Genomic DNA, 220,297 nt, shown 5'->3' with positions numbered 1-220,297 from the left:
CGCAGGCCGATGACAATCACAGCTTACAATCCTGGGCCCCAACAGTTCCGACCACGACCTGGGGGTATCACAGAGAGATGTTACGGGTGTGGGCAACCTGGACATTTGCAGTCTGGCTGTCCCTCAAGGATTTGGAGGGAGCCCCACACAGCCCTACCTCATCCAGTTCATCTTGTGCACTGCATCCCGCCTGAGGAAGAGCTACCACCACCCCCACAAGAGTGGACCACTGACCACGACACCATAGATACCCCTCCTGGAGTATACGGACTCCTGCCTTTGTCCATCAGAAATACAGAGCAACGGCATTGCTACCTGCAGGATGTCTTAAATGATGGATACAAAGTGTCGGGATTTAGAGACACGGGGGCATTCCTGACTATCGCTGACCCCCGTGTGGTTCGACCCGAGGCAATTCACCAGGGCCCGGGAATTCCCATTGTCCTGGCGGGGGGTGTCCGCAAATATATACAGCGAGCTTTGGTACGTTTGGATTTTGGTTTTGGAGAAAAACTGTGTTGGATTGGCGTTATGGGAGGACTTCCTGCAGATATCCTCTTTGGAAATGACATTGTAGAGTTACAAAGTCATTTTGTGGGAGCAGAAGGTCCGTGGACCTCTCACTCTTCTGAAAGAACAATTGGAGGGAGATATCGCAGATACGGTAATGCCCATCATTCCCTCCGTTCTAGAGTTTAGAGGCTGTCTCGCCCAGCTAGCTACCTTGGCTAGTGAACATCAGCGAACGGCCCAGTCCAGTCAAAAAGCCTGGTATGACCATAAAGCCAGGACCCTGGAATTTATGGACAAGTGCTCATGATTATGGCAACCTCTACCACTGTACAAGGAACTATAAACAGTGGAGCAAAGTGGACTAAAGTGAGCAGGCCAGTGGTCTGTATAGACCTAATGGCGTGCTCACTTATTATGAGGGGGGAGCGGTTGTGATGGTGTGATATGTTATGTGGCTATCATTTTGTGTATATTTCTATTTTACCGATTATCATGTGTTCTCTTGTAGTATGAGTTATTTGCCAATTGATGAATGACTGTTATTTGCCATCTGATATCAGCCCCCACATTCCTGTACTGTTATCTCTCCACAGGGTCAGTGAATAAACCTGTTTGCTAATATGCTAATGACATATTGAACTAGCTTGTTGAAACAATGACCCCCTGTAGTGCCTTAATCCACCAGGCACCTTTGTCAGGTGTGGGAGGCCTGAAAACCACCCCAACCTGTCTGACGACTTCTGGACATAAGAAGAGGACAGGAGCTGGGGGGAAGTCAGTCTTGTTTTGGAACTATGAAGTGAACACAGCACGTCAGAGAGAAAAAGAAGGGAATATGGACTGTTATCCTCTGTGCTGGATTGTTGGACTTTTATCCTGTAACTGAACTGCATTTTTGTTCTGGAATATTTTTATCCTTTGTGTGGTGGATCGTATTAGGACCTTTCGTACTTTTGCCTAAATAAAGGTCTTGGGATTGTTCACTCTTCGCTGGCTCTGTTGATTGTGTGGTACCGGAGAAGGAACCTGTGACAGACAGGGTATGTTCCCACGGTCAGTAAACTCTGTGCAACTGTTAACAGATAGGAATGCGATGAGGATGTGTCCTATTTACTGTGGGAAAACCTGGAAAAGGGGCGGGTGGTGAATTTCACTGACCTCTGATCTTTTACAGAACAGAAAGAGGGACAACTGTGCAGTGCACTTAGGGAGCTGCGGAATATTCAGACCACGCCCTTAGCCACACCCATTCACTATTTCTTCCTCCCCTGGCATGAGGACTAGTCAGAGGGGTGGTGGCAGTGAGGGACATTCAGCAGACGCCCGGGACTTCAGGATGTAGTTTCAAATCCGGGACTGTCCGCTGTACCCAGGATTGTTGGAACCTACGGATTTCTTTTTTGTTCACTCAGCCACAGTTGTAGCAGCCAGAACTTTCCACTTTTTATATAAGATTCACTTTATGAGGTCTTGCTTTTTGTGTGCGTAATGCGGTGTTCACACGTTGTGTAAATACAGTGAGTTGTTTTTTCTTGCACGTTTTCTGCTGGTGTCTGCACCCAGCTACTCATAACAATCTTCTTTCATTATTGCATTTTTGATGCATTTCTTCAGTGTTTGAAGCAGTGTTTTAATGTCTTTTTATAGTTTAGAAAAGCTTTGATCATGCACTTAAAAAAGCAACTGTGTTTTTTTTACATGAGTTTTTTTTACATGTGTTTTTTTCAGGCTCCCTACAGAACCTCTACAGAAAAAAATGTGCTATTTGCTGTTGAACTTTGCTGCTTTGGTGCTTTTCGTTCTGTAAGCTTCTATGTTGAGCCTGAAAAAAAGCATTATACAGTGGGGAAAATAAGTATTTGTTACACTGCCGATTTTGCAAGCTTTCCCACCTACAAAGAATGACTGTGGAGACCTGAGTGTCGTAACCAGTGCCTTCCCCCCTCCCATCAATCCCGTAATGAAACACACACAGTCCTAGGTGGGTTGAACAGGTCGGTCACAGTTTATTAATTAAATAAGCAGAGAAAGGCAATTACATATCGTAACGGGCGGCTCGCGCCGAGCTCCTGTCCGTGATCGACAGGGGAATTGGCCCAACGAGCGGTTACGACCTTTGCCCTCCTCCGCTTCTTCCGCTGTGACTTAATAAAGGTTACTAGGGTTAGCTATATCACATACCTATATATATATATATTTTTTTTATATATATATTACAATAGCATTTACAAATTTACATTATCCCGCAGGTTAGTATCATCATTAGCCTTTAAAAGGGAGGGAGGGTGGGACAAAAGCTTCCAGGTGTCTGCCGAGAAGAAAAGAGGAAGTTCCCGCCCGGACACCTGGATTTAACCCCTGTAGGAGTGGCCGTAAGACCCCCTCCCCTCTAGTGACCACTGGCCGGCTGGGGGTCTCCTAATTAGTGCATCACTAAGGGGGAGTGATGCTAGGGGGAACTGGCACGGACATTATTTTAATGCTGCTCTATCTGCGTGCTCCCCAGAGACGCGCACCGTATTCAGTACCGCGTCTGCCAGACTGTGGAGACCTGAGTGTCGTAACCAGTGCCTTCCCCCCTCCCATCAATCCCGTAATGAAACACACACAGTCTTAGGTGGGTTGAACAGGTCGGTCACAGTTTATTAAATAAGCAGAGAAAGGCAATTACATATCGTAACGGGCAGCTCGCGCCGAGCTCCTGTCCGTGATCGACAGGGGAATTGGCCCAACGAGCGGTTACGACCTTTGCCCTCCTCCGCTTCTTCCGCCACGGAAGATCCCGTGTATTACCTACGCGGGACTCCGACCCCACCCATCAATGTTAGGGCCTGTTCAACCCCATCCTGTAAACCCGACAAAAAAATATCGAGGCCAATGTCCGTTAGGTGAACTCCATCCGGTCTTAATTGTGGCGTGTTATCCCCTTGTAGCGGGCGGTGACGAATCACGACACCGCCTCTTCCTCTCACATATTTTCCGATCCTCGCGTTGAATTTACCCCTTGTCCGCTCTATGGCTTTTTTATCTCTTGCTCCTCGCCATAAGGCCCGTGGTGTTATATCCGACCACACCAGTATTATGTTCCTGAATAGACAGCTGAACCATTCCATATCCGTTGTCACCCATTTGTACAATTCGGCCACCTTTTGTTTGCCAAGGTCATTGCCACCCGCGTGTACCACCATTATCACAGGGCGTTCCGCCATCCTTGCTAAGCCAACCATCTCCTTGAACACCTGTTTCCACTGGAGGCCTCTGAGACCCCTCCAGTTAACTTTTATGCCTGGGAGGTAAAGATTTGTTCCTCCTGGCCGCAGTTTGGCCCTCTCTTCGGCCCAGTATACGTAGGAATCTCCTACAACCCAAACTTCAACTCCTGTAAGAGACAACACATGTTAATTAAGCAAGTCAGGTCTGATGTATCTGGCGAAGCATGCAGACTTCCAGCGACCCATTCTCTGCACTTCGGCCTCTGACACTCCTGCCCTAGCTGCCTCTGTGGCCGCCCCTATCCGGAATGAATGTGTTCCGTACTCCTTTGGATTTGCGCCGTTTTTTTCCAAGCATAGCCTAAACATTGCCTGGAATTGGTACTTGGTCAGAGGAGACCCGTCTGGATGAGTGAAGAAAAATCTACCAGCGTGTCTTATCACGGCGTATCTTTTAACAATTTTTAGAGGGCAAGCTGGGCCCTCTGTAGAGTTAACCAGGACCCATGTGCCCCTACCGGTGGGATCGCATTTGGATTTTCTAACCCTGATGCGCAGGGCGTCACTGCATATAACTATGTCCTCATTAATTAGGCCCCCTTCCGACGAGTTTTTTGACCGCGGTAGCAATTCGCTGATACGCAGTGCTCCGAAAAAGACGGTCGCAAAAGCTGCCGATATGAGGGCCGCCTCATATTGCGATGAGCAGACTGATGGGGATATCGCAATCAGGTCCTGCAATAGTCTCAGAGAAATGGGGCGGCGACATTCTTGGCTTGGCTGAAGCCTTTTCCAACCTTTTATGGCTTGTCGTATGCAGAAGGACTTAGTTACGTCTACCCATCCCAATAATTGAAAGAAAAATGCTAGCCCCGATAATTTCCGTTGTGCCGAGGTACCCGACGCCCCGCCTTCCCTCATCCGTAATAGGAAATCAGTTGTCACCGCGCTTCGCGCTCCGTCGCTTTCGTCGACTGGCCTACCCTGAATTAGTGAGCACCACTCCTCCCAAGCCTTACCATACACCTGCCAGGTAGCTGGCGAAACGGAGGCCCGGGTTAAGGGCATCAATGATTGGCCACTGTGTCCCACAGGGACAGTGGACACAGAATACCCCGGGGTTGCGCGTTGGGCTGCTGGATTCTGAAAGCCTGCCAATTGGAAAATAACAGTGGGTTAATGATATTATCGTCAACTTCCGCCACCATGGTGGCTCTACACCAGATATTGTTTTCAAGGCATATCAGCGCTAGCCGGCGCAAGAGAGCGAGTATGGGCAAGGATGAAGAAGACATGTGATTTAAACTTTTCGCTGTTTTCACATTTTTTGTTTGGAAACGAATGTTCATGTTTCTCAACTGATCGGCCCATAACTCCAATGCCGTTACAACCGCAAACAATTCCCATAGGGCTGGATCTTGGCCCCACTTTGTTGTCGTCCATTGCTCTGGCCAATCAGATTTGCACCATTGGTTTTTATAAATTGCTGCAAAACCCTCTGTTTTGTTCCACCCTATTGTCAGCCCTAATTCCTTGCTTGTGATCTCTCTAGCCATGACGCACGTGTGACCGTTGTACGATTGTAGGAACGTCTGCCATACTAGCAGATCTGCTTTTAGCGAACGAGTGAGCCTAATTCTATGGCCGGGCTGCGAACCACCTTTTGTTGCCAAGGAAAGTATGTGCGAGAATGCTCTGCCGACCGGCATTACGCGGCAGGCGAACGTCAGTAGGCCCAATAATGCCTGCATTTGCTGTAGGGTTACCTTGTCCAGGTGTCCGCCGAGAAGAAAAGAGGAAGTTCCCGGCCGGACACCTGGATTTAACCCCTGTAGGAGTGGCCGAAAGACCCCTCCCCTCTAGTGACCACTGGCCGGCTGGGGGTCTCCTAATTAGTGCATCACTAAGGGGGAGTGATGCTAGGGGGGAACTGGCACGGACATTATTTTAATGCTGCTCTATCTGCGTGCTCCCCAGTCAGAGACGCGCACCTTATTCAGTACCGCGTCTGCCAAGAGAGATCTGTAATTTTTATCGTAGGTACATTTCACCTGTGAGAGACAGAATCTGAAAATAAAAACCAGAAAATCACATTGTATGATTTTTACACGATTAATTTGCATTTTATTGCATGATATAAGTATTTGATACAATAGAAAAACAGCAATTAATATTTTGTACAGAAACCTTTGTTTGCAATTACAGAGGTCAGAGGTTTCCTGTAGTTCTTGACCAAGTTTGCACACACTGAAGCAGGGATTTTGGCCCCCTCCTCCATACAGATGTTCTCAAGATCTTTCAGGTTTTGAGGCTGTCACTGGGCAACTTTGAGTTTCATTTCCATCCATAAATTTTCTATTGGATTCAGGTCTGGAAACTGGCTAGGCCACTCCAGGAACTTTAAATACTTCTTATGGAGCCTCTCCTTAGTTGCCCTAGCTGTGTGTTTTGGGTCATTGTCATGCTGGAAGACCCAGCCACGACCATTCTTCAATGCTCTTACTGAGGGAAGGAGGTTGTTGGCCAAAATTTTGCGATGCATGAACCCATCCATCCTCCCTTCAATATGGTGCAGTCGTCCTGTCCCCTTTTCAGAAAAGCACCCATAAAAGTATGTTTCTCCCACCGTGCCAAATGGTTGGGATGATGTTCTTGGGCTTGTATGCATCCTTCTTCCTTCAAACACGGTGAGTGACATTGATACCAAAAAGTTCTATTTTGGTCTCATCTGACCCCATAACCTTCTCACATGCCTCCTCTGGATCATCCAGATGGCCATTGGCGAACTTCAAATGCACCTAGACATGTGCTGGTGTGAGCAGGGGGATCTTGTGTGCCCTGCAGGATTTTAATCCATGTCGGCATAGCATGTTACTAACGGTAATGATTGAGACTGTGAACCTAGCTTTCTGCAGGTCATTGATCAGTGTAGTTCTGGGCTGATTCCTGACCTTTCTCAGAATCAACCTTACCCCATGAGGCGAGATCTTGCATGGAGTCCCAGACCAAGGAAAATTGACAGTCATCTTGTGTTTCTTCCATTTTCTAATAATTGTGCTAACAGTTGTTGCCTTCTACCAAGCTGCTGCCTTTTGTCCTGTAGCCCATTCCAGCCTTGTGCAGGTTTACCATTTTGTCCCTGGTGTTCTTAGACAGCTCTTTAGCCTTGGCCATGGTGGAGAGGTTGGAGTGTGATTGATTGATTGAGTGTGTGGACAGGTGTCTTTTATATAGGTATCGAGTTCAAAAAGGTGCAATTACAGGCAATGAGTGCAGAGTAAGAGGGCTTCTTAACCCCTTAACAACCGCTGATATGCCTTTTAAAGGCGGCAGTTAAGAGGCCTTATTCCTCATAACTTCTTTTTAACAGCGCTGAGATATAAGGGTATAGCGTTCTTCAGTGTCAGGAAAATTTCCAGGGTCTCGGCTACCTACCTTTGGGTAGCTGAGATCCCGGAGAACATGATTCGGGTTGTTTTTTACCATCTGAATAACGACGACTGCAAAAAAAAAAAAAAAGTCTGATTTCCCATTCATTTCTCTCTGCTCTGATATGATCTAGCATACCAGAGACAAGAGAAATGGGGTCCCCGGAGCCCCCCTCAGGTACCTCTGCCATCCCTGGACCCTCCGGCTCTGTCCCCCGACCCTCGGCATCTTCTTCCTAGGTAGAAAATGGTGGGCGCATGCGCAGCTCTCGAACAATACCTGCGCTGTTTTATTTCTTACCTGCAGGATGACTGGGTGAACTATTTACCAACAGCGGAATTTGCCTATAATAATTCCAAGCACAGTTTTACATTCCAAAATCCATTTTTTGCCAACTATGGCTTGCAACCGGTATTTTTTCTTAATCTTCCATTGAATACTTTGGTTTCTGGTGTTACTGACAAACTTACAAAGTTGCGGAAAGCTCAGGAAGAATTAATTCAGATGTTACAATAAACCCAAGAAGATTACAAAGAAACTGTGAATAAACATCACAAAGCCCCTTCTACCCTTCAGGCTGGTGGCAAGGTTTGGATTTCCACAAAAAAATCTGAAAATGAGCGTACCATCTTCTAAATTGGGTAAAGAATTCATAGGTCCTTTTAAAATCTCTGCACAAATTTACCCAGTTGCTTTCTGCTTAAAACTTCCTAAAAACCTGAAAATTCACTGTGTATTCCATGCATCCTTGCTCATACCATTCAGCGAGAACCCGTTTCCAGGAAGAACTCCACATCCTCCACCAGAAAAAGTCCATGGTGAAGAAGAGTACAAAATTCTGGACTCTAGGAGATTTAGAGGAAGATTGCAATATTTGGTGCAATGGAGGGGATACGGACCAAAAGATAATTTATGGGAGCCAGAGAGCAATGTCCATGCACCCAGGCTTATAAGAGTCTTTTACCATAGACATCCATAGAAGCCAACACCTGAGATATCAAGAGGCCATCCTGGAAGAAGAGGAGTACTGTCAGGACTTGAACCCAGCAGCTCTTGTGTACCAGGCAGTAGCTCTTTATTCTAAGCTATTTAGCTCGCTAGGCAGTTCCTTGCTAAACCAGATACTTGTACCTGTGCTGTTCCCACTTGTCTCCATCCTGATTTAATGATTGTCTCCACCCCGAGTTCCTGATTGGCTCAATCCTGTGATCTCCTGATTGAACACCCTACTTAAATCTGGCACTGCACTTCTGTCCTTGTGAGACTACTGGTCTCCCAATCTTTAGTATAGGCCCAGTCTCCTCCTCTCCCCACTTGCTGCTTATACTCAAGAATCTACTGCTGCTCCATGTACCAACCTCTGGCTATTTCGTGACAACGCTACTACCTGCTGGTGCTGCCCCTAGTGGTTGCAATATCACTACACCAACTCAGGTCAGTCCATAACACATACCCATTATAGCCTATCGGTGAAACCAATGAATATAACATAGAAATAAAAAATGTCTAAATGAGATCTTAGGATGAGCCAGACTGTCTTCATCGATGTGTTTATTTGATCTAGTCTGGGCATGAAGTGGCACAATTATTATTAATGATTTTCATAATGTAACTACAGTGTAATATTTGCCATAATCAACAAGATGGTATAAAGTGCAACCAAAGCGTTATATCAGGTTCTACCTGGATTATTTCACATCTAGTTGTCTGCATGGAAACATGGCCGAAGATCAGGTGTAATCAGTTTTTGAAAAGATATAGAGTGCTCTCAGTGGGAGAAACAAAACAGGAATCTTGTGGGTGTGATACTTTTTAATGGCTAACAAAATATAGTGAATGATGGTACAAAGCAAGCTTTCGAGACTGCTTAGGTCTCTTGCAAGCATTTAAATATCCATGTATCACAGCATGCCTGTGCTCGTTACTGTATATAATTGGTTTACCTCAAATATCTTGTCATATCAGCCTGATGAAGAGACCTAAGCAGTCTCGAAAGCTTGCTTTGTACCATCATTCACTATATTTTGTTAGCCATTAAAAGGTATCACACCCACAAGATTCCAATTTTGTTTCTCCCACTGAGAGCACTCTATATGTTTTGTTTTTTCTACTGGCTAACACGGTACCAAACCACTTTTTTCATTTAACAGTTTTTGAAAGATACACCCCGCTTCTATCTAACATACAAGCAAAAAATGACAGATGTTGGAAAAAGTTATTGTGCGTCTTCATCAAGAGAAAAAAAAACAATATTTCAATGTAATAGCACCAAACAAATTGTATAATTACACTTGAAAATATGCTGCCTAATGTTATTATTTCTGATCACTTTTTGCTCAAATTATTTTTATCTTTTAAGTATAAATTAATGAAACTTGTCTTGTTATACTTACCCGGTGATTTTTTTTTTTTTTCCTAAGGAACCAAACATCAAAATATGAAACATCCATGCAAGAAGTAAACTCTTTCCGTTAGGTTTTGTGTTTGTTACAGATTTATAAGAAACTCAAATGCAAAGTAAAAATATTTACTGTGTGTGTGAGGCATTGAGGGGATCATATGCGAGGGTCGATATGTGACCCCCAGGATGCGAACGGAGTCTTATTAGACCCATTGGGGTGCATTGCAGTCACAGATATAGTTGTGGCTGCAGTGCAAAATAAAAGTAAGTGTGGATCTGGTCATTTCACCAAGGCAATGTTTAGGAAAACCCGTTAAAGGCTTTTATTTTTGCAGCGAAATACAGGATGGTAGTGGTGCAGTTCGCTCCCTCCAGACTGAGTCTTACAAGTGGCCCGTGGCCACAGATTCAATTGAAAAACCCTGCAGCAAGGGGATAGGTGTGTCAGTTTGCACTCCTAAGCATGACACGGTGGTGCAGTCGCCCATGGCAATCGGTCTCGGATACAGACTGTCTTGACGCCCCCGGCTGCGATCCAGAGGATACCCTTTGTTTTCCATTTGTGAGTTACGTTGGACATTAAAGACACTTTGTTTTGAATTTTCCTGTGGTTACTGCCTATCTGTCGCACTGCACCAACCCCGCTGCACTACACTGTGTTAATAATTATTTATGAACTTGAAATGCATTAGTTGTTACAGAAGATGTCAGAATATGCCCTGAGGAAGGATGTCCAGTGTTGTAATACATGTTACTTCTTATAGATTGTAAGCTCTTGTGGGCAAGGACTTCACGCCTATTGTGTCACAGATTTACCATGACAGAGAGGAGCCAGAAGGCCACTGCATTTGATTTCTCCTACTACTGCACTGTTTAAAAGCAATTCACCTTCATATTAAACGATGCAGGTTTCTTTTAGCAGTGCAGGGTTTAATCTGCTCAGTTGAGAGCTCCTGGAAGCTTTCCTGCATTAAAGCTCTCAGCTGCACACTGTTAGCCACTCCCATCTCCGATATAATCTGGGCCCTGGCTAGCGCTCAATGTCAGCACTAGCTTATGCTGCATGGTTAATAGATGGTGGTTGGAGGTTGTTGTTTGAGAAGGCATTTGGTGGATTTATCTGAGACTGTTGCTAGATTTTGAGTGTGTGATAATTCCCTTTCTTCTCCTACTTTGGTTTAACCCCATCCTCCATGCCCCGATGTTTACCTGTGTTATGTGTGTATATTTGTATGATTGGTATTTTCCTTTATCCCTGTTCATATTACCTTGTTAGTCTGGTTGGTGTATTACACTACTACTTCACTCTTCCCTGGGTGGACTGAGGGCGGATTCAGGAGATAAGGCAAAGTATGTGGCCCTGGCATCTTCACCATCAGAAGTAATCATGGAACAGGGAGAGCTAGGACACCCCTAGCGTTAGGGACATGGAAGGAGCCCCGGTCCCAGGATACCCAACTACAGAGTTGTGACATATTGTTTTAGTATATTATCATACAATGTCTTATAATGTGCGTACAAAGACAGATTTGGTTGCTTCCATTTTAGAAAGTTTTATTTGAAGAATAGCTTAAAACAGAGCAGACCGTGCATTACAGAGGGAATATTAAATGCTCCATATATTATTATTGTGTATCTACATCGCATTACATCCCAGGTCACAAAATAAATAAACACTGTATATACTCGTGTATTGTAATGAACAGCAGGGGGAGTATGGAGGGAGGCAGCAATCTCGCGATGGAGCGTGCGGCCACAGCAGAGCGCGAGCAGCACGAGAGCAGGACCTGAGACACATGACCACCGGGGAGTGGCTGGAGGTGGAGTCAACTCCTGTATGAGAGAGAAAATGAAAGCGGGATCTGGCGGTCCGGGAGAGATGTCAGACAAGCCGAGTTCAGTAACCGGAGAGTAGAGCAGTGTCCCAGGGATGAGGCAGAGGAATGGTACAATACAAGCCGAGGTCAGAAACCAGACAGGAGACTCAGTAACCAGGGGCGCAGACAGGAGGGAAGTCAGAGAACTTAGCCAAAGGTCAGAACCGGAGAATACTAAGAAGTACAGAATCACAATGCAGACACAATCCGAGGGACAAGTTGAATCATACACAGAACAAGCACACAGAGGAACAAGCGGTATACACTAGAGTCGCTTAGGTCAGCTGCTCAGCTGAGAATGGATGTATCATTGACAGAGAACTCAGCACCGGAGTGGGTTAAAATAGCCCTACCCAAACCAAAGGGAGGCCAAGCAGAGTTAACTCCAACAAGCCCAGGACAGGGAAGGAAATCCCGTCCTAAGCCAAGACATGAATAAGTCGACCCGAGAATAAGCCGAGGCACATAATTTAGCCTCGAAAAATTGGGAAAACTGATTGACTTGAGTATAAACCGGGTATGCATTGTCCCATTCATCCCTATTCTGGTATGCATGGTTCCTCATCCACATCCTTGTATGCAAGGCTCCTTATTCCCATCCTTGTCTGCAGGGCTCCTTATTGCCATCCTTGCATGTATGGCCCCCATGAGAAAAGCATTAAAAAAAACAACATCCTACTTACCTTTGATGCTCACTGTCACAGCATCTCGATCTGGCTTCCAGCAGCTCCTGCGGCCAGGTGATCATGTGTCACCGCTCATTAAGATAATGAATATTCACCTCTCCACTCCCATTCACCTCTCTACTTTTTAATGAGCAGTGACAAGCAGGAGCTGCTGGAAGCCGGAATGAGATGCTGCGAGGGCACACAGGAAAGATAAGTTGGATGTTTGTTTTTTTATACTGGAAGTACAGTACAGACCAAAAGTTTGGACACACCTTCTCATTTAAAGATTTTTCTGTATTTTCATGACTATGAAAATTGTACATTCACACTGAAGGCATCAAAACTATGAATTAACACATGTGGAATGATATACTTACCAAAAAATGTGAAACAACTGAAAATATGTCTTATATTCTAGGTTCTTCAAAGTAGCCACCTTTTGCTTTCATGACTGCTATGCACACTCTTGGCATTCTCTTGATGAGCTTCAAGAGGTAGTCACTGGGAATGGTTTTCACTTCACAGGTGTGCCCTGTCAGGTTTAATAAGTGGGATTTCTTGCCTTATAAATGGGGTTGGGACCATCAGTTATGTTGAGCAGAAGTCTGGTGGATACACAGCTGATAGTCCTACTGAATAGACTGTTAGAAGTTGTATTATGGCAAGAAAAAAGCAGCTAAGTAAAGAAAAATTAGTGGCCATCGTTACTTTAAGAAATGAAGGTCAGTCAGTCTGAAAAATTGGGAAAACTTTGAAAGTGTCCCCAAGTGCAGTGGCAAAAACCATCAAGTGCTACAAAGAAACTGTCTCACATGAGGACCACCCCAGGAAAGGAAGACCAAGAGTCACCTCTGCTTCTGAGGATAAGTTTATCTAAGTCACCAGCCTCAGAAATCGCAGGTTAACCGCAGCTCAGATTAGAGACCAGGTCAACGCCACGCAGAGTTCTAGCAGCAGACACATCTCTACAACAACTGTTAAGAGGAGACTTTGTGCAGCAGGCCTTCATGGTAAAACAGCTGCTAGGAAACCACTGCTAAGGACAGGCAACAAGCAGAAGAGACTTGTTTGGGCTAAAGAACACAAGGAATGGACATTAAATCAGTGGAAATCTGTGCTTTGGTCAGATGAGTCAAAATTTGAGATCATTGGTTGCAACCACCATGTCTTTGTGCGAGGCAGAAAAGGTGAACGGATGGACTCTACATGCCTGGTTCCCACTGTGAAGCATAGAGGAGGAGGGAACCAGACACTGTTGGGGATTTATTCAAAATTGAAGGCATACTGAACCAGCATGGCTACCACAGCAATCTTGCAATTCCATCCGGTTTGCATTTAGTTGGACCATCATTTATTTTTCAACAGGACAATGACCCCTGTTATGGTTCTCAATGGCAAGAGAACATAGCCCAGCAAACATAAGAACTAGCTCTTGGAAGGATGGAAACTAAACTGACCATGAACTAAACCTGCCGCACAACTAACAGTAGCCGGGTAGCGTTGCCTACGTTTTTATCCCTAGACACCCAGCGCCGGCCGGAGGACTAACTAATCCTAGCAGAGGAAAATATAGTCCTGGCTCACCTCTAGAGAAATTTCCCCGATAGGCAGACAGAGGCCCCCACATATATTGGCGGTGATTTTAGATGAAATGACAAACGTAGTATGAAAATAGGTTTAGCAAAATTGAGGTCCGCTTACTAGATAGCAGGAAGACAGAAAGGGCACTTTCATGGTCAGCTGAAAATCCTATCAAAACACCATCCTGAAATTACTTTAAGACTCTAGTATTAACTCATAACATCAGAGTGGCAATTTCAGATCACAAGAGCTTTCCAGACACAGAAACGAAACTACAGCTGTGAACTGGAACAAAATGCAAAAACAAACGAGGACAAAAGTCCAACTTAGCTGGGAGTTGTCTAGCAGCAGGAACATGCACAGAAAGGCTTCTGATTACAATGTTGACCGGCATGGAAGTGACAGAGGAGCAAGGCTAAATAGCGACTCCCACATCCTGATGGAAACAGGTGAACAGAGGGGATGATGCACACCAGTTCAATTCCACCAGTGGCCACCGGGGAAGCCCAAAATCCAACTTCACAACAGTACCCCCCCCTCAAGGAGGGGGCACCGAACCCTCACCAGAACCACCAGGGCGATCAGGATGAGCCCTATGAAAGGCACGGACCAGATCGGAGGCATGAACATCAGAGGCAGTCACCCAAGAATTATCCTCCTGACCGTATCCCTTCCATTTGACCAGATACTGGAGTTTCCGTCTGGAAACACGGGAGTCCAAGATTTTTTCCACAACGTACTCCAACTCGCCCTCAACCAACACCGGAGCAGGAGGCTCAACGGAAGGCACAACCGGTACCTCATACCTGCGCAATAATGACCGATGAAAAACATTATGAATAGAAAAAGATGCAGGGAGGTCCAAACGGAAGGACACAGGGTTAAGAATCTCCAATATCTTGTACGGGCCGATGAACCGAGGCTTAAACTTAGGAGAAGAAACCCTCATAGGGACAAAACGAGAAGACAACCACACCAAGTCCCCAACACAAAGCCGAGGACCAACCCGACGCCGGCGGTTGGCAAAAAGCTGAGTCTTCTCCTGGGACAACTTCAAATTGTCCACTACCTGCCCCCAAATCTGATGCAACCTCTCCACCACAGCATCCACTCCAGGACAATCCGAAGATTCCACCTGACCAGAAGAAAATCGAGGATGAAACCCCGAATTACAGAAAAAAGGAGACACCAAGGTGGCAGAGCTGGCCCGATTATTGAGGGCAAACTCCGCTAAAGGCAAAAAAGCAACCCAATCATCCTGATCTGCAGACACAAAACACCTCAAATATGTCTCCAAGGTCTGATTCGTCCGCTCGGTCTGGCCATTAGTCTGAGGATGGAAAGCAGACGAGAAAGACAAATCTATGCCCATCCTAGCACAGAATGCTCGCCAAAATCTAGACACGAATTGGGTTCCTCTGTCAGAAACGATATTCTCCGGAATACCATGCAAACGGACCACATTTTGAAAAAACAGAGGAACCAACTCGGAAGAAGAAGGCAACTTAGGCAGGGGAACCAAATGGACCATCTTAGAGAAACGGTCACACACCACCCAGATGACAGACATCTTCTGAGAAACAGGAAGATCCGAAATAAAATCCATCGAGATGTGCGTCCAGGGCCTCTTCGGGATAGGCAAGGGTAACAACAATCCACTAGCCCGAGAACAACAAGGCTTGGCCCGAGCACAAACGTCACAAGACTGCACAAAGCCTCGCACATCTCGAGACAGGGAAGGCCACCAGAAGGACCTTGCCACCAAATCCCTGGTACCAAAGATTCCAGGATGACCTGTCAACGCAGAAGAATGAACCTCAGAAATGACTTTACTGGTCCAATCATCAGGAACAAACAGTCTACCAGGTGGGCAACGATCAGGTCTATCCGCCTGAAACTCCTGCAAGGCCCGCCGCAGGTCTGGAGAAACGGCAGACAATATCACTCCATCCTTAAGGATACCTGTAGGTTCAGAGTTACCAGGGGAGTCAGGCTCAAAACTCCTAGAAAGGGCATCCGCCTTAACATTCTTAGAACCCGGCAGGTAGGACACCACAAAATTAAACCGAGAGAAAAACAACGACCAGCGCGCCTGTCTAGGATTCAGGCGTCTGGCGGACTCAAGATAAATTAGATTTTTGTGGTCAGTCAATACCACCACCTGATGTCTAGCCCCCTCAAGCCAATGACGCCACTCCTCAAAAGCCCACTTCATGGCCAAAAGCTCCCGATTCCCAACATCATAATTCCGCTCGGCGGGCGAAAATTTACGCGAGAAAAAGGCACAAGGTCTCATCACGGAACAATCGGAACTTCTCTGCGACAAAACCGCCCCAGCTCCGATTTCAGAAGCGTCGACCTCAACCTGAAAAGGAAGATCAACATCCGGCTGACGCAACACAGGGGCGGAAGAAAAGCGGCGCTTAAGCTCCCGAAAGGCCTCCACAGCAGCAGGGGACCAATCAGCAACATCAGCACCCTTCTTAGTCAAATCAGTCAATGGTTTAACAACATCAGAAAAACCAGCAATAAATCGACGATAAAAGTTAGCAAAGCCCAAAAATTTCTGAAGACTCTTAAGAGACGAGGGTTGCGTCCAATCACAAATAGCCTGAACCTTGACAGGATCCATCTCGATGGAAGAGGGGGAAAAAATATATCCCAAAAAGGAAATCTTTTGAACCCCAAAAACGCACTTAGAACCCTTCACACACAAGGAATTAGACCGCAAAACCTGAAAAACCCTCCTGACCTGCTGGACATGAGAGTCCCAGTCATCCGAAAAAATCAAAATATCATCCAGATACACAATCATAAATTTATCCAAATAATCACGGAAAATGTCATGCATAAAGGACTGAAAGACTGAAGGGGCATTTGAAAGACCAAAAGGCATCACCAAATACTCAAAGTGGCCCTCGGGCGTATTAAATGCGGTCTTCCACTCATCCCCCTGCTTAATTCGCACCAAATTATACGCCCCACGGAGATCTATCTTAGAGAACCACTTGGCCCCCTTTATGCGAGCAAACAAATCAGTCAGCAGTGGCAACGGATATTGATATTTTACCGTGATTTTATTCAAAAGCCGATAATCAATACACGGCCTCAAAGAGCCATCTTTCTTAGCCACAAAGAAAAAACCGGCTCCTAAGGGAGATGACGAAGGACGAATATGTCCCTTTTCCAAGGACTCCTTTATATATTCTCGCATAGCAGCATGTTCAGGCACAGACAGATTAAATAAACGACCCTTAGGGTATTTACTACCCGGAATCAAATCTATGGCACAATCGCACTCCCGGTGCGGAGGTAATGAACCAAGCTTAGGTTCTTCAAAAACGTCACGATATTCAGTCAAGAATTCAGGAATCTCAGAGGGAATAGATGATGAAATGGAAACCACAGGTACGTCCCCATGCGTCCCCTTACATCCCCAGCTTAACACAGACATAGCTTTCCAGTCAAGGACTGGGTTATGAGATTGCAGCCATGGCAATCCAAGCACCAACACATCATGTAGGTTATACAGCACAAGAAAGCGAATAATCTCCTGATGATCCGGATTAATTCGCATAGTTACTTGTGTCCAGTATTGTGGTTTATTACTAGCCAATGGGGTGGAGTCAATCCCCTTCAGGGGTATAGGAGTTTCAAGAGGCTCCAAATCATACCCACAGCGTTTGGCAAAGGACCAATCCATAAGACTCAAAGCGGCGCCAGAGTCGACATAGGCTTCCGCGGTAATAGATGATAAAGAACAAATCAGGGTCACAGATAGAATAAACTTAGACTGTAAAGTGCCAATTGAAACAGACTTATCAAGCTTCTTAGTACGCTTAGAGCATGCTGATATAACATGAGTTGAATCACCGCAATAGAAGCACAACCCATTTTTTCATCTAAAATTCTGCCGTTCACTTCTGGACAGAATTCTATCACATTGCATATTCTCTGGCGTCTTCTCAGTAGACACCGCCAAATGGTGCACAGGTTTGCGCTCCCGCAGATGCCTATCGATCTGGATAGCCATTGTCATGGACTCATTCAGACCCGCAGGCACAGGGAACCCCACCATAACATCCTTAATGGCATCAGAGAGACCCTCTCTGAAATTCGCCGCCAGGGCGCACTCATTCCACTGAGTAAGCACAGCCCATTTACGGAATCTCTGGCAGTATATTTCAGCTTCGTCTTGCCCCTGAGATAGGGACATCAAGGCCTTTTCCGCCTGAAGCTCTAACTGAGGTTCCTCATAAAGCAACCCCAAGGCCAGAAAAAACGCATCCACATTGAGCAACGCAGGATCCCCTGGAGCCAATGAAAAAGCCCAATCCTGAGGGTCGCCCCGGAGCAAGGAAATCACAATGCTGACCTGCTGAGCAGGATCTCCAGCAGAGCGAGATTTCAGGGACAAAAACAACTTGCAATTATTTTTGAAATTTTGAAAGCAAGATCTATTCCCCGAGAAAAATTCAGGCAAAGGAATTCTAGGTTCAGATATAGGAACATGAACAACAAAATCTTGTAAATTTTGAACTTTCGTGGTGAGATTATTCAAACCTGCAGCTAAACTCTGAATATCCATTTTAAACAGGTGAACACAGAGCCATTCCAGGATTAGAAGGAGAGAGAGAGAGAAAGGCTGCAATATAGGCAGACATGCAAGAGATTTAATTACAAGCACACTCAGAACTGAAGGGAAAAAAAAAAAAAAAATCTTCAGCAGACTTCTCTTTTCTCTCCTTTCTCAGTCAATTAATTTAACCCTTTGGGGGCCGGTCAAACTGTTATGGTTCTCAATGGCAAGAGAACATAGCCCAGCAAACATAAGAACTAGCTCTTGGAAGGATGGAAACTAAACTGACCATGAACTAAACCTGCCGCACAACTAACAGTAGCCGGGTAGCGTTGCCTACGTTTTTTATCCCTAGACGCCCAGCGCCGGCCGGAGGACTAACTAATCCTAGCAGAGGAAAATATAGTCCTGGCTCACCTCTAGAGAAATTTCCCCGATAGGCAGACAGAGGCCCCCACATATATTGGCGGTGATTTTAGATGAAATGACAAACGTAGTATGAAAATAGGTTTAGCAAAATTGAGGTCCGCTTACTAGATAGCAGGAAGACAGAAAGGGCACTTTCATGGTCAGCTGAAAATCCTATCAAAACACCATCCTGAAATTACTTTAAGACTCTAGTATTAACTCATAACATCAGAGTGGCAATTTCAGATCACAAGAGCTTTCCAGACACAGAAACGAAACTACAGCTGTGAACTGGAACAAAATGCAAAAACAAACGAGGACAAAAGTCCAACTTAGCTGGGAGTTGTCTAGCAGCAGGAACATGCACAGAAAGGCTTCTGATTACAATGTTGACCGGCATGGAAGTGACAGAGGAGCAAGGCTAAATAGCGACTCCCACATCCTGATGGAAACAGGTGAACAGAGGGGATGATGCACACCAGTTCAATTCCACCAGTGGCCACCGGGGAAGCCCAAAATCCAACTTCACAACAGACCCCAAAGACACCTCCAGGCTATGTAAGGGCTATGTGACCAAGAAGGAGAGTGATGGGGTGCTAAGCCAGATGACCTGGCCTCCACAGTCACCCAACCTGAACCCAATCGAGATGGTTTGGGGTGACCTGGACCGCAGAGTGAAGGCAAAAGGGCCAACAAGTGCTAAGCATCTCTGGGAACTCCTTCAAGATTGTTGGAAGACCATTTCCGGTGACTACCTCTTGAAGCTCATCAAGAGAATGCCAAGAGTGTGCAAAGCAGTCATCAAAGCAAAAGGTGGCTACTTTGAAGAACCTAGAATATAAGACATATTTTCAGTTGTTTCACACTTTTTTGTTAAGTATATAATTCCACGTGTGTTAATTAATAGTTTTGATGCCTTCAGTGTGAATTTACAACTTTCATAGTCATGAAAATACAGAAAAATCTTTAAATGAGAAGGTGTGTCCAAACTTTTGGTCTGTACTGTATATAGGAAATACTGTGGCAAGAGAAACTGTACATATTGGAGCTACAATAGGAGAGAGATGCATCAGTAACGCATTGTAGTTTCCTAGTTAAAAACAAAAATAAACAAAAAATAATTGCCAAAAAATATTTTTAAATTTCCGGGTTACATACTGCTCTTTCTTAGCACCTTCAAACTTCACCACAAAATTAAATATTGACGATATCCACATGTAACTCCGCAATAACATTATAGAACATATGACTGCAGAGTTGGCAGCTGCACGGTTATCATGCAGCTGCTGCCTTGGGGCGCCTGCTGTTAGACATCGCTTCACTCTGCATAGAAAAGGCAGAGATGGTTTATTACCATCTCTGCCTTCCTGATCACTATATGCACAGTGCTGAAGGAGTGTTGTGTACACCGTTTAGGAAATGCTATCAGCACTTCTTCTTCCCATCCTAACAATCACATGAACACCAAGTGCCAGGAGGGAGCAATAACTGCTGAGAACTCACAGACACAGATCAGTTGTGCAGTGCAGACATAAACCTGGATTTTTCCTATAACTGGAGCTAATATATCAACTCTGGCGACAGGGAAAATCAGCAATACAAAGAAAATGTATTTAAATGCTGAAATGCTCACCCAAAGATCTTTTGTCACCGTTTTATGACCTTTTATAACCCTAATAAAAAAGCAAAACAAAATAAAAAAGGAAAAAAGGAGCCGTCAGTCCAAATTGCTGTTTCTAGCCCCTCAACCATGGAAAAAGACATGTTTCCAATACATAAAATAATTGCTACGGAAAAGGGAAACACAATATAAAAATATAAAATGTATCTTAGTCCCTTGAGGTTGTAAAAAAAGGTAAAAAAAAGTTAAAAATGGACGAACAAAAAATTTGAATATCCAAGCAAGAAGGACATGTAGGAAAAAGAAAATTAAAATGTGCCTGACAATAATAGGGGTAACAAATGACAGCGGTATGGAAGTGGTTAAGGGCAATTTAAAGTAACAGATGCTGTACATGTATTACTGAATAATAATGTGACCTCGCCTGTATCTATGATGATCGGTGATCAGAAGGTCACAGAGACTGCACTTTCTTTGTAAACAATTTCCTTACAATATTTCTACCCACAGAATTTTTTTTCCTTATATCTCAGGTTATTTCAATGCCTGAACCGATATAACTGAAGAGTAACAGACTGAAAAACGTGAATGAATGTCTCAGAATTCCTCATCTTCGCCTGAAGATAAAACAAATGCAAAACAGAGTTATTTATACCGTTCCTATAAAAGCCTTTAGCCTATAATATTTTATTACAGTGGGCAAGAGCCATTATTATCAGTATCCAGTGTAGTGCAGCTGGGGGGGGGGGTGCAGTGTGATAGGCAGCGACCACAGGGAAAGGTCACAGCTAAACGTGTTTAATGTCAAAAACTCACACAGTGTACAGCATCCGGTAAACGAGACAGTCCATAAATGCGTCCGGTTCCCGAGGGCAACTGCACCACCGTATCACGCTGTGTGTGCCATGACTTCGGTCTGCAGGGCTCTGTGTTACTCTCACACAGGCTGAGCTTTTGCAGAGCGGTCTGCTCCGCTCGCTGCAAACTCCACACTGACACACCCAACCCTCTGCTTCAGGGGTATTTACAAGCAACCCGTGGACCTAGGCTACCTGGAAAACCCGGCCCGGAAGGAAACGGACTGCCCTATTGCCATCCTGTAGTTCGTTTAATAAATAAAAGCCCAGCAGGTTTTCTTAAATTGCTTGTCCAAGACCAATACTCACTTTTATGCTGCATTGCAATCGCAGCTACACCTGTGACTGCAATGCACTTCCAGGGCCTCAGTATGCTTCTGAGCGCATTCTGGGGAACACATAGTGACCCTTGCAAATAACACCGGTCGCTGCCTCACACCAGATATTCAGTTACAGTCACACAGGTTTATCAGAGTAACAGGACAGTTCTGAAGCTGCGAAAATGTTAATAATGTAAAATAACAGCAGAAAATGGCAGAATTACAATAAATAAACCCGAAGTATGTCTTATCTTAGTTCTGCCTATACACTTATAGATAGCACCGGAATAAAGTCTTATTTAATAAGGGTCTCTCCAGTTTGTGCTCTTATTCATGCTGCTCTCCTAAATATACTACTTGTTTCCTTTTTTCGAATTCTCCATACGGTTCCATGGATCTGGGGCTTTTCATTCTGTGCACCCAATTTGCAAATGTTCATGGTCTTTACAAAGGGGTTGTGAGTCGCCCGCCAGGGCTTGGGGTACTCGGTACCGGGTCCGGTTGCATTTAAAGGGGATGTCACGGTGGCGGCGACCCGGTCCGTGCACTGGGCACTCAAGCTGATGGGGGAAGGTCTTTAAGGGGTTAATAAAGTCTATATTCGTGACGCCACCTGTGGTTCTCGGTCAGAGGGGATCGACACTGCTTAAAGGGGTCCTCTGGGGTGATGTTACTGTAGCAAGGTGGTGATGCTTCCCACAGGTGAAGCGGGGTCCCCAGGGCTCCCAGTGTAGTGGGCAAGGATGGTGGGTTGCCAGTAAATAAACGAAGGACACAGGGTTGCAGTCTTTACCTGGTTTTCTGAGGGTAGCAGGCCACAGTCCAGGGTACCGGAAACAGGTGTAGATGGAGTCCAGGCAGCCTGAAGACAGGTGGAAACCCCCTTGACAGGTCAGTTTGGGAGCCTTCCACTATGCGCTGGTCTATTAACCCCTTCACCCCCAAGGGTGGTTTGCACGTCAATGACCGGGCCGATTTTTACAATTCTGACCACTGTCCCTTTATGAGGTTATAACTCTGGAACGCTTCAACGGATCTTGGCGATTCAGACATTGTTTTCTCGTGACATATTGTACTTCATGATAGTGGTAAAATTTCTTCGATATAACTTGTGTTTATTTGTGAAAAAAATGAATATTTGGCGAAAATTTTGAAAATTTCGCAATTTTCCAACTTTGAATTTTTATGCCCTTAAATCACAGACATATGTCATGCAAAATACTTAATAAGTAACATTTCCCACATGTCTACTTTACATCAGCACAATTTTGGAACCAACATTTTTTTTTGTGACGGAGTTATAAGGGTTAAAAGTTGACCAGCAATTTCTCATTTTTACAACACCATTTTTTTTTTAGGGACCACATCTCATTTGAAGTCATTTTGAGGGGTCTATATGATAGAAAATACCCAAGTGTGACACCATTCTAGAAACTGCACCCCTCAAGGTACTCAAAACCACTTTCAAAAAGTTTATTAACCCTTCAGGTGTTTCACAGGAATTTTTGGAATGTTTAAATAAAAATAAACTTTAACTTTTTTTCACACAAAATTTATTTCAGCTCCAATTTGTTTTATTTTACCAAGGGTAACAGGAGAAAATAGACCCCAAAATTTGTTGTACAATTTGTCCTGAGTACGCTGATACCCCATATGTAGGGGTAAACCACTGTTTGGGCGCATGGCAGAGCTCGGAAGGAAAGGAGCGCCATTTGACTTTTCAATGCAAAATTGACTGGAATTGACATGGGACGCCATGTTGCATTTGGAGAGCCCCTGATGTGCCTAAACATTGAAACCCCCCACAAGTGACACCATTTTGGAAAGTAGACCCCCTAAGGATCTTATCTAGATGTGTGGTGAGCACTTTGACCCAACAAGTGCTTCACAGAAGTTTATAATGCAGAGCCGTAAAAATAAAAAATCATATTTTTTCACAAAAATGATCTTTTCGCCCCCAATTTTTTTTTTCCCAAGGGTAAGAGAAGAAATTGGACCCGAAAAATTGTTGTGCAATTTGTCCTGAGTACGCTGATACCCCATATGTGGGTGTAAACCATTGTTTGGGCGCAGAGCAGAGCTCGGAAGGGAAGGAGCGCCATTTGACTTTTCAATACAAAATTGACTGGAATTGAGATGGGACGCCATGTTGCGTTTGGAGAGCCCCTGATGTGCCTAAACATTGAAACCCTGTACAAGTGACACCATTTTGGAAAGTAGACCACTTAAGGAACTTATCTAGATGTGTGTTGAGCACTTTGACCCAACAAGTGCTTCACAGAAGTTTATAATGCAGAGCCGTAAAAATAAAAAATCATATTTTTTCACAAAAATGATCTTTTCGCCCCCATTTTTTTATTTCCCCAAGGGTAAGAGAAGAAATTAGACCACAAAAGTTGTTGTGCAATTTGTCCTGAGTACGACGATATCCCATATGTGGGGGTAAACCACTGTTTGGGCGCATAGCAGAGCCCGGAAGGGAAGGAGCGCTATTTTACTTTTCAATGCAAAATTGACTGGAATTAAGATGGGATGCCATGTTGCGTTTGGAGAGCCCCTGATGTGCCTAAACATTAAAAACCCCCACAAGTGACACCATTTTGGAAAGTAGACCCCCTAAGGAACTTATCTAGATATGTTTTGAGAGCTTTGAACCCCCAAGTGTTTCACTACAGTTTATAACGCAGAGCCGTGAAAATAAAAATTCTTTTTTTTTTTCACAAAAATGATTTTTAGCCCCCAGTTTTGTATTTTCACAAGGGTATCAGGATAAATTGGACCCCAAAAGTTGTTGTCCAATTTGTCCTGAGTACGCTGATACCCCATATGTGGGGGGGAACCACTGTTTGGGCGCATGACAGAGCTCGGAAGGGAAGGAGCGCCATTTGGAATGCAGACTTAAATGGATTGGTCTGCAGGGGTCACGTTGCATTTGCAGAGCCCCTGATGTACCCAAACAGTACAAACCCCCCACAAGTGACCCCATATTGGAAACTAGACCCCCCAAGGAACTTATTTAGATGTGTTGTGAGAACTTTGAACCCCCAAGTGTTTCACTACAGTTTATAACGCAGAGCCGTGAAAATAAAAATTATTTTTTTTTCACAAAAATGATTTTTAGCCCCCAGTTTTGTATTTTCACAAGGGTATCAGGATAAATTGGACCCCAAAAGTTGTTGTCCAATTTGTCCTGAGTACGCTGATACCCCATATGTGGGGGGGAACCACTGTTTGGGCGCATGACAGAGCTCGGAAGGGAAGGAGCGCCATTTGGAATGCAGACTTAAATGGATTGGTCTGCAGGCGTCACGTTGCATTTGCAGAGCCCCTGATGTACCCAAACAGTACAAACCCCCCACAAGTGACCCCATATTGGAAACTAGACCCCCCAAGGAACTTATTTAGATGTGTTGTGAGAACTTTGAACCCCCAAGTGTTTCACTACAGTTTATAACGCAGAGCCGTGAAAATAAAAATTATTTTTTTTTCACAAAAATGATTTTTAGCCCCCAGTTTTGTATTTTCACAAGGGTATCAGGATAAATTGGACCCCAAAAGTTGTTGTCCAATTTGTCCTGAGTACGCTGATACCCCATATGTGGGAGGGAACCACTGTTTGGGCGCATGACAGAGCTCGGAAGGGAAGGAGCGCCATTTGGAATGCAGACTTAAATGGATTGGTCTGCAGGCGTCACGTTGCATTTGCAGAGCCCCTGATGTACCCAAACAGTACAAACCCCCCACAAGTGACCCCATATTGGAAACTAGACCCCCCAAGGAACTTATCTAGATGTGTTGTGAGAATTTTGAACCCCCAAGTGTTTCACTACAGTTTACAACGCAGAGCCGTGAAAATAAAAAATATTTTTTTTCCCACAAAACTTATTTTTTGGCCCCCAGTTTTGTATTTTCCCAAAAGTAGCAGGAGAACTTGGACCCCAAAAGATGATGTCCAATTTGTCCTGAGTACGCTGATACCCCATATGTTGGGGTAAACCCCTGTTTGGGCACACGGGAGAGCTCTGAAGGGAAGGAGCACTGTTTTCCTTTTTCAACGCAGAATTGGCTGGAATTCAGAACGGATGCCATGTGTTGTGGATTCTGTTTGTGGGCTCCCTCTGGTGGTTACTGCTGGTACTGGGTGACTTTGGTGGGTTGCGGCCTTTGGTTTCCACCTGTCCATCAGAGGCTGGGTGTTTCCTATTTTACCTGGCCTTTCTGTCATTCCCTTGCCGGCTATCAATGTATTCAGTTGTGCTCTGTTTGGTTCCTGCCTACCTGCTCCCAGATCTTTCAGGATAAGCTAAGTGCTGATTTTCAGTTGTTTGGTTTTTTGTCCAGCTTGCTTATTATGTCTCTATGCTAGCTGGTAGCTCTAGTGGACTGAGGTTCTCCCCATGTGCCATGAGTTGGCACATGGGTTCTTGTAATCTCAGGATGTTTTTTTTTTGATTAGGGTTTTTTGCTGACCGCTCAGTCCCCTTTTGTATCGTTCTGCTTTCTAGTTCACAGTGGGCCTCAATTTGCTAAAGCTATATATATCATCTCTATGTGTGTGCCTTCCTCTCATTTCACATGTACATGTGGGGGGCAACTATATCTTTTGGGGTCCATTCCTCTGGAGGCAAGTGAGGTCTTATTTTCTCTGCAGTGCTAGTTAGCTCTTAGGCTGGTGCGTGGCGTCTAGAACCAACGTAGGCACGCTCCCTGGCTATCTCTAGTTGCGTTTGTCAGGCGTAGGGCAGCGGTCAGCCCAGGTTCCATCACCCTAGAGCTCGTCCGTTATTTATTTGTACTTGCTTGTCCTGTGCTATCCCTAGCCATTGGGGATTCATGACAGTATAGCCGGCCCACAAAGTGTTAATTGTTTGGGCTGAAGCAGGAGAAAAAGAAGTGTTTAAGGGAAATTTTTTTTTTTTTTTCCCTTCAGAGTTTTGCTGCCTAGCCCTTAATTGCTGTCTAGCTGCTTCTTACCTCCTCTTAACCCTTGAATGGCTCTGATCTTAGCTGTTTAACATGGATGTCCAGAGTTTGGCTTCCAGCCTGAGTAATCTCGCGGCAAAAGTTCAAAACATACAGGATTTTGTTGTTCACACTCCCATGTCTGAACCTAGAATTCCTATTCCAGAGTTCTTTTCTGGAGATAGATCTACCTTCCTGAATTTCAGGAACAATTGTAAATTGTTTCTTTCTTTAAAGTCTCGCTCCTCTGGAGACCCTGCTCAACAAGCCAAGATTGTAATATCTTTCCTGCGGGGCGACCCTCAGAATTGGGCATTTGCATTGGCACCAGGGGATCCTGCGTTGCTCAGCGTGGATGCGTTTTTTCTGGCATTGGGATTGCTCTATGAGGAACCTAACCTGGAGATTCAGGCTGAAAAGGCTTTATTAGCCCTCTCTCAGGGGCATGATGAAGCGGAAATATATTGTCAAAAATTTCGGAAATGGTCGGTGCTTACTCAGTGGAATGAGTGCGCCCTGGCTGCAAACTTCAGAAATGGTCTTTCTGAGGCCATTAAGGATATTATGGTGGGGTTCCCCACGCCTACAGGTCTGAATGAGTCTATGGCTATGGCCATTCAAATTGATCGGCGTTTGCGGGAGCGCAAACCCGTGCACCAGTTGGCGGTGTCTTCTGAACAGGCACCTGAGACTATGCAATGTGATAGAATTCAGTCCAGAAGTGAACGGCAAAATTATAGGCGGAAAAATGGATTGTGTTTTTATTGTGGTGATTCAGCTCATGTTATATCAGCATGCTCTAAACGCACAAAAGGGGTTGATAAATCTTTTGCCATTGGTACTCTGCAGCCTAAGTTCATTTTGTCTGTGACTCTGATTTTTTCACTGTCTTCCATTTCCGTCGATGCCTATGTGGATTCGGGCGCTGCCCTACGCCTGACAAACGCAACTAGAGATAGCCAGGGAGCGTGCCTACGTTGGTTCTAGACGCCACGCACCAGCCTAAGAGCTAACTAGCACTGCAGAGAAAATAAGACCTCACTTGCCTCCAGAGGAATGGACCCCAAAAGATATAGTTGCCCCCCACATGTATTGACGGTGAAATGAGAGGAAGGCACACACATAGAGATGATATATATAGCTTTAGCAAATTGAGGCCCACTGTGAACTAGAAAGCAGAACGATACAAAAGGGGACTGAGCGGTCAGCAAAAAACCCTAATCAAAAAAAAACCATCCTGAGATTACAAGAACCCATGTGCCAACTCATGGCACATGGGGAGAACCTCAGTCCACTAGAGCTACCAGCTAGCATAGAGACATAATAAGCAAGCTGGACAAAAAACCAAACAACTGAAAATCAGCACTTAGCTTATCCTGAAAGATCTGGGAGCAGGTAGGCAGGAACCAAACAGAGCACAACTGAATACATTGATAGCCGGCAAGGGAATGACAGAAAGGCCAGGTAAAATAGGAAACACCCAGCCTCTGATGGACAGGTGGAAACCAAAGGCCGCAACCCACCAAAGTCACCCAGTACCAGCAGTAACCACCAGAGGGAGCCCACAAACAGAATCCACAACAGCCATGTCCCGTTTGGAGAGCCCCTGATGTGCCTAAACAGTGGAAACCCCCCAATTATAACTGAAACCCTAATCCAAACACACCCCTTACCCTAATCCCAACAGTAACCCTAACCATTCCTCGAACCCAGACACACCCAACCCTATTCCCAACTGTAAATGTAATCCAAACCCTAACCCTATCTTTAGCCCCAACCCTAACTGTAGCCCCAACCCTAGCCCCAACCCTAGCCCCAACCCTAGCCCCAACCCTAGCCCTAACCCTAGCCCTAACCCTAGCAATAACCCTAGCCCTATCACTAGCCCTAACACTAGCCGTAACACTAGCCCTAACCCTAGCCCTAACCCTAGCCCCAACCCTAGCACTAACCCTAGCCCTAACCCTAGCCCCAACCCTAGCCCTAACCCTAGCCCCAACCCTAACCCTAGCCCTAACCCTTGCCCTAACCCTAGCCCTAACCCTAGTCCTAACTCTAGTCCTAACTCTAGTCCTAACTCTAGTCCTAACCCTAACCCTAATGGGAAAATGAAAATAAATACATTTTTTAATTTTTTTATTTTTCCCTAACTAAGGGGGTGATGAAGGGGGGTTTGATTTACTTTTATAGCGGGTTTTTTAGCGGATTTTTATGATTGGCAGCCGTCACACACTGAAAGACGCTTTTCATTGCAAAAAATATTTTTTGCGTTACCACATTTTGAGAGCTGTAATTTTTCCATATTTGAGTCCACAGAGTCATGTGAGATCTTGTTTTTTGTGGGACTAGTTCACGTTTTTATTGGTAACATTTTCGGACACGTGACATTTTTTGATCGCTTGATTTTTGTGAGGCAGAGTGATCAAAAACCAGCTATTCATGAATTTCTTTTGGGGGAGGCGTTTATACCGTTCCGCCTTTGGTAAAATTGATAAAGCAGTTTTATTCGTCGGGTCAGTACGATTACAGCGATATCTCATTTATATCATTTTTTTATGTTTTGGCGCTTTTATACGATAAAAACTATTTTATAGAAAAAATAATTATTTTGGTATCGCTTTATTCTCAGGACTATAACTTTTTTATTTTTTTGCTGATGATGCTGTATGGCAGCTCGTTTTTTGCGGGACAAGATGACGTTTTCAGCGGTACCATGGTTATTTATATCAGTCTTTTTGATCGCGTGTTATTCCACTTTTTGTTTGGCGGTATGATAATAAAGCGTTGTTTTTTGCCTCGTTTTTTTTTTTTTTTCTTACGGTGTTTACTGAAGGGGTTAACTAGTGGGGCAGTTTTATAGGTTGGGTCGTTACGGACGCGGCGATACTAAATATGTGTACTTTTATTGTTTTTTTTATTTTATTTAGCAAAAGAAATGTATTTTTGGGAATAATATATATATTTTTTTTCTTTATTTAGGATATTTTTTTTATTTATTTTTTTACACATGTGGGGAATTTTTTTTTAACTTTTTTACTTTGTCCCAGGGGGGGACATCACAGATCATTGATCTGGCAGTGTGCACAGCACTCTGCCAGATCTGCGATCTGCTGTGCAGGGCTGCAGGCTTACCAAGTGTCTGCTCTGAGCAGACACTCGGTAAGCCACCTCCCTCCCTGCAGGACCCGGATGCCGCGGCCATCTTGGATCCGGGACCTGCGGCGAGGAGGGAGGTAGGAGACCCTCGGAGCAACGCGATCACATCGCGTTGCTCCGGGGGTCTCAGGGAAGCCCACAGGGAGCCCCCTCCCCGCGCGATGCTTCCCTATACCGCCGGTACACCGCGATCATGTTTGATCGCGGTGTGCCGGGGGTTAATGTGCCGGGGGCGGTCCGTGACCGCTCCTGGCACATAGTGCCGGATGTCAGCTGCGATATGCAGCTGACACCCGGCCGCGATCGGCCGCGCTCCCCCCGTGAGCGCGGCCGATCGCGTATGACGTACTATCCCGTCAGTGGTCATACGGGCCCACCCCACCTCGACGGGATAGTACGTCAGATGTCAGGAAGGGGTTAATGCCTTGCTATCTGTAGTGTCCTAACAAGGTCCTCGTTCTCTCCTGTCCTGGGACAGTCCCTGCATGGTAGGCAGCTTGAGTCGTTCCTCTGGGGTCTCTTTGCACGGTGACTCCAGGCTCAAGAATGCTGTTGTACCTCAGGTGTGGTGTGGCCAATTTACATATAGTTCTATACCCTCCCGTTCTGCTATGTGTCCTGAAGTACAAAACAGCCTCGGGCTCCCGGTGCCCGGCTTCTGCGCTTCAGCTCTGAGGGGCTCAATCACAGCCCTCCTCAAGCTCCTAATCACTTCTTTGTGCTCCCTCACTCTCTCGTCTGCACCACACATGTGCTCTCTCTGGTCTCCCTGCACCAACTAACTAGCTCCTCCAGACCAGGATGTTAATGGAGGGAAGCTCTCCCCTAAAGCTGGGTGTAGAGCTCCCCTTCTGGCCTGGATTCAGAATGTGTTGTGTGTACAGTTTACCTGCCAAAGGGATCCCTTCTGTCTCAAGGCATGACATTACCCTCCCCAAAAGGAGGGCAACATCACTGTGGTACCTGAACTCCTGGGGTGCCACATTCGTGCTCACAGGGTAATTATGTGGAGCAGCACAAAGAAGGACACAGGGTTGCAGTCTTTCCCTGGTTTACTGATGGTAGCAGGCCACAGTCCCGGGTACCGGCAACAGGTGTAGATAGAGTCCAGGCAGCCTGAAGACAGGTGGAAACCCCCTTGACAGGTCAGTTTGGGAGCCTTCCACTATGCGCTGGTCTATTAGTGTCCTAACAAGGTCCTCGCTCTCTCCTGTCCTGGGACAGTCCCTGCATGGTAGGCAGCTTGAGTCGTTCCTCTGGGGTCTCTTTGCACAGTGACTCCAGGCTCTAAAATGCTGTTGTACCTCAGGTGTGGTGTAGCCAATTTATGTATAGTCCTATGTCCTCTGGTTCTGCTATGTGTCCTGAAGTACAAAACAGCCTCGGGCTCCCGGTGCCCGGCTTCTGCGCTTCAGCTCTGTGGGGCTCAATCACAGCCCTCCTCAAGCTCCTAATCACTTCTTTGTGCTCCCTCACTCTCTCGTCTGCACCACACATGTGTTCTCTCTGGTCTCCCTGGACCAACTAACTGGTACCTTCTCCAGACCCGGATGTTAATGGAGGGATGCTCCCCCCTAAAACTGGGTTTGGAGCTCCCCCTTCTGGCCTGGATTCAGAATGTGTTGTGTGTACAGTTTTCCTGCCAAAGGGATTCCTCTTGTCTCCAGGCATGACATTACCCTCCCCGAGAGGAAGACAACATCACTGTGGTACCTGAACTTCTGGGGTGCCACATCCCCCCCATTAAATCCAGTACTCCCGGACTGGGAAAGAAAACATAAACAGTACAGGTTAGATAATGCAAAACATTTTGAAAAACATTTCAACAAGTATAAACTTTTTCTTCCCTTATGGGAGGCACAGTTCTTGAACGTTGCAAACATATTTACAAAAGTACAACTGGTCTTATGCTAGGGTGTCCTTGTTCAAAAAACAAAAGTACCGTTGCGAGGGATCCATCATAAACCCCCAATGTAGGTCTTAGGCGGGCTACAAGGCGTATCCAGATCCGGTGTGCCACGCCAGACGTTTTTTCTTGGCTACAGGTCTGTGAGCAAACAAGGCCCAACCCACGCTGGCAATGTGGGTAGAACAAAGGTGCACCTTGGAGGTGCCAACTATGTACAGTGACAGTTTTTGGGCAATCCACTGTCCATTACCCTATTGTCCATTTTAAACCTGTAACAAGTATAAGCAAACATTTCAAACAGGTAACAGCAATTATTGACATTTTTAGTCACTGTAACCGGCTGGGATTTGACCTCTGGTACTACGGGTGGACCTACGCAGTTCCTTGTCTAACATGTCTGCTGTTGCTGTTGTGAACCCACTAGTGTCTGTGCTACTTGTAGGCCTGCATTGTATTGGCAAATTGGGCAAACGTCTGCGACTTCTTAGGTTCACTGTGGGTCTGACAGATTCACTGATAGCAGAGGGTAGATTCTCTTGTTCCACTGCTGGTGTGGTGTTTGCTGCTGGAGCCTGTTGGTGTAAAGTCTCTTCTATTTCAGGACGGTTCTGGATCACTTCTTCTGGTATTTCCAGCTGCAGAAAAGTCAAGACTGGTATCACTATGGCTTGATGTACTTGAGTCCAAGACTCTGGAAAATCTCCAAGAACGGTATGGATTTTCTTTTCCTCTTCTTCCATAGATTGAGAAATACTTGGGTCTTTTTCCTTGTCTCTCAGTTTGTCAGGGCACACTTTGAGATGATCTCTGTATACGGCAGTCGATGTTTCTCCTGCATCTTTGCTTATGAGACAGACTTTAGTATTGTCAAAGTTTGACAGTAAGATGGTATATGGTTCTGCTTCCCATTGGTCGTCAAATTTATGCATTCTTCTTTTTCGCTTTAACACTTGTTCACCTGGTGACAAGGGAAATGCAGGGGCACGTTGATTGTAATTTCTCTCTTGTTTTTGTCTTGCCTGGGACAAGCTTCTTTCTACACACTCTTGTACTTGGCGGTATTTCTGTTGTCGCTCGGTATCCCAATCTGTATCTGGTGAGGTTGTTTCAGGTGTTAAGACTTCCATTTCCAGATCAACAGGTAATTTGCTAGATCTTCCTCTCATCAGGTATGCTGGAGTGCAGTTGGTGGAATTCACTGGGATGTGATTGTACAAATCTACTAAGTCTGGCAACTTCTCAGGCCATAAGTTTCTTTCTTCTAAAGGCAAGGTTTTCAGTAAGTCAATTACAACTTGATTCATCTTTTCACACATACCATTTGTTTGAAGGTGGTACGGTGTTGTTCTGATCTTCTTACACCCGTACAGGTTGCAGAACTCCAGGAAGACTTCCGCTTCAAAGCCTGGGCCTTGGTCGGGGAGTACCTTTTCAGGGTGTCCGTGTGGTCGACAAAAGTGTTGTTGGAAGGCTTTGGCTGACGTCTTCGCTGTCTGATCCTTGACAGCCACGACTACCAGGAATCTGGAATAATGATCCACAATGGTCAGAGCATAGACATAGCCTGACCGGCTTTGAGTTAGCTTCACATGGTCTAAAGCCACCAGTTCAAGTGGCTGTTTGGTGACTATGGGCTGTAGGGGAGCCCTCTGGCTGTCAAGGTCCTTTCTGCGCAGGTTGCATGGGCCACACTCTCGGCACCACTTTTCGATGGCTTTTCTCATGCCAATCCAGTAAAACTTCCAAGAAGTAGGATCTCTAACTTCTTCCATCCGAAGTGTATAAACCGACAAAAAAGGAGTGGAATGGATCGATAAATACTATATGAGTGATGTTAATACTCATTAACTCACAGTACTATTATGTAAAAAATCCAAACCAGATAGGGGTTAATTAGATAAATACAAAAATACTTTATTTCAAGAACATAACATATAAATATAAAATTCATACAAAGTGCAAGGTGAGACAAGAAATGACAGCTAAAACTCAATGTGGATAGATGGTAATAAACCACATTGGTAAAAAGCACATATGTCCTGAAGCTACGCCTGCAATATACGTATCATACCATAAAGTGGATATAGCTAACATTTACGTGCACAGAGGGCCATATTGGGAAAATAAACTTTAATAGCCAATCAGGGAATCCTCAGAGCATTTATGTCACTAAAAGGTTTAGGCATACTGTAAGTGAATGAGTCCCAGGTAAAAAGATAAAAGTGGACCTATGTCAATAATAATTCTAGGTTCATACCTTGAGACATGGTGGTGAAAGAATGCAGGCGTGCTGACAGGACAGGAGAAAGCCTCAACGCGTGTTTCACCACCTTGGCTTCGTCAGGAGGTGTGGTTAAGTAAGAGGGGCTGCGAGTATTTATGTCGAATAAGGGGGACCCTCAGCAAATCGGCGAGCAAGCCCATCATGATGCGTCCACTCTGGCGGCGGGGCGGGCCGCCGTGAGCCACGGACGATGGGAAGGAGGATGTACGTCATCACTAACCATCTCCATGGCAGTGCTTCAAGCCAGCGACGCCGCCAGAGCGGCACAGCGCATGCGTGGGGCGCGTCTGCGTCTGAAGAGATTTGTTAGAAACGAACATGAATTTCTTCTGATCGAGATGCCTGTAATGCTGTGTACCCAGCCGTAGCTGAGAAGGGCATACCGTAAGTAGAGAATAAATTATGTGACATTGCTATAAAGGCGCCTTCGGCATCATAGCCAATATATAAAAAATATGGCAGGACAAAGGAGAATTTTTTATATAGATAATTACATTAAGTTTGTTTAAACTCAGACTGAAGCATTAAATCTGAGTACACTTGCTCCATAAAGTAAATGACTGTCTAGCAATAAAGACAACCACAGCTGTGACAGGCATGAGTTACAAGAGAAAATAAAAAAGAGAAAAAGAAAGAAAGAAAACATATGCCAGTATATAAGCATAAACCCGAAAAACAATGTATGCAAGAGAATAGTAAACATATTCCATATCTATCAAAAAGCACATTGTGTTGTCATATACAATCGGAATATAATGGAACCCAGATCCTAAGAACACAATAATATAAAAAATATTTTGTCATGTAACATTAGGGTATCATAAACCTAATAGGTCCATGAGACCAAATAGGGAGATAAATGTTCCAATTGGATAGGCAGGAGCAGTAATAAACGATTTTAGGCATACGATTCAATAACATGACATTATGAAGATATTACCATTAGTCAAAAAATAAGAAGTCCAAAAGTTTCTTTCTGTTATGGCAAATTAGAGTAGTGTCCATAATGAGGTTCCCTCTGATGGTTAGGCAAAAGAAGAGTTTGCACGAAGAAAATTCCATGAAATATCAACATCTAAATCAAATAAGAAAAAATATATTAAACACAAAATTACATGACCAACACAAAAATTAAAAAACATCACAGCACCAGAAAGATTAAAAAAGAATATCAAAGATATTCAAAGAAAAGACTTGAAACTGATGGCTTCATTGAGACCTTTTGGTGAAAGCATGTCTAATGTAACCATCCATCGTGTTTCTTTTTTAAGCAATTTTTGTTTTAGGCTCCCGCCACGGATCCCCATATAAACGTGATCGATACCACACACTGCAAAACCTTTTGAATTGCTGTTGTGGGTTTCGAAAAAGTGTTTAGGAATCGTTTTAAGCAGGTCTGGTTCAGGGCAATTAACTGAATTTTTTATGTCCATAACATGCTCCTGCACACGGACTTTCAAGGGCCTTGTCGTCATGCCAATATAAATGTGATCACAAGGGCAGCGAGCATGATATATCACTGCCTCTGTGTTGCACGTAATATGATGCACAATTTTAAAGATTTTATCTCCAACTGAGTTCTTAAAGGGAACCTGTCACCCCCTCAGGCATTTGTAACTGAAAGAGCCACCTTGTGCAGCACAAATGCTGCATTCTGACAAGGTGGCTCTTTTAGTTATGATGCCTGCACACGCTGAAATAAACGTTTATAAAATGTGCCCCCTCATACCGTGAAACCGTAGTTTCGCTGCCCTTCGTACTTACAGCGCAGGCTCCGGGGATAATAATGCAGCAAGAGGAGGCAGTGCCCGGCGCACACAGGCCCGGAGTGACGGCTGTGCTGCGTCTGATTAGGAAGGAAAGTCCCGCCTCCTGGACTGTTTCATGGTATGAGGGGGCACATTTTATAAGCGTTTATTTCAGCGTGTGCAGGGAGCATAACTAAAAGAGCCACCTTGTCAGAATGCAGCATTTGTGCTGCACAAGGTGGCTCTTTTAGTTACAAACGCCTGAGGGGGGTGACAGGTTCCCTTTAAAGTCTTTTGTTCTTAAAATAAAATGACAGGCCGAACAATCTCCGCATGGAAAACAGCCCCATGGGGGACCCTTCTTATTAGAGCCCAAAAAGTTGTTTTTCGGGGGAACATAATGGCTGTTACACAAAATATCACCTAAAGTGCGTGACTTCCGCCACGTAATAAGAGGGTAAGGTGTTAGTTGGTTATGCAAATCCCTGTCCATGAGCAGCACTGACCAATGTTTTTTAAAAATGTTGTTGATATCGGTCCAATTGGAATTGAATCTAGTAATAAATCTTGGTGCTGATTCTAGATTCCTATTTGTGCTATTGGTCGGCTTAGCTAAGAGGGTAGATCTGTGGTTGTTGGACAGTAGCCCTTCAATGAACTGTTCCTTTACGAGCTTGTCCCCATCCTGCATGCTGTTAGGGTCAACCTGTTTGATGGCCCGTAGTGCCTCTTGCAGATTAAGGGCATAGTCCCCTATGCTATCCTGCGTTCGTTGTTTGCACCCGAAAAACCTCATTTTGATTTCCGCAGTGGTGCGGGTGTCAAAAGTGGTTTTAAGTTTGGCAAATATCTGCTGAACAGTTCCTTTCTCCATATCTGGCCAGGATTTTACTTCTCTTAGGGCTGCGCCAATCAGTTGGCCAGTTAGAATGCTGACTTTTTTATGTTCTGTCAGGGGATAAACTTCAAATAGGCTGCAGAACCTTTCCTTAAAATCACTGAGTGTATGGGACTCCCTAGAATATTGTGGAAGCCAGGCTGCTCCTGGTATATAGGGCATGGAGAGCGGCATTATGGGCGCTGTTACTGTGGCGGGCTCCAGCCTGTTTACAGGAGCTGCAGGCACTGCAGAGCCTGGGGGCACCATGGGGCCTGCATCCTGTTGGCATATGCAACAGATTAGGACTTATTACACAGGTCAACAAAAAAAAAATTTTTTTCTGGTGTCCAAAATATTTTAATGAATTTGGGGTATTTTTGGGGTGCTGATTCTGAATATGCTATCAGTTTTGCCAGATTGGCTCAAGTTTTTGACATTTTTGGTATCTTATTTATAGCACTTGTTGGTAAATGCGACGCATCATCTCATTAATTTCTTTGGATTAGTACTTGAACTGAGCAGTTCTCAATATAGTTTTGTGTTAATTAGTGTTCTAAAAGTTTGTTCATAGCTTGATTTTTGCACTAACTTTATGTTGTTGTCTGTTTTCCAGTGAAAAGCATGAACTCATCAAGAAGAAGTTGTCTTAACGATCCAGACTCATTCTGTTACATTTGTGGTGAATACACACTGCCAAAACATAGAAGAAACATAACAGACTTCGTAAAAAAAGTGTATTTTGCCTATTTTGGGGTTATGCTTGGGGACCAAGACAAGTTTTGGGCACCACACATAGTGTGCAAAGCATGTATCGAATTATTACGAAAATGGAGCAAAGGACAAAGAAAAAGCTTCAAATTTGGTGTTCCAATGGTGTGGAGAGAGCCAAAAAATCATCATGATGACTGTTATTTCTGTGCAGTGCAAGTGCAAGGATTCAATAAGCATAAGAAACGAAAATGGGAGTAACATGGAATCTGCAAGAAGGCCTGTCCCTCATTGTGAAGATGTGCCTGTACCTGTGTTTACCATAAATAACAGTCATCATGATGATTTTTTGGCTCTCTCCACACCATTGGAACACCAAATTTGAAGCTTTTTCTTTGTCCTTTGCTCCATTTTCGTAATAATTCGATACATGCTTTGCACACTATGTGTGGTGCCCAAAACTTGTCTTGGTCCCCAAGCATAACCCCAAAATAGGCAAAATACACTTTTTTTACGAAGTCTGTTATGTTTCTTCTATGTTTTGGCAGTGTGTATTCACCACAAATGTAACAGAATGAGTCTGGATCGTTAAGACAACTTCTTCTTGATGAGTTCATGCTTTTCACTGGAAAACAGACAACAACATAAAGTTAGTGCAAAAATCAAGCTATGAACAAACTTTTAGAACACTAATTAACACAAAACTATATTGAGAACTGCTCAGTTCAAGTACTAATCCAAAGAAATTAATGAGATGATGCGTCGCATTTACCAACAAGTGCTATAAATAAGATACCAAAAATCTCAAAAACTTGAGCCAATCTGGCAAAACTGATGACATATTCAGAATCTGCACCCCAAAAATACCCTAAATTCGATGAAATATCTTTGGCACCAAAAATGCTGTTGACCAGTGTTATAAGTGAAAGGAGGACTTTACACTAACCAGACAGCAGATGGCGATAGTGTGTAAAGTTATATACTTGCTGTAATGTGAGGAGGGAAACTCTCTGTTGTTGGTTGTTTTTCTTACTTCCTGATTCTTCCTTCTTCTTCTTGAATATATTGTGTTCAGTGCATGGTCTGTGTGACACTGAATTGTATCTCATGTTTACCAGTATGAAGTAAATACTGTTTACTCAAGATATCTTGCTGATTGAAGCTCTCCTAAGGGTACCGTCACACATTGAAATTTCCATCGCTACGACGTTACGATTCGTGACGTTCTAGCGATATCGTTACGATATCGCAGTGTCTGACACGCAGCAGCGATCAGGGATCCTGCTGAGAATCGTACGTCGTAGCAGATCGTATGGAACTTTCTTTCGTCGCTTGATCACCCGCTGACATCGCTGGATCGTTGTGTGTGACAGCGATCCAGCGATGTCTTCGCTTGTAACCAGGGTAAACATCGGGTAACTAAGCGCAGGGCCGCGCTTAGTAACCCGATGTTTACCCTGGTTACAAGCGTAAACGTAAAAAAACAAACCGTACATGCTCACCCGTCGGTGTCCTTCAGGTCCCTTGCCGTCTGCTTCCTGCTCTGAGTGCCGGCCGGAAAGTGAGAGCAGATCACAGCGGTGCTGCGCTCTGCTCACTGTACGGCTGCACTCAGAGCAGGAAGCAGACGGCAAGGGACCTGAAGGACACCGACGGGTGAGTATGTACTGTTTGTTTTTTTACGTTTACGCTGGTAACCAGGGTAAACATCGGGTTACTAAGCGCGGCCCTGCGCTTAGTTACCCGATGTTTACCCTGGTTACCCGGGGACTTCGGCATCGCTCCAGCGCCGTGATTGCAACGTGTGACCGCAGTCTACGACGCTGGAGCGATATTCATACGATCGCTGCGACGTCACGGATCGTGCCGTCGCAGCGATGAAAATTTCAATGTGTGACGGTACCCTAACTACAGCCGTGACTGCAAGAAAACGCACTCTGCAACAGGTTATGGGCCCAGGCACCCCAGACACTACAGGTCTGTACTACAAGCCTTGGCAGAAGGATTCTGGTTTATAACCCCAGATAACAACGGAGCACACAGATAAGCTCTGTAAACAGAAGGAAATCCAGACACAGAGTGACAGAGGAAGTCATCCTCCCAGGAGCTGGACATACAGGAGAATATCTTCAGAACAACTCTCTAAACAAGTAAGACTATATAAAGATGATGAGTAACACAGAACTGACATTTACAGTAGCTAAACTGAATAGTGAAAATTAGTACAGTAGAGATGTTGTTATCTAAGGATGATCTATGGAAGTAATTGTTACAGCAAGACCAGATCAAGATAATCAGACATGGGATAATAAGAATAGAAAAGCTAAAGCCACCATTAGCTTATTAGTGGATGATGCTCAATTAATACATATAAGAAATGAAGAAACAGCTAAGGAAATGTGGGAAGCATTAAGAAAACTGTATGAAAGACCTAGCTTGAATCACAAGTTATTTTTATTAAGAAAGCTGTACAGTATGAGATTGAGTGCAAATGACGATATGCAGAAGCACATATTTTCAATGATGGAAGTGATATCACAGCTAAGATCTATTGGTGAAGATGTTAAAGAAAGTCATGTAGCAGCTATATTGTTGTGGAGTTTACCAGATTCATATACAGCCTTGATAAATGCCCTTGAGACGAGACCAGAAACTGACATTACATTAGATTTTGTGAAAACAAGACTAATAGATGAATATCAGAGAAGAAAAGAACAAAGAAATGATTCTTCTACTGAAAAGGACAGTGAAAATGCTCTTAAAGCTACAGAATTCAAAAAACTCTATAATAAAGAGACAAGCGAATGCTTCAGATGTAAGAAAAAAGGTCATTTAAAGAAAGACTGTACCATATGGAAAGCAGAACAACAAAAATTACAACATAAACAGCATACACAGAAAGTAAAAAACACAATTTCCGATTCATGTGAGAATAATTGGAATGGCACATTTAAAGTAACAGACAAGAAATCATCACTTGGTTTGTTTATTGATTCAGGAGCAACGAGTCATATGACAAGTGACAAGAATTTCTTTACTGATCTTGATTTAGATAAGAAAGAAGCCATTTATCTTGCAGATGGAAGCAAAATAACCGCAGAAGGTATCGGACAAGGTATGCTAAATTGTTCAAACAAGTTCGGGCAAGATTCAAAGATACTTGTACAAGATGTGTTGTATGTTCCAAAATTGGAAGGCGGATTATTATCTGTGAAACTTTTAACAGCAAAAGGACTTACAGTGAAATTCAAAGACAATGAGTGTGCAATTATTGCAGGAAACAAGGTGATAACCAAAGTCAAGGCAGATGAACAATTATACCATTTTGACACACCAAAGGAACAGATGAAGGTATGTACACATGATCACAAAAACTGTATTCACATGTGGCATAGACGTCTAGGACATAGACACACTGACAGTATAAGGGAACTACAAAGAAAAGAATTGACAAAAGATTTAAAGATATCAGATTGCTCAATTACCATAAGATGTGAATGTTGTATAAAATCCAAAGCCACAAGGATATCTATTCCAAAAGAAAGTGAGATGAAAAGCGAAAGACCACTTGATTTGGTGCATACTGACGTATGTGGACCCATGAAAGTGACTACATCAGGAGGCAATAGATACTGCCATCCCGCTCAGGTCATCCCCACTTTCCACACTTATAGAAACATACAGGCCATTAACACCCAGAAACTTATGAAGAACTTGCAGTCTTCATTGGCCCCAATCTCCTCCATCTCTTGTCCTGATTCTGCTCTGAAGCATTACAATGAAACCCTGCAAAGTGCCCTGGAAGAAGCTGCACCTCCTATACATAGAACAACTCGGCACAGACGGCGACAACCGTGGCACACGCTGCAAACACGTTTCCTGCAGCGGTGCTCCAGGTGTGCCGAACGTCTGTGGAGAAAATCTAATCTGCCCGAAGATTTCATCCATTATAAGTTCATGCTAAAAACATACAACTCTGCCCTTCACCTCTCCAAACAAACCTATTTCAACACCCTCATCACCTCGCTGTCCAATAACCCTAAACGTCTCTTTGACACTTTCCGGTCCCTACTCAACCCAAGAGAGCAGGCCCCAACCACAGATCTCCACGCTGATGATCTGGCCAATTACTTCAAAGAAAAAATTGACCACATTCGACAGGAAATCATTTCCCAATCTCTTCATACCAAGCACTGTCCTCCCTCCCCCACTGCATCTAGTTCACTCTCTGACTTTGAACCAGTTACAGAAGAAGAAGTAAGCAGGCTCCTTGCATCTTCTCGCCCGACCACTTGCACCAGCGACCCCATTCCGTCGCATCTCCTCCAGTCCCTTTCCCCGGCTGTCACCTCTCACCTAACAAAAATATTCAACCTTTCCCTCACTTCCGGTATTTTTCCCTCCTCATTTAAGCATGCCATCATACATCCACTACTTAAAAAGCCCTCCCTCGATCAAAATTGTGCCGCTAATTATAGACCTGTCTCTAATCTTCCCTTCATCTCTAAACTCCTGGAACGCCTGGTCCACTCCCGTCTTACCCGCTATCTCTCAGATAATTCTCTTCTCGACCCTCTTCAATCTGGTTTCCGCTCTTTACACTCTACTGAAACTGCCCTCACTAAAGTCTCTAATGACCTACTAACAGCTAAATCTAATGGTCACTATTCCATGCTAATTCTCTTGGATCTCTCCGCAGCATTCGACACTGTGGATCATCAGCTCCTCCTCACTATGCTCCGCTCCATCGGCCTCAAGGACACCGTTCTCTCTTGGTTCTCCTCCTATCTCTCTGGCCGATCCTTCACTGTTTGTTTTGCTGGTTCCTCCTCCTCTCACCTTCCCCTTACTGTTGGGGTTCCTCAAGGATCAGTCCTAGGCCCCCTCCTCTTCTCTTTGTATACTGCCCCTATTGGACAAACAATCAGTAGATTTGGTTTCCAGTACCATCTCTATGCTGACGACACCCAATTATATACCTCTTCTCCTGTTATCACGCCGACCTTTTTAGAAAACACCAGTGATTGTCTTACCGCTGTCTCTAACATCATGTCCTCCCTCTATCTGAAACTGAACCTGTCAAAAACTGAACTCCTCGTGTTCTCTCCCTCTACAAACCTACCTTTGCCCGACATTGCCATCTCTGTGTGCGGTTCCACCATTACTCCAAAACAACATGCCCGCTGCCTTGGAGTCATCCTTGATTCCGAGCTTTCATTCACCCCCCACATCCGATCACTGGCTCGCTCTTCTTATCTGCATCTCAAAAACATTTCCAGAATTCGCCCTTTTCTTACTTTCGACTCTGCAAAAACTCTTACTGTCTCACTTATTCATTCTCGTCTGGACTATTGTAACTCTCTACTAATTGGCCTACCTTTTACCAGACTCTCCCCGCTCCAATCTGTCCTGAATGCTGCTGCCAGGATCATATTCCTCGCCAACCGTTACACCGATGCCTCTACCTTGTGCCAGTCATTACACTGGCTACCCATCCAATCCAGAATCCAGTACAAAACTACTACCCTCATCCACAAAGCACTCCATGGCTCAGCACCACCCTACATCTCCTCTCTGGTCTCAGTCTACCAACCTACCCGTGCCCTCCGCTCTGCTAATGACCTCAGGTTAGCATCCTCAATAATCAGAACCTCCCACTCCCGTCTCCAAGACTTTACACGTGCGGCGCCGATTCTTTGGAATGCACTACCTAGGTTAATACAATTAATCCCCAATCCCCACAGTTTTAAGCGTGCCCTAAAAACTCATTTGTTCAGATTGGCCTACCGCCTCAACGCATTAACCTAATTATCCCTGTGTGGCCTATTAATAAAAAACAACAACATAATCACGTTCCTCCATCATGTTCTCATACACTTTATGCAGTTAATAGCCTCTGTGTCTGTACTGTTACATACTTAGGCAGTTAACTGGTTCATGCAGCTTTACATGAACACCCGAGCCTTACACTATGGCTGGTCCAAATAACTAAAGCAATTGTTACCATCCACCTCTCGTGTCTTCCCTTTTCCTCATAGATTGTAAGCTTGCGAGCAGCAGGGCCCTCATTCCTCCTGGTATCTGTTTTGAACTGTGATTTCTGTTATGCTGTAATGTCTGTTGTCTGTATAAGTCCCCTCTATAAGTTGTAAAGCGCTGCGGAATATGTTGGCGCTATATAAATAAAATTATTATTATTATTATTACATGTTGACTTTTATAGACGATTACTCAAGATACACAGTCACATACTTAATTAAAAACAAAAGTGAAGTTTTTGATAAACTTGTAGACTATGTAACAAGATCAAGTAACAAATTTCAAAGGAAGCCAATTTGTTATGACCCCAATGGCAGAGGGTCTCAGGAATAAATACCAAGTCTGCAAACACAAAAAACCAGCTCATAGGGCAGTGGTAACTGGGCTGACCATATATCTAATCCTAGCACCACAAATAGAAGTAGCCGGGGAACGTGCCTACGTTGGTTCTAGACGTCTCGCGCCAGCCGGAGAACTAACTAACCCTAGAAGGGAAAAGAAAGACCTTTCTTGCCTCCAGAGAAAAGACCCCAAAAGTTGGATACAAGCCCCCAACAAATAATAACGGTGAGGTAAGAGGAAAAGACAAACATAAGAATGAGCTAGGTATTTAGCAAAGAGAGGCCCACTAGCTAATAGCAGAATATAGTAAGATGACTTATATGGTCAGCAAAAACCCTATTAAAATATCCACGCTGGATATTCAAGAACCCCCGAACCGTCTAACGGCCGGGGGGAGAACACCAGCCCCCTAGAGCTTCCAGCAAGGTCAGAAATCACATTTAGTACAAGCTGGACAAAAATAGTAGCAAAGCAAGTAACTAAAAAAACAAAGAAGCAAGACTTAGCTTAATTTTGCAAGAGCCAGGACCAGCAGACAGGAGCAACAGAAGGATCTGATTACAACGATGCCAGGCACTGGACTAAGGATCCAGGAAGTTAATATAGCGACACCCCTGGACTAACGACCCAGGTGAGTGCCAAACAGAAAAAAGACAATCCCAGAGTCATACCACTAGTGACCACAAGAGGGAGCCAAAAAGTCTAATTCACAACAGTACCCCCCCCTTAAGGAGGGGTCACCGAACCCTCACCAAGACCACCAGGGCGATCAGGATGAGCAGCGTGAAAGGCACGAACTAAATCGGCCGCATGCACATCAGAGGCAACCACCCAGGAATTATCCTCCTGACCATAGCCCTTCCATTTGACCAGATACTGAAGCCTCCGCCTGGAGAGACGAGAATCCAAGATCTTCTCCACCACGTACTCCAACTCGCCCTCAACCAACACCGGAGCAGGAGGCTCAACAGAAGGAACCACAGGTACAACGTACCGCCGCAACAAAGACCTATGGAACACGTTGTGAATGGCAAACGACACAGGAAGATCCAAGCGAAAGGACACAGGATTAAGGATTTCCAATATCTTGTAAGGACCGAAGAAGCGAGGCTTAAATTTAGGAGAGGAGACCTTCATAGGAACAAATCGAGAAGACAGCCATACCAAATCCCCAACACGAAGTCGGGGACCCACACCGCGGCGGCGGTTGGCAAAACGCTGAGCCTTCTCTTGTGACAACTTTAAGTTGTCCACAACATGATTCCAGATCTGCTGCAACCTATCCACCACAGAATCTACCCCAGGACAGTCAGAAGGCTCCACATGTCCCGAGGAAAAACGAGGATGGAAACCAGAGTTGCAGAAAAATGGCGAAACCAATGTAGCGGAACTAGCCCGATTATTAAGGGCAAACTCAGCCAACGGCAAGAAGGTCACCCAATCATCCTGATCCGCAGAAACAAAACACCTCAAATAAGCCTCCAGAGTCTGATTAGTTCGCTCCATTTGTCCATTAGTCTGAGGATGAAAGGCAGACGAAAACAATAACTCAATGCCCATCTTAGCACAAAAGGATCGCCAGAACCTGGAAACAAACTGGGATCCTCTGTCAGACACAATATTCTCAGGAATGCCGTGTAAACGAACCACATTCTGAAAGAACACAGGAACCAGATCGGAAGAGGAAGGCAGCTTAGGCAAAGGTACCAAATGGACCATCTTAGAAAAGCGATCACACACCACCGAGATGACAGACATGCCCTGAGACACCGGGAGATCTGAAATGAAATCCATGGAAATGTGTGTCCAAGGCCTCTTCGGGACAGGCAAGGGCAAGAGCAACCCGCTGGCACGCGAACAGCAAGGCTTAGCTCGAGCGCAAGTCCCACAGGACTGCACAAACGACCGCACATTCCGTGACAAGGAAGGCCACCAAAAGGACCTAGCCACCAGATCTCTGGTGCCAAAAATTCCCGGATGCCCTGCCAACACCGAGGAATGAACCTCGGAAATGACTCTGCTGGTCCACTTATCAGGAACAAACAGTCTGTCAGGTGGACAAGAGTCAGGTCTACCAGCCTGAAATCTCTGCAACACACGTCGCAAATCCGGAGAAATGGCTGACAAGATAACTCCCTCTTTAAGAATACCAACTGGTTCTGCGACTCCCGGAGAGTCAGGCACAAAGCTCCTTGAAAGAGCATCAGCCTTCACATTCTTTGAACCTGGTAAATATGAGACCACAAAGTCAAAACGGGAGAAAAACAATGACCAGCGGGCCTGTCTAGGATTCAGGCGTTTAGCAGACTCGAGATACATCAAATTTTTGTGATCAGTCAAGATCACCACACGATGCTTAGCACCCTCGAGCCAATGACGCCACTCCTCAAATGCCCACTTCATGGCCAACAACTCCCGATTGCCAACATCATAATTCCGCTCAGCAGGCGAAAACTTCCTAGAGAAAAAGGCACAAGGTCTCATTACAGAGCAACCAGGGCCTCTCTGCGCCAAAACGGCCCCTGCCCCAATCTCAGAAGCATCCACTTCAACCTGAAAGGGAAGTGAGACATCAGGCTGGCACAAAACAGGCGCCGAAGTAAACCGGCGCTTCAACTCCTGGAAAGCCTCCACGGCTGCAGGAGCCCAGTTAGCAACATCAGAACCTTTCTTGGTCATATCCGTCAAAGGTTTAGCAATGCTAGAAAAATTAGCAATAAAACGACGGTAGAAGTTAGCAAAACCCAAGAACTTCTGAAGACTCTTAACTGACGTGGGTTGAGTCCAATCATGAATAGCACGGACCTTGACTGGGTCCATCTCCACCGCAGAAGGGGAAAAAATAAACCCCAAAAAGGGAACCTTCTGTACTCCAAAGAGACACTTTGAGCCCTTAACAAACAAAGCATTCTCACGCAAAACCTGAAACACCATCCTGACCTGCTCTACATGCGAGTCCCAGTCATCAGAAAAAAACAGAATATCATCCAGATAAACGATCATAAATTTATCCAGATACTTCCGGAAAATATCATGCATAAAGGACTGAAACACTGAAGGAGCATTAGAGAGCCCAAAAGGCATCACCAAGTACTCAAAATGACCTTCGGGCGTATTAAACGCGGTTTTCCATTCATCTCCTCGCTTAATGCGCACAAGGTTGTACGCACCACGAAGATCTATCTTGGTGAACCACTTGGCACCTTTAATTCGGGCAAACAAGTCTGACAACAGAGGCAAAGGATACTGAAATTTAACAGTGATTTTATTCAAAAGCCGATAGTCAATACAAGGTCTCAAAGATCCGTCCTTCTTGGCCACAAAAAAGAATCCCGCACCAAGAGGGGAAGAGGAAGGACGGATATGCCCCTTCTCCAGAGATTCCTTGATATACGAACGCATTGCGGTATGCTCAGGTACAGACAGATTAAATAGTCTTCCCTTAGGAAATTTGCTACCTGGAATCAAATCTATGGCACAGTCACAGTCCCTATGAGGAGGCAGAACACTGGACCTGGACTCGCTGAACACATCCTGATAATCAGACAAATACTCAGGAACTTCCGAAGGAGTAGAGGAAGCAATAGACACCGGCGGGGAATCACCATGAATACCCTGACAGCCCCAACTTGACACAGACATTGCCTTCCAATCCAAGACTGGATTATGAGTCTGTAACCATGGCAACCCCAAAACGACCAAATCATGCATTTTATGCAGAACAAGAAAACGAATCACCTCCCGATGTTCAGGAGTCATGCACATGGTTACCTGTGTCCAAAACTGCGGTTTATTTTCCGCCAATGGCGTAGCATCAATACCCCTCAGAGGGATAGGATTAACCAACGGCTCAAGAACAAAACCACAGTGCTTGGCAAATGACAGATCCATAAGACTCAGGGCAGCACCTGAATCCACAAACGCCATAACAGGGTAGGAGGACAATGAGCAAATTAAAGTCACAGACAAAATAAATTTAGGTTGCAAATTACCAATGGCGACAGGACTAACAACCCTTGTTAGGCGTTTAGAGCATGCTGATATAACATGTGTAGAATCACCACAGTAAAAACACAACCCATTCTGACGTCTATGATTTTTCCGCTCATTTCTGGTCTGAATTCTATCACATTGCATCAAATCAGGTGTTTGTTTAGACAACACCACCAGAGGATTAGCGGTTTTGCGCTCCCGCAAACGCCGGTCAATTTAAATAGCCAGCGCCATGGAATCATTCAGACTTGTAGGAATGGAGAAACCCACCATCACATTCTTAATGGCTTCAGAAAGGCCATTTCTGAAGTTTGCGACCAGAGCACACTCATTCCACTGAGTAAGCACGGACCATTTCCGAAATTTTTGGCAATACACTTCAGCTTCATCCTGGCCCTGAGAAATAGCCAGCAAGGCTTTTTCTGCCTGAACCTCAAGATTGGGTTTCTCGTAAAGCAATCCGAGCGCCAGAAAAAACGCATCAATATTTGCCAATGCCGGATCTCCTGGCGCTAGCGAGAAGGCCCAATCCTGAGGGTCGCCCCGTAAAAAAGAGATAACAATTTTAACTTGCTGAACTGAGTCTCCAGATGAACGGGGTCTCAGGGATAGAAACAATTTACAATTATCCCTGAAATTCCTAAACTTAAATCGGTCTCCAGAAAACAGTTCAGGAATAGGTATTTTAGGTTCAGACATAGGACTACTGGTAACAAAATCTTGTATGCTTTGCACACGAGCAGCAAGCTGGTCCACACTTGTAATCAAGGTCTGGACATTCATGTCTGCAGCAAGCTCAAGCCACTCAGAGGTAAAGGGGAGGAAGAGAGGAAAAAAAAAAAATTCAGAATTTCCTTTCTTATATCCCACTTCTGCAATGCATTAAATATTCAATGTAGGCCTGGCATACTGTTATGACCCCAATGGCAGAGGGTCTCAGGAATAAATACCAAGTCTGCAAACACAAAAAAACAGCTCATAGGGCAGTGGTAACTGGGCTGACCATATATCTAATCCTAGCACCACAAATAGAAGTAGCCGGGGAACGTGCCTACGTTAGTTCTAGACGTCTCGCGCCAGCCGGAGAATTAACTAACCCTAGAAGGGAAAAGAAAGACCTTTCTTGCCTCCAGAGAAAAGACCCCAAAAGTTGGATACAAGCCCCCAACAAATAATAACGGTGAGGTAAGAGGAAAAGACAAACATAAGAATGAGCTAGGTATTTAGCAAAGAGAGGCCCACTAGCTAATAGCAGAATATAGTAAGATGACTTATATGGTCAGCAAAAACCCTATTCAAATATCCACGCTGGATATTCAAGAACCCCCGAACCGTCTAACGGCCGGGGGGAGAACACCAGCCCCCTAGAGCTTCCAGCAAGGTCAGAAATCACATTTAGTACAAGCTGGACAAAAATAGTAGCAAAGCAAGTAACTCAAAAAACAAAGAAGCAAGACTTAGCTTAATTTTGCAAGAGCCAGGACCAGCAGACAGGAGCAACAGAAGGATCTGATTACAACGATGCCAGGCACTGGACTAAGGATCCAGGAAGTTAATATAGCGACACCCCTGGACTAACGACCCAGGTGAGTGCCAAACAGAAAAAAGACAATCCCAGAGTCATACCACTAGTGACCACAAGAGGGAGCCAAAAAGTCTAATTCACAACACCAATTGTCATCAGAAGTGATAATGGAGGTGAATTTACAGGTCACAGAATAGAAGACTACTTAAGACAAAATGGAATAGAACACCAGAAAACGGTTCCATACACACCTGAACAAAATGGAGTAGCAGAAAGAAAAAACAGAACTCTAACAGAAATGATAAGATGTATGCTGACGGATTCCAAACTACCAGAGAAATATTGGGGTGAGGCAGCAATGACAGCTACATATCTACAGAACCGACTTTTTTCCAGAAAACTGACGAAAACTCCATATGAACTGTGGCAAGGTATGAAACCAAGTGTCAATCATTTAAAAGTTTTTGGATGTAAAGTTTTCATATTCATTCCAACAGAAAAACGTTCCAAACTTCAAAACAGATCCATGGAAGGAATATTTGTTGGATATAGTGAAAATTGCAAAGGATACAGAATCCTAGATCCCAAAACAGACAGAGTTACGGTGAGTAACAGTGTGACATTCATTGAAGATTTGAATGAAGATATTATGATTTCAGTTGAAACAAAAAATGAGAAAACCAATAGTGACACAACTGAAGAAATATCTGATGAGAAAGAAGCAGAAATTAACGAAGAGCAAAATACTGAAAGTGAAGAATCACATCTACAAACAGACACAGAATCAAGACGTTCAATGAGAGAGAACAAAGGAAAACCACCGAAATGTCTCTCATACAAGACAAGCACAAGAAAAATCTATGAGCCTACCTCTTGGGAAGACATATCTAATCTTCCTGTAGAAGAAGCTAATAAATGGATAGAAGCAAAAGAAACAGTCAATTGTGACCCTATCTTCAACAGAAGCAGAATATGTTGCCGCAGCACATGCGAGTCAAGAAGTACTGTGGTTAAGACAATTGTTGGCAGAATTAGGACAACCACAGTTGGCACCAACAAAACTGAAAGAGGACAATCAAGGATGTCTTGTTCTTGCTCAGATGGAAAGAGTCAATCCAAGAACCAAGCATATTGATGTGAAATATCATTTCTTGAGAGATCATCAGGAACAAGGAGTCTTGAAGTTAGAGTACTGTCCTACTGAAGAAAGGACAGCAGACATCCTGACGAAGGCGTTGAATGCTGATAAACATCAGAGACTAATAAAAAAGTTGGGTTTGATTGAATAAGTCCTTACTGTTGAGAAAGGGTGGTGGCATATGCAACAGATTAGGACTTATTATAAGTGAAAGGAGGACTTTACACTAACCAGACAGCAGATGGCGATAGTGTGTAAAGTTATATACTTGCTGTAATGTGAGGAGGGAAACTCTCTGTTGTTGGTTGTTTTTCTTACTTCCTGATTCTTCCTTCTTCTTCTTGAATATATTGTGTTCAGTGCATGGTCTGTGTGACACTGAATTGTATCTCATGTTTACCAGTATGAAGTAAATACTGTTTACTCAAGATATCTTGCTGATTGAAGCTCTCCTAACTACAGCGGTGACTGCAAGAAAACGCACTCTGCAACACATCCACCGCGGGGTCTGGGGGCATCCCCGGGCCTGCGGCTGCGACCACCGCCAATCCTCCTCCCGGGTCAGACATGTCCCTTCCCCCTTGCTAACCTTGCAGGGTTGACGTCTTGCCACCGGAGTCTGTAGTGGTTCCTCTGCGTGCGGTCGAGCGCTTCTCCCGGTCCTCCGTCCACCACTTTGGGGCATCCTCACTGGCGGTGGTGCTGCATGACGTCTCCACTTCTGGTTTTCCTCGCAGCGCGGCACCCACTTCATCTTCGCGCTCTTTTGGATCGCTCCGCCCACGAAGGTACGCCCCTTCTTCCCCTCGCGGTCCACGTGGCGCGGCAATGGTGATTTTGCAAGCAAACTGTCACAGTCTCTAGCACACAGTACCTGGCGATGCCAGAGCACGTTACCCTGTTCGTGACGCCAAAGCTGAGTCACCCACCAGGGCCTGGGGTACTTGGCACCGGATCTGCTCGCAATTAAAGGGGATGTCACAGTGGCTGTGACCCGGTCAGTCCCCTGGGCACTCAAGCTGATGGGGGAAGGTCTTTAATGGGTTAATGAAGTCTATATTCGTGACGGCACCAGTGGTTCTCGGTCAGAGGGGACCGACGCTGCTTAAAGGGGTCCTCTGGGGTAATGTTACTGCAGCAAGATGGTGACGCTTCCCACAGGTGAGAGATAAACTAAGGCACTCAACTTATGTGTAGTTTTTGCAATTTATTGTAGTCATCAAATAAACATTTCGGCGCAAATACACGACCTTCTTCAGTAACAATAACTTCAGGGACAAAGGAGCGTTTTCATGAACGTAATGGAGTATCAGCGGCACAATAGCAGTAAATGCTTGTAGCAAGGTATGATGTCCACGTTGGTGTGTCCAATACAAGTGGGAAGCCCTAGGAGATGTGCCGGCGTGTCTGGCAGTGACGCGGCATCCACCGCTTGTCATGTCTTATCTTAGTTCTGCCTATGCACTTATAGATAGCACCGGAATAAAGTCTTATTTAATAAGGGTCTGTCCAGTTTGTGCTCTTATTTTATTCACGCTGCTCTCCTAAATATACCACTTGTTTCCTTTTTTCGAATTCTCCATATGGTTCCATGGATCTGGGGCTTTTCATTCTGTGCACCCAATTTGCAAATGTTCATGGTCTTTACAAAGGGGTTGTGAGTCACCCGCCAGGGCTTGGGGTACTCGGTACCGGGTCCGGTAAAGGGGATGTCACGGTGGCGGCGACCCGGTCCGTGCCCTGGGCACGCAAGCTGATGGGGGAAGGTCTTTAAGGGGTTAATAAAGTCTATATTCGTGAACCACCTGTGGTTCTCGGTCAGAGGGGATCGACACTGCTTAAAGGGGTCCTCTGGGGTGATGTTACTGCAGCAAGGTGGTGATGCTTCCCACAGTTGAAGCGGGGTCCCCAGGGCTCCCATTGTAGTGGGCAAGGATGGTGGGTTGCCAGTAAATAAACGAAGGACACAGGGTTGCAGTCTTTCCCTGGTTTACTGATGGTAGCAGACCACAGTCCCGGGTACCGGCAACAGGTGTAGATAGAGTCCAGGCAGCCTGAAGACAGGTGGAAACCCCCTTGACAGGTCAGTTTGGGAGCCTTCCACTATGCGCTGGTCTATTAGTGTCCTAACAAGGTCCTCGCTCTCTCCTGTCCTGGGACAGTCCCTGCATGGTAGGCAGCTTGAGTCGTTCCTCTGGGGTCTCTTTGCACAGTGACTCCAGGCTCTAGAATGCTGTTGTACCTCAGGTGTGGTGTAGCCAATTTATGTATAGTCCTATGTCCTCTGGTTCTGCTATGTGTCCTGAAGTACAAAACAGCCTCGGGCTCCCGGTGCCCGGCTTCTGCGCTTCAGCTCTGAGGGGCTCAATCACAGCCCTCCTCAAGCTCCTAATCACTTCTTTGTGCTCCCTCACTCTCTCGTCTGCACCACACATGTGCTCTCTCTGGTCTCCCTGCACCAACTAACTAGCTCCTCCAGACCAGGATGTTAATGGAGGGAAGCTCTCCCCTAAAGCTGGGTGTAGAGCTCCCCTTCTGGTCTGGATTCAGAATGTGTTGTGTGTACAGTTTACCTGCCAAAGGGATCCCTTCTGTCTCAAGGCATGACATTACCCTCCCCAAAAGGAGGGCAACATCACTGTGGTACCTGAACTCCTGGGGTGCCACATTCGTGCTCACAGGGTAATTATGTGGAGCAACACAAAGAAACTCCCCCTGAGAACTCCACGAGCCACACCTCCTATTTTGGAAAGTTTTTTGGCAGTTTTGGAACACATATGAGGTACTCTTGCGTTTTAAAGTATTTGCATAAATTGTGGAGTTAGTTTTCTCCTGGTACTCTTGTGAAATTGACCAATTTGGGGCTAAGGCAATATTGTAGTGAAACAAATATAGATTTTTGGTACTTACCATAACATCTTTTTCTCATAGTCTTCATTGGGGGACAGAGAAACCAAGGGATAGCCTGCTGCCACCTGGAGGCTGACACTATTAATACATCAAATTGAAAATTGGCTCCTCCCCTTCAAAGTATACCTTGACTGCTAGCATCAGGCTTTTCAGTTTAGTGAGAAAGCAGTAGGAGAAGCCCAAAATAGAATTACATCATGAAAGGAAAGTAACCCAATTTCCTCTTGAAAGAAAAACAAAGTAAATGCATGCCCAACTGGGCAACCAAGAGTGGGTACTGTGCCCAACAATGAAGACTGAGAAAAAGATTTTACGGTGAGTACCAAAAATCTACTTTTCTCGTTCGTCTCATTAGGGCACACAGAAAGCATGGGACATCCTACAGCTGGAAAAAACACCAAGAAAAAAGGCAGAGACGCTTACCTGCCCAGGCCTCAAAAGAAATGCACTAACAGGGCGCAGTGGACCCATTTAAAGATGGCAGCTACACAGGTGCAGTAATACCAATGAGACAGCCAGCCTACAATCAAGGGATTGGCCTTTTGGAACACCAGTGCAAAAAAATTATGTCTGTATGTGGCAACATTCACACAGAAAATGCAGAGCATCTAGCTCACAGCCTATTAATGACACCCACACTCTTAGATCAGGCGGGCTGCCCAGTGCTAACTACTGTAGAATGCATCCTGTGTGAACAGAGGCCACAGTTTACAGAGCCATCTGGGCCCAACTGCACCTTGTAAAGATATAAAGTGCAAAAAACACATAGCAATATGTGTGAGGTATTAGTTGATATTCTGGCCAAAATACGGAAGCTCACAACCCACGTCACGGGTCCTCATGCTTGTGAGTCCTACTCTAACATCGAAACCACAAAAAGAGGACGTGGTAATCCTCCAAAAATCTGTAAAAAATACCAAGAAAAAAGGCAGAGATGTTTACCAGCCCAGGCCTCAAAACAAATGCACTAACAGGGCGCAGTGGACCCTGTTAGTGCATTTGTTTTGAGGCCTGGGCAGGTAAGCGTCTCTGCCTTTTTTCTTGGTGGTTTTTTTACAGATTTTTGGAGGATTCTCACATCCTCTTTTTGTGTTTTTGACATCCTAAAGCTGTCCCTGGGGTGGGAATAAAAAAACTAATATTATAATTTTATCACAGAAGTTATCTACTCTTGCTCAATCTGTCGCCTGGCCAACTGCTGACTGCAGTATCTTCCTGCCAAGACTTGCATCTGCAAACGTGTGGACTCTATAAAACCCAAGACAGGTCTGAGACAGACCTTTCCTCCAACCGACACTACCATAAACTGAAGAGCCTGATGCTAGCAATGTATAGTCTGCAGCAGAGGAGCCGATTTTGAATTAGATGTATCAATAGTGTCAGCGTCCAGGTAGCAACAGACTATCCCATGGTTTCTATGTCCCACAATGAGACAAACCAGAAATTACATTTTTCATTTTCATTCCACTTTGCGTTACTTCCTGTAAAGCACCTGGAGGGTTAAACTTCCCGACATCAGTATTGAATATTTTGATGGATGCAGTTTTTCAAATTGCATCACTTTTGTGTGTTTTTCGATATATAAGCCTCTTATCGTATATGCACATTTAAGACTCAGACGGACCCACCGTGGTCTTATCTTACAAATCCACAGCAGAAAAAAGCTGCCATCCTTTTTCCTGAACCGGCTTTGCTGGCAGTTTTGCCGCCGGTGACTTTTCTCTGTAATTTAACCCCTTTACGACTTTTGACATGTACGTCAAAAGTTGTGTCCTGCCTTTGATGCAGCCTCGCATGCTGAGCCCACATCTTTCCCCACACATGATGGCTGATTTAAAACTGTCACTGAAAGCTAAAATAACCAAACAAAATTTAGGTTAGTTTGGCCACATTATGTGGAGTCAGTCGTTGAGAGACACAAGGGTCAGTGGGTGCTCTTGTCTGCTGGAGCAGCTGTCTAAAGAAAGACTGCATGGATGAGGGCTCATCCCACTGAACGCCTGCACTCCTTTCTCATGAGCAGAATACTACTCAGATAACACAGGGCGATGGTAAAACAGTGTGGCAGTATTTTATTGAACCAACAGACAATAAAATGTAGAACAGTCCCAGTAAACACCCAAGATGGTGCAAAGACACAAAGTATCACCTGTCTGCTGACTCTCCGGCATTAGAACAGCTGCGACTTTGGGGCTTTTAGGGCCGACTACCCACACCAGTGGCACCCCGCTTTTTGAGGGCACCCACATAGAGAAGGTAACAACAATATTAGGAAACTGACAGTCCATTGAGGTACGTGGCCAGGTGGCCTGATTGTCCCAACCTGGCTTCTCTGAACATCTCCATGGAGTCAGGTGAATGCTGGGTCCCAACCTGACTTCTCCGAATGTCTCCATGGAGTCAGGTGACTGGAGGGTCCCAACCTGGCTTCTCCGAACATATCCATGGGTTCAGTGATGGTCAATGGAGTAGATTTGCATTCCTCCAGCTTGGAACTTTGTTCCTTAAGCTGGCATTCTGTAGAATTTAAAATCTGAATTCCTCTTGATGGAGCCATGGTGCCTTAGCTGTTGTTCTGTAGAGTCTCTTTGCAGAAGGATAGAGATCCCTTTTTATTCCCACATCTGTGGCTCAGGCCATCATCCACAGGTCAGGGAAAGGTGGATGAGATTTACTCTCATAGAATTGAGTATTTAATAAATCTGCATAGTTTGTCCTTCATTGTTTTGCATGTCAACAAGCTGCATGGACTTATACAATGGGTAATCAACATATTAGCAAACATCAATTGTTCATTGACCCTGCGTCCCTGTTCTTCAAAGATAACAAAACAATAAACTGTAGGAGCTGATATAAACAGAAGACATTCAACAATTCACAAACATCAATGCAAGAGTCTATTGTTCAGACTTATATGAACAATAGTTTATGCCTCTTGACCTACTAAAAATATATGTGTGGCATAATTAAGATTAAATGCTGTGTCATCACAGACATCATGCTTGGATCGGTCACTGGCAGAAGAAGATGACGGCCATGAAATCGCTGGATCAACGCCATCAGGAGTGACATGGGAATGACTATTGGTAAACCGAAAGAAACATTGCAGAATAGAAATGCCTGGCAAGAGATGAGGGATAGAATTAGTGGATAACAAAAGCATTATGTTCATCTTTTCAGGTTTGTGGCACCTTTTTCCAGACTGGTCCCAGGTGGAATCTTTTTGAAAAAGACACAATTTGCACATAACCTCAATGTAACTTCAAAACTGAAAAAACTTTCAGAGTTTGAAAATTGTGAATTGTGACAATTGAGAATGCCAAGAGTGTGCAAAGCAGTCATCAAAGCAAAAGGTGGCTACTTTGAAGTACCTAGAATAAAATACATATTTTCAGTTGTTTCACACTTTTTTGTTATGTATATAATTCCACATGTGTTAATTCATAGTTTTGATGCCTTCAGTGTGAATTTACAATTTTCACAGTCGTGAAAATACAGAAAAATCTTTAAATGAGAAGGTGTGTCCAAACTTTTGGTCTGTACTGAATATACATAACAAATATATTAACACACACTGCTAGTACAGCTTTGGCGAGCCATGCAGCTTGACAAATCTTAAGGTGGGAACTGTCCCTTAAACGCTAAATATGATGCCATTATTCTATCACTATATGTTGGTATTTTATAGTAGATCGCGTTGCAGCATTATTTACTCTTATATAGCAATGACATTAATTTTGCAGTAAATTCTGATTTTGAATATTTGTAATAGAAACCCCCTTCAGGAGAAAGTAGTTGTAAGGGGGCAGAATGGGCCTGTGGGCTTTCAAGTGCCAGGGCTGAATTTCTGTTTCAGTCTCGATCTTTTTAGCAGCGATGCATGTAAAGTGACACATGTCAGAAAAAAATGGAGCTTGATCACAAAGACAATTACATTGCTCAAGCAGCTTTTATTTCCACAAATAACCACAATGTAATGCATCAGGCTATGCTTTTATTGTGATATGCCACATACGCTCAACATTTTTTTACTATCTACAAATTGGAATGACTCTGTATACAGTACTAAGGGAGGACACTGTATATAATACACAATGTACAGCATGTGATAAGATATTATACTGAATATAAAAATGAGGACATTATATATAACTAGATGGTGGCCCGATTCTAATGCATTGGGTATTCTAGAATATGTATGTAGTTTATTTATGAAGTTTTCAGAATAATGCAATTTATACACAGGATTCGGCCGGCCGCAAACAATTAGCGAAGTGTGGTTCAAATTCCGCGCCAATTCGTGGAATCAGTGAAGCCAGGGCCTGCTCCAGGTTTTTGAGGGCCCCGGGCGAAAGAGTCTCAGTGGGCCCCCCTGTTTAACACATACCACGATTCATGATGCACAGATACAGCAGATAAATATACCACAGCCAAGTACATATACTCACATCATCCATCACCAAGGAGCTTTTAAACATCATCCGTCTGGAAAATCAGAGAAGCAACACCAAGACAGAGAACCCCTGGAAAATTCACAACACTGCACGGGCGTCCCCACTTATGCAGGTATCACAACACTGTACATGTAAGTACAGGTACACCAGCTTATGCTTCTGTCTTAGTCATGTTTTTCTGGTCTTATATAGTGATTTTCACTATGTGTAACTCTGGTTTCATCCCGCCCTTCAAGTGGCCAGCTTTCAAGGTGGGATGAGACTGAGATGCCATGGAATCATCAGACAATGAGCCATAAACCCATAGGGTACCGTCACACAGTACCATTTTAATCGCTACGACGGCACGATCCGTGACGTCGCAGCAATCGTATGATTATCGCTCCAGCGTCGTAGACTGCGGTCACACGTTGCAATCACGGCGCTGGAGCGATGCCGAAGTCCCCGGTAACCAGGGTAAACATCGGGTAACTAAGCGCAGGGCCGCGCTTAGTAACCCGATGTTTACCGTGGTTACCAGCGTAAACGTAAAAAAAACAAACAGTACATACTCACATTCCGGTGTCTGTCCCCCGGCGTTCTGCTTCTCTGCACTGTGTAAGCACAGCGGCCGGAAAGCACAGCGGTGACGTCAGACGTCACCGCTGGGCTCGCTTTCCGGCCGGCAGGCGCTCACAGTGCAGAGAAGCTGAGACGCCAGGGACAGACACCGGAATGTGAGTATGTACTGTTTGTTTTTTTTACGTTTACGCTGGTAACCACGGTAAACATCGGGTTACTAAGCCCGGCCCTGCGCTTAGTTACCCGATGTTTACCCTGGTTACAAGCGAACACATCGCTGGATCGCTGTCACACACAACGATCCAGCGATGTCAGCGGGTGATCAAGCGACGAAAGAAAGTTCCATACGATCTGCTACGACGTACGATTCTCAGCAGGATCCCTGATCGCTGCTGCGTGTCAGACACTGCGATATCGTAACGATATCGCTAGAACGTCACGAATCGTACCGTCGTAGCGATCAAAATGGTACTGTGTGACGGTACCCTTAGATACATAAAAGCCCACAAGGGTTAGATAAAACTACCAGTGACAGAGGTTAAATAAACCTTGTTTTACAATAACAAACAAACTTAAAACTGTTTGTAACCTCAAAGGTCTTCAGACAATAAATAAACAGTTCTCAGGATTGGGTCACAATGAGCATTGTCTGTCTGTAAATGTATTACAAGAAATGCTGCTATGTAATGGTCTGAATGCGTTCAGTATATTACAAAATGGACTCAAAATAGCCATTTTATATATTCACATTACATTCCACCCTTGGCTATTTTGAGCCAAACATTATTTATACAAGGTACCAAATCCTAAGGGGATGGTTTTAGTGGACGATTGGCATATGGATAATAATGGAAGTGTCCACTGTATACAACAGCACAAAGCAATGCATGCACAAATTATAGCAAGAGTACTATTATATGTAAAGTTTTAAGTCACATCTTCTTCTATGTCTTCATCTTGAGTTAGTACCCCCATCAGCTTTGTCCATAACTGTAAAGGGGTCCGTACTGCCACCAGACACGCTTCTAATATTTTGATAGCAGTAGTAGTCTTTGTCATATAAAAATGGCTAGTGTTCATCAGCTTAGCCAAGTAAATTCATAGATTCTGTTTGGTCTTCATTAAGCTCCACTTTCCATGGTTGGGCTCTTGGTTTTCTTTCTGAAGATCTCTTGAGTAGTGACCGAACTTGAAAGGACCATGCACTCGGTGGCTGCAACGATGCACCATTTCCAGATTTTGATCTAAAGGGAAAATATATATTATTCTCTGAGATAACACTTGTCTGTATAGACGTGTTCCCACTTGTCTTGCCCGAGCTTCATAACTATCAGCACATTATTTACTCCACGAGCAATTACTTCTGCAGGTTCTGGAGGACCTTTGTCCCCCAGATATTTACACCATCATTGATAGGATGTGAGAATCCAAATCCTTTAGCAAATCTAACCTGATGGGCACCTCTCTGGTCTGTGCCCATTGCTAAGTAGCTTTTTCTCCCAGGTGTCCATGTTTCTGGTGTGCCCACTGAGTCAATCCGAACCGTCCCTCAGTGGTGTCAGTCTTTGAACTGGATTCAGCGACTGATATTTTGGAATGTTCATCTGCTACTGAGTTGAAAAGTCTTTCCAGAGTACCTGAAGCACAATTAGCATCAACATTAAACACAGTCACTTTAATTCTTTGTACAATTAGCCAGATATCTTGCCACAACTCTTTCCCCACACTACAGGATTGTTCCATTCAGTAGTAGTAGGCACAAGCACACGGCTCTCTAATAAATTCTGTAATTATAACCTTGCGCCAACTGAACTATTTTGGATTTACATAAATCAAAATGGCCCCCACCCTTGTATCTACCAAAGCTTTAACATGTTGGCTGTTTTTATTTTTCCCGTTAATCACTAAATCTACATGAGGGCGTCTATCCATTTCTAGGGCATGGCCAGCTAGTTAATCACTCTTATTTCCCCTCCCCATTGATCCTCCATTTCAGATGAAGGCATCTTGGTAGGAGATAATGATAGCCCCCTCAGCTGGGCTTTGAATTCCTGTATCAAGGATTTCACTTCAGCATAAAGATCCTCAATCCCCGGTGCTATGGGCTTTGACGGAGACGAAAAGGGGGCGAGCGCTCTCTCTCCCCGTGTCCTCTCTGGCCCCTGCTGTGGAGATTCAGAATCTTTTACTGTAACCTTTTTATTATGTGACACAGCTGACTTTTTATTAATTCCTCTCTTTTGATACAATTTCCACATCTCGTCAGTACCATTCCCATCTATTTTATCCCTGTGGATGCCATCCTTTATTAAGGCCCTAAACATATATTTTCGGGTAATACGGGTCCTAGGATTGTAATTACTTTTGACATCGTCATGCTGCTCTTCAGAGGGAAAATTACCCTTTTGTTTGGGACCCCAATCTCCCAGATCCCTTAACTGTCGAATTGCCTCCAATGTACTGGCGATTGGATTCCCAGTCTGATTTACCATTAGCGTCATCATGATATGTTTATAAGCTGGAGGGGCATTTCTAATGATACGATTTCTAACAGATACACTTACAACAACTTGCATATAATCATCATAGGTGTTCGCTGAAATAGTATTTTTCATGACCTCCTCCTTCAACCTCTGAGCACAATCTTTTAACGTAAACCATGGTTTTTCAGTGGGCGGCCAGTCCGCCTCAGATGGGTATTTATGCTGCAACGCCATTGTCACAACATCAAGCATACTACACACCACATGTGGTCGCTGGATTATCAAAGTACGGAATGCCTCCTTCACTACAGGCTCATGACTGAGTTGGACAAATTTGGGGCCATCCACAGCGTCCACCTGTACTCCATGAGCCCCCATCTCCCATAATCTGACTGCCCAAGCTACCAGAGATTCATTTGACTTTTGAGAAAAGCGATCATGAAGGTCATTAAGCTCCTGCTGACTGTAATCCTCTACTGCAGTCTCATTCCGTCTGCCTGTCGCTGTCTCTACAATCCGTCTCCGATATATAGGATGAGCTTTCACTGGGTTAGGAGGAGGATCAATTTCCCTCTTCCCATGGAAATGTTCATCCTCAGACTCGGGATCGGTGATGTTTTCGGAGTCAGTTGAATTACACACATCACCATCCCACTGATCAGGGTTCCACTCTATCCCTGCTTTGGCTATGGCCAAAGCTACTTTGTTTTTATTCACCTTCCCTCGCCTCTTTCTGCACTTATACTCTGCTACACGTACGGCAGCCTTTTCTGCAACATGCTGATATCCATCACATCTGTCCATTAATAACTTATTCTGACATTGTGCTCTAACCAATGCATTCTGGGCCTCACACAACTGTTTTTCCAATTTCTGGACTTTTGTTAAGGCTACGTTCACATTTGCGGTCCTCGCCGCAGCGTCGGGCGCCGCAGCGGCGCCGCATGCATCATGCGCCCCTATATTTAACATGGGGGCGCATGTACATGCGGTGCACTTGCGTTTGGCGCCGCATGCGTCCCTGCGGCGCCCGCGTCGGGGCGCAGAGGACGCAGCAAGTTGCATTTTTGCTGCGTCCGAAATCAATGGAAAAAAGGACGCATGCGGCGCAAAACGTAGCGTTGTGCATGCGTTTTGCCGCGTTTTTGTTTGCGTTGTGCGCTGCGGCGCCGACGCTGCGGCGCACAACGCAAATGTGAACGTAGCCTAACATACGTATTCTTTCCTCATGCTGTTTTCTATATGCAGACAACAATATCCATCCGCGCCTAGCAACAGCGCCCAACTCTTTACCTTTCTCCACTTTCACTTTCTGTAAGCAAGCAACAATATCAGCAGGTTCAGCATCCTTCAAACATTTGTCCCATGCTTCACCCAAACCAGCACTGTGCGACCACTTGGTTGCCAAAATATGATAAGGAGCCTGTTACCAACCTGGAATCTCAATACACTCACTCACAGCCACCTTTTTCTTAAAGAGAGGCATGTTTTACACAATATCACACTATCACACACAGTCCTGTTAATATTATAAACTTCTGAGCCTTCTGCGTATCCTGCCGACTACGCCAATTATGTATTGCCAAGTTTTTAACACTAAGGTTCGGATACGGCTTTAAAGAAGGCTACTACTTGCAATATAACGCAATTTTATTTCAAAATACAAAATTAAAGGAATAATATGATTGGATAGTATGATTGCATACACATTTGTATATTTTAAGATACAAAGTACATATAAGGATTAAATACATATAATGATTAAGTACATATAAGGATTAAATTCATATAATGATTAAGTACATATAAGGATTAAATACATATAATGATTAAGTACATATACTCACATCATCCGTCACCAAGGAGCTTTTAAACATCATCCGTCTGGAAAATCAGAGAAGCAACACCAAGACAGAGAACCCCTGGAAAATTCACAACACTGCACGGGCGTCCCCACTTATGCAGGTATCACAACACTGTACATGTAAGTACAGGTACACCAGCTTATGCTTCTGTCTTAGTCATGTTTTTCTGGTCTTATATAGTGATTTTCACTATGTGTAAAGGTACCGTCACACTAAGCGACGCTGCAGCGATATAGACAACGATCCGATCGCTGCAGCGTCGCTGTTTAGGTCGCTGTAGAGATGTCAAACACAGCAGCTCCAGAACGATGCAGGAGCGATCCTGTGACGTAACGGTGACTCACTTATCGTTCTCACAGGTCGTTAGCTCCATGTTTAACATTGCTGGCATCGTTGCTTTTACTGTCAAACACGACGATACACGCCGACCTGACGACCAAATAAAGTTCTGGACTTCTAGCTCCGACCAGCGATATCACAGCAGGATCCTGATCGCTGCTGCGTGTCAAACTAAACGATATCGCTAGCGAGGACGCTGCAACGTCACGGATCGCTAGCGATATCGTTATAAAGTCGTTTAGTGTGACGGTACCTTAACTCTGGTTTCATCCCGCCCTTCAAGTGGTCAGCTTTCAAGGTGGGATGAGACTGAGATGCCATGGAATCATCAGACAATGAGCCATAAACCCATAGATACATAAAAGCCCACAAGGGTTAGATAAAACTACCAGTGACAGAGGTTAAATAAACCTTGTTTTACAATAACAAACAAACTTAAAACTGTTTGTAACCTCAAAGGTCTTCAGACAATAAATAAACAGTTCTCAGGATTGGGTCACAATGAGCATTGTCTGTCTGTAAATGTATTACAAGAAATGCTGCTCTGTAATGGTCTGAATGCGTTCAGTATATTACAAAATGGACTCAAAATAGCCATTTTATATATTCACATTACAGTAGTATATAGCACAGCCCACGTAGTATATAGCACAGACACATAGTATATAGCCCAGCCACGTAGTATATTACCCAGCCACGTAGTATATAGCACAGACCCGTAGTATATAGCAAAGACACGTATTATATTGCCCAGCCACGTAGTATATTGCCCAGCCACGTAGTATATAGCACGGAAACGTAGTATATACCACAGACACGTAGTATATTGCCCAGCCACTTACTATATTGCCCAGCCACATAGTATATAGCCCAGCCACGTAGTGTATAGCACAGACACGTAGTATATTGCCCAGCCATGTAATATATAGCACAGCCACGTAGTATATAGCACAGCCACGTAGTATATAGCACAGAGGCGTAGTATATAACACTGCCCATGCAGTATATAACCCAGGCCACGTAGTATAGAGAATAGCGATGTAGTATATTGCCTAGCCATGTAATATATACCACAGCCACGTAGTATATAGCACAGCCTACATAGTATATAGCACAGCCTACATAGTATATAGCACAGAGATATAGTATAAAACACAGCTCACGCAGTATCTAACACAGCCCACGTAGTATATAGCAATGTGGGCACCATATACCTGTTAAAGAATTAAAATAAAAAATAGTTATATACTCACCTTCCATCGGCCCCCGGATCCAGCCCAGGCGTTTACCGATGCTCCTCGCGATGCTCCGGTCCCAAGAGTGCATTGCGGTCTTGCGAGATTATGACGTAGCAGTCTCGCGAGACCGCTACGTCATCATCTCGCGAGACCGCAATGCATGGACCGGACCGTCGTGAGGAGCGGGAAAGGCCTGGGCTGGATCCGAAGGCCGACAGAAGATGAGTATATAATGAATTTTTATTTTTTTTATTTTTTTGAACATTAGATCTTTTTACTATTGATGCTGCATAGGCAGTATCAATAGTAAAAAGTTGGTCGCACAGGGTTAATAGCAGCGTTAACGGACTGCGTTACACCGCGGCATAACGCGGTCCGTTAACGCTGCCATTAACCCTGTGTGAGCACTGACTGGAGGGGAGTATGGAGTGGGCACTGACAGCAGGGGAGTAGGGAGCGGCCATACTGTGCCCGTCGCTGATTGGTCGCCATCAAACGGCCACGACCAATCAGCGACTTGGGATTTCTGTGACAGACAGAAAGCCAAACAGAAAGATGGAAGTGACCCTTAGACAATTATATAGTAGATAATATATGTATATAATCATAAGGGAGGACGCTGTTTATAGAAGGATCTATAATATAATGCTGGGAGCATCACTCTGTCCGAAGCCTTTATAGACTGTGCAAGCCCGAAGCACCTGCGCAGTCTGGACCCCACAGAGTTACCGCCCAGGGATGAGGATTGTGGCCCAGGAGGGTTGTGGCGCCGGAATCGGCGCCTGCACAGTTCGCGCTTTCCGGCGCCATTTTTATACTGCATCTATTTATAAAATATGTCAGCGGAGAAATCCAGGCAGTTTCTACTGAATATATATAGAAAATACATCAGCGCAGCAAGTCAGTGACTTTTTACTGCACATGCCAGAATGGGGGTGCAGGATGGGAGCAGCACATGACAGAATGGGGTGCAGGATGGGAGCAGCACATGACAGAATGGGGGTGCAGGATGGGAGCAGCACATGACAGAATGGGGGCACAGGATGGGAGCAGCACATGACAGGATGGGGGCGCAGGATGGGAGCAGCACGTGACAGAATGGGGTGCAGGATGGGAGCACATGACAGGATGGGGGCGCAGGATGGAAGCAGCACATTACAGAATGGGGGCACAGGATGGGAGCAGCACATGATAGAATGGGGGTGCAGGATGGGAGCAGCACATGACAGGATGGGGGCACAGGATGGGAGCAGCACATGACAGGATGGGGGCGCAGGATGGGAGCAGCACGTGACAGAATGGGGTGCAGGATGGGAGCACATGACAGGATGGGGGCGCAGGATGGAAGCAGCACATTACAGAATGGGGGCACAGGATGGGAGCAGCACATGACAGAATAGGGCGCAGGATGGGAGCAGCACATGACAGAATGGGGTGCAGGATGGGAGCAGCACATTACAGAATGGGGCGCAGGATGGGAGCAGCACATTACAGAATGGGGCGCAGAATGGGAGCAGCACATGACAGGATGGGGGAGCAGGATGGGAGCAGCACATTACAGAATGGGGGCGCAGGATGGGAGCAGCACATGACACAATGGGGGCGCAGGATGGGAGCAGCACATGACAGAATGGGGTGCAGGATGGGAGCAGCACATGACAGAATGTGGGAGCAGGATGAAAGCAGCACATGACAGGATGGGGCGCAGGATGGGAGCAACACATGACAGGATGGGGGTGCAGGATGGGAGTAGAACATGACAGGATGGGGATGCAGGATGAGAGCAGCACGTGACAGGATAGGGGTGCAGAATTGGAGTAGCACATACCAGGATGGAGGCAGCACATTACAGAATGGGGCGCAGGATGGAAGCAGCACATTACAGAATGAGGCGCAGGATGGGAGCAGCTACAGAATGGGGGCAAAGGATGGGAGCAGCACATGACAGAATTGGGGCGCAGGATGGGAGCAACACATGAAAGGATGGGAGTGCAGGATGGGAGCAACACATGATAGGATGGGGGTGCAGGATGGGAGCAACACATGATAGGATGGGGGTGCAGGATGGGAGCAGCACATGACAGAATGGGGGTGCAGGATGGGAGCAGCACATGACAAGATGGGGGTGCAGGATGGGAGTAGCACATGACAGGATGGGGGTGCAGTATGGGAGCAGCACATGACAAGATGGGGGTGCAGGATGTGAGCACCACATGACAGGATGGGGACACAGGATGAGAGCACCACATGACAGGATGGGGGTGCAGAATGGGAGTAGAACATGACAGGATGGGGATGCAGGATGAGAGCAGCACATGACAGGATGGGGGTGCAGAATTGGAGTAGCACATACCAGGATGGGAGCAGCACATGACAGAATGGGGGCGCAGGATGGAAGCAGCACATTACAGAATGAGGCACAGGATGGGAGCAGCTACAGAATGGGGGCACAGGATGGGAGCAGCACATGACAGAATGGGGGCGCAGGATGGGAGCAACACATGACAGGATGGGGGTGCAGGATGGGAGCAACACATGATAGGATGGGGGTGCAGGATGGGAGCAATACATGATAGGATGGGGGTGCAGGATGGGAGCAGCACATGACAAGATGGGGGTGCAGGATGGGAGTAGCACATGACAGGATGGGGGTGCAGTATGGGAGCAGCACATGACAAGATGGGGGTGCAGGATGTGAGCACCACATGACAGGATGGGGACACAGGATGAGAGCACCACATGACAGGATGGGGGCCCAGAATTGGAGTAGCACATACCAGGATGGGGGCAGCACATACCAGAATGGGAGTGCAAGATAGGAGCAGCACATGACAGGATGGGAGCACATGACAGGATGAGGGCACAGGAAGACAGTAGCATTCCTTGGAATGCACTACCCATGTTAATACGATTAATCGCCAGTCCCCACAGTTTTAAGGGTGCCCTAAAAACGCATTTGTTCAGACTGGCCTACCGCCTCAACGCATTAACCTAACTATCCCTGTGTTGCCCATTCAAAAAACGTAAACCATAATCTGGTTCCTCGCATCATGTTCTCATACACTTTGCAGTTAATTAGACCTCTGTGTCTGTACTGTTACATATTTAGGCTGTTAACTGATTCATGCAGCTTTCTTACACTATGGCTGGTCCAAACAACGAAAGCAATTGTTACCATCCACCTCTCCTGTCTCCCTTTTTCTTCATAGTTTGTAAGCTTGCGAGCAGGGCCCTCATTCCTCTTGGTATCTGTTTTGATCTGTGTTTATTGTTATGGTGTAATGTCTATTGTCTGTATAAGTCCCCTCTATAATGTAAAGTGCTGCGGATTATGTTGGCGCTATATAAATAAAAATTATTATTATAGCATATGACAAGATGGAGGTGCACAAAACAGGATGAGGGCACAGGATGGACTCTGCACATGACAGGAAGGGGGCACAGGATGGGGGCTGCATGACAAGATTAGGGGGCAGGATGGAAACAGCACATACCAGGATGGAGAGCATATACCAATACAAATGCTCGCCACCCGGGCGTAGAACGGGTTCAATAGCTAGTATAAAATATATTGAGGGATAATATTTTCTGAATTTGTAATTAAAAAAAACATATATAATAAGGGAGGACACTGTATAACATAAGGGAAGGCACTGTGTGTGTGAATAGAGTGTCGAGCTGGCTGTACTTACTCAGATCAGTGTGCTGCTGGTGAGCTCTGGTTTTCAGCTGCTACCTGCCCCATGGGCTGCACAGTGATGAGCTGTCTCGGTGGTCTTCTCCTTAGTTTGCCTGGTAGTGAGATAGTATATATTTACATTAAAGTTACCCTGTCAGGTCCTATAATGCTATTAACCTACAGGTTAACACTATATCTGAAGGTGATCGGCTGCAGTACTGACATTCAGCACCCGGGATTAAATTAACTATATTTTTTCCCAGAAGCTGCTATATTTTAGTCATATGGGAACCTGGAGACTCACGAAATAACTATCACCGTCCACAGCCCTGACAGCCGAGTCTGCACTGATCCATGACAGGTTCGCCTTAAATTGTAATTCAGTCTGTGCTGTATAACTGGGCAGCTACTTACTCATAGGGGTAATTGTCTTTGTAAGACAATATTTGTGGCATCTGTTTAAAGTGTACACCAGTAAATATATCTATAAGCACATACATATTCACACACACGCACTTGTGGACAATGGTGTTCAGTGGTATCCACTGCCCATCACATTTTATACTGTGTACTAATGTGTACAGTGGCGTTGTCTACTACGTTATTACACACTCTTCTTTCAGCGCTATATGTATACTGTCAGATGGAGGATAAAAGGACCCTCTTTTACGTTTGTGTGACAAATGGACTCCTATGATTGTCCATGTGTTTTCATGTGTTTGTTGAGCAGCGGAGCAGCAGCGGGTGACAGGAAGCCTAAGCATGTTCCCGTTGCTAAAGTGAAATGAATATTCACGCTTCCCCACGCCCCCATGGGCGTGGAGAGGAGTGACTTCATTTCACTTTAATAGCGGGCAGTGTTTGCCGCATGCTGCACACTTCACTGCCCGCTATCAGGGCCTGCAGACCAGAGCCCACACTCCCTCAGGGGTCCCCTCCCCAGCCCACGCGGCCGCTATAGGGCCGAAAGCCATGGGGTCCCGGAGCCAGCGCCGCCCCCCCAGAGCGCGTTAATGGAGTAGAGAGCGTCAGATGATGCTCCCTTTCCCGTTATTCCCCTCGCTTCTGACACACAGCGATGACGTCACTTCATCACATACCTGCTGTGTGCAAGGCCGACTGCAGCGCAGCTCCTGACATCGGAGCAGAGCCACTGCTGGAATCAGCGTGGGAGCGAGGAGGAGAGGTGAGTATTGTGGGTTGTTATTAATATATCAATGAGTCCTGGTTGTATGGGGGGGAAAGTGAGCTGCATGATGCCCTATGGGGGAGTGAGCTGCATGATGCCCTATGGGGGGGAGTGAGCTGCATGATGCCCTATGGGGGGAGTGAGCTGCATTAGGCCCTATGAGGGGAGTGAGCTGCATGATGCCCTATGGGGGGTGAGCTGCACGATACCCTATGGGGGTGAGCTGCACGATACCCTATGGGGGGATCTGCATGATACCCTATGGGGGGAGCTGCATGATACCCAATGGGGGGAGCTGCATGATACCCTATGGGGGAGCTGCATGATACCCTATGGGGGAGCTGCATGATACCCTATGGGGGGAGCTGCATGATACCCAATGGGGGGAGCTGCATGATACCCTATGGGGGAGCTGCATGATACCCTATGGGGGGGAGCTGCATGATACTCTATGAGAGGGGGCGGCATGATATCTTATGAGGGGGCAGTATGATAACCTATGAGAAGGGGGCAGCATGATACCCTATGGGGGGGCAGGATGATACCCTGAGGGGGGGCATCATGATACCCTATAAGGGGGTCACATTATATTCCATGAAGGGGCTGCATTATATCTTTTGGTGGGGCCTGCATTATACTCTGAGGGGGCTTCATTATATTCTGTGAGGGGGCTGTTTTATACTATTTGAAGGGGGCTGCATTATACCCTATGAGAGGGCTACATTATATTCTATGGGGAGGCTGCATTATGCCTAATGAGGGGGTTGCACTATACTCTAAGGGGGACTGCATTATTTGCTATGAGGGGGTACATTATCTATATATATAATTGTCTAAGGGTTTTTCCGTCTGTCTGTCTGTCTGTCTGTCTGTCCTGGAAATCCCACGTCTCTGATTGGTCGAAGGCCGCCAGGCCTCGACCAATCAGAGACGGGCACAGCATGGTGACGATGATGTCATAATGGAAATCCCGCGTCTCTGATTGGTCAAGGCAGCCAGGCCTCGACCAATCAGCGACGGGCACAGTATCGACGTAGATGTCATAATGGTTGCCATGGCGACGATGATGTCATAAAGGTTGCCTCGACCAATCAGCGACGGGCACAGTCTGCCGCGAATTCTGGAATCATCATTGTCCATATACTACGGGGACATGCATATTCTAGAATACCCGATGCGTTAGAATCGGGCCACAATCTAGTATTCTATATGAGGGCTGCATTATATTCTGTGAGGGGGCTACATTATACTATATGAGGGGGGTACTTTATATACTATGAGGGGGATACATTATATTCTAAGAGGGGGCTACTTTATATTCTATGAGGGGGGCTACCCCAACCCCTGCTACATACCATGTACTATCTTATATTATACCCTGATATTAGCGTGTTTTACCACACATTTGGTGGTCTTGTTTTTGTTTCTATGTAGCTACATAGTGGGCCCCAAGAATGATTTTCTCTGGTGGGCCCAAGGTGCTCCAGTCCGAAGCTGCATGCAGCCCATTTTTCTTCAAGTGCCTCCTTATTGTGCATCTTGAAACAGCCACACCTCAAGTTTTCAGAGAGTCCTGTATTTCAGTTGATGTTATTTGTGGGTTTTTCTTTGCATCCCGAACAATTTTCCTGGCTGTTTTGGACGACATTTTTGTTGGTCTACCTGACCATGGTTTTGTTTTTACAGAGCCCCTGATTTTCCATTTGTTAATCATAGTTTAAACACTGCTGACTGTCATTATCAATTCCTTGGATATCTTTTTGTATCCCTTTCCCGTTTTATACAGATCAACTACCTTTTGCCGTAGATCCGTTGACAATTCTTTTGCTTTCCCCATGACTCACAATCCAGAAACATCAGTGGCTGGATGAAAGATGCAAGAGTCTGTCTGGATCCCAGAAACTCACTCAGCTTTTATGCACACACACTGATTAGAAGCAATCAGGTCACAGTTGAGGATGTTACCTTTAGTAGCCATGCAAACCCATTTGTGTCAACTTCTGTGCCTGTTATCAGGCCAAAATCACCAGCATATATGAACTTTTGATGTTTTGGGTTGTCATTATGATTTAAAAAGAGAAAACACAGTAGTTTGACAATAAATGGCTTCATCCAACCACTAGCCATGAGTGGAGAAAAAGTTTTGGTGTTGTCATTCATATCCTCTGAAAAAAGGCCAAGAAAGCAAAAATTTTGCTGGGGTGTGTAAACTTTTGAGCACAAATGTCTAACTAAAGGAAAAGCAGCAGCACTGGCAATCTGAAGGAGGAGACGTCACCTCTATGGATTTGATCCAGCAATCACCAACAAATATGGAGATTGAGGTGAAATTATCCTTTTATTAACACATTTATGGGTTAATAATATGATATATACATAAATACACTATGTTCCAAATTATTATGCAAATTACATTTTTCTCTCATTTTCCTAAATGGTTGGTGCAAATGACAGTCAGTCTAATAAAAGTAATCACCCGTTAGAGTACACATCGAATTTTATTGAGTAAACCTCCCAATGATAACAGTATAATCTCCAAAATGAATAAAACCTCAAAATGCACTGTTCCAAATTATTAGGCACAGTAGAATTTCTAAACATTTGATATGTTTTAAAGAACTGAAAATGCTCATTTGTGGAATTTGCAGCATTAGGAGGTCACATTCACTGAACAAAAAGCTATTTAACTCCAAAACATCCTAACAGGCCAAGTTACATGTTACCATAGGAACCCTTCTTTGATATCACTTTCACAATTCCACCCTCATAGATCTTTTGCTGTATGATACTCCAAAGGTTCTCTATAGGGTTGAGGACAGGGGAAGATGGTGGCCACACCATGAGTTTATCTCCTTTTATGCCCATAGCAGCCAATGACTCGGAGGTATTCTTTGCAGCATGAGATGGTGCATTGTCATGCATGAAGATGATTTTTCTCCTGAAGGCACATTTCTGCTTTTATACCATGGAGGAAAGTTGTCAGTTAGAAACTCTATATACTTTGCAGAGGTCATTTTCACAGCTTCAGGAACCTTAAAGGGTCCTACCAGCTGTTTCTCCATGATTCCGGCCCAAAACATGACTCCTCCACCTCCTTGCTGTTGTTGCAGCCTTGTTGGCCATACACCAACCATCCACTACTCCATCTGCAGCGCCCCAGAGTCCTGGTCGTTGCAGTACTGATGCTCTGCCGCTAAGCGGGGCTATGGTACGTCTGATGGCACTGAAGGAGTTCACCTGACCAGGTATCACAGACACCAATACACTTCACAGTCTGGCCTCCAGGGGGAGCTAAGGGTACTATGTATTAGGCCACTCCTCACAATCTGGTAAAACTGGGGGTTGGATAGGAAGTTAGTTCAGAAGCTGACTGGGAATCGAACAGGCAACACCCTGTGGCAGAGGGTGTTGCGGGGAGAGACTCAGGGGGGTCCCTGTCAGGGGTGGGATCCTGGCAGAGACCTAGCGAACAGAGAACGTTACGGGACCGCGCCTGCACTAGATAGCGGCGGTGCCCTAAGAAAGGACAAGAAGCGAGGTATATTGTGCTGAGTGCGAAACGAGATCAACGCAACAAGGAGAAATACCATTAGGAGTCGTGCTGTAAGATGAGGCAACATCCTACTGAGGCGCGTAGCCGGTGGCTGGAACGCCGAGGAAGTACTAGGCTCCAAGCAATACTTCAAACCTACGGCAGGACAGTCAGCTATAGGCGGGCTGTCTCACACAAATCACCTATGAAGACACGGGGCACAACAGGAGAAGGGCGACACTAGGGTCCAGGAAGAGCTCCGAGCCTACCCGTCATACGGGTGCGTCCTAGCCATATCATCTGGGGGACGAAGAAGAACATCAGAATTGAGTTGTGAGGGAACACGAGAAACAGACACAACAGTTGTGGGGACTATCCCGTGAGCACAGCAGGGGAGGACCGCAACACACAAGCGCTAGAAGGTAGGCACAGATTTCCACCTGCAAAGGGAACTCTGGAGGTGCCATCGGACCGGCCGGACTTGCGCAACCTGGTTAACCGTATTCCGGACTGAGGATCCTGAAGCCTTCAGTAAAGAGGTAAAGAGACTGCAACCTGGTGTCCTCGTTATTTACTGTGACCAGCACTGCACCGCACTACCACCACCATCCACACCTTTCATTGGGCGCCCCTCAGCAGGATCACGGACCGGGTCTAGCCACCGTGACAACCCCAGAGCAGAGACTCAGAGGCCCGGTACCGGGTACCCCTCGGCCCTGCGGCAGTGGGGGCGCTACAACTTGACGTCACGAACAGGATCTACTTAAGCCTGAAGAATCAGGTCATGTGTGCCTTGGAACTGTGATTTATTATACTTGGACTGTGACTTATTGCAGGGACTGTGTATTGCCACTTGCCGCCAAAAGTTCCCGCCAAAATCCGTCGCCATTGCAGCGCCACAGGGAGCGCAGAGGAAGAAGAAGGGCGTGCCATGGGAGGAGACTACCAAAGCGGCGCCAGAAGTAGCGACCGCCCCCTCCGACTTCTGCTGCGAGATGACGACCTGCCCAGCAGCACAGGAGAACCACCCCCTGATTTGCAACGGCGGGAACGAGGTGAAGAGGGAGCTCGACCTTGGAGAAATGGCGGAGCCAGGTGCATGCGTTGCCGCCGAATGCCGGACAGCGATGACGATCAGCAAGTGCCCGAGCGGCGGCGAAGTGATCCCGGCTTGCCCTCACCCACCATAGGCGGACTCGCATCCACCGCCGCTGAAGGATCTGAACTCCTTGGAGCCGCCGGCGGAGGAGCCGAGCCTACCTATCCCGACCACGGAGCCATGGAGGGCGGAACCACATCAAGAGGCCATCTCGGAGGAACCGCAGTCCAGGCTGCGGCCAATTCCAGTGTCCTTGTCAACGGAACGGATCGACATCGGTGGAATCACATCAGGCGCAGGTATGGAAGGCGCCCCTACTCCCCCGGCCGATTCTGCTCTCCTGACCGATCCCGCGACCGCTCCTCACCCCAACAATAACCGTTTCCTCTCGGTGGGGTTGGCGGTGCTCACCCCCGACACGATGGGGAAGCTGATACCTCCATTATCAACCACGATGGAGGAACCCATAGATGTGAGCCCAGAAGGGGTGATCCTCCGGTGGGACACTCCCTGGACCGGGCCAGAAGGAGCGCGGGAAGAAGGCCTCACCCTTGCTGTGCTCACTTGGGAACAATATAAACAATGTCTGATCCTACATTGGAAAAACCGAAAGGAGACCGAACAGACTGATCCGCTAACAGTACGACACCCAAAGCCTGCGCACGGCAGGAGAGACATGGTAAAGCGGGGAACTGTGCTGGCCTTTCACCCAAAGCGGGGTTGGGGCTCCATACAGGAACCGGGACTACCGACTGACATCTTCGTTACCAGTTACAACGTGAAGACTCCCTGCCGCAACCAATATGGTGACCCAATATTGCAAAGGGGGATCAGGTGACCTACACCCGCTACCGGAGTGCACAAGGATGGTGCGCTCGGAACGTCCAACGATGTGGGCCTGAGGGGGTGTCACCTGTTGCCCCGACCATGACCGATCCGGACTTGACAGATCTTGTTACTATCGCCACTGTACGCCTTGTTGCGGCTACTGAGCTTGCAGCCAGGGTTAGCCTTCGAATCCAGACACCGGGTGATCTGACTGCACCCGAGAGACCAACCATTAACACTGACACTACATCGGCCGCAGAGGGCCACCTGCCAGGTAAAACCTCGGTGGGGGCAGCCAGAAACTGAGTAAGCAAGAATGCTTCATCGAATGTAAATAGTTAACTGTTTGTTCTCTTGCTGCTATGACCTGATTAGGGTAACTCTTAAAGGGATCCCTTTGTTTACCCGGGATCCCTTCTTCTGCTTTTTGTTTTTGTTTCCTGTTTTATCATTGTTGAAAGAACTGCTGGATCATGAACACTGCATGATTACAAACTCCTTGTAAATAGTTTGCACCTTCTTAAAGGTGCCGTCTACTGGTTTTATAAAAGAAAGGACTCTTTGCGAAGAAACTGTTCATGGAAGCAGTACCAGAGTCCTTGCTGCACACGGACTTGCAGCTTGAGAAGTTGCACTACCTCATAGAGACTTGGTTCCTTCTTAAAGGGAACGTTCACCCATAGCACTTAACGTATAATGATGACTTGAGAGAAATAGTGATAATGCTTACATGTAAAGTTATATGTAGTCAGACAGTTGATAGTAATAAATGTTTAATGATGTTGCTAGAAGAATGAGGACAGGAAGTGAACCCAGACGGGGTTAATCGGTGAGTCCTCCTAGGAGCCATACAGAGATGGCTCGGTGATCCTGAACTGAGAGATGGATGATACGTTCTATACTGTGTATAGTAGCAGAAAGGCAGTAGGCCCGGGCTGAAAGGGGCGGTCCTGCAACAGAATGAGAGGCAGTAGGCCTGGGGCAGATAGACAGGCGGTCCTGCAGATGTAAAGATGGGAAATGAAGAAAAAGTTGATTAGCCTTATAATGTTTTATAAGAAGGTCTTTAGTGGATTCAGCGTGTATGTCCTTAAAGGCAATGTTAAATTATTGTTCAGAAATTTGCACTAAGTAGAATACCTGGTTGGGTAAGGAAAGTTATTTATAGTAAGTTATTTAAAGTATTTAACCATGTTTGTAACGTTCAAGTGTCCTCACCTCCCATAAAGGGAAGCTCTGTTCAAATTTACTTATTGTTATTGCATTTCCAAAAGTGTATGTCTTTTTGCTGACATGTATTGTTGTTTTCTTCCCAGTCCAGGAGTACTGGATTTAACCGGGGGGAGTGCAGCGCCCCAGAGTCCTGGTTGTTGCAGTACTGATGCTCTGCCGCTAAGGGAGGCTATGGTACGTCTGATGGCACTGAAGGAGTTCACCTGACCAGGTATCACAGACACCAATACACTTCACAGTCTGGCCTCCAGGGGGAGCTAAGGGTACTATGTATTAGGCCACTCCTCACAATCTGGTAAAACTGGGGGTTGGATAGGAAGTTAGTTCAGAAGCTGACTGGGAATCGAACAGGCAACACCCTGTGGCAGAGGGTGTTGCGGGGAGAGACTCAGGGGGGTCCCTGTCAGGGGTGGGATCCTGGCAGAGACCTAGCGAACAGAGAGAACGTTACGGGACCGCGCCTGCACTAGATAGCGGCGGTGCCCTAAGAAAGGACAAGAAGCGAGGTATATTGTGCTGAGTGAGAAACGAGATCAACGCAACAAGGAGAAATACCAGTAGGAGTCGTGCTGTAAGACGAGGCAACATCCTACTGAGGCGCGTAGCCGGTGGCCGGAACGCCGAGGAAGTGCTAGGCTCCAAGCAATACTTCAAACCTACGGCAGGACAGTCAGCTATAGGCGGGCTGTCTCACACAAATCACCTACGAAGACACAGGGGGCACAACAGGAGAAGGGCGACACTAGGGCCCAGGAAGAGCTCCGAGCCTACCCGTCATACGGGTGCGTCCTAGCCATATCATCTGGGGGACGAAGAAGAACATCAGAATCGAGTTGTGAGGGAACACGAGAAACAGACACAACAGTTGTGGGGACTATCCCGTGAGCACAGCAGGGGAGGACCGCAACACACAAGCGCTAGAAGGTAGGCACAGATTTCCACCTGCAAAGGGAACTCTGGAGGTGCCATCGGACTTGCGCAACCTGGTTAACCGTATTCCGGACTGAGGATCCTGAAGCCTTCAGTAAAGAGGTAAAGAGACTGCAACCTGGTGTCCTCGTTATTTACTGTGACCAGCACTGCACCGCACTACCACCACCATCCACACCTTTCATTGGGCACCCCTCAGCAGGGTCACGGACCGGGCCTAGCCACCGTGACAACCCCAGAGCAGAGACCCAGAGGCCCGGTACCGGGTACCCCTCGGCCCTGCGGCAGTGGGGGCGCTACACATCCATTTGGACCATCCAGGGTTGCTCAACACTTATCAGTAAACAAGAATGTTTGGAAATCAGTCTTCATGTATGTGTGGGCCCAATGCAACCATTTCTGCTTGTGAACACTGTTTAAGGGTGGCCGAATAGTAGGTTTATGCACCACAGCAAGCCTTTGAAGGAGCCTACACCTTGAGGTTTGTGGGACTCCAGAGGCACCAGCAGCTTCAAATATCTGTTTGCTGCTTTGTAATGGCTTTTTAGCAGCTGCTCTCTTAATCCGATGAACTTGCCTGGCAGAAATCTTCCTCATTATGTCTTTATCAGCACAAACACATCTGTGCTCAGATACAGCCACAAATCTCTTAACAGTATGATGATCACGCTTAAGTTTTCAGGAAATTTCTAATGTTTTCATCCCTTCACCAAGGCATTGCACTATTTGATGCTTTTCAGCAGCAGAGAGATCCTTTTTCTTTCCCATGTTACTTGAAAACTGTGACCTGCTTAATAATGTGGAACATCATTTTTAAGTAGTTTTCCTTTAATTAGAATCACCTGGAAAACTAATTATCCCAAGTGTTTAAGATTGATTTCAGTGATCCATTGAGCCCTGAGACACAATACCATCCACGAGTTTATTTGAAAAACAAAACAATTAAATCTTTATCACACTTACCGTATATCCAATTTGCATAATAATTTGGGACACAGTGTATATGCATAACACAAAACTTACATTCACATAGGAGAAATCCAACAATGCCAACGCCCCCAATGATGACCACAGCTATGACCCAGACACTGGACATTTTTGGTTCTGGGAAGAAAACAGAAACACAAATTTAAGCTACAGGTTACACTGAGAATGTCATGATGTATCACTCACATTAGTCTTCTCTGTGGTGATGACGTATGTGAAGTGTCATCAATCGATCCTCCTAAAATTGGAAAAGACAGCCTATGTTGATAAGTTATCCTCCCGGTATGGACACTGCTCACCCCACATGATGTTCAGCGGCTCCTCCAGGCTGCTGTGATCCACATAACAGGAGTATCTGTCGCCATCTTTGGGGGTCACTTCCGCGCTCACCCTGATCTGATAGGTGCCGTCAGGATTGGGGAGGATGTGTGTGGTCTCATAGGAGTGAACCTCGTCCTCCCCGTTCATCCACTTCACATCCACAGGTCGTGGGTGAAATCCATACACCTGGCAGTGAAGCTTTGTGACATCTCCTTTTTCCTGACCGGACACCTTCACTTGGGGCCGAACTGAGAGGGAAGAAGAAGAGAGAAATGGAGACTGTGCAGATCTGACCCGTCCTCCTGTTTTGGGGGTCTTTACTAGGGTTGAGCGACTTTCATTTTTTAAAGATCGAGTCGGGTTTTGTGAAACCCGACTTTGTCCAGAGTCGAGTCGAGTGCAGTCGGCCGATTATCGCTAAAAGTGGAGGCCAGGAAAACACCTACAGTGCCCATTTTAATGCCAAAAACATCCATTCTTGTTTCTGAAGCTTGTCAATCTTAATTAACTTTATAATAATAGTTGTTCATTGGAACTTGGGGTCATTTGGCTAAAGTTGTGGGGGGTAGGGCTGGTTCAAGGTTTTAGTGGGCCCAGGAATCGTGGACTACGGCGGTGGAGCAGGGAGAGGTGTCATGATCTCAATGGCAAGAGATCATAGCATCAGCATATATAGGAACTAGCTCTTGGAAGATGGAAACTGAGCTGACCATGAACTAAACCTAACACACAACTAGCAGTGGCCGGGTAGCATGCCTACGTTGATTCTAGATGCCCAGCACCAGCCGGAGGACTAAATAAAACTAGCAGAGGAAAATATTAGTCCTAGCTCACCTCTAGAGAAATACCCCGAAAGGAGACAGAGGCCCCCCACATGTATTGGCGGTGAATCAAGATGAAATAACAAACGTAGTATGAAAATAGGTTTAGCAAATTTGAGGTCCACTTACTACATAGCAGAAGACAGGAAGGACACTTTCATGGTCAGCTAAAAACCCTATCAAAACACCATCCAGAAATTACTTTAAAACTCTGGCATTAACTCATAACACCAGAGTGGCAATTCCTGTTCACAAGAGCTTTCCAGACACAGTAACGAAACTACAGCTGTGAACTGGAACAAAAATGCAAAAACAAACATGGACAAGAGTCCAACTTATCTAGTAGTTGTCTAGGAGCAGGAACAAGCACAGAGAGGCTTCTGATAACATTGTTGACCGGCAAGCAACTAACAGAGCAGCAAGGTTATATAGCGACTCCCACATCTTGATGGGAACAGGTGAACAGAGAAGATGAAGACACCAGTTCAATTCCACCAGTAGCCACCGGGGGAGCCCAGAATCCAAATTCACAACAGTACCCCCCCCTCAAGGAGGGGGCACCGAACCCTCACCAGAACCACCAGGGCGATCAGGATGGGCCCTATGAAAGGCACGAACCAGATCAGAGGCATGAACATCAGATGCATTCACCCAAGAATTATCCTCCTGGCCGTATCCCTTCCACTTGACCAGATACTGGAGTCTCCGTCTGGAAACACGAGAGTCTAAGATTTTCTCCACAACGTACTCCAACTCACCCTCAACCAACACCGGAGCAGGAGGCTCAACGGAAGGCACAACCGGTACCTCATACCTGCGCAATAATGACCGATGAAAAACGTTATGAATAGAAAAGGATGCAGGGAGGTCCAAACGGAAGGAAACAGGGTTAAGAATCTCCAATATCTTATACGGGCCGATGAACCGAGGCTTAAACTTAGGAGAAGATACCCTCATAGGGACAAAACGAGAAGACAACCACACCAAGTCCCCAACACGAAGACGAGGACCAACACGACGACGGCGGTTAGCAAAAAGCTGAGTCTTCTCCTGGGACAACCTCAAATTGTCCACCACCTGCCCCCAGATCTGATGCAATCTCTCCACCACAGCATCCACTCCAGGACAATCCGAAGATTCCACCTGACCAGAGGAAAATCGAGGATGAAACCCCGAATTACAGAAAAACGGGGACACCAAAGTGGCAGAGCTGGCCCGATTATTGAGAGCGAACTCCGCCAATGGCAAAAAAGCAACCCAATCATCCTGGTCAGCAGACACAAAACACCTCAGATATGTCTCCAGGGTCTGATTAATCCGCTCAGTCTGGCCATTCGTCTGAGGATGGAAAGCGGACGAAAAAGATAAATCTATGCCCATCCTAGCACAGAATGCCCGCCAAAATCTAGACACGAATTGGGTCCCTCTGTCAGAAACGATATTCTCAGGAATACCATGCAAACGAACAACATTTTGAAAAAACAGAGGAACCAACTCGGAAGAAGAAGGCAACTTGGGCAGAGGAACCAAATGGACCATCTTAGAGAAACGGTCACACACCACCCAGATGACAGACATCTTCTGAGAAACAGGCAGATCTGAAATAAAATCCATCGAGATGTGCGTCCAAGGCCTCTTAGGAATAGGCAAGGGCAACAACAATCCACTAGCCCGAGAACAACAAGGCTTGGCCCGAGCACAAACGTCACAAGACTGCACAAAGCCTCGCACATCTCGTGACAGGGAAGGCCACCAGAAGGACCTTGCCACCAAATCCCTGGTACCAAAAATGCCAGGATGACCTGCCAACGCAGAAGAATGAACCTCAGAGATGACTCTACTGGTCCAATCATCAGGAACAAACAGTTTATCAGGTGGGCAACGATCAGGTCTATCCGCCTGAAACTCCTGCAAGGCCCGCCGCAGGTCTGGAGAAACGGCTGACAATACCACTCCATCCTTAAGGATACCTGTGGGCTCAGAGTTACCAGGCGAGTCAGGCTCAAAACTCCTAGAAAGGGCATCCGCCTTAACATTCTTAGAACCCGGTAGGTATGACACCACAAAATTAAACCGAGAGAAAAATAATGACCAGCGCGCCTGTCTAGGATTCAGGCGCCTGGCGGTCTCAAGATAAACCAAATTTTTGTGGTCAGTCAATACCACCACCTGATGTCTGGCCCCCTCAAGCCAATGGCGCCACTCCTCAAAAGCCCACTTCATGGCCAAAAGCTCCCGATTCCCAACATCATAATTCCGCTCAGCGGGCGAAAATTTACGGGAAAAGAAGGCACAAGGCCTCATCACGGAGCAGTCAGAACTTTTCTGCGACAACACTGCCCCAGCTCCGATCTCAGAAGCGTCGACCTCAACCTGAAAAGGTAGAGCAACATCAGGCTGACGCAACACAGGGGCAGAGGAAAAACGGCGCTTAAGCTCCCGAAAGGCCTCCACAGCATCAGGGGACCAATCAGCAACATCAGCACCCTTCTTAGTCAAATCGGTCAATGGCTTAGCAATATCCGAAAAACCAGCAATAAATCGACGATAAAAGTTAGCAAAGCCCAAAAATTTCTGAAGACTCTTAAGAGAAGAGGGCTGCGTCCAATCACAAATAGCTTGAACCTTGACAGGATCCATTTCAATGGAAGAGGGGGAAAAAATATATCCCAAAAAGGAAATCCTCTGTACCCCAAAAACACACTTAGAACCCTTCACACACAAAGAATTAGACCGCAAAACCTGAAAAACCCTCCTGACTTGCTGGACATGAGAGTCCCAGTCATCCGAAAAAATCAGAATATCATCCAGATACACAATCATAAATTTATCCAAATAATCGCGAAAAATATCATGCATAAAGGACTGGAAAACTGACGGAGCATTTGAAAGACCAAAAGGCATCACTAAATACTCAAAGTGGCCCTCGGGCGTATTAAATGCGGTTTTCCACTCATCCCCCTGCCTGATTCGCACCAAATTATACGCCCCACGAAGGTCAATCTTAGAGAACCACTTGGCCCCCTTTATGCGAGCAAACAAATCAGTCAGCAACGGCAATGGGTATTGATATTTAACAGTGATTTTATTCAAAAGCCGATAATCAATACATGGTCTCAAAGAGCCGTCTTTTTTTGACACAAAGAAAAAACCGGCTCCTAAGGGAGATGACGATGGACGAATATGTCCCTTTTCCAAGGACTCCTTTATATATTCACGCATAGCAGCATGTTCAGGCACAGACAGATTAAATAAACGACCCTTTGGGTATTTACTACCCGGGATTAAATCTATGGCACAATCGCACTCTCGGTGCGGAGGTAACGAACCAAGCTTAGATTCTTCAAAGACGTCACGATAGTCAGACAGGAACTCAGGAATTTCAGAGGGAATAGATGATGAAATGGAAACCACAGGTACATCCCCATGAGCCCCCTTACATCCCCAGCTCAACACAGACATAGCTTTCCAGTCGAGGACTGGGTTGTGAGATTGCAGCCAAGGCAATCCTAGCACCAAATCATCATGTAGATTATACAGCACCAGAAAGCGAATAATCTCCTGGTGATCCGGATTAATACGCATAGTTACTTGTGTCCAGTATTGTGGTTTATTATTAGCCAATGGGGTGGAGTCAATCCCCTTCAGAGGAATAGAAGTCTCCAAAGGCTCTAAATCATACCCACAGCGTTTGGCAAAGGACCAATCCATAAGACTCAAAGCGGCGCCAGAGTCGACATAGGCGTCCGTGGTAATAGATGACAAAGAGCAAATCAGGGTCACAGATAGAATAAACTTAGACGGTAAGGTGCAAATGGAAACAGATTTACCAAGCTTTTTAGTGCGCTTAGAGCATGCTGATATAACATGAGTAGAATCACCACAATAGAAACACAACCCATTTTTCCGTCTAAAATTCTGCCGCTCGCTTCGGGACAGAATTCTATCACACTGCATACTTTCTGGCGATTTCTCAGTGGACACCGCCAGATGGTGCACTGGTTTGCGCTCCCGCAAACGCCTATCGATCTGAATAGCCATTGTCATGGACTCATTCAGACCCGCAGGCACAGGGAACCCCACCATAACATCCTTAATGGCATCAGAGAGACCCTCTCTGAAAGTCGCCGCCAGGGCGCACTCATTCCACTGAGTAAGCACAGACCATTTACGGAATCTTTGGCAGTAAATTTCCGCTTCATCTTGCCCCTGAGATAGGGACATCAAAGTTTTTTCTGCCTGAAGCTCCAAATGAGGTTCGTCATAAAGCAACCCCAAGGCCAGAAAAAATGCATCCACATTGAGCAACGCAGGATCCCCTGGTGTCAATGAAAAAGCCCAGTCTTGAGGGTCGCCCCGGAGCAAGGAAATCACAATCCTGACCTGCTGTGCAGGATCTCCGGCAGAGCGAGATTTCAGGGACAAAAATAATTTGCAATTATTTCGAAAATTCTGAAACCCAGATCTATTCCCCGAGAAAAATTCCGGCAAAGGAATTCTCGGCTCAGATACAGGTGCATGACAAACAAAATCTTGCAAATTTTGTACCTTCGTGGCGAGATTATTCAAACCTGCAGTTACACTCTGAAGATCCATTGCAAACAGGTGAACACAGAGCCATTCAAAGGAGAGAAAAAAAAAAAAAAAAAAATTTCAGCAGACTACTTATTTCTCTCCATTCTCAGCCAAGGATTTTAACCCTTTAGTGGGCCGGTCAAACTGTCATGATCTCAATGGCAAGAGATCATAGCATCAGCATATATAGGAACTAGCTCTTGGAAGATGGAAACTGAGCTGACCATGAACTAAACCTAACACACAACTAGCAGTGGCCGGGTAGCATGCCTACGTTGATTCTAGATGCCCAGCAAAAGCCGGAGGACTAAATAAAACTAGCAGAGGAAAATATTAGTCCTAGCTCACCTCTAGAGAAATACCCCGAAAGGAGACAGAGGCCCCCCACATGTATTGGCGGTGAATCAAGATGAAATAACAAACGTAGTATGAAAATAGGTTTAGCAAATTTGAGGTCCACTTACTACATAGCAGAAGACAGGAAGGACACTTTCATGGTCAGCTAAAAACCCTATCAAAACACCATCCAGAAATTACTTTAAAACTCTGGCATTAACTCATAACACCAGAGTGGCAATTCCTGTTCACAAGAGCTTTCCAGACACAGTAACGAAACTACAGCTGTGAACTGGAACAAAAATGCAAAAACAAACATGGACAAGAGTCCAACTTATCTAGTAGTTGTCTAGGAGCAGGAACAAGCACAGAGAGGCTTCTGATAACATTGTTGACCGGCAAGCAACTAACAGAGCAGCAAGGTTATATAGCGACTCCCACATCTTGATGGGAACAGGTGAACAGAGAAGATGAAGACACCAGTTCAATTCCACCAGTAGCCACCGGGGGAGCCCAGAATCCAAATTCACAACAGAGAGGTAAGTATTTCAACGTTGCAAGTGCTGTCATCCTGAGCAAGCAGGGGGGGCCCACTCGTTCGCATTGGCACTGGCACAGGGCCCCTCAAAGTACAGTGGTGTGTTTGCATTGCGGGGGCGCCTCCCACCAGCAGCGACACTATTGCGTACTCTGAGGGGCCCTGTGCCAGTGACGTCGCCAACGAGTATGCCCCCCCACCTGATGAAGGAACCTGCACTTTCATCTGCACCTTCCTCTTTGTCCCTGTGTAAGGTGGTATAACATGCGGGAAGGGGAACCTTACTTTCAGCAGGGTCAGATTCTGGCTGTGTAGAGTGCAAGGGGAATGTAGTGGTCTAGGTCAATGTACCAGCAGACTCATCTAGCAGTGGCTGGGCAATGGGCAGGATGAGGAGAAAACAGATATAGGGCCAAAGAATAAAGTAGGCTAAATGCAGTTCAAAATTGGTAACAGGACTAAACAGGCGGCATTGCTTTGTTCAGTGGAGTAGCAAACCCAGGAGCAGCAGACACTGTTTTAAGGGCCCAAACACACTAATAGGCCAAATGCAGTTTAATATCTGATACTTTAGGCCAAAAGCCAGAAGGTTGAAGCTCAGCTTTATACAGTGGAGAACAACACCAGGGAGGGGCAGACACCGTTAGTAGGCTGTAACCACCAAGTTTTTTAAAAAACAGCACTTAATGAGAGCCAGAAGGTTGAAGCTCAGCTTTATACAGTGGAGGTCAACACCAGGGAGGGGCAGACACCGTTAGTAGGCCCTAACCACCAAGTTTTTAAAAAACAGCACTTAATGAGAGCCAGAAGGTTGAAGCTCAGCTTTATTCAGTTGAGGACAAACACCAGGGAGCGGCAGACACCGTTTGTAGGCCCTAACCACCAAGTTTTTAAAAAACAGCACTTAATGAGAGCCAGAAGGTTGAAGCTCAGCTTTATTCAGTTGAGGACAAACACCAGGGAGGGGCAGACACCGTTAGTAGGCTGCAACCACCAAGTTTTTTAAAAAACAGCACTTAATGAGAGCCAGAAGGTTGAAGTTCAGCTTTATACAGTGGAGGTCAACACCAGGGAGGGGCAGACACCGTTAGTAGGCCGTAACCAAAGTTGAAGGCCAAATGCAGTTTAATTTCTGATACTATAGGCCGAAAGCCAGAAGGTTGAAGCTCCGATTTAGACAGTGGAGGACATTTGAATTAAGGACTGCAGACAGACTTAGTAGGCTGTCCCCTGTGGACCATGCATCCACCACATTAACCCATTGCGCCGTAATGGACACGTAATCTTCCGTGGCCATGCCTACAGGTCCATGCGTCTGTTGTCAGGTGCACCTTTGTACTCACAGATTGCCAGAATGCATGGACAATGCGGTCTTTTACATGCTGGTGGAGGGTTGGGATGGCTTTTCTCGCAAAATAAGTGTCGACTGGTTAGCTTGTAGCGTGGTACAGCGTAGTCCATCATGACCTTATTAATAGTAAATAAAATATATAACTAGGCTCTATGAACTTTTAAATAGGTTCCAGGGGTACACGGGCAGCATTGGTGTGGTCAGTGGAGGAGTATTGCAAGTAGGGACCACAGACAGGCTAACAAAGGCCTAAAATAACAAACAATAGGCTCATGGCAGTTTTAAATCGGTTACATGGATACACAGGCAGGCACTCCAGGCAGCATTGTGGTCAGTGGAGGAGTATTGCAAGTAGGGACCGCAGACAGGCTAACAAAGACCTAAAATAACAAACAATAGGCTCATGGCAGTTTTAAATTGGTTACATGGATACACAGGCAGGCACTCGAGGCAGCATTGTGGTCAGTGGAGGAGTATTGCAAGAAGGGACCGCAAACAGGCTATCAAAGGCCTAAAATAACAAACAATAGGCTCATGGCAGTTTTAAATCGGTTACATGGATACACAGGCAGCTTTGTGGTCAGTGGAGGAGTATTGCAAGAAGGGACCACAGACAGGCTATCAAAGGCCTAAAATAACAAACAATAGGCTCATGGCAGTTTTAAATCGGTTACATGGATACACAGGCAGGCACTCCAGGCAGCATTGTGGTCAGTGGAGGAGTATTGCAAGAAGGGACCGCAGACAGGCTTACAAAGGCCTAAAATAACAAACAATAGGCTCATGGCAGTTTTAAATTGGTTACATGGATACACAGGCAGGCACTCCAGGCAGCATTGTGGTCAGTGGAGGAGTATTGCAAGAAGGGACCGCAGACAGGCTAACAAAGGCCTAAAATAACAAACAATAGGCTCATGGCAGTTTTAAATTGGTTACATGGATACACAGGCAGGCACTCCAGGCAGCATTGTGGTCAGTGGAGGAGTATTGCAAGAAGGGACCGCAGACAGGCTATCAAAGGCCTAAAATAACAAACAATAGGCTCATGGCAGTTTTAAATTGGTTACATGGATACACAGGCAGGCACTCCAGGCAGCATTGTGGTCAGTGGAGGAGTATTGCAAGAAGGGACCGCAAACAGGCTATCAAAGGCCTAAAATAACAAACAATAGGCTCATGGCAGTTTTAAATCGGTTACATGGATACACAGGCAGCTTTGTGGTCAGTGGAGGAGTATTGCAAGAAGGGACCGCAGACAGGCTATCAAAGGCCTAAAATAACAAACAATAGGCTCATGGCAGTTTTAAATCGGTTACATGGATACACAGGCAGGCACTCCAGGCAGCATTGTGGTCAGTGGAGGAGTATTGCAAGAAGGGACCGCAGACAGGCTAACAAAGGCCTAAAATAACAAACAATAGGCTCATGGCAGTTTTAAATTGGTTACATGGATACACAGGCAGGCACTCCAGGCAGCATTGTGGTCAGTGGAGGAGTATTGCAAGAAGGGACCGCAGACAGGCTAACAAAGGCCTAAAATAACAAACAATAGGCTCATGGCAGTTTTAAATCGGTTACATGGATACACAGGCAGGCACTCCAGGCAGCATTGTGGTCATTGGAGGAGTATTGCAAGAAGGGACCGCAGACAGGCTATCAAAGGCCTAAAATAACAAACAATAGGCTCATGGCAGTTCTAAATCGGTTACATGGATACACAGGCAGCTTTGTGGTCAGTGGAGGAGTATTGCAAGAAGGGACCGCAGACAGGCTATCAAAGGCCTAAAATAACAAACAATAGGCTCATGGCAGTTTTAAATCGGTTACATGGATACACAGGCTGCTTTGTGGTCAGTGGAGGAGTATTGCAAGAAGGGACCGCAGACAGGCTATCAAAGGCCTAAAATAACAAACAATAGGCTCATGGCAGTTTTAAATCGGTTACATGGATACACAGGCAGCTTTGTGGTCAGTGGAGGAGTATTGCAAGAAGGGACCGCAGACAGGCTATCAAAGGCCTAAAATAACAAACAATAGGCTCATGGCAGTTTTAAATCGGTTACATGGATACACAGGCAGGCACTCCAGGCAGCATTGTGGTCAGTGGAGGAGTATTGCAAGAAGGGACCGCAGACAGGCTATCAAAGGCCTAAAATAACAAACAATAGGCTGATGGCAGTTTTAAATCGGTTACATGGATACACAGGCAGCTTTGTGGTCAGCGGAGGAGGAGTATTGCAAGGAGTGTCTGACACAGTTAGTACTCCCAAAAAATAAATAGATGTTAATGTCTCGCAAAACAACAATAAATTAAAAAAGGGTGGCATGCTTAGGTACAGGGGTGGGCTCATCTGCAGAGTTTATGACAAAGTAATTTGGCAGTAAATTACTATTTACTGGTGTCAATATAGGACACTGACCCAGACTACTTTAACTAGCATCATCGATGTCAACAAATTGGTATTGTTTGTCAAGGCCAGGCATTGAATGATGTCAGCGCATAGACTAAACATTGGTGGAGCTGTGCGAGATAATTTTGAACGTGGTAGAGCACAGTTTGAGCTGGGGGGGAACTCTCTTGTGGCCGGCGGTACCGCCCCAGGGCCCCTCATGTTACAACGGTGTGTCTGACGTTGGGTGCGCACCACCACCGCCAGAGACACGTCATTGTACTATGAGGGACCCAGTGGCAGTGCCGTCGACCAAAAGCGGGCACACCCACCTCTTCAGACAAACAGCACTGTAACGGGTGCTTGCGCCAAGTGGCGAGACCACGGCCCCGTGGGGGGATTTTTCCCATTGGGGGAGGTGTAAACATGTTGTATGCTGGACAAACAGCTGCTGCAAATTAAGAGATTGGAACACTCAGTAAGACCAGCCCACAAGCAAGCAATGTTTATAGGAAAGCTAGGTGTCAGCCGGGAAAGGTGGGGCAAAATAATTTGAAATCCAGGAGTGGTTCATTTTAATGAAGGTGAGATCATCCACATTTTGGGTAGCCAGACGAGTCCTTTTTTCGGTTAATATTGAACCAGCAGCACTGAATACTCTTTCTGATAACACACTAGCTGCTGGGCAAGCAAGCTCCTGCAATGCATATTCTGCCAAGTCAGGCCAGGTGTCTAATTTGGATGCCCAGTAATCAAATGGGAATGATGGTTGAGGGAGAACATCGATAAGGGATGAAAAATAGTTCGTAACCATACTGGACAAATGTTGTCTCCTGAACACCAAAACCACCAAGGATAGGAGACTACCAGAAAATAAATGAGCATGGGAATAAATTTAGAGAATATGCCTTTATTAATAAGATTGGCAACAATTACATAAAATTTGTATATTGTATTTTAAAAATAACAATTAAAAACATATATAGTTTTTGTTTGCAAAGTCCAGGAAATATATACTCTTAATTACACCACTCCCAGTATAATAGCTTCTTTTTAGGCTATGCTATCATAAGGTACACAAGGTTAAAAAGAGTGATATAACACCCAAAAGGTTAAAAAATTAAATAATGTGCAAATAGCAATTTAAATTTGTAATGCTGTGCAAAAATTGCAAAAAAAAAAAAAAATGCTCCAAAATACTGTGCAAGATAGTGCAAAAGGGTGCTTGTTAGCAAGGGATATAAACAACCTAATAGTATAAAGTGCACACGTGTAACTGACTGTGGTCAGACCAAACAGTCCATAACTATATGTGGATAATAGGTAGCACAGCACTATATGGAAGAAATATATTGTCATATATACCTGGGGGGTAGAAGAGACCTGGACCTGCGTGCGCCCGACGCGCGTTTCGGATTTATGTCCTTCGTCAGGGGGGTGATCAGTTAATACACAGAGAGGGGTTTTTATAATGCGGAGCATAATGGACGCTGCGTCCCGAGTGTGTGCGGCGCATGCGCAGACTGGAGGTCCGAGAGTTCCGGTCCCCGCGTCACATGACCGGCCGCACAGGAACGGAGTACCCGGCGTCGCCCAGGCAACATGGACGCGGGGCGCCGCAGCCCACAGACACAGGCTGGGCATGCGCACAACCAGGGGTGCAGCGTGTAATAGGACGTAAGTATCAAACTAAATAATATAGCCAGCGTGCTACTTTAAAAGTGTGCGATTATAATACAAATAAATCCATAAAGGGACTGTATAAGAATGAATGATTTACCCAAAGTGCCCATACAATAAATAAGTGAGTATATATTTTCTACCAAAACAAAATCAAAAACTATATATTAAATATGGCAAATATAGCGCTCAATCAATACAAATATAACCAAGTGTTTAAAGGGAAATATATACAACATTCATAATTAGTTGATTTTCCCAAAGTGCCCATGCTGTAATTAAATAAATATATATTCTGCCAAATTGATATAGCAATATAAAAAATAAATACAGACAAAAAAGCCATAACAGCTATTTACATACATTGTGTATTTGCACATGTAGCATATTCTACACAGCTATATTCGGGCCAAATACGGAAAACAAATAAAAAGTGAGTAAATATGAATGGAGAATAAATATAATATATAAGTATAAAAAATAAAATTAATATGGACAAAAATTATTATAATTTCATAATAAATACAAATTCATTTCTATCTTCTCAGTATTCATCGCTTGAAGAAAATTGAAATGCACACCAGGCTCCGCAGTTCAATCATCCACCACGGCCTTCAACGTCCACAGTCCACAGCCCCACATGGTAAGTATGAAAAAAACTACAACAATATATTAAAAGAATAAAAGGTTAAAATACAATAAAATAATTAAAAATATGGTATTACATTCACGGTTTACAAAAAGGGTATAAAACTCAAGTTCTCATTCAATCCTTTAGGTGACACGGTATCAAGTGTCCATATCCATTTTGTCTCTTTTCTCGCCAGGGCCATACTTATTTCCCCACCTCTCTCATTGCTCTTAATCATGTCAATACCTGTCACTTTTAACAATGATGCATTGCAATCATGATGCAATTTAAAATGTTTAGGAATTGTTTTTAATAAGGATATCTCCTCCACCTCTTTAGCAGCAATGATTCCACGTATATGTTCCCTGGTACGTATTTTGAGCTGTCTAGTTGTCATTCCTACGTACACCAGGGAACAAGGACACACAGCATGATAAATCACAGCTTTAGAGGTACAGGTTATAGCCTGCTTAATTTTATATGTACTAGTACCATCATGATTGCAAAACGTATCAGTTCTTGTAATATTTGGACAAGCGATACAATGGCCGCAAGGTTTGCAGCCAGGTATAATTCTTGTATCTGTAAGAAAGGATGGAATTGCCGGATTATACGAATAATGACTCCTCACTAGTTGATCCTTCAAATTTCTGCATCTTCGATAAGTAATATTGGATGTCTCGCCAATATACTGCGATAGAACTGGATCAGCCTTCAGGATTGCCCAAGATTTATTAATATAGGCCCTCATTAATTCATTCTGCCCATGATATTGTGTAATGTACCTTACTATTTTATCATGTTTTGGTGGTTTATTTTCGTATAACGCCTGATGTCTTGTTATGTGCTTAGCACGGTTATATCCCTTTTTCACTGAGCGTTTACTATACCCTCTTTCAAAAAACCTCGCCTTAAGATCCAGTGCTTGCCTCTCAAAATCAGCCTCATTTGTACATATCCTCCTTAAGCGCAAAAATTGGCCTATAGGTATTGATTTGATCATTGTCGGAGGATGTGACGATGAGGCGTGTAGCAAAGAATTTACCGCTGTCGACTTCCGGAAAATATCACTATACAAGCAACCACTATCATCCCTATATACACCCACATCCAAAAATTCTATAAATTTCTTATCACATTTATAGGTCAAATGGATATTTAAAGAATTTTGATTTAATTGTTCCATAAAAGCCTGAAGTGATTCCATCGGCCCCTGCCAGATAAAAAATATGTCATCAATGAACCGCACCCAGATAGGGATGCGGTCCATTGATGACACTGGCTCGGTATGGAAGAGGTCCCTCTCCCACAGCCCCAGGAACAAATTAGCATATGAGGGCGCAAATGATGCGCCCATAGCTGTGCCCTGGAGCTGAAGGTAGAAGGACCCCTTAAAAAGAAAAAAATTCTTTTCTAAAGAAAATTTAAGTATGTCAATCGTGAATTGTCTCATGGATGTGGGTATATGTGAGGAATCCAAAAAATATTTAGCTGCCCGTATACCATCACAATGCCTGATGTTGGTATACAAACTTTCAACGTCACATGACACCAGAAGGGTATCGTCACCAACATAGAGACCATCTATTTTCTTCAAAAATTCATTAGTGTCTTTAATAAATGAGGGTAAGTTTTCAACTAGAGGTTGTAATTTGGAGTCTATGAATTTATTTATTTTCTCGACATAATTTCCACATCCCGATATTATGGGTCTGCCAGGTGGAATTTTTTGACCCTTATGGACCTTTGGAAGTAGATAAAATGTAGATATGGCAGGTTCTGGTACCTGTAGAGCTGCATGTAAATCCTTATTAATAGTGCCTATATCAAGAGCATCTTTTAAAATGACTGAGAGTTCTGTTTTAAATTTTCCCAATGGATTGAACGTCAATTTTTTATAATATGTAGTATTCTTTAACTGACGAAATACTTCAGATTCATACATCTGTTTAGGCCAGATCACGACGTTGCCCCCCTTGTCAGCCGGCTTGATCACAACATCAGTAAGTTTCTCCAAATTCTTAAGGGCCATTCTTTCGGTCCTATCAAGGTTCTCCATTGAAGGAAACCGTGGGATTTTGTTAAATTCTTTACTCACGGTTTTGACAAATGTGTCAATAACCGGACAGGCTGACAAGGGGGGAAATCTACGAGATCTTGGCCTAATAGATACAGGGATCTTACCTCCCATAGTGTCATTATGCTCCTGAGCAAGTTCCTCCAAATTCTCTAGTGTCTCCTGCTCCGCCTCTGTTGGAAATAATTGCAATAATTCTTCATTATGAAAATATTTTTTAAACATTAATTTCCTGGCAAATAAATGAAGGTCTTTGATAGCAGTAAACTTATCAAACTGTGCCGTAGGGCAAAACGTAAGACCTTTTTTTAAAACATTTATCTCAGTTTCAGACAAATTATGATTACTCAAATTAATCACCTTTAAACTATTTTCAGGAGTTAATCTATAGTTCCGTTTTGCTGGAATATATCTCGGCTCACGCTTGCGTTTGGGAGTCGAGACAGTTGATGCCAGAGTGGAAACAGAGGCGGACGAGGAGACACCAGACACATCCACTGAGGCTTGATTAGACGAAGTTGAATGAGTTCTATTACGTGTATTATCATCCAGTTGGTTCTTACGCCACCTGTACACTTTTCCACTGGAGAAGTCCCTTTGGTCTCTAACCAGTTTGTTTCTCTGGTTAGTTTGAATGTCTTTTATCCACTGGTCCATTTGTTTCTCCAGCAAGTTATCCATAGATGATAATTGCTCAGTTGACAGACAATTTTTAGCACTTGTATATATATCGTCCAGAGATTTATCAATGGTGACTAAATTATTAGAATTATATTTCACTAGCAATTCCATCAATTGTCTTGAGGCAGTGTTACAAATCTCCTCCCAATTTTTCACAAATTCCTTGTCAGTGACGGGAAATGCAGGGGTTACATGTATTCTCAGTCCCCTAGGGATTAATTGATGTTGAATATAGTTCTCTAAAAACGCCTTACTCCACCAAACCCGAGTTCTCTTATAAGTTAAATTTTTAATTGTCTTAAAAAATTCATCAAATTGCAAACCGTCAGTAACAACCATATTCGTGTTGCCTTTAGAAAAAACTGCATTGATCTGTCCCTGCCATGATAACTCTCTGGTTTTGAAATCCATATCCGGATGGTAGGGAAGAGCCTGTGCAGAACACAGTAATATATAATTGTTAAACACAGATTACCCAAACTGATCCACAGAATTAATTAGATCCAAAGAATATTCTTAATAAAGTTATAGCCGTGGTCAGGGTGCACTGTGAGTTATCACCAGTGGAAACCACTGTAATGGAAAAATGAACACCAAAACCACCAAGGATAGGAGACTACCAGAAAATAAATGAGCATGGGAATAAATTTAGAGAATATGCCTTTATTAATAAGATTGGCAACAATTACATAAAATTTGTATATTGTATTTTAAAAATAACAATTAAAAACATATATAGTTTTTGTTTGCAAAGTCCAGGAAATATATACTCTTAATTACACCACTCCCAGTATAATAGCTTCTTTTTAGGCTATGCTATCATAAGGTACACAAGGTTAAAAAGAGTGATATAACACCCAAAAGGTTAAAAAATTAAATAATGTGCAAATAGCAATTTAAATTTGTAATGCTGTGCAAAAATTGCAAAAAAAAAAAAAAAAAAAAAAATGCTCCAAAATACTGTGCAAGATAGTGCAAAAGGGTGCTTGTTAGCAAGGGATATAAACAACCTAATAGTATAAAGTGCACACGTGTAACTGACTGTGGTCAGACCAAACAGTCCATAACTATATGTGGATAATAGGTAGCACAGCACTATATGGAAGAAATATATTGTCATATATACCTGGGGGGTAGAAGAGACCTGGACCTGCGTGCGCCCGACGCGCGTTTCGGATTTATGTCCTTCGTCAGGGGGGTGATCAGTTAATACACAGAGAGGGGTTTTTATAATGCGGAGCATAATGGACGCTGCGTCCCGAGTGTGTGCGGCGCATGCGCAGACTGGAGGTCCGAGAGTTCCGGTCCCCGCGTCACATGACCGGCCGCACAGGAACGGAGTACCCGGCGTCGCCCAGGCAACATGGACGCGGGGCGCCGCAGCCCACAGACACAGGCTGGGCATGCGCACAACCAGGGGTGCAGCGTGTAATAGGACGTAAGTATCAAACTAAATAATATAGCCAGCGTGCTACTTTAAAAGTGTGCGATTATAATACAAATAAATCCATAAAGGGACTGTATAAGAATGAATGATTTACCCAAAGTGCCCATACAATAAATAAGTGAGTATATATTTTCTACCAAAACAAAATCAAAAACTATATATTAAATATGGCAAATATAGCGCTCAATCAATACAAATATAACCAAGTGTTTAAAGGGAAATATATACAACATTCATAATTAGTTGATTTTCCCAAAGTGCCCATGCTGTAATTAAATAAATATATATTCTGCCAAATTGATATAGCAATATAAAAAATAAATACAGACAAAAAAGCCATAACAGCTATTTACATACATTGTGTATTTGCACATGTAGCATATTCTACACAGCTATATTCGGGCCAAATACGGAAAACAAATAAAAAGTGAGTAAATATGAATGGAGAATAAATATAATATATAAGTATAAAAAATAAAATTAATATGGACAAAAATTATTATAATTTCATAATAAATACAAATTCATTTCTATCTTCTCAGTATTCATCGCTTGAAGAAAATTGAAATGCACACCAGGCTCCGCAGTTCAATCATCCACCACGGCCTTCAACGTCCACAGTCCACAGCCCCACATGGTAAGTATGAAAAAAACTACAACAATATATTAAAAGAATAAAAGGTTAAAATACAATAAAATAATTAAAAATATGGTATTACATTCACGGTTTACAAAAAGGGTATAAAACTCAAGTTCTCATTCAATCCTTTAGGTGACACGGTATCAAGTGTCCATATCCATTTTGTCTCTTTTCTCGCCAGGGCCATACTTATTTCCCCACCTCTCTCATTGCTCTTAATCATGTCAATACCTGTCACTTTTAACAATGATGCATTGCAATCATGATGCAATTTAAAATGTTTAGGAATTGTTTTTAATAAGGATATCTCCTCCACCTCTTTAGCAGCAATGATTCCACGTATATGTTCCCTGGTACGTATTTTGAGCTGTCTAGTTGTCATTCCTACGTACACCAGGGAACAAGGACACACAGCATGATAAATCACAGCTTTAGAGGTACAGGTTATAGCCTGCTTAATTTTATATGTACTAGTACCATCATGATTGCAAAACGTATCAGTTCTTGTAATATTTGGACAAGCGATACAATGGCCGCAAGGTTTGCAGCCAGGTATAATTCTTGTATCTGTAAGAAAGGATGGAATTGCCGGATTATACGAATAATGACTCCTCACTAGTTGATCCTTCAAATTTCTGCATCTTCGATAAGTAATATTGGATGTCTCGCCAATATACTGCGATAGAACTGGATCAGCCTTCAGGATTGCCCAAGATTTATTAATATAGGCCCTCATTAATTCATTCTGCCCATGATATTGTGTAATGTACCTTACTATTTTATCATGTTTTGGTGGTTTATTTTCGTATAACGCCTGATGTCTTGTTATGTGCTTAGCACGGTTATATCCCTTTTTCACTGAGCGTTTACTATACCCTCTTTCAAAAAACCTCGCCTTAAGATCCAGTGCTTGCCTCTCAAAATCAGCCTCATTTGTACATATCCTCCTTAAGCGCAAAAATTGGCCTATAGGTATTGATTTGATCATTGTCGGAGGATGTGACGATGAGGCGTGTAGCAAAGAATTTACCGCTGTCGACTTCCGGAAAATATCACTATACAAGCAACCACTATCATCCCTATATACACCCACATCCAAAAATTCTATAAATTTCTTATCACATTTATAGGTCAAATGGATATTTAAAGAATTTTGATTTAATTGTTCCATAAAAGCCTGAAGTGATTCCATCGGCCCCTGCCAGATAAAAAATATGTCATCAATGAACCGCACCCAGATAGGGATGCGGTCCATTGATGACACTGGCTCGGTATGGAAGAGGTCCCTCTCCCACAGCCCCAGGAACAAATTAGCATATGAGGGCGCAAATGATGCGCCCATAGCTGTGCCCTGGAGCTGAAGGTAGAAGGACCCCTTAAAAAGAAAAAAATTCTTTTCTAAAGAAAATTTAAGTATGTCAATCGTGAATTGTCTCATGGATGTGGGTATATGTGAGGAATCCAAAAAATATTTAGCTGCCCGTATACCATCACAATGCCTGATGTTGGTATACAAACTTTCAACGTCACATGACACCAGAAGGGTATCGTCACCAACATAGAGACCATCTATTTTCTTCAAAAATTCATTAGTGTCTTTAATAAATGAGGGTAAGTTTTCAACTAGAGGTTGTAATTTGGAGTCTATGAATTTATTTATTTTCTCGACATAATTTCCACATCCCGATATTATGGGTCTGCCAGGTGGAATTTTTTGACCCTTATGGACCTTTGGAAGTAGATAAAATGTAGATATGGCAGGTTCTGGTACCTGTAGAGCTGCATGTAAATCCTTATTAATAGTGCCTATATCAAGAGCATCTTTTAAAATGACTGAGAGTTCCGTTTTAAATTTTCCCAATGGATTGAACGTCAATTTTTTATAATATGTAGTATTCTTTAACTGACGAAATACTTCAGATTCATACATCTGTTTAGGCCAGATCACGACGTTGCCCCCCTTGTCAGCCGGCTTGATCACAACATCAGTAAGTTTCTCCAAATTCTTAAGGGCCATTCTTTCGGTCCTATCAAGGTTCTCCATTGAAGGAAACCGTGGGATTTTGTTAAATTCTTTACTCACGGTTTTGACAAATGTGTCAATAACCGGACAGGCTGACAAGGGGGGAAATCTACGAGATCTTGGCCTAATAGATACAGGGATCTTACCTCCCATAGTGTCATTATGCTCCTGAGCAAGTTCCTCCAAATTCTCTAGTGTCTCCTGCTCCGCCTCTGTTGGAAATAATTGCAATAATTCTTCATTATGAAAATATTTTTTAAACATTAATTTCCTGGCAAATAAATGAAGGTCTTTGATAGCAGTAAACTTATCAAACTGTGCCGTAGGGCAAAACGTAAGACCTTTTTTTAAAACATTTATCTCAGTTTCAGACAAATTATGATTACTCAAATTAATCACCTTTAAACTATTTTCAGGAGTTAATCTATAGTTCCGTTTTGCTGGAATATATCTCGGCTCACGCTTGCGTTTGGGAGTCGAGACAGTTGATGCCAGAGTGGAAACAGAGGCGGACGAGGAGACACCAGACACATCCACTGAGGCTTGATTAGACGAAGTTGAATGAGTTCTATTACGTGTATTATCATCCAGTTGGTTCTTACGCCACCTGTACACTTTTCCACTGGAGAAGTCCCTTTGGTCTCTAACCAGTTTGTTTCTCTGGTTAGTTTGAATGTCTTTTATCCACTGGTCCATTTGTTTCTCCAGCAAGTTATCCATAGATGATAATTGCTCAGTTGACAGACAATTTTTAGCACTTGTATATATATCGTCCAGAGATTTATCAATGGTGACTAAATTATTAGAATTATATTTCACTAGCAATTCCATCAATTGTCTTGAGGCAGTGTTACAAATCTCCTCCCAATTTTTCACAAATTCCTCGTCAGTGACGGGAAATGCAGGGGTTACATGTATTCTCAGTCCCCTAGGGATTAATTGATGTTGAATATAGTTCTCTAAAAACGCCTTACTCCACCAAACCCGAGTTCTCTTATAAGTTAAATTTTTAATTGTCTTAAAAAATTCATCAAATTGCAAACCGTCAGTAACAACCATATTCGTGTTGCCTTTAGAAAAAACTGCATTGATCTGTCCCTGCCATGATAACTCTCTGGTTTTGAAATCCATATCCGGATGGTAGGGAAGAGCCTGTGCAGAACACAGTAATATATAATTGTTAAACACAGATTACCCAAACTGATCCACAGAATTAATTAGATCCAAAGAATATTCTTAATAAAGTTATAGCCGTGGTCAGGGTGCACTGTGAGTTATCACCAGTGGAAACCACTGTAATGGAAAAATGAACACCAAAACCACCAAGGATAGGAGACTACCAGAAAATAAATGAGCATGGGAATAAATTTAGAGAATATGCCTTTATTAATAAGATTGGCAACAATTACATAAAATTTGTATATTGTATTTTAAAAATAACAATTAAAAACATATATAGTTTTTGTTTGCAAAGTCCAGGAAATATATACTCTTAATTACACCACTCCCAGTATAATAGCTTCTTTTTAGGCTATGCTATCATAAGGTACACAAGGTTAAAAAGAGTGATATAACACCCAAAAGGTTAAAAAATTAAATAATGTGCAAATAGCAATTTAAATTTGTAATGCTGTGCAAAAATTGCAAAAAAAAAAAAAAAAAAAAAAATGCTCCAAAATACTGTGCAAGATAGTGCAAAAGGGTGCTTGTTAGCAAGGGATATAAACAACCTAATAGTATAAAGTGCACACGTGTAACTGACTGTGGTCAGACCAAACAGTCCATAACTATATGTGGATAATAGGTAGCACAGCACTATATGGAAGAAATATATTGTCATATATACCTGGGGGGTAGAAGAGACCTGGACCTGCGTGCGCCCGACGCGCGTTTCGGATTTATGTCCTTCGTCAGGGGGGTGATCAGTTAATACACAGAGAGGGGTTTTTATAATGCGGAGCATAATGGACGCTGCGTCCCGAGTGTGTGCGGCGCATGCGCAGACTGGAGGTCCGAGAGTTCCGGTCCCCGCGTCACATGACCGGCCGCACAGGAACGGAGTACCCGGCGTCGCCCAGGCAACATGGACGCGGGGCGCCGCAGCCCACAGACACAGGCTGGGCATGCGCACAACCAGGGGTGCAGCGTGTAATAGGACGTAAGTATCAAACTAAATAATATAGCCAGCGTGCTACTTTAAAAGTGTGCGATTATAATACAAATAAATCCATAAAGGGACTGTATAAGAATGAATGATTTACCCAAAGTGCCCATACAATAAATAAGTGAGTATATATTTTCTACCAAAACAAAATCAAAAACTATATATTAAATATGGCAAATATAGCGCTCAATCAATACAAATATAACCAAGTGTTTAAAGGGAAATATATACAACATTCATAATTAGTTGATTTTCCCAAAGTGCCCATGCTGTAATTAAATAAATATATATTCTGCCAAATTGATATAGCAATATAAAAAATAAATACAGACAAAAAAGCCATAACAGCTATTTACATACATTGTGTATTTGCACATGTAGCATATTCTACACAGCTATATTCGGGCCAAATACGGAAAACAAATAAAAAGTGAGTAAATATGAATGGAGAATAAATATAATATATAAGTATAAAAAATAAAATTAATATGGACAAAAATTATTATAATTTCATAATAAATACAAATTCATTTCTATCTTCTCAGTATTCATCGCTTGAAGAAAATTGAAATGCACACCAGGCTCCGCAGTTCAATCATCCACCACGGCCTTCAACGTCCACAGTCCACAGCCCCACATGGTAAGTATGAAAAAAACTACAACAATATATTAAAAGAATAAAAGGTTAAAATACAATAAAATAATTAAAAATATGGTATTACATTCACGGTTTACAAAAAGGGTATAAAACTCAAGTTCTCATTCAATCCTTTAGGTGACACGGTATCAAGTGTCCATATCCATTTTGTCTCTTTTCTCGCCAGGGCCATACTTATTTCCCCACCTCTCTCATTGCTCTTAATCATGTCAATACCTGTCACTTTTAACAATGATGCATTGCAATCATGATGCAATTTAAAATGTTTAGGAATTGTTTTTAATAAGGATATCTCCTCCACCTCTTTAGCAGCAATGATTCCACGTATATGTTCCCTGGTACGTATTTTGAGCTGTCTAGTTGTCATTCCTACGTACACCAGGGAACAAGGACACACAGCATGATAAATCACAGCTTTAGAGGTACAGGTTATAGCCTGCTTAATTTTATATGTACTAGTACCATCATGTACTATCCTGAAGGCTGATCCAGTTCTATCGCAGTATATTGGCGAGACATCCAATATTACTTATCGAAGATGCAGAAATTTGAAGGATCAACTAGTGAGGAGTCATTATTCGTATAATCCGGCAATTCCATCCTTTCTTACAGATACAAGAATTATACCTGGCTGCAAACCTTGCGGCCATTGTATCGCTTGTCCAAATATTACAAGAACTGATACGTTTTGCAATCATGATGGTACTAGTACATATAAAATTAAGCAGGCTATAACCTGTACCTCTAAAGCTGTGATTTATCATGCTGTGTGTCCTTGTTCCCTGGTGTACGTAGGAATGACAACTAGACAGCTCAAAATACGTACCAGGGAACATATACGTGGAATCATTGCTGCTAAAGAGGTGGAGGAGATATCCTTATTAAAAACAATTCCTAAACATTTTAAATTGCATCATGATTGCAATGCATCATTGTTAAAAGTGACAGGTATTGACATGATTAAGAGCAATGAGAGAGGTGGGGAAATAAGTATGGCCCTGGCGAGAAAAGAGACAAAATGGATATGGACACTTGATACCGTGTCACCTAAAGGATTGAATGAGAACTTGAGTTTTATACCCTTTTTGTAAACCGTGAATGTAATACCATATTTTTAATTATTTTATTGTATTTTAACCTTTTATTCTTTTAATATATTGTTGTAGTTTTTTTCATACTTACCATGTGGGGCTGTGGACTGTGGACGTTGAAGGCCGTGGTGGATGATTGAACTGCGGAGCCTGGTGTGCATTTCAATTTTCTTCAAGCGATGAATACTGAGAAGATAGAAATGAATTTGTATTTATTATGAAATTATAATAATTTTTGTCCATATTAATTTTATTTTTTATACTTATATATTATATTTATTCTCCATTCATATTTACTCACTTTTTATTTGTTTTCCGTATTTGGCCCGAATATAGCTGTGTAGAATATGCTACATGTGCAAATACACAATGTATGTAAATAGCTGTTATGGCTTTTTTGTCTGTATTTATTTTTTATATTGCTATATCAATTTGGCAGAATATATATTTATTTAATTACAGCATGGGCACTTTGGGAAAATCAACTAATTATGAATGTTGTATATATTTCCCTTTAAACACTTGGTTATATTTGTATTGATTGAGCGCTATATTTGCCATATTTAATATATAGTTTTTGATTTTGTTTTGGTAGAAAATATATACTCACTTATTTATTGTATGGGCACTTTGGGTAAATCATTCATTCTTATACAGTCCCTTTATGGATTTATTTGTATTATAATCGCACACTTTTAAAGTAGCACGCTGGCTATATTATTTAGTTTGATACTTACGTCCTATTACACGCTGCACCCCTGGTTGTGCGCATGCCCAGCCTGTGTCTGTGGGCTGCGGCGCCCCGCGTCCATGTTGCCTGGGCGACGCCGGGTACTCCGTTCCTGTGCGGCCGGTCATGTGACGCGGGGACCGGAACTCTCGGACCTCCAGTCTGCGCATGCGCCGCACACACTCGGGACGCAGCGTCCATTATGCTCCGCATTATAAAAACCCCTCTCTGTGTATTAACTGATCACCCCCCTGACGAAGGACATAAATCCGAAACGCGCGTCGGGCGCACGCAGGTCCAGGTCTCTTCTACCCCCCAGGTATATATGACAATATATTTCTTCCATATAGTGCTGTGCTACCTATTATCCACATATAGTTATGGACTGTTTGGTCTGACCACAGTCAGTTACACGTGTGCACTTTATACTATTAGGTTGTTTATATCCCTTGCTAACAAGCACCCTTTTGCACTATCTTGCACAGTATTTTGGAGCATTTTTTTTTTTTTTTTTTTTTTTTTTTTTTTTTTTTTGCAATTTTTGCACAGCATTACAAATTTAAATTGCTATTTGCACATTATTTAATTTTTTAACCTTTTGGGTGTTATATCACTCTTTTTAACCTTGTGTACCTTATGATAGCATAGCCTAAAAAGAAGCTATTATACTGGGAGTGGTGTAATTAAGAGTATATATTTCCTGGACTTTGCAAACAAAAACTATATATGTTTTTAATTGTTATTTTTAAAATACAATATACAAATTTTATGTAATTGTTGCCAATCTTATTAATAAAGGCATATTCTCTAAATTTATTCCCATGCTCATTTATTTTCTGGTAGTCTCCTATCCTTGGTGGTTTTGGTGTTCATTTTTCCATTACAGTGGTTTCCACTGGTGATAACTCACAGTGCACCCTGACCACGGCTATAACTTTATTAAGAATATTCTTTGGATCTAATTAATTCTGTGGATCAGTTTGGGTAATCTGTGTTTAACAATTATATATTACTGTGTTCTGCACAGGCTCTTCCCTACCATCCGGATATGGATTTCAAAACCAGAGAGTTATCATGGCAGGGACAGATCAATGCAGTTTTTTCTAAAGGCAACACGAATATGGTTGTTACTGACGGTTTGCAATTTGATGAATTTTTTAAGACAATTAAAAATTTAACTTATAAGAGAACTCGGGTTTGGTGGAGTAAGGCGTTTTTAGAGAACTATATTCAACATCAATTAATCCCTAGGGGACTGAGAATACATGTAACCCCTGCATTTCCCGTCACTGACGAGGAATTTGTGAAAAATTGGGAGGAGATTTGTAACACTGCCTCAAGACAATTGATGGAATTGCTAGTGAAATATAATTCTAATAATTTAGTCACCATTGATAAATCTCTGGACGATATATATACAAGTGCTAAAAATTGTCTGTCAACTGAGCAATTATCATCTATGGATAACTTGCTGGAGAAACAAATGGACCAGTGGATAAAAGACATTCAAACTAACCAGAGAAACAAACTGGTTAGAGACCAAAGGGACTTCTCCAGTGGAAAAGTGTACAGGTGGCGTAAGAACCAACTGGATGATAATACACGTAATAGAACTCATTCAACTTCGTCTAATCAAGCCTCAGTGGATGTGTCTGGTGTCTCCTCGTCCGCCTCTGTTTCCACTCTGGCATCAACTGTCTCGACTCCCAAACGCAAGCGTGAGCCGAGATATATTCCAGCAAAACGGAACTATAGATTAACTCCTGAAAATAGTTTAAAGGTGATTAATTTGAGTAATCATAATTTGTCTGAAACTGAGATAAATGTTTTAAAAAAAGGTCTTACGTTTTGCCCTACGGCACAGTTTGATAAGTTTACTGCTATCAAAGACCTTCATTTATTTGCCAGGAAATTAATGTTTAAAAAATATTTTCATAATGAAGAATTATTGCAATTATTTCCAACAGAGGCGGAGCAGGAGACACTAGAGAATTTGGAGGAACTTGCTCAGGAGCATAATGACACTATGGGAGGTAAGATCCCTGTATCTATTAGGCCAAGATCTCGTAGATTTCCCCCCTTGTCAGCCTGTCCGGTTATTGACACATTTGTCAAAACCGTGAGTAAAGAATTTAACAAAATCCCACGGTTTCCTTCAATGGAGAACCTTGATAGGACCGAAAGAATGGCCCTTAAGAATTTGGAGAAACTTACTGATGTTGTGATCAAGCCGGCTGACAAGGGGGGCAACGTCGTGATCTGGCCTAAACAGATGTATGAATCTGAAGTATTTCGTCAGTTAAAGAATACTACATATTATAAAAAATTGACGTTCAATCCATTGGGAAAATTTAAAACGGAACTCTCAGTCATTTTAAAAGATGCTCTTGATATAGGCACTATTAATAAGGATTTACATGCAGCTCTACAGGTACCAGAACCTGCCATATCTACATTTTATCTACTTCCAAAGGTCCATAAGGGTCAAAAAATTCCACCTGGCAGACCCATAATATCGGGATGTGGAAATTATGTCGAGAAAATAAATAAATTCATAGACTCCAAATTACAACCTCTAGTTGAAAACTTACCCTCATTTATTAAAGACACTAATGAATTTTTGAAGAAAATAGATGGTCTCTATGTTGGTGACGATACCCTTCTGGTGTCATGTGACGTTGAAAGTTTGTATACCAACATCAGGCATTGTGATGGTATACGGGCAGCTAAATATTTTTTGGATTCCTCACATATACCCACATCCATGAGACAATTCACGATTGACATACTTAAATTTTCTTTAGAAAAGAATTTTTTTCTTTTTAAGGGGTCCTTCTACCTTCAGCTCCAGGGCACAGCTATGGGCGCATCATTTGCGCCCTCATATGCTAATTTGTTCCTGGGGCTGTGGGAGAGGGACCTCTTCCATACCGAGCCAGTGTCATCAATGGACCGCATCCCTATCTGGGTGCGGTTCATTGATGACATATTTTTTATCTGGCAGGGGCCGATGGAATCACTTCAGGCTTTTATGGAACAATTAAATCAAAATTCTTTAAATATCCATTTGACCTATAAATGTGATAAGAAATTTATAGAATTTTTGGATGTGGGTGTATATAGGGATGATAGTGGTTGCTTGTATAGTGATATTTTCCGGAAGTCGACAGCGGTAAATTCTTTGCTACACGCCTCATCGTCACATCCTCCGACAATGATCAAATCAATACCTATAGGCCAATTTTTGCGCTTAAGGAGGATATGTACAAATGAGGCTGATTTTGAGAGGCAAGCACTGGATCTTAAGGCGAGGTTTTTTGAAAGAGGGTATAGTAAACGCTCAGTGAAAAAGGGATATAACCGTGCTAAGCACATAACAAGACATCAGGCGTTATACGAAAATAAACCACCAAAACATGATAAAATAGTAAGGTACATTACACAATATCATGGGCAGAATGAATTAATGAGGGCCTATATTAATAAATCTTGGGCAATCCTGAAGGCTGATCCAGTTCTATCGCAGTATATTGGCGAGACATCCAATATTACTTATCGAAGATGCAGAAATTTGAAGGATCAACTAGTGAGGAGTCATTATTCGTATAATCCGGCAATTCCATCCTTTCTTACAGATACAAGAATTATACCTGGCTGCAAACCTTGCGGCCATTGTATCGCTTGTCCAAATATTACAAGAACTGATACGTTTTGCAATCATGATGGTACTAGTACATATAAAATTAAGCAGGCTATAACCTGTACCTCTAAAGCTGTGATTTATCATGCTGTGTGTCCTTGTTCCCTGGTGTACGTAGGAATGACAACTAGACAGCTCAAAATACGTACCAGGGAACATATACGTGGAATCATTGCTGCTAAAGAGGTGGAGGAGATATCCTTATTAAAAACAATTCCTAAACATTTTAAATTGCATCATGATTGCAATGCATCATTGTTAAAAGTGACAGGTATTGACATGATTAAGAGCAATGAGAGAGGTGGGGAAATAAGTATGGCCCTGGCGAGAAAAGAGACAAAATGGATATGGACACTTGATACCGTGTCACCTAAAGGATTGAATGAGAACTTGAGTTTTATACCCTTTTTGTAAACCGTGAATGTAATACCATATTTTTAATTATTTTATTGTATTTTAACCTTTTATTCTTTTAATATATTGTTGTAGTTTTTTTCATACTTACCATGTGGGGCTGTGGACTGTGGACGTTGAAGGCCGTGGTGGATGATTGAACTGCGGAGCCTGGTGTGCATTTCAATTTTCTTCAAGCGATGAATACTGAGAAGATAGAAATGAATTTGTATTTATTATGAAATTATAATAATTTTTGTCCATATTAATTTTATTTTTTATACTTATATATTATATTTATTCTCCATTCATATTTACTCACTTTTTATTTGTTTTCCGTATTTGGCCCGAATATAGCTGTGTAGAATATGCTACATGTGCAAATACACAATGTATGTAAATAGCTGTTATGGCTTTTTTGTCTGTATTTATTTTTTATATTGCTATATCAATTTGGCAGAATATATATTTATTTAATTACAGCATGGGCACTTTGGGAAAATCAACTAATTATGAATGTTGTATATATTTCCCTTTAAACACTTGGTTATATTTGTATTGATTGAGCGCTATATTTGCCATATTTAATATATAGTTTTTGATTTTGTTTTGGTAGAAAATATATACTCACTTATTTATTGTATGGGCACTTTGGGTAAATCATTCATTCTTATACAGTCCCTTTATGGATTTATTTGTATTATAATCGCACACTTTTAAAGTAGCACGCTGGCTATATTATTTAGTTTGATACTTACGTCCTATTACACGCTGCACCCCTGGTTGTGCGCATGCCCAGCCTGTGTCTGTGGGCTGCGGCGCCCCGCGTCCATGTTGCCTGGGCGACGCCGGGTACTCCGTTCCTGTGCGGCCGGTCATGTGACGCGGGGACCGGAACTCTCGGACCTCCAGTCTGCGCATGCGCCGCACACACTCGGGACGCAGCGTCCATTATGCTCCGCATTATAAAAACCCCTCTCTGTGTATTAACTGATCACCCCCCTGACGAAGGACATAAATCCGAAACGCGCGTCGGGCGCACGCAGGTCCAGGTCTCTTCTACCCCCCAGGTATATATGACAATATATTTCTTCCATATAGTGCTGTGCTACCTATTATCCACATATAGTTATGGACTGTTTGGTCTGACCACAGTCAGTTACACGTGTGCACTTTATACTATTAGGTTGTTTATATCCCTTGCTAACAAGCACCCTTTTGCACTATCTTGCACAGTATTTTGGAGCATTTTTTTTTTTTTTTTTTTTTTTTTTTTTTTGCAATTTTTGCACAGCATTACAAATTTAAATTGCTATTTGCACATTATTTAATTTTTTAACCTTTTGGGTGTTATATCACTCTTTTTAACCTTGTGTACCTTATGATAGCATAGCCTAAAAAGAAGCTATTATACTGGGAGTGGTGTAATTAAGAGTATATATTTCCTGGACTTTGCAAACAAAAACTATATATGTTTTTAATTGTTATTTTTAAAATACAATATACAAATTTTATGTAATTGTTGCCAATCTTATTAATAAAGGCATATTCTCTAAATTTATTCCCATGCTCATTTATTTTCTGGTAGTCTCCTATCCTTGGTGGTTTTGGTGTTCATTTTTCCATTACAGTGGTTTCCACTGGTGATAACTCACAGTGCACCCTGACCACGGCTATAACTTTATTAAGAATATTCTTTGGATCTAATTAATTCTGTGGATCAGTTTGGGTAATCTGTGTTTAACAATTATATATTACTGTGTTCTGCACAGGCTCTTCCCTACCATCCGGATATGGATTTCAAAACCAGAGAGTTATCATGGCAGGGACAGATCAATGCAGTTTTTTCTAAAGGCAACACGAATATGGTTGTTACTGACGGTTTGCAATTTGATGAATTTTTTAAGACAATTAAAAATTTAACTTATAAGAGAACTCGGGTTTGGTGGAGTAAGGCGTTTTTAGAGAACTATATTCAACATCAATTAATCCCTAGGGGACTGAGAATACATGTAACCCCTGCATTTCCCGTCACTGACGAGGAATTTGTGAAAAATTGGGAGGAGATTTGTAACACTGCCTCAAGACAATTGATGGAATTGCTAGTGAAATATAATTCTAATAATTTAGTCACCATTGATAAATCTCTGGACGATATATATACAAGTGCTAAAAATTGTCTGTCAACTGAGCAATTATCATCTATGGATAACTTGCTGGAGAAACAAATGGACCAGTGGATAAAAGACATTCAAACTAACCAGAGAAACAAACTGGTTAGAGACCAAAGGGACTTCTCCAGTGGAAAAGTGTACAGGTGGCGTAAGAACCAACTGGATGATAATACACGTAATAGAACTCATTCAACTTCGTCTAATCAAGCCTCAGTGGATGTGTCTGGTGTCTCCTCGTCCGCCTCTGTTTCCACTCTGGCATCAACTGTCTCGACTCCCAAACGCAAGCGTGAGCCGAGATATATTCCAGCAAAACGGAACTATAGATTAACTCCTGAAAATAGTTTAAAGGTGATTAATTTGAGTAATCATAATTTGTCTGAAACTGAGATAAATGTTTTAAAAAAAGGTCTTACGTTTTGCCCTACGGCACAGTTTGATAAGTTTACTGCTATCAAAGACCTTCATTTATTTGCCAGGAAATTAATGTTTAAAAAATATTTTCATAATGAAGAATTATTGCAATTATTTCCAACAGAGGCGGAGCAGGAGACACTAGAGAATTTGGAGGAACTTGCTCAGGAGCATAATGACACTATGGGAGGTAAGATCCCTGTATCTATTAGGCCAAGATCTCGTAGATTTCCCCCCTTGTCAGCCTGTCCGGTTATTGACACATTTGTCAAAACCGTGAGTAAAGAATTTAACAAAATCCCACGGTTTCCTTCAATGGAGAACCTTGATAGGACCGAAAGAATGGCCCTTAAGAATTTGGAGAAACTTACTGATGTTGTGATCAAGCCGGCTGACAAGGGGGGCAACGTCGTGATCTGGCCTAAACAGATGTATGAATCTGAAGTATTTCGTCAGTTAAAGAATACTACATATTATAAAAAATTGACGTTCAATCCATTGGGAAAATTTAAAACGGAACTCTCAGTCATTTTAAAAGATGCTCTTGATATAGGCACTATTAATAAGGATTTACATGCAGCTCTACAGGTACCAGAACCTGCCATATCTACATTTTATCTACTTCCAAAGGTCCATAAGGGTCAAAAAATTCCACCTGGCAGACCCATAATATCGGGATGTGGAAATTATGTCGAGAAAATAAATAAATTCATAGACTCCAAATTACAACCTCTAGTTGAAAACTTACCCTCATTTATTAAAGACACTAATGAATTTTTGAAGAAAATAGATGGTCTCTATGTTGGTGACGATACCCTTCTGGTGTCATGTGACGTTGAAAGTTTGTATACCAACATCAGGCATTGTGATGGTATACGGGCAGCTAAATATTTTTTGGATTCCTCACATATACCCACATCCATGAGACAATTCACGATTGACATACTTAAATTTTCTTTAGAAAAGAATTTTTTTCTTTTTAAGGGGTCCTTCTACCTTCAGCTCCAGGGCACAGCTATGGGCGCATCATTTGCGCCCTCATATGCTAATTTGTTCCTGGGGCTGTGGGAGAGGGACCTCTTCCATACCGAGCCAGTGTCATCAATGGACCGCATCCCTATCTGGGTGCGGTTCATTGATGACATATTTTTTATCTGGCAGGGGCCGATGGAATCACTTCAGGCTTTTATGGAACAATTAAATCAAAATTCTTTAAATATCCATTTGACCTATAAATGTGATAAGAAATTTATAGAATTTTTGGATGTGGGTGTATATAGGGATGATAGTGGTTGCTTGTATAGTGATATTTTCCGGAAGTCGACAGCGGTAAATTCTTTGCTACACGCCTCATCGTCACATCCTCCGACAATGATCAAATCAATACCTATAGGCCAATTTTTGCGCTTAAGGAGGATATGTACAAATGAGGCTGATTTTGAGAGGCAAGCACTGGATCTTAAGGCGAGGTTTTTTGAAAGAGGGTATAGTAAACGCTCAGTGAAAAAGGGATATAACCGTGCTAAGCACATAACAAGACATCAGGCGTTATACGAAAATAAACCACCAAAACATGATAAAATAGTAAGGTACATTACACAATATCATGGGCAGAATGAATTAATGAGGGCCTATATTAATAAATCTTGGGCAATCCTGAAGGCTGATCCAGTTCTATCGCAGTATATTGGCGAGACATCCAATATTACTTATCGAAGATGCAGAAATTTGAAGGATCAACTAGTGAGGAGTCATTATTCGTATAATCCGGCAATTCCATCCTTTCTTACAGATACAAGAATTATACCTGGCTGCAAACCTTGCGGCCATTGTATCGCTTGTCCAAATATTACAAGAACTGATACGTTTTGCAATCATGATGGTACTAGTACATATAAAATTAAGCAGGCTATAACCTGTACCTCTAAAGCTGTGATTTATCATGCTGTGTGTCCTTGTTCCCTGGTGTACGTAGGAATGACAACTAGACAGCTCAAAATACGTACCAGGGAACATATACGTGGAATCATTGCTGCTAAAGAGGTGGAGGAGATATCCTTATTAAAAACAATTCCTAAACATTTTAAATTGCATCATGATTGCAATGCATCATTGTTAAAAGTGACAGGTATTGACATGATTAAGAGCAATGAGAGAGGTGGGGAAATAAGTATGGCCCTGGCGAGAAAAGAGACAAAATGGATATGGACACTTGATACCGTGTCACCTAAAGGATTGAATGAGAACTTGAGTTTTATACCCTTTTTGTAAACCGTGAATGTAATACCATATTTTTAATTATTTTATTGTATTTTAACCTTTTATTCTTTTAATATATTGTTGTAGTTTTTTTCATACTTACCATGTGGGGCTGTGGACTGTGGACGTTGAAGGCCGTGGTGGATGATTGAACTGCGGAGCCTGGTGTGCATTTCAATTTTCTTCAAGCGATGAATACTGAGAAGATAGAAATGAATTTGTATTTATTATGAAATTATAATAATTTTTGTCCATATTAATTTTATTTTTTATACTTATATATTATATTTATTCTCCATTCATATTTACTCACTTTTTATTTGTTTTCCGTATTTGGCCCGAATATAGCTGTGTAGAATATGCTACATGTGCAAATACACAATGTATGTAAATAGCTGTTATGGCTTTTTTGTCTGTATTTATTTTTTATATTGCTATATCAATTTGGCAGAATATATATTTATTTAATTACAGCATGGGCACTTTGGGAAAATCAACTAATTATGAATGTTGTATATATTTCCCTTTAAACACTTGGTTATATTTGTATTGATTGAGCGCTATATTTGCCATATTTAATATATAGTTTTTGATTTTGTTTTGGTAGAAAATATATACTCACTTATTTATTGTATGGGCACTTTGGGTAAATCATTCATTCTTATACAGTCCCTTTATGGATTTATTTGTATTATAATCGCACACTTTTAAAGTAGCACGCTGGCTATATTATTTAGTTTGATACTTACGTCCTATTACACGCTGCACCCCTGGTTGTGCGCATGCCCAGCCTGTGTCTGTGGGCTGCGGCGCCCCGCGTCCATGTTGCCTGGGCGACGCCGGGTACTCCGTTCCTGTGCGGCCGGTCATGTGACGCGGGGACCGGAACTCTCGGACCTCCAGTCTGCGCATGCGCCGCACACACTCGGGACGCAGCGTCCATTATGCTCCGCATTATAAAAACCCCTCTCTGTGTATTAACTGATCACCCCCCTGACGAAGGACATAAATCCGAAACGCGCGTCGGGCGCACGCAGGTCCAGGTCTCTTCTACCCCCCAGGTATATATGACAATATATTTCTTCCATATAGTGCTGTGCTACCTATTATCCACATATAGTTATGGACTGTTTGGTCTGACCACAGTCAGTTACACGTGTGCACTTTATACTATTAGGTTGTTTATATCCCTTGCTAACAAGCACCCTTTTGCACTATCTTGCACAGTATTTTGGAGCATTTTTTTTTTTTTTTTTTTTTTTTTGCAATTTTTGCACAGCATTACAAATTTAAATTGCTATTTGCACATTATTTAATTTTTTAACCTTTTGGGTGTTATATCACTCTTTTTAACCTTGTGTACCTTATGATAGCATAGCCTAAAAAGAAGCTATTATACTGGGAGTGGTGTAATTAAGAGTATATATTTCCTGGACTTTGCAAACAAAAACTATATATGTTTTTAATTGTTATTTTTAAAATACAATATACAAATTTTATGTAATTGTTGCCAATCTTATTAATAAAGGCATATTCTCTAAATTTATTCCCATGCTCATTTATTTTCTGGTAGTCTCCTATCCTTGGTGGTTTTGGTGTTCATTTTTCCATTACAGTGGTTTCCACTGGTGATAACTCACAGTGCACCCTGACCACGGCTATAACTTTATTAAGAATATTCTTTGGATCTAATTAATTCTGTGGATCAGTTTGGGTAATCTGTGTTTAACAATTAAATGTTGTCTCCTGTCACTTTGAATAGATGCTGCAGTACCTGTCCTGTCTGCGGTCATTGCGAAATCACTCCACAACCTGGTCAGAAAACCCCTCTGTCCAACGCCACTTCTGATCTGTGCACTTCTAACACCTCTGCCATGTAGCCCCCTGCAGCTTGTGTGAGAACCATCACCGACGCTGTGTGCTGGGAATGCCTGAATCAAACGGCAAACGGAGTAGCTTGTTTGGTTGCTAATATTTGTTCGAGGTTCTCCTGTGGCATAATATTTTGCAATTTGCCTTTATAGCGAGGGTCAAGGATGCAGGCCAACCAGTAATCATCATCGCTCATCATTTTTATAATGCGTGTGTCCCTTTTGAGGATACGTAAGGCATAATCCGCCATGTGGGCCAAAGTTCCAGTTGTCAAATCTGCGGTTGTGCTGGTTGGAGGGGCAGTTACAGGCAAATCTACGTCACTTGTCTCCCTTAAAAAAACAGAACCCGGCCTTGCAATGCCACTAATTTCTGTTGGCCCAGGAGAAGCTTCCTCATTCAAAAAGTACTCATCCCCATCATCCTCCTCGTCCTCCTCCTCCTCCTCTTCGCCCGTTACCGCGTCCTCTACACGGCCCTGACCAGACAATGGCTGACTGTCATCAAGGCTTTCCTCTTCCTCGGCTGCAGACGCCTGCTCCTTTATGTGCGTCAAACTTTGCATCAGCAGACGCATTAGGGGGATGCTCATGCTTATTATGGCGTTGTCTGCACTAACCAGCCGTGTGCATTCCTCAAAACACTGAAGGACTTGACACAGGTCTTGTAGCTTCGACCACTGCACACCTGACAACTCCATGTCTGCCATCCAACTGCCTGCCCGTGTATGTGTATCCTCCCACAAAAACATAACAGCACGCCTCTGTTCGCACAGTCTCTGAAACATGTGCAGTGTGGAGTTCCACCTTGTTGCAACGTCGATGATTAGGCGATGCTGGGGAAGGTTCAAAGACCGCTGATAGTTCTGCATACGGCTGGAGTGTACGGGCGAACGGCGGATATGCGAGCAAAGTCTGCGCACTTTGAGGAGCAGGTCGGGTAACCCCGGGTAACTTTTCAGGAAGCACTGCACCACCAGGTTTAAGGTGTGAGCCAGGCAAGGAATGTGTTTCAGTTGGGAAAGGGCTATGGCAGCCATGAAATTCCATCCGTTATCACTCACTACCTTGCCTGCCTCAAGATGTACAGTGCCCAGCCATGACTGAGTTTTATTCTGCAAGAACTCGGACAGAACTTCCGCGGTGTGTCTGTTGTCGCCCAAACACTTCATTGCCAATACAGCCTGCTGACGCTTGCCACTAGCTGTCCCATAATGGCACACCTGGTGTGCAACAGTGGCAGCTGCGGATGGAGTGGATGTGCGACTGCGGTCTGTGGATGAGCTCTCGCTTCTGCATGAGGAGGAGGAAGAGGAGGAGGGGGGGCGAACGCCTACAGCCAACTCTTTCTTTTTTTGGGCTAGGCAGAACTGTCCCAATATTGCTGTCCCCTGTGGAGCCTGCATCCACCACATTCACCCAGTGTGCCGTGATGGACACGTAACGTCCCTGGCCATGCCTACTGGTCCATGCATCTGTTGTCAGGTGCACCTTTGTAGTCACAGACTGCCTGAGTGCATGGACGATGCGGTCTTTAACATGCTGTTGGAGGGCTGGGATGGCTTTTCTAGAAAAGAAGTGCCGACTGGGTAGCTCGTAGCGTGGTACAGCGTAGTCCATCAGCGCTTTGAAAGCTTCGCTTTCAACTAACCGGTAGGGCATCATCTCTAATTAGATTAGTCTAGCAATGTGGGCGTTCAAACCCTGTGTATGCGGATGCGAGGATGAGTACTTCCTTTTCCTAACAAGAGTCTCATGTAGGGTGAGCTGGACTGGAGAGCTGGAGATCGTGGAACTAGCGGTGGTGCCGGTGGACATGGGTGACTGAGAGAGGGTTGGAGATGGTATTTTTGCCGGTGCCCTACATGCAGTGTTTCCTACTGCAAACCTGGTGATTCCCTGACTGCTTTGGCCTGGCAACGAAAGCTGCACAGATACTGCAGGTGGTGCGGGAAATGGTGGGTTGACAGTGAGGGAAGGGATGTAGCGTTGCTGACTAGCTTCATTGGCCGAGGGTGCTGCAACCTTTAGGGACATTTGGTAGTTAGTCCAGGCTTGCAAATGCATGGTGGATAAGTGTCTATGCATGCAACTTGTATTTAGACTTTTAAGATTCTGACCTCTGCTTAAGGTAGTTGAGCATTTTTGACAGATGACTTTGCGCTGATCATTTGGATGTTGTTTAAAAAAATGCCAGACTGCACTCTTTCTACTATCGGATACCTTTTCAGGCATTGCAGACTGAGCTTCTTTAACCGGATGGCCACGCTGTCCTCCAACTGCTTTTGGTTTTGCCACACGTTTTTTGCCAGATACGGGCCCGGCAGATGGAACCTGTTGTGATGTTGATGCCTGCTGCGGCTCCTCCTCCTCCGCTTCAGAACTACTGCCGCCTGCACCCTGTTCCCCCAATGGCTGCCAATCGGGGTCAACAACTGGGTCATCTATGACCTCCTCTTCTATGTCGTGTGCAACTTCGTCTGTGTCACCGTGTAAGCCGGTGGTATTGCGTTCGTGACGGGGCACCATAGTCTCCGCTGGGTTTGATTCTGCCTCAGTACACTGCGAGGGCAATGTTCTGGTCTGAGTCAAAGAAACAGCATAGTAATCTGGCTGTGGCTGTGCATCTGTGCACTCCATGTCCGATTCAACTTCGAATGGGCATGGCCTGTTAACTGTTTCACTGTCTAACCCAGGAACGGTATGTGTAAAGAGCTCCATGGAGTAACCTGTTCTGTCGACTGATGCATCCTTCACTGTTGTTCTGGGTGAAGGACACAAGGAAGCGACTTGTTCCTGACCGGGAGCATCCACTGACGATGCACTGCTCTGACATTTGGCACTTTCCGAGGAGGAGGCGAAAGAGCTAGAGGCAGAGTCAGCAATGAAAGCCAATACTTGTTCCTCCTGCTCTGGCTTCAAAAGTGGTTTTCCTACTCCCAGAAAAGAGAGCGTTCGAGGCCTTGTGTAGCCAGACAACGAACCTGGCTCAACAACTCGAGACTTAGGTGCTGTACTGCTTTTACCACGACCACCTGATGCTCCACCACCACTACCATCATTACCAGCTGACAATGACCGCCCACGGCCACGACCTCTTCCACTAGACTTCCTCATTGTTTGCAAAACGTAACCAACGTAACGCTATTTGTTACTGTAAATCAACTTATAAGGTGAACTCAAACTTCTGTAGGATTTATATATATCTTTATAGGTGCCTGACACTGAAAGGAAAATCAGGCCCAATGTTACACACTAGGTATTCTGTGCCCCAATAATTTGAGACAGATGGCACACACAGGACCAGCACTCAAGCAGAAATGCCAATCTTAATCTCCCACTAATTTTTTTTTTTGAAAAGGGAGAATGTACCCCAAAAAAAAAAAAATGGCCAAGTATTACACAGTGGTTTTCGGTGGCACACAATGAGAGACAGATGCCACACACAGCAATGGCACGGAGGCAGACTTGCCAATATTTATCTCACACTAATTTTTTTTTTTGAAAAGGGAGAATGTACCCCCAAAAAAAAAAAAATGGCCAAGTATTACACAGTGGTTTTCAGTGCCACACAATGAGAGACAGATGCCACCCACAGCAATGGCACGGAGGCAGACTTGCCAATATTTATCTCCCACTAATTATTTTTTTTTGAAAAGGGAGAATGTACCCCCCCCCCAAAAAAATGGCCAAGTATTACACAGTGGTTTTCGGTGCCACACAATGAGAGACAGATGCCACCCACAGCAATGGCACGGAGGCAGACTTGCCAATATTTATCTCCCACTAATTATTTTTTTTTTAAAAGGGAGAATGTACCCAAAAAAAAAAAAATGGCCAAGTATTACACAGTGGTTTTCGGTGGCACACAATGAGAGACAGATGCCACACACAGGACTGGCACAGAGGCAGAGTTGCCAATATTTATCTCCCACTAATTTTTTTTTTTTTGAAAAGGGAGAATGTACCCAAAAATAAAAAAATGGCCAAGTATTACACAGTGGTTTTCGGTGCCACACAATGACAGACAGATGCCACCCACAGCAATGGCACGGAGGCAGACTTGCCAATATTTATCTTGCACTAATTTTTTTTTTTGAAAAGGGAGAATGTACCCCCCCAAAAAAAAATGGCCAAGTATTACACAGTGGTTTTCGGTGGCACACAATGAGAGACGGGTGCCTGTTGTGAATTAGACTTTTTTGGCTCCCTCTTGTGGTCACTAGTGATATGACTCTGGGATTGTCTTTCCTCAGTTTGGCACCCACCTGGGTCGTTAGTCCAGGGGTGTTGCTATATGAACTTCCTGAATTCTCAGTCTGGTGCCTGGCATCGTTGTAATCAGTCCTTTCTGTTTGCTCCTGTCTGCTGGTCCGGGTTCTTGCAAAATTAAGCTAAGTCCTGCTTCCTTGTCTTTTGGTTATTTGCATTGCTCTTATTTTTTGTCCAGCTTGTACTAAATGTGATTCCTGATTTTGCTGGAAGCTCTAGGGGGCTGGTATTCTCCCCCCGGGCCGTTAGACGGTTCGGGGGTTCTTGAATATCCAGCGTGGAAATTTTGATAGGGTTTTTGCTGACCGTATAAGTCATCTTACTATATTCTGCTATTAGTCAGTGGGCCTCTCTTTGCTAAATACCTAGTTCATTCTTACGTTTGTCTTTTCTTCTTACCTCACCGTTATTATTTGTTGGGGGCTTGTATCCAACTTTTGGGGTCTTTTCTCTGGAGGCAAGAAAGGTCTATCTTTTCCCTTCTAGGGTTAGTTAGTTCTCCGGCTGGCGCGAGATGTCTAGAACCAACGTAGGCACATTCCCCGGCTGCTGCTATTTGTGGTGCTAGGATTAGATATACGGTCAGCCCAGTTACCACTGCCCTATGAGCTGGTTTTTTGTGTTTGCAGACTTGGTATTTATTTCTGAGACCCTCTGCCATTGGGGTCATAACAGTATGCCAGGCCAACATTGAATGTTTAATGCATTGCAGAAGTGGGATAATAAGAAAAGAAATTCTGAGTTTTTTTTTTTTTTTCCTCTCTTTCTTCCTCCCCTTTACCTCTGAGTGGCTTATGCTTGCTGCAGACATGAATGTCCAGACTTTGATTACAAGTGTGGATCAGCTTGCTGCTCGTGTGCAGAGCATACAAGAGTTTGTTACCAGTAGTCCAATGTCTGAACCTAAAATACCTATTCCTGAACTGTTCTCTGGAGACCGATTTAAGTTTAGGAATTTCAGGAATAATTGTAAATTGTTTCTATCTCTGAGACCCCGTTCGTCTGGAGACTCAGCTCAGCAAGTTGGAATTGTTGTCTCTTTCTTGCGGGGTGACCCTCAGGATTGGGCTTTCTCGCTAGCGCCAGGAGATCCGGCATTGGCGAATATTGATGCGTTTTTTCTGGCGCTCGGATTGCTTTACGAGGAACCCAATCTTGAAATTCAGGCAGAAAAAGCCTTGCTGGCTATTTCTCAGGGCCAGGATGAAGCTGAAGTGTATTGCCAAAAATTTCGGAAATGGTCCGTGCTTACTCAGTGGAATGAGTGTGCTCTGGCCGCAAATTTCAGAAATGGCCTTTCTGAAGCCATTAAGAATGTGATGGTGGGTTTCTCCATTCCTACAAGTCTGAATGATTCCATGGCGCTGGCTATTCAAATTGATCGGCGTTTGCGGGAGCGCAAAACTGCTAATCCTCTGGTGGTGTTGTCTGAACAGACACCTGATTTAATGCAATGTGATAGAATTCAGACTAGAAATGAACGGAAAAATCATAGACGTCAGAATGGGTTGTGTTTTTACTGTGGTGATTCTACACATGTTATATCAGCATGCTCTAAACGCCTAACAAGGGTTGTTAGCCCTGTCGCCATTGGTAATTTGCAACCTAAATTTATTTTGTCTGTGACTTTAATTTGCTCATTGTCTTCCTACCCTGTTATGGCGTTTGTGGATTCAGGTGCTGCCCTGAGTCTTATGGATCTGTCATTTGCCAGGCGCTGTGGTTTTGTTCTTGAGCCATTGGTAAATCCTATCCCTCTTAGAGGTATTGATGCTACGCCACTGGCGGAAAATAAACCGCAGTTTTGGACACAGGTAACCATGTGTATGACTCCTGAACATCGGGAGGTGATTCGTTTTCTTGTTCTGCATAAAATGCATGATTTGGTCGTTTTGGGTCTGCCATGGTTACAGACCCATAATCCAGTCTTGGATTGGAAGGCAATGTCTGTGTCAAGTTGGGGCTGTCAGGGAATTCATGGTGATTCCCCGCCGGTGTCTATTGCTTCCTCTACTCCTTCGGAAGTTCCTGAGTATTTGTCTGATTACCAGGATGTATTCAGCGAGTCCAGGTCCAGTGCTCTGCCTCCTCATAGGGACTGTGACTGCGCTATAGATTTGATTCCAGGTAGTAAATTTCCTAAGGGAAGACTATTTAATCTGTCTGTACCTGACACACTCATCATTTGGAGGGGCGATGTATCTGTCATACCAGAATTTATCTCATACATTAACAATAATGAGTTCAATATTAAATTTACTTTTGTTCATGATTTACTTAAAATTTCATTTCTTGATTTAGAACTCACGGGAGTGGCGAATGAATTGATTTCTACCCAGACTTATTTCAAACCATTGGCAGGGAATTGTATATTGCACGCCAAAAGTAGCCATCCCAAACATACTGTTCGATCGGTTCCGGTTGGTGAGTTCATCAGATTAAAGAGGAATAGTAACAATAACAATTTTTTCAAACAGGACATTGCCAGGTCTTGTGCTAAATTCAATAAAAGAGGTTATCCCAATTGGATGCTCAACAGAGCTTTCAACATTGCATCTCCCATTATTCATTCGAATTCTGATAGCATTGATAGCTCGGGAAAAACAAAAAATACTAATTCAAATAAAAATATTTCATCTAGTTCTAAATTGGTTAATAATCAAAGGAGTGATAAACCATTTGTTTGTTTACAATATAGTCCACAATTTTATAATATTAAAGCTCTTATTAACAAATTCATTCCAATTCTATATGAAGATCCAATTTTATTTAAAATTTTACAAGGTGGATGCAATGTTGTAGCTAGGAGAGCACCCACCCTTGGGAACATTTTATCACCTAGTTTGTTTATTTCTGAGAAACCGCAACCTACATGGTTAAATTGTAAGGGTAGCTATAAATGCAATGTCCGCAATTGTTCCACCTGCAAACATGTAATCACTACCAAATCCTTTACTGATCATACGGGTTCTAGCGTTTTTCATATAAATAAATTTATCAACTGTAATACCCGGTATGTAATATATAAAATTGATTGTGTTGCTTGTAATAAGTCTTATGTTGGTTGTACTATTCGTAAGCTAAAAAATCGGATTTCAGAGCATTTGCACGATATCTCTAATGAAAGAAATTTTACTCGTAATATCTCTTCTGCAGCTAAGCATTTTATAGATCATCATTCACGGGATATTTCATCCTTTAGAGTCTCTGGCATTGAAAGAGTGAATAGATCTCATCGCGGAGGTGACTTACATAGAACGTTACTTACCCGGGAGGCGTATTGGATCTTCATGCTGGGCACAAGATTCCCTGACGGACTCAACCGCAGAAATGAGATTATGTTTCATTACTGATATCCGTCTTTTTCCAATTTTGTATATATATTATATAGTTTGGATCATGTTTCGTTTTGTATATTTGTATATTATTTCTTATGTTTATTTTTGCACATATATGTCAAATTCTTTTGCAATTTTTGTATTTTAATTGTTGTAGTTGTGCTTCAATGACACATATTTTCTTAGGACCTGTTGATTGATCATGCCATGTGATTTTCACACGGCATCCTTATTGGTTGTCAGGTCCTTAAATAACGGTGTCTGTATAGGGAAAATTAGCTTGGATAAAGACTGCTTGTCAGTCGAAACGCGTCGCTCACCCTCTGGGGGTTATGGTGGGTCCATGGAGCCTGTACTGTCATTTTAATTTATTGGATTAAATTTTGTATTTTATCAAGAGCAAGCTGGAAAATTTTCGTTTTTTTCTATTTATCTACGCTCCATTGGGACTGCTTCCGTGCTTCTCTCCAGGATCAGTGGGCTGGCTCCTCAACCTTTTTTCGTTTCACCTGAGCATACCGCAATGCGTTCGTATATCAAGGAATCTCTGGAGAAGGGGCATATCCGTCCATCCTCTTCCCCTCTTGGTGCGGGATTCTTTTTTTGTGGCCAAGAAGGACGGATCTTTGAGACCTTGTATTGACTATCGGCTTCTGAATAAAATCACTGTTAAATTTCAGTATCCTTTGCCGCTGTTGCCGGACTTGTTTGCCCGGATTAAAGGTGCCAAGTGGTTCACCAAGATAGATCTTCGTGGTGCGTACAACCTTGTGCGCATTAAGCAGGGAGATGAATGGAAAACTGCATTTAATACGCCCGAAGGTCATTTTGAATACTTGGTGATGCCTTTTGGGCTCTCTAATGCTCCTTCAGTGTTTCAGTCCTTTATGCATGATATTTTCCGGAAGTATCTGGATAAATTTATGATTGTTTATCTGGATGATATTCTGGTTTTTTCTGATGATTGGGACTCGCATGTAGAGCAGGTCAGGATGGTGTTTCAGGTCTTGCGTGAGAATGCTTTGTTTGTTAAGGGCTCAAAGTGTCTCTTTGGAGTACAGAAGGTTCCCTTTTTGGGTTTTATTTTTTCCCCTTCTGCGGTGGAGATGGACCCAGTCAAGGTCCGTGCTATTCATGATTGGACTCAACCCACGTCAGTTAAGAGTCTTCAGAAGTTCTTGGGTTTTGCTAACTTCTACCGTCGTTTTATCGCTAATTTTTCTAGCATTGTTAAACCTTTGACGGATATGACCAAGAAAGGTTCTGATGTTGCTAACTGGGCTCCTGCAGCCGTGGAAGCTTTCCAAGAGTTGAAGCGCCGGTTTACTTCAGCGCCTGTTTTGTGCCAGCCTGATGTCTCACTTCCCTTTCAGGTTGAAGTCGATGCTTCTGAGATTGGGGCAGGGACCGTTTTGTCGCAGAGAGGCCCTGGTTGCTCTGTAATGAGACCATGTGCTTTTTTCTCTAGGAAGTTTTCGCCTGCTGAGCGGAATTATGATGTTGGCAATCGGGAGTTGCTGGCCATGAAGTGGGCATTTGAGGAGTGGCGTCATTGGCTCGAGGGTGCTAAGCATCGTGTGGTGGTCTTGACTGATCACAAAAATCTGATGTATCTCGAGTCTGCTAAACGCCTGAATCCTAGACAGGCCCGTTGGTCATTGTTTTTCTCCCGTTTTGACTTTGTGGTCTCGTATTTACCAGGTTCAAAGAATGTGAAGGCTGATGCTCTTTCAAGGAGCTTTGTGCCTGACTCTCCTGGAGTCGCAGAATCTGTTGGTATTCTTAAAGAGGGAGTAATCTTGTCAGCCATTTCTCCGGATTTGCGACGTGTGTTGCAGAGATTTCAGGCTGGTAGACCTGACTCTTGTCCACCTGACAGACTGTTTGTTCCTGATAAGTGGACCAGCAGAGTAATTTCCGAGGTTCATTCCTCGGTGTTGGCAGGGCATCCGGGAATTTTTGGCACCAGAGATTTAGTGGCTAGGTCCTTTTGGTGGCCTTCCTTGTCACGGGATGTGCGGTCATTTGTGCAGTCCTGTGGGACTTGTGCTCGAGCTAAGCCTTGCTGTTCTCGTGCCAGCGGGTTGCTCTTGCCCTTGCCTGTCCCGAAGAGGCCTTGGACACACATTTCCATGGATTTCATTTCAGATCTTCCGGTGTCTCAGGGCATGTCTGTCATCTGGGTGGTATGTGATCGCTTTTCCAAGATGGTCCATTTGGTATCTTTGCCTAAGCTGCCTTCCTCTTCCGATCTGGTTCCTTTGTTCTTTCAGAATGTGGTTCGTTTACACGGCATTCCTGAGAATATCGTGTCTGACAGAGGATCCCAGTTTGTTTCCAGGTTCTGGCGATCCTTTTGTGCTAAGATGGGCATTGATTTGTCGTTTTCGTCTGCCTTTCATCCTCAGACTAATGGACAAACGGAACGAACTAATCAGACTCTGGAGGCTTATTTGAGGTGTTTTGTTTCTGCAGATCAGGATGATTGGGTGACCTTCTTGCCGTTGGCTGAGTTTGCCCTTAATAATCGGGCTAGTTCCGCTACTTTGGTTTCGCCATTTTTCTGCAACTCTGGTTTCCATCCTCGTTTTTCCTCGGGACATGTGGAGCCTTCTGACTGTCCTGGGGTAGATTCTGTGGTGGATAGGTTGCAGCAGATTTGGAATCATGTGGTGGACAACTTAAAGTTGTCACAGGAGAAGGCTCAGCGTTTTGCCAACCGCCGCCGCGGTGTGGGTCCCCGACTTCGTGTTGGGGATTTGGTATGGCTGTCTTCTCGATTTGTTCCTATGAAGGTCTCCTCTCCCAAATTTAAGCCTCGCTTCATCGGTCCTTACAAGATATTGGAAATCCTTAATCCTGTGTCCTTTCGCTTGGATCTTCCGGTGTCGTTTGCCATTCACAACGTGTTCCATAGGTCTTTGTTGCGGCGGTACGTTGTACCTGTGGTTCCTTCTGTTGAGCCTCCTGCTCCGGTGTTGGTTGAGGGCGAGTTGGAGTACGTGGTGGAGAAGATCTTGGATTCTCGTCTCTCCAGACGGAGGCTTCAGTAACTGGTCAAGTGGAAGGGCTATGGTCAGGAGGATAATTCCTGGGTGGTTGCCTCTGATGTGCATGCGGCCGATTTAGTTCGTGCCTTTCACGCTGCTCATCCTGATCGCCCTGGTGGTCTTGGTGAGGGTTCGGTGACCCCTCCTTAAAGGGGGGGTACTGTTGTGAATTAGACTTTTTTGGCTCCCTCTTGTGGTCACTAGTGATATGACTCTGGGATTGTCTTTCCTCAGTTTGGCACCCACCTGGGTCGTTAGTCCAGGGGTGTTGCTATATGAACTTCCTGAATTCTCAGTCTGGTGCCTGGCATCGTTGTAATCAGTCCTTTCTGTTTGCTCCTGTCTGCTGGTCCGGGTTCTTGCAAAATTAAGCTAAGTCCTGCTTCCTTGTCTTTTGGTTATTTGCATTGCTCTTATTTTTTGTCCAGCTTGTACTAAATGTGATTCCTGATTTTGCTGGAAGCTCTAGGGGGCTGGTATTCTCCCCCCGGGCCGTTAGACGGTTCGGGGGTTCTTGAATATCCAGCGTGGAAATTTTGATAGGGTTTTTGCTGACCGTATAAGTCATCTTACTATATTCTGCTATTAGTCAGTGGGCCTCTCTTTGCTAAATACCTAGTTCATTCTTACGTTTGTCTTTTCTTCTTACCTCACCGTTATTATTTGTTGGGGGCTTGTATCCAACTTTTGGGGTCTTTTCTCTGGAGGCAAGAAAGGTCTATCTTTTCCCTTCTAGGGTTAGTTAGTTCTCCGGCTGGCGCGAGACGTCTAGAACCAACGTAGGCACGTTCCCCGGCTGCTGCTATTTGTGGTGCTAGGATTAGATATACGGTCAGCCCAGTTACCACTGCCCTATGAGCTGGTTTTTTGTGTTTGCAGACTTGGTATTTATTTCTGAGACCCTCTGCCATTGGGGTCATAACAGGTGCCACACACAGCAATGGCACGGAGGCAGACTTGCCAATATTTATCTCACACTAATTTTTTTTTTTGAAAAGGGAGAATGTACCCCCCCCCAAAAAAAAATGATGGCCAAGTATTACACAGTGGTTTTCGGTGCCACACAATGAGAGACAGATGCCACCCACAGCAACGGCACGGAGGCAGACTTGCCAATATTTATCTCCCACTAATTTTTTTTTTGAAAAGGGAGAATGTACCCCAAAAAAAAAAAATGGCCAAGTATTACACAGTGGTTTTCGGTGGCACACAATGAGAGACAGATGCCACACACAGGACTGGCACAGAGGCAGAGTTGCCAATATTTATCTCCCACTAATTATTTTTTTTTGAAAAGGGAGAATGTACCCAAAAATTAAAAAATGGCCAAGTATTACACAGTGGCTTTCGGTGCCACACAATGAGAGACAGATGCCACCCACAGCAATGGCACGGAGGCAGACTTGCCAATATTTATCTCCCACTAATTTTTTTTTTTGAAAAGGGAGAATGTACCCCCCCAAAAAAATGGCCAAGTATTACACAGTGGTTTTCGGTGGCACACAATGAGAGACAGATGCCACACACAGCAATGGCACGGAGGCAGACTTGCCAATATTTATCTCCCTGCAGTTATCTCAGAAAAGTATGGCAGGCAGCTATAAAAAGGACTGCTGCACACAAAAGTGTGGACAAACACACAAGATAGCTGTGCAGAAAGGAAGGAAAAACAGGATTTGTGCTTTGAAAAAAGCAGTTGGTTTGCACAGCGGCGTACACACAGGCACAGCAACGCAGCTATCAGGGTCAGGGAGCCTTCTAGTGCAGCCCAATGAGCTACAGCACTGAGGAAAAAAAAATGTAGCTTCCACTGTCCCTGCAAACAAAAGGTGGTGTTGGACAGTGGAAATCGCTACAGCACAAGCGGTTTGTAGCTTTATGTACCCTGCCTAACACTATCCCTGCTTCTGAAGAAGCGGCAGCAACCTCTCCCTACGCTCAGATCAGCAGCAGTAAGATGGCGGTCGGCGGGAACGCCCCTTTATAGCCCCTGTGACGCCGCAGAAAGCAAGCCAATCACTGCAATGCCCTTCTCTAAGATGGTGGGGACTGAGATCTATGTCATCACGCTGCCCACACTCTGCGTCCACCTTCATTGGTTGAGAAATGGCGCTTTTAGCGTAATTGAAACGCGACTTTGGCGCGAAAGTCGCGTACCGCATGGCAGACCCCACACAGGGATCGGCTCGGTTTCATGAGACGCCGACTTTGCCAAAAGTCGGCGACTTATGAAAATGAACGATCCGTTTCGCTCAACCCTAGTCTTTACAACCAGCAGAACCCTTGCACTTTCTATAAGTCTAGGTTCAGATGAGCGGATTACCAGTCCGTGCACACAATACCTCACCAGTCTGATATTACACATGTGTGAGCTAGATGAGCACATAAAGCTGAAACAATCACGCAGTCCGACCCACAATCTGCAGACATGACGGGTCTGTGTATTTAACCATTAGTGTGAATGTAGCCTTACAGTGAAGGAACCTGGGAAGCGACCAATAACGAAATCTCTATTACTCGGCTGCTCCATTACAACCTGCAAGATGAAGATCAGCGCAATCACGTGACTTGTAATACTTATTTGTCCCTACCTCCAGATGGCGCTGTGTTTGCACCTCTGTATGACTACACTGAGGTATAGATGCAGGGGGAGGAAGGTGGAGGTGTCTATTCCTAACTAACATCCCATTATAATGACCTGACTTTACGTGAACGTCTGTATATTTACTGGTCTATATGTGGAGGGTTCACATTACTGTGGTCTCCCATGCCTGGTCCATTCATGTGCATCCACTGTACATGTATGATAGATGTCAGGAAGGGGATAGATGCAACATGGACACATGGGAGTAATGTACGACTAGGATGTGTGTGCACGTGTTTGTACATTACCATAATACTGCGACAGCGATCAGTGTCATTGATATCCTCCTCCCTATGGCCATGTCCCAGAGCAGATGGCAGAGCTGCGGTGCTGAGCGCTCACCTCTCCTCTCCAGATCTTCTCTCCCATCCTCCACATGTTTCTTCAGCAACACGATACAGTAATTCTCCAGAAAATTCTTGTATCTCTCCCCCTTATGTGTATCCGGACGGTTCCATCTCTGTGTGGTGATCTGCGCCTGCGCCATGGTGGCAACAAATGTGCCGGTCTGTGTGTCCAGGGCCAAGAACTCTCCCCCGTCATATCCATCCTGATAGTATCCTGTGATGGAGCCGTCATCTGTCCACTCACAGCCGTACATCACCTGGTAGACATGGAAACCTGCACACAAGACAGGGACATGTTACATACATCACATAACAGTATAATAGATGTGTAAGGGACCCGTGGAGGCGACGTTGCCTTGCGGTCCCTGAACACCCTGTTACGGTACTCCCAAGTGTGTGCAGTTTGCTCCTTACCCCTTCTTGGCCCACAAGCGGTATGATGGTATGGAGACCTTAAATATCTATGAAAAATCAGTGAGAACAGGATCCATTTTAAAAAGTTAGGAACGTCTTTACTGGAACTCTTTAATTAGGGTTTCAACACTTGGTAATTGGCATAAAGTTTCTTGAACATTCCTTCTGCATTAGGGAGTAGTCACACTGCCATATAACTCAGTCGAGAATCACATCATAAAGTTCGGAATTTCCAATTGTGGAAATTATTATTATTATTATATTATTATTACAAGAGCTATTGATTAAAATAAACTTTTGTTTGTGGGAAAACCCCTTTAAGTTGTGTTGCAAATGGCATAACGATGTTCGGTTACAATTGGGGAGTGACAGAGAACTTCTGTGAGCGTTCCAGTTCTGACTTTCCGCTTTCTATCCCCTCCACTACAGTGTGGTACCCTGTGATCTTCTGTGGTTGGAATAGGCTTTTCTAGATCTCCAGAGTTGGTTTACATATTGCCTTTATAGCCCACTCCTGGCTGCGTCGCCGAATCGTGCCTCCTTCAGCTGTTTAATGCTAGGCAGGTTCTCACTGATGATGAAAGGAACCTTCTTGCTACTTCTCATTCTATCTCCAGCCATTTAGGTAGTAATTAATTGATCTAGAACTTATTCTAAAACTTTCTTTAACCCTTCAATTCTTTTGTCGCTACACATTCTCCAACTTGTAGCGGTCTTCAGTAGCTTAGGCTACTTTCACACATCAGGTTTTTGCTATCAGGCTGAATCCGATGTCGCAACGGATCCAGCATAAATTGAGAAAAACTGATGAAACGGATCCGTTTCATCAGTTTTTCATCCGTTTCGTCTGTTTTTTTTATCCGTTTTACGATTGATCCTGTTTTTAAAAACACCCATGGGAGGCTCCCAAACGTGATTGGCGGAGCGTCTGATGGTGATTCTTTGGTAAGCCATTTCTATTGTATCTCCTCCTGTTAAAGCACACTTATAACTAATGTTGTTGCTGGTAGTTTTTAATTATTTTTATTGTATCTCCTCCTGTTAAAGCTGCCTTATAACTGTAATGTTATTGCTGGTATTTTGTACTAATTTTTACCTTTTTTTTCACAGATTCCTTGCAACTGGAGAATGGCAGGCGCTGTACTGTATAAGGAATGCGGCTCTGACTGTGGAGCCCATATAACAAACAACAATAAAATACGGTCAGTGCCCAGTTCCCTCTCGCACCACTCCCCTTGGTGATGCACTATTTGGAATGCCCCAGCCGGCCAATGGTCCCTACGGCCACTCCTACAGGGGTTAAATCCAAGTGTCCATGGCAGTAACTTCCTCTTTACCCCGGTGGACACCTGGAAGCTTTTGTCCCACCCTCCCTCCCTTATAGTGGTTAATGGGGGGTGAATGACCATACTAACCGGCGGAAAAATGTAAATTTGTAAATTTTATTGTAATATTAGAAAATGTATATACTGTACGTACAGCGGTATGTATGATGTGTGACATGTTACATAGGGCACATATATAATGTATGTACAGTGATATGTACGATGTGTGACATGTTACATAGGGCACATATATAATGTATGTACAGTGATATGTACGATGTGTTACATAGAGACATATATAATGTATGTACAGTGACATGTACGATGTGTGACGTGTTACATAGAGCACATATATAATGTATGTACAGTGATATGTACGATGTGTGACGTGTTACATAGAGCACATATATAATGTATGTACAGTGACATGTACGATGTGTGACGTGTTACATAGAGCACATATATAATGTATATTCTAAGCGTGGTTTACACACACACATATATAATGTATGTACAGTGATATGTACGATGTGTGACATGTTACATAGGGCACATATATAATGTATGTACAGTGATATGTACGATGTGTGACATGTTACATAGGGCACATATATAATGTATGTACAGTGATATGTACGATGTGTGACATGTTACATAGGGCACATATATAATGTATGTACAGTGATATGTACGATGTGTGACATGTTACATAGGGCACATATATAATGTATGTACAGTGATATGTACGATGTGTGACATGTTACATAGAGCACATATATAATGTATGTACAGTGATATGTACGATGCGTGTGACATGTTACATAGAGCACATATATAATGTATGTACAGTGATATGTACGATGTGTGACATGTTACATAGGGCACATATATAATGTATGTACAGTGATATGTACGATGTGTGACATGTTACATAGGGCACATATATAATGTATGTACAGTGATATGTACGATGTGTGACATGTTACATAGGGCACATATATAATGTATGTACAGTGATATGTATGATGTGTGACATGTTACATAGGGCACATATATAATGTATGTACAGTGATATGTACGATGTGTGACATGTTACATAGGGCACATATATAATGTATGTACAGTGATATGTACGATGTGTTACATAGAGACATATATAATGTATGTACAGTGACATGTACGATGTGTGACGTGTTACATAGAGCACATATATAATGTATGTACAGTGATATGTACGATGTGTGACGTGTTACATAGAGCACATATATAATGTATGTACAGTGATATGTACGGTGTGTGACATGTTACATAGGGCACATATATAATGTATGTACAGTGATATGTACGATGTGTGACATGTTACATAGGGCACATATATAATGTATGTACAGTGATATGTACGATGTGTGACATGTTACATAGGGCACATATATAATGTATGTACAGTGACATGTACGATGTGTGACGTGTTACATAGAGCACATATATAATGTATATTCTAAGCGTGGTTTACACACACACATATATAATGTATGTACAGTGATATGTACGATGTGTGACATGTTACATAGGGCACATATATAATGTATGTACAGTGATATGTACGATGTGTGACATGTTACATAGGGCACATATATAATGTATGTACAGTGATATGTACGGTGTGACATGTTACATAGGACACATATATAATGTATGTACAGCGATATGTACGATGTGTGACATGTTACATAGGGCACATATATAATGTATGTACAGTGATATGTACGATGTGTGACATGTTACATAGGGCACATATATAATGTATGTACAGTGATATGTACAATGTGTGACATGTTACATAGGGCACATATATAATGTATGTACAGTGATATGTACGATGTGTGACATGTTACATAGGGCACATATATAATGTATGTACAGTGATATGTACGATGTGTGTATGTGTGACATTATATACGGTACGATACACTTTATTGATCCCGAGGGAAATTATGGTATTACAGCAGAGTTACAAACAGCATTTCAAACATTACAACATTACAAATAGCATTACATAAAGTAATTACTAGACACAGATCTTGCACATGACTGTAATCACATTACGTAACAAACTAATTTGGGTGAATGCAGGTACTTAAATCTCTGATCATTGCCATTAGTGCACCAGCCATAGGTCATTGTCATCTTTCACCCTTAGGAAATTATTATACAGTACATCTCCATAGCAGTAGGCACAAACAATTTCCTGAATTTCTCCATAGTAGGATTAGACGGCTGCTGAATGTGCTCTTCTGTTTCAAGAACAGCTCGTATAGTGGATGTGTATTATTATTCATTATAGCCCCACACTTCTTCTAAATTCTATCCTCCAATACCTCCTCAAAAGAATCCAGATGGAGGCCAACAGCCGCTCTTGCCTTCTTGATAAGTTTGTTGAGCTTATTAGCATCAGATACTCGCACAATACTGTCCCAGCAAATGATAGCAAAAAAGATGCAAAAATGTAGAAAAAAGTGGGCACTCACCATCTGTTAATATTCAGTCTTTATTGTACCACATGCCAAATGCAGAAATAGCAGGGAGAAACGTGATATGAAAAGACGACGATCGTTTCGCGCTACTGCGCTTCCTCGGGTCTTAATTTAGACCCGAGGAATACAATAAAGACTGAATATTAGCAGATGGTGAGTGCCCACTTTTTTCTCCATTTTTGCTATTTTATGGATCATATCTCAGTGGCAGCACCCAAGTTCTGCAAGTGGCATATACGCTGGATACCTGACACACACATGTACAGGTGTTTTCACTAGCAGTTGGTGCGGCAATCTGTTTTTCTTTTTTGCTTTGAACTAGCAAAAAAGATGGCTCTTGCCACAACTGACTGGTAGAACATTTCCAGCATTTTACTGCACACATTGAACTAGCTGAGCTTCCAAAGAAGGTACAGTCTGCTCATTCCCTTCTTGTAAACCTTCTCCGTATGACACCTCCAATCAAGTTTGCAGTCAAACCTCCTGGTCAGCAATAGTGATCGGTAAGTAATCATCCTTTTTCCTGCAATTTTTCCTTCTACTTTTCTATTTTTCCTTCTACAGTTGTGTCCAAAAGTATTGACACCCCTGCAATTCTGTCAGATAATACTCAGTTTCTTCCTGAAAATGATTGCAAACACAAGTTCTTTGGTATTATTATCTTCCTTTAACCCCTTTCTGTCATTGGACGTACTATTCCGTCCATGTGGGGTGGGCCCTACTTCCCAAGGACGGAATAGTACGTCCAGCGCGATCGGCCGCGCTCTCGGGGGGGAGCGCGGCCGATCGCGGCCGGGTGTCAGCTATCGCAGCTGACATCCGGCACTATGTGCCAGGAGCGGTTACGGACCGCCCCCGGCACATTAACCCCCAGCACACTGCGATCAAACATGATCGCAGTGTGCCGGCGGTATAGGGAAGCATCGCGCATGGAGGGGTCTCCCTGCGGGCTTCCCTGAGACGATCGGTACAAGGCGATGTGCTCACCTTGTACCGAGCGTCTCCTCCCTGCAGTCCCCGGATCCAAAATGGCCGCGGGGCTGCATCTGGGTCCTGCAGGGAGGTGGCTTCACAGTGCCTGCTCAGAACAGGCGCCGGAAAGCCTCCCTGCTGTGCTGTGTGATCGCCGCTCTGACACAGTGCACAGAAAAGTGTCAGATCGGCGATCTGGCACTTTACTGTGATGTCCCCCCCTGGGGCAAAGTAAAAATGTAAAAAAAAAAAAAAATTACATGTGTAAAAAAAAAAAAAAAATTCCTAAATAAATAATAATAAAAAAAAATATTGTTCAAATAAATACATTCCTTTATCTAAATAAAAATAAAAAACAATAAAAGTACACATAATTAGTATCGCCGGGTCCGTAACGACCCGACCTATAAAACTGTCCCACTAGTTAACCCCTTCAGTGAACACCGTAAAAAAAAAAAAACGAGGCAAAAAAACAACGCTTTATTATCATACCGCCGAACAAAAAGTGGAATAACATGCGATCAAAAAGACAGAAATAAATAACCATGGTACCGCTGAAAACATCATCTTGTCCCGCAAAAAACGAGCTGCCATACAGCATCATCAGCGAAAAAGTCAAAAAGTTATAGTCCTCAGAATAAAGCGATGCAAAAATAATTATTTTTTCTATAAAATGGTTTTTATCGTATAAAAGCGCCAAAACATAAAAAAATGATATAAATGAGGTATTGCTGTAATCGTACTGACCCGAAGAATAAAACTGATTTATCCATTTTACCAAACGCGGAACAGTATAAGCGCCTCCCAAAAAAAGAAATTAATGAATAGCTGGTTTTTGGTCATTCTGCCTCACAAAAATCGGAATAAAAAGCGATCAAAAAAATGTCACATGCCCAAAAATGTTACCAATAAAAACGTCAACTCATCCCGCAAAAAACAAGACCTCACATGACTCTGTGGACCAAAATATGGAAAAATTATAGCACTCAAAATGTGGTAACGCAAAAAACATTTTTTTGCAATAAAAAGCGTCTTTTAGTGTGTGACGGCTGCCAATCATAAAAATCCGCTAGAAAACCAGCTATAAATAGTAAATCAACCCCCCCTTCATCACCCTTTTAGTTATGAAAAATTAAAAAATTAAAAAAATGTATTTATTTCCATTTTCCCATAAGGGTTAGGGCTAGGGTTAGGGCTAGGGTTAGGGTTAGGGCTAGGGTTAGGGCTAGGGTTAGGGTTAGGGTTAGGGCTAGGGTTAGGGCTAGTGTTAGGGTTAGGGCTAGGATTAGGGTTAGGGTTGGGGCTATGGTTAGGGCTACAGTTCGGGTTAGGGTTGGGGTTAGGGTTGGGGCTAAAGTTAGAGTTGGGGCTAAAGTTAGGGTTAGGGTTTGGATTACATTTACAGTTGGGAATAGGGTTGGGATTAGGGTTAGGGGTGTGTCAGGGTTAGGGGTGTGGTTAGGGTTACAGTTGAGATTAGGGTTAGGGGTGTGTTTGGATTAGGGTTTCAGTTATAATTGGGGGGTTTCCACTGTTTAGGCACATCAGGGGCTCTCCAAATGCGACATTGCGTCTGATCTCAATTCCAGCCAATTCTGCGTTGAAAAAGTAAAACGGTGCTCCTTCCCTTCCGAGCTCTTCCGTGCGCACAAACGGGTTTACCCCAACATATGGGGGGGTATCAGCGTACTCAGGACACATTGGACAACAACTTTTGGGGTCCAATTTCTCCTGTTATTCTTGGGTAAATACAAAACTGGGGGCTAAAAAATAATTTTTGTGTAAAAAAAAAAATATATTTTTTATTTTCACGGCTCTGCGTTATAAACTGTAGTGAAACACTTGGGGGTTCAAAGTTCTCACAACACATTTAGATAAGTTCCTTGGGGGGTCTAGTTTCCAATATGGGGTTACTAGCGGGGGTTTCTACGGTTTAGGTACATTAGGGGCTCTGCAAATGCAACGTGACACCTGCAGACCATTCCATCTAAGTCTGCATTCCAAATGGCGCTCCTTCCCTTCCGAGCTCTCCCATGCCCCCAAACGGTGGTTCCCCCCACATATGGGGTATCAGCGTACTCAGGACAAATTGGACAACAACTTTTGGGGTCCAATTTCGCCTGTTACCCTTGGGAAAATACAAAACTGGGGGCTAAAAAATAATTTTTGTGGGGAAAAAAAAGAATTTTTATTTTCATGGCTCTGCATTATAAACTGTAGTGAAACACTTGGGGGTTCAAAGCTCTCACAACACATCTAGATGAGTTCCTTAGGGGGACTACTTTCCAAAATGGTGTCACTTGTGGGGGGTTTCAATGTTTAGGCACATCAGTGGCTCTCCAAACGCAACAGGGCGTCCTATCTCAATTACAGTCAATTTTGCATTGAAAAGTCAAATGGCGCTCCTTCCCTTCCGAGCTCTGCCATGCGCCCAAACAGTGGTTTACCCCCACATATGAGGTATCAGCGTACTCAGGACAAATTGCACAACAACTTTTGGGGTCCAATTTCTTCTCTTACCCTTGGGAAAATAAAAAATTGGGGGCAAAAAAAATCATTTTTGTGAAAAAATATGATTTTTTATTTTTACGGCACTGCATTATAAACTTCTGTGAAGCACTTGGTGGGTCAAAGTGCTCACCACACATCTAGATAAGTTCCTTAGGGGGTCTACTTTCCAAAATGGTGTCACTTGTGGGGGGTTTCAATATTTAGGCACATCAGGGGCTTTCCAAACACAACATGGCGTCCCATCACAATTCCAGTCAATTTTGCATTGAAAAGTCAAACGGCGCTCCTTCCCTTCCGAGCTCTCCCTTGCGCCCAAACAGTGGTTTACCCCCACATATGGGGTATCAGCGTACTCAGGACAAATTGTACAACAACTTTTGGAGTCCAATTTCTTCTCTTAACCTTGGGAAAATAAAAAATTGGGGGCGAAAAGATCATTTTTGTGAAAAAATATGATTTTTTATTTTTATGGCTCTGCATTATAAACTTCTGTGAATCACTTAATGGGTCAAAGTGCTCACCACACATCTAGATAAGTTCCTTAGGGGGTCTACTTTCCAAAATGGTGTCACTTGTGGGGGGTTTCAATGTTTAGTCACATCAGGGGCTCTCCAAACGCAACATGGCGTCCCATCTGAATTTCAGTCAATTTTGCATTGAAAAGTCAAATGGCGCTCCTTTGCTTTTTGCTTTTTTGTGTAAAAAAGTTAAATGTTCATTTTTATTTAAATATTCCAAAAATTCCTGTGAAACACCTGAAGGGTTAATAAACTTCTTGAATGTGGTTTTGAGCACCTTGAGGGGTGCAGTTTTTAGAATGGTATCACACTTGGGTATTTTCCATCATATAGACCCCTCAAAATGACTTCAAATGAGATGTGGTCCCTAAAAAAAAAATGGTGTTGTAAAAATGAGAAATTGCTGGTCAACTTTTAACCCTTATAACTCCCTAACAAAAAAAAATTTTGGTTCCAAAATTGTGCTGATGTAAAGTAGATATGTGGGAAATGTTAGTTATTAAGTATTTTGTGTGACATATCTCTGTGATTTAATTGTATAAAAATTCAAAGTTGGAAAATTGCTAAATTTTCAACATTTTCGCCAAATTTTGTTTTTTTTTCACAAATAAACGCAGGTAATATCAAAGAAATGTTACCACTATAATGAAGTACAATATGTCACGAGAAAACAATGTCAGAATTACCAGGATCCGTTGAAGCTTTCCAGAGTTATAACCTCATAAAGGGACAGTGGTCAGAATTGTAAAAATTGGCCCGGTCATTAACGTGCAAACAACCCTTGGGGGTAAAGGGGTTAATTTGTCTTAAGTGAAAAAACACAAAAAGAATTGTCCTAAAGCCAAACTGGATATAATTCAACACCAAACATAAAAAAGGGGGTGGACAAAAGTATTGACACTGTTCGAAAAATCATGTGAGGCTTCTCTAATTTGTGTAATTAACAGCACCTGTAACTTACCTGTGGCACCTAACAGGTGTTGGAAATAACTAAATCACACTTGCAGCCAGTTGACAAGGATTAAAGTTGACTCAACCTCTGTCCTGTGTCCTTGTGTGTACCACATTGAGCATGGAGAAAAGAAAGAAGACCAAAGAACTGTCTGAGGACTTGAGAAACCAAATTGTGAGGAAGCATGAGCAATCTCAATGCTACAAGTCCATCTTAGAAAAATGAGATATAAGCCAGCTCACCCGTGATGCATAAACCAAACCTAGGGAGCACGGACCCGCTGTGTCCAAGCGTATAAAGTCCAAAAAAGAAGAGACTGACCTGGTCTCCAGAAACGCGTTGAGATTCTTACCCATATGGTTTGTGCTGAAGTATGTATCCTCTATGTTTAAAGTTTGTGAATAAAAAAACTCCTTTTTACGGATTCGGTGAAGCTGGACATTCTCTTCTTTTTACAAGTCCATCTCCAAAGACCCGAATGTTCCTGTGTCTACCGTGCGCAGTGTCATCAAGAAGTTTAAAGCCCATCGCACTGTGGCTAACCTCCCTAGATGTTAACGGAAAAGAAAAATTGACAAGAGGTTTCAACGCAAGATTGTGCGGATGTTGGATAAAGAACCTCGACTAACATCCAAACAAGTTCAAGCTGACCTGCAGTCCGAGGGTACAACAGTGTCAACCCGTACTATCCGTCGGCATCTGAATGAAAAGGGACTGTATGGTAGGAGACCCAGGAAGACCCCACTTCTTACCCCGAGACATAAAAAAGCCAGGCTGGAGTTTGCCAAAACTTACCTGAAAAAGCCTAAAACGTTTTGGAAGAATGTTCTCTGGTCAGATGGGACAAAAGTAGAGCTTTTTGGGAAAAGGCATCAACATATAGTTTACAGGAGAAAAAAAGAGGCGTTCAAAGAAAAGAACACGGTCCCTACAGTCAAACATGGCGTAGATTCCCTGATGTTTTGGGGTTGCTTTGCTGCCTCTGGCACTGGACTGCTTGACCGTGTGCATGGCATTATGAAGTCTGAAGACTACCAACAAATTTTGCAGCATAATGTAGGGCCCAGTGTGAGAAAGCTGGGTCTCCCTCAGAGGTCATGGGTCTTCCAGCAGGACAATGACCCAAAACACACTTCAAAAAGCACTAGAAAATGGTTTGAGAGAAAGCACTGGAGACTTCTAAGGTGGCCAGCAATGAGTCCAGACCTGAATCCCATAGAACATCTGTGGAGAGATCTAAAAATGGCACTTTGGAGAAGGCACCCTTCAAATATCAGGGACCTGGAGCAGTTTGCCAAAGAAAAATGGTCTAAAATTCCAGCAGAGCATTGTAAGAAACTCATTGATGGTTACCGAAAGCGGTTGGTCGCAGTTATTTTGGCTAAAGGTTGTGCAACCAAGTATTAGGCTGAGGGTGCCAATACTTTTGTCTGGCCCATTTTTGGAGTTTTGTGTGAAATGATCAATGTTTTGCTTTTGCTTCATTCTCTTTTGTGTTTTTTCATTTAAGACAAATTAATTGAAGATAATAATACCAAAGAATTTGTGTTTGCAATCATTTTCAGGAAGAAACTGAATATTATCCGACAGAATTGCAGGGGTGTCAATACAGTACTTTTGGCCACAACTGTATATGTATACAGTATGTGTGTGATATGATTTATATAAAGTGGGTGAAATAAGTATTGAACATGTCACCGATTTTCAAAGTAAAACTATTTCTAAAGATGCTATTGACATGAAATTGTCGCCTGATGTTGGTAACAACCCATCCAATACACACAGGCAAAGAAATCTAACCATTGATGTCCATAAACAATGTGTAATAATGAGAAATTACACAGGAAAAAACAATGAACACACTTACTGAAATTTATTTAATACTTCATACAGAAGTCTTCATGATGACAGCTTTAAGATGCCTCCTGTATGGAGCAACTAGTGGTATGCATTGCTCACACAAACACCCTTCAAATCCTGGAACTTCCACAGCTTCCTTCTATGATCTGTCATGGATTGGTCCTGGATTCAATCCCTTGAGCTAGTGTTCGGTGGTCGTCTTCTCTTTCCGCCGAGCCACAGAAGACACATCTTTTTTCTGGGTGTTTGGGTTCTGCTATTTTGGCTCATTTCTAGCTAGCTTAACACAGGTGTTTTCATTTATCTGCCTTAAATCTGCCTGCTTTAAATTCTGTCCCCCTATTCTGGCAATAGGTTCATGTGGATATTCTTACATTTTGCGGATGTTTGAAACCAGTGAAATTCCAGCTAAGGGTTTTCTCTTTGTTATTTCTTTAGTATACTTTCCATCTGTTTTCTGTTTGTCTTTAGGAAGTAAGCAGTATATATATACAGTGCCTTGAGAAAGTATTCGGCTCCCTGGAACTTTTCAACCTTTTCCCACATATCATGCTTTAAACATAAAGATACCAAATGTAAATTTTTGGTGAAGAATCAACAACAAGTGGAACACAATTGTGAAGTTTAACAAAATTTATTGGTTATTTAAAATTTTTGTGGAAATTCAAAAACTGAAAAGTAATCCTGATTATTTCTATGATGTGCTGTGTTTGCCTTGTGTCACTGTTATATTTTCATACTATGCCTGTCTTTTATGTGTAAATAAGTTCAGGGCACGCATAGGTTAACTTTGTGGGCTGGACTTGCAGCCAGGAGGAGAGAGGGAGCTGGTGCTAAGTTCCTCAGAACTTCCTGGGACTTCAACAGAGCAGATTCTGAGGAACACAGGGCATTGCCAGGCCTCCAGGATTAGAGGGAACTGCTGCCTTGAATTAAGGACTGGATGTTAAAGGCGAGGACTGCAATACGGGCCTAAGGAATTTCCAGAAAGGCCGCCTGTAGGGTTATGCCTGGCGTGTGGAATTCCTCTGGACTTGGACTGCTGCAATTGCTGTGGGTGCAGTTAGAGAGCATGACAGGGAAAGAATAGGAGGACCAGTGTTGTACTCTTGCCTTTACTTCATTCCACTTTTGTTCAATAAAAGTTATTTTCCCCTTTGGAATAAAAAGCATCCCTGGATCATCTTTTAACTGGACTGCTGTGACACAAGGAGAGAATGTAACTGCACCTGGGGGGACACAGCCTAATCCATCCCATATTGCATATTACAATGGGCCGGGGTGTTCACAGGCTGTGTTTAGTGGGTGAGCTCGGTCAGGACTATCACCCCGGTTCTCCCTTGTTACAGTTGGAGCGCCCCCACGTGTAAGGGCAATGGGTGTTGTGAATTAGACTTTTTTGGCTCCCTCTTGTGGTCACTGGTGATATGACTCTGGGATTGTCTTTCCTCAGTTTGGCACCCACCTGGGTCGTTAGTCCAGGGGTGTTGCTATTTAAGCTTCCTGGATTCTCAGTCCAGTGCCTGGCATCGTTGTAATCAGATCCTTTCTGTTTGCTCCTGTCTGCTGGTCTTGGTTCTTGCAAAATTAAGCTAAGTCCTGCTTCCTTGTTTTTTGGTTATCTGTATTGCTCTTATTTTCTGTCCAGCTTGTACTAAATGTGATTCCTGATTTTGCTGGAAGCTCTAGGGGGCTGGTATTCTCCCCCCGGGCCGTTAGATGGTTCGGGGGTTCTTGAATATCCAGAGTGGAAATTTTGATAGGGTTTTTGCTGACCGTATAAGTCATCTTACTATATTCTGCTATTAGTCAGTGGGCCTCTCTTTGCTAAATATCTAGTTCATTCTTACGTTTGTCTTTTCTCCTTACCTCACCGTTATTATTTGTGGGGGGCTTGTATCCAACTTTTGGGGTCTTTTCTCTGGAGGCAAGAAAGGTCTATCTTTTCCCTTCTAGGGTTAGTTAGTTCTCCGGCTGGCGCGAGACGTCTAGAACCAACGTAGGCACGTTCCCCGGCTGCTGCTATTTGTGGTGCTAGGATTAGATATACGGTTAGCCCAGTTACCACTGCCCTATGAGCTGGTTTTTTTGTGTTTGCAGACTTGGTATTTATTTCTGCGACCCTCTGCCATTGGGGTCATAACAGTATGCCAGGCCTAAGTTGAATGTTTAATGCATTGCAGAAGTGGGATAATAAGAAAGGAAATTCTGAGGTTTTTTTTTTTTTTTTCTCCTCTCTTTGTTCCTCCCCTTTACCTCTGAGTGGCTTGAGCTTGCTGCAGACATGAATGTCCAGACTTTGATTACAAGTGTGGATCAGCTTGCTGCTCGTGTGCAGGGCATACAAGATTTTGTTACCAGTAGTCCAATGTCTGAACCTAAAATGCCTATTCCTGAACTGTTCTCTGGAGACCGATTCAAGTTTAGGAATTTCAGGAATAATTGTAAATTGTTTCTATCTCTGAGACCCCGTTCATCTGGAGACTCGGCTCAGCAAGTTAAAATTGTTATCTCTTTCTTACGGGGCGACCCTCAGGATTGGGCCTTCTCGCTAGCGCCAGGAGATCCGGCATTGGCAAATATTGATGCGTTTTTTCTGGCGCTCGGATTGCTTTACGAGGAACCCAATCTTGAAATTCAGGCAGAAAAAGCCTTGCTGGCTATTTCTCAGGGCCAGGATGAAGCTGAAGTGTATTGCCAAAATTTTCGGAAATGGTCCGTGCTTACTCAGTGGAATGAGTGTGCTCTGGCCGCAAATTTCAGAAATGGCCTTTCTGAAGCCATTAAGAATGTGATGGTGGGTTTCTCCATTCCTACAAGTCTGAATGATTCCATGGCACTGGCTATTCAAATTGACCGGCGTTTGCGGGAGCGCAAAACTGCTAATCCTCTGGTGGTGTTGTCTGAACAAACACCTGATTTAATGCAATGTGATAGAATTCAGACTAGAAATGAACGGAAAAATCATAGACGTCAGAGTAGGTTGTGTTTTTACTGTGGTGATTCTACACATGTTATATCAGCATGCTCTAAACGCCTAACAAGGGTTGTTAGCCCTGTCGCCATTGGTAATTTGCAACCTAAATTTATTTTGTCTGTGACTTTAATTTGCTCATTGTCTTCCTACCCTGTTATGGCGTTTGTGGATTCAGGTGCTGCCCTGAGTCTTATGGATCTGTCATTTGCCAAGCGCTGTGGTTTTGTTCTTGAGCCTTTGGTTAATCCTATCCCTCTTAGAGGTATTGATGCTACGCCATTGGCGGAAAATAAACCGCAGTTTTGGACACAGGTAACCATGTGCATGACTCCTGAACATCGGGAGGTGATTCGTTTTCTTGTTCTGCATAAAATGCATGATTTGGTCGTTTTGGGTCTGCCATGGTTACAGACCCATAATCCAGTCTTGGATTGGAAGGCAATGTCTGTGTCAAGTTGGGGCTGTCAGGGAATTCATGGTGATTCCCCGCCGGTGTCTATTGCTTCCTCTACTCCTTCGGAAGTTCCTGAGTATTTGTCTGATTATCAGGATGTATTCAGCGAGTCCAGGTCCAGTGCTCTGCCTCCTCATAGGGACTGTGACTGCGCCATAGATTTGATTCCAGGTAGTAAATTTCCTAAGGGAAGACTATTTAATCTGTCTGTACCTGAGCATACCGCAATGCGTTCGTATATCAAGGAGTCTCTGGAGAAGGGGCATATCCGTCCATCCTCTTCCCCTCTTGGTGCAGGATTCTTTTTTGTGGCCAAGAAGGACGGATCTTTGAGACCTTGTATTGACTATCGGCTTCTGAATAAAATCACTGTTAAATTTCAGTATCCTTTGCCTCTGTTGTCGGACTTGTTTGCCCGGATTAAAGGTGCCAAGTGGTTCACCAAGATAGATCTTCGTGGTGCGTACAACCTTGTGCGCATTAAGCAGGGAGATGAATGGAAAACTGCATTTAATACGCCCGAAGGTCATTTTGAGTACTTGGTGATGCCTTTTGGGCTCTCTAATGCTCCTTCAGTGTTTCAGTCCTTTATGCATGATATTTTCCGGAAGTATGTGGATAAATTTATGATTGTTTATCTGGATGATATTCTGTTTTTTTCTGATGATTGGGACTCGCATGTAGAGCAGGTCAGGATGGTGTTTCAGGTTTTGCGTGAGCATGCTTTGTTTGTTAAGGGCTCAAAGTGTCTCTTTGGAGTACAGAAGGTTCCCTTTTTGGGGTTTATTTTTACCCCTTCTGCGGTGGAGATGGACCCAGTCAAGGTCCGAGCTATTCATGATTGGACTCAGCCCACGTCAGTTAAAAGTCTTCAGAAGTTCTTGGGTTTTGCTAACTTCTACCGTCGTTTTATCGCTAATTTTTCTAGCGTTGTTAAACCTTTGACGGATATGACCAAGAAAGGTTCTGATGTTGCTAACTGGGCTCCTGCAGCCGTGGAAGCTTTCCAAGAGTTGAAGCGCGGTTTACTTCGGCGCCTGTTTTGTGCCAGTCTGATGTCTCACTGCCCTTTCAGGTTGAAGTGGATGCTTCTGAGATTGGGGCAGGGTCCGTTTTGTCGCAGAGAGGCCCTGGTTGCTCTGTAATGAGACCATGTGCCTTTTTCTCTAGGAAGTTTTCGCCTGCTGAGCGGAATTATGATGTTGGCAATCAGGAGTTGTTGGCCATGAAGTGGGCATTTGAGGAGTGGCGTCATTGGCTCGAGGGTGCTAAGCATCGTGTGGTGGTCTTGACTGATCACAAAAATCTGATGTATCTCGAGTCTGCTAAACGCCTGAATCCTAGACAGGCCCGCTGGTCATTGTTTTTCTCCCGTTTTGACTTTGTGGTCTCGTATTTACCAGGTTCAAAGAATGTGAAGGCTGATGCTCTTTCAAGGAGCTTTGTGCCTGACTCTCCTGGAGTCGTAGAACCAGTTGGTATTCTTAAAGAGGGAGTTATCTTGTCAGCCATTTCTCCGGATTTGCGACGTGTGTTGCAGAGATTTCAGGCTGGTAGACCTGACTCTTGTCCACCTGACAGACTGTTTGTTCCTGATAAGTGGACCAGCAGAGTCATTTCCGAGGTTCATTCCTCGGTGTTGGCAGGGCATCCGGGAATTTTTGGCACCAGAGATCTGGTGGCTAGGTCCTTTTGGTGGCCTTCCTTGTCACGGGATGTGCGGTCATTTGTGCAGTCCTGTGGGACTTGTGCTCGAGCTAAGCCTTGCTTTTCTCGTGCCAGCGGGTTGCTCTTGCCCTTGCCTGTCCCGAAAAGGCCTTGGACACACATTTCCATGGATTTCATTTCAGATCTTCCGGTGTCTCAGGGCATGTCTGTCATCTGGGTGGTATGTGATCGCTTTTCCAAGATGGTCCATTTGGTATCTTTGCCTAAGCTGCCTTCCTCTTCCGATCTGGTTCCTTTGTTCTTTCAGAATGTGGTTCGTTTACACGGCATTCCTGAGAATATTGTGTCTGACAGAGGATCCCAGTTTGTTTCCAGGTTCTGGCGATCCTTTTGTGCTAAGATGGGCATTGATTTGTCGTTTTCGTCTGCCTTTCATCCTCAGACTAATGGACAAACGGAGCGAACTAATCAGACTCTGGAGGCTTATTTGAGGTGTTTTGTTTCTGCAGATCAGGATGATTGGGTGACCTTCTTGCCGTTGCCTGAGTTTGCCCTTAATAATCGGGCTAGTTCCGCTACTTTGGTTTCGCCTTTTTTTTGCAACTCTGGTTTCCATCCCCGTTTTTCCTCGGGACATGTGGAGCCTTCTGACTGTCCTGGGGTAGATTCCGTGGTGGATAGGTTGCAGCAGATCTGGAATCATGTAGTGGACAACTTGAAATTGTCACAGGAGAAGGCTCAGCGTTTTGCCAACCGCCGCCGCGGTGTGGGTCCCCGACTTCGTGTTGGGGATTTGGTATGGCTGTCTTCTCGATTTGTTCCGATGAAGGTCTCCTCTCCTAAATTTAAGCCTTGCTTCATCGGTCCTTACAAGATATTGGAAATCCTTAATCCTGTGTCCTTTCGCTTGGATCTTCCGGTGTCGTTTGCCATTCACAACGTATTCCATAGGTCTTTGTTGCGGCGGTACATTGTACCTGTGGTTCCTTCTGTTGAGCCTCCTGCTCCGGTGTTGGTTGAGGGCGAGTTGGAGTACGTGGTGGAGAAGATCTTGGATTCTCGTCTCTCTAGGCGGAGGCTTCAGTATCTGGTCAAGTGGAAGGGCTATGGTCAGGAGGATAATTCCTGGGTGGTTGACTCTGATGTGCATGCGGCCGACTTAGTTCGTGCCTTTCACGCTGCTCATCCTGATCGCCCTGGTCGTCTTGGTGAGGGTTCGGTGACCCCTCCTTAAATGGGGGGTACTGTTGTGAATTAGACTTTTTTGGCTCCCTCTTGTGGTCACTGGTGATATGACTCTGGGATTGTCTTTCCTCAGTTTGGCACCCACCTGGGTCGTTAGTCCAGGGGTGTTGCTATTTAAGCTTCCTGGATTCTCAGTCCAGTGCCTGGCATCGTTGTAATCAGATCCTTTCTGTTTGCTCCTGTCTGCTGGTCTTGGTTCTTGCAAAATTAAGCTAAGTCCTGCTTCCTTGTTTTTTGGCTATCTGTATTGCTCTTATTTTCTGTCCAGCTTGTACTAAATGTGATTCCTGATTTTGCTGGAAGCTCTAGGGGGCTGGTATTCTCCCCCCGGGTCGTTAGATGGTTCGGTGGTTCTTGAATATCCAGAGTGGAAATTTTGATAGGGTTTTTGCTGACCGTATAAGTCATCTTACTATATTCTGCTATTAGTCAGTGGGCCTCTCTTTGCTAAATATCTAGTTCATTCTTACGTTTGTCTTTTCTCCTTACCTCACCGTTATTATTTGTGGGGGGCTTGTATCCAACTTTTGGGGTCTTTTCTCTGGAGGCAAGAAAGGTCTATCTTTTCCCTTCTAGGGTTAGTTAGTTCTCCGGCTGGCACGAGACGTCTAGAACCAACGTAGGCACGTTCCCCGGCTGCTGCTATTTGTGGTGCTAGGATTAGATATACGGTTAGCCCAGTTACCACTGCCCTATGAGCTGGTTTTTTTGTGTTTGCAGACTTGGTATTTATTTCTGCGACCCTCTGCCATTGGGGTCATAACAAATGGGGTACTCGGTACCGGGTCTATCTCTCTCGGCTCTGGGGATGTCACGGTGACCCGACCCGGTCCGTAGCCCTTCTGAGGGGCGTCCACTTAAAGGAGTAGTTGTTTGTACGGTGTTTCGTGACGCCACCTGTGGTATTCGGTCAGGGTGACCGACGCTGCTAGGGGTCCGCTGGGGTGATGGAATGGCAGCTAGATGATATACCTTCCCACAGGTGAAGTATGTCCCCAGGGCTTCCCAGTTGTATAGATGGTGATGATGGACGTCGTAAGGCGCAATGAATAACGAGGACACAAAGGTTGCAGTCTCTTTACCTTTTACTGAAGACTTCAGAGTCCACAGTCCAGAGTACCGTTCACAGGGCAGGCAGAGTCCGGCCGGTCCGAAGGCACATCCAGAGTTCCCTTATCCAGGTGGAAATCAGTAGCCTTCCTACTAGCGCCTGTGTGTTGTAATACCTCCCTGCTGAGCACCACGGGATAGTCCTCACAACCTTTGTAGATGTTTCTGATGTTCTCTCTCTCTGTCCCCCAGATGATATGGATAGGACAACCTGTATGACGGGGTAGGCCTGGAGTTAATTTATAGGGACCCTAGAGATGCCCCTCTCCCACAATTGCCTCCGTGTCTTCTTAGGTATTTAGGTTGGGCAGCCAACTTGGAATTGACTGTCCTGCCGTTGTCTGGAGTAATGTGTAGAGTCAGTACTCCCTCGGTGTTCCGGCCACCGGCTACGCGCCTCGGAAGGAGGCTGCCGATCTCGGGGCAGGACTCCTCCCGGTATTATCTCCTTGTGCTGTGACTTCGGTTCTCACTCTCCACAATATACTTCGCTTCGTGTCCTTTCTTAGGATGCTGCCGCAATGATGTGCAGGCGCAGCTCCGTAACGTTCTATCTCTTGCTAGGCCTCTGTCAGGATCCCACCCCTGACAGGACCTCTCTGGGTCGAAGCCCAGTCTGCTTCTCTCTCTAACTTCCTATCCACCCCACCAGTTTTACCCGTGTGTGAGGAGTTCCCTAGTAGATAGAAGCTTTGCTCCCCCTGGTGGACTGGAGTGTAAAGTGTAGTGTGTGACTGTGATACCTGGCAAGGTGAACTCCTTTAGTACCATCAGACGTAACATCACTCCCCCTGGTGGAAGAGCGACATTACTGCAACGACCAGGACTCTGGGGCGCTGCACTTATGTTTGGGATAATTGTATTGCTGAAATGTCCACCCTCGTTTCATCTTTATCGTCCTGGTAGATGGTAGCAGATTTTTACGAAGAATATCTAGGCACATTTGTCCATTCATCCTTTCATTACATGAAATTTGCAAATGTCATATGCAGAAAAACAGGCCAACACCATGATGTGTCCACCTCCAAAATTCCCTTCGGTATGGTGTTTTAACAAGGTGTGTATTATGGCATCCAAAGAGTTCAATTATGGTCTCATCTGACAAGACCATATTCTTCCAGTATTTCACAGGCTTGTCTAAATGGTGTTGAGCATACCATAAATGTGCTTGAATATGCCATTTGTTTAGCAATGGAGTCTTGTGAGCGTGCATACAGGCCATGGAGGTTGCGTGGTGTGCGTGCATATAGGCCATGGAGGTTGACTCCATTACTTATTGTTACTTATTGTTTTCTATGAAACAATTGTACCTGCTGAGTCCAGGTTTTTCTGTAGATCTCCACAGGTGGTCCTTGGCTCTTGGTTTTTGATAATTCTTTTCACTCCTCTGTCTTATATCTCACAGGAAAACCAGGTTGTGGCTGCTTAATGCTTAAATGAAGTTCTTTCCCCTTCTGGATTATTGCCCCATAAGTGCTCACTGGAACCTTCAGTAGTTTTGAAATTCTTTTGTGAATGCCATTAGTATGTTTTGCAAAAATAAGGTTGCGAAGGTCTTGAGACAGCTCACTGATTTTACCCATAATGAGATTTTCACTAAATGGCAGGATTGCTTTCTAATTACTGATAGACTTCAGCGGGTGTCATGACTTTCCAGGGCTTTTTGCACCTCTTTCTTCATGTGTTCAGCACTTTTATCCTGTGTCATTTTTCATTATTATGCATAGCTTAGTTTATGGACATCTATGGTTTGACTTCTTTGCCTGTGTGGATTGGAGGGGTTATCAACATCTAGTGAGAATTTTATGTCCCTCGCACCTTTAGAAATGTATTCACTTGGGGGCGTGGCTATGGAGTAGGTGAGGAAGGACGCAATCAGGGAGAGCTCCTCAATATCCTGCTGCCATCCTGCATATTGGACCATTTGTGAGCGCATACCTCACCGCTGCCGAGACCCCTGGAGGTACAGAGGTTGCTGGCCCCTAAAGAGGGCTGAAGCGGTGACCAGAGAGCGTTGGCGAGGGAGGAAGGTCAGCGGTGCGGTGAGACCTGCATGTGACGGCGGCCATCTTCCAGGAGGACGCTCCTCTGTTACAGGGCACGGCGCTGCAGGTAACAGCGGCTGAAGATCCTCCTTAACCCCTGGAGGGCGGCGGACGCCTGCAGTTGAGAGCTGCGGGTCCCTGGCCCGGCGGGAGCGAAGAGGAAGATATCCTGGTGACGGGGGTGGCTGTGTGTGGCGGTCATTATTAAAGCGCGCGCTCCGGCAGCAGAAGAGTGCAGCGCAGTTCCTCATTGCCACAGCGCGGCTGAGCAGCACATATCTGCTCTCCATAAACTCAGGGACAACGTGGTGTGAGCTCTGAAAGATTGAGCCCCACGTTCTCCCATAAGTAATAACTCGGCCGGCTGTGCTTCTGATTGGAGACTTTTTGGGGCCTCCCTCTCACCGCTATCACCGTTGCTTAGACTTTCCCTATTGCAGGGACTGCCATTGATTTTCAGCCTGCATCTCCTGATGAGACATCAGTGCGCCTCCTGGTTATAAAGGCTCCCAGCAACACTGCATATTATATACAATAACTTTGGTGTGGCCACTAAATATTGCTGCGGTTCTGATTTGGAACACCCTGCTGTGTCACTCACCTGTCAATCATGCAGCGTACAAAGAATACATCTGCAGCTGACAAGCTAAGAGAGTTTGCTAGGGGCGATGCCCAAGATAATGCAAGATCTCTTAGGAATAGCTCCTCACAAGCCCAGCGGGGGAAAAACCGTCCTTCTGATAATATTGACGAGGTTGAGGAAGATGAACTGACTCTTACTCTTACGCAAGCATCTGCACAATTAATGCAAGCTATATCTCTGACTAGAACATCCCTTTCTGAGCAAATAGAGTATGTGCACACTGAGGTGGGACGTCTAAGACAAGACATGCAAGCTATGAAGGGACGTATGGCGGAAGTGGAAACAAGGGTGTCCCAGGTAGAAGATACCATTAAACCTATGGAGGCAAAATTGGCAAAAGTTGCTGGTTCCACGAATGCCTGGAAACAAAAGGCTGACGATCTTGAGAACAGAATGCGTCGCAATAACATTCGCATCATAGGTCTCCCGGAACATGCGGAGGGCCAACTGCCTGAAAAATTCCTGGAGGATTGGCTTAAGTCCTCGTTGGGAGATGCATTTTCCCCAATGTTCTCGGTGGAAAGAGCCCATAGAGTCCCCACTAGGTCCCTCCCTCCTGGAGCTCCGCTCAGACCTTTTCTGGCACGTATCCTCAACTGTAAAGACAGAGATACTATCCTGCGGCTGGCACGACAAAAGAGTCCCATTAAATTCGACGGTGCTACAATCTCGATATTTCCCGACTTCTCCGTTGAGCTCCAGAAACAGCGGGCAAGATTTGTGGATGTCAAGAAGCAACTTAGAGATAAGAACATTATCTACTCCATGATCTACCTGGCGCGTCTGCGGGTTGTCAGCAATGGCTCTTCCCTATTCTTCACTGACCCGTCAGAGGCAGCGGACTGGCTGCGTTCTCGAGGGAGGTCTAACGGAGCAGAACCCTGATAGGTTCTCAGCTGATTTGCAACTATTCAATTGTTAAATTGGAGCTCTCCCTGCGAGCGTTTGATATACCAATAATACCGGACGCTGGAATCAGCGGGGGTATCCCCAGATTTATTTGAGGATGGGAGCGTTGAATTAAGCTCCTGGATTATTCAGATCTTGTTAAGTTGTTGTTTTTTTTCCTTGTTAAAGTTAACTAGCCTCAGTAGGTATTTAGGTAAAAGCCGCCTTCGACACTGTTACAACCCTCTATGCGTAGTCTGTGGATTTTTATTACTATCAATGCACATCATGTCTTTAACGGGTGGGTATGGGGTCTGAGCTAATATGTATGGCATGGAACATACGGGGAATTAAGACACCCCGGAAGAAAATTAAGGTGTTTTCTCAAATAAGACGGTACCATCCCCATATTGTGGTCCTGGTGGAGACGCATCTGACCAGAGATACGGCCAGCTGTGTACAGAAGCCTTGGGTACAATGGCATGCTCACGCATTTCACACTAGCTACTCGAGAGGGGTGTCATTACTAGTACATAGAGATGTCCGGTGGGAAGCCCAGACGACTCGGCGGGATTTAGAGGGACGTTTTGTTTTTGTCCATGCTTTAATTAATTCCCGCGAATATGTCATATTGTGTATCTATAACCAACCCTCCTCCGGCCAGTACCTCAATACTTAAGATGGCAATGAGCTTTGCGTTAAATTACCCAGACGCGCAGGTTATTTGTATGGGTGACTTCAACCTAGTTATGGACAGTGATCTTGATAGAATGAGACTGGGAGATGAATCTCTTGGGGAACCCTTACCCTCCTCCCCTTCTTCGGCCCCGACTCAGCTGGCACTGTTCATGGAAAATAGCGGCTGGGTGGACCTGTGGAGGATGCGCCGCCGGGGGGAGAGGGGATATACCTGCCACTCATCCACTAAACGTTCTCTCTCACGTATAGATTATATTTTCGGATCAGACAACTTGGTACAGTGGGTGGATAGTGTGGAGCACGGTAATAGAGGAATCTCAGACCACAGCCCGATTACACTTAAACTCGTGTTTGGGGGAATGAATAATGGTAGAATATGGAAATTGAATCCCTTCTGGCTCAAACTAATAGATTCAGATGATAGGACGGTTGACCAGTTGAACTGCTACATCCAATCCCATTCAGATCTTCAGAATATTAATTTATTTTGGGATGCACTTAAGGCATATCTGAGGGGCTGTCTCTCTTCTACGATCTCTTATATTAAAAGGGTAACGTCACGGGAGGACGATGAGGTTGAGCGGCGCTTGAGAGATGCTGAGGCCGCGTATACAGTTGACCAGACTAACAGCAATAGGATTGAGTGGCTGACTTTACAAAGACTATATACCCAACACTTGGACACTAAATCTAAGCGTAAACTTTTTTTTACGCGGCAATCATATTTTGAAATGGGGAATCAGGCGGGGAAGTTTTTGGCTTACTTGGTGTGTCAGCACAACGCATCTAATATGATAATACAAATTTGCTCACCAGATAACTCATTAAATTCCACTACTGAGGAAATTCTTCAATGTTTTTAAAATTACTATAGAGAATTGTATGAATCTAAGAGTGGTTTTGGCATTTCTGATTGTCTAGATTATTTGTCCGATATAGCGTTCCCCACACTGAGCCCCACCCAGCAGGCCTTTATGGACGCTGAATTTACTTTGGAGGAAGTGGAGCAGGCTATAACGGATATGGCTTCTGTGAAGGCCCCTGGACCGGATGGTTTCCCTGTAGAGCTGTACAGGAAATACCGGGAGACGCTGGCTCCGCTTTTGCTGAAAGTATTTAAAGAGATATGGGAGGGTGGATGTCTACCTGATACTTTTTATGAGGCACATATTATCGTACTTAAGAAGGAGGGGAAAGATCCTTTGGAATGCGGATCCTATCATCCCATATCGCTGGTAAACGTGGATTATAAGATCTTTACTAAAATACTGGCGGAACAGACCAGGGCACTTTGTAAATGGATGCCTCATAATCATCTCCCTAACTCTGAAAGCCACCTGGTTAATTCTGTTGGGGCTAAGTGTCCACTGGGTCTTCTAGAGACGGAAAAAATAAATGCCCCCTGATTGTTGCCCATGATACGATTGGCGCGATCCACTTGGAAGAAAATTAAAAGGGTCATTGGGTTTGGGGACATTGTAGCTGAGATGCCTCTATGGGACAATGGTTATTTCCCTGCACTGATGAATCACCCGTCTGCAAATTTCTGGGTTTCCCACGGAGTCCTGTCAATAGGGGATTTGTATGATCAGGGGGTCTTTAAATCCTTTGAGCAACTACAAGTTGGATGTGGTCTTCCAAGATCTCAATTTTTCCGATACCTGCAACTCAGGTCTGCCATTCAGTCATTTGTTAGGAGTGTGGGAACAAACCGGAACATTTCATCTTTGCCCTTGATAGGTATCCTTAAGTCACAGGGACCTCAGGGTCTTATCTCGTCCCTATACACATATCTGCTATCAACGGGAGCGAATTCTGTTATAGACTCAGTGAGAGGTAAATGGGAGGGGCTTATCACTAATGTGCAGAGTGAGGAATGGGAGGATATTTTGGACTCCCCTCTCAAAGTCTCCCCGTCGGTCAATAATCGGATGACCCAACTATATATAATCCACCAGTCATATTTGACTCCACTGAGACTCTTTCGGATGGGTCGATACTCGACATCGGAGTGTTTGCGTTGCCACTCACCAGACACTGACTTTGTACATATGGTATGGCAGTGTCCCATTATTCTTAATTATTGGAGGGAGGTAACGTCACTATTGGCTTCCATACTGTCAATCCCGATTCCTCTTGAGCCTTTAGTCTGCCTGTTTGGAGTATGGGACGAGGAGGCTTGGGACCATTATGTGGGGATTTTTCTACGTGAAACCCTGTTTTTGGCGCGGAAGTTGTTAGCTCTGCGATGGATGGGGAACTCACCCCCTTCCATTAGATCCTGGGTCGAGTTGGTGAATGTGGTTGTGCCTTATGAGCGCACCCTTTATCAAAACAGGGGTTGCCTGGGTAAGTTCAACAAAATCTGGGATAGATGGAACACCTCTCATCTCACCCTGTGACATGACTAAAAGACAAAGACGTGGTTTATCTGACTTTGTACTGCAAGTACTGTGCAGTGGAGGGGGAAAATAATGTTCTGATATCGTTAAATGGCGGCTTAATAGTTTCAGAGGCTTAGTTTGGTTGTAGTTTTAAAGTTTTATGTTTATAACTTTATGTTTTGATTGTTTTATAATTATACACATATGTTTTCCTCCTGTGAAATGATTGGCATATGTATGTGTTGTCTTTGCCTTTCTTTGTAAATGTAACCATGCAGATTAATGATAAGGACAAACATGTATGCTATGCTTTATTTGCGTTTGAAAATAAACGAATTTAAAAAAAAAAGAAATGTATTCACTTAGAAAATTGGTGTCACGTTCAATACTTATTTCACTTGCTGTATGTAGTGTGTGTACTGTGTATACAGTATATCTGTCTCTCACCTCCGGTCTGGTTGAAGAGGCTCATCACCGTCCTCACATTATGTCTGAATAAAGCTTCCCATTCTTTACCGATCTGTGTCTCTGCCTCCCAGTATTCAGCCTCCATTTTCTCCATCCACTGGACCTTGGGTCGGATTCTGCCGCTGTCTGTGTTATAATTCACAATCTCCCGATCATCCACATATCCAACGATGGAGAACTCATGCAGCCCGGCCCCCGGAGCTGAAAACCCCGTCTTAAAATATCGCAGAGAGTGACTGTCTGAGAGAGACATAGAGAGTGTTACCTATTACACATAAAGAACACACAGGGCTCATAGGAGGAGATACAGTGGGTACGGAAAGTATTCAGACCCCTTTACATTTTTCACTCTTTGTTTCATTGCAGCCATTTGGTAAATTCAAAAAAGTTCACATTAACCCCTTAACCCCCAAGGGTGGTTTGCGTGTTAATGACCGGGCCAATTTTTACAATTCAGACCACTGTTCCTTTATGAGGTTATAACTCTGGAACGCTTCAACAGATCCTGATGATTCTGACATTGTTTTATCGAGACGTATTGTACTTCATGATAGTGGTAAAATTTCTTTGATATTACCTGTGCTTATTTGTGAAAAAAACAGAAATTTGGTGAAAATTTTGCAATTTTCCAACTTTGAATTTTATTGCCCTTAAATCACAGAGATATGTCACACAAAATACTTAATAAGTAACATTTCCCACATGTCTACTTTACCACAGCACAAGTTAGGAACCAACTTTTTTTGTTAGGGAGTTATAAGGGTTAAAAGTTGACTAACAATTTCTAATTTTTACACCATTTTGTTTTAGGGACCACATCACATTTGAAGTCACTTTGAGGGGTCTATATGATAGAAAATAACCAAGTGTGACACCATTCTAAAAACTGCACATCTCAAGGTGTTCAAACCACATTCAAGAAGTTTATTAAACCTTTAGGTGTTTCACAGGAATTTTTGGAATGTTTAAAAAAAAATGAACATTTAACTTTTTTTTACAAAAAATTTAATTCAGCTACAATTTGTTTTATTTTACCAAGGGTAACAGGAGAAATTGGACCCCAAAAGTTGTTGTACAATTTGTCCTGAGTACACTGATACCCCATATGTGGGGGTAAACCACTGTTTGGGTGCATGGCAGAACTCGGAAGGGAAGGAGCGCCATTTGACTTTTCAGTGCAAAATTGACTGGAATTGAGATGGGACGCCATGTTACCGTTGGAGAGCCCCTGATGTGCCACCATTTTGGAAAGTAGACCCCCTAAGGAACTTATCTAGATGTGTGGTGAGCACTTTGACAAAGTGCTTCACAGAAGTTTATAATGTAGAGCTGTAAAAATAAAAAATCATATTTTCACACAAAAATGATCTTTTCGCCCCCAATTTTTTATTTTCCCAAGGGTAACAGAATAAATTGGACCCCAAAAGTTATTGTCCAATTTTTCCTGAGTACGCTGATACCCCATATGTGGGGGGAACCACCATTTGGACGCATGGCAGAGCTCGGAAGGGAAGGAGCGCAGACTTAGATGCAGACTTAGATGGATTGGTCTGCAGGCGTCACGTTGCATTTGCAGAGCCCCTGATGAACCTAAACAGTAGAAACCTCCCACAAGTGACCCCATATTGGAAACTAGACCCCCCAAGGAACTTATCTAGATGTGTTATGAGAACTTTGAAACCCCAAGTGTTTCACTACAGTTTATAACACAGAGCCGTGAAAATAAAAAAATCTATTTTTTTTCCACAAAAAATTTTTTTAGTCCCCGGTTTTGTATTTTCCCAAGGGTAACAGGAGAAATTGGACCACATAAGTTGTTGTCCAATTTCTCATGAGTACGCTGATACCCCATATGTTGGGGTAAACACCTGTTTGGGTGCACAGGAGAGCTCAGAAGGGAAGGAGCACTGTTTTTTACTTTTTCAACGCAGAATTGGCTAGAATTGAGATCGGACGCCATGTCGCGTTTGGAGAGCCCCTGAACAGTGGTTGTGTGGGTGTGCCTAAACAGTGGAAACCCCCGAATTCTAACTGAAACCCTAACCCAAACACACCCCTAACCCTAATCCCAACCCTAACCACACCCCTAACCTGAACATGCCCCTAACCCTAATCCCGACCACACCCCTAACCCCAACACACCCCTAATCCTAATCCAAACCTTAACCACACCCCTAACTCCAACACACCCCTAACCCTAATCCCAACCCTAATTTCAACCGTAAATGTAATCCCCTAACTTTAGCCCCAACCCTAACCCTAACTTTAGCCCCAACCCTAACTTTAGCCCCAACCCTAATGGGAAAATGGAAATACATTTTTTAAATTTTATTATTTTTCCATAACTAAGGGGGTGATAAAGGAGGGTTTAATTTACTTTTATAGCGGGTTTTTTAGCGGATTTTTATGATTGGCAGCCGTCACACACTAAAAGATGCTTTTTATTGCAAAAAATAGTTTTGCATCTCCACATTTTGAGAGTTATAATTTTTCCATATTTTGGTCCACAGAGTCATGTGAGGTCTTGTTTTTTGCGGGACGAGTTGACGTTTTTATTGGTACCATACTCGGGCACATGACTTTTTTGATCGCTTTTTATTCTGATTTTTGGGAGGCAGAATGACCAAAAACCAGCTATTCATGAATTTCTTTTGGCGGGTGGCGTTCATACCGTTCCACGTTTGGTAAAATTGATAAAAAAGTTTTATTCTTTGGGTCAGTACGATTACAGTGATACCTTATTTATATTTTTTTTATGTTTTGGCGCTTTTATACGATAAAAACTATTTTATATAAAAAATAATTATTTTTGCATCGCTTTATTCTGAGGACTATAACTTTTTTAATGTTTCACTGATGATGCTGCATGGTGGCTCGTTTTTTGCGGGACAAGATGATGTTTTCATTGGTACTATGTTTATTTATATCCGTTATTTTGATCGCGTGTTATTCCACTTTTTGTTCGGTGGTATGATAATAGAGCGTTGTTTTTTGCCTCGTTTTTTTTTTTCTTTTTTTACGGTGTTCACTGAAGGGGTTAACTAGTGGGACAGTTTTATAGCTCGGGTCGTTATGGATGCGGCGATACTAAATATGTGTACTTTTATTTATTTTTTTATTTAGATAAAGAAATGTATTTATTGGAACAATATTTTTTTTTTCTTTATTTAGGAATTTTTTTTTTAACTTTTTTATTTTGTCCCACGGGGGGACATCATTCTATAGTGTCAGATCGCTGATCTGACACTTTGCAAAGCAGTGTGTCAGATCAGCGATATGACAGGCACTGCAGGAGGCTTGCCGGCACCTGCTCTGAGCAGGCGCTTGAAAGCCACCTCCCTGCAGGACCCGGAAGGAGCCCCGCGGCCATTTTGGATCCGGGCCTGCAGGGAGGAGGAGGTAGGAGACCCTCGGAGCAACGCGATCACATCGCATTGCTCCGAGTGTCTCAGGGAAGCACACAGGGAGCCCCCTCCCTTCGCGATGCTTCCCTATGCCGCCAAAACGCTGCGATCATGTTTGATCGCAGTGTTCTGGCAGTTAATGTGCCAGGAGTGGTTCGTGACCGCTCCTGGCACATAGTGCCGGATGTCAGCTGTAATAATCAGCTGACACCTGGCGGAGATCGGCCGCGCTCCCCCCGTGAGCGCGGCCGATCGCCTATGACATACTATCCAGTCACTGGGAATTAAGTCCCAGGTCACCTCGACGGGATAGTACGTCATATGGGATTAAGGGGTTAATGTACCCTCTGCACCCCATCTTGACTGGAAAAAACAGAAATGTAGAAATTTTTGCAAATTTAATAAAAAAGAAAAAGTGAAATATCACATGGTCATAAGTATTCTGTAGTTACTGGCTCTGTAGTTACTGGCATTTGGAGGAGGCACTGCCTCACATTATAACTTATTACAGGTGTCTATTATAACACAGCAGATGTCACACAACAGCCGCCGTATTACAGACTTGTGTTCTTCTCACTGTGGCTCACACAATCTGCAGCTTTCCTGGGGATTTCTGTGTTTTATAGACTACAACACACTGAAACATAAACTGCAAGGACAACATACAACATAAATAAGACGTAGTTGTAACACTATTCACGGATCATGGACAAGCCGTGAGGCAGAATAGTCAGATGTTCCGAGGTCAGATAGCAAGAGAGCACGTAATAAGCAAAAGTCAGGTCACGGTCCGAAGTCAGAATACCAGGAGAATAGCGGATCAGAGCAAAGGGGTTAGCAAGCGGATAGTGAGAACTAGGTCCAAAGTCAGGCAGCGATAAATCAATAAACAGAGCAGAGGTGGTGTTTAACCAAGCAAACAGCGCAACTGAGCAAATACTATGATTGGCTGAGATCTGTAGTAAGATCTCAGCTAAGTAGCAAGTAATTAATTAAAAACAGGGAGCACCTGCAAAAAAAGCACCACCCAGTCTCTGATTGGACAGCTGAGTAGTCAATCAAAGTACAGACGGCTCTGCAAGCCCCTGCACCTGATTAGCAATCACTCACTGCACCCATGACACGTTAAAGAGGAATCGTGACAGTAATACCATGTAATATAAGGTACAATCACTGGTCACCCTCCATACTCACCAGAACACACTGCAGACACATAGATAAGCAGCACAATGAGGGGAGACATCCTCCTTATCTCATCCTATATGAGGAGCCACAAGGAGGAAACTCAAGTATCATGTGAAACAAACACAATGTAACAGTATCACAGGCACTGTGCACCAGAGGGCGGAGCTCAGCTCTGATTGGACGGAAGGTGCAGCTTCCTCCAATAGGAAAATGAATTTCCATGTAAATCAGTAGTTACCGGGTAGATGGAGGCTGGAGAGGCGAGACACTGAAGAAAGTGAAAGTGCGAGCTGGAGAGTTGTGGAAGCCAGGGCCGGACTGTTACAAAAAAGCAGCCGTGCCACACAAACCCCACCAGTCCACTTACTATAACACTCCCCCCACACCCGATCATTAGATTTTGCTATACTTTGTCGTGCCCTGCAACACTCCTCTTAAAGGCGTTATTTGAAGAGCAATGTGCGAATGGCGCCGCAGTGAGCATGATTGACCACAGGTCCATTTACATGGTGCTCTTTAGAGCGCTGGTTCTCAAGATCATGGGGGTCCCAGTGGTCGGACCCCAGCGACTGCAAAGTTCTCAGGATAGGGGATTACGTGGGATAATCCATTTAAATGGGTTTTCCAATATTTCTTTTTTATTTTCCCATAGAAATACTGAAAAAAAATAAAGCAATATTAGCCCTATCAATGTCGCCTCTCTGACAACAGGACAGGAGTGAGACTGTGCAATGTATATATACAGGACAGGAGGAGTGGCACTGTGCAGTGTATATATGCAGGACAGGAGGAGTGGTGCTGTGCAGTGTATATATACAGGAGGAGGGGTACTGTGCAGTGTATATATACAGGAGGAGTAGTACTGTGCAGTGTATATATACAGGACAGGAGGAGTGGTACTGTGCAGTGTATATATACAGGACAGGAGGAGCGGTACTGTGCAGTGTATATATACAAGAGAGGTGCTGTGCAGTGTATATATGCAGGACAGGAGGAGTGGCACTGTGCAGTGTATATATACAGGACAGGAGGAGTGGTACTGTGCAGTGTATATACAGGAGGAGTGGTACTGTGCAGTGTATATATACAGGACAGGAGGAGTGGTACTGTGCACTGTATATATACAGGACAGGAGGAGTGGTACTGTACAGTGTATATATACAGGACAGGAGGAGTGGTACTGTGCAGTGTATATATACAGGACAGGAGAAGTGGTACTGTACAGTGTATATATACAGGACAGGAGAAGTGGTACTGTACAGTGTATATATACAGGACAGGAGGAGTGGCACTGTGCAGTGTATATATGCAGGACAGGAGGAGTGGTACTGTGCAGTGTATATATACAGGAGGAGGGGTACTGTGCAGTGTATATATACAGGAGGAGTAGTACTGTGCAGTGTATATATACAGGACAGGAGGAGTGGTACTGTGCAGTGTATATATACAGGACAGGAGGAGCGGTACTGTGCAGTGTATATATACAAGAGAGGTGCTGTGCAGTGTATATATGCAGGACAGGAGGAGTGGCACTGTGCAGTGTATATATACAGGACAGGAGGAGTGGTACTGTGCAGTGTATATATACAGGAGGAGTGGCACTGTGCAGTGTATATGCAGCGCCCCAGAGTCCTGGTCGTTGCAGTACTGATGCTCCGCCGCTAAGGGGGGCTATGGTACGTCTGATGGCACTGAAGGGGTTCACCTGACCAGGTATCACAGACACCAATACACTTCACAGTCTGGCCACCAGGGGGAGCTAAGGGTACTATGTATTAGGCCACTCCTCACAATCTGGTAAAACTGGGGGTTGGATAGGAAGTTAGAGAGAAGCTGACTGGGAATCGAACAGGCAACACCCTGTGGCAGAGGGTGTTGCGGGGAGAGACTCAGGGGGGTCCCTGTCAGGGGTGGGATCCTGACAGAGGCCTAGCGAACAGAGAGAACGTTACGGGACCGCGCCTGCACTAGATAGCGGCGGTGCCCTAAGAAAGGACAAGAAGCGAGGTATATTGTGCTGAGTGAGAAATGAGATCAACGCAACAAGGAGAAATACCAGTAGGAGTCGTGCTGTAAGACGAGGCAACATCCTACTGAGGCGCGTAGCCGGTGGCCGGAACGCCGAGGAAGTACTAGGCTCCAAGCAATACTTCAAACCTACGGCAGGACAGTCAGCTATAGGCGGGCTGTCTCACACAAATCACCTACGAAGACACAGGGGGCAACAATAGGAGAAGGGCGACACTAGGGTCCAGGAAGAGCTCCGAGCCTACCCGTCATACGGGTGCGTCCTAGCCATATCATCTGGGGGACGAAGAAGAACATCAGAATCGAGTTGTGAGGGAACACGAGAAACAGACACAACAGTTGTGGGGACTATCCCGTGAGCACAGCAGGGGAGGACCGCAACACACAAGCGCTAGAAGGTAGGCACAGATTTCCACCTGCAAAGGGAACTCTGGAGGTGCCATCGGACCGGCCGGACTTGCGCAGCCTGGTTAACCGTATTCCGGACTGAGGATCCTGAAGCCTTCAGTAAAGAGGTAAAGAGACTGCAACCTGGTGTCCTCGTTATTTACTGTGACCAGCACTGCACCGCACTACCACCACCTTCCACACCTTTCACTGGGCGCCCCTCAGCAGGGTCACGGACCAGGTCTAGCCACCGTGACAACCCCAGAGCAGAGACCCAGAGGCCCGGTACCGGGTACCCCTCGGCCCTGCGGCAGTGGGGGCGCTGCATATATATACAGGAGGAGTGGTACTGTGCAGGGTATATATACAGGACAGGAGGAGTGGTACTGTGCAGGGTATATATACAGGACAGGAGGAGTGGTACTATGCAGTGTATATATACAGGAGGAGTGGCACTGTGCAGGGTATATATACAGGACAGGAGGAGTGGTACTGTGCAGTGTATATATATACAGGACAGGAGGAGTGGTACTGTGCAGTGTATATATACAGGAGGAGTGGTACTGTGCAGTGTATATATATACATGACAGGAGGAGTGGTACTGTGCAGTGTATATATACAGGAGGAGTGGTACTGTGCAGTGTATATATACAAGAGAGGAGGTGTGGTACTGTGCAGTGTATATATACAGGACAGGAGGAGTGGTACTGTGTAGTGTATATATACAGGACAGGAGGAGTGGTACTGTGCAGTGTATATATTTAGGGCAGGAGGAGCGGTACTGTGTAGTGTATATATACAGGACAGGAGGAGTGGTGCTGTGCAGTGAATATATACAGGACAGGATGAGTGGTACTGTGCAGTGTATATATACAGGACAGGAGGAGTGGTACTGTGCAGTGTATATATACAGGACAGAGGGAGTGGTACTGTGCAGTGTATATATATATACATGACAGGAAGAGTGGTACTGTGCAGTGTCTATGGAGCGGCCCCCAAACGCAGGGCAGCGGGGTACTAGGTACCGGGTCCCTCGGTCTCGGTTCTGGGGATGTCACGGTGGCCCGACCCGGTCCGTGGTCCTGCTAAGGGGCGCCCAAATAAAGGTGTAGGTGAATGTTTGTCAAGTGTTCGTGACGCCACCTGTGGTATTCGGTCAGGGTGACCGACGCTGATAGGGGTCCGCTGGGTTGATGGAATGGCAGCTAGATGGTGTAACTTCCCACAGGTGAAGTATGTCCCCAGGGCTTCCCAGTAAGGTAGATGGTGATGGTGTAGGTCGCAGTAAATTATGAGGACACAGGGTTGCAGTCTCTTTACCTCTTTACTGAAGGCTTCGGCATCCACAATCCAGAGCACTGCTAACAGGGCTGGCTGAGACCGGCCGGTCAGAAGGCACATCCAGAGTTCCCTTTGCAGGTGGAAATCAGTAGCCTTCCTACTAGCGCCTGGGTGTTGTAGTACTTCCCTGCTGAGCACCACGGGATAGTCCCCACAACTGTCGTGAATGTTTCTGTTCTCTCTCTCCGTCCCCCAGATGATATGGATAGGACGCACCCGTATGACGGGGTAGGCCTGGAGTTATTTTATAGGGACCCTAGAGACGCCCCTCTCCCACAATTGCCTCCATTGTCTTCATTAGGTGTAAAGGTGAGACAGCCAACCTAGACTTAACTGCCCTGCCGTAGTTCAAAGTAATGCGTAGAGCCTATTACTTCCTCGGCGTTCCGGCCGCCAGCTACGCGCCTCAGAAGGATGTTGCTGATCTTGGGGCACGACTCCTTCTGGTTCTATCGCCTTTGTGCTGTGATCTCGTTTCTCACTTCTCCACAATATACTTCGCTTCGTGTCCTTTCTTAGGATGCCGTTGCAATGAGGTGCAGGCACGGCTCCGTAACGATCTGTCTTGTGCTAGGCCGCTGTCAGGATCCCACACCTGACAGGTCCTCCCTGGAACTCTCCCAGGCTGCTTTCTCCCTAACTTCCTATCCAACTCCCAGTTTTACCCATGTGTGAGGAATGGCCTAGTAGATAGGACCTTTTTCTCCCCCTGGTGGCCGGAGTGTGAAGTGTAATGTGTGACTGTGATACCTGGCAAGGTGAACTCTTTTAGTACAATCAGACGTACCATCACTCCCCCCGGTGGAAGAGCGACGTTACTGCAACGACCAGACTCTGGGGCGCTGCACTCCCCCCCCGTTAAATCCAGTACTCCCGGACTGGAAAAAGAACAACAACAATACATGTTAGTAAAAGACATACAAAATGTTTGAAATGCTATGAACAAGTAAATATAACAGTGCTTCCCTTTATGGGAAGTGAGGACACTTGAACGTTGGGAAAGTCTTGGTCATGCACAGTTCATGACTCCCAGTTCAGTGGGTACAAACTTGAAACAGCAGGGATCCCGGGTAAACAAAGGGATCCCTTTTGAAAGCTTTGGAGCAATTCACTGTCCGTTACTCCATTGTCCATTTTAAATCTGTAACAAAGATATATACACAAACATGTTTAGCCAATTAGCAGCTCCCGTTAATATTTCCAAGTTTTGTAGTGAATTGGGGATTGATTCTTGGTGCTACGTGTAGACCTCCGCAGTGCTGGGGTTGCTATTGACCTAACAGGGCCCGCTGCGCTTGCTATCGCTGGTGTAGTGCACTGTCTTCTAGCTACACTTCTAGTGAGTCTGGGTAGCACTGGTATGCTGGAGCTCTCAGGGCTGCGGCTACTAATTGTGGGTATGGCAGATTCACCGATAGCAGAGGGAGGACTTGCCGGTTCAACTGTTGGCATGGCATCCTCTGGTGGGGTCTGCTGTGATTGCGGTTCCGGACGATCTGGCATCACATTTGGTTCTGGCGGTTTCAGCTGACGAAACGTTAAAACAGGTACCACGATGGCCTGGTTTATTTGAGTCCAAGACTGGGGAAAATCGCCAAGAACAGTGTGTATCATCTTCTCCTCTTCTACAGGTGGAGAGGTTCCTGGATCTGTTTCCCTCTCTCTCAACTTATCAGGGCATATTTTAAGGTGGTCTCTGGATATTGCTGTTGAGGTTTCTCCTCCATCTTTGCTGATGAGACAGACCTTCGTATTGTCAAAATCAGATGGCAGGATGGTATACGGTTCCGCTTCCCATTGGTCGTCAAGCTTGTGTAATCTCCTCTTCCGTTTGAGTACTTACTCACTGGGTGACAAGGGAATTGCAGGAGCATGCTGGTTGTAGTCTCTTTCTTGTTTTTGTCTGGCTTGGGCTAGACTTCTTTCCACGCATTCCTGTATTTTGCAGTACCTTTGCTGCCTTTCTGTATCCCAATTTGCATCTGGTGAGGTATCTTCGGGGGTTAGGACCCCCATGTCTAGATCAACAGGAAACTTGCTAGACCTTCCTTGCATCAGGTATGCTGGAGTGCAGTTGGTGGAATTCACTGGGATGTGGTTGTACATGTCTACCAAGTCAGGCAACTTTGTTGGCCACAAGTTCCGTTCCTCCACAGGCAAGGTCTTCAGTAAGTCGATTACCACTTGGTTCATCTTCTCGCACATCCCGTTGGTTTGTGGATGGTACGGTGTTGTTCTGATCTTCTTACACCCATACAGATTGCAGAATTCCTGGAACACCTCCGCTTCAAATGCTGGCCCTTGATTGGTCAGTACCTTCTCCGGGTACCCATGTGGTCTACAGAAGTACTGCTGGAAGGTTTTGGCAGCCGTCCTGGCCGTCAGATCTTTGACAGGCACAACTACCAGAAATCTAGAGTAGTGGTCCACGATGGTAAGAGCGTAGACATAGCCTGACCGGCTAGGTGTTAGCTTCACATGATCTAGCGCGACCAGTTCGAGCGGCCGTTTGGTGATGATAGGCTGCAAGGGAGCCCTTTGGCTGTCACGGTCCTTCCTGCGTAGGCTACATGGGCCACACTCTCGACACCACTTTTCGATGGCTTTCTTTATGCCAATCCAGTAGAACCTCCCACAGAGTAGACTCTCCAACTTCCTCCACTCGAAGTGTCCTGCCCCATCGTGGTACGCTCCCAGAACCATTGGCGCATCTTGCCTTGGGACTACTATCTGCCATACCAATTCATGAGTGCGTGGGTCGATGCTTCTTCGGCACAGCTTACCATCGTGAATAAACAGTTTGCCTCTCCCCTTCCACAGCTGTTGTGTCTCTTGTGGATCATCCGGGCCGGGATGTGAACCTGTCTGCCTCAGGAGCTCTTTCACCCGATGGACCACGGGGTCACCATCCTGGGTCTCTGCCCATCCGTGGTGGGGCAGGGGATTCAGCATGGCGTCCTGCTTGTTCTTGCGCCTGTTCTCCACATGATGGGAACACTAGGTGGCCTTGGGGCGATGGAAAGCGGGCAGCTCTACCTCTTCAAGTGCTTCCGGGTCTTCTCCCGTTTCTGGCAAGTTGGGCATCCGGGACAATGCATCGGCATTCACATTCTTGTGCCCTGCCCGGTACTTGATGGTGAAGTCATAATTGAACAACAGGGCCATCCACCGCTGTTCCAAGGCACCGAGTTTTGCTGTGTCCAAATGTGTTAGTGGATTATTATCCATGAAGACGGTGAATTTTGCTGAGGCCAGGTAGTGCTTGAACCTCTCCATCACTGCCCAAACGATGGCGAGGAATTCCAGCTTAAAGGAACTGTAGTTGTCAGGGTTCCTTTCAGTGGGACGAAGTTTCCTGCTGGCGTAAGCGATTACCCTCTCCTTGCCTTTCTGGACCTGGGACAACACGGCTCCCAGTCCCACGTTGCTGGCATCCGTATACAGCACAAACGGTTTGGTCATATTCAGGGTAGGCCAGTACCTCTTCTCCCGTTAGCGCCAACTTTAAATAGGTGAAGGATCCCTCCAGTCCATCGTTCCAATCAAATGGGGTATTCTTACCCTTGGTTTTCTTGGATTGGCCCACCAACAGGTCTTGCAATGGCGCGGCCTTCTTGGTGAAGTCCTTGATAAACCTCCTGTAGTAGCCTACTACCCGAGGAACTGCCGGACTTCATGGAGGTTGCCGGGCTTCGGCCAGTCTTTGATCACAGTGACCTTGTCAGGGTCTGGGGCCACCCCTTCGGCACTCACTACATGGCCCAGGTACTGCACCTTGGGTTTTAGCAGATGGCATTTGGACGGTTTTACCTTTAGGCCAAAGTTGGACAGGGCTTTGAACACCTCAGCCAGGTGCTTCAGATGGTCCTCGTAAGTCTTGGAGAAGACAATGATGTCATCCAGATATAGCAACACGGTTTCAAAGTTCTTGTGTCCCAGACAGCACTCCATCATCCTCTGGAACGTTCCCGGGGCATTGCACAATCCGAAGGGCATGTAGTTGAATTCGCAGAGACCCATCGGCGTCGTGAAGGCCGTCTTTTCCTTGTCTGCCTCTGCCACGGGAACCTGCCAGTACCCACTGGTGAGATCCAAGGTAGAGAAGTAGTTAGCAGATTTTAAAGCAGCCAAGGACTCCTCTATCCTGGGCAGTGGGTATGCATCCTTATGTGTAATGCGATTTAGCTGCCTATAATCAACACACATCCTCATTGTGCCATCCTTCTTCCTGACGAGGACTAATGGAGCTGCCCAGGGGCTACAACTGTCTCTCACTACCCCAGCCTCCTTCATCTCTTGCAACATGTCTTTGGCACACTGATAATGAGCTGGGGGTACCGGACAGTATCTCTCTTTTATGGGTGGATGATCTCCTGTGGGGATATGATGTTGAATCCCTTTTACCTGCCCAAAATCTAGGGGGTGCTTGCTAAATACCCGCTCATACTCATGAACCACTCTGTAGGCCCCGTTTCTGGTGTGATGGGGTAGAGTCAGTGCCCACATGCAATTCCTGACACCAATCTTTTGGTTGCCCTGCAGAGCCGTTGTTCTCTGCCGGGTTGGACGGGACCCAGGGTTCTGGTGCCTGTCTCACACTATTATCAACAGTGAACAGTTTGGCAAGTGTGGCATATTTGGTTAGGTGGACTTCTTCCTCTCCACAGTTAAGGACACGTACTGGCACCCTCCCCTTGCGGACTTCAACCACCCCTCTGGCTGTCAGGAGGGTAGGCCTATTATCTGAATATACAGGCTCTACCAGAGCCTGGTAGTCCTTACCCCTGAGGCCTATTGCTGCCCAACACCATATTAACATTTCACTCCTGGGGGGTATCGCAATGGGGTTTGAATCACTCACTGTGACACGGCCAATTTCACCACCAGTCAGCTCTACCTGCTGTCTCTGCATCAGAGCTCTGATTTCTTTCTGCAGGGCACATTGTTCACCGTAACCAGCTGTTTCTGCTACCTGCTGTAACAAGACAATAACCTCTGCAAGACAATTTTCTATGACATTAGTACCAATGGTCATCATGGGGTTACATTCACGTCGGTCAATATCAACAATTACAATCCCTTGGGCCTCCAATTCTACCCGCCCCACTTTAATGGTGACCTCTTTGTACCCCACTTGTGGCAATGGCTGACCATTACTGGCTATTATGGTGAAATCATCATCGGGAAACGAGTGATGTCGGTGTCCTCCCAATAATGTTTATAAAGGATGTAAGGCATAGTCGTCACCTGAGAACTGGTGTCCAGCAAAGCGTTCATGGGGATACCGTCGATTACGATGGGAAGAACTGGTCGTCCTCCAATGTATTTGGCTCTCCAATTTTGCGGGCCTGGTCATCCTACTCCTGGGGGTTGGCCCTCTACCCCAGGGGTTGCTCGTTTAAATGACAGTACCTTGCAAGGTGGCCCACCTGGTGGCAGCGGAGGCAGATAGGTCGTCCATCCCGATGAAAGCGATCGTCGTCTCTGCCTCTGGTCGGCGGAATCCTCCTCTGTCGCCGCCAAGGGACATCCTCCGGTCTGGAAGCCAGCTGGATCTTCTCCTTGGGGGCCTCCTGTAGGGACTGTACGGTCCAGGCTAGGGCAGCAACGCCCTTGGTCAGCTCCTGCATCTGGAGGCGTAGTCCTGCAGGGGAATCGTCTTCCAGGATCTGGGCATCGGCCTCGGCAGTAACTGGAGCATCTGGCGCCACCTCCTGGTGGTACGTGAGAGCTTGACGCCTGGGAAGTACTACTGGGCTGTCACTCCTGTAGCACCTGGATGGCTTTATCTTTAAATTGCGCGAAAGTCAGGTCTGGATTCTGCATGGCCAGGAAGTGCAGTTGGGCCCTTTGGTGACTGCACAGGAGCCCCTCGATGAACCGCTCCTTTAGGACTTTATTCTCATCTTGCATGCTGTTTGGGTCATTCTGCTTGATGGCCCGCAATGCCTCCTGGAGATTAAGGGCATAGTCCCGTAAGCTATCCTGCAGCCTCTGCTTGCACCCATAGAACGTCAATTTAATTTCTGTGGCAGTGCGGGTGTCAAAGGTGGTTTTAAGCTTTGCAAAGACCTGCTGCGCAGTTCTCTTATCCGCGGCGGGCCAGTACTTCACTTCTCTCAGAGCTGCTCCAAAGAGTTGGCCTGTTACCATATCAACTTTCTGAGGCTCTGTCAGGGGATAAAACTCAAGCAGGCTGCAGATCCCTTCTTTAAAGTCAGTTAATGTATGTGATTCTCCAGAGTATCGCGGGAGCCAGGCTGCTCCAGGTAGGTATGGCATGGAGAAGGGCATTATGGCCGCCGTAGCCGCGGCAGTATCCGGCTGGCTGATGGGGGAGGCAAGCTCTGCGGGACCCGGCGGAGGTACAAGGCCCGCGGCTGCACCTACTGCGGGGCCCGGAGGTGCCTCTGAGTCTGCGGCTGCGACCACCGCCACCTCTCCTCCCGGATCAGACATGGCCGCTCCTCCCCTCTGCTAACCTGGTGGAAGTCGGGGTTCCTCTTCCGGAATCGGAACCTCACCGCGTCATCTTGCCTCGCGCTCTTTTCGGCTGGCTCTGCCCACGAAGCTATGGCTCCTCCCCTTGTGCTCCACAAGGCGCGGCGGATTTTGGCGGCAATTTGCAACGCACAGTCCTTGCAATAAATCACAGTTTGAGCACAACTCTGTCACAGTTCTAAGGTACACATGACCTGATTCTCAGGCTTAAGTAGATCCTGTTCGTGACGCCAAGTTTGGAGCGGCCCCCAAACGCAGGGCAGCGGGGTACTCGGTACTGGGTCCCTCGGTCTCGGTTCTGGGGATGTCACGGTGGCCCGACCCGGTCCGTGGCCCTGCTAAGGGGCGCCCAAATAAAGGTGTAGGTGAAAGTTTGCCAAGTGTACGTGACGCCACCTGTGGTATTCGGTCAGGGTGACCGACGCTGCTAGGGGTCCGCTGGGGTGATGGAATAGCAGCTAGATGGTGTAACTTCCCACAGGTGAAGTATGTCCCCAGGGCTTCCCAGTAAGGTAGATGGTGATGGTGTAGGTCGCAGTAAATGATGAGGACACAGGGTTGCAGTCTCTTTACCTCTTTACTGAAGGCTTCGGCATCCACAATCCAGAGCACTGCTAACAGGGCTGGCTGAGACCGGCCGGTCAGAAGGCACATCCAGAGTTCCCTTTGCAGGTGGAAATCAGTAGCCTTCCTACTAGCGCCTGGGTGTTGTAGTACTTCCCTGCTGAGCACCATGGGATAGTCCTCACAACTGTCGTGTATGTTTCTGTTCTTTCTCTCCGTCCCCCAGATGATATGGATAGGACGCACCCGTATGACGGGGTAGGCCTGGAGTTATTTTATAGGGACCCTAGGGACGCCCCTCTCCCACAATTGCCTCCGTTGTCTTCATTAGGTGTAAAGGTGAGACAGCCAACCTAGAATTAACTGCCCTGCCGTAGTTCAAAGTAATGCGTAAAGCCTATTACTTCCTCGGCGTTCCGGTCGCCGGCTACGTGCCTCAGAAGGATGTTGCTGATCTTGGGGCACGACTCCTTCTGGTTCTATCGCCTTTGTGCTGTGATCTCGTTTCTCACTTCTCCACAATATACTTCGCTTTGTGTCCTTTCTAGGATGCCGCCGCAATGAGGTGCAGGCACGGCTCCGTAACGATCTGTCTTGTGCTAGGCCGCTGTCAGGATCCCACACCTGACAGGTCCTCCCTGGAACTCTCCCAGGCTGCTTTCTCCCTAACTTCCTATCCAACCCCCTGTTTTACCCATGTGTGAGGAGTGGCCTAGTAGATAGGACCTTTTTCTCCCCCTGGTGGCCGGAGTGTGAAGTGTAATGTGTGACTGTGATACCTGGCAAGGTGAACTCTTTTAGTACAATCAGACGTACCATCACTCCCCCTGGTGGAAGAGCGACGTTACTTCAACGACCAGACTCTGGGGCGCTGCATATATATACAGGACAGGAGGAGTGGTACTTTGCAGTATATATACAAAAGAGGAGGTGTGGTACTGTGCAGTGTATATATACAGGACAGGAGGAGTGGTACTGTGCAGTGTATATATACAGGACAGGAGGAGTGGTACTGTGTAGTGTATATATACAGTACAGGAGAAGTGGTACTGTGCAGCGAATATATACAGGACAGGAGGAGTGGTACTGTGCAGTGTATATATACAGGACAGGAGGAGTAATACTGTGCAGTGTATATATACAGGACAGGAGGAGTGGTACTGTGCAGTGTATATATACAGGACAGGAGGAGTGGTACTGTGCAGTGTATATATACAGGACAGGAGGAGTGGTACTGTGCAGTTTATATATACAGGACAGGGGGAGTGGTACTGTGCAATGTATATATACAGGACAGGAAGAGTGGTACTGTGCAGTGTATATATACAGGACAGGAGGAGTGGTACTGTGCAGTGTATATATACAGGACAGTAGAGTTGAGCGACTTTTACTTTTTTAGTATCGAGTCGGTTTTTGTGAAACTTTGTCAAAAGTCGGGTCGGGTGAAATCGGCCGATCATTGCGAAAAGTCGGGGATCCGACTGAAACACGAAACCCAATGCAAGTCAATGGGGAAGCAAGGTCGGCAGTGAGTGGAGGACAGGAAAACACCTACAGTGCCCATTTTAATGCCAAAAACATCAATTCTTGTTACTTAAGCTTGTCAATCTTAATTTGCCTTATAATAATAGTTAGGCATTGAAAATTGGGGGTCATTTGGCTAAAGTTGTAGGGGGGTAGGGCTGGCTCAAGTTTTCCATGGGCCCAGGAAACGCGGACTACATCACAGATGTGGAGCAGGGAGAGGTAAGTATTTCAACTTTGCAAGTGCTGTGATCCTGAGCAAGTGGGGGGGCACACTCGTTCGCATTGGCACTGGCACAGGGCCCCTCAAAGTACGGCGGTGTGTTTGACGGCGGGGGCGCCTCCCACCGGCAGAGACACTTTTGCGTACTATGAGGGGCCCTGTGCCAGTGATGTCGCCAACGAGTATGCCCCCCCACCTGATGAAGGAACCTGCACTTTCATCTGCACCTTCCTCTTTGTCCCCGTGTAAGGTGGTATAGTATGCGGGAAGGGGAACCAGACTTTCAGCAGGGTCAGATACTGGCTGTGTAGAGTGCAAGGGGAATGTAGTGATCTGGGTCAATGTACCAGCAGACCCATCTAGCAGTGGCTGGGCAATGGGCAGGATAAGGAGGAAACACAGATATAGGCCCAAAGAATAAAGTAGGTTAAATGCAGTTCAAAATTGGTAACAGGACTAAACAGGCGGCATTGCTTTGTTCAGTGGAGGAAAACTGTAATGAGTGGCAGACACAGTTAGTAGGCCCAAGTAATAAAGTGGGCCAAATGAAGTTCAAAATTGGTAACAGGAGTAAACAGGCGGCACTGCTTCGTTCAGTGGAGAACAACAAGCAGCGGCAGACACCGTTAGTAGGCCCAACCAAACAAGTAGGCCTGTCACGATATGGTATGAAATATCATATAAGTTTAGTTTCTCCTATTAGCCCAGGCTGTGGGCTAAAACCCCCCTTCCCTTTCACTCAGGCAAGAGCTTGCCTTGTCAATGTATGTGGGGGAGTTTTATTGAAGAAAGGAATTTACGACCGGCATAGCTGCAGTGGAAAGTTGTGCTAGCAGAAACTGGTCTGATCCCCCTTTTAAAACATGAGGCTCCTTGTTCTGTTTTAGTAAGATATCGGGCCAACGGTTTTGTCTAGGAAAATGATGGGTCCAGTTTGTGAATCTCCATCGACGGTTCTGTCAGCCACACTAAACATGAGCTTCTAACTCCATCAAGTAAAAAGTAGAGATTTCTCTGTAATTATGCATCACAAATAGGACATATTTGATCTCATTAGAATGCCAACGTTAATACGAGATGAATGCTGAGTTTGTTATGACTATGACATGTTCTGTAGCGGAGTTATAGGCATTAGACAAATTTAGGTTGAATTTAGTTAAACTGAAGAGATAGGAGGGTCTGGGGAGCCAACCCTTTTTGTGATGTCACCGAGCTACACTTTATAAGTTTCTACCCTCACCCCAGCCTGGAGTCTGTCTGCTGGAGCCTATGTGAGTCTGACTTGAAGAGCTGTTCCTAACCAGAGTCCTGATGCATTGGGACATATGGGAACTCCGCCCACTAGCCTGGTTGCCTCAAATGATCTGAACACATGTAAGTGTTATTTCTCATTTAATCCCTGTTTGTTTTATAATTACCTTGTACATCTTTGCAATTGTCTCTTTTGTAACAACCTTGTAATATTTTTCTATTAACACTGCCTAAACTTTAATGGGGTATAATATTTAATACTAGATTCGTTCTTCATGCTCTAAAACGTACCTTAAGCCTTCTGAAGGGAATTACGCTACTGTTTTGGGTTAGCTTCCGACCCGTTTAATCGAAGCTGGTGGCAGCATCCCGTGTGCGGGCCTTTGGGTGTCGTTGTAGCGACTGCGGCGTGGATAATTATTGTTCCTGCCTGAGTGGGAGTATTTATATCGCCTCGTTGCAGCGTGCCCAATAGCCAGTACATAGCAGGCAGTCTTTCTGGCGACTAATTATCCTAGGTGCAGTACGTAATCTGACCTGAGGGTAAGGGGGGCGCGAGAGAGCTGCAGGTTTCAAGTGGAACTGTAAGCGGAATATACATAAATCCCTGAAGTTCGTGGTATATTGAAGAGCAGTGGGATACCTAAAATAAGCCCCTGCTGTAAACTAAGAGGTCAATAGCCTTGTGTGTGTTTTTTCATCACATTGTAGCAGTGGAGAGATAACTAAGATAAGCCCCATGCACATGTGATAGCCGTCTGTTGGCCTAAAGTCACACCGATCCGTGACGTAGGGGTGACGGTCACGGTGTGAATCGTGACATATTGGTGGCAGCGGTGTGGATTCGTAACAAGGCCAAATGCAGTTTAATATCTGATATAGGCTGAAAATTGAAGCTCAGCTTTGTTCAGTGGAGGAGAAAAGCAAAGAGCAGCAGACACCGTTAGTAGGCCCAACCAAACAAGTAGGTCAAATGCAGTTTCATATCTGATATAGGCTGAAAATTGAAGCTCAGCTTTGTTCAGTGGAGGAGAAAAGCAAAGAGCAGCAGACACCGTTAGTAGGCCCAACCAGACAAATAGGCCAAATGCAGTTTCATATTTGATATAGGCTGCAAGCCTGAAAATTGAAGCTCACCTTTGTTCAGTGGAGGAGAAAAGCAAGGAGCGGCAGACACCGTTAGTAGGCCCAACCAGACAAGTAGGCCAAATGCAGTTTCATATCTGATATAGGCTGAAAGCCTGAAAATTGAAGCTCAGCTTTGTTCAGTGGAGGAGAAAAGCAAGGAGCGGCAGACACCGTTAGTAGGCCCAACCAAACAAGTAGGCCAAATGCAGTTTAAAATTGGTTACAGGGGTACACAGGCGGCATAGGTTTGTTCAGTGGAGGTCAACTGTAAGGAGTGGCGCAGACAGACTTAGTAGGCCTAAAATAAAAAAGTAGGCTCAATGCAGTTTAAAATTGGTTACAGGGGTACACAGGCGGCATTCGTTTGTTCAGTGGAGGTCAACTGTAAGGAGTGGCGCAGACAGACTTAGTAGGCCTAAAATAAAAAAGTAGGCTCAATGCAGTTTAAAATTGGTTACAGGGGTACACAGGCGGCATTGGTTTGTTCAGTGGAGGTCAACTGTAAGGAGTGGCGCAGACAGACTTAGTAGACCTAAAATAAAAAGTAGGCTCAATGCAGTTTAAAATTGGTTACAGGGGTACACAGACGGCATTGGTTTGTTCAGTGGAGGTCAACTGTAAGGAGTGGCGCAGACAGACTTAGTAGGCCTAAAATAAAAAAGTAGGCTCAATGCAGTTTAAAATTGGTTGCAGGGGTACACAGGCGGCATTGGTTTGTTCAGTGGAGGTCAACTGTAAGGAGTGGCGCAGACAGACTTAGTAGGCCTAAAATAAAAAAGTAGGCTCAATACAGTTTAAAATTGGTTACAGGGGTACACAGGCGGCATTGGTTTGTTCAGTGGAGGTCAACTGTAAGGAGTGGCGCAGACAGACTTAGTAGGCCTAAAATAAAAAAGTAGGCTCAATGCAGTTTAAAATTGGTTACAGGGGTACACAGGCGGCATTGGTTTGTTCAGTGGAGGTCAACTGTAAGGAGTGGCGCAGACAGACTTAGTAGACCTAAAATAAAAAGTAGGCTCAATGCAGTTTAAAATTGGTTACAGGGGTACACGGGCGGCATTGGTTTGTTCAGTGGAGGTCAACTGTAAGGAGTGGCGCAGACAGACTTAAGGTATGTTTCCACGGTCAGGAAACGCTGCTTTTTTGACGCTGCGCAGAGCTGCAGCGTCAAAAAAGCAGCGTCCAGATGTTCCAGCATAGTGGAGGGGATTTTATGAAATCCCGTGTCCACTATGCGTGGAAACCCGCACGCGGCGGCCCTGCGACTCCGGACATGCTGCGCGTCTTTTCAGATCGTAGCATGCCCGTACACCTTGCGGGGACGCAGCGTCCCCGCAAGGCATATCACAGGGCCCTATGGGACAGAGCGATCATCCCGGATGTGAAGAGTTAACACATCCGGCATGATCGCGTCCCAGAAACTTAGTAGGCCTAAAATAAAAAAGTAGGCTCAATGCAGTTTAAAATTGGTTACAGGGGTACACAGGCGGCATAGCGTTGTTCAGCGGAGGACGATTGTAAGGAGTGGCAGACACAGTTAGTAGGCCCAAAAAAGTAATAGTCTAAATGCAGTTCAAAATTGGTAACAGCAGTAAACTGGCGGCATAGCTTTGTTCAGTGGAGGACAACTGTAAGGAGTGTCTGACACAGTTAGTAGGCCAAAATAATAAAGTGAGGTAAATGTCTGCCAAAACAATTTTCAAAAATAAACAGGTGGCATAGCTACGTACAGGGGTGGGCTCCTCTGCTGAGTAGCAGACAGTGGTAGTTGTCGCAAAGTATTAAATGGTCTAAATGGAGGCCAGGGCCCCTGTATATTTTAACTATCATCTATCATTTCAACAAATTTGTATTGGCAGTGCCATTGAAGGATTTATCAGCACAGACTACACAGTGGTGGAGCCGGGAGAGGTAAGTATTGCAAGTGGTAAAGCACTGTTCGACCTGGGGGGGGAACACTCTCTCGTAGGCGGCGGTACTGGCACAGGGCCCCTCATATTACAACGGTGTGTCTGACGTTGGTTGTGCACCACCACCGTCAGAGACACTTCATTGTACTATGAGGGACCCTGTGCCAGTGCCGTCGCCCAAGAGTGGGCACACCCACCTGTCCAGACAAACGGCACTCGCATGGGTGCTTGCGCTAGGTGGTGACCACGGCCCTGTGGGGGGAGTCAGTCCATTTAGGGAGGTAAAAAAATGGCCTATGGTGGACATTCAGCAGCTGCCAATGGAGGAATTGGAGCAGTCAGTAAGAGGAGGCCAAAAGCAAGACATTTTTCAGGCAAGCTACGTGTCAGCAGGGGAAGGTGGGGCAAAATAATTAGAAATCCATGATTGGTTCATGTTAATGAAGGTTAGATCATCAACATTTTGGGTAGCCAGACGAGTCCTTTTTTCGGTCAGTATTGAACCAGCAGCACTGAAGACTCTTTCTGATAGCACACTAGCAGCTGGGCAAGCGAGCTCCTGTAATGCATATTCTGCCAATTCAGGCCAGGTGTCTATTTTAGATGCCCAGTAATCAAAGGGGAATGACGTGTGAGGAAGAACATCGATAAGGGAGGAAAAATAGTTCGGAACCATACTGGACAAATGTTGTCTCCTGTCACTTTGAATTGATGCAGCAGTACCTGTCGTGTCTGCGGTCATTGCGAAATCAGCCTCTGAAGCATGTGCAGTGTGGAGTTCCACCTTGTTGCAACGTCGATTATTAGGCGGTGCTGGGGAAGCTTCAGAGATCGCTGATGGTTCTGCATACGGCTGTAGTGTATGGGCGACCGGCGGATGTGCGAGCAAAGTCTTCGCACCTTCAGGAGCAGGGCTGGTAACCCCGGATAACTTTTCAGGAAGCACTGCACCACCAGGTTCAAGGTGTGAGCCAGGCAAGGTATGTGTTTCAGTTCTGAAAGGGCTATGGCAGCCATAAAATTCCTTCCGTTATCACTGACTACCTTGCCTGCCTCAAGATGTACACTGCCCAGCCATGACTGAGTTTCTTGCTGCAAGTACTCTGCCAGTACTTCCGCGGTGTGTCTGTTGTCGCCCAAACACTTCATTTCCAGCGCAGCCTGCTGACGCTTACCACTAGCTGTTCCATATAGGGACACCTCGTGTGCAACACTGGCAGCTGCGGATGGAGTGGTAGGGCGACTGCGCTCTGTGGACGACCTTTTGCTTCTGGAGGAGGAGGAGGGGTGTCGAACGCCTTCAGCCAACTGTTTTCTGCCTAGCCCACGGTCTAGGACTGTCCCACTATGGCTGTCCCCTGTGGACCCTGCATCCACCACATTAACCCAGTGTGCCGTGATGGACACGTAACGTCCCTGGCCATGCCTACTGGTCCATGCATCTGTTGTGAGGTGCACCTTTCTCCTGACTGATTGCCTGAGTGCATGGACAATGCGGTCTTTGACATGCTGGTGGAGGGCTGGGATGGCGTAGGCCATCAGGGCTTTGAAAGCTTCGCTTTCAACCAACCGGTAGGGCATCATCTCTAACGAGATTAGTCTAGCAATGTGGGCGTTCAAACCCTGTGTATGCGGATGAGAGGATGAGTACTTCCTTTTCCTAACGAGAGTCTCTTGTAGGGTGAGCTGGACTGGAGAGCTGCATATGGTGGAACTAGCGGGGGTGGTGGTGGACATGGCAGATTGAGAGAGGGTTGGTGATGGTATTCTTGATGTTGGCCTACATATGCAGTGTTTCCTCCCAAGAACCTGGTGATTCCCTGACTGCCTTGGCCTTGCGACGATACCTCCACATTTGCTGCAGGTGGTGTCCTAAACGAATGGGGTTACAGTGAGGGAAGCAATGTAGCGTTGCTGACTACCTTCATTCTGAGCGGGTGCACCAACGTTACGGGACGTTACAGGAGGAGTGGTACTGTGCAGTGTATATATACAGGAGGAGTTGTACTGTGCAGTGTATATATACAGGACAAGAGGAGTGGTACTGTGCAGTGTATATATACAGGACAGGAGGAGTGGTACTGTGCAGTGTATATATACAGGACAGGAGGAGTGGTACTGTGCAGTGTATATATACAGAACCGGAGGAGTGGTACTGTGCAGTGTCCATATATAGGACATGAGAAGTGGTACTGTGCAGTGTATATATACAGGACAGGAGGAGTGGTAATGTGTAGTGTATATATACAGGAGGAGTGGTACTGTGCAGTGTATATATACACAGGAGAAGAGTAGTGGTACTGTGCAGTGTATATATACAGGAGGATTGGTACTGTGCAGTGTATATATACAGGACAGGAGGAGTGGTACTGTACAGTATATATACAGGACAGGAGGAGTGGTACTGTGCAGTGTATATATACAAGGACGGGAGAAGTGGTACTGTGCATTGTATATATACAGGACAGGAGGAGTGGTACTGTGCATTGTATATATACAGGACAGGAGTGGTACTGTGCAGTGTATATATACAGGACAGGAGGAGTGGTACTGTGCAGTGTATACATACGGGACAGGAGGAGTGGTACTGTGCAGTGTATATATACGGGACAGGAGGAGTGGTACTGTGCAGTGTATATATACAGGAGGAGTGGTACTGTGCAGTGTCCTCCCATCATATACAAGCTTTCCTTAGTGATACCAGTATCTGATCCGTGGATCTCACAGACTGCAGCGCCCTCTGTGAGGGGCAGAGACAGGGCCGCAGTCATGGCCGAGAGCATATTGCGTTAGAGTGCCCTGGTCTCCCTTCACATGAAAATAGTGTCCCCACTGCAGCCTACCTTGCACTTCACCTTCTGTACCATCGGGGTTCCTCGGGCTGGCTGAAGTTTCACTACTGCTGTTGTTCCATTTAAAAACACAGAGTCCGTTTCAAACTTTAAAGGCAAAAATTTACTTTCATGTTCTCGCAGCATATCCATTTTCATAACAGTCTCAACATCAGATTCAACATTACACGTTTCTTCCTCTTTCCCTGTACTTTCCTCCTTGCCACACAGCACGTGCCCGGGATGGACCGTATCATATGGTTCCTCAGCGTCCTCACTTTCCAGACTCTCTGCGCTTGGGTGTTCCCTCAGCCGTTTCGCAATGGATCTGAGGGCATCAGCGCATGCAATGATCTGCCACATGGTGAGCGACCTGCCCTTCGTTACTGCTGTGACTTCTTCTGCAGCTTCAACCCTTACTAACGCTGTCACTGCTGCTGTTCTGACCAACTGGCCCTGGATGGCTGGGCTTCCCTCTTAATGTTACGTGGTCACTGCAGTCCCAAGCATTAAGCCCTTCGAGACTATCTGGGCACTCAGGCCCTCTTGAGCTGTTCAGCTCCCAGGCTCTCTCAAGGAGGAAGCTCTCTGTCTTATCCCACAGTGGCCCCTCCTATATTAACTATTTACTATATAGAACTCCCATCCCATAGTATGTACACTATAATGCCCCATCTAGTGGCACTACTGAAGCACTTCACTTTCCCTAGTAATACTGCATAAATAACAGAGCAAACATATTAAAACAATTATATATTCAAGGCATACATAAATACATGAGAGAAAGTTGCGGAACATCACACGGTCCCTGTACACCCCTTATACCTCTACATCCCAGATTTATAATAAATAACAATGTGTGAAATATAGGACTGGAAAAATGTCATCTCCAAATTATTTCGGGGAAACTTCTTAAACATTTCTCTTCTTCATCTAAAATGACAAAAAAATGGTAACAGGAAATCACAAAAGATGCGCAAATTGTGTGATATAAGAAAAAAATTAATCTGCGTTCTCCTAGAAACAGCGCCTCCCCTGCATTCATGGTGGAGGCCAGTACTTGAGTACTAATCTGCGATATGTGACACGCAGCTATACACAAAAGTGACGTCGTTCCTGGAAGAAAGCAGCGATGATTTTCTAGTCTCAGGCTCTTGTATACTTTTGTATTTTAATTCCCCACTATGTAGGATCTCAGCTTGCTGCTGTGATTGGAAACATTAATTGTCTGCATTTATAAATCTCATCCTGATCTCGGTAATTGCAGCCGTGTGATGGCGGCGTTCTGCCTGTGTGAGCTGCACGGTCTGCCAGTGGTGAGAAGCAGAGATCTGGAAAATATTGGTAAATCGGAAAACGCAGACTGACTGCAGGCGGCCATACAGATTTCTCTCCTGACCCCCCTGTATATGGACGTTCAACCCCTACAGTAAACGCCATAAAGGAAAAACAGCAAAATTTCCTTTATTTTTGAAACCGCGCTGATCCCTCAAAAGAAAAACAGAAAATGATCCAATCATCGTATGTACAATGAAATGGAACCAAGAAAACCTACAGCTTGCCACAAAAAATACAACACCGTCCTGACACCAGTCCGACCACGAGAAGGAGAAAAAAGCTGCAGATCTCACAAAATGTGGCACAAACCTAAAAGATAAATATAAACCCTTCTCCGTACAAGATACAAGGTATCATCGCCTTAATCGTGCCGACCTGAGAAATCCGGGTCACTTATGGTGCACAATCAATGCCATAAACTGGCAAGCAGAAAAAAATCCTTATGGTGCAATTGCTATTTTTCACCATTTCAGCGCTGTTGGAATTTCTTCCCGTTTTTCAGCACATAAGGCTGTGTGCACACGTTGCAGATTTTTCGTGTTTTTTTAGCGTTTTTTCGCTATAAAAATGCATACATTATGCATCCCATCATTTAGAATGCATTCCGCAAATTTTGTGCACATGATGCGTTTTTTTCCACGAAAAAAATGCATGGCGGTAAAAAACGCAGCACGTTCATTAATTTTGCGGATTTTTTGCGGATTTCCCGCTATATTATTGCATTGGGAACCTCTGGAAAAATCCGCTAAAAAAACGCACCAAAAAAGCGGTAAAACGAGAGAAAAACGATGCGGATTTCTTGCAGAAAATGTCCTGTTTTGCTCAGGAAATTTCTGCAAGAAATCCTGAACGTGTGCACATAGCCTAAGTGATAAAAGTAATGGGATTGCACAAAACTATAACTCGTCTCACAAAAATAGTTAAATGGATGGAAAAATAAAAAAATATGACTCTCGGAAGAAGGGGAGGAAAAAAACAGTACAAAAATGAAAAATCGCCCGGTCATAAAGACGTAAAAAGGTTTAAATTTCACCAATCAGAAACCAATCAAAAGCAGCTGACGGGACCTCAACAGCGTCACAACAGAAACAGCGGCGGGTCCTCACCAGGCGATGTGTCCGCCACCTGCTAGGGAAGGTAAGTGTAATGACAACAGTTTCCCTGCTGAGATAATAATCACCGATACTCACACTCAGGCAGTGACTGATGTATTGGAGCCTGAGGAGACGTCCGAAGCTGCGAAAAGACAAAAGGGTTAATACTATATACACACAGGACACAACTAGTGCCATGGTCACATGAATGCCCAGGGATGAGGAGAGATGAGGAGGTCGCCATGGAAGCCTGCAGCCCTTTGTAAGCCACAAGCGTCAGCAGAGGAATCATTCAGGACACACAGACAACTCTTTAGAGATCAAAAAAAAAATTGCTACCCCCTCCACCCCCAGATTTATGGCCGATACCTATGTCTCCTTATTAAATATCACAAGTAGTGACAAGTCCCAGTATACTCACCGTTGGCCGCCGTGTAACGCCTCTTATTTTCTGAAATAAGAGGAAATAGAATTAGGAACAGAAAACTCCCTCCACAAACACGAATAATGGGCCCTTCCTGTTCTTATGATGGGATAATTGTCCCAAAATGTACGGTGCACCCGGAGAGCCCCAGGGATCCCTCCTGTACCTGTGTGCTCATATAGGACAACAGAGGAGCCATGTAATACTACATTTCTCCACCAGAGGCAGCAGCAATCCAAAAGGTTAAAGGAATAGTCCAGTGAATAAAAATTATTTTTAGCCTTTATATGACTGAGCATTTTTTTTTGTTTTTTTGTTTTGCGTTTTCAAGTTTTTCGTTCAACTTTTCTGAGACCCATAACTCTTTTATTTTTCTGTCACTGTAGCTTGGTGAGGGCTCGGTTTTTGCCTGATGAGCCGTGGTTTTTGGTTTGAACAATGTTTTCATTGACTTTTATTGCAGTTATGGAGGGATATGCAGCCACAAAAATTGCCAATTTTGGAGTTTCAATTTTTTTTGAACATTTAATATACAGGTCCTTCTCAAAAAATTAGCATATAGTGTTAAATTTCATTATTTACCATAATGTAATGATTACAATTAAACTTTCATATATTATAGATTCATTATCCACCAACTGAAATTTGTCAGGTCTTTTATTGTTTTAATACTGATGATTTTGGCATACAACTCCTGATAACCCAAAAAACCTGTCTCAATAAATTAGCATATCAAGAAAAGGTTCTCTAAACGACCTATTACCCTAATCTTCTGAATCAACTAATTAACTCTAAACACATGCAAAAGATACCTGAGGCTTTTAAAAACTCCCTGCCTGGTTCATTACTCAAAACCCCCATCATGGGTAAGACTAGCGACCTGACAGATGTCAAGAAGGCCATCATTGACACCCTCAAGCAAGAGGGTAAGACCCAGAAAGAAATTTCTCAACAAATAGGCTGTTCCCAGAGTGCTGTATCAAGGCACCTCAATGGTAAGTCTGTTGGAAGGAAACAATGTGGCAGAAAACGCTGTACAACGAGAAGAGGTGACCGGACCCTGAGGAAGATTGTGGAGAAGGACCGATTCCAGACCTTGGGGAACCTGAGGAAGCAGTGGACTGAGTCTGGTGTGGAAACATCCAGAGCCACCGTGCACAGGCGTGTGCAGGAAATGGGCTACAGGTGCCGCATTCCCCAGGTAAAGCCACTTTTGAACCATAAACAGTGGCAGAAGCGCCTGACCTGGGCTACAGAGAAGCAGCACTGGACTGTTGCTAAGTGGTCCCAAGTACTTTTTTCTGATGAAAGCAAATTTTGCATGTCATTCGGAAATCAAGGTGCCAGAGTCTGGAGGAAGACTGGGGAGAAGGAAATGCCAAAATGCCTGAAGTCCAGTGTCAAGTACCCACAGTCAGTGATGGTGTGGGGTGCCATGTCAGCTGCTGGTGTTGGTCCACTGTGTTTCATCAAGGGCAGGGTCAATGCAGCTAGCTATCAGGAGATTTTGGAGCACTTCATGCTTCCATCGGCTGAAATGCTTTATGGAGATGAAGACTTCATTTTTCAGCACGACCTGGCACCTGCTCACAGTGCCAAAACCACTGGTAAATGGTTTACTGACCATGGTATTACTGTGCTCAATTGGCCTGCCAACTCTCCTGACCTGAACCCCATAGAGAATCTGTGGGATACTGTGAAGAGAAAGTTGAGAGACGCAAGACCCATCACTCTGGATGAGCTTAAGGCCGCTATTGAAGCATCCTGGGCCTCCATAACATCTCAGCAGTGTCACAGGCTGATTGCCTCCATGCCACGCTGCATTGAAGCAGTCATTTCTGCCAAAGGATTCCCGACCAAGTATTGAGTGCATAACTGAACATTATTATTTGATGGTTTTTTTGTTTGTTATTAAAAAACACTTTTATTTGATTGGACGGGTGAAATATGCTAATTTATTGAGACAGGTTTTTTGGGTTATCAGGAGTTGTATGCCAAAATCATCAGTATTAAAACAATAAAAGACCTGACAAATTTCAGTTGGTGGATAATGAATCTATAATATATGAAAGTTTAATTGTAATCATTACATTATGGTAAATAATGAAATTTAACACTATATGCTAATTTTTTGAGAAGGACCTGTACAGCAAGAGGCTTGAAGGGGAGGGTTAATACATCTATCTACTGTATATATTATTATTTTTTCTTTTTTAATTAGATTTTTTGTAATTTATTTTTTAGTTCCCTTTGGGGACTTGACCCTGACATTGTCTGATTGCTTATTCTATGTACTGTAATTCCTCAGTGTTGCAGCATATTGTGAAACTGACATCTTATGCAGGCCGGCCACAGGCTGGACTTTACAGGAAACCAAAGATTACAGTGACGGATACATTCAGTTGGTTCATAGGTGCCACAACATTGCATTGGCACTACATGATTACAACCAACACTTATAAATGCTGCAATTAGTAATTGATAGTGGCATCTAAATGGTTAAGCAAGAACGATCGGAGCTTGTTTTCGCCGTTGCTGTTAGCGGCAACATTCGGCTTGTAAGCAGCCACCACTAGGGGGAGCTCATCAGCTTACTGCAGACCATTATTGACCTGTGACATATTCCTCCATCAGAGGTTGGGTGCAGATGTATGGCGAGGGCTCAAGAGCTGATTGCTATGTTCACTATATAATGCAAAACCGAAGTCAGTTCAAGTCATATGTAGGAAATAAAAAAAAAAATCTGTAAAAATGTAATAAAAGAAATATTTAAGAAATAAAATAAATACAATTTTGAATCATCCCTTTTTTTTCCCTATGAGAAAATAAAGACATTCAAAATAAATAAATAGATTTGGTGCTACCTCATCTGTAAATGTCCAAACTGTCAAAATGTAAAAAATTAATTAACCCATAAAGCAAACAGAGTGAAGATAAAATAAATCAAAATGCCAGAATTGCTATTTTTCACCTTCCCCTAAAGAGCAATAAAAACTGATCAAAACATTATATACACCAGAAACTCATATGTGTTGGGGAAATCAAGAGTTAAATGTTATAGTAAAATATATTTCCAATATATGTTCTCATATCAGGGACAAAAGAATGTTTTGCGACCTTGTGCAATAATGGGCTTATCTGCACCTGTGAGATAGAGCTCTGTGCCTGTTAGATAACGGCTGAAATATGTGAGGAGGACGTCTTCAATATGAGCAACTCTAAGTTTACTGAATTTCGAGAAAATTGCTTAAGCATATAGATTTTGGACCAATAAGGAATTATCCATCATATTGTAAGAGTATAAAAGGTCTGACGGTGCAAAAAAAGGTCAGACCATGCTTATGACCAATGCTTTGTCTAATTGCTGCAAGGTAAGAATAAAGAATAGAAACTATCTTGTTCCAGATGATACCGTGATTTGGGAGATAATTGTTCTTACAGCTTGGTCCTTCAAACCCAAGATCTCTCCCGCCCTTCAGGGCTGAGGGTGACACCGTGCACGGGGTGCCAAAGGCTCCTTATTCTAAGACCTCTGGCTGAATTGCCATAAAACGAGGCCAGTCTCTCTGGACACTGGGAGGGTGATGGGTTCTAGAACTGAGGATGGTTTCATCAGAACCAAGGTAGACAAAAAATATACTTGTTCTCTTTACATAAGCAAGCACATAAGAGTATCTTTGGAAGCTAGAGCAAGAAAGTATCTTATTCGGAGGAGGGAACAGGACTAGTTCTGGGAACCAGGGTCAATCCATTGTCTGTGTGAGAAGAGTGCAGGAATAAATAACCCCGCGTGCACGATAAGTTCATGAGTAAGCTTATCCTGAGGAAGGAATTAGGACTAGTTCTGGAAACTAGGAAATATATGTAACGGAGTACCACCCAAGCCCTAATTTCACAGACCATACTTCATTAACATTTCCTACCCTGCTTCTGGTGGGGGGCATTGTGTTCATTTGTTGCTCTCTGCAGGGGGCTTCTCAGACTGGCTGGGACAGTGGGACTGGACATTTGGAGCCTCTTTTGTACTTTCAGCTCCAGGTAACAAATGTTTGAGGGTGGGTGTGAGCCCCTCCACCCATCCAAGGGGCTGATCCCTAGAGGGTGGAACAATAAGCCCATTGATATACTATCATTCTTCTGGGACCTGTGTGGTGTGAGGAGCTAGGATCTGCTGCTCCGGCCAGATCCTGGTGCCTGTCTATGAACTAGTGTTTTGTTTTCCCTGGAGTCGGATTATCAGGTGTCGCCCTGGATTTGTTATTTTGTTGCGGCCTTATTGTAAGTTAAAGAACCTGATCACTGTTTGCCGGAATATTCTCTCAGTTGCAATAAAGGTCTCTTGGATTATTCATCGGTCTGCTGTCACTCCTTGCTCTGTCGCATACCCCGTCACAAACTGGTGGCAAGCAGCGGGATCAGAGCAGAGGGAATGGAGATCAGCGGCCCAGCAACAAATGGAACCAGAACCAAACAAGATACAGGAACTGGACTGTGATGAACCTACAGACAAAGGCCCGTGAATTAGGGGTCAGTTACAAAGGACTGTACAAGGATCAGCTGATTGAGGCTTTGGAAGCAGCTAACCTTCAAGATGGCACTGGAGAGGGACTCCCAGAGCAATTGGAGGAAAGACGGGACACACAGGGCATCCGCCCTATACAGCAGGCTTCTTACCGGGTACCAGAATCTGTTAGAAGCACCATGCAACATGAGCTGGAGGAGATGTTACAGCTGGGGGTAATTCAGGCCTCACAAAGTCCTTGGGCCTCTCCTGTGGTGTTAGTACCCAAGAAAGATGGCAGTACTAGATTTTGCGTGGACTACAGGTGATTAAATGACCATACCATTAGCGATGCCTACCCAATGCCCCGCATCGATGAACTTCTAGACCGACTAGCTGGGGCAAAATATGTCACCACCTTGGATCTCAGCAAGGGATACTGGCAAATCCCTCTAACGGAGGGAGGAACAGAAAGATCAGCTTTTATAACCCCCTATGGTCTGTTTGAATTCCTATACATGCCGTTCGGTATGAAGAATGCCCCTGCCACATTTCAGCGAATGGTGGACCAGATACTGTGGGGATGCGGCGACTTTGCTTGTGCCTACTTGGACGATATTGCTATATTTAGTCAAACATGGGAGGATCATTTGAGTCAAGTAGCTGTTGTTCTCAACCGGCTTTATGCAGCTGGCCTAACAATTTGACCTGATAAGTGCCAGTTGGGGATGGGCGAAGTACAATACCTGGGGCATAGGGTAGGAGGAGGGAAACTACGTCCTGAACCTGCCAAAATACAGGCTATCAGAGAATGGCCTGTACCCCAAACCAAGAAACAAGTTATGGCTTTTTTGGGCACTGCTATTACAGGAAATTTGTTTCTCATTTCAGTACTGTGGCCAAACTTCTTACGGACCTTACAAAGAAAGCCATGCCCAGAGTGGTGACCTGGACTCCAGCATGTGACGAGGCTTTTAACCTGCTGAAAAACGCCCTCGTCTGTGACCCTGTTCTTGCTGCCCCGGACTACAAGAGGAGGTTTATTGTGCAGACAGATGCCTCTTCTTATGGACTGGGAGCTGTTCTCAGCCAAGTGAATGCAGCTGGGGAGGAGCACCCCATTGCCTACCTTAGCAGGAAACTGCTGGACCGAGAAGTGGCCTATGCAACTGTAGAAAAGGAATGCCTGGCTGTAGTATGGGCCCTTAGAAAACTGAGGCCATATCTGTATGGTCGAGAATTTACTGTGGTTACTGACCACAATCTGCTCACTTGGCTGAATAGGGTTTCTGGGGACAATGGACGTTTACTGCGGTGTAGCCTGGCACTTCAGCCCTACAATTTCACCAAACAATACAGAAGAGGGAGCCAACACCAAAATGCTGATGGATTGTCCAGGCAGGATGAGTCATAAGTCATGTTGGCCATGTCTAAGTGTACTTGACAAGCAACCTGTTGAGGTCACTAGTCTGTAAACAATCTGAGAGGGGAAGGGGTTGTAACGGAGTACCACCCCCGCCCTGATTTCATAGACCATACTTCATTAACATTTCCTACCCTGCTTCTGGTGGGGGGCATTGTGTTCATTTGTTGCTCTCTGCAGGGGGCTTCTCAGACTGGCTGGGACAGTGGGACTGGACATTTGGAGCCTCTTTTGTACTTTCAGCTCCAGGTAACAAATGTTTGAGGGTGGGTGTGAGCCCATCCAAGGGGCTGATCCCTAGAGGGTGGAACAATAAGCCCATTGGTATACTATCATTCTTCTGCGACCTGTGTGGTGTGAGGAGCTAGGATCTGCTGTCCGGCCAGATCCTGGTGCCTGTCTATGAACTAGTGTTTTGTTTTCCCTGGAGTCGGATTATCGGGTGTCGCCCTGGATTTGTTATGTTGTTGCGGCCTTATTGTAAGTTGAAGAACCTGATCACTGTTTGCCGGAATATTCTCTCAGTTGCAATAAAGGTCTCTTGGATTATTCATCGGTCTGCTGTCACTCCTTGCTCTGTCGCATACCCCGTCACAAACTGGTGGCAAGCAGCGGGATCAGAGCAGAGGGAATGGAGATCAGCGGCCCAGCAACAAATGGAACCAGAACCAAACAAGATACAGGAACTGGACTGTGATGAACCTACAGACAAAGGCCCGTGAATTAGGGGTCAGTTACAAAGGACTGTACAAGGATCAGCTGATTGAGGCTTTGGAAGCAGCTAACCTTCAAGATGGCACTGGAGAGGGACTCCCAGAGCAATTGGAGGAAAGACGGGACACACAGGGCATCCGCCCTATACAGCAGGCTTCTTACCGGGTACCAGAATCTGTTAGAAGCACCATGCAACATGAGCTGGAGGAGATGTTACAGCTGGGGGTAATTCAGGCCTCACAAAGTCCTTGGGCCTCTCCTGTGGTGTTAGTACCCAAGAAAGATGGCAGTACTAGATTTTGCGTGGACTACAGGTGATTAAATGACCATACCATTAGCGATGCCTACCCAATGCCCCGCATCGATGAACTTCTAGACCGACTAGCTGGGGCAAAATATGTCACCACCTTGGATCTCAGCAAGGGATACTGGCAAATCCCTCTAACGGAGGGAGGAACAGAAAGATCAGCTTTTATAACCCCCTATGGTCTGTTTGAATTCCTATACATGCCGTTCGGTATGAAGAATGCCCCTGCCACATTTCAGCGAATGGTGGACCAGATACTGTGGGGATGCGGCGACTTTGCTTGTGCCTACTTGGACGATATTGCTATATTTAGTCAAACATGGGAGGATCATTTGAGTCAAGTAGCTGTTGTTCTCAACCGGCTTTATGCAGCTGGCCTAACAATTTGACCTGATAAGTGCCAGTTGGGGATGGGCGAAGTACAATACCTGGGGCATAGGGTAGGAGGAGGGAAACTACGTCCTGAACCTGCCAAAATACAGGCTATCAGAGAATGGCCTGTACCCCAAACCAAGAAACAAGTTATGGCTTTTTTGGGCACTGCTATTACAGGAAATTTGTTTCTCATTTCAGTACTGTGGCCAAACTTCTTACGGACCTTACAAAGAAAGCCATGCCCAGAGTGGTGACCTGGACTCCAGCATGTGACGAGGCTTTTAACCTGCTGAAAAACGCCCTCGTCTGTGACCCTGTTCTTGCTGCCCCGGACTACAAGAGGAGGTTTATTGTGCAGACAGATGCCTCTTCTTATGGACTGGGAGCTGTTCTCAGCCAAGTGAATGCAGCTGGGGAGGAGCACCCCATTGCCTACCTTAGCAGGAAACTGCTGGACCGAGAAGTGGCCTATGCAACTGTAGAAAAGGAATGCCTGGCTGTAGTATGGGCCCTTAGAAAACTGAGGCCATATCTGTATGGTCGAGAATTTACTGTGGTTACTGACCACAATCTGCTCACTTGGCTGAATAGGGTTTCTGGGGACAATGGACGTTTACTGCGGTGGAGCCTGGCACTTCAGCCCTACAATTTCACCAAACAATACAGAAGAGGGAGCCAACACCAAAATGCTGATGGATTGTCCAGGCAGGATGAGTCATAAGTCATGTTGGCCATGTCTAAGTGTACTTGACAAGCAACCTGTTGAGGTCACTAGTCTGTAAACAATCTGAGAGGGGAAGGGGTTGTAACGGAGTACCACCCCCGCCCTGATTTCATAGACCATACTTCATTAACATTTCCTACCCTGCTTCTGGTGGGGGGCATTGTGTTCATTTGTTGCTCTCTGCAGGGGGCTTCTCAGACTGGCTGGGACAGTGGGACTGGACATTTGGAGCCTCTTTTGTACTTTCAGCTCCAGGTAACAAATGTTTGAGGGTGGGTGTGAGCCCATCCAAGGGGCTGATCCCTAGAGGGTGGAACAATAAGCCCATTGGTATACTATCATTCTTCTGCGACCTGTGTGGTGTGAGGAGCTAGGATCTGCTGTCCGGCCAGATCCTGGTGCCTGTCTATGAACTAGTGTTTTGTTTTCCCTGGAGTCGGATTATCGGGTGTCGCCCTGGATTTGTTATGTTGTTGCGGCCTTATTGTAAGTTGAAGAACCTGATCACTGTTTGCCGGAATATTCTCTCAGTTGCAATAAAGGTCTCTTGGATTATTCATCGGTCTGCTGTCACTCCTTGCTCTGTCGCATACCCCGTCACAAACTGGTGGCAAGCAGCGGGATCAGAGCAGAGGGAATGGAGATCAGCGGCCCAGCAACAAATGGAACCAGAACCAAACAAGATACAGGAACTGGACTGTGATGAACCTACAGACAAAGGCCCGTGAATTAGGGGTCAGTTACAAAGGACTGTACAAGGATCAGCTGATTGAGGCTTTGGAAGCAGCTAACCTTCAAGATGGCACTGGAGAGGGACTCCCAGAGCAATTGGAGGAAAGACGGGACACACAGGGCATCCGCCCTATACAGCAGGCTTCTTACCGGGTACCAGAATCTGTTAGAAGCACCATGCAACATGAGCTGGAGGAGATGTTACAGCTGGGGGTAATTCAGGCCTCACAAAGTCCTTGGGCCTCTCCTGTGGTGTTAGTACCCAAGAAAGATGGCAGTACTAGATTTTGCGTGGACTACAGGTGATTAAATGACCATACCATTAGCGATGCCTACCCAATGCCCCGCATCGATGAACTTCTAGACCGACTAGCTGGGGCAAAATATGTCACCACCTTGGATCTCAGCAAGGGATACTGGCAAATCCCTCTAACGGAGGGAGGAACAGAAAGATCAGCTTTTATAACCCCCTATGGTCTGTTTGAATTCCTATACATGCCGTTCGGTATGAAGAATGCCCCTGCCACATTTCAGCGAATGGTGGACCAGATACTGTGGGGATGCGGCGACTTTGCTTGTGCCTACTTGGACGATATTGCTATATTTAGTCAAACATGGGAGGATCATTTGAGTCAAGTAGCTGTTGTTCTCAACCGGCTTTATGCAGCTGGCCTAACAATTTGACCTGATAAGTGCCAGTTGGGGATGGGCGAAGTACAATACCTGGGGCATAGGGTAGGAGGAGGGAAACTACGTCCTGAACCTGCCAAAATACAGGCTATCAGAGAATGGCCTGTACCCCAAACCAAGAAACAAGTTATGGCTTTTTTGGGCACTGCTATTACAGGAAATTTGTTTCTCATTTCAGTACTGTGGCCAAACTTCTTACGGACCTTACAAAGAAAGCCATGCCCAGAGTGGTGACCTGGACTCCAGCATGTGACGAGGCTTTTAACCTGCTGAAAAACGCCCTCGTCTGTGACCCTGTTCTTGCTGCCCCGGACTACAAGAGGAGGTTTATTGTGCAGACAGATGCCTCTTCTTATGGACTGGGAGCTGTTCTCAGCCAAGTGAATGCAGCTGGGGAGGAGCACCCCATTGCCTACCTTAGCAGGAAACTGCTGGACCGAGAAGTGGCCTATGCAACTGTAGAAAAGGAATGCCTGGCTGTAGTATGGGCCCTTAGAAAACTGAGGCCATATCTGTATGGTCGAGAATTTACTGTGGTTACTGACCACAATCTGCTCACTTGGCTGAATAGGGTTTCTGGGGACAATGGACGTTTACTGCGGTGGAGCCTGGCACTTCAGCCCTACAATTTCACCAAACAATACAGAAGAGGGAGCCAACACCAAAATGCTGATGGATTGTCCAGGCAGGATGAGTCATAAGTCATGTTGGCCATGTCTAAGTGTACTTGACAAGCAACCTGTTGAGGTCACTAGTCTGTAAACAATCTGAGAGGGGAAGGGGTTGTAACGGAGTACCACCCCCGCCCTGATTTCATAGACCATACTTCATTAACATTTCCTACCCTGCTTCTGGTGGGGGGCATTGTGTTCATTTGTTGCTCTCTGCAGGGGGCTTCTCAGACTGGCTGGGACAGTGGGACTGGACATTTGGAGCCTCTTTTGTACTTTCAGCTCCAGGTAACAAATGTTTGAGGGTGGGTGTGAGCCCATCCAAGGGGCTGATCCCTAGAGGGTGGAACAATAAGCCCATTGGTATACTATCATTCTTCTGCGACCTGTGTGGTGTGAGGAGCTAGGATCTGCTGTCCGGCCAGATCCTGGTGCCTGTCTATGAACTAGTGTTTTGTTTTCCCTGGAGTCGGATTATCGGGTGTCGCCCTGGATTTGTTATGTTGTTGCGGCCTTATTGTAAGTTGAAGAACCTGATCACTGTTTGCCGGAATATTCTCTCAGTTGCAATAAAGGTCTCTTGGATTATTCATCGGTCTGCTGTCCCTCCTTGCTCTGTCGCACACCCTGTCACAATATAATCCGAAACCCATGACAGAGAGGACTCGTCTCAACCTCAGTGAAGAAACCAACTACAAAAAGAGAGACAGGGTGATGGGGTTTAGACAGGTGGCAGTTATTCTGGGGATAATACTTTCTCTCCAAGGAAGATATATACCACACCCAAGGGCTTATGGTGATGTTGGTAAAAAAACAATAACCTTTCATTGGGGAGAGACATCTACAGTAGAGGTGGATTTCTGATAAAGGATAGTTGTGAAATAAGGGAAGATGCAGCGAAGCTCACATGGGCAGATAAGTATGTAAGTTATGTGGCCACATCAAACCCAAGATTAGTCTGGTGTAAGAGTTGGACACATGTCATATGGACCACGGGGAAAGATTATGGGTACTGAATACATTGTGGGGGGAACGAACCTGGATCCAGGGATACAACAGAGGTTCAAGATCATTATAAAAAGCTAGAATGCACGGAATCTGATGACTGCCATAAACTACTGATAACGTTAGAAATTGGGTAGACATACAAGAAGAATTAGGGCCGATAATCCTTTCTTATGAAATTACAATAAGTACAAGGATAAACAAGCATCAGATTAAGGGTACACAGAGAAAAATAAATGGTTAGTATGGATGAAGTACACTGCGAAAACTATGGCAAAAACGAATTGTATCGCCTGCACATGAGCTAAGCCCCAGTTAGGGTCTGAACCTTTTCAGTTAAATATGAACAATGATCCTGAGGGTCTGCAAAGCACTTTACTGCTGTAAAAAGACTCTAATGCCTCCACCCCTGACTGATGTTAAACCTTATATTTGTTGTATCCCCGGGTAACTGAAGAGATGTGTCCCCGCTGGCGGCAGCATACCCAGGAAACTACACATGCATGATCAGAGAAATGTAAAAATGCTTGGCAAGGACTTCTGTGCCTATTCTGTAAACCTCACAGAAACGGGCGGCAACTAAGGTACTCTACTGGCTGGTTTGAAAATCAGACCATCTCAAGGGCAGATTTATGGTGTCTGTGGTGAGACAGGAAACTGAGACCCATCCTCCTGACCAAATAGAAGGAGGGGATGGACCTTGGTAAATTCCTGATGATTTTCCACTTGTTCTTGACAGTGGATCCCACTGGGCCAAAGGAAGGAGGCCCCGTTGAAAGACTAGCACAGGTCCAAAAGAAGCATCAAGGGTGGGTCATTTCATCCCCTATTTTACATAGATGACATAGGGCTCCCCAGAGGCAGGAGCTTAACGGCCCCTGTCGCAGAGGCTACAACTGCAGCTGGGCCCGTGTGAGTGAGGGGCCCACTAATACCAGCGCAAACTTCAACTAAATGTGCTTTCTCGGACGCACATACAGCTGAAGTGTATTACGGCACAGAGATCCGGCAGGTTTGTGCTTGGCAATACACACTGTCAGCCAATCAGAGGCCAGCAGCTGACGTTAGCAAGCACATGACTAGGGACTCATGGCATTGGCGTCACGCGCTCCTGTAGCTTGCACTCTGAAGTCAGCTGCCGGCTACAGAAGAGGACGCCACGTGGGCCGCGGCGTTGGAGCGGACGGTAAGCGAGTATAATTGTTTATTTTTTTATGCATTCAAGTATAGCCGCAGAATGGGAGACATATTCCAGGATGGGGGATATATATGCAGCGCCCCAGAGTCCTGGTCGTTGCAGTACTGTGGCTCCGCCGCTAAGGGGGGCTATGGTACGTCTGATGGCACTGAAGGAGTTCATCTGACCAGGTATCACATACACCAATACATTTCAAAGTCGGGCCTCCAGGGGGAGCTAAGGGTGCTATTTATTAGGCCACTCCTCACCGTGTGGGTAAACTGGGGGTCAGGCAGGAAGTTAGTTCAGAAAGCTGACTGGGTTGGAACCAGGCAACACCTTGTGGCAGAGGGTGTTGTGGGGAAGATTCGGTAGGGTCCCTGTCAGGTTTGGGACCCTGACAGAGGCCTGGCAACAAGAAAGAACGTCACGGGACCGTGCCTGCTCAGCATAGCGGCAGTGCCCTAAGAAAGGATCAGAAGCGAGATATATTGTGCTGAGTGAGAAACGAGATCAAAGCAAGAAGGAGATTACCAGTAGGAGTCGTGCTGTTAGACCGAGGCAACATCCTTCTGAGGCGCAAACAGTCGGTGACCGGAACGCCGAGCAAGTAAGAGACTCTAAGTACTACTGCAAACCACGGCCGGACAGCCAGTTATAGGTTGGCTGTTTCACACAAATCACCTAAGCAGACAACGGAGGCAGCTGTGGGAGAGGGGCGACTCTAGGGTCCCGGAAGAACTCCAGGCTTCCCCGTCATACGGGTGCGTCCTACCATAACACCGGGAGGGACGGAGGATTAGCAGAACATCATCTAATCGAGTTGTTGTGAGGGAACACGAGAAACAGACACAACAGTTGTGGGGACTATCCCGTAAGCACAGCAGGGGAGGACCACAACACATAGCACACTTTTGACTTTTGTGTGCAGCAGTTCTTTTTATTGCTGCCTGCCATACTTTTCTGAGATTACTGTAGGGAGATAGTAATTGTAGTACAGTCCCTTTTTTTTTTTTTTTGTTATATCTCTTCAAGCCACTTTCTGCCACAGAAAATATACTCTAATACAGTGACCCAGATTTATTCACTAGTCTCCCTGAAAAAAAAAAAAAAGGGGCAGATTAAGATTGGCAAATCTGCATCAGTGCCAGTCCTGTGTGTGGCATCTGTCTTTCATTTTCTGCCACAGAAAACCTACTGTATAACAGTGGGCTTGATTTCTTCACAATTCTCCCAGAAAAAAAAAAACAAGTGGGAGATTAAGATTGGCAAATCTGCATCAGTGCCATTCCTGTGTGTGGCATCTGTCTTTGTTTTTCTGCCACAGAAAACCTACTGTATAACTGGGCCTGATTTCTTCACAATTCTCCCAGAAAAAAAAAAAACAAGTGGGAGATTAAGATTGGCAAATCTGCATCAGTGCCAGTCCTGTGTGTGGCATCTGTCTTTGTTTTTCTGCCACAGAAAACCTACTGTATAACAGTGGGCCTGATTTCTTAACAATTCTCCCAGAAAAAATAAAACAAGTGGGAGATTAAGATTGGCAAATCTGCATCAGTGCCAGTCCTGTGTGTGGCATCTTTTTTTTTTTTTTTTTCTGCCACAGAAAACCTACTGTATAGCAGTGGGCCTGATTTCTTCACAATTCTCCCAGAAAAAAAAGAAAAAACGTGGGAGATTTAGATTGGCAAATCTGCATCAGTGCCAGTCCTGTGTGTGGCATCTGTCTTTGTTCTTCTGCCACAGAAAACCTACTGTATAACAGTGGGCCTGATTTCTTCACAATTCTCCCAGAAAAAAAAACAAGTGGGAGATTAAGATTGGCAAATCTGCATCAGTGCCAGTCCTGTGTGTGGCATCTGTCTTTGTTTTTCTGCCACAGAAAACCTACAGTATAACAATGGGCCTGATTTCTTCACAATTCTCCCAGAAAAAAAAAAAAAGTGGGAGATTAAGATTGGCAAATCTGCATCAGTGCCAGTCCTGTGTGTGGCATCTGTCTTTCTTTTTCTGCCACAGAAAACCTACAGTATAACAGTGGGCCTGATTAAATCACTTGTCTCCCATATCCCAAAAAAAAATTAAAATAAAGGGAGAATAATCTTGCCAAATCTGTGCATCTGTGCCAGTGCTGTCTGTGGTATCTGTCAGTCATTTTGTGCCACAGGAACTATACTGTGATATAGTGGGCCTGATTAAATCCCTTGTCTCCCATATAAAAAAAAGAGGGAGATTTCTATTGCCAGTGTGTGCATCTGCGTCAGTCCTGTTAGTGTCATATCTGCCAGCCTCTTTCTGCCAATCAAACTGTGTAGTGTAATACAGTGGGCCTGATTTTTCCCTGCATTCTCCCACACATAAAGAGGGACATTTCTATTGCCAGTGTGTTTATCTGCGTCAGTCCTGTTAGTGCCATATCTGCCAGCCTCTTTCTGCCAATCAAACTGTGTAGTGTAATACAGTGGGCCTGATTTTTTCCTGCATTCTCCCACACATAAAAAAGGGAGATTTACATTCACAACAAGTTCACGTACACCTTCTACCTGGTTTTACAGGACCACATAACGGTTGTTAGTTTGGTAACATTTTTCCAAGAATGAGGAAGTCTGGTGGAAGAGGTCGTGGCCGTGGGCGTTCATTGCCAGCTGGTAATGATGGTAGTGGTGGTGGTCGTGGAGCATCAGGTGGTCGTGGGAAAAGCAATATAGCCCCTAAGTCTCGAGTTGTTGAGCCAGCGTCATCGTCTGGCTACACAAGGCCTCGAAGGCTCCCTTTTCTGGGAGTAGGAAAACCACTTTTGGAGCAGGAGGAACAAGTATCGGCTTTCATTGCTGACTCTGCCTCTAGCTCTTTCGCCTCCTCCTCGGAAAGTGCCAAATGTCAGAACAGTGCGTCGTCAGTGGATGCTCCCGGTCAGGAACAAGTCGCTTCCTTGTGTCCTTCACCCAGTACAACAGTGAAGGATGAATCAGGCGACACAACAGGTTACTCCATGGAGCTCTTTACACATACCATGCCTGGGTTAGAAAGGGAAATTGTTAACAGGCCATGCCCATTACAAGATGAATCGGACATGGAGTGCACAGATGCACAGCCACAGCCAGATTATTATGCTGTTCCTTTGACTCAGATCAGAACATTGCCCTCGCAGTGTACTGATCCAGAATCTGACCCCGATGAGACTATGGAGCCCCGTCACGAACGCTATAGCACCGGCTTACACGGTGACCCAGAGGAAGGTGCACAGGACATAGAAGAGGAGGTCATAGATGACCCAGTTGTTGACCCCGATTGGCTGCCATTGGGGGAACAGGGTGCAGGCGGCAGTAGCTCTGAAGCGGAGGAGGAGGAGCCGCAGCAGGCATCAACATCGCAACAGGTTCCATCTGGCAGGCGTGTATCTGGCCAAAAACGTGTGGCAAAAACAAAACCAGTTGTAGGACAGCGTGGCCATCCAGTTAAAGTAGCTCAGTGTGCAATCCCTTCCCTCACTGTAAGCCCACCGTTTACCACACCACCTGCAGGTAATGTGGCGGTTTCATCGCAAGGCCAAAGCAGTCAGGGAATCACCAGGTTTGTGGTAGGAAAAACTGTATGTAGGGCAACAGCAAGAATACCATCACCAACCCTCTCTCAGTCACCCATGTCCACCTGCACCCCCGCTAGATCCACCCTATGCAGCTCTCCAGTCCAGCTCACCCTACATGAGACTCTCGTTAGGAAAAGGAAGTACTCATCCTCGCATCCGCGTACACAGGGTTTGAACGCCCACATTGCTAGACTAATCTCGTTAGAGATGATGCCCTACGAAAGCGAAGCTTTCAAAGCCCTGATGGACTACGCTGTACCACGCTACGAGCTACCCAGTCGACACTTTTTTTCCAGAAAAGCCATCCCAGCCCTCCACCAGCATGTAAAAGACCGCATTGTCCATGCGCTCAGGCAATCTGTGAGTAGAAAGGTGCACCTGACAACAGATGCATGGACCAGTAGGCATGGCCAGGGGCGTTACGTCTCCATCATGGCACACTGGGTTAATGTGGTGGATGCAGGGTCCACAGGGGACAGTAATATTGGGACAGTTCTGCCTAGCCCATGGTCTAGGAAACAGTTGGCTGTAGGCGTTCGTCACCCCTCCTCATCCTCGTCCTCCAGCAGAAGAGAGAGCTCGTCCACAGACCGCAGTCGCACGACCACTCCATCCGCAGTTGCCACTGTTGCACATGAGGTGTCCAATTATGGAACAGCTAGTGGCAAGCGTCAGCAGGCTGTATTAGCAATGAAGTGTTTGGGCAACAACAGACACACCGCGGAAGTTCTGTCCGAGTTCTTGCAGCAAGAAACTCAGTCATGGCTGGGCACTGTACATCTTGAGGCAGGCAGGGTAGTGAGTGATAACGGAAGGAATTTTATGGCTGCCATAGCCCTTTCACAACTGAAACACATTCCTTGCCTGGCTCACACCTTAAACCTGGTGGTGCAGTGCTTCCTGAAAAGTTATCCGGGGTTACCCGACCTGCTGCTGAAAGTGCGCAGACTTTGCTCTCACATCCGCCGTTCGCCCGTACACTCCAGCCGTATGCAGAACCATCAGCGGTCTTTGAACCTTCCTCAGCATCGCCTAATCATCGACGTTGCAACAAGATGGAACTCCACACTGCACATGCTTCATAGACTGTGCGAACAGAGGCGTGCTGTTATGTATTTGTGGGAGGATACACATACGCGGGCAGGCAGTTGGATGGCAGACATGGAGTTATCAGCTGTGCAGTGGTCGAAGCTACAAGACCTGTGTCAAGTCCTTCAGTGTTTTGAGGAATGCACACGGCTGGTTAGTGCAGACAACGCCATAATAAGCATGAGCATCCCCCTAATGCGTCTGCTGATGCAAAGTTTGACGCACATAAAGGAGCAGGCGTCTGCAGCCGAGGACGAGGGAAGCCTTGATGACAGTCAGCCATTGTCTGCTCAGGGAAGTCTACAGGACGAGGTGGCGGGTGTTGTGAGTTCCGTTCTTGGGCTCCATCCTGTGGTTGCAAATGGTATTTTTGGGAGTTCTGCTCTTGGGCTCCCTCTGGTGGTTTCAAGTGGAACTTAGCAGCTGCTTTCACTAATCGGTTCCCTGGCTTTGTTATTTAACTGGGCTTTGGGCTGTAGTGGATGCCAGCTGTCAATGTTCCTTCCTGTGGATTCAGTCCTTTCCTGGAAGTTCTCTGTTGGCCAGTCCATTTCAGCTTAAGATAAGTTCTGATAGTTTTTGGGTGTTTCCCTGCCTATGACCTTTTGTTCAGTTTAAGTTATGTCTCTTTTGTACAGCTTGTCATCATGAAATATTCCGGCTAGTTGGAAGCTCTGGGGTTGCAGATTTGCCCCTCCACACCATGAGTCGGTGTGGAGGTTATTTTTGTAAACTCTGCATGGACATTTAGTTTTTATACTGACCGCACAGTAGCCTTTTCTTTCTCTGTCTATTTAGATAGTAGTGGCCTACTTTGCTAAAATCTAGTTTCATTTCTGAGTTTGTCATTTCCCTCTTCACTCACCGTCAATATTTGTGGGGGGCTATCTTTCCTTTGGGGGTTTCTCTGAGGCGAGATAGTTTTCCGTTTCCATCTTCAGGGGTAGCTAGTTCTTAGGCTGTGAAGAGGCGTCTAGGCAGAGATAGGAACGCTCCATGGCTATTTCTAGTGTTGGTGTTAGGAGTAGGGATTGCGGTCAGTAAAGTTACCACCTCCTCAGAGCTAGTACATTATTTGTTTTACCCACTATGTCATTTCAGTGCTGCTCCGTAATCACTAGGTCATATAGGTGATTACTGTCGAGCTGCCACCTCCTCTGAGCTTGTCCATGATTGGTTTTACCCACCAGGTCATCTCAGTACCACTCCGTAACCACCAGGTCATAACAGTACAGCTGGCCCACAAAGTGTTAAATGCATCTCAAAAGAGGGAAGAGAAAGTTCTGAGTCATAGTTTTTTTTTTCTTGTTGCTTGTTTCGTCTTTTTTTTTCCCCTTGATTTTTGGATGGTGCAGGAGCTTGGTACTGATATGGAGGTTCAGGGTCTGTCTGCGCGTGTTGATCATCTCGCTGCAAGGGTACAGAGTATCCAAGACTATGTTGTTCAAACTCCTGTTTCTGAGCCTAGAATTCTTATCCCTGATTTGTTTTCTGGGGATAGATCTAGGTTTTTCAATTTTAAAAATAATTGCAGATTGTTTTTTGCTCTGAGACCCCGTTCCTCTGGTGACCCCATTCAGCAGGTGAAGATTGTTATTTCTCTGCTGCGTGGTGACCCGCAGGATTGGGCATTCTCCCTTGAGCCAGGGAATCCTGCATTGCTCATTGTAGATTCATTTTTTCAAGCACTTGGATTGCTTTATGACGAACCCAATTCTGTGGATCAGGCAGAAAAAATTTTGCTGGCTCTGTGTCAGGGTCAGGAAGCGGCAGAGATATATTGTCAGAAATTTAGAAAGTGGTCTGTGCTTACAAAATGGAATGAGGATGCCCTGGCGGCTATTTTCAGAAAGGGTCTTTCTGAAGCTCCTAAAGATGTTATGGTGGGGTTTCCCACGCCTGCTGGTTTGAACGAATCAATGTCTCTGGCCATTCAGATTGATCGGCGCCTACGTGAACGTAAGGTTGTGCACCATATGGCGGTGTCCTCTGGGCAGAGTTCTGAGCCTATGCAATGTGATAGAGTTTTGACGAGAGCAGAACGGCAGGAGTTCCGTCGTCAGAATGGGCTGTGTTTTTACTGTGGTGACGCTACTCATGCTATCTCTGATTGCCCGAAGCGAACTATGAGGGTTGCTAGTTCGGTTACCATCAGTACTGTACAGCCTAAATTTCTCTTGTCTATTACCCTGAATTGCTCATTGTCGTCCTTTTCTGTAATGGCATTTGTGGATTCTGGCGCTGCCCTGAACTTAATGGACCTAGAATTTGCCAAGCGCTGTGGTTTTTCCTTGGAGCCTTTGCAGAGTCCTATTCCCTTGAGGGGGATTGATGCTATGCCATTGGCCAAGAATAAACCTCAGTACTGGACACAGTTAGCCATGAACATGGCTCCAGCACATCAGGAAAATATTCGTTTTTTGGTGTTGCATAATTTGCATGATGTGGTTGTGCTGGGGTTTCCATGGTTACAGGTACATAATCCAGTACTGGATTGGAAATCTATGTCTGTGACTAGTTGGGGTTGTCAGGGGATACATAGTGACATTCCTCTGATGTCAATTTCCTCGTCCCCTTCTTCTGAAGTTCCTGAGTTTTTGTCGGATTTCCAGGATATATTTGAGGAGCCTAAATCCAGTCCTCTGCCTCCTCATAGGGACTGTGATTGCGCTATTAATTTGATTCCTGGCTGTAAGTTCCCTAAGGGTCGACTTTTCAATCTGTCTGTGCCAGAGCATGCCGCTATGCGGACTTATGTAAAGGAGTCCTTGGAGAAGGGGCATATTCGCCCGTCTTCGTCACCGTTGGGAGCTGGATTCTTTTTTGTTGCCAAGAAGGATGGCTCCTTGAGGCCCTGTATAGATTATCGCCTTCTCAATAAGATCACGGTCAAATTCCAGTACCCTTTGCCTTTGCTCTCTGATTTGTTTGCTCGGATTAAAGGGGCTAGCTGTTTTACCAAGATTGACCTTCGAGGGGCGTATGGTCCGCATCAAACAGGGTGATGAATGGAAAACAGCATTTAATACGCCCGAAGGCCATTTTGAATATCTTGTGATGCCTTTCGGGCTCTATAATGCTCCATCTGTGTTTCAGTCCTTTAAGCATGATATTTTTCGGGAGTATCTGGATAAATTTATGATTGTATATTTGGACGATATTTTGTTTTTTTCCGATGATTGGGAGTCTCATGTGAAGCAGGTCAGGATGGTATTTCAGATTCTTTGTGCTAATACACTGTTTGTGAAGGGGTCTAAGTGCCTTTTTGGAGTTCAGAAGGTTTCTTTTCTGGGGTTCATTTTTTCTCCCTCGGCTATTGAAATGGACCCTGTTAAGGTCCAGGCTATTTATGATTGGACGCAGCCCACATCTGTGAAGAGTCTTCAGAAGTTTTTGGGCTTTGCTAATTTTTATCGCCGCTTCATTGCTAATTTTTCTACTGTGGTTAAACCTCTGACCGATTTGACCAAGAAAGGTGCAGATGTGGTGAATTGGTCCTCTGCGGCTGTTGAGGCCTTTCAGGAGCTTAAGCGTCGTTTTACTTCTGCCCCTGTGTTGCGTCAGCCAGATGTCTCTCTCCCTTTTCAGGTTGAGGTTGACGCTTCTGAGATTGGGTCAGGAGCTGTTCTGTCTCAGAGAAGTTCTGATGGCTCTGTGTTGAAACCGTGTGCTTTCTTCTCCAGAAAGTTTTCGCCTGCTGAGCGTAATTATGATGTCGGCAATCGGGAGTTGTTGGCTATGAAGTGGGCATTCGAGGAGTGCCAACATTGGCTTGAGGGAGCCAAGCATCGTGTTGTGGTCTTGACCGATCATGAGAATCTGATTTACCTTGAATCAGCCAAGCGGTTGAATCCTAGACAGGCTCGGTGGTCTTTGTTTTTCTCCCGTTTTGATTTTGTGGTCTCGTATCTTCCGGGATCTAAGAATGTGAAGGCTGATGCCCTGTCTAGGAGTTTTTTGCCTGATTCTCCTGGAGTCCGTGAGCCGGCTGGTATTCTCAAGGAGGGGGTGATTCTTTCTGTTATCTCCCCTGATTTACGGCGGGTGCTTCGGGAGTTTCAGGCTGATAGACCCGACCGCTGTCCTGTGGGGAAATTGTTTGTTCCTGATAGATGGACTAGTAAGGTGATTTCTGAGATTCATTGTTCAGTGTTGGCTGGTCATCCTGGGATCTTTGGTACCAGAGATTTGGTTGACAGGTCCTTTTGGTGGCCTTCTTTGTCACGGGATGTGTGTTCCTTCGTGCAGTCCTGTGGGATTTGTGCCCGGGCTAAGCCCTGCTGTTCTCGTGCTAGTGGGTTGCTTTTGCCTTTGCCTATCCCTGAGAGGCCCTGGACGCATATTTCCATGGATTTTATTTCTGATCTTCCTGTTTCTCAGATGATGTCTGTCATCTGGGTGGTTTGTGACCGGTTTTATAAAATGGTCCATTTGGTACCTTTGCCTAAGTTGCCTTCCTCCTCTGATTCGGTTCCTTTGTTTTTCCAGCATGTGGTTCGTTTGCATGGTATTCCGGAGAATATTGTGTCTGACAGAGGTACCCAGTTTGTTTCTAGGTTTTGGCGGTCCTTTTGTGGTAGAATGGGCATTAATTTGTCTTTTTCTTCGGCGTTTCACCCTCAGACAAATGGACAGACGGAGCGAACCAATCAGACCTTGGAAACCTATTTGAGATGCTCTGTGTCGGCTGATCAGGATGATTGGGTTACCTTCTTGCCGTTGGCCGAGTTTGCCCTTAATAATCGGGCTAGTTCTGCTACCTTGGTTTCTCCTTTTTTTTTGTAATTTTGGTTTTCATCCTCGCTTTTCTTCAGGGCAGGTTGAGCCTTCGGACTGTCCTGGGGTAGATTCTGTGGTGGACAGGTTGCAGCGGATTTGGACTCATGTGGTGGACAATTTGACATTGTCTCAGGAAAAGGCTCAACGTTTTGCTAACCGCCGTCGGTGCGTTGGTCCCCGGCATCGGGTTGGGGATTTGGTCTGATGGTCTTCTCGTCATGTTCCTATGAAGGTCTCTTCCCCTAAGTTCAAACCTCGTTTTATTGGTCCTTATAGGATTTCGGAAATTATCAATCCGGTGTCTTTTCGTTTGGCCCTTCCAGCTTCTTTTTCCATTCATAATGTGTTCCATAGATCTTTGTTGCGGAGATATGTGGTGCCCGTGGTTCCCTCCGTTGACCCTCCTGCTCCAGTGTTGGTTGGGGGGGAGCTGGAGTATGTGGTGGAGAAGATTTTGGATTCTCGTCTTTCAAGGCGGAAACTTCAGTATCTGGTCAAGTGGAAGGGTTATGGCCAGGAGGAAAACTCTTGGGTTTTTGCCTCCGATGTTCATGCTGCCGATTTGGTACGTTCTTTTCATTTGGCTCGTCCCGATCGGCCTGGGGGCTCTGGTGAGGGTTCGGTGACCCCTCCTCAAGGGGGGGGTACTGTTGTGAGTTCCGTTCTTGGGCTCCATCCTGTGGTTGCAAATGGTATTTTTGGGAGTTCTGCTCTTGGGCTCCCTCTGGTGGTTTCAAGTGGAACTTAGCAGCTGCTTTCACTAATCGGTTCCCTGGCTTTGTTATTTAACTGGGCTTTGGGCTGTAGTGGATGCCAGCTGTCAATGTTCCTTCCTGTGGATTCAGTACTTTCCTGGAAGTTCTCTGTTGGCCAGTCCATTTCAGCTTAAGATAAGTTCTGATAGTTTTTGGGTGTTTCCCTGCCTATGACCTTTTGTTCAGTTTAAGTTATGTCTCTTTTGTCCAGCTTGTCATCATGAAATATTCCAGCTAGTTGGAAGCTCTGGGGTTGCAGATTTGCCCCTCCACACCATGAGTCGGTGTGGAGGTTATTTTTGTAAACTCTGCGTGGACATTTAGTTTTTATACTGACCGCACAGTAGCCTTTTCTTTCTCTGTCTATTTAGATAGTAGTGGCCTCCTTTGCTAAAATCTAGTTTCATTTCTGAGTTTGTCATTTCCCTCTTCACTCACCGTCAATATTTGTGGGGGGCTATCTTTCCTTTGGGGGTTTCTCTGAGGCGAGATAGTTTTCCGTTTCCATCTTCAGGGGTAGCTAGTTCTTAGGCTGTGAAGAGGCGTCTAGGCAGAGATAGGAACGCTCCACGGCTATTTCTAGTGTTGGTGTTAGGAGTAGGGATTGCGGTCAGTAAAGTTACCACCTCCTCAGAGCTAGTACATTATTTGTTTTACCCACTAGGTCATTTCAGTGCTGCTCTGTAATCACTAGGTCATATAGGTGATTACTGTCTGTAGAGCTGCCACCTCCTCTGAGCTTGTCCATGATTGGTTTTACCCACCAGGTCATCTCAGTACCACTCCGTAACCACCAGGTCATAACAGGCGGGTGAAGAGGAGGAGGATGATGGGGATGAGTATTTTTTGGATGAGGAAGCTTCTCAGGGGGCAATAGAAACTGCTGGCGGTGCAAGGCCGGGTTCAGGGTTTTTGAGGGAGACAAATAACGTTGATTTGCCAGAAAGTGCTCCTCAACCCAGCATATGCACTGACTTGACAACTGGAACATTGGCCCACATGGCGGATTATGCCTTGCGTATCCTCAAAAGGGACCCACGCATTATAAAAATGATGACCGATGACGATTACTGATTGGCCTGCCTCCTTGATCCTCGCTATAAAGGCAAATTGCAAAATATCATGCCACATGAGAACCTCGAACAGATATTGGCAACAAGAGGTGTTAGAGGTGCACAAATCAGAAGTGGCGTAGGACAGAGGGGTTTTCTGACCAGGTTGTGGAGTGATTTCGCAATGACCGCAGACACGATAGGTACAGCAGCATCAATTCAAAGTGACAGGAGACAACATTTGTCCAGTATGGTTACTAACTATTTTTCCTCCATTACCGATGTTCTCCCTCAACCGTCATTCCCCTTTGATTACTGGGCATCCAAAATAGACACCTGGCCTGAATTGGCCGAATATGCATTGCAGGAGCTTGCTTGCCCAGCAGCTAGTGTGCTATCAGAAAGAGTATTCAGTGCTGCTGGTTCAATACTGAACGAAAAAAGGACTCGTCTGGCTACCCAAAATGTTGATGATCTAACCTTCATTAAAATGAACCAATCATGGATTTCAAATTATTTTGCCCCACCTTTCCCGGCTGACACCTAGCTTTCCTGTAAAAAGGTCTTGCTTTGGGACTGGTGTTACTGACTGTTCCAATCTCTTAATTTGCAGCTTCTGTTTGTCACAGCATTTACACCTCCCTAAATGGCCTAACTCCCCCCACGGGGCCGTGGTCTCGCCACTTGGCGCAAGCACCCGTCAGAGTGCCATTTGTCTGAAGAGGTGGGTGTGCCCACTTTTGGTCGGCGGCACTGGCACTGGGTCCCTCATAGTACAATGAATTGTCTCTGGCGGTGGTGGCGCGCACCCAACGTCAGACACACCGTTGTAACATGAGGGGCCCTGGGCTTGCACCGCCGGCCAGGAGAGAGTGTCCCCCCCCCCAGGTCAAACAGTGCTCTACCACTTGCAAAATTATCTGTCGCTGCTCCACCACTGTTTAGTCTATGCGCTGAAATCCTTCAATGGCTGGCACAGACAATAACAATTTGTTGACATGTATGATGCTAGTTAAAATAGTCCGGGGCCCTGTCCTACATTTACACCAGTAAATACTTTGCGCCAAATTACAATGTCTGAAAGTCAGCATAGGAGCACACCCCTGTACCTAAGTATGCCACAATTTTATTTTTTTTTGTGGTTTTGTTTTTTTTTGGGATACATTAACATCAATTTAGTTTTTGGGACTCGGAGTACTTACTGTGTCAGACACTCCTTCCAATTGTCCTCTGCTGACCACACCAATGCTGCCTGTGTACCCCTGTAGCCAAATTTAAGCTGCATAGAGCCTATTTTAGTATTTTGGGCCTAGGAAGTCTGTCTGCGGTCCCTCCTTCCAATTGTCCTCCGCTGACCACACCAATGTTGCCTGTGTACCCCTGTAACAAATTTAAAAATGCATAGAGCCAACTTTTTTAGTTAACACATACTACCTTTGTCTGTCTGCGCCACTCAATCACGCTGTCCTCCACTGGAAAAGCTGAGCTTCAACCTTCAGGCTCTCATTAAGTAGTTGTTTATATAAGACAGCAGTTGCCCTACTACTTTGGTTGGGGCCTAGTAACGGTGTCTGCCGCTCCTTGGTGTTCTCCTCCAGGTTTCCTTGTCTGAGCTTCAACCTTCAGGCTCTCATTAAGTATTTTTTAATGTAACACTGCAGTTGCCCTACTACTTTGGTTGGGGCCTAGTAACGGTGTCTGCCGCTCCTTGGTGTTCTCCTCCAGGTTTCCTTGTCTGAGCTTCAACCTTCAGGCTCTCATTAAGTATTTTTTAATGTAACACTGCAGTTGCCCTACTACTTTGGTTGGGGCCTAGTAACGGTGTCTGCCGCTCCTTTTGTGTTCTCCTCCAGGTTTCCTTGTCTGAGCTTCAACCTTCAGGCTCTCATTAAGTATTTTTTAATGTAACACTGCAGTTGCCCTACTACTTTGGTTGGGGCCTAGTAACGGTGTCTGCCGCTCCTTGGTGTTCTCCTCCAGGTTTCCTTGTCTGAGCTTCAACCTTCAGGCTCTCATTAAGTATTTTTTAATGTAACACTGCAGTTGCCCTACTACTTTGGTTGTGGCCTACTAACGGTGTCTGCTGCTCCTTGGTGTTCTCCTCCTCCTTGGTGTTCTCCTCCAGATTTCCTTGTCTGAGCTTCAACCTTCAGGCTCTCATTAAGTAGTTGTTTAGATAACACTGCATCAGGCCTACTAGTTTGGTTGGGGCCTTCTAACGGTGTCTGCTGCTCCTGGGTTTCCTCCTGTTTGTTTTTCTTGAGCTTCAACCTTCAGGCTCTCATTAGGTAGTTGTTAATGTAACATTGCAGTTGGCTTACTAGTTTGGTTGGGGCCTAATAACGGTGTCTGCCGCTGCTTGGTGTTCTCCTCCACTGAACAAAGCAGTGCCGCCTGTTTCCTACTGTTACCAATTTAGAACTGCATTTAGCCTAGTTACTTATTTGGCCCTACTCACTGTGTCAGCCTCTCATTACAGTTGTCCTCCACTGAACAAAGCAATGCCGCCTGGTTAGTCCTGTTACCAATTTTGAACTGCATTTAGCCCACTTTATTATTTGGGTCTATATCTGTGTTTCCTCCTCCTCCTGCCCATTGCCCAGCCACTGCTAGATGAGTCCGCTGGTACATTGACCCAGACCACTACATTCCCCTTGCACTCTACACAGCCAGAATCTGACCCTGCTGAAAGTCAGGTTCCTCTTCCCGCATACTATACCACCTTACACGGGGACAAAGAGGAAGGTGCAGGTGAAAGTGCAGGTTCCTTCATCAGGTGGGGGGGCATACTCGTTGGCGACGTCACTGGCACAGGGCCCCTCATAGTACGCAAAAGTGTCGCTGCCGGTGGGAGGCGCCCCCGCCGTGCAAACACACCGTCGTACTGTGAGGGGCCCTGTGCCAGTGCCAATGCGAACGAGTGGGCCCCCCCTGCTTGCTCAGGATCACAGCACTTGCAACGTTGAAATACTTACCTCTCCCTGCTCCACCGCCATGACGTAGTCCACGTTTCCTAGGCCCACTAAAAACTTTAACCAGCCCTACCCCCCACAACTTTAGCCAAATGACCCCCAATTTCCAATGCCTAACTATTATTATAAAGTAAATTAATATTGACAAGCTTCAGTAACAAGTATGGATGTTTTTGCCATTAAAATGGGCACTGTAGGTGTTTTCCTGGCCTCCACTCACTGCCAACTATGCTTCCCCATTGACTTGCATTGGGTTTCATGTTTCGGTCGATCCCCGACTTTTCGCGATAATCGTCCGACTTCACTCGACTCGACTTTTGACAAAGTCAGGTTTCACAAAACCCGACTCGACCCCAAAAAAGTAAAAGTCGCTCAACCCTAATCAAGAGGTCCGAGGTCAAAAGCCAGGCATGTCATAGACAGAGGGGTGAGACAAAGGCATAGTCAGGTCACAGTATTGGGTCAGAATTCCAAGAAGGTAGCAGATCACAACAAAAGAGCTAGGCAAATGCAAGGTCAAAGACAAATCCAAGGTCTAGCAACATAAAACAGAATACAAGACTAGGAGCACAAGGAATACACACACACCTCTTTTGCAAAGCTACAATTGGCAGGAATCTAACGCAGAGAGACAGCTAAATAGCCAGGTAATTACTCCAAAAAGGAGACACATGGATGAAGACCCGGTACTCCCAGATTCTGATTGGATGGCTAAACTGTCACTCAAAACACTAACAGCTCAGCATGCCACAGCATCCGATTGGATGGCTGACCTGCCCGTCACCATACCGACAGCTCAGCGCACCCTTGCCCTAGATTGGACAACAGAACTGTCATTCACTGTGTCCAGACACACTGATAGGGGAAACGTGACAATGGGCTTATCTACACCTCTGATATAGAGATAAAATGTTGCCTGTGCCCTTCAATTCTCACTAATTTTTCTTACAGTATGAATAAAAACATTAGCTCAATATGCAAAAAACAATGCCTAACACAGCACCATCAACTGAAAAATAAAACAAGTTACGGGTCTCAGGAAATCACAACTCAAGCCAAATATTTTATATGAATGCCAGATATTTTTAAACGCTAAAAGGTAAAAAAAACAAACAAACAAAAAAACAACTACACAAGTTTGGTATCGCTGTGTCTAGCATAGGCGATCGGGTGATCGCAGCTTCTAGTGTCCCATGGAGACTATTGAAGCCAGTATAAAGTGAAAAAAAAAAGTTTTTAAAAATATGAAAATGAAAAAAAAAATATATATAAAAATTTAAATCACCCCCCATTTGTACCATTAAAAAAAACAATAAAAAATAAAAATACACATATTTGGTATTAATGTCTTTAGAATCGCCCTATCAATATAAAAATAATTAATCCAATCGGTAAACGGTGTAGTGAAAGAAAAAGTCTAGATGCCAGAATGCATTAAAATGCAATAACGGACTATCAAAAGATCGTATCTACACCAAAATGGCATAAATAAAATTGTCAGCTCGTCACGCAAAAAAAAGCCCTCAGCCAGCCCCAGATCCCAAAAAATGGAGACGCTACGAGTCTCGGAATATGGTACAATTTTTTTAAATCATTTTAACAAACTTCACCACTTAAATAAAAAAGAACCTAGACATGTTTGGTGTCAATGAACTCGTAATGACGTGGAGAATCATAATGGCAGTTTTAGCATTTGGTGAACTTGGTATTAAAAAAACCCCAAAAAAACAGTTGTGGAATTGCACTTTTTTTACAACTTCACTGCACTTGGAATTTTCTCCTGTTTTCCGATACACAATATGGTAAAACCAATGGTGTAGTTCAAAAATACAACTCGTCCCGCAAAAAAAAAGCCCTCACATGGCCATATTGACAGAAAAATAAAAAAGTTGTGGCTCTGGGAAGCAAGGGAGCAAAAAACAGAAATGCAAAAACGAAAATGGGCTGCGGCGTGAAGGGGTTAAGGGACTAAACTCAATAATCATATAGTATGTGTTATTGTGTATCTGTGATGCAGATCTCCATCAGCATCACATCCTGCATAGAGCCCTTTATTCCTGACACTTACTGTTGTATATCATGAATCCAGCACCTGCGAGAACGAGGATGACGAGGATGACGACCCCAGCACTGGTGATCGCAGTCAAGAGCGAGTTCTGCGCTGGTTCTGAAAGGAAGAAATGATAAGAGCACGGACACATGAGAGATTCCTACATGATAATCACATAAAAGAACAGAAAACTGGCACATAATAATAATAATAATAAATTATTCCTGCATGGTGACACATTGTGGGCATGAAAGATTTGTGCGAGACATCCCCACGTCTAAGAGACCAAATTTCTCATAAATGTGGAAAGATTTTCCAATTGTCCATATAAGTAACGTGAAGCTAAAGAAACACTAAACTGATAAAACCAGACAGAAGTTATAGAGAGACTTGGGTTCTGAACGTGGAAAAACAAGAACAAATCTATAAGCGAACAAGAAGCCGATGGAAGATCTTTTTCCATTGATTGCGTAGACCTATTCCCTTCCCAAATCAATTCATGGGGAGACCAGAGATGAGACAATGTACACTGCTCAAAAAAAAATAAAGGGAACACTAAAATGTCACATCCTAAATATTACTGAAAGAAATATTCCAGTTGCAAATCTTTATTCATTACATAGTGGAATGCGTTGAGAAAAAAAAACCCATACAAATGATGAATCTAAATCAAAATTAATATCCCATGGAAGTCTGGATTTGGAATGATGCTCAAAATTAAAGTGGAAAATCAAATTACAGGCTGATCCAACTTCAGTAGAAATGCCTCAAAACAAAGAAATGATGGTCAGTAGTGTGTGTGGCCTCCACGTGCCTGTATGACCTCCCTACAACGCCTGGGCATGCTCCTGATGAGGAGGTGGATGTTCTCCTGAGGGATCTCCTCCCAGACCTGGATTAAGCATCAGTCAACTCCTGGACAGTCTGTGGTGCAACGTGTCATTGGTGGATGGAACAAGACATGATTTCCTAGATGTGCTCAATTGGATTCAGATCTGGGGAGCGGGCAGGCCACTCCATACCATCAATGTTTCATCATGCAGGAACTGCTGACACACTCCAGCCACAAGAGGCATAGCATTCTCAAGCATCAGATGGAAACCAGGGCCCACTCCACCTGCACATGGTCTCACAATCGGTCTGAAGATCTCATCCCGGTACCTAATGGCTGTCAGGGTACCTCTGGCTAGCACATGGAGAGCTGTGCTACCCTCCAAAGAAATGCCTCCCCACACAATTATTGACCCACTACCAAACAGCCATGCTGGAGGATGTTGCTGGCAGCACATCGCTCTCCATGGTGTCTCCAGACTCTGTCATGTCTGTCACATGTGCTCATTGTGAACTTGCTGTCATCCATGAAGAGCACAAGACGCCAATGTCAAATCTGCCAATCCTGATGTTCCCTGGCAAATGCCAATCACCCTGCATGGTGTTGGGCTGTAAGCATGACACTTACTTGTGAACTTCGAGCCCTCATACCACCCTCATGGAGTTGGTTTCTGACAGTTTGGGCAGACACATGGATGTTAGTGACCTGCTGGAGGTTATTTTGCAGGGCTCCTTCTGTTCCTCTTTGCACAACAAAGGAGGTAGCGGTTCTGCTGCTGGGTTGTTTCCCTCCTACGGCCCCCTCCACATCTCCTGGTATACTGGCCTGTCTCCTGGTATCTGCTCCATGCTCTGAACGCTGTGCTGACAGACACAGCTACCCCTCTTGCCACAGCTCGCATTAATGTACCATCCTGGATGAGCTGCACTAGCTGAGCAACTTCTGTGGGTTGTAAACACTGTCTCATGCTACAGTACAATACCTCTAGGGATGAGCAATGTTAAAATGCAAAGTGACCAAAACAAGGTCAGTTCCTACCTCCCTTTCTTCTGCTGTTGATAGTACAGTCTGTTTGGGCTCCATATTTAACCCCCTCATGTATCTACTAGCATCCTCCATATGATAAAGATTATCTCAAAATGACAAGTTATTGTCTATCCATTTGATAGGGAATAACTAGCTGATTGCTGGTGGTCGGAATAGTGGGTGCACAGTATATGACCTTTGCTTCATTAATTGTCAATGGGACGCTGGAGATAGTGGAACGCTGTACTCAGCTTTATCCAGCAGCTCCATAGACAATGAATGGAGTGGAGGCCAAACATGGTGCACCTACACACCAGTTATGACTGCAAAGCCCTCATCTCAAGTTTGCTGGGGGTGTCAGTGGTAGAACCTCCAGTAATCAGCAAGGTATCCCAGATCCTGATTTGTTTTGGGGGAATAACCGTTTAATTTAAGCCCCATGGACACCTTGAGATTTATCTTTCCAGCTGCCTTATCAAGAGCTGCCTTGTGTCCTGCCCTTATTGAGATGTCTTTGTTCTTATGTTTGGCCATATCTGCTCTTTGTGCTTCTTTCTTCTGCTTCGGACAAGTCACAGCCGATGGCGGGTGATGGTTACTGTCGAGACAAAGTGGTGGCGATAATGGCAGACTCGTTGATTGGGAGTCCAGTGGTCTTCTTATTGCTTGACATCCAGTTGATAATTTATCTGACACTGACTAGTTAAATAGTTGATTTCTAGTAAAAACTGTCTAACCCTCGATGTTTCCTGTGCATGTCTCTTGGTCTGATGATGGATCCTTAGCATCCAGACCTATATTCAGGGGCGGATAATAAGGTTTGAGGGTTCAGGGAATGGGCATAGTATGGAAATAGGGAGTTTGTCACCGAAAAATTTAAAATGCACACTTTGCACAACCTAAACAGGCAATTCCCAGAAGCCCAGCTCAGAAAGTTGTCACATTTGAGTTATACCCCTTTAGAGAAAAGGCTCACCACATTTTACATCAAGTGGCTTTTCCAGGCTGCTGTGATCCACATAACAGGAGTAGCTGTCGCCATCTTTGGGGGTCACTTCCGCACTGACCCTGATCTGATAGGTGCCATCAGGATTGGGGAGGACGTGTGTGGTCTCGTATGAATGAACCTCGTCCTCCCCGTTCATCCACTTCACATCCACAGGTCGGGGGTGAAATCCGTACACCTGGCAGTGAAGCATCATGGTGTCTCCTTTCTCCTGAACGGACACCTTCACCTGGGGCCGAACTGAGAGTAAAAGACATAAAATATATAAGTAGCCCTCAGATAAACAAAGGGCATCAAAGAATTCCTCACAGCTACGATCATACAGTGTATGGACTCTTAATTGAACAGTATGAGGACTAGTTATGGACATGGGGTCCATTCAAACATTTAATGAGGATTTGTCACCTGCTCAAAAAATTAAGTTAAATACCTGGTAAAGATCCCTGGGTGCCCCTGATTCTGTCACTTTTTTCCGTTTTGCAATGTGTCGCTCCATTGCAGAAATAATCACATTTGTTGCTTTTGAAGAGCAGCATGTGAAATCACTGCTAGTCGTTCAACTGGGTGTTTGTTCAGAGTCTTCTATGGGGGCGTGCACTTTCAACCCTCCCTGCAAATCGCAGTTCAGCAATGTCTGTGACTGCTAGATCAGAACAGCATCTCGAGGAAAGGGGTGAAAGGACATGTCCCAGAGAAGACTCAGAAGACACGCCCAGTTGAAGAGCAAGTAGAAACGTCACATGCTGTGCTCCAGACGAAACAAACATGAATATCTCTGCAATAAAGTGACGCAGCCCAAAAAGGAAAATACCTGCACGGTCAGGAGAGCTCAGAGGTTTTTACAAGGCATTTGACTCAATTTTTTAAGCAAGTGACTGGTCTTCTTTAATAATAGATCTGATAAGCAATAGTTAGTATCTATTGACGACAGTTAAAATGACCGGAATAATCAGGTCCATATACATTGTAGAGACCTGTACTCATTCGGCTGCGGTTGAGGTAGGCACGGAAAGTGGTATTGTTGAAATGTCCAAGCAAGTTTATTAGGTCAGTGTCTTTAGCAACACACACTGGATGTTCTCCACATCTCCAGCCACAGACACTGAATGAGAGATTCAGCCTCCATTTTATCTGCTAAACCACGCCCCTGGGGTTGGGATATGTGTGCGGTCATTCCCACCCATCTCATATGCCCGCTCGTAAAACCTGGCCCTGGAATGGCCTAATAACTCTCTCAGCACTATATGTGCTGGAGCATGCTTCCGAGTTCACATCACCGCAGCTAATAGCCAGGATGACACATATCTCCCCTCAAGGATTCGTCTGGCGGCCATCTTACAACATACTTCATAATTATTGAGGTAACACTGACACAGGACATAAACTTAATTGAAAAAGAAAAAGCCCCAGATTTTGCTGTGAATCCGCAGCAAAATGGGAAACAAATCTACGGCACAATCCATCTGGGATACATGCAGATTCATCCCACTCCATACATACACGCACACCTATACATTTACCATGAATGTTGACAAGGGGTTAAAGAACGTTACGCAGTGTGGGAGTGAAGTGGTAGAATCTCATCCACTTGGCTGGCACTATAATATACTGCAGATTTTCTGCTGCAACATTATGACAGTAAAACAAAGGCATCGCACAGACAATGTACACATCACACATACCGAGCTGCTGCCACCAATCACCACCCTCACTGTCACACCACGTTTATCCCCTAATAAAACGTGTTTATGGACCAACTGATATATGTCTATAGTTCTGACATCAATATGGACAAGAAAATCTGCCATTTTTGCACATGTACTGGGCAGTGACGTCACCTCTCCGCTCCAGGACTTCTCTTCCGTGCTCCAAGAATCTCTTCAGTAAGTTAATACACTTATTCTCCAGATACACCTTGTATTTCTCCCCCATTCTAACATCCGGTCTGTTCCATCTCTGTGCGATTATCTGAGCCTCGTTCATGATAGGCATAAATGATCCGGTCTGTACGTCCAAGTCCATGAATTTTTCTCCGTCGTATCTAAACTCCTCGTATCCTCCGGTGCTGCCGTCATTTCGCAGCTCGCAGCTGGTCATCACCTGCACGAAATGGAGGCCTGCCACCATACAGGAACATGTTATACATGGGGTATGTATAGATTACGAAATTATTTGTAACTATGCAGTTTTTGTGTTCAACATTAGTGAAGAGCGAATATACTCGTTACTCGGGATTTCTCAAGCATGTTCGGGGGTCCTCCGAGTATTTTTTAGTGCTCGGAGTTTTCGTTTTTCTTGCCACAGCTGAAAGATTTACATCTCATAGCCAGCATAAGTACATGTGGGGATTCCCAAGCAACCAGGCAACCCCCACATGTACTTATGCTGGCTAACAGATGTAAATCATTCAGGAGTGGAACAATTAGAGGAAAAGTATAATAGAAACATATGCACCACTTCACGAGATGTGAACTCGGCTTCAGGAAAATGGCCGCCGCGATCTCCATCTGCGCATGCGCTGCATCCCGCGTCCATTTTCCTGAAGCCCTGGGAAGCCGAGCACTACCATCTGCACACGCGCGGCCTCAGGAAGATGGCCGCGCCCACCAATAAACCGCTGAATAGCGTAGATCGCGCTCTTTTCCTTCAGCTGCGCAGTGGATTCGCCTGTTGGGCATGCGCACACCACTACGCCACCAACAGAAAGATGAGCAAGATCTGGGGGAGAAACATCGATGTCACCACGCCCATATGACCAGACCAGCGTGAGTGACAGCCCAAAACAGCGGCTTTACAAAGGTATTTCGGCAGCATAGGTGGGGAATAAAGGCACAAAAAATACACTATTGTAACGCACAGCTCTGCCCCTATTTAATGCTATTTTTATCTCATCTTGAAAAAACGGGGTGACAGTTTCCCTTTAAGGTACCTTCACACTAAACAACTTTCCAACGAGAACGACAACGATCCGTGACGTTGCAGCGTCCTAGTTAGCGATCTCGTTGTGTTTGACACGCAGCAGCGATCTGGATCCCGCTGTGATATCGCTGGTCGGAGCTAGAAGTCCAGAACTTGATTTGGTCGTCAGATCGGCGTGTATCATCGTGTTTGACAGCAAAAGCAACGATGCCTGCAATGTTTCTTCATGGAGCGAACTGGAGCGAACAACCAGCAAGAACAATAAGTACGTCACTGGATCGCTCCTGCATCGTTCTGCTGTTGCCGGTGTCTGACGTCTCCTAGCGACCTAAACAGCGACGCTGCAGGGATCGGCTCGTTGTCTATATCGCTGCAGCGTCGCTTAATGTGACGGTACCTTAAGTGTCGTGCTGGGACTAATTGTTTATATAAACAATCATTTTTAATTCAAAAACAAAATTGCGGCACCTTCCCTTTAAGCTTTCTTTTTTTTCAGCCATATTATACTGGTATACACAGAGATATCTATATATGCGCATACATAATAAGTTAAAAGAAATCTGAAAAGTCAGAGATTTTTTACCATAAAGTTACTAAAATAGCAGCTAAAGTAAGTACATATTTGGTGCCCTCAAAATCCTAACTCCTACAATACACTCAACTCATTATTTATGTCCCTGGGTAAATGAAAAGATAAAATATTTAACTCATAAAAAAGTAAAGATAGAAAACATGAATGTAACTTTTACATATGTGATGCCAAAATAGCTCCTTAGGGTATGTACACATGCTGCGGTTTTTGCTGCGGAACCGCAGCGTTTCCGCAGCTGCGGGTCTGCAGCGGTTTCCCATGAGTTTACAGTACAATGTAAACCTATGGGAAACGAAATCCGCAATGCACATGCTGCGGAAAAAACGCATGGAAACGCAGCGGTTTATATTCCGCAGCATGTCAATTCTTTGTGCGGATTCCGCTGCGGGTTTACACCTGCTCCAATAGAAATCTGCAGGTGAAAACCCGCAGAGGAAACTGCAATAGAATCCACGATAAATCCGCAGTAAAAACAGCAGCGGTTTTGCACTGCGGATTTATCAAATCCACTGTGGAAAATTCCGCAATGGAATCCGCAGCGTGTGCCCAAGCCCTCAAAAAACTACAGCTCATCTTCCAAAAAAGCAAGACCTCATACAGTCAGGGTTTTTTATTTTTCATTTTTTTTTAAGTTTGGCTATTATGGTCATGAATAATAAAAGAATAAAAAAAATTCTTCTGACCATCTGAACAAAAAAACTAAATTTTTATGAGAATTAAATTACAAATTGAGTGTCATATTGTTGCCTCCCTCTGTTTTAGATTCTGGTCACACATAGAGGGTCTTCATTGTTTGTTTGTTTTGGTAGAAAATATATTTTTGACATTTCACATGTGTGAGTGTATGTAGGCGGAAGGGAATGATGTGTGGGGCACAGACACATTTTGCACTTAACCCTTGGCAGTCAGTGTCCGCTGGACCCCACACAACACACAGAATATTTTTTTTAATAAATATGTAATTATTTGCACTTGGCGTGTAGGACGTTGTGTTCTCACCGCCCGTGTTGTTGAATCTCTTGTTCCATAGCAGTAATTCACGTTTGAACACAGCCTCGTTTTCTCGATCAATCCTGGATTCTCTCTCCCAGTGCTCCGCACTCTCCTTCCCCTGCATCCATGAAGCCACAGGTCCGGTTCTGCCGGTGTCGCTGCTGTAGCGCTCAACGTGCTGGTCATCCAGATATCCAACAATGGAGAAATCGGGTATCCCCTGTCCTGGGGCCGAGGCCCCCGTGTAGTAATAGCGCAGAGAGTGACTGTCTGAGAGAGACATACAGATACACAGTTATAACATCGCGAGTTGCATGGAGTTGCCAAGATATTGGGAATAAAGCGATGCTGGAACCTCATCATGTCTCGTTTTCAGGATTTTCTGGTTTTCATGAACTGGCATTACAGTGCTGGTGCCGAGCAGGCTGGATTGTCCAAGATTTGACTCCCAAAACCAGTAAAATAGCAACCATCCACCATTTTATGTTCGCAAGATCAATTTGTACAAAACTACACAGATAAAATGTGACAGCGATACAAAACAAACCTAATATTATAACACTTGATGGAGGCCCGATGCTATCGCATAGGGAGTTCGGTAATGTCACGATGGGGGCAGGCTTTGCAGCATTGAGAATCTCTCCCCCCATGTGCTCACCCACCTATCCACTTTCTCTTTCCCCATGGGCTGACTTCTCCCGTCTGTGCTCTCTTCTTTGACCTGTCTACGCCACGTGCTATCCCCCCCATCTCTCTCCTTCCTGTGCTGTGTTCTCCCCTCAAAGACAATACTGACATTACAGCAGGAGGTCGCAGAGGATACATTTTGTGAGGTAAAATATTTTTTAAAAACAGTCAGTGAAATATTTTACCTCACAAAATGAATCCACTGTGATCCCCTGCTGTAATGTCAGTATTGTCTTTTGCTTCCTCCCCTGCCCAGGAGACGTGCTATGCTCCGTACACGGTCAGACACAGACAATTTTTAAAATGAACTTTCGTTCATGGGAAAACCCCTTTAATGTGACCGGCTTCCTCTGCCTGTAGACACGTCGCACACCTGCCGACGGGATCAGCCGAATGATTCACTGCAGCTGCGCGTAATTCGCGCAGGCGCCGTAAATCAGACTGCTGCCATCTTTGTACAGACAGGTAGCGGCGGTCACATTAAAACTGCGCATGCGCTCCTCCTGAACAAAGATGGCGGCAGTCAGTGAATCATTCGGCTGATCCCGGTGGTGGCGTGTTCACGATGGTGTTCCGCTGGTGGTACCACACAAGAGGCTGTGTGAATGTGTGAGTGAGAGTGTGTGTGTGAGTGTGAATGTGAGTGTGTGTGAGTGTGAGTGTGTGTGTGTGTGTGGTGCGTACAGCGTATACAGTAGAGTGTGTGTGTGGTGTGACAGGGTTCCGCTGGTGTTACCACACAATAGGTTGGTACCAGCAGCAGTTTCCATATTGAGAAACCCATCACTTGGGTGTCCCAATATGGCGGTCGGTGAACTTCCTCCTCTTGGAATTCTGGGATACGGTGACATCTGGACAGAACAGGAAATGAAAACATTACAAGGCAATTATATAAATAGTGTGAACGTGAGTGTGAGTGCGAGAGTGTGAGAGTGTGAGTGCGAGAGTGTGAGTATGAGAGTGTGAGTGCGTGAGTAAGAGTGTGAGTGTGGTGCGACGGTGTTCCGCTGGTGGTACCGTGCAATAGGTTGGTACCAGCAGCAGTTTCCATATTGAGACACCCATCACTTGGGTGTCCCAATATGGCGGTCGGTGAACTTCCTCCACTTGGAATTCTGGAATATGGTGACATCTGGGCAGAACAGGAAATGAAAACATTACAAGGCAATTATGTAAATAGTGTGAATGCGAGTGTGTGAGTGCCAGTGTGTGTGTGAGTGTGTGTGTGGTGCGATGGGGTTCCGCTTGTGGTACCGCGCAATAGGTTGGTACCAGCAGCAGTTTTCATATTGAGACACTCATTACTTGGGTGTCCCAATATGGCGGTCGATGAACTTCCTCCACTTGGAATTCTGGGATATGGTGACATCTGGACAGAACAGGAAATTAAAACATTACAAGGCAGTTATATAAATAGATAGCGATATAATGTTAAATAGTCAAGGGCGTAACAATTGCGGTTGCAGAGGGTGCGACTGTGACCAGGCCCGTGTGGAAAGTCCGCTGAGGCCAGAGCCAATTTCACCTGGATGTGTATCTTTGAACACACATTCAGCTGAAATGTAACACGGCATAGCGTTCTGCTCCCTACACTGCAATACATGTTGACGCCCAATCAGTGGCCGGTAGCAGACGTCAGCTTGGCAATGACGGGCGATGCATGGCAATAAGTTGCCCATGCCATCACACCAGGTACGGACTGAGGCTAAAATTCAGTCCTGGCATTTGAAATCACACAGGCCCATGTTGACCCCATCCCCATGAACCAGATGGGATATATTACTAATATTACCCTGGATGGAGGAAAGGAAGATTTACTACAAGACAAATATTTCTAATGATACCCATGGCCTGCTGGGATAAGTGACAAAGTCAGTGACTTTGTGCTCCATTACAACTCTTAACATTATGGGTATCTTGAGGACACCGATTCTGTTAACAACGTAGTAAACAAGGCAGCCCAAGACCAGACAGGCCCTTCTGGCATTTGCCAGAATTGCCAGATGGCCAGTCCGGCCCTGCGTCACACCAAAGTCAGCTGAAATAGAGGAGGACTTTCGCAAGTTGTGGGTGCGGGGAAGGTAAGAATAATCATTTGTTTCTCTTTAAAATGTGCTGAAGAAGAACAGAAGGGGACCAGGATGGCAGGGAAGGGCATTATACCAGGAAGGAGCATTTTTACACAATGGGAATTATGATGGGGGACATTATTACTGGAAGGGTCCAGGGTGGGGGTCATTATTATAGGAAGGTGTGCAGGATGGGGGCATTATCAAATAATGGGTCCAGGATGGGGGACATTATTACAGATATGAGCCAGAATGGGGGAAATTATCACAGGAAAGAGCCAGGATGGGGGATATTATTACAGGAAGGAGCCAGGATGGGAGAAATTATTACATGTGGGGAACATTATACCAGGAGGGCAAAGGGGCCCAGTATGGGGAACAGTATTACAGGAAAGAGTCAGAGTGGGGGACATTATTACAAGATCCGTCCATGGCTGGGAACATTATTACATGGGGGGGGGGGGCGAACATGCATGTCTCTATAGGATCTAGAATGCTACAAGGGCCCATACATCTGATCAACATGCAGGGAGGGCCCAGGTCCATATTTTGCATCGTAACCCATTAGGGTATGTGCCCACGGTCAGTAAACACTGTTTGTTGAATGCTGCATACATCTGCAGATATTACAGCATAGTGGATGGGATTTCAAGAAATCGCACATCCACTATGCGTGCACCAATGCCTCCTGCTCACCTGTGGAGACGGACATGCAGCACCTCTTTCTAGACCGCAGCATGCCTATTTATCTTGCGGAGACGTGAGCCGTGAGCCTCTGTCAGATAAATATCACCTGTACAATGTAAAGGACATAGTGATTCCACACGGTTCAATGAACACATGCGGAACCACCTGCATTCATAGTCCAGCAGCACTTTGGACACAGCGGGCAAAGTGCTGTGTCCAAAGCGTTGCCTAATACTGACAGTGGGGACGTGCTCTAAGACTCTACTTACGCCACTGATGATAATGTAAGAGACAGCTCGGTACATACTCACCAGAGTACACCCCGGACACTGCCAGGAGGATCAGTGTGAGGACGATCATCTTCTGCATCCTGTGTCTGATGTAACGGAGCAACATAAAATAACCAGGAAGAAGCAGAAAGCACAATACCCATTCACACTGCACATAGAGGGAAGGGAGGGATGTGACCGGAGCTCAGACTCACACCAATAGGAGCTGCGATCTGCAGATCGCAGGATGGAAAGTAACAGAGTGAAAGTGAAAATAGGAGATGATTCTGAAAAACTCGTACTGACCGGACAATCATGTTGTTTGGTCACTTTTACTGCACAATGAACGCCGTAAAATAAACCCTCCTGAAATGTAACAATTGCATTTTTTTCACCACATCATGAATTTTCTTTCCCACTACTGTAGTGATACAAAACATTTCTCCAGTTATAATAAGCAATTACACCATCGCACATTGCTGTCCTCTAGTAGAAACTAAAAAATACAGTGTAAAAAAAGTTTTAAAAATATTAAAATAATTAATCTCTTTACGGGTTTCAAAAAAGTTCAGAACTTATTTAAAGCCACAATCAGTAAAAAAAATAATTTAAATCTTGATATTTTGAGACTCATACTGACCTGGAGAATCACATTGTCAGGTCGTTTTTATTATACAATGGATGTTGGAAAAACAACTGCGCCTTAAACCCCCCAAAATGGCGCAATTGCATTTTTTTTACCTTTCTACTTCACTTGGATTTTTTTTCTGTTTTCCAGTACATTATATAATAACGTTCCACAAATATCAGGACGCTGTATGATTCGGAGATGGCAGACATGGCACCACCCACGTATCTACAGTGCCATAAAATCGTAATACATCACATATTTCTGCTTAGAAAGGCGCACTGGAAACTTTGCCACATTTTGACTTGCTGACTTCCCTCAGCAAGTAGGGTGAAGAGATTCAGCATCTCACAGAGCCATATTTGCAGCCACAGGCCCCTAGGACAGAATACTAGCACTCGTAAATCTTCAACAAAGACTTTTCAGAATCTGTTCCTCTGCTCACCTGTCATGTGACCTGAGAATGTCAGGACTCAGGAGACCACAAGGTCCTTCATCCTCTCCCCAAACGGAGCAGAGAGCAGAGGGCTCCATCATTGTATTCAACTGTATCTGAGTCAAAATAGAGCAGTTGTGAGGCAAGTGGAAAATAAGCACCAGCATCAGGTTCTGGGGGTAATACCGGCTGGGCTGGATGTTTACTGGCCAGGTGACAGCCCTATCTGAAGAGTGCATGTCCCACAGTGCTACCTAAAGTGTGGAACTGGCTGAATTGAAAGAAAAAGTGATAGGTAAAAATTTATTGCTAATGTATTTTTTACTGAATGCAACTTTAGATAATTAGTTCCAGTTAAGGATTTCAGTTTCCATGTTCCCACCACAAGAAGTTGGACTACGAAGTTGGATCGCCCCCAGGCGCAGGGCAGTGGGGTACTCGGTACCGGGTCCCTCTGTCTCGGTTCTGGGGATGTCACAGTGGCCCGACCCTGTCCGTGGCCCTGCTAAGGGGCGCCCAATCAAAGGTGTAGTTTGTCAAGTGTTCGTGACGCCACCTGTGGTGTTCGGTCAGGGTGACCGACGCTGCTAGGGGTCCGCTGGGGTGATGGAATGGCAGCTAGATGTTATACCTTCCCACAGGTGAAGTATGTCC

At 44.8% G+C, this 220,297-nt stretch overlaps 2 protein-coding genes across 2 annotated transcripts; both read right to left on the bottom strand.

Moving 5' to 3' along the window:
- Positions 1 to 33,450: 33,450 nt before the first annotated feature.
- On the bottom strand, positions 33,451 to 156,459 carry LOC143806203 (class I histocompatibility antigen, F10 alpha chain-like). Its single transcript, XM_077286327.1, has 7 exons — positions 156,359 to 156,459; positions 151,740 to 152,000; positions 126,089 to 126,367; positions 77,777 to 78,046; positions 77,514 to 77,594; positions 67,693 to 67,792; positions 33,451 to 34,852 (listed from the first exon to the last, which is right to left on the bottom strand). The coding sequence occupies exons 1-6, from the start codon at positions 156,405 to 156,407 to the stop codon at positions 67,698 to 67,700; spliced, it is 1,035 nt and encodes a 344-aa protein (XP_077142442.1). The 5' UTR covers positions 156,408 to 156,459; the 3' UTR covers positions 33,451 to 34,852; positions 67,693 to 67,697.
- Positions 156,460 to 176,139: 19,680 nt separating this feature from the next.
- Positions 176,140 to 218,865, bottom strand: LOC143806202 (class I histocompatibility antigen, F10 alpha chain-like). The gene is made up of 8 exons (XM_077286326.1): positions 218,622 to 218,865; positions 214,874 to 215,137; positions 212,202 to 212,480; positions 210,334 to 210,603; positions 207,518 to 207,616; positions 178,892 to 178,921; positions 178,567 to 178,612; positions 176,140 to 176,971 (listed from the first exon to the last, which is right to left on the bottom strand). The coding sequence occupies exons 1-7, from the start codon at positions 218,704 to 218,706 to the stop codon at positions 178,569 to 178,571; spliced, it is 1,071 nt and encodes a 356-aa protein (XP_077142441.1). The 5' UTR covers positions 218,707 to 218,865; the 3' UTR covers positions 176,140 to 176,971; positions 178,567 to 178,568.
- Positions 218,866 to 220,297: the final 1,432 nt, after the last annotated feature.

The sequence above is a fragment of the Ranitomeya variabilis genome, chromosome 2, assembly GCF_051348905.1.
Source record: "Ranitomeya variabilis isolate aRanVar5 chromosome 2, aRanVar5.hap1, whole genome shotgun sequence".
NCBI classification, from domain to species: domain Eukaryota; kingdom Metazoa; phylum Chordata; class Amphibia; order Anura; family Dendrobatidae; genus Ranitomeya; species Ranitomeya variabilis.
The sequence above is the reverse complement of the archived record's forward strand: the minus strand, read 5'-3'. Positions and strand labels throughout refer to the sequence as shown.

Excerpts from the sequence above, each read along its gene's own strand:
- LOC143806203 (XM_077286327.1), bottom strand. The coding sequence starts at position 156,407 with ATGTCTCCCCTCATTGTGCTGCTTATCTATGTGTCTGCAGTGTGTTCT. Across the intron at positions 152,001-156,358 it reads TGTGTCTGCAGTGTGTTCTG|ACAGTCACTCTCTGCGATAT; the intron begins GTGAGTATGGAG and ends TGTCTCTCTCAG. Across the intron at positions 67,793-77,513 it reads TGGATTTCTCCTATGTGAAT|GCAAACTAAGGAGAAGACCA; the intron begins GTAAGTTTTGTG and ends TCTCACTACCAG.
- LOC143806202 (XM_077286326.1), bottom strand. The coding sequence starts at position 218,706 with ATGTTGCTCCGTTACATCAGACACAGGATGCAGAAGATGATCGTCCTC. Across the intron at positions 210,604-212,201 it reads AGAAGTCCTGGAGCGGAGAG|TTCGGCCCCAGGTGAAGGTG; the intron begins GTGACGTCACTG and ends TTTTACTCTCAG. Across the intron at positions 207,617-210,333 it reads GCCACTTGATGTAAAATGTG|AACCAGCGCAGAACTCGCTC; the intron begins GTGAGCCTTTTC and ends TCTTCCTTTCAG.